Source organism: Artemia franciscana, chromosome 7 (genome assembly GCF_032884065.1).
Source record: "Artemia franciscana chromosome 7, ASM3288406v1, whole genome shotgun sequence".
In the NCBI taxonomy this organism is placed as follows: Eukaryota; Metazoa; Arthropoda; class Branchiopoda; order Anostraca; family Artemiidae; genus Artemia; species Artemia franciscana.
Window position 1 is genome coordinate 53,693,866 of NC_088869.1, and position 229,146 is coordinate 53,923,011.

Here is a 229,146-nt window from a genome sequence, read left to right on the forward strand (position 1 = left end):
ACAATGAACTAAAAGTTAGAAGAAACACATTCTAGACTTCATAAAAAATAAAACTAACTATGAAACTATATTGTACTACAAATAAAGCTGACATTCAATTCCAACTCAAAACGAACAGAAATTACAAGATGAACTGGGAACTTGTCCCCTTGTGCGCTGCTCTTGTTTGAGAAGGTTGATATTACACTAATCCATATTCGAACTGTAAATACACTGGAATAAGAAACTCTATTATGGTAATATTATAACGAACACTAAATATATAGAAATCCGTCCCAATGACAAGGAGAAAAGTTAAAAATTCAGGTAGTAATAATAATGAAAAAGCTTTAAGCTTGGCAGGAAAGAGGAGGGTTTGCACAGGAAGTATTTGAGTGACACATCAAATGAGAATAAGAGAAATGTAAGGAAAGTAGAGAAAGTATTTAAAAATAAGAATTAATAAAAGTGAGTATGTGGAAGATGCAATCACGCGCGATAATAGTAATATATTCTACCGGAAGTCAAACAATTGAAAGGGAGTAATCAGCAAGGGGAATAATAAGGAAAATGACAATTGTGAAAAGATTTCAGAAGAACAAATTGGAAAAAAGAGCTTTTTAATTAAAAATTCCGAGCAAATTGAGACCTATTTTGAATTAGAGACAAGAAATCAGTTGCAGCATTATATAACAAGAGGAGAGGGCACTGAATTTAGACTTAAAATCAGGGGGCATTGTTGTAAAAACGCAAAAAGGGCTTTGTACTCATTCTTCAATTTTTTAGAGAGTCCAGGATATCTGATATCTACTACTACTACTACTACTACTAATAACTCACTGCAGCACCAAGCCGCCTGAGGCCAACACAGCTACGCACGCTCCTCCTCCAACCTAATCTATTTAAAGCCTCCCTCTTTACACCCTCCCTGGAAGTTCCCATTTCCTTTAAATCTTTATTTATGACATCCTCCCAACCCAGACAAGGACGACCTGCTTTCCGTGTAGCCCCAGACGGTTGGCCAAAAAGGACAATCTTCGGTAATCTGTCATCCTTCATCCGTAGAACGTGGCCTAGCCATCTGAACCTTTATTTCATTATAGCCTCAGAAAGCAGGATTGAACCACACTTTTCGTACAACCTACTGTTTGAAATACGGTCAGTCAGCTGGGTACCCAGAACAATCCGTAGGCAATTTCTCTGGAAAACATCTAGTAAATTTTCATCTGCTTTTCGGAGTGCCCATGCCTCAGAGCCGTATTTGACCACTGTCATCACTGTAGCTTCCAATATTCTAATCTTGGTTTGTAGACTTATGTTTCTATTCTTCCAAACTTTTTTTAACTGTGAAAAAACACCCTGGGCCTTAGCGATTCTACTTTTAACATCTTCACTGCTCCCACCATCTTTACTAATAATACTACCAAGGTAACTGAAGCCCCCAACCTTATCAATCTTTTCGTTACCTAATGTCACCTGTTCATCTTCACTTATTCCTAGCCTTAGTGACTTAGTCTTCTTAACATTAATTTTCAAGCCTATTTTAGCACCCTGAACTCGTAAAACCTCTAAAAATTCATTCATTTTGCTCACACTTTCATCTAATATGCTTAAATCATCAGCATAATCTAAGTCCAGGAGCGTTCTTCCTCCCCATTTGATTCCATGGTCTCCAATTGCCTTTCCTGTGCTCCTTAAGACGAAGTCTATCAAAATGATCCATATAAAGGGGGATAGAACACAACCCTGCTTAACTCCTGATTTAATACAAAACCAGTTGCTAACCTCATTTCCTACCTTAACAGCAGCAGTATTATTCTCGTACATAGCGCAAATCACTTTAGTGTATTTTTCAGGTATACCATATAACGACAAGACCTTTGTTAACGCTGTTCTATCAACAGAATCGAAAGCTTGCTCATAATCGATAAAACTGAGGACCAAAGGTGTTTGACAACGAAGGGACTTCTAAATTATTAACCTAAGAGTGAAAACATGGTCGACACGTCCTCTACCTTTTCTAAAACCGCATTGTTCTTCCCTTAAAACTTTGTCTACAGCATGTCTCAGTCTAAAAAGTATCATATTACTCAGTAATTTGCTACCTACAGAGACCAGACCAATGCCTCGATAATTACGACACTCACTCTTGTCACCTTTCTTATACAGTGGCTTAATTAAGGTTTTCCTAAAATCATTGGGTACTTCCCCTTTTTCAAAATTAATGTTCATAATCTTCAGTAGCTTATTCCTAACCTCAGAGCCACCATATTTAAGAAACTCATTAATCATACAATCAGCACCTGGGGCCTTATTATTTTTTAATCGTTTTAGTACTGTCGCTAATTCTTCCTCACTAAACAAATCTTCCTTCACATCCAAGGTATCACAAACTTTTTCATTTTCATCTATATCTTTTCCTGCAACTGTATCTCGGTTTAGCACATTCTCAAAATGTTTCACCCATCTTTCTTTAACTTTTTCCTTATCACTAATTGTGGCCCCATTTCTATCTTTAACTGGGACTAGTCCGGATTGGCTACTCCCTTTCAATTTATTAACATGCCAGTATAATATTTTACTATTATGCCGTCTAGTCGCATCTTCCAGATCCTCAGCAATTTTATCCATCGCCTCCACTTCACATCTCCTTAGTTCATATTTTATGAACCTATCACTCAGATAATTCTTATACAAACCCCTTCTACTCTCTATTAAACCTAAAGCTTTTTCACTAATATTCCTAGTTGCAGTCTTAGCACTCTTCCCTAGGACACCATCAGCAACTTCACAAATTGTTTTTCTGAAATTATTCCATCCATCTTCCACATTGTCAAATTTTAAACTCTCAAGTTTAGTACTCAACTGTTCCTGGAATTTTTTTTCTCAAATTTTCATCTTGAAGTCTACCAACATCATAACTTTCCGGGAGGGAGCAAATCTTAAAACCAAAATAGACAATTTTCCAATTTTCCAAAATAGTACAATCTACATTCAAAGATGCTAAGCCTTACCGAGACTACTACTCAAGTAGTTTTTCGTTTTCCGTTTTTTCTGCAGTTACCTTATATTACATGTAAACATTCCACAAAATTAAAAGCAGTGTTATTTTATTCAGCATAAATTTTGTCGATGTCAAGCCTAAAGGGCGTGTCTAACAATTCTAAGCCTCCGAGATAACTGCCAAAATCTGTTTGCTGCTCTCAAAAAGAAGATCAACAAGGCATTATAGATCAGGAGAGTCAAAGTGTGATTTAAGAAATACTTCCCTGCTGATCCTCTTTTCTCGAGCAGCTTAGCGAATCGTTTTCAGCAATTATTTGAGAGCTAGACAAATATTAGATAAGACGGTACTTGTATGATATACCCCCTACCGCTCAAGAAGTGAAGTTAGGTTAATCCTAATGAAATATACCTAATTATGATGAAAATATAATATTTTAGAAAGTATATCATATATATCATACATCATACAAGTACCGTCTTATCTAAGGTATATCATACAAGTACCGTCTTATCTAATATTTGTCTAGCTCTCAAATAATTGCTGAAAACGATTCGCTAAGCTGCTCGAGAAAAGAGGATCAGCAGGGAAGTATTTCTTAAATCACACTTTGACTCTCCTGATCTATAATGCCTTGTTGATCTTCTTTTTGAGAGCAGCAAACAGATTTTGGCAGTTATCTCGGAGGCTTAGAATTGTTAGACACGCCCTTTAGGCTTGACATCGACAAAATTTATGCTGAATAAAATAACACTGCTTTTAATTTTGTTGAATGTTTATATGTAATATAAGGTAACTGCAGAAAAAACGGAAAACGAAAAACTAGTTGAGTAGTAGTCTCGGCAAGGCTTAGCATCTTTGAATGTAGATTGTACTATTTTGGAAAATTGGAAAATTGTCTATTTTGGTTTTAAGATTTGCTCCCTCCCGGAAAGTTATGATGTTGGTAGACTTCAGGATGATAATTTGAGAAAAAAATTCCAGGAACAGTTGAGCACTAAACTTGAGAGTTTAAAATTTGACAATGTGGAAGATGGATGGAATAATTTCAGAAAAACAATTTGTGAAGTTGCTGATGGTGTCCTAGGGAAGAGTGCTAAGACTGCAACTAGGAATATTAGTGAAAAAGCTTTAGGTTTAATAGAGAGTAGAAGGGGTTTGTATAAGAATTATCTGAGTGATAGGTTCATAAAACATGAACTAAGGAGATGTGAAGTGGAGGCGATGGATAAAATTGCTGAGGATCTGGAAGATGCGACTAGACGGCATAATAGTAAAATATTATACTGGCATGTTAATAAATTGAAAGGGAGTAGCCAATCCGGACTAGTCCCAGTTAAAGATAGAAATGGGGCCACAATTAGTGATAAGGAAAAAGTTAAAGAAAGATGGGTGAAACATTTTGAGAATGTGCTAAACCGAGATACAGTTGCAGGAAAAGATATAGATGAAAATGAAAAAGTTTGTGATACCTTGGATGTGAAGGAAGATTTGTTTAGTGAGGAAGAATTAGCGACAGTACTAAAACGATTAAAAAATAATAAGGCCCCAGGTGCTGATTGTATGATTAATGAGTTTCTTAAATATGGTGGCTCTGAGGTTAGGAATAAGCTACTGAAGATTATGAACATTAATTTTGAAAAAGGGGAAGTACCCAATGATTTTAGGAAAACCTTAATTAAGCCACTGTATAAGAAAGGTGACAAGAGTGAGTGTCGTAATTATCGAGGCATTGGTCTGGTCTCTGTAGGTAGCAAATTACTGAGTAATATGATACTTTTTAGACTGAGACATGCTGTAGACAAAGTTTTAAGGGAAGAACAATGCGGTTTTAGAAAAGGTAGAGGACGTGTCGACCATGTTTTCACTCTTAGGTTAATAATTTAGAAGTCCCTTCGTTGTCAAACACCTTTGGTCCTCAGTTTTATCGATTATGAGCAAGCTTTCGATTCTGTTGATAGAACAGCGTTAACAAAGGTCTTGTCGTTATATGGTATACCTGAAAAATACACTAAAGTGATTTGCGCTATATACGAGAATAATACTGCTGCTGTTAAGGTAGGAAATGAGGTTAGCAACTGGTTTTGTATTAAATCAGGAGTTAAGCAGGGTTGTGTTCTATCCCCCTTTATATGGATCATTTTGATAGACTTCGTCTTAAGGAGCACAGGAAAGGCAATTGGAGACCATGGAATCAAATGGGGAGGAAGAACGCTCCTGGACTTAGATTATGCTGATGATTTAAGCATATTAGATGAAAGTGTGAGCAAAATGAATGAATTTTTAGAGGTTTTACGAGTTCAGGGTGCTAAAATAGGCTTGAAAATTAATGTTAAGAAGACTAAGTCACTAAGGCTAGGAATAAGTGAAGATGAACAGGTGACATTAGGAGTAAGTGTGTTTTTTGGTTTTTGTAGAAAAAATAAATTTTGAACTACGGATTATTTGCTTAAAAAGCTTGTTATTCAATACAAAACAATGAGTGACCTTACAGATTAATACAAATGGAACCTATTGTGGATATTGAAGGGGGCTACCACCTTTCACGACCTGTTTCTTATACTTAGGTTATACTTTTGGCTTCTAGAAAGCAATTCTTAAAGTGGAGCAAATTTAGTTTGATGGAAATTGAAAGAGTTTTCTTTAATGATAGATTTTTAGAATATTTGAGGAAAACCATTGAACTGATTGTTTGGTGCAAGTGTTAAAAAACAGGTCATTCTATTCTTGGAATATTGCCTTTATTGCAATCAAAACTTCGGCTTTTTTTAGTTGCCGTTTCGATTGACAAGGGTCACTTTTTACTCTCGCTTTGTTACTACGAGCCGTTTGATCCTTACTGAAATGTGAAGGAGGCTGCTACTTCTTCTTCTAAATCTCGTTTTTTTTTACATTTATGTTTAATATTCGTATATCAGTACCTCTAGGATTACTATCATCCCTGAAAAAATTCATCCCTCCAAATATTTATTAGGAGGTGGGAATGGGCCTAAACTATTAAAGTTAACTAGAGGTCATCATTTACACAAATTTCAGGATAAGTTTTTCGAATATATCTTTTTTCAATAAGGATGTTTCCCATGGACCCCGGCAGGGGTATTGCTTCAGGAAAGAAGTAGACCTAAAAATGGACATAATTTAAAATGTTCCCTGCTAAATCTCAGTAAAAACAAATCACCTGGTAGCCTTTGTTTACCCCACCCCCAAGAAGATTCTTGGTAGCACTCTTGATACCCCCCTATCTTTCCACGTTTTTTGCTGGTACAGGATGTAAGAATGTTAACACAATTCTTTATGCTACATAGGAGGAACATTTTCTGAAATGACAGGAGCTCTATTCTCCCGCTGTATCAATATTACACGCTTAGCCCAAAAACGTAGTGTAAAAGGAAAAAACTTCGCCAATGGTCATAGTAACTTAAGTTGGAATCTTAGATCAGACAGATTATGATATCAGAGAAAGCTGATGAGTTTTTTCCCTGAAAAATCACCTGACGAGGATAGACACGGTATAAAAGGTTGAAGGTGCTCCAGTGCTGTGAAATGGATTGGGGTCTCTGCTCTGTCATAAGCTCCTTTCCCTGTCTCTATCCCTGACAGGTAAATCCGACTTTGCTGTCAAGGCAAACTTTTCACGAGCTGTCTTAACGAAAACCGTGACTGCTAACAGTATTGTAGTGTCACCTTGAGAAGGGGTGCCATTTGAAGAAATTAAATAAAAAAAATTAGTTTTTTTTTAACTAAAAGTAAGGAGCGACATTGAAACTTAAAACGAACAGAAATTACTCCGTATGTGAAATGAGTTGTCCCCTCCGTAATCCCTCGCTCTTTACGCTAAAGTTTGACTCTTTGCCATTGTTTTTAATTGTTTTAATTAGTAGAATTATGGCAAAGAGTCAAACTTTAGCGTAAAGAGTGAGGGATTGCGGAGGGGACCACTCATTTCATATACGGAGTAATTTCTGTTCGTTTTAAGTTTCAATATCGCTCCTTACTTTCAGTTAAAAAAAAACTATTTTCTTATTTAATTTCTGAATGTTTTTGAATTAATGCATGTTTGATTTTGGCTCTCCGCACATAAATTATTAAAATGAAACTTGTATATTAATTCATTTTTTTTTAGCTAAATGGCTTTCTCTTAGTTTTGATCAGGCGATTTTGAGAAATAAGAGGTGGGGAAGGAGGCCTAGCTGCCCTCCAATTTTTCGGTTACTTAAAAAGGCAACTAGAACTTTTAATTTTGAACGAACGTTTTTGTTAGTAAAAAATATACGTAACTTAAGAATTAACTTACGTAACAAACTTTTATATTCTTATATTTTTATTATGTATATTAGGGGGTTTGTCCCCTCGTCAATACCTCGCTCTTTACACTAGATCTTAAGTTTTGTCCCAACTCCTTAAGAATGACCCCTGAATCAGAAAGGCCATAGAATAAATAGTTGAAATTACTAAAAATACTTTAGCATAAAGAGCGAGGTATTTATCTCCTCCTAAATATCTCGCTCTTTATGCTGCATTTTTAGAACCCCTCATATGCGTAATAATCTCTGTTCGTTTAAAGTTTTAATGCTACTCCTTACTTTCAATTAAAAAAACTTTTTCATGTTTATTTTTTCATTGTTTTTTTTTTATAGTAATGCTAGAAAATCTTGCGTCCTTTTCAATGAATTTCTCTTCCCCCATGACATATTTCTCGAAGGAAAGATCTTCCCATATAGCCCCCTCCCCTCAACCCCGCTATCCAAACCAAATAAATCCCCCTGAAAACGTATGTACACTTCCCAATAACCATTACTGTATGTAAACAATGATCAAAGTTTGTAATTTGCAGCCCCTCCCCAAGGGACTGTGGGGGAGTAAGTCATCCCCAAAGACATAATTTTATGGTTTTCGACTATGTGGAACAAAATGGCTATCTAAAAATTTTGATCTGTTGACTTTGGGAAAAAATGAGCGTGGGAGGGGGCTTAGGTGCCCTTCAATTTTTTTGGTCACTAAGAAAGGGCACTAGAATTTTTCATTTCCGTTAGAATGAGCCCTCTTGCAACATTCTAGGACCACTTGGTCGATACGATGACCCCTGGGGAAAAGAAAAAAAAAGAAAAAAAAAACAAACAAATAAACACGCACCCGTGATCTGTCTTCTGGCAAAAAATACGAAATTCCACATTTTTGTAGATAGGAGCTTGAAATTTTTTTTAAAGGGTTCTCTGATACGCTGAATGCGATGGTGTGATTTTCGTTAAGATTCTATGACTTTTAGGGGGTGTTTCCCCCTATTTTCCAAAACAAGGCAAATTTTCTCAGGCTCGTAACTTTTGATGACAAAGACTAAATTTGATGAAACTTATATATTTAAAAAAAAAATAATCCGATTCTTTTGACGTATCTTTTAGCATCATAATTCCGTTTTTTAGTATTTCGTTTACTATTGAGCCGGGTCGCTCCTAACTACAGTTCCTTACCACGAACTGTTTGATTATTGCCTAGTAAACAACACAATGTTTACACTGTATTCTGATAAAAGATAATTCTTTTGGGTTCAGTCTGTTTTGATGAGCTTTTTTGGGAGGATATCAGTTATGGGTTGCCTCCTCGTAGTCACATAATATTTGTAGGCATGAATATACAAGGAATAACAGATAATAGGCTTGAGATTGACTGTGGAGGAATTTGACTCTTTTTGATAGAGCAGCATCACCAAGTGTTGAAAACCGTGTTGTGACCAAGACGGGCCCAGGATTGCATAAAAGCCTCCATTCATACTGTAGGTCCCAGGAACTTCTGTCTGTGGAGTTCTATGCCGTCTTAAGCGCTTCGAGTGGGCTTGAGGAGATGTGTTAGTCCCGCCCTACACTGATTTTATGAACATTGCTTTTCCCGAGGTCATAATGCTTTCAATGGTTTATACAAAGGGAAAATTTCAACTTGAAATGTTACAACTTTAAGAAACAGCTGTCGTATGGACATTTTGACTGACCAGCTACTTCGACCAGACATTTAACCAGTTTCCCACTTTGACCAGTCCACTTTCACCAGACGCTTTAAACTGGACTTATTAAACGTTTCAAAAACTCATGTACCAGGAATAGGAAACAAAAAATTGCATGATATAGAATTTATTTACTAAGGAAGGAAGAATAGGGTGCATAGGCAGGAAGTAGGGCTCATAATAAATAAGGAGATAATAAGTCTTGTTTAACTTGGGAACGTTTTAACAATAGAATGCTAGTTAAATATTACTGTTAAATATAAACAGTATTGGTTACAGAATGCTGCAATTTTGTAGGCATAACAATATATTTATCAAAAATACCGTATAAAATAGCCCATAAGTTAACATATTATTAGCCTTATTTATTATTTTGTTGTAAACGAAGACTGGCAGTATCGATAAAAGAAACTATGGTATGTGGGAGTGCTGCTACTGGTGTTAAAACTAAAGATCGTCATCATCTAGGGTTAATGTAAACTGAAATTTAGGACCTTTTCTGGAATCTATGACACTAGTAGACTCCAGGATGAGAATTTGAGAGAAACATTCCAGGAACTGTTGAATACTAAACTATAGAGTCTAAAATTTGACAATGTAGAAGATGGATGGAGTAATTTTAGGAAAATATTTTGTAAAGTTGCTGATTATGTCGTTGGGAAGAAATTAGAGACACAGCTAGGAATATTAGTCAAAATACTTGTTGTTTAGCAGAGAGAAAGAAAGGCTTGTACAAGAATTATTAGTGATAGACCATATAAAAATAAGAGGAATGTAAAGAACGTGGAGAAAGCATGAAAATATGAATGAAAGAAGTGTAAATTGAAAGTCATTAATAAAATTTCTGAAGACGTGGAAGATACAGCTTGACGGCATAGTAGTAAAATTTTGCAGTTGTTTGTTAATAAACTGAGAGGGAGTAGTCAATCTGAACTTGTCCCAGTTAAAGGCAGGAAAGAGACCACAACTAGTGATAAGGAAATATTTAGAAAAAGGTAGGCAAAATACTTTAAGAATATTAAACCATGATAGAATTACAGGAAAAGATACAGAAAAGAATGAAAAAGTTTGTGACACTTTGGCTGTGAAGGAAAATTTATGGTTTTATGAAGAATTAGTGAGGTCCCTGGTGCCTATAGTGTGACAAACAAGTTGTTTGTTTTTAATTATGTAGTTGTAAAGTTAGAGATAAAGCACTGAAGATTATGTATATGATTTTAAAAAAGGAGAAGTACATAGTGAGAGAGGGAACAGTGCTGTCTTTTGAAGGGAGAAAGATATTCTGAGATTAGCAATTGAGAAGTGTCGAAGTCATCAAACCCGTTTATTTTTCAGTTTTTGAGATTATGATCAAGCGTTTGACTCAGCTGATAGAAGAGCCTTAGTGAAAGTCCTACTCCTGTATGGTATTCCAAATAAATACATTACATCGACTAGTGCTATGTATGACCATAACAATGCCGCAAGCAAGGAAGGAAATCAGGCTATTAGTGGGTTTCGTATTGAATCAGGATTTAAGCAGGGTTGAGTCCTATCCCACATTCATATGAATCGTTTTGATGGACTTTGTCCTAAGGAGCACAGCAGAGGCAATGGGAGAACACGGAGTGAATTGGGGAAGTAAAACTCTTCTAGAATTAGATTATGCTATTGAATTAAGCTCTCTTGATGAAAATGTTTGTAACAATCGATTTTTTAGGTATTATGTGAGTTCTGGGTGGAAGAATAAGTTTGAAAATTAATGTTCTGATGACTAAATCGCTAAGACTAGGAATAAGTGAAGATAAAGAGGTGAAGTTGGGAAACGAGAAGATTGAACAAGTGGACAGCTTCATCTACCTTGGTAGTATTATTAGTAAAGACGGTTGATGCAGTAAAGATGTTAAAAGTGGAATAGTCAAGGCCAGGGGTGTTTTTTCACAGTTGAAAAAAGTTTGAAAGAATTGGAAGGTAAGTCTGTCAACCAAGATTAGAATATTGGAAGATGCAGTGAGGGCAGTTGTCAAATATGCTTCTGAAGCGTGGGTGTCCCAAAAGACGGATGAGGATTTTCTAGATATTATCCAGAGAAATTACCAGCGGAAAATTTGTGGCACACGAGCGAAGGTGACGAGGGGATGTTAGGAAACGAGAAAATCTATCAAGTTGACAGCTTCATCTACCTAGGTAGTATTAAAAGTAAAGACGGTGAGAGCAGTAAAGATGTTCAGATGTTAAAGATGCTAGTTCTAGGGCTACAGTGAGAGAAAGGTTGCGATGGCTAGGGAAAGTTCTGCGGATTAAGGTTGAGAGTTTACCAAAGATAGTCATAGTCTGCCAACTGTCTAAAGACAAAAGAAAAGCTGGTCGTTCCCGAAAGGGGTCGGAGGATGTCGTAACGAAAGATTGAACTGAAATGGAAACTTCTTGGGAGGGTGTAAAGAGGGATGATGTTATAAGATTGAGATGGAAGTGGGGCGTGCGTAGCTGTATTGGCCTCAGGTGGCTTTCAGTAACAGTGAGTTGTTAGTAGTAATAGTAGCAGCAATAGTAGTCGAGAATTAATTCTGGGTATTAAAGGGAGTCAGAGATTAATTGCCCTTACCAAATATCCTTCTAGATTTTTCTAAAGGCTCATGGGATGTAAGGATGTTTTGACATGAATTCACGCTTTTTGATGTTTCAAGCTCTCATCCCTCCAAACGAATTGAAGATGCACTGAACCTCATTGATGATGTTTTGCTAACCATTAAGCACCACCGTTTATTAAGCCTCAAACGAACAACTTGGTTAAATGAAGGTTAGTAATGAATGTCAAATTAACTGTTTGTCTTACATGGCCTTCATGACTCTTTAGAAGTGAATGCACCACCGCTTGGCAATAATGTCTCCGAAGCTGGAAATCTCATACATGGCTTTTTTCTAATTTGGTGGCACAACTTTTGGTAATTACTTTTGGTAATAACTTTAATTTGGTGAATTTTACATCTATGAAATAAATCAGTTCATGTTAAAGAACTAGTAGTGGGAGTGGCCCGTGTTAATAGTAACCTAAACAGTGAAAAAGAGTTTTGATGAAAATATATACACCGAAAGATTTTGCTTTTCTTATGGTAACTGCGAAGTGCGAATATACAAAATTTATCAAGTCTCAAGTCGAAGAAGTAGCCATCCTGAGAAGATTTTGGTGATTTACAAAAATAGAGAAAACACCCCCAAAAGGCCAAAAGTTTTTGACAAAAATTACACGCTCTCATTCGGTATATTAGTAGGCCTTTTTGTGGAGATTTTAAGTTCCTTTGTGACCAATTCTGGTTCAGCTCAATGCTGATACAAAGCTCAAGAATCGTTCAGTTGATAATCTTTGAGAAAATGCGGAAAATCTGAGAACATGAAAACTTGTAGATTTCTGAAATCACAGAAAACTACCTTATAGCTTTTAGTATTCAATAGCAAGTATCTGCTCAACAATTATGTAACCTAGAAGCAGCTGATACACCAAAAGAGTTCCATATCTACCAAGTTGAGAAAACCTCACACGTCCCATATACAGAAGACACTCAAAATTTTCTGACTTTGTTTTTACTTCTAATAAGGACCCAAAGGAAAGAGTACATACTTTTTAGTTGTTGTTTTTTTACTGAATTTTTAACTATGCCACTATCGTTATGGTTCGTAGAGTTGTTACATAAAAGATTTGTAGAGTTGTTAGATCTAAAAATGTAATAAAATTTATTCAAGAATTCGTTGAAAATTCAAAACAATATAAAAAAGATATATAGAAGAAATTATGACACTAAAAAGTATAACAGATAAAAACCATCAAAAATAAAACAATTTAATAAAAGTCTCCTAATTAAAAGTACAAAAACAAGTCGTGTGCATAGACCATTCTATAAGAAATTTGCGAGCTTCTTCATGCTTCTTACAAGCATGTTAACTATCTTCAGCTTTGTGTTTTGTATTTGATCTCCAATTACAACTGTGACAACAAAGCATTAACCGTTTATTCAGCATATCGATTAATTCTCATCAAATAAATAATAGATGGCTAATGAAAAGGGATAGAAAAATCATTAATGGACAATGGAGTCTAATAAAGAAAATTAAGTCAGTTTGAAGAACCTAAAAAAAAAATTCAATTGTTTATTCACTGATTTGGTAAAAGAAAATGGGAAACCAGAGAGAGTGAGAGAGAAGAGAGAGAAGAGAGAGAGAGAGAGAGAGAGAGAGAGAGAGAGAGAGAGAGAGAGAGAGGCATAGATAGCAAAAATTATTCCTATCGTTTTTCCTTTTCTTCCCCGGGGGCAATCTTGATGAGTCATAGATAACAAGATGTCAAAGACAATCATTTAACGAAAAGTCAGGCATATTGATGATGTAAATCATAGATAATCGGGTAGCGAGAGTTTATAGATAGTCATAAAAGGACCTATTTAAAAGGAAGGGTAGAAAAAAAAATACACAATCAATAATTGATTACTTAAGTCTTATTTGAGAGTACTTTTGGTAAACACCTTATTTTCGGATATAACCTATTATTACATAAGATCAAACTTATGGGATTTTCCTATGGACACTTATTGAAAATTCGTTCATAATCAGATTATTTTCGTTTGTTGGCTGATTGATAGTTTTGATATATGAGTGTCAATTCCCTTCCGACTTAGTGACTTATTAAGTACAAAGATTTTCATATAAAGACTTAATAACTTAAATATGATTCAGTTTTACTAGTATTTTTTTGTTGGCGAGATATTATCTGAGATAGCTATGTCGGAGAAATTAGTTTGGAATGCGATATTGAACTTTTTAAATCGTGCTGGAAAAGCTGGAAATAATAGTGATGAGATAAGTCGTAAAGCATGCAAGTTTTTTTTACGAAGGACGATGTAATTAAGGCTATGGAGATACTGTGGTCTTCTGTTCACTACACCACTAGAGTGTCAATTAGAAAAGTGCCGAAGACAATATAACGAAATGTTAAAGGTACTTGAACTTTGCGAGAAACTTAACGTTGAGCTGCCAGTCTTTGTGATAGTTGCACCTGACGAAGTCCCTATTAATATCCTGGTGAGATAGCTCAGTAATCGCCAGAAAAGTTACGGAGGTTTGTAATAAGTAATTATTAATAATTAATAAGTTTGTAGGTTTGTAATTTGCAATGTAATGTAAGTTAAGGAGGTCATGTTTAAGGACCCTCCCACCCCCTCGATTGTTCCTTTAGTTACTGAAACAAAGCCATCACATGCAGTGATACTCCAGAATTCGGCCTCTGACCTCATGAAGTTAGATTCGAGGAAAGTCTTTTTGCAAAAAAATTGTGTCAGAGAATTCTCTTAAAATTGTCGAAGTTCGGCCCAAAAAAGATAATTGGCGAGTTGATACAGCGAGCAAGGCTGATGCAGAAACTCTTGCCGGGATCTTTCAGAACGACGATAAATCTCTTTCTGTAACAATCAGGAGCCCCTCTCACTTCGGTATTGCTCGATTTGTCCCCAGAAATATAAATGACGATGAGCTTTGTGCAGTGATTCCGAAATGTGTCAGTTCAAAACAGATTGGCTATACCCGCTCGTTCCGATTGAACTTTGAAACCAAAGTTGACCCTATGAATGCCATAAAAATCCCCGAATCATAGACTATGAGAGGATCGAAGCAGCTGAGTATCTCACCCTCCCGGTGATGTTTCAAGTGTCAAGCTTACGGGCATGTATCCAGCAGCTGCAAAAATGAAGCTATTTGCGCTTCTACGGTGACTAGGGTCATTCAAGCTCAAAAACATCTCCGTGTTAAATTCTCAAGAAATGTGCATTGTGCAAGTCAAGGGGTCGTCCCTGTTACGGCGTAAGTGTTAAACAAAGGCCTAGTCCTCTCTGAACTTTTAAGTATAAATGAAATAATTTTTCTGCAAGAACATTTTTTATCTGATGAAAGGAAAAATCTACTCAGTATTTCACAGAATTCTTATCTCTTATTCCCCCCAGCGAAAATGAGCAAGTGCCTCGGCCGACCTTCAGGTGGATTATTTATCATTTTACAATTTCCCGTCAATCTCCTTGAGCCGAATGACCATTCCATTGCTGCTGAATTTTCGGACCTAATCTGTATAAACGTTTACCTGCCAACTAATTACTGCTCTTCGCAATCAAAGAACAAGATCAAAAATGCTTGCAAAAGGCTAGCGATTTTGTTAAGAGAGTTTCAAAGTGCCCAAATGCTCGAGTTTTGACCGCAGGAGACTTTAATTGTGACTTGACAGACTTTTCATCACCAAGAACCTAAGTCCTTCTGAATTCCCTCTACCTTTCCTATTCAGTTGGTTCCAAAACAGAAACTTTCACATTTATTGGTGTCCTGTCAGCGACTTCTAACCTTAATCATTTTATTGCATCTTTCCCCTGTGAAACTGTCGAGGTAATTAGTTATGGCTTTTATTCGGAACACCCTTCCAATAAAGTTGAAAATAAATGCTTTGTTTAATGCCTTTAAACAGCCAGATAAAAAGTGGTTTTACATAAAAGACTGGAAAATTGTTAACCGCGAGAGGTTTCACTTTGAATGCGACAGAATATTAAATAAAATAAGATGCCCTTTCATTTGTTGTGCACGTGCTCGGGCCTTGGTGAAAAGGAAATAGCCATTGGACTTACTACCTAGCTAGCATAAATTAGCCATGCATTAAAGTGTGGTGAAGCTTCAGCAGTCCCGTGCAAGCGTGTTAGGAAAGGCTCTAAAGGTGAGGGTTGGTCAAAAATCTTTTCCCTTCATGTCCGCGTGCGAGTCTTCTAAAATTTGGCTCAATATTTGGAAGGATTGTGGCAGGACAAAGTCTGGGACTGTTAATGGTTTGCGGCTATGTTCTAAGCGTTCCTTGCTAAAGTGTTAAGAAAAGATAAGGCTGATCTTATTGAGAAAAACAATCATGAAATTGCAGATAACCCTTTGAAGCTCTGGAAAAAATTTGAACGCCCTTGTGAACACATTTGTGTGAATAATATTCCTGAGTCTGAGTTGATAAACTATTATAAGCACGAGTTTTCTTCTCCCCATCCTGCTCTTGAATCAAAATTTGAAAAAGAATTAAGTGCTTGTCTGAAAAAACACGAACCTTCGACATCTGTAATTAAGCCAAGTGATGAATCATTTTATTGCAGAAAACTAATACAAAACTTGCAGAAAACCTGATGGAATTACTGTCAGACATTTTGATTATGCACGCGTTTTTATTTTTAATCATTTATCCCTACTTTTTCAAATGTCTGTTGAAAACGGAGTTGTTTCATATCAATTTACAGTTGGTCAAATAACCCCTATCCTGAAAAAAGACAAAAAGGATTTTACTGCGTGTAATTCGTTCCGACCTATAGCAGTTTCTTGTACTATTTTTAAATTATTTGAGTAAGTTACTTTGAATGAAATCGTTTCTAAATGTTATGTCCCAGCCCACCAATTTGGTTACCAAAAGGTATTAGCTGCGAGCATGTCCATTATGCTTTAATGAATGCTCTTGCTGATGCAGAAAGAAGTAGATCCCACATTATCCTTTGCGCTTTAGATGTTGCTCGTGCTTTCGACTCTTGCAATTTCCCCAAGTTTTACTAGAAGCGCATACAAAAGGGGTAAATTTTGCATAGTATAAATGCAAAATGCATAGTACAAATTGCATAGTACAAATGGTATATGTACCATTACCTTAGGCGAAGTTAAAAGGAAGGATCATCCTTCGTTGATATTTTGAAAGGTGTCCGTCAATGTGGCCTTACCTCACCGTCTTTATTTAATAACTTTGTTTTACATGCCCAAAGTTCTGTTAATTTTAGTTGTATTTACCGTGGATTTAATTTGTCATGAATGAATTTTGCAGATGACGTTTTGAGTTTAAGCCGTACTTTTAGAGGATGTAAAAACGCGTTTCATCAGTTTATAATGAATATAAAGGTATTGGCCTTTCTTTCAATATAGAATAAACTGCTGTCGCAGCTTTCAATTTTAAAGAGACAAATGGCCCTACTTTTTTATCTTTAATTAATGCTCAAATCCTCCTTTCTCAAAAATTATTTTACCTTGGAATGCCTATTAGAAAAAATATGAAAGAAACTGTGAAATTATACCTTGAAAATTTGAAGAAAGAACTGAGAATTGCTTATACTTCAATTGTATCTAATATTAAACAAATAGATAAATCAAGTCTTGGTAAAAATTTATAATACCCTAGTTTTACCTCATCTCCTTTCTCTTTTTCCAGTCCGACAGTTTTTTACTGAGCCTTAGAAGCTATCTGTTCATGGAGAATATTTTTGTTATGCTAAATTCCTTTTCAGTTACCCTCCATTGATTAAAAATAGTTACTTAATAAATAAATTCCGGCTAGTTTCTCCTATATGTGTTTCAAACAGTTCGTGGTAACGAACTGTAATAAGGAGCGATCCGGCTCAATAGAAACCAAAACTCTAAGAAATGGAATTTTGATACCAATAGCTACATCAAAAGAATCGCATTTTAATCGAAACTTAATCGGAACTCTAAAAATCGGAATTTTGATGCTAAAAGATACATCAAAAGAATCGCATCTTAATGCTGATCTTAAATAGATCTTAATGCTGAAAAAGTTTACTGAGAAAATTTACCTTATTTTGGAAAATAGGGGTACACCCCCTAAAAGTCATAGAATCTTAAAGAAAATCACACCATCTTATTCAGCGTATCAGAGAACCCTATAATAAAAATTTCAAGCTCCTATCTACAAAAATGTGGAATTTCGTATTTTTGCCAGAAGACAGATCACGGGTGCGTGTTTATTTATTTTTTTTTCTTTTTCCCAGGGGTCATCGCATCGACCAAGTGGTCCTAGAATGTCGCAAGAGGGCTCATTCTAATGGAAATGAAAAGTTCTAGTGCCCTTTTTAAGTGACCAAAAAAATTTGAGGGCACCTAGGCCCCTTCCCACGCTCATGTTTTCCCAAAGTCAACGGATCAAAATTTTGAGATAGCCATTTTGTTCCGCATAGTCGAAAACCATATTAACTATGTCTTTGGGAGTGACTTACTCCCCACAGTCCCTGGGCAAGGGGCTGCAAGTTACAAACTTTGACCAGCGTTTACATACAGTAATGGTTATTGGGAAGTGTACAGAAGTTTTCAGGGGGATTCTTTTGGTTTGGGAGGTTGGGTTGAGGGGAGGGGGCTATGTGGGGGATCTTTTCTTGGAGGATTATGTCATGGGGGAAGAGAAACTCAATGAAAAGAGCGCAGGATTTTCTAGCATTACTGTAAAAAAAAAACAAATGAAAAAATAAACATGAAAAAGTTTTTTTCAATTGAAAGTAAGGAGTAGCATTAAAACTTAAAACGAACAGAGATTATTAAGCATATGAGTGGTTATAAAAATACTTTAGCATAAAGAGCGAGGTATTTAGGAGGAGATAAATACATCACTCTTTATGCTAAAGTATTTTTAGTAATTTTAACTACTTATTATACGGCCTTTCTGTTTCAGGGGTCATTCTTAAAGAATTGGGACAAAACTCAAGATTTTGTATAAAGAGCGAGGTATTAACGAGGGGACAAACCCTCTCATATACATAATAAAAATATAAGATTACAAAATTTTGTTACTTAAGTTAATTCTTAAGTTACGTATATTTTTTACTAGTAAAAACGTTCGTTAAAAATTAAAAGTTGTAGTTGCCTTTTTAAGTAACCGAAAAATTGGGGGGGGGGCAACTACGCCTCCTTCCCCATCCCTTATTTCTCAAGATCATCTGATCAAAATTAAGAGAAAGCCATTTAGCCAAAAAAAGAATTAGTATGCAAATTTCATTTTAACAATTTATGTGCGGAGAGCCAAAATTAAACATGCATTAATTCAAAAACGTTCAAAAATTAAATAAAAAAAAACTATTTTTTATAACTGAAAGTAAGGAGCGACAAAAGTTAAATCGTAATTCTACTCTAAACAAAATATGTGTTTTCTCATCTATTCATGTTTCCTCATCTATTCATACCGTTTAATTTATTTATTTTTGTTTTTTAAAGTTTTTAACTAAAGTTTCCGTGATTACGCTTTTTTACTAAGAAACAAAAAATCAAAGCATTTTGTGCAACGGTTACAACAAAGAGAAACAAGGAGATTACTCACCTATATTTCTGTGTCAAATTTTGTGCTTTAATTCCACTAGTTTAAATTTCTATCAAATGTTTTTAAGCTGATATAGTTATTCCTTATTTCCTGACAGAAAAATAGCCCAATCTTTTAAAAAATGGATTAACTACTGCTCTGGGTTAGCTTATACTGAGAGTCAGATCTTGACAGACAAGGAAATGCAATTTTCAGACACAAGTCTATGAAAACCCATCTTCTTAAAACCCGATGGTTACGAACAGTTTGTGAACTACATTTTTTTTTTACAAGCAAACTCTGTACAATTATAGCTCCTTAGAAAAATATTTTCTAAAAGCTTCCACTGAAACAAAACTTCCTCTAAGAGAAGGAAATATCAAGTAGATAATAATCACGAACTAGAAGCTTCACTCAAATCCCTTGAATATCTGAGAGGTTTATTTACTTCACTGAAGTATTAGGATCCGGCACGTTCGTCAAAACTCTGTCTGCTGAGGGAATTCATATTCACATTTAACTAAAAAATATTACATAGAGGTAGAATAAGCTGGAGACATAATGTAGTCTCTTATAGCACAATTCTTGTCTGTAGCAGGGAACAAGAGGGAATTATTCATTTTCTTATTGCGCTTATAATATGCCTACAGCCAAAGAGGATAGAACACTTATAAGAATTGGCGATTAAACATAGGAAAACAGGGATTTAAAGCTACTAGTGTCTCTTAAAGTTTAGCGTCCGGTGACTTCACTAAAAAATAGAAAATTAGAGGTTTTATAGGGTTAATCTACGGTGCATTAGGATTGAAGAAAATTGTTTTCTGTGAGAAATAATTAATCAAATTAATTCATTTTTGATAATTACTTAAAAACAAATCCGATCCATGCAAAGTGGGCCTAGGCTAAATTTGTGAAAATCTTATTCAGCTTCAGTTTCAGTTCTTAAAGGGTTCCTTCAATCTTAGCCTAAAAAGCTCTTAATCCCGCATCGATAGTGCTAACATCATTCCTGTAATAACCAGGGTGAAAATAAAAAATAGATTAAAATCATCCGTAAACTTAAAATTTTCTGAGGGTGTTTTACTCAGTTTTCATAGTTTCCACAAATTAGTATGTTCACTAAAAATATAGTGATAGCTTCATTTGTCAGTCGTGTTCCTTGAATAGCTTTCCAAAAGGCAAAAACTATAGGACGATAATAAAAAAGAATCGTTCTTGAGCTTAGAGTTTACCAGTTTTCAAGAAGAAACTAAAAATTTATCGAAAACTAAAAATGTGTCAAAGACCCACTTGAGGTATTGCAGAACAAGTGTAATATCCTTAAGAAAAAAGCTAAAATTTACTTATGTGACAGAAATCAATTAATTTTTTGGGAAAAGAGTAAATTTACTTGCATCATTTATTTATTTTGCATATTTATTTTTGATGTGATTCTTTCATTTATCATTTTTTTTTATATTGATATGGTTAGAATTTCTTTGTTAGGCCTATTTATGAGAGAATTAAAACAATCAAAAATATAATATAAATACTATTAATACATCCAAGATATTCATGGAGTGTGCACCATATTTAGGGGGATTTGCTTGAGTTCTAGAGAGTTAATTAAGTCAAATTACGAACTCAGAGAACTATAGTAAATAACAACCTTTATTTACAAAACATAATATGGCATTCATTTATGTAATCAACACATGGGCACAAAGTGAACCATTGGCAAAAGCTATATGATTCTAGCTATTTCATTCATAATCAGTACTAACTACAAGGAGATTTCACAAAACTTAATAACCACGCTTCCAAATTCACAATTTGCACAAAGTAGAAAGCGTTAAATTAAATTTCAATGTCCATTTTTGAACAATAGGTAGTGATTGCTCTGAGAAAACAGCAAATTCTGACAAAACCTGCCAAACAAGGTCACTCCGGAATGTTTTCATTAGTTTGCACACCTTCACTGACTGACACTCTGGGCCGTAGCTTCGGGGGAAGTAATTTCAATTGAAGGTGTTTCTGGTTTAGTTGGTGAGAGGATGACAGAAAGATCGGTCCGAGACTCAATACGCCTAATTGTGAGAACTACTTGCTCATGCTCATCTAATAGACGAGCAAATTCATTTCGCCTGTTCTGAACATCTTCCTAGAAAAGACAAAAAAATTTAACTGAATGAACCGATACAATGCTCTTATCAATAAAAATATAGTACTAAAATAAAAGGCTAAACTGAGGTAGCTATATGTAAGCTTTTTCACATTCCACGTTACGGTTAGACCCAAAGCTAATCAGGGGGCAGGATTTGGGCTCCGTAAATTTTAAGATGTACATTTTTATCGAAAAACATAAAAGATAAAATAAATTCTCCTCTCAATGGATTTTGAAAAATCCCTTTTTTTGGTTCTTCATTAGAAAAATTCTAAAATCCTTGTCCCCTCCACTACATTACTTGAGCGTCGGAAAGTGCGAGGAAAGGCTAGTCAATTAACTAAGTTGAAACTTAAATCTTGGATTGGAAAAAATCGCATTATCTTGTATTGTACATGTTTGGATACTTTTTCCATCTTAAATATTTTTCTTAGCTGTTTCAAATCTCTAATTTTTTAAATCTATCAGTAAAAAATTTGGCTTACCTAATATGAATAAAATCTATATTAAGCAGATCTTATCCTACATTTACAAAAAAAAAATAATCGAACAAGTTTTTTCAAGTGAAATCAAAGAGTGATTCAAAACTCAACGACTCAAGCATTATAATTAAAGAAAACATCCAGCATGCAAGTGGGCGGTCCTCTTCTCAAGCCCCCATTGTTTACACAACAGTTTAATAATGTCTGATCATTCTGCCCTGCAAAATCTGGAGTGCAGAAAATGTAGCTAGTTGCTAATTGTGAGCGTTTTTATTTGTAATTGCCTTTCAAAGTAAAAATTAAACAGAAAGAAATAGTTTCTTTCCGACTGAAAGTGAAGAGTGGCACTGAAAATTAAAACAAAGAGAAAGCATGTTGGACGAGGGGAGGAAAAATGCTCCCCCTAAGCACCCCTGACCCATTATTTGTGGTGAACTTTGACGAGGGCTTTATGGTAGTATTTCACAGCATAAACATAGTCTGCTGGTAATTGCCTGACAATCATTTACTGACTGTCTTCAAACCATTTGAATGAAAAATTTACAAATTGAAAATAATAGGAAAAAAATAGATAGATAAACGCTTTCAACCCCAAGACATTACAATAAAAAATATATCTTATTTGTTCTTTGTTAGGGTCTTTGTTTTTGAAACATTGGGCTAAAAAAAGGAAAGAAAAGAAAGCCCAATTTAAAACCAAAGAGTAGAGCAATGAACGAGTGGGCAGCCATCCCCTTTAGATAACAAAAAGACCATTATCTAGAAATTTTCCCAGAGTTTCCTTTTTATGTTACATTACTTTCATCAATACACAAAGCTATTAAGCTGCTTAAATTTAAAGATGATCTTGCCCTCATCAAACCAGAGAAGTTCAAGTCTATTTCACAATGTTTTGACGTTTAAAAATTAGTGTTCACAGTTGAAAAGTACCGTTTCAAACAGTTCGAGGTAACGAACTGTAGTAAGGAGCGACCCGGCTCAATAGTAACCGAAACTAAAAAAACGGAATTTTTATAACAATAGTTACATCAAAAATATTGCATTTTCATGCTGATTTTAAATATATAAGTTTCATTAAGTTTATACTTACCCATCAAAAGTTACGAGCCTGAGGAATTGCCTTATTTTAAAAATAGGGGGGAAAACCCCTTAAAAGTCATAGAATCTTAACAAAAATCATACCATCAGATCCAGCGTATAAGAGAACCCTACAGTAAAAGTTTCAAGCTTCTATCTACAAAAATCTGGAATTCTACATTTTTTGCCACAAGACAGATCACGGATGCGTGTTTATTTGTTTGTTTTTTCCCCCAGGGGTGATCGTATTGACCCAGTGGTCCTAGAATTTCGTATGAGAGCTCATTCTAATGGAAATTAAAAGTTCTAGTGCCCTTTTTAAGTGACCTAAAAATTGGAGGGCACCTAGGCCCCCTCCTACGCTCATTTTTTCCCAAAGTCACTGGATCAAAATTCTGGGATAGCCATTTTATTCACCATAGTTGAAAAACCTAATAACTATGTCTTTGGAGACGGCTTACTCACCCACAGTCCCCGTGGGAGGGGCTGCAAGTTACAGACTTTGACCAGTGTTTACACATAGTAATGGTTATGGAAGTGTACAAACGCTTTCAGGGGGATTGTTTTTGGTTGAGGGGATGGTTTGAGGGGAGGGGGCTATACGGGGGGAACTTTCCATGGAGAATTCGTCATGGAGAAGAGAATTTCCATGAAGAAGGTGCAGGATTTTTTTTTAGCATTTTTTAAAAGAGCAATGAAAAAATAAATATGAAAAAGTTTCTTCAACTGAAAGTAAGGAGCAGCATTAAAATCTGAAACGAACAGAAATTATTACAGACATGATGGGGTTCACATCCTCCTAATACTTCACTCTTTACGCTAAAGTAATTTTATTGATTTCAACTATTTATTCTATGGCTTTTGTAAATCAGGGATCATTCTTAACGAACTGGGAAAAAATTTAAGCTTTAATGTAAAGAGCGAGGTACTAACGAGGGGGCGAACCCCCTCATATACGTAATAAAACATACGAATTTAGAAATTCGTTACGTAAGTTAATTCGTAAGTTACGTGTATTTTTACTAATAAAAACGTTTAAAATTAAAAGTCTAGTTGCATTTTTAAGTAACAAAAAAATTGGAGGGTAACTAGGCCTACTCCCCCGCTCCTTTTTTCTCAAATTCGTCCGATCAAAACTATGAGAAAGCCATTTAGCCAAAAAAATTCATTAATTCGTAAATTTCCTTTTAATTTTTCATGTACAGAGAGCCAAAGTCAAAACATGCATTAATTCAAAAACGTTCAGAAATTAAATAAAAAAAAACAAGTTTTTTTAACTGAAAGTAAGGAGCGACATTAAAACTTAAAACGAACAGAAATTACTCCGTATATGAAAGGGGCTGTTACCTCCTCAGCGCCCCGCTCTTTACGCTAAAGTTTTTTACTGTTTTAAAAAGTAGAGCTGAAAGAAAGAGTCGAACTTTAGCGTAAAGAACGAGACATTTAGGAGGTAACAGCCCCTTTCATATACGGAGTAATTTCTGTTCGTTTTAAGTTTTAATGTCGCTCCTCACTTTCAGTTAAAAAATCTTGCTTTTTTATTTAATCCATAATAATCAAGGAGCTTTATATCTTCAATATCCCCATCTTGACTGTATTCAGCCAAAAAGTGCTATCTTATGACACAAAATTGCATATAGTAGCTGTTTTTTTTTTACTTAGAAATAATGCACTAGGGCTTCAGGTATTTACTGGAAAGACCCCTCTGTCAATGATTTATAGCCACAGCTTCGATGCAACTAACCCAAGGGTAAATATAAAAAAAACAAACAAATAGACACAACCATGGTCATCCACATGGCCATACAGCTCGAAAAATATATAATTTAATATGTTTTGGATAACAGAAGTTTGAAATCCTTATTCTATTTTCTTGTGACATCTCTATTTTGTTGGTATAATCTTTGTCAAGAATTCATCGTAATCGTTCATGTATTTCCCTCTTCTTCAAAAATCACAGAAATTATCTAAAACTAACAACTCATGTTGAATAAACTTAAAATCAATGAATTTTACATAGTTTGTATCAAACACTCATTCAAACGAAAACTAAAGGTTCTAGTGACCTTTTAAGTAATAAAAAAATGGAGGTCCACTAGCCCCAAATAACACCTTTTGTTTCCCCCAAGTCATCTGATCAAAATTTTGTGATAGCCCTCTTGTTGAACACAGTTCAAAGATGCAATTTCTATGCCTCTGGTCATGAATTCCCAAAGACCCTGGGGAATGGGCTGTAAGTTGGGAAATTTCTCCATTGTAGACATACACCATTTGTTATTGGGATGCATACATTCATTTTTTGAGGGAAGGGGGGATTCCTGAGACAAAATTTTGCACCAGTAGAAATTTCTTTTGAGGGGGGGGGGTATGTTTTCACGGCTTAATTTCCCAGGAGAAATTTTAAACGGGGGAAATTCGCCAGAATTTCCCTTGTGTAAGATAATCGTCCGCGGAGATAATTCTCGTTGGAGAATTTTCCGCGGTAAAAACTTTTCTGGGTGGGGGGGGGATGGGCTCTAGGAAAGTTTTCCCATGGAGGATGGTATATCTAATTATAATGATACAAAATTTAATAAAGGATTAGTCTTTTTTCAAATGAAAATCGGCTAAGGATAACTTTCCAGGCTGAATTGTATAGAGCAAATTTTTCGGGTTGACTTTTCAGCGAGGATGGGATATTTCGGAGGGAAGTTTCCGCGAGAGGAACTTTCCATGGAGTATTTTTAGGGGGGAGTTCTCATAGAGGGCGGGTTTCCTGAATTGTTTGAATTACTATCAGAGATTTAAAAAAAAAAAAAGTTGTGACAAATATCACCTGTTAACGTCGATGGCAATATCCTAGCTATGTCTTGAGAATGAGGGATCTTAAAACTCCGGGAAGTAAATATTCCTGTGGCAATCCGTGGTATCAAGAAGGATGGTTCATCCCAAGAATACGCTACGCAGCACTTACAAGTCAGATCTCCGCTCTCTTATTATGATCCTGAAGCCTGACTGGGAAGATGTGCTGCGAGGATTAGGGACTTCTTGTCGATGTCATAGGGGCCTCTGGAGGCAAAAACGATCTAAAGTTGAAGTAAGGCCTTTTTTAAGTAATTATCTATTTTTATCTTTATTCCATTGCGTATATAAAATGTTACACGTTCTTTGACTGGGTAGCCTCTTTTTGTAATATCTGCATCAGACTGAGCTTGCTGCACTGCATTTTCTTTCTTTTCTCTTTATGAGGGCCTTCTCTAGCTATTTTTCACTATCTGTATCTCTTAAAATCATAACATTTTTTAAAAATAAACTGATTTTTATAAATGTATCGTTAAATTTGATTAATCCAAAAAATAACATTCAATTAATATCAGTGATATTGATACCGTGTTTTTGCTTTTAAATCACTTCGACGTGCTTGCATTTAATTAATCAGCCTGAGCTTCAAAATGAGCAAAATTTAATGGGTTGCAAACGAAACTTTTGAAAGAGCATTTAATTAATTGTTCAAATTGTTTTTAAGCATCAAGCAACCCTTGGAGGAAAATAATCCTGAGTTTAATTGTAATCAGTGGGTTCTATATAAGTGCTTTCATGGAGCTGTTACATTTTTCAGGCCTTGTGCCTGGACTCAATTTGAATATGAAGTACATAAACTTCATAATATATCATTCTTCAGTGTCCTTTATTTGTCTTTCGGTTTTTTTTTTGTGTAAACGAAACATTTATTTCATACTCCTATAAAACTAATATTTTAGGACAGCTTCCTTTATTACATGCAAAAATTTTTATGCGTCAATATCTTACCTTGATTTGTTGGATTTTAGCATCACATTCTTCTTTAGAAATCGATCCTCTCGGGCTTGTATATCGTGGAGAAGTCGTTTCAAAATTAGAAAATAGGTCAGTGCAATCAGGTTCATTTATTGGCGTTGTCATTATTGTTGGTGCCATGCTAGCCTGTGGCATTGACGAGGAGTCATCACAATCACAGTCATCTACCACAATACTAGAATAAGAAACAATTAGGATTATTTCCTGTATCTTTTGTCTTCTAGAATAGTTTCGCTAGGCTAACATGTTTTGTAACAAACGCTAATTCTGTTCCAAACTCTTTCTAGATGCTGCAATAAGGACAATAAGAATTTACACAATAGGAAACTTGCACATATGTAGATTTTGTCTTGTCTTAATCCATGCATTAGACCACTATAAAAGTTGCATCTTCTTCTTTATTACTCTCCTTATTAGTAGATATAGATCTTTGTTTCTACAGCCCTAAAAATTTGAATGGAGCAACATTTTTCGTAAAGATCAATGTTTCAGAGCCATATTTGACGACTGTGATTACCATAGGTTTCTGTATTCTATTCTTTGGTCTACGACATATTTTACTATTCTTCCAAACTTTAAAACTACCTAAATAGATACCCTGTGTCTTTAACACTCTACTTCTTACATCTTCATTGCATTCGGCAAGCTTGCCAATTAAGTTGTCTAGCTAAGTTATGCAATCAACTAGGCCAATTTTCTCATTATCTACTATCACCTCTTCGTCGTCTTATGGACGAAGTGTCTTTTTAAAATCACTGTCAAGACCTATTCTCGTCCCATAAATTCTAAAAATCTCTGTAAGTTCTTTCATTTCGCTCGTATTTTGACTTAGACACAACAACATGTTCTTCCATATACACTGCCTTGGTCCTTTTGATAAAGTCTATCACTTTATTTTGATTCTACTGATTTGTTTTATTCGTACTGATTTTAAATTTGCCATAAAAGGGTGGTATTACATGCGTTTACGGTTTTGTTATTTTAAATGTTCTCTCTCCTTTTCTCTATTTCTCTTTTTCTCTCTCTCTCTCTCTCTCTCCCTCCCTCACTTTCTCTATTTCTGTTTTTTTTTACGAGTAATGGTTTAATAGTTTACTGTTTAAAAAGTTTAATATTTTCGAGTTTGTTTCATGATTCTCTGTATTTTACTAGCCATGGAGGCCTTGTAGCGATTATTGATTAATTTATTGAATGATTTTGGTTTGCTATTTTGAATATATCTTATATTAATCTAAAATGATCAATATAAACGGTGATAAGACACAACAAAGCTGAACTCTTGATTAGGCCTTTACCGGACAATTAGCCTCACTTTCCACCTTAGCCACAATGTTTTTCGTATGAATAGTACTAATCACTTTAACATACTGATTTATTAAAATCGATCCATGCGAGGATGTGCATTATATCAAACTTTCCTTTGAGCTGAATCAAATTTTACAATATTGTCTCAATTATTAATCTAAGCGTAAACATTAGGTCAATATATTTTCTTTATAATCTCAAAAAAAGGAAAAATCTGCAAACTATTTTTTTTCCGTTTGCTCCATCAATAATAGTTTCAATTACGCATTGGTTTTGATAAGCCAACCCCTCCCCCATACCTTCATCATGATGAGTGATTGATAAATGTTTAGAATACAGTTTAATACTTAGCAGCAAATAATGAAAAAAATGTTCGTTTTCCATTGAAAAACAATACCTTTGAAAAATATTGACGTATATTTCTTGCTCATCTGAATAAATATTAAAAGTTACTTTACCTGGGATGAGGGATGCAAAAGGGGTATTAGTGCATGACAGTGCCGAACCTGAATATGATCAATTTCAGGATTTTACGCAGATGGCTAAACTATTTCGTTAAAATTGTAGAAATTATCTTTTCATTCTTCCTAGTAGCATTTATTATTTTTTTTTCAATAAGCAGGAAATATGAGCACACATTAATAATTTCTTAGACCACACTGCTTTTCCATTGACGAAAAATTAGGCAAAGAGAAAACGGGTTTTAATTTTGACAAAGCAGTGAACAAAGAATAAAATATAAAGACAAAACTACACTTTAATTAAAAAATTAAAATAATCCGAATATTTCAGCCCCACGTCCCGGAGCCTTTCTCAACGGAAAAAAAAAATTACAAACGACAAAAAAGAAAAAAAATGTTTTTTTAAAACACAACACACACAAAAAAAAACCACGACAACTAAAGACGCGAAAAAAACATAGTTAAATAAGAACAATTCACATTATAAGCATTATAAATAATTTCTTTTTCGTGCGTTTAGTTGTCGTGTTTTTTTTGTGCGTTATGTTTTAAAAAACATTTTTTTCTTCTCTTTTATCGTTTGTAATTTTTTTTTAATAAGCAGGAAATATAAGCATATATTCCTAAGTAGGTTTGATTTTATTAAGTTTATTGCAATGTTTCCACTAAGCAATTGACATTCTATAAGACTTACGTAGCATATAAGGAAAAGATCATACCTGATTGCCATTAATATATTTAAAACTACAAACAATATTTACTCAAAAGATGGCCCACACGACTGTTTACTGATTTATCACTGGCTGTGCTTATCCTTATAATTCATATTGACAATTTGAATTTGCGTCATTAAAAAACCAGCCATTTGAAAAAGCCTGATTAATTTGCACAACTAACAGGTAAACATCTCGTAAGCTGTTAAGTAAGATTTGGCATTAAAAGTTGAGAAAAAGAAATAACAACAAGTGATGTTACTATACAGGAGAAAATCAGGGTTTATAGGCTATCCTCCCGTAAATACAACGTTATCTTATTGAATACGGGTATACTTGAAGGAAATTTTAACTGGGGCAAAAATAGGAGTTTTGAAAACTTCGAGTCAGGGTGTAATACCGTTTCCTAACAAAGTACACATTTTATGCTCTACATCGCTTCGGACTAAGATTTGATTTATATTCATTTTTTTTTCTAGTAAACTAAATGGCGCTAATTTAGTAAGGAATGAGGTCACTCCCATGTATTCCAATTCCAGGGCTCATCATAAACATTTATCGAAAGTTGAATCAACTTTTTCATATACAATGCCCCATTCCAGTCCAAGTTAGAAGTACCATGAGCTCGGGCTTCGATCAGGCCCCGACAGTTGGTATGTGGCCGGCACGTATATATTTGATTCGCTAATTACGAAGAGCATAATTATTGCATTATTCTATAGTTTTAAGTCAGGAGGTGTGAAATCTGCAAATTTAATTAAATTAGGAAATTCTGGTGTGAATTCAATTCCTCCTTCCTATTAATACCTCAAAGAATCATCCGTTTCATATGATTTGATTTTTCCTGGGACTCTTTCTGATTTTCACTGTCATTTTTCTTGTAACCGTAAATTTCTTTGTCCGATTCGTTGTGATATTTGTCACATGTCTTCAAGCCACAGATCTCGTTGCGATTCATTTTTGTGTAACATTACTTCAGACATGTTTTACACCTTTTGTTATAGGTTTTTGGATCTATTCATAATCACGTGCAATTTCGCAGGACGCCAGAGATACCACAACCTCTACCAAAAACCTCTTTCCTAACTTTTCACCAACGTTATATTTTGCTTTAATTGCGTTTTTATATAGTTCAATAACAGCAGTCCCAACGGCTAAACCCTTTGAAATATTTAAATGACACATAGGCGGAATTGTCATTTTATCCTTTAATTTACAGTCACAGGGTGGCAAATCAGCAATTTCAGATGAAGTAGTAAATTCTGGCCCAAATTCAGTTCTTCCTCCCTGTTTGTCCTTTACAGAACTAACATTATTCCATCGTAATTTCTGAAGAAATTAAAAAAAACAAAATTCAGAATTATTTTTATCTTAATTTAAGTATATTTCTTTGATAATCGTTTTAATGTTTTTTTGTTGTTTTTTTTAGCACGGAAGACTTAACTGTCACTATCCCAAATACAGTCACTTGGACGGTAGGTCACGGCAAGTGCTGTTTTGTATAATGGTTTATTTCTGCTCATTTTAAATTTATCTTACTCTTCGTTATCATGAAGGAAACCTTATTTTAGTGTTTTTAATTATTTTATTTATCTTATGATGATATGTGTCATAACTGTTTCTCTTAGAGATCAAATAAAAAAAAACCAAGTTTTTTCGATTGAAAGTAAGGAGCGACTTTAAAACTTAAAACGAACAGAAATTACTCCTTATTTGAAAAGGGTTGTTCCTTCCTCAACGCCCCACTCTTTCCACTAAAGTTTAACTTTTTCTCAAAACTCTGCTTTTTAAAACAATAAGAAAAACTTTAGCGTAAAGAGCGGGGCGTTGAGGAAGGAACAATCCTTTTCATATACAGAGTAATTTCTGTTCGTTTTAAGTTTTAATGTCGCTTCTTACTTTCAGTCGAAAGAACTTGTATTTTTATTTAATTTCTGAACGTTTTTGAATTAATGCATGTTTTGATTTTGGCTTTCCGCAAATGAATAATTAAAATAAAATTTGTATATTAATTTTTTTGAAAAAAGAGTGGGAAAGGAAGCCTAGTTGTCTTCCAATTTTTTGGCTATTTAAAAAGGCAAATAGAACTTTTAGTTTTTTACGAAAAGTTTCATATGTAATATTTATTCGTAACTTACGAATTAACTTAAGCAGCAGATTTCTATATTTGTATATTTTTATTACGTATATGACGGTGTTCTCCCCCTCATAAATACCTCACTTTTTACATTAAAGCTTCAATTTTGTCCCAATACTCCCAATGCCTTAAAAATGACCAATGAATCACAAAGGCCATAGAATAAATAGTTGAAACTTCAAAAATACTTTAGCGTAAAGAGTGAGGTATTAGGAGGAGATAAACCCCTCAAATACGTAATAATTTCTATTCGTTTTAAGTTTTAATGCCGCTCCTTACTTTCAGTTAAAAAACTTCATATTTATTTTTCATTTTTTTAATAATGTTAGAAAATCCTGCGCCCCCTTCATGGAAATTCTCTTCCCCCCATAATAAATTCTCTATAGAAAGACCCTCCCGCATAACCTCTTCCCTTCGTCCCCCCCAAACCAAAAAATTACCCTAAAAACGTCTGAACGCTTCCCAATAGCCATTACTATATGTAAGCAATGGTCAAAGTTTGTAACTTGCAGTCCCTCCCCTGGGGACTGTGGGAGTAAGTCGTCCCCAAAGACATAGTTATTGGGTTTCTCGACTATGTTAAACAAAATGGCTATCTTAAAATTTTGATCCGGTGACTTTGAGGAAAAAATGAGTGTGGGAGCCTAAGTGCCATTCAATTTTTTGGTCATTTACAAAGTGCACTAGAAGTCTTAATTTCCGTTAGAATGAACCCTCTCATGACATTCTAAGTCCACTGGGTCGATACGATCGCCCCTGGAAAAAAAAAACAAACAAAGAAATAAACACGCACCCGTGATCAGTCTTCTGGCAAAAAATAAAAAATTCCACATTTTTGTAGATGGAAGCTTGAAACTTCTACAGTAGGACTGTCTGATACGCAGAATGCAATGGTGTGATTTTCGTAAAGATTCTATGACTTTTAGAGGGTGTTTCTCCCTATTTTCCAAAATGAGGCAAATTTTCTCAGGCTCGTAATTTTTGATAGGCTAGACTAAATTTGATGAATCTTCTATATTTCAAATCAGCATAAAAATCCCATTCTTTTGATGTATGTATTAGTATCAAAATTTCGTTTTTTAGAGTTTCGTTTCCTATTGAGCTGGGTCGCTCCTTACTGCAGTTCGTTACCACGAACTGTTTGAGAAAAATAAAAACTTTTCCAAGATATATGCTTCTAGCAGAAGAATCATATTTTAAAGCATAATTGATTACCTTATGCTTCAAGTGAAAAATTAGAGCTAATATGAGAGTGTTGCAACTTAATATGTCTGAAATTCTGGCAAAGTGTCAAGAGACCTTTGTTCAGTACTTGATTCAGCTACTTATTCTTTTACTCTTTGCAAGATAAAAGGAAATTTGAATATTAAGAATCTTATCCAATGTTTTAGCATGGACTAGGTACAAGTGATACATTTCTCCTATGTCATTTTCTCCCTCGAGGGTTATCATATAGAATGTCCCTCGAGGGTTATCATATAGAATGAGCTATCGAACAAATTTGAATAAAGGGTATATTCAAAAATCAAATTTTTAGTTCTAAAACCTTGTTTAATAGCTAAAATTGATCATAGGGCAATGAGTTCTCTCTGGTCTTGGCTTTTACTCCCCTATGCTTCTATTTAATATAGAGATAAACCAATTGGCTAAGCACACTCTCAGGTTGAAGAATCCTCCAGTTTTTAGTAATATATAAGTGACATTATAACTTCAAGTGAGAAACTAGAGTGACACTAGCCCTTTGGGTGGGTGAGTTGGAGGTGAGGGAGGTGGGAAAGCCGCACTTGTTTACAGCAATTATTGCCTGTTGTCCACAACTGATTTCTTAATTGTGGCTTCACCGTTCCATGTAATTTCTACTACGGTTATTTATTAATATAAAATATTTTATGAAATAAAATGATATAAACAAATTAATAAAACCCAATCAAACATTTAATTTTGAAATAAAATAAAAATAGGAAAATACTAAATATAAAGTGAGAAATTCGGATTAGGATCAATATATAGGGCAATTGCATGTCATGTTTGAGGAGCTAGGAACCAAGCATTTTCCGAAGAGATCATTGCTGAAAAAAAATCTAATTAGAATGGATGTATAACGAAAGATTGGACAAACTTCAATGAAGTTGTTTTATTAGTTGTAAGACCTTGGTTAGCTGCTAAAATTGATCAAAGGACAATCAGTATCCCCCAGCACCGGTTTTCGCTCCCATTTATACCGCAAGTACTAAGGCATGAGAACGAAATTTCATGGAAGCCATTTCACCCAAGACTATCAAAAGGTCCCACAAGGAGCCTCATTCAGGAGGAGTCATCATCCACGCAGCCTTAGGACACTGGTTGTAATATTTTTCAGCACGCACAATATAAAACTATCATAGGGATGCCGCGTATTTAAACGTGGTTTCATTCAACTTCAGATGTAACAATAAATAATTAATGTCATTCTTCTTAAATATCCCTCAAGATTCAAACTTTTCAAGAGAATTAGGGGAGATAGGAGATATTCCACAGGTGAAAATATTTACAATTGGATTACCTGCCGATGACCAAACTGGAGTACACAAATGGGGTCCACAAATGGGGCCAATCATGGCAACTGTCCAAAACTGAGCTAATGGCCATTTCTTAGCAAATGCATTTTCGAAAAAAAGATGGAAATGTTTCACAGTACAAAACTTACCTCTGGCAGAGAACTGAGAACTGAATCATTGATGACACTAATGAGCTCCAAGCCCACTTTAACTACACTATATTCCCACCTTCAGTGTTTTATCAGTAAAACTGGTAAAAACGTGAGTCCTAGCTGCGGAATTTTGGTGATGCAGCGCAAAATGAGCTAAGTCCAAGCCCAAGCTGTTCCCCTCCCACAATTTGAATCATAGTTGTTATACAAATCATAGTCTAATTACCCGACTGCAAATAAAACTAAAAATCCCCAAAGACAGCTCCACGGGTGGAGTCCAAAATCCGATTTTAAACCTTACAGCTTGATCGTCAGTAAGGAATTCAAAATTAAATTTGGTAACTTAATCGCTCATATAATTACTCTTTTTCTAGTAATCCAGTGGTTATTATCTTGCTCGGTAGCAATATTGTTTATTCAAGAATCTTAATTACAGTCTATTCATTGGATCAATACCGAAAATATTTCAATAAAATCATGATTGATAGAGAATGGGTGAAGATTTGCAACTGAATGCCTTTTTTTTACTGTTTTTATATATATATACAACTTTATTACTATATGACTATTAGATATCACTCTTCATAGTGTGAGCTGCGACCACAAGTATGCTAAGTTACGGTATTTTAAGCATAGCCTACCACACTTAAACAAGTCCTTTTAAAGTAGGCTAACGTAAAAATACATGAAATCTTTCCAATCATCGGCTAAATTTATCCTAGTCATCATTAAAAAAAAAACTATTTAAAGATTCAAAATGTGGAATACATAAGAAATAAAGCTTTAAAGGAAAAGTTTATTTAATTTTTTTTAAATCTATTAATTGTTCATCCTAAAATCCGATTTTGTTCCTGCTACATTGACTTTTCCATAAAATAATAGAACTGAATTCTATGGAGAGCTCCGGTCTAGTTGACACTGCCCAGGTTACGAAAAAATTTGTTCATAGAACGTTATGAAGTAACGCCAAGTCTGAAGGTATGCTAGGGTGAAATGTTCTACGGCTTCTTATGAAAGATCCATTAAGGGTAGCAAGGGTGGGAATTTCAATAGCCACGGAAGAAGCGGTTAGCTTCAGGGCCAGATTTAAAGTTTTGACGCTTCTAGGCAAAAGCGTTTTGCCCCTATGTTTTTGAGAGGTTTTTTGGGAAATCTCCAAAAATTCGGAATTGTGGAAGCACGGAACAGAACGCAACCAATGAGCCAAAAGTAACCAAAGAGAGATGTGACACCGCGCTTTCAGCTGCCATTCTTGGCATCAGTGGCCGATTCTTGGGAGACATCTGACACTTTATAAGTGGCAATGGAATTCCTATGTTGTTTTAAAATCACTATTCTATGAATAGGCAGCGCGGTGGCGGAGTGCCCCTGGTACTTTGACAATAAACCTCATCAGTTTACTTTTTATTAAGAAAAAATCACTAGTGATAATCTATTGCACTCCAAGACCTGGGCCTAATAGGCTAATTGGTAAATTTTTGCCAGGTTAATTTATTACTCTTATTGATCTATTGTTGAAAAACCAAGGGATTCAAGATCCTACTATGTTAATGAAATAGGGAATTTGCTGGTACAATCTGTCGTCAGAAAAGAAAGCTAAGGTTGCCAGAAACTCTAGCAAAAACAGCTTATTTGATTCTATTTTGTGATGAAATGTTATGATGTTTATGATTATTTTGTGATGCGAGTTAAGAGGACATTAAAGCCAACTTGGTATATTGTGGACTAAATTCTCGATTGTTGAGACCACGAGCTAAAAATTAAAATTTTTTGTCAATGTGAAAAAATGAATTTTGTAAATTTCTTGATCTTTGTACCCATATCTTTTTTTCTGTTATTAATTCTATTTATTACCGTTTATTCCATGATGCACCGGCCATTCCCACTTTCGACGACATATAAAAATTTAAAGTTTAATGTCAAATGAAATTCCACTTGTTAATTTGACTGTTTTGCGACTCGTTGGCCTCTTCTTTTTCTTTTTTGACAGTTTTTGAACATTCTCTCTTTTTGACGAGCTAACCTAGCGCAGATTAGTTTGACCTAATCAAAGATACACTATAGATTAGCATTGGATAGATACCACTTTCATGAGATTATTACGGATTATTACAAAGTAGATCTCGCAAAAAATTTAAATTCCTGACGTTTGTTCTATCTTTTTCCCTGCTATTCTTGGATAACCGATCTGCTTCGGCTATATACAAATTTCATATATACTGTCCAATGAATTCACTGCTGTCACTTACACTGAATTTCCCTGAAAATAGATCGGGTTTCCTGAAATCCCCCCAAAATTAATATTTTTAGAATAAATTACAGAGAAACCTCTTTTTGTTCGGGGAAATTTGCGGAAACCCTGAAAAAGGGTAGGGTAGTGAATGCACTAACTGAACTATCCTTCGGTTTATTACTCCATATGAATACAAAGCCATTAAAACCAACCCGGCCTATTTTTGACTTGTTTCTTATATTCTAATGCAATGAACCACGTAAAAAAAGGATCCTTATAATCTCGGTAATTTATTTTATCTATTTTGTGATTCATTGAAAATAGAAAAAAAAGATTTAATTACTGTCAAATGTGTATATATTTTTTAATAGACAAATTTTATCTTAAAAAAAAAAAAAAATCAGTGCCTTCTACCGTCTCATAGAAGAAGAGGCTTCTCTACCAAACTATAGTTCGAAGCTGGCGCGCCATATATGTGCGTAATTATTACTTATCAAGGGAGGAGGGTTGACTCAACAAAATGTGATATTTTCTGAATACGATCGAGAGATTTTTTGCTCTTTATTTATCAATCTCAGTTAGTTGTAACTCGCACATTAACAGTTAAAATTACACAGTTCATAGTAAAGAACTGTAAGTAAGGAGTCATTCAAGCTAATAGTAACCGAAATTCTAATTAAAAATGCAGGAGTTTCATAATAATTATAACATCAAAGAATTAGCTTTTCCTGTTAATTTAAGTTTGAAACTACAAGTTTGATCAAGATCAGTAACAATTTGCCTTATTTTCAAGAAAAGGGGGAAACATCTCAAAACAGGCGACTGATCTTGATAGAAATCATTCCATTAATTTAAAATATCAGAGAGGGGGCTCACATATCAGGGGGTAAAAGTTGAAAAACACGTTTTAAAAAACTGACCAATGAGAAACAACTACCGTCTGACACTGATTCAAGAGTGGTAATTATCATTTCGGTTAATCTTAAAAGTAAAAGTTAATTGCGAAGAAAACATTATGGCAATTTTGAAAAAGAGACTGAAAACCCTCGAAAATGTCATCGGATCAAAATAAAAAATACACAATTTGGAAACAGCATCGTCAAAAATCTTGTCAAATGTTATTACAGTCCCCCACGTTGAACAACATTGAAATCAATTTTTCGCATTGGTAACACTGATGTCTCCTTCTTTCTTTTTCTTTTTTATTTACCAGGGCTAGCGGGTTGCCAAAACATAATATAGAACCGAAACATACATTATGGCAATTTTGAAAAAGAGAGTGAAAACCCTCGAAAATGTCATCGGATCAAATGAAAATTACACAATTGGAAACAGCATCGCCAAAATTTTGTCAAACGTTATTACAGTCCCCCACGTTGAACAACATCGAAATAAGTTTTTATGGCACTTGGTATTAACCAAGTGACATATAGCAATTGCAAATTCTGTCTGTCTGTCTGTCGGTCTGTCTGTCTGTCTCTCGGTCCCGGTTTTGCTACTTTAGGCACTTCCAGGTAAGCTAGGACGATGAAATTTGGCAGGCGTATCAAGGACCTGACCAGATTAAATTAGACATAGTCGTTTTCCCGATTTTACCATGTGGGGAGGGGAGAAGGGGGCCGGTTAATTAAGAAAAAATAAAAAAATGAAGTATTTTTAACTTACAAACGGTTGATCAGATCTGAATTAAATTTGATTTTTGGAAGGATATTGTGTCTCAGAGCTCTTATTTTAAATCTCAGCCGGATCTGGTGACATTGGGGGGGAGGGGAGTTGGGAGGGGGAAACCTAAGATCTTGGAAAACACTTCGGGATCGGGGTGAAACTCGGTGGGAAAAATAAGCACGAGTCCTAGATACATAATTGACATAACCGGAACGGATCCACTCTCTTTGGGGTAGTTGGGGGGGGGGGTTAATTCTAAAAAAATTAGAAAAAATGAGGTATTTTTAACTTACGAACGGGTGATCGGATCTCAATGAAATTTGATATTTGGAAGGGTATCGTGTCTCAAAGCTCTTTTTTTAAATCTCGACTGGATCTGGTGACATTAGGGGGAGTTTGGGGGGGAACATAAAATCATGGAAGACGCTTAGAGTGGAGGGATCGGGATGAAACTTGGTGGAAAAATAAGCAGAAGTCTTAGATACGTGATTGACATAATTGGAACGGACGCGCTCTATGGGGGGGTTAATTCCGAAAAATTAGAAAAAATGAGGTATTTTTAACTTACGAAGGAGTTTTCGAATCTTCTAGAAACTCAGATCTCTTATTTTAAATCTCAACCGGATCCAGCGTCATTGGGGGGGGGGCAGTTGGGGGGGGACCGGAAATCTTAGAAAATACTTAAAGCGGAGAGATCAAATGAAATTTGATATTTAGAAGGATCTTGTGCTTTAAAGCTCTTATTTTAAATTTTGACCAGATCCTGTGACATTGGGGGGAGTTGTAGGGGTAAACCGGAATTCTTAGAAAACGTGAAAATTCGGGTATTTTTATCTTACGAATAGGTGATCGGATCTTAATGAAACTTGATATATAGAAGGATCTTATGTCTCAGATGCTCAATTTTTGACTCGAATTGGATCCGGGGACAATAAGGGGCTGGAGGAGGGAAACAGAAATCTTGAAAACGCTTAGAGTGGAGAGATCGGGATGAAACTTGATAGGAAGAATGAGCACACGTTCTATGTACGTGATTGACATAATTGGAACGGATCCGTTCTCTTTGGAGGAGCTGGGGGGTGTTCATTTGGAAAAAATTAGAAAAATTGAGATATTTTTAACTCAAGAATGGGTGACCGGATCTGAATGAAAATTGGTATTTAGAAAGAATTCATGTCTCAGAGCTCTTATTTCAAATCCCGACCAGATCTTTTGACATTGGGGGGAGTTGGAGGGGGAAATCAGAAATCTTGGAAAACGCTTAGAGTGGAGGAATCGGGATGAAGCTTGGTGGATAGAATAAGTAAATGTACTACATACGTGATTGACGTAACCGTACTGGATTCGCTCTCTTTGGGGGAGTTCGGGGGAGGGGTTCAGTGATTTGGCGAATTTGGTGCTTCTGGACGTGCTAGGACGATGAAAATTGGTAGGCGTGTCAGGGAGCTGCACAAATTGAATTGATACAGTCGTTTTCCGAGATTCGACCATCTGGGGGGCTAAAGGGAGTGGAAAAATTAGAAAAATGAGGTATTTATAACTTACGAGTGGGTGATCGGATCTTAATGAATCTTGATATTTAGAAGGACATCATGACTCAGAGCTCTTATTTTAAATCCCGACCGGCATTAAGCCTCTGATTTTCAGTTTAAATCAATCTATTGATCCTTAGAATTTTTTTAGAGCTCATATTAGCTCTGGCTCTAAGTACCTATCATGCTTATGGTATCTATGATACCATATGAGCTCTTGGCTCTGAGCCCTTCTTGCCTCGTCACAAGTGCCATATGAGCTTTGCTTTTTTTTTTTTTTTTTTTTAATTTTTTTTTTAATTTTTTTTTTTTTACCAGGGCTAGCGGGTTAACAGAACCTAATATAGAGATGTCTAATGATTCGTTCAAAGTGAAATTAAAATTACTAGTGCCCTTTTTAAGAGAACAAAAAGATTGGTGGGCAGTGAGACCCCCCCCCCAAGCCCCGTTCCCCTAAGGTCGTCCGATCAAAATTTTGAGATAGCTTTTTTTTTAGCATAGATGAAAAGTTCAATAGCTGTGCTTTTGGAGATGTCATGACCTTCCTTAGTCACTGGGAAAAGGGCTGTAAGTTATGTAATTACGGTCCTACAAAAGTCAATGGAGTAAATTTGATTACCAGAACTCGTAGTTCAGCCGGTAGAGTGATGGACTTTTTATCTGCATGTCAAGTATTCAATTTCTAATCAGGTGTATTTTTTCAATCATGGTTTTGTGCCTTCTATATCGTTATATGAGTAATCTGTATTTGTTAAGGCTGACTATGGTAATTCTTAACTAATACTGTTTTTCCTACTAAGCAAAAAAAAAGAAGAAAATACGAGTAAACACCAAAATTTGACCTATTTTAAGCTTGATTTTCCTTTTCTGATAATTTCTAAATAAAAAGAGATGGCTCCACTTCTGTTTTAAATTTTCTTTTAGTATTTCTAAAAAAAAAAAAAATTAATTTAAGGTATTCGAATTTGTCGATTCTCTGTTTCTTTTGGTTCCCATAGTCTCCAAAGAAAGGGTTGCAAGTTATTTAATTTGCCTATTGATCAAATATAGCCTAGTATTTGTTATTTGGAAATATTAAACATTTTTAGGGGGATTCTTGCAGGGGGGGAATTTTCTACAGGACAAGTTTTCGACGGGAAGGAATGTTGCTAGGGGAACTTTCCAGGAGAAATGTTACAAGGGGGAGGATTTTCTGGCGTTATTTGAAAACCATCACAGATTAAATGAAAAACTTCAACTGGAAGTAAGGAGTAGCGCTAAAACTTAAAACGAACAAACTTATTCTGTATATGAGGGGGAGACTGCCCCACATAGGACAAAAAATTGATCCTGCCTTTATATTGCTGCTACACAAAATTTAAATGAAAAATGGGCAAGGACAAATTGAAAAAAACTAAGTTTTTGTTAGAGAATAAAAGAGCAAAGTTGAAACATTAAACGAACAAGATTTATTGCTTCACTGTCTATCTATCATATTTCGATAAAACTGGTACATATAAACTAACGGTTAATATTCTCAAATGTTTGCCTATGTATATCCCTCTTACAAAAACAGTTCGTCTAAAAATAACTAAGTAGAAAGGAAGAGGAAATAAATACAAATTAAGTAAATTAGCAATTAAATTGAAACTTACCTCACAGAATTTTTTAGCTTGGGTCTTGTTTCTTCAGGGAGCATAGCTTTTTTTAACTGACCTGAAAAGAAATACCTGCATATACTGTCACACTTCATAAGAATAAGGTTCTTACTTCCGTCCTCTGGCAATTCACACTGCTAATCCTTGTGTGTCCGTAGGAGTAGGAGGCTCATTTTAAGTGGGGACTAACTTTTTTTTTTACGCTATATTAAGTTTCGTATGTATCGAAGTATTTTGCCTTGAATTTGACTTTTTTTCTACCAACTCATTGTTTTGTTTTCAAGACCAGTATTTTTTTTTGCTATTTTTTTGCAATTCTATAAAGTTACTTACTTAATAGCACTTACTTTTTTTTTACGACAAAGTTGGCCTCCACCAAAAGCTGAAAAGCGGAAAAACTGGAACAGTTTGCTCCATTTTTTAAAATAGGACAAAACATACCCAAAATAGTAAGTGATCTGGATGAAACATAGACCATGAATTCGGATTATCAGAGGAACATACGGCAGGATTTTAAAGTACTAGTCTACTTGAAATTCTGTTACTTTTTCCCCCAAGAAGATATACCACGAATGCCTGTTTGTTTTTTATTTGTCTTCTGTTGGTTGTTTTCCAGGGATAATCCAAACGAATGAATTTGCCTAAAAAAGCGAAAAAAGGTAGTTTGAACGGAATTTAAAAGTTCTAGCGCCCTTTTTAAGCAGCAAAAGAGATTGTGTAACACCAAATGTGGTGCATTCATCCCACAGCGAATTTCATGCAAAATAAACATTTCATGTTGACATTAATTTTAGAGCCTTATTTAACTAAGCTGATTTATTTGAGGCTTGGTAAAGTTATATACGGAGGTGTATAATTATTTTCCGCTTTTATAATGGACGACCGGTTTGTCTTTGTGTGGACAGGGGGGTTGTGCTTGAACCTGTAAAAACTGGCCTTGAAAATCACGGAAATGATGATCCTATGCTTGCCTTTCAATAATTTCAAACCTCCTTGAATTTCTAGTAAATATTTAGAGGTGAGGTACGTTTTTTCTTAGATAATTATCATTCTTTTAATATTTTTGTACGGATAATAAACTTCAATTAAAAAGGGGCTTGAAAGAGGGAGTAGTGGCCTCCTTCACGTTTAAAAGAGCCTTACATCAAACAGCTCATAGTAGCAAACTGTAAGTAAAGAAGGATCCTTGTCAATTGAAATATAAACTCCAAATCAAAATCTAGTTTGGATCACAATACATACAAAATAAAATATATTGTTCCAGCGGCATTTAAATGTAAATTAAATGGAAAAACAAGCTTTTCAACTAAAAGTAAAAAGTAACATCAAAACTGCATATGAACAGAAATCATTCCGTATATGAGGGGGATTGCCCCTTCATGAATCCTTACTCTCTACGTTAAACCTTCAAAAATACGGCTCATCCAAATTCAAAGGCCTTCGTGTTTGAGCAGTTTTTTTTAAAGAATTAATTAAACAAAATACTTTCAGAAAAAGAAATTTTCAAACGAAAATTAAAGGCCATATTAAACTTATGATCATAAGAAATAGAAACCTATAATAATTCAAACTAAAAAAAGACGAGAAATTACTATTAAAGAACAAATGAAACCCAAAACGAACAGTATAAATCTTTTAAAGATTTATCGCCCCCTCGTCAATACCTCGCTCTTTACACTAAAGCTTGAATTTTGTCCCGATTCTTTAAGAATGACCCCTGAATCACAAAGGCCGTTGAATAAATAGTTGAAATTGCTAAAAATACTTAAGTATAAAAAGCGAAGTATTGAGGAGGAGACGAACCCCTTGTATCCGTAATAATTTCTGTTCGTTTTAAGTTTTAATGCTGCTCCTTATTTCCAGTTGAAAAAACTTTTGTTTTATTTATTTTCTAACTGTTTTTTTAATAGTGCTAGAAAACACTGCCCCCCCTTCATGGAAATTTTCTTCCCTCATGATATAATCCTCCATGGCAAAATCCTAAGCCCCTCTTCTTGACCCCTACCCTCCAACGCGAAAAAGTCCCGTTGAAAACGTCAGTACACTTCCTAATAACCATATATGTAATATGTAAACAATTCTCGATATTTGCTAGCTTGTAGCTCCTCCCCCAGGGACAGTGGGGACTAAGTCGTTCCTAAAGACATAGCCATTAGGTTTTTCGACTATGTTGAACAAAATGGTAATTTCAAAATTTTTATCCGGTGACATTGGGAAAAAAATGAGCTTGGGAGAGGACCTAGGTGCCCTCCAATTTTTTGGTTACTTAAAAAGGGAACTAGAACTTCTAATTTCTGTTAGAATGAGCCCTCTCGCAACATTCTAGGACAACTGTCCTAGTTTCTGTTCGTTTTGGGTTTCATTTCTTTTTTAATAGTCATTTCTTGACTATTTGAGTTTGAGTTATTGTAGGTTTCTATTTCTTCTGATCTTTACTTTAATATGGCGTTTAATTTTCTTAAGAAAACTTTTTTTTGGAAAGTTTTTTTTTTCAAATTAATTTCTTTTCGCATTTGATTCCATGGGTTTCAAGTTTTTCAACTTTTCCTATTTCAGAATAATTTTTTATTCCAAAATAAATTCACAGTTTTGGCAAGTTCTAATAATATTAAACTGAATATTTGATATCTAATGACATTAATTGCCAAAAACTCACCAGCTCAAGATTTGGTTTCACCCAGCGCCGAATTTTAAGCTTTGACGCTTCTAGGGTCGAGCGTTTTTGACGCTCCGTTTTTGTGAGATTTTCGGGGAAGTCCTCGAAACTTTGGGAATAGTGAATGTCACAAGGCCCTAGGTTGGTGCAGGCCCTAGTGGGCTTGGTGTGGTTTCAACGCAATTATCATTTTGTTTTCAATGTTGTAATAAGTATAAAAGAGAATATTTGTAACACAATTCGTTTTAGTAAAGCGCCAAATACGCAGTAGGTCTTATGCTACCTTTACAGAAACGGGCAGTAGCCGTACTTTTGTTTTTAGCGAAGATGTTTTGATAAGAGCTAATAAAAGTAAACTGAATTCCCATGATTTTCGGAATAGAATATCGTTAATTTTTTTTTTGGATGGGGGGCATGGAGGGAGAGTAATGTGTTAGCTCCCATGGTTTTTGGAGTAGAATATCGTTAATAAGTTTTTTCGGGGGGAGGTCGGAATCGGGCCATGGAGGGAGGGCCAAGGGTTGGCCCTCCGACCCTTGGCCCTTGAGGGGTTAATTTGTTATTGACAATTTTTGGGAAGGGAGGGGTAATGGGCTTTGGAGGATCAGGGATCAGCTCCCGTAAGTCTTAGAAATAAAATATTACTAAAAACGTTTCTTTTTTTGGGGGGGGGCAGGTCCATGGAGGGCCTGCTCTACATGGTCTACCTTTATACTACCTTTGTTGTATTTTTTATTGGGGGGGGGGGTTGAGCTATGCAGAGGACGCCAGGGGTTAGCTCACTTAAGTTTTGGAATGGAATATCGTTTATAAGTTTTTTGAGTGGGGGTGGGAGTTTGGCTTATCTGATCTTTGAACTATTTTCAAAACCCTCGCATAAGAACCTTATATGCCCCCAGGCATAACATACAACACTTGCTCCAGGAATATGTGGATTTTTGTTGACCCTGGAGCTTTTATTAACCGATCTTTTGACTTATTTTCAAAAATGGCTATCTCACAAATTCGATTGGATGAATTTGAGTCAAAGAAGGTAGGAGGGCTAGTTGTCTTCTGTTCCCTTTTTATTTTTAAAAAGGGAACTAGAACTTTCAATTTTCAATAGAATGACACCCCGACAAAGTTATACGATCATTCATTCCATAAAAACCTTATATGCCCCCGGGTTTTGGGAGGCTTTGTGAACCCCAGAGTTTTTACTATATGATCTTTGGCCCATTTTGAAAAAAAAATGAAAACATCAAGATTTTAATCGAGCTCATTTGGGGAAAAGACGGATAATGGGAAGGGGGACTACTTGCCATCAGATTGCTTTTGACTCTCAAAAAAGAACTAAAACTTTAGATTTCTAGTCATTTGAGTCCCCTCCGAAGTTTACCTCTTCTATAAGAACTTTATATGCCTCCGGGAATAATTTAGAATCCTTCCTCCGGTCTCTAGGGGGGATCATGTTGACACAAAAGATTTTGTTATCTGATTGTTGGACTATTCAAAAAAAAGGCTATCTCAAAATTTTGATTGAATACGCTTGGGTAATAGAGGGTGTCTGTGAGGGAGAGAGTTAGATGCCATCCGTTCACTTCTGACCCTTAAAAAGGTAACTAGAACTTTCCATTTCCCCTCCCCTGAAACTGGACACATTTTGTTTGAGCTTTATCTTCTCCATAAAAATACGATTCTAATGACCAATTTTCCTAAAATGTTGAAGTGCAAGGAGCAAAATTAATGAAATTATAGTTTTTTGCGAGAAGTCTTAGAATTCTTTGTAGCGTACCGGTAGAAAAATTGCAGTAAAAACAGCACAAGCTGCTTTAAATTATATTAACTAAGCATATAAAATTCTTTTAGTGTCCTTTAAATTTATAAAATCTCTATGTATCTCGTGAAGAGAAATACTCCAGAAATAATTCCATTTTTATTCCTATTAATTCCTTTTTAATTATCATTTAATTCCTGTAATTCAAGTTGATTCTTCAAAAATACACCCCTTCGACTCTTTAGGTGACATTATTTTGTTGACAAGTTAAAGCCTATGTCTTCTTGTATTTCAAAGCTTGGAAAGCCAAATGAAACACTCATACACATAAGCAGATACAAATAAATAAAAATTCCTATTTTCGAACATTGAAACCTTTTAAAATAAAGTTGCCTATTGCCACAATATGTCAAGGAGACGTTAAATTTAGGATCCCCAGTATAAGCTTATCGTTTGCACCATTAAACGAACCTCCCCTTAGGTTTGCCAAATCATTGCACCTTCAAAGAATATGTTCAAACCCATCCCCAAAATATCACATACTGGGCTATATATTATCGTCTGAAAAAAAGTCACATTAATTTATTTAGTTTCTTCGCCTAAGTTAGAAAAATAACTGATTTTTTGTAAGGTTTAATGTACGTATTTCTAAACCTAAAATGAAAAATATTATTTTTTTAACGAAGTTTTTCTGATAGAAGTAAAGAAATAAGTTGGAAAATCAAAGGAGCAAAATTGTTGCCTTTCGTAGTTTATGCAACATATGTGTGCAAAACTGGCTTAACAAACTGAGTGGTGACATTTCCTTATTTTCAAGAATTCTGAAAAACTATCGCCCTGTTGGATACTGAGCTTGCCTAAGTTTTGTTGAGAATTAAAGTTGTATATTAACATTTATTGATTCATGGCTGGGAAAAGATATTGAGAGTGACAAAAATTGGTAATTTAATTTTTGCGGGCTTCTTTAGGACATTTCTTTTCTAAAATCATTTTGTTTCGTTGTGTTATATTTTAGTAAAGTGCTAGTTGTTCAGAGTTCTACAAACATAGGTAAATATCGTAAGTCTCTTTATTTTAGCCGGTTTTGCAAATACATATTGTATAAACTTCGAAGTAATAGATTTTGCTCATTTTAATTTTCAACTTCGCTCTTTACTATCATCAGAAAAACTTAATTTCATAATTAAACTGATATGCCCGAATTATGCTTAGAACATAGCCCGTTTCAACTCAAAAGAATTTTGATTTAATAAAATGCCTAACCCTAAAAAAAGTCAATCACTAGATGATATACGATGTAGCTGATTGACCTTGTTTTTACTCACAGTTTTCATTTTCATACCTATTTTCATTTCCATTCACATCCTCTTTTAGTGTCTTGTGCGTCATTAGATTCCAAACGGAAAGCATTTGCGTCAGAGGTACTTTTTGGATTTCGCCGCTCTCTCTCATTTTTGAATCATTTGGGATGTCTTCACAGAGCTGGTTCCCTTCCGCTTATTTGAATTCGACTATCGATTGGTAAATGTTCGTCGTAAAAAGGTGGATGTCTATCTGATAAGGCTGATAAATGAAGGTTTGGCTAACCGAAGTTTCATTGCACTTCTACTGCAGCAATTATTAGTGAAAGTTTTTCTTACAGTTTTTTTTTCTACTGCAGCAATTATTAGTGATATAAAATGCAGTGAAGTTTTTTCTTTTTACAGTGAAGTAGTTAATCTTCAGAATCCTTATCTTTTTTCTATAAAAGACACTTTCGCCTTCTCCATGGGTGTAGCCTCTATATCAAAATCCTAAGTCCAATAATAGTCTAGAAATATTTTCTTTATCTGCTGTTTTAAAAAATTCTATTGCACAAATCCTTGAAAGCGTGCGCACTTCTAGAGTTCTGTTGCAATATATTTACTTCATTGGGCTTCTTTTTCAGAGATTAAATTTTTAAAAGCCGAATTTTTCGACGAAAGTAGAGATTAAAGTTGATAGATAAAAAATTATCTTGAGCACGAGGAAGCCCTCAAACCCCATCAAGCCCCTGATCTGTTCGATAAAGTATGATTGGGATTCTAGTGAAAACAAAATGTCTACCTTTATGAAACTAATTCTAATTTTTTTTTTATATTCACGCGTCTGTCATGTAGTCAGAAGTACTAGAATTTGGAATGCTTTTAGTTCCAACATTTTAAATTTCATTCATAAGTCAGAAAGATATTTTAGGGATAAGAGGCAAAATAGTCCTTACTTTGTCCCATGTGTGGAAGTATGGATGAGAATGTGGGTTATTTGATGTATGAGGGTGTCGAATTGAGTGTGTTGAGGAATATGGAAAATGTGAGTTTGATGAGAGATGGCTGGCGAATGTAATGAGGAGGAGGATAATTATTATCCGGGAAGATGAGAGGGCAAGATGGTCCTTACTTTCGCCCGATATGTGGAAGTATGAATGAGAGTGCGGGTCATGTGATGTATGAGTGTCCAGAATTGAGTGAGTTGAAGAATAAAAGTGTATGGAAAGTGTGAGTTCGATGAGAGATGGCTGGTGGATGTAATGAGGGATGAATGTTTTGCAAGTATTATAAATTTAGGACGATTTCTCAGGTTGGCAATGGAGCAGAGAAGTAGATTCTTGTGATTTGTGTTTCGTTTTGTTTGTGTTTTGTTATGTTTATGATAATGGTATTTACTTAAAAGCGAATTTTTCTTTTTGTTTTGTATTACCATGGCTCTAGGGCTTTTAGCGGATTGAAACTCATTTACTTACTTACTTACTAAAACACATGCCATCACCAACCATATTCGTTGTCTGCATTCCAATAGTTTTTTTTTGTTCAGTGCAAATTGAACGTCTAGGTAAAGACCGAGGCTCGGGAAGGAGACTGAATCCCAGCTCACATTTAGGTATTACATCTATTTGTTTTAATTTCTGAAACTAATGTTTATTTTAATGTGATGAAAGTTATATTTTAATTTAAGTTTTGGCAATTTCCAGTTTATGCATGTGTAATTCTAGCTATATGTTGATTGTACCACTATAGACTAGAAAATGATTTACTCAACAACAAAAGACACAATAAGATGGGACTGGGCAATAACAAACTGGTATATTTTGAACATGTAGTTGCTTCTCACCAGCTTCAACTAAAGAGCCAACCCACGGTTTGTCCTATGATGCCAACTCATAATTTTGACCGATGGTTTACGGTGAAAATTATGAGGTACATCTGTCTTGCCACCTAAAAGAACCAGTAAAATTGAACTCAATGTCTATATGGCATGTCTGAAAATTGCTACCACCATTGCTTTAGTACGTATTAACTTATTAAATGTCTACTCCTAAGACCTCCGAATTAAGAGGGAGTGACTCTGAAATCGAGAAAAATAAATGTTTGCCTAACGGTATTCCAGTTTTCAGGAAATTTAGATTTTACTAATTATAAAAGGATTTATTGCCTTCATTGCCAGAAAGCATTTATTGCCTTCGTTGACTTCCGTGCTGCATTTGACTCAGTCGATCGAAAAGCTCTTTGGCGGATTCTAGAGTTGACTGGCCTACCCGAGAAATATTGCAGACTTCTCAAGGCGCTGCACCATGGGACGGAGAGCTGTGTACAAGTAAATGGTTGGTGCAGCCCGTTCTTTCAAATCACGACAGGGGTGCGCCAAGGATGTGCAGTGGCCCCAGAGCTCTTCAATGTCATCATAGATTACGTTATGACAAAAACCACTTCACGTCTCAGCTTTGGGCTCAAATTCGGAGATCATACCATCTCAGATGTCGATTTTGCCGATGACTTGGCCATTCTGGCGGACTCCATGGAGCAGCTGCTGGAAGCGCTCCGAATTCTGCGAGAAGAGGCTGCCAACGTAGGACTGCATATAAACTGGAACAAAACTAAAATTATTGCCATAGACCCGTCTTCTCCTGCTGCTAACTCTCCAGTTAGCCTGGATAGCACCACTAGCATCGAGGTTGTTGAAGACTTCACCTCTCCCTCGAGCTGTTCCCTCACTTCTCCTCGAGCTGTAGGCAGGATTATCTAAAGCGTCTTCTGTCATGGGTAGACTGAATCGTCACCTCTGGCGAAAACCAAATATCAGTCGCACAACGCTCTAGTCGGCTCTGTGATGCTTTACGGAGCTGAGACATGGCAAGCATCAGCTGCAACCCTCAAGAAAATAGACGTATTTCATGCAAAGAACCTGAGGAGGATTGAGGGCCTATGATGGTCCGACTTCGTCAGCAATGAAAAGCTTCTGCAGCTCACAAAGCAGTCTTGGTTTTCGACTCAAGCAGCCGAGCGAACCTTACGATGGTTCAGGCATCTGCTTCGAATGCCACCACATCTACCCGCAAAGATGATCTATGACTTCGATCCTATCAAAGTTGGTTGGAAGTGACCTCGCGGTCGACCGAAGAAACGTTGGTCCGACAGCCTGTCCGAGTTCTTGGCGATGGCAAACATCAGACAGGGCGAAGAGCAAATACTCGCAATGGACCGAAGTGGGTGGAGGAGGCAGAAGTCACTCTCTACGCCGAGCAGTGCCCGGCAGGAGACTTAAGTCAAGTAAGTCAAGTTGTCTCCAGCTGCTTCCTCTCTGAATTTGTCTATCTGAACGCATCCTTCCACTTTAAATGTATTGGAAGAGTCTCTTACTAAATTTTTATATATTTCAACTTAAGAATATTTTTAGAAGATGTAGAATCACCCCTTTCCCCCCCTTGCACCCCAAAAATAGTCGCTAACACTCCCCTTAAGCAATGAAGTATAATTATAAAATAATGTACCGGTACATGATTGAAATAAGTTACAGATAAATCAGCTTATTTAACTGAAGCCTTCAAATGACTCTATGTAGCAACCGTGGATTTTGTATGAATTACGCTTCAAAAAGTTCGTAGTAACAAACTGTAAGTACGGAACGACCCGGCTCAATAGGAACCAAAACTCTACAAAACAGAGCATTGATACGACTAGATACATCAAACGAATTGGATAGATAAGTTTTATCAAGTTTAGCCTTACCCATCAAAAGTTAAGAGCCTGAGAGTATTTGCCTTATTTTCAAAAAAATTGGGTAAACACCCCCTAAAAGTAATAAAATCTTAATGAAAATCACGCCATCAGATTCAGCATATCAGAGAACTCTACCGCAGAGGTTTCAAGCTCCTGTCTGCAAAAATCTTAGAATTTGTATTTTTTTTTACAGAAGAAAGATCACAGATGCGTGCTTATTTGTTTTTTTTTCTCGCCAGGGGTGATCGTATCAACCCAGTGGTCCTAGAATATCGCGAGGGAGCTCATTCTAAGGGAAATTAAGAGTTCTATTGCCCTTTTTTTTAGAGACGAAAAAATTGGAGAGCAACTAGGCCCCCTCCTGCGCTGATTTTTTCCAAAGTCACCAGATCAAAATTTTGAGATAGCCAGTTTGTTCAGCATAGCCGAAAATTCTAATAAAATGTCTTCGAGGATGACTTAGTCCCCCAAAGCCCACAGGGGAAGAGCTGCACGTTGTGAACTTCGCCCATCGTTTGTAAATAGTATTGGTTACTGTGTAGTAAACAGACGTTTTCAGGGGGTATTTTTTCTGAGGGGAAAGATTAAGGGGAGCAGGTTACGTTGGAGGCCTTTTCGAAGGAGGAATTTTTCATTGGAGAAGGGAGTTTTCCTTGAAGGGGTGTCGGATTTTTCAGCATTATTTAAAAAAGTATCAGAAATTAAATAAAAAGAGAAGTTTTTTCAACTGAAAGTAAGGAGCAACAATTAAAAATTAAAATGAATCAAAATTATTACGTATATGAGGGGGTTTGCTCCCTCGTCAATTCTTCGGTCTTTACGCTAAACGTTTTCTTTACGCTAAAGGTTTTTTAAAGTTTCAATATTGGTCCTTAATTTCAGTCGAAAAACTTGTTTTTTATTTAATAAGTTTAAAGAGGGAATACGCCGTCGTCTCACAGTATATCCCCAGATATTGAAGCGCTGAACTTTTTTAAAATTTATATGAATTGGACATCTCAGATTTTTGCTTTGATAGAATTTCACTCTGTTTAAGTTAAATCAGCTACTTCTTGGAGCAAGACGGCAAAAAATTGTATTTCGTCTTGGTATGATATCTTTTGTTAGCTTAGAAGAGCGCTAGAACTTGTAATCTTCGTTAAGATAAGTTCTATCTCAGTTTCTTTTGACCAGCAATTACCGTCGTCCCTGTAGAAAAATGAGCTAAAAAAGCAAAGAAAAGACGTATATGGACTGTATAGGACCAAAGCCTCTGTGCTCATGGGTTCTCAAACATGTTGAATTTTATAATTGGATTTTGAATAAAATATCACCCCGATAGTATTTCCTGGTTAACACCAATTGGGATTTTCGTTTTTATCTAGCTGGTAATTAATAGGAGTTTAGGTCGTTTGCATTGTCGTGACTAGAACGAAGATATAAATAGTATTATGTAGTCTCGGCACGCGATTCTAGTTAAGAATTACCTTATGTTATTGGCTGTTAAATATAACAATTTGATACAGAAAGATTATGGAGAAAAATTGCAAGGAAAACTGAAAGACAAAAACTATTAAGGATACCATAAAAAGATATTAGTTATCGAAGTTTATTTACGTTTAATGAACCCTAATTACTAAAAAATTCTTCTTAAAATTCTGTATTTAAGAGCAATTCACTTATTCAACAACAATAATACAAGAAAGAAAAAGTGTACTTTCTCAGAGGGGGAGATATCAAGGTATTCAATATATACCAGGATTCACCATAAGGGTTAGAAGCCTAAAATTTTAATGCTACTACTTCCGAGGGGGCTCCCATTTTCCGCCGGTATACATCTAAGAATATCACCGGTACTGCACATCTCCACCATCTTGTCAGAGTTTCCAACAAACTCGGCCCACTTTCGCCACGCTTGGAACACGTGATCTCCGAAAGCGGGCACCCCTTCGACTAATTTTAAAAAGAAGCTGCAGTACAAAACCATTTGAATTAAAGCGTCTTGGTTACGTTTACCACGGTAATCACCATTTTTCTATTGGTATAGGTGCGTAACAGATGTGTTTGAATTGCATTCCTCATAATTTTTAGTTTTACCTCTGAAGGGGAATAATTTTTCTATTTGTGCTGTTTCTTGCTTTTAACAGCCACGATCTTTTTTCTTAAAAAACCGAGAACAGTGAAGAGAGGAAAACTTTCCTCTCTGTGGAAAATTTACCCTGTGGAAAGTTCTCCCCCAACAAAAAAGATTCACAATAAAAGGAAAAGAAATAAATAAACATGGATCCGTGATCTTTCTTCTGGCAATAAAAAAAATACAATATTCCACATTTCTGTAGATAGGAGCTAAAAACGTCTAAAGTTGGGTTTTCTGATTTGCTGAGTCTGATTTCTTGGGGATGTTTCCCTCCTTTCTCGAAAATCAGGTAAAGTTTCTCAGATTCTTAGTTTTTGAAAGGTAATATTCTTTATACATTTTATATGTCTGGAATCAGCAAAAAAATCAATTATTTGATTTTTCCCTTTTCTAGAATTTTGATCACTGTCGAGATGAGTCGCTTCTTACTTAGAGTTCGTTACCACGAAAATTTTTGATATGGAAAAAAAAAGTAAATTGCAGTAGCAATCTAACCAATTCTCACATTTCGGGGGCGGTCTGCAGGTTCTCTTCCATTCATTCCTGGGTAAAGAATAAAGCGCAGAGCTCTTAGGTATAAATAATGGACAGAGTAAGAAAACCCTGTTTGAAATATAGTCAGTGCTATAAAATCAATATCTTACTTGAAAAAGTAAAATTTAGTTGCGCGTTTTGTTTCCAAATCCAAAGTAATATCGTTAGAAAAAACTAATGAACTGACGCCACGTATCTAAATGTGGAACTATTGATATTTTAGAACCTGGGAGAGATAAGAAACTACAAGTTGCAAAAAATTTCGTAATTAAAACTTTCCCAACTTTTTTGAATTTACAAAACAGGCATTTTGATATTTTGTTGATAAGTGATTTATTAATACAAAGGAATCAAGTACATGCATAAACTTGAAGTTTAAAAAAAGGCAAGCAAAGATTTTTGAATGCTTAATCATGATAATATGATCATTCAGGATTAATAGCTATTAAGTATTATTTATAAGAAGATTATTAATGATTATATTCAAGATATTGCTGTAAAACTAATATCACAGATAAGAAAGAACCTCTTAGGCATCGAAAAAAAAGCTTGTCAGCTGAGGGAAAGAAAAACAAACAAAAGAGAGGGCTTTGAGGTTTCTTTAGGTATCTGTGATGGGGATAGTAAGCATTTTCAACAGCGAAAATGAACGTACGGTAATTTACGTTATGTTGCAAGACGTAAAGATTATAGGAGAGCGTAAGAACGAAAATCACAGTTCTCATTTTTTTTTTTTACTGTACAATCAGTTGCTTCTACAGAGGTTTTCCCAAAACTCAAAGATAAGGAAAATATATTTATCAAAGGAAAATCTTCATTTTCTTTGTATTTTTCCAACTGAGAACATGGGGCATTGGGCATTTTGGAAAAATAAATCTTTGAACTATATTGAAATACAAATAAGATATGGGATAACACGTTAAACCATTCGAATGCTTTTAAAACTTAGCCTATTAATTTGCCTCTGCCAAAAAATAGCACATAACACCCTTTGAGAGTCAGGTGTATCACTCCCCTAGGTGGTTCCAAGCAGACTCCCTTCCCACAGGAAAATTCTCCCCATTTGCAAAATTGAGCTGCCAAGCAATTATTAATAAAAATAAAAAGAATGAAGAAAAGAACAGATTCTGGAATGTTCTAACTATATTCCAAACTCTATTTAGAATATATGGTGTAGAATTGAACAGTTGGTTGTAACGAACTCAAAGATAACGGAGCTTTGATAATATTTAATATATAAAAAGAATTGACATTTTATGCTGCGTCTAAATATTTAAAGTTTATTAAATTTAATGTTACACATCAAAGGTTATGAGGCTGAGGAAACAAGCCTGAGTTTCACAAAAGTAGAGGAAACAATCCAAAAAGGCAAGTGATCCTTATGACAATCTTACTGTTATATTCAGCATATTAAAGAATGTTACCGAGGAGATTTCAAGCTCCTATCTAATAAAAAATATGGAATAATGCTTTTTTTTCTTAAGAAAGATCATGAATGCTTGCTTATTTTATCCTCTTTTTTGCCAGGTCTGATTGTATCGAATTGATTGTCCATGAGGATCGGGAAAGGGCTAATTGCAACTGAAGTTAAAAGTTCTAGTGCTCTTTTATAGCTACCAAAAAGACTGTGCCACGGGAAAGGGGTCAAAAGAGGTATAGGATCAAATGCTACATAAATTTCCAAGATTTATTTATATTTATCCAGAATTTCAATTATAACCTAAAATTTTAAGTCTTAAGAAGAAAACTGAAAAAGATCGTCTTTACTGATCAACTTATAATCTCTGAAGCTTGTAATTTAACAGCAAGAAATGGTAGCCCACATCATATTTTGGTTGGGCTTGGGCATGATTTGAAAAACAGAAAGAAGTTGAATAAAAAAGATAATAACTTTTTCTCAGCTAAATTTACAAAGCAACATTGAAACTGAAGACGAGTAGTAAGGTGGGCTGCCCCCCCCCCTCATTCCCTCGCTTTTAATGCAAGAATTTGATTTTTTGTCCCAATTCTTTAACAACGACTGCTGAAACGCAAGGCTCGTTGAACTAGAATAACAAACTTTTTGAAAGCACTAAAAATTCTTAGCATGACCAATTAGGGGTTGAGGAGTGGACAGCCTTCATACACGGAAAAACTTATTTTCATCTTAATTTTTAATGTTGCCTAGCACTTTCAGTTGAATAAATTTTTATACCCTCTTAATCTTATTTTCTCGTTTTTCGGGGCTGGGGGTTAAGTTATTATAACAGGGTAACATTAAGGTTGAATAAATATTTTTTTGTTATTTGAAATAAGGAGTTCGGTTCATCTTAAATTTTCTTGGTATTGAAATGGAGTTAGAGTCCATGCTATTGAAATTGAATAAAAAAAAACTCCCTTGAGGGTTTTTCAGGTGGAAAAACCTTCTGATGTATATCTAGAGGACACGTTCTCGATCAGAAGGGGTGTACTGGTATCATATTAAATAATATGGTATAATCAATTCATAGTCGAAAAACCAAATAACTATGTTCTTGGGGACGACTTACTCCCCAACAGTCCTCAGGGGAGGGGCTGCAAATTACAAACTTTGACCAGTGTTAACATACAGTAATGGTTATTGGGAAGTGTACAGACGTTTTCAGTTTTTTTGGTTGGGGGGGGGAGGTTGAGGGGAGGGAGCTACGTGGTAGGAGCCCTCCCCGGGGGTGGGGCTGCAAGTTACAAACTTTGATCAGCGTTAACAAACAGTAATGGTTATTGGGAAGTGAACAGACGATGTTAGGGGGGATTTTTTTGGATTGGGGGAGGTTGAGGGGAGGGAGCTACATGGAATGATCTTTACTTGGAGTAATTTGTCATGGGGGAAGAGAAATTCCATGAAGGGGCGCGGGATTTTCTAGCATTATTTAGAAAAAAACGAATATGTAAAAATTTTTCAACTGAAAGTAAGGAGCAGCATTAAAACTTAAACGAACAGAAATTATTACGCATATGAGGGTTTCATATCCTCCTAAATACCTCACTATTTACACTAAAGTACTTTTAGTAGTTTCAACTATTTATTCTACGGTATTTGTGATTCTGGGGCCATTCTTAAAGATTTGGGACACAATTTAAGCTCTAGTGTAAAGAGCGAGGTATTAGTAAGGGGAAAAACCCCCCTAATATACATAATAAAAATATACGAATATAGAAGCTTGCTACATAAGTTAGTTCGTAAGTTAGGTATATTTTTTACTAATAAAAACGTTCGTAAAAAATTAAAAGTTGTAGTTGCCTATTTAAGTAACCAAAAAACTGTAGGGCAACTAGGCCTCCTCCCCCACCATTTTTTTCTCAAAACCGTCCGATCAAAACTAAGAGAAAACCATTTAGCCAAAAAAAAAAGATTAATATGCAAGTTTTGTTTTCAAACAGTTCGTAGTAACAAACTGTGGTTTTTATTGTTTTAAAAAGTAGAGTTGTGAGAAAGAGTCAAATTTTAGCGTAAAGAGTGGGACGTTGAGGAGGTGATAACCCCTTTCATATACGGAATAATTTCTGTTCGTTTTAATTTTTGATGTCGCTCCTTATTTGCAGTTAAAAAAAAAAACTTGTTTTCTTCTAAATTTAATATTGAATAAGGTATCTCGAGACACGGCTTGTAGACGTAGAACAGTGAAAAATAATTGCTTTAGTATCAGTACAAAAACATCACAGAGTTATTTGTAACAAGCAAATGTAAAAAGACTCGATGAAAGGGGTCATGGGAAGGGGAATTTTATCACTTTGTTTCAGGAGTCGTTCTTAAGGAATCGGGAAACTCAAACTTTGGAGTGAAGAACGAAGATTGAGGAATTGGCAGCCCCTCATCTCACATCATTTTATTTATCAGTTCTGTTTGAGCTTCGTTGAAGTAAGGATGCTAGGGCTGTTTTAAAAAGTTTTTTTTTTTAACATTTTTAGCTTTAAAGTTCGCATTTTAATATAAGTTTGTATATGTATGTATTTATATATTTTAGTGTTGTGCTGAAGACGGCCCTCGGATATAGGGCCAAAATATTCAATGAATGAATTCCACTGTCTTGAGAAAATGTCCCTGTTGTTTCTAAGCTCTGTTTGTTTTTAGTTTTAAATTCAAGTGTTGATTCCTACTTTCAGTTGAAAAGAACTTGTTTTTTTTTAAATTAAAATTTCTTACTGTTTTCATATCATATCAGGAAACCCTCCCCCCTTAAAACTTCCCCAGAAAAGTCCTCCCGGGAAATTCTCCGCTTGTAAAATCCCCCCGCCCCAAAAAACATCCTTTCAAAAAATTCTGCATATTTCTCATTTATGAATAATATACTTGAATAATATGCAAATTATGTAGCTTATAGCCCTTTCTGCTGGGACCATGAAGGGTATGTCATCCCCAAAGTCATATTATAAATTAGGAAAAATGCTTTCAACGACATAAGGATATTATAACAAAAGTGTTAAATTGTTATAGCGTTTCTAGTTCTTTTGATGCTGGTCTAAGCAGCCATATGTTCTAAAACTTGATCAGCGCAATGCCTTTAGAAAACATCGCAATCATTAGTAAGGATTTGTGTATTAAACAAGTTGTTTGGGGGGCAATATAAATAAATCTTAAGTCAAGTAGGCTAATAATCATTGTGCGAATAGTGTTTTAGGAGAACATTCACCCAACCAATTATACATAAATTTTATTAAAATGATTTAACATATTACATTGCAAAACCAATAGTTAAAATCAATGAACTAGTATAAAAAATACCTTGTAGGTTTGCTGTCAAAAAAGCAAGGATGGAATTAAAAATGTTCTCTTGATTTGTTTTCATCAGAATCAATTGCCTTGTTTCGTGTTTGTTTTTTACTCCTAGTTGAACTTCCTTGATGTGATGAAGCTAGGACTTTTAATTTTTTTTTTTAGTTTTAATAATCATTTATTTTATTTTAAGCCTTATTTTATATTAATATGTACTTTGCCGAAGAAGGTTCTTTGATATAGAGCCAAAACATCTATTCAGAAAAAAAATTCACTGTATTAAAATAAAATCTCTTTGTTTTACGTTTTGTTATCTGTATCAAGAAGCGTCATTAAAAAAAAATAATAATAATAACGTCTTAGTTAGTGCATTCATCTTCACCCCAAAGTCTGTTCCAAGCGAGCCCTTTTTAGTTTCCGTTAAACAACATGCAGTGTCATTTCTCTTTCTTTTTTTGAATTGTAAGACTGAAAAACTATCTGTATTTGACTCTAATTATCAAGTTTCGGATTCCCAGAATGCCATTTTCTGAGTCAGTGTTTAGAATTGTCATTCAAGTATTGCAATAGGCTGGATTCATTTCCGATGAGTGTTTTCTTCGCTAGATTGATAAAGAGTGTTAATAGCCTACTTAGTCTTTTGTAAGAGCTTATCTTTTCTAAGAGCTTTATTGAAGAGAAAAATCCAAACAAGAGAAAAATAATTGTTTGAGTAAAACTTCTCATTTTATTTAAAAGAAGAAGCTTAAAGTTCTATACCTTAAAAATAGAATCTAGAACCGTAAATAAACACTTCATTTCTGTTACCAATGGCGTCTTTGAACAATAAAAAAATAAATACCACAAAACCATACCAGCTTATGATAAAAAGAGGATTAAAACAGTAAGGGATTAAATCAATCGTTAAAAGCCATGAACTTTCTATGAAATTAATTTAGCAAAAACTGCGGAGAGGAAGGGGGTAGGCAGGAATTTACATTGTAATATTTTTAAACAGTGGAATTTCAAAAGTATCCTAAAGAAAAAAAAATTAAGTTACTCTTTGTTGTACCTAGCAAACTACTTAGTAAATACTACTTGCACAGACTACTAAAATACTACTACTTAAACAGACAATACTAACTGAGCTCACCTCCAAAAAACGTCTCTATCCTTGTATCAAATTGTAAAATTTCCTCTTTTCTTGATTCAATAGAAATTACAAAATAATTAACTGTATTAATAGATTGAGGAAACTGTAGATACTGGGAAGGTCCTAGCTCACCTACTATTTCTGGCTCTATCCAAATTATTAATTTTTCCTTTACATGAATTCAATATAAATTTTTAGTGGAATCGAGCTTATTTGTGGGGACCTTTAGACCACACCATCCAGACCTTGTTTTAGACTTATCCCAAATTTGGCTATAAGGAGAAGGCAAACTTGAGCAAAATTAAGGACACAGCTTTCCAAGCTAATGCTTATGCTGTTAGTAAAGCCTTTCTATTTGGAAGCCTTATTAAGAAGAAAAAATAATTAACTGTAAGGATTCTTTGCTCTAGAAAAAAAGTAATGAGCTAACGATAAAGCAGAATTATCCTCAGTTAGGGGCACCAATTGACGAAAGTGTAGACGGCCAAGGACATTTTCTGATGTATAGTTACGATGATATGAGAAAAAAGGTGTGTTTTATCATAATCTAGTTAGATTAGAGCCATTTTTTCAAGTTTTGTTAAAATATCTTAAAAGCGTTAATTTCAAAAATCTAGGGGCTATTCCTACTCCCCCCCGATTGTCTTAAAACCAGTATGCCAAATTTAGATCCAACAAATCCGTGATAACTAAGTCTATCCCCAGTTTGTTTTTGATTAGCCTAAAATGGTTGAGAAAGTATTGTTTCAACTGACTTTGTAAAATTGTGGGCCATATTTGTGTTACCTCTCAAGTTTATTGAAGTAGCACCAGTGCCTTATACAGGTCTGGACAAAGAAGAAACAATCCTGATCTGAAGGGAAACATTGTACTATCAAGATAAAGATACTAGTTATCACAAGTTTAGCATTAAAACTCTTTGAACATTTTAGCATTTTTGAAGTGGAACTTTTTACAGTCTTTATTGGGTCTAGGAATTTTCAAAGTGGGAATTTCATCTCAAAACTCTTTTGGTGCTCCTTTGGTTATAAATAGGGTTTGAAAGCAAATATTACTACCGCATTACACATAGGGGTGCCCATTTTATTCTATCTAGTTTACATGAGAGTATTTGGTTTATCACTTGTTTTTTGCACGACTGAAGTGTTCAGACGTAAGACCACAATTTTACAATTTTTCGATTGCTAAAATTGAACTTCATCCATCAACTGAATCGAATTTTCAAAATTTGTTTTAATTTTTTTTTCACGTTCAAATGGTTACGTAAACATGCAGAATAAAAAAAACTGTCCTGTTTCTTAAACAATCTTTAACCATATTATATATTTTTTCAACAAGTATTTTTCACACCAAAAGTAAACTGTATAAAACATTAACAATAATATTAAAACCCAATTAGAAATATATAAAATCTCAGTGAATCGTGCCATCCAGACTCGACGCGTCGGATTTTCTTAACAATGTCATCTCTTGAATAGAAAAGAAATTCTTCCGAGTTAAGCAGTTCATGGAAACGAACTGTAAGTAAGGAGCTACCTGGCTCAATAGTAGCCGATACACTAAAAACGGAATTTTTTACTAATAAATACATCATAAAAAATTGATTTTTATGTAGATTTCAAATATATAAGTTTTACCAATTTTAGTCTTACCCATCAAAAGTTATGAGCCTTAGAAAATTTGCCTGATTTTTGAATAAAGGGGCAAAACACTCCCTAAAAGTCATAGAATCTTACTTAAAACCACAGCATCAGATTCAGTGTATCAGAGAACTCTACTGTAGAGGTTTCAAGCTCCGATCGGCAAAAATGTGGAATTTTGTGTTTTTTCTCCAGAAGGAAGATCATGGCTGCGTGTTTATTTGTTTTTTTTTTCCGGGAGTGATTGTATCAGCCCAGTGGTCCTATCATATCGCCAGAGGGCTCATAAAAAAAGAATAAATGAAAAAACACAAAATTTTTAATAAAAAACAATTTTTTTAACTGAAAGTAGGGAGCAACATTAAAACTTAAAATGAACAGAAGATATTACGTGTATGAGGGGGTTTACCCCCTCGTAAATACCTCGCTCTTTACGGAAAAGTTTTTTTAGTACTATTTACTCTTATTAAACGGACTTTGTGATTCAACGATCATTCTTAAAGAATTTGAACAAAATTCAAACTTTAGCGGTTTTTATTACAAGATTAAATCCATTTATTTCTTGCTGTTCCTGGCACTATCTTTTGCTTGAATGTTTTAGGATTTATCCTGTAGAATAGGTAAATAGGGTTAACAAAGCACATTCAAGAATTTCACCATGTAAGGGAGTGGTTAATTATCTTTATCTATCAAGACTATATCTACCTCCAATTTGTATTCCAAATCAAGCCAAACTATTTTTGTTTTCGAGTTGAATTAAGCCGAACCATTTATTCTCTGGAGGTTTGAAATCTGAGCTAGGAAAGAGTTTACTGCCAAAAATTTAAGCAAACTTGGCCATAATATTCAGAGATTGAGTCGAAAACGCCTTTAACTCAGCAAGCCCGTTAAGATCAGAAGTAAAGTAAGACGTTAAACCTTGAGAGTAAAATGAGAGAAAGGATCATATGAGTCAAAAGAGCCAAGCTAATGAGTCTAAAGAGAAAAGTAAATGAGTCGAAGCGTCTCCTGCACTGTTGTATTAATTAGCTGGTAGAATAATAACAATTACTAAACTAATTAAAACAAAAGAATTATAATAAAGAAACATAAGAATTATTTGACAGTATTCAGTTATGTGACCTTTTTACTTCCATTCAGTTTTTTCTTACACGCTTAAAGATTCGAGAAGCAACTACGCTTCCAGAAATCCATCGTTCTTAGAATTTCAGCTCGATAGTATTTTCACCTTATGCGGTAAAAACTTAGTAAATTTTTAGGGGGTGTTCTCCCCTATTTTCTAAAATGAGGCAAATTTTCTCAGGCTCGTAAATTTTGATAGGTAAGACTAATCTTGATGAAAGTTATATATTTAAAATCAGCATTAAAATGCGATTATCAAAATTCCATTTTTTAGAGTTTCGGTTACTATTGAGCCGGGTTGCTCCTTACTACAGTTCGTTACCACGAACTGTTTGATAAAAAACCCATTGGTCCCCGCATGCTCCTCTTTTATCACAATTTATTCAAAGCTTTCCTCTTTAAACCCTCCCAGGAAGATCCAGTTCCCTTAAATCTTTCGTTAGGATATCCTTCTACCCTAACCGCGGAAGAACTGCTTTCTGTTTAGCCCTAGATGGTTGGCCGAAAAGAACAATCTTTTGCAATCTGTCATCATTCATCGACAGAACGCACCCTAGCCATTCAGACCTTTCTTGTAGCTTTCGTGTACCTAAATTGTATTTTTCAGCTCCACCTCCCTCTGAAAGAAACAATTATCATCCCCCAAAGCTTCTTTTTTTTAACAGGAAGCATCTAGCATTCTGAACAAACTGCTGGTAAGAAATAGATACAATAAAAATCGATAATATGAGATAACCGTTGCATATAGCCTAGGCTATATCCAGTCGTTAGTGAGAAAGGGGCCAGTGAGGTATTTTAAGTAAAATCAAGTGTGAAATGAAATAATAAACAATTTTGAATGTAATAAATTATGTACTTTTGTTATTATAGTTTTGGTTAAGAATAAGGGATATCGTACCAAAAAATGACTTGTCACTGAAATACCCGATTAACTATGGAAAATATAGTAGGTTAATCATAAACTAACAAGAAGTAAAAAATATTATATTTTTAGGTTGTACAGAATCTGTCTTAAATATTTTGCATAGAAACATCTTGCACTGACCCTCTTTGATGCTCAATTTTCGCTAAATCTAGTTATCAAAATGACCTTACCTTAAAGCTTGGAACTCTACTAAGAGCTGAAGGGTTTTTCTCAAAATAAAGTGTTCCAAAAATAGACAATAGGGCTATTGGAAATCCAAAGAGCAATATTCACTTTGATCCCAGGTTTCTAACTGACCAAACTCTGGTTTCCAGTAGAGAGATCTACCATGTTTGATGATGGAGAAGCGTTCCCAAATGACGTCAATAGAAATCGTTTTTCAGCATTTGGCCAAAATCGAAGTTTGAAGGATACATCTATACGCACTGAATGGTAAAAGGAAATGAAACCTGGGACTTTGCTAAGACTAATGTTTCTTTAAATTGAAGTCAAAGCAGTTTTTTCTGCTAACACCTACGTATGAGCAAAAATGCTCCCGTGGATCACTTGAGTACGTTTTCTGCCAAATAAATTATATTTCAAAAAAGAATAAAAAACGGAGAATTGTAGAAGAAGAGATAACTCAGTTTATTACTGTTTTAAAAAGTAGAGCTGGGAGAAAGAGTCAAACTTTAGTGTAAAGAGCAGGGTGTTGAGGAGGGAAGAGCCCCTTTCATATACGGAGTAATATCTGTTCGTTTTAAGTTTTAATATTGCTCCTTACTTTCAGGTAAAACTGTTTTTTATTTAATTACGTCATCATTGGTGGGCTGAATTAAATGGCTCGGGGCTCATGTCAAAGTGCATTGAAAAGTGAAATAGGGAAGGAGGGAACTCACACTCGTGTCGAGAAGAGAAATCCTCAAAGCCAGCTGGCATTTGCTTTCGGGTTGAGACTGGGAAACTCTACCACATATATCTTTTAAACTTAAATTTTTATTTCATTGATAGAAAACTTAGTTTTCCCTTTGCTCCTTTATAAGCAAGGAAAATATAAAGTTTCACAGTAAAAATTAAACTTTTTAACTAAGAGTGATATAGTTACCTTTTTTTAATGCTAATCAATACAACATGAAGAGCTGATGTAAGTAGATTACAACAAACTTTTTCTTTAAAAAAAAAATCTTTCATAAGGTTTATTATTTTGGGGACATGAAGGGGCATTTTATTTTGTTTTAGTACAAGCAAGGAGAGTTGGTTCCAGTGTGCCCTTGGGCCAATTTGTTCCCCCGGCCTTTCCCATCCTTTTTTTTCTATAAGGTAGGCAAGGTATATTTTGTTGGAAGTATATACAAGCATAGATTTTTAATGTATATATGTGTAGACAAATGTAGACAAAAAATCATACAAAGTCCCTTAACCTTCCGTCTCCAACATACTAGCTGAATGGCAGTCCATAGATTCCTACAACTCAGCTAGAGACGGGAATGTGAAATGGATATTGGATGAGCATTAGTCCACGTCAGCTTCCACAAACGTAACTTTGAGGGAAATGACAATCCATGGATTCCTGCCATTCAGTTAGAATGATGGAGAAGAGAAGAGAAAAATGAATAGTGAATGGTTCATGGGCCTGTCCTAGAGTTTAGGAGGTACATGTGGCAAAATTTCTCTGCCATATTTACGAAAAAAGGAAATAAAAAAAGAAAGTTAACTAAAATCAGACCACAAAATTGGCTTGTAAAATTGGATGGCAAAACCTTCGAACCTGTTGTAAAATGCTCTTTTCGGATCTCATTTTTGTGTGTATAATTATGTGAACATATTGTTGTGATAGACCAGAGAATTCTCATAAATTTTGAACTTTTTATTTTTTCTGGTCTTAAAATGTAATTATCTTCCTAAAGAAACCAGGTTAGTACCTCTATGATTACCACAGTCACTCTTATTACTTTTTTTTATAGATTGGGTTAGGAAACCTGTCCTAAAATTGCTAGGTATCCTTTTTCAAAAAACGCATTCAAAATCTTCCGAAAATTTATCTCTAATTTCAAAACCACAGTATTTAAAAACCACCATTTATTATACTACCATTACCTATGGTCTGATTATTTTTTAATCCTTTTAGTAGTGTATCTAATTCTTCCTATCAAAAATAAATATTCCTTTTCTTCCAAAGTGTACTATATCATTTCTTGCAACTTTATAATGGTCTAGAAAATTCTCAAGATGTTTTACCGATCTCTCTTGGCATTCTTTTTTTTCAATAAGTGCAACGCCATCCCTATATATAACTGGGAAAAGTCAAGATTGACTCTTCATTCTCAATTTTTTAGCATGCCAATACAATATTTTATTATTATGCCTTCTGATTACATCTTCCAGATCTTCAGCAATTTTATCCATGTCCTCCACTTCCCATCTCCTTAGTTCATATTTTAATGCTTTCTCCACTTCCCTTATTTTCCAATTATTTTCATATGATTTGTAAGTCAAACAGTTCTTGTATAAACCCCTCATCCTCTCTACTAAACTTAAAGTATTTCAACTAATATTTCTAGCTTTATTTCTAGCTTTCCTGCCTAAGACACCATCTGTGACTTAAAAAATTATTTTTCTAAAATTACTCCATCCATCTTCTATATTGTCATATTTTTGACTCTCCAGTTTAACTTTCGACTGTTCCTGGGAAACCAGATTTATTTGAGATTTTGAATTTTTTTTTTAAACGGCGGATCAACTGTCATGGATAGATGCCGGTATAACTTTATATAGGTATGGGGGAGGGAATCTTAAGGGACAAACGTATTTTTGTCCGGATTTAAGCTTTTAGAGCTTTAGATAAATATAGCTGATGTTTTATTTGTTGTTTTTTTGGCGGTGGAGGGGGCTTCGAAAATAAACATATATTCTCCCTTAATCCTTGGGAAAATCTCTGTATTAAGCGTACAATATGGGTACTACAAGGTTATAATTCCCATCTTTAATGAGGAAAATACTTTCTGTGTAGCAAAATAAATAAAATACTATATAATTAACGGTACAGTTAATGGAAAAGCAGGAAGGGGTACCTTAAATCGGAAATTATCAAGAAATAGAGCATGCACTACCCGGAGCTTTGCTTGTATCGAACATTAAATGGGAACATTTCTCATTTTACCAATTATGCAAATTTAAATGTCTTCTTTTCCCCCTCGAGAGTAGATCCTTTTGTCATCCTGTAAACAGCCATGGGAGACATTCCTATAAAAAAAAAAGTATTTTACAAACAATCACCTTAAAAACCAGGAAAATGTAACTTAGATAATCCATTCTTAATGCTTCAGACTTCCAACCCTTCCAAAGAAATAATTTAGAGTGTTGTACTTTTCCAAGGATTTTTTAAATTCTCAGGCACACGTAAATATGTCAAACATTATTACGGGTGCGGAGTCCGTTATTCTAGCTCTCATGGCGAGGTTGAAAATCTAGACCTAGTAAGAGGAGAAATGGTAAAGAGTATTCTTAATTATGAGCCGCCATTGTCGGTATCAACTCAATCAAAGGAAAAAATTAAAATCCTTCAAAATTGAAAAAAGAGATAAAAATACATTAAATGCAAGAGATGGCAAAGGAAACACAGTTATAATTATGGACTCTGCAGATTATCAAAATAAAATAAATACCTTTTTAATAGATACAAATAACTACAAAGAAATAAAAACTGATCCCACTGATAAATACACACAGCAGTTGAGAAAGGAGCTTGAAAATTTAAAAGACAATAGACTAATCACCCCTCAAATGTTCAGAAGACTTTGCCCCAAAGGTTGTTCAGCCCCAAAATTCAATGATTCACCTAATATTCATAAGAATGATACTCCGCTACGTCCTATCGTAGCGTGTAATAGTTCTCCAGCTACAGGTGTAGGAAAATTCTTAGCCACAATTTTCAAGCCTCTTTTAACCACATAGAAATTTTATAAGAAAAATCTTGTTAACAAGCTGAAAAATCAAAGTATAGCACAAAAAAATATTTTATCTAGTTTTGATGCAGTTTCCATGCACATTTCCTGCGATGTCCATAAATGTGGACAGGCCTTACAAAGAAAATTAGAGGAAAATTCTACTTGGTCGGATTATAAATCCTTGGAAATTTACACAATAATGACGCTTGTTCGTCTTTCTTTGTATTTTATATTCCGAGAAAAAATTTTCTTCAGATTAACGGCCTACCGATGGGCACTGTTTTGTCTCCTTACTTGGCAAATTTTTACATAGATTTCCTGGAACAATCTGCTTTGAATAGTTTCTCCTGAAAACACTCTCTCTGGTTTCGCTTCTTTGATGATATTCTTGCTGTTTGCAAACATGGTCAGGGCTCTCTAAAAGACTTTTTGGCATATTTGAACTGTTTTGAATCGAATTTTCAATTCACAAAAGAACTGGAAGATTCAGGAAAGCTCCCTTTCTTAGATGTTTTAATAATAAGAAAATACTCCTAGCCTTGAATTTTCTATATATAGTGAGTCAACCCATAATAATCGGTATCTACATTTCTCGTAAAATCACCCTCCTTCTGTGAAAAGAGGGGCAATAATTTCTTTAGTCAACAGAGTTCTAAAAATATGTTCACGATATAAAATCTGAATTAAATTATGTTAGAGAATTTCTCTTCTGCAATGGCTACCCAATCAACCTTATTGAAAATATCATAGATAGACGATTAAAAAAGGTAATACAGGAAAATAGGGAGCTCGTCCCCTTTAATTCAGTTACTGCGGAAACTGAGAACAAAACTTTCCCTATATTATCATACGTCTCGAAACTTAGTCTTGCTACTTGCTGACAAAATTCTCGTTTTCTCACCTACTTCATTTTATTTTTCATTTATTATTTCCTTTCCTTTCTTGGTTTGGTCGACTTCGTGCAACGGAGGAATGCAGAAAGCAGAAGCCTACTGTGATAACCCTCAAAAGGCTCCACAGAGCGATTTAAAAAAAAAATACTTGGCAGGGTGACAAAGGAAATTGTACTTCTTCACGACAATGAAGTTTGATTTTACACTGCTGGTCAGACCCGTAATTTGTTGAGGAGTTTTGGCTGGGAAGTTTTAGATCACCCCCAATATAGTCCTGATCTTGCGTCGATTAATTTACGTTTCTCCACCTAAAGCATCACCTCAGTGACAAACGTTACAATGATGATGACGACGTAGAAATGGAAGTGAATGTCTGGGTAGCGGAACAGGCGGCAAGTTTTTATACAGAGGTTACTTTAAAATTAGTCGAGAGGTATGATATCTGTTAAAACAAACTTGGCAAATATGCTGTTAAATAGGGTAAGGTATGTACTTTTTGAAAATAAATTCATTTTTTTTAAAATTTTCATCCGTTGTGTACTTATGATCGAAAAGACATTAATTAAAAAACAAAAATCGTATTTCATCTGTTTAGGTTATTTTCTATTACTGGTTAACTGTTGAATCTAGTTTTTTTTTTCTTTTTGACGGTTTCATATTCATAAAGGCTTCCAAATCTAAAGCCGAAATAATCGACCTTTTAATAGTATATGCAGACAATTTCTCCCCTTAACTTTCACCGTTTTAATTTAAATTTTAACCTATTATTGTGCTTTCGTTTAATTTTAATCATATCTGGAGAGGTGGTGAGGGATTATCAAATCCGCGAAAGGTAAGAGGAAGTTGCTCGATCTCTCAACTTACGTTCAGGCTTAACCATTTAGATTTATATTTTACCAAAGTTCAAATTCCTCAAATAACTCAGAGAAATGCAATTTTTGACCAACAAAAGTAACTAAAATACTTTAATTCAATCCCCTCCATTAAGATTTTAAAATTCTTCTTCAACTATGTCTGTTCATTGGATCAAATTCTCTGAAGACCAAATCTTCTGAAAATCATTGCTCAGCATAGTTCCTTAAATTGTTTAATAACTTCGCCTCTAGGGATGACAAAACCCCTTCCCCCATATCCCTCGGGACAAGGGCTATAATTTGTGCTATTCGCCCCACTGTTCACATATAGTTTTTGTTATTTGGAAAAGAGTATGTTTAGTTCCTTGGTGTCAAAGTTAAATTAAAAAACAAATGTCTTCAACTGAAAGTAAGGAGCAACATTAAAACTTAAAACGAACAGAAATTAATCCCTATATGAGGGGGTTCGCCTTCTAGTAAACACCTCGGTCTTTACGCTAAAGTTCAAATTTTGTTCCAATTCCTTAAGAATGACTTCTGAATCACAAAGACCACTTAATTAGAATTAACAGGTCTTTTGAAAGCTCTTAAAAAAAACTTAAGCGTAAAGAGCGAGGTACTGACTAGTGGCAACCCTCATATACGTGATAAATTCTGTTCTTTTTGAGTTTTAATGTTGCTCCTTACTTTAAGTTGAAAAAAAATAGTTTTGTTTATTTGATTTCTGATTGTTTTTCAAGTAATGCTGGGAAATCGTGTTCCCCTTCATAGAAAAGCCCCTTCCCCCATGAAAAATTCCTCGACGGAAAGATTCTTCCACGTAACCCCCTCCCCCTGACACCCCACTAGAAAAAAATTTCCCTGAAAAGGTCAATAAGCAATACAATATGTATACAATGGGCAAAGTTAAAAACTTTCCACCCTTCCCCGGGGGACTTTGGGGGATTAAGTCGTCCTCAAAGACATAATTAATAAATATTCGATTATACTGAACAAAATGGTTATCTCAAATTATGATCAGGTGACTATGCGAAAAAAATAAGTGTAGGAGGGGGCCTAGATGCCCTTCAATTTTTTTGGCAAGTTCAAAAAAAATATTAGAACTTTTAATTCCGTTTGAATGAGCCATCTCGTGATACTCTAGGTCCACTGGGTCAATGCGATCAACCCTAAAAAAAACCAAAAAAAAAACAGAAAAACAAATGAATAGGCATCCGTGATCTCTCTTCCGGCAAAAAATAAAAAATTCCACGTTTTCCCAGATAGGAGCTTGAAACATTTGCAGTAGGGTTCTCTGATACGCTGAGCCTGATAGTGTGATTTTCGTTAAGACTCTATGGCTTTTAAGGGGTGTTTCCTCCTTTTTTCGAAAATCATGCAAATTTGCTCAGGATCGTAACTTTTGACTGGTAAGACTAAACTTGATGAAACTTTGTATATTTGAAACCAGTATAAAAATTCGATTCTTTTGATGAAGCTATTGGTATTAAAATTCCGTTTTTTTTTGCAGTTTCGGTAACTATTGAGCCGGGTCGCTCCTTACTTACAGTTCCCTACCACGAACTGTTAGAAAAGACTAATGGTATTAAAGTGAACTTTTCAAGAGATTTTGAGGGGAGTAATGAACTAAATCAAAACACATTATGTGAAAACACGTTATCAAAAGGGCATGTCTCAGGAATGACTTAAGGTATTAAGTTGGAAGTTTCAGAGAATCAATTGACCAAAACGCAGTGTATGCACCCTGCTACTACTGCTACTACTACTACTGTTACTCTGACGGCTAATGCTTCTTCTAATACGACTGTTGCTAAGGTAAAGGATATTAAGATCAATATCTTAGGAATATTGTGGGGGAAGTTGAACTAAATCAAAACATATTTTGTGCATACACATCAAAACAGCGTATCAGCTATATTTTAGGAGCGGCTTATAGCATTAAGGTTAACATTTCAGGATATGACAAGATGTTCAAACAGGATATGACAAGATGTGGAAGATGTTCAACTGATTAAAAGGTATTATGTGCATATTACTACTGCTACTACTACTACCACTGCTATTGTTACTAACACTGCTACTTTGATTAATACTGCTAAGGTGAAAATATCTATGGTATTGGGTGAAAGGTGAAAATATTTAAGTGAAAAAACCAAGGAATATTGTGAAGGAAATTGAACAAACCAAACAACACTATGCGTATGTAAATTTTCAAAAGAACATATCGACAATGTCTTAGGAATTGCTTAGAGAAGAAGTTGGGACTCAAAGGGTTGCACCACCAATATCCCAGCAATACCTTATGGTATTTTTGTAAAACTTTTAAAGCTGCCAATACAGCAACCACTTTTGCTACTAATTCTACTACTGCTACTGTTACTCCTACTGGTACTATCAACTAAATTAAAACAACCTAAGTGCATCCTAGTTATCAAAAGGACATAGGCCGGATGCCTTAGGAATGAATTAAGGTTTAAAGTAGAAACTTTCAGGGAATCTTTGTTTTGCAATAAAATTCGATCAACAAGCACTATATGTATGCTGGTGATCAAAAGAACTTATTTGCAATATCTCAAGAATGGTGGAGGGTGTAAAGTTGAGACTATCAGGGCTACTACTATTGCTACTGTCACTGCCGCTACTGTTACTACAATTGAACAAAATATAAAGGGTTTATGTGCATCCTGATTGTCGAAATGTTTGAGGTTGTCGGGTTTTCAACAACTTAAGTCAAATGTTCACTTGATTTTCTGTTGTTGTTTTTTTCCAGGGGTGATCGCATTGACCCAGTGGACCTAGAGTATCACGAGATGGCTCATTCAAACAGAACTAAAAGTTCTAATATTTTTTTGAGATTCCCCAAAAAAATGAAGGGCAACTAGGCCCCCTCCTACGCTTATTTTTTTACATAGTCACCTGATCATAATTTTGAGATAACCAAGTTGTTCAGTATAGTCGAAAGATTTATTAATTACTTACCTACTTGCTTGTACTTGGGTCACGTTCAAGCCTTGTCCAGGCCTTCTGATGACATCATTAGAGACGCGTTCAGAGAGACACAGGCCAAGAATACAGCGCAGACACTTTTGGAGGAAGACGTTGAGGTCATTAGCTCTCCCAGCTCTGAGGGGCCACGTTTGGCAACCATAAAGAAAAGTACAGAGAGGACCAACGCGTTATACATCCGAAGCTTTGTTCAAAGGGTGATTTCATTTCGTTGCCAAAGACACTTCCAAAGCTGAATGAATGCTGCCCAGGCTGCGGAGATACGGCTTTGTATTTCGTTTAGAGCTTCGCCCTTGATTTTATTAGGGAACCTAGATATTTTAGATTCTGGACCTCCTCGATTGGGACGCCATTTAATGTGATCGGGGTTTCATCTAGCCCAGAGGTGTCCATTGATTTTGTTTTCGATTGGCTGATCCTTAGTCCGGTAGCAAGGGATTTAGCAGCAATTTCGTCCATCATGAGCTGTGCTTCTGTTACAGATTCAGCCAAGATATCTACATTATCGGCGTAATCAAGGTCTGTTATTGATAGTGTTGGTCTGATTGCCTTTACCTTTGTATTTGTCAAGGGTCTTCATGATCTGATCAATGACAAAGTTAAATAAAATGGGTGATAGGGCACAACCCTGTCGCACTCCTTCGTCAATTGATAGTCTGCTCTTACAAATGTCCTCGTCCCCTCGTAATAAGCCTTAGTTAAACGGACAATTTTTCCGGCACACCATCATCCCTCATTGCATCCCAGATAGCGTTTCTCTTCACCCAGTCAAATGCCGTTACGAAGTCGATAAAGACTTATACTGTTTCCTGCTGGTGTATAAGGCGGTGTTCCAGGATCTGTCTCAAGCTAAAAATGTGATCGCAGCATCCCCTACCAGGTCTGAACCCTGCTTGATTTGGCCTTGTCCGACCGCTCCTTATATTTCTGAACCTGTTTAATACTATTACAGTAAAAGCTTTTGCAGATATCGGTACCAAGGAAATTCCTCTATAATTTGTACAATCAGCTCGATCCCCTTTCTAAAATACAGGTATTATTACAGAGGTCCTCCACTCTTCAGGAATGTATTCATTGACCCAGACATTCGTAAGTAAGTTGTGGAGCTCATCGATAGCTGCTTCTGGAAGGGCCTGGAGAAGTTCAGTTGGTAATTCATCAATGCCAGGGCTTTTATTATTTTTCAATAGTTTTATGGCATGAATAGTTTCTTCTCTGCTTGGAGGGGTGATATTGCAATCTTCATACACGGATGGTGGCTCAGAACTGTTGTGAGACGGAATGGGCTGGCTATGGTCATTTTCTAGTGGGTGAAGGAGCTCCTGGAAGTGAGTACGCCAGCGTTCGATACGATCTTCTTTGCTCGTGAGGATCTTGTTGTCCTTACTAAGTAGCGCGGGGTAGATCTTCACTTCTTTTTACCGGTTGATTTGCCTAGGAGCTGGAAGAGTTTCTATGAATCATTGCGTGCAGCAGCTTTTCCATTTCACAGGCTACATTAGACCGATATGCCTGCTTATCTGCCTTAGCAGATTTGTGACAATCTTTGCAGAGTGCTTTAAAAGAAGCAGAGTGTCTATCGTTCATTTGTTTCTTCCTTAAAGAGAGTTCTATTGTCTTCTGTGAAATCCATCTTTTGGGTTTTTTGCCCCTTACTCCGAGAATTTCTGTAGAATTGCCTCTTTCACTTGATTTCGGAGCTTGCTCCAGCGCTTTTCTATATTTAGCGATGGGTTAAAATTTTCTTGCTCAGTCATGGCTCTTGTCTCTGTCTCAGAAATTTCTTGATTGGTCTTAAATTCTTGATCATTATCTTGCAACGCCGTAAAACGGTTTGTGAGTTCGAGCATAAAGGTCTCTTTAATTTCAGGGAGTTTGAGTTTCTCTATGTCTAGGATGCGTCTAGGTGCAGATATTTTTTTGGAACTAAGTCTGAATCTAACTTTTGATTTAGTAAAAAATGGTAGGATCCACTTTTTGATCCAGTGTCCGCCCCTCAGTATACTCTCGAGTCTTCGATCATTGGCTTCCAGTGACGAGAAACGAGTAAATAGTCAATTTGGGCACGGGTTTGACCATCTCGGGATCTGCAAGTGTAAGTGTGGCAGGTTTGTGTTTAAAACATGTATTAGCCACACTGAGACTATTCAGCATAGCAAATATGAGAAGTCTAACTCTGTTAATACATCGGTCACCAAAACTGGTTGTCAATGGCCCATTCAGAATTGTTTAGTCTCGTGCCAATCCTGGCATTGAAGTCACCACCGATTACGAGGATGTCCTTGCGAGGAACTTTGTTCAGAGTCAGTTGGAGATCGGCATAGAATTTGTCTTTCAAATAGTCAGGGGCGTCACAAATAGGGGCATATACAGATAGTATTGTCAGGTTATTACTCTGACCTTTTAAACGGGCCATCACAATTCTGTCAGACACTGCTTCATAGTCCATGAGTCCCGATGCGGTCTTGGGTGTTCATGATTATTCCCACTCCTGCGAGGTCGGATCCATCCATTGGGGCAGAATTGAAGAGCATGGCCTTTTTACCCGAAGGGGCTATTTGGTCAATTGTCATTCGGTTGTCTCTGAAACACAGAGTATCGCTAAGTTATATAGATAAAATTCTTCAGCTACGAAGGCTTGCGTTATTGAACATTTGATGGAACAGGGGCTCCAGCAGCAGATATTCAGGCCTTGTCTCTTTGATAAGATGGTAGCTAGATCACTTTTCGACGAGGTTGCCAGCCTCGACGCATCGCTTAACGCCGGGAATACCGTAGCCAAATTCGCTCTCATATTAGACATTTTCGACATAAATTCTGGATGTTTCTCGGTTATGATTAACCGCAGGGGCACTAGTCCTACGGATCAACCGGAGCGTGCTAGCCGTCACTTCACTTGGCGTGAAGCTAGGTGACGTTTACACCCTCTCGACGCTATGAAGTGTGCTTTGCAGGTTTGCTGTACTGCCTAGGGACTGAAGGGGGAGCATCCTTGGTTACACCACCACCACCGCTGTGGCAATTTACAAGCTTAGCTTCCACCTTTGCTCCCACCTAGAATCAGCAATCACCCACAGTCCCCCGGGGAAGGGTGGAAAGTTATGAAGTTTGCCCATTGTATACATAAAGTATTGGTTACTGACCTTTTCAGGGGATTTTTTTCCGATTGGGCGTCAGGGGGAGGGGGTTACGGGGAAGAGTCTTTCCATGGAGGAATTGTTCATTGGGGAAGGGACTTTTCTATGAAGAGGAACACGATTTCCCAGCATTACTTGAAAAACAATCAGAAATCCAATAAAAAAAACTAGTTTTTTCAACTTGAAGTAAGGAGCAACATTAAAACTTAAAAATAACAGAATCTATCAAGTAAATGAGGGGGTTTGCCCCCTAGTCAATACCTCACTCTTTACGCTAAACTTTTTTTTAAAGTGCTTTCAAAACACTTATTTATTCTAATTAAGCGGTGTTTGTGATTCAGAAGTCATTCTTAAGGAATTGGAACAAAATTTGAACTTTAGCGTAAAGACCAAGGTGTTTACTAGAAGGCGAACCCCTTCATATACGGAATAATTTCTGTTCGTTTTAAGTTTTAATGTTGCTCCTTACTTTCAGTTGAAGAAACTTGTTTTTTAATTTAATTTTGACACGAAGGAACAAAACATACTCTTTTCCAAAAAACAAATATTATATGTAAATAGTGGGGCGAATAGCAAAAATTATAGCCCTTGTCCCAAGGGATATGGGGGAAGGGGGTTTGTCATCCCTAGAGGCACAGTTATTAAACAATTCAAGGAACTATGCTGAACAAAACGGCTATGTCAATATTTTCATGTCGTTTCTTTGGGAGACTATAGAGCTTAGAGGGGCTGCGTGCTCTCTAATCACCGTTGATTCTTAAAAAAAGGTTCTAAAACCTTAATTTCTCGATCAAATGAGTCCCCTTCAAAGGCACAACGATCCCCCCTTCCATACAAAGTGCATTGGTGAAAACAAGAAATAAATATTACATAGAACCCATTCCGCTTTTTACTTAGGCAGCTTTACCACAACGCCTATGATCATTAACATATCTCAGGGTTATACGTTTTAGTGGATAGACTACCTTTCAACTTAAATTTTTTTACACTAAAAATAACTATGAAAAGCCGATTCCCTTGATGCATATATTGCTATCAAAACTCCTTTTTCAGAGGCATAAGTATGAGTCGGTCCTTACTTGCTGTAAGCTAACATGAATTATTTTATGAATATCATATTTGTAAACCTGAATGCATGCTTTTCAGAAGATTTGGTCTTCGGAAAATTTGATCCAATGAACAGACATAGTTGAAGAAGAATTTTAAAGATCATAATGGAGGGGGTTGAATTAAAGTATTTTAGTTACTTTTTGTTGGTCAAAAATTGTATTTCTCTGACTTATTTGAGGAATTTGAACTGTGGTAAAATATAAATCTAAATGGTTAAGCCTGAACGTAAGTTGAGAGCTCGAGCAGCTTCCTTTTACCTTTCGTGGATTTGATAATCCCTCACAACCTCTTCAAATATGAATAAAATTAAATGAAAGCACAATAATGGGTTAAAATTTAAATTAAAACGGTTGACGTTAAGAGGAGAAATTGTCTCATATATTAATAAAAGGTCGAATTTTGCGGCTTCAGATTTGGAAGCCTTTATGAATATCAAACAGTCAAAAAGAAAAAAACTAGATTCAACAGTTAAACCAGTAATAGAAAATAACCTAAACAGATGAAATACGAGATCTGTTTTTTAATTAATGTCCGTTCGATCATAAGTACACAACGAATAAATATTTAAAAAAATGAATTTATTTTCAAAAAGTACATGCCTTAATCTATTTAACAGCGTAGTTACCAAGTTTGTTGTAACAGTTATCATACCTCTAAACTAATTTTAAAGTAACCCCTTTACAAGAACTTGCCGCCTGTTTCTGCTACCCAGGCCTTCACTTCCGTTTCTACGTCGTCATCATCATTGCAACGTTTGTCACCGAAGTGATGCCTGAGGTGGAGAAACATAAATTAATCGACGCAAGATCAGGACTGTATTGTGGGTGATGTAAAACCTCCCAGCCAAAATTCTTCAGCGTGTAGTACTCATGCCTCGCGAGGTACATTAGTGCAACTCAGTTGGCAAACTAATAGGCTCGTCATGGTACCAAAACACTGGTATATCTCTTTCAATATTCTATAACTGCAACAATCGTTAAAACTACAAAAGGTTAAAGAAAACAAAAGGTTTATTATGTTACGGTTTAGCAAAATCAATATTCTCTTGAAACATAAGCACTATTATTTAAAATATTAGTATATATTCACTTTATTAGCAAAAATGAACACAGCAAAATAAAACCTGATTCGTTATTGCTGAGTAGAAAAATGCAATTTTTCAACTACAAAGAAACAAAAAAAGTTTATCAAGAAGAAAGCCATACATTCACATTTACCTACTAAACACACAAATGGAAAATGAGGGTGAAAACGATGCATTATAAGCGTTGTTCATGGTCGTTCATCAAGTGATTTTTTTTTAATGCTTTTGCTTGTTTATTGCTTAGAATGAAGGAAGTATTAATTAGGGGACACAGCCCGAAATATATGTTGAACTTGGACAATTACGATTGGCTGATTAACCATCCACTTAGACAAAAAAAAAGGAAAAACATAATAATACTTTAAATAAAAAACTCATTCATCTTCGTTTTCTATATTATTCTCCAAAATGTAGTTCGTATTTTCAGCGCCTTTGCTTGGCAAGCTTTCAGGTAATTTATCTTCAACTTCAGTGTGTATGTCTTCAGCCGCTTCTTTTTCATCTTCATTAATTATTATATCACTATTAATTTGTCCAGGCTCGTCTGTTAATTCAGTTAGAGTTTCTGAAGGTCTAACTTCCCCTTCTTCGATCTCTTCTACATGCTGCACCTCGGTTACTTCGATTTCCGCATTTGCTTCATCTGTTAAGGTGATAATTTCTTCTGCCAGTTCTACATCAGGACATGCCTCCTGTTCTTTTACTTCTTCATTATTTTCTGTTTCTTGACTTTGAGGATTTGCTGAACCCTGGACTTGATCTAAGTCCTCAGTCAAGTTTTCCTGCAATATGAAATCAAACAAATGAGCCAACAACTCATAAAGATAACGCGCATGGGAAAAGCTCGAATATTTTTGAGCAGCAGTGCATGATATTGACCCTGATAAACCCTCTAGAGCAAAGCAGTGAAATTTGACCAATAAAATTTTCATCGTAAAATAGAATAAGAATAGAATGACTGGTAAGAATAGACTGATAAGAATAAAATGAATAAAATATATAGGGCATATTAAAGAAGATGGAGATAATGAAGTGATATGTAACAAAATAACCTTTTTGGTCGGTATTATCATGGTTTTTCTACCTCAATTATTGGCCTTTTTAAAAAGTCGGAAAATCAATGGATTTTTGGAAAAATTAATTGGCCTAGAAAAATCTTTGTTGATGCGAAAATTGGTAATTTCTTTATAATTCAGCAAAAAAACAAAACAACTATGTTTAACAGTTATCGGCTTTAAAAAATCTGGCATTCGTCCCCCCTATAAAAAGCCCAAAAGTATTGCTATTGGGCATCTATCGAGACAAAAGCATGGAGAAAAATAAATTATTCTATTAAGAAAGATTCACCAGGCAAAAAATCCCTTTTGGGGAGATTTCTTGAAGCAATTGCTGACTTAGGGTGAAGCAGTGAAAGTTTTAAGCCGTAAACTAGTCCATATTTATATTCTGCAACATTCATGCAGTCTGAACCAGGTGGTGTTTGTCAAGCCAAACAATGAGGGTAGGTTCAGTACTGCTCTCTATTGGTGTTGAGGGATCGGCCTCTTTGTTGTGCTAGAAACAGACTGTTAGGTCTCAGCCAGAAGTTTTGTATTGCTTTTTTTTTACCTCACAGCTCCAAGCTTCTAGAATTGTACAAACGACGAGAAGAGGCTTGATGGGCTGTTGAATGTGTCAAAGACGTTCATACAATAGCATTTTAGACTGCAAATATATGTCCTAGTGCTGCATAAAATTATGGAACAGGCACACAGTCCACCTTTTTGTGCGTGACTCAAAATGATAACGGCTTATTATCTTGACCCCCAGGTAGACGCTATTCATGAAGAGTTTCAGCTTCAGGCTACTTATGGTTATTCTACCTACACGCTCAACCCTTGAAACTTTGAAATTCTGCTTGACCACCATCTAGTCTTCTGTGCCCTTACTGTTCAATGACAAGAGCATCACATTGTTATGATACCATTCGGTAACTCATAACCTTGTGCCTGAGTGCATTGACATCAAAGAAGTTACGCTACCTCTATATCTTTATTTCTTTTTTGGTGAAAAGTGTTGGGCTATTTCGGCCCAGTTAGATTCGTATTATTTATCTTTCATCCAGATTTCCTAAGAGTTCTATAGACACAAAAAAACCTGTTAAAATAGAAGCATGCACAATACGATGCCCACTGTCAAGCTATGTAGTCTCATATTGTTCTCCTAGAGTTGTGGCTGCCTGGTAGATTTGGAAGTCAAAAATGGGTGCCAAAATGCTGACAGGACGAAAATTCTTCGATCCAACAAGACTGGGCTTGTCAGAAACGTTTGCTTCAAAGTGAACATGCTTCAGAAAGGTCTTATTCGTTCATCGAAGAATGTCGATGAATGTTCATGGTATGTGGCATCAGGAGACATATATTTTGAAAGTTTTCAAGAATTAACTCTAACTAGTCTATATTTTGTTCTTCTTCATCCGTAATTTCGGAATCAACGATAAAACTACAAGTTCCAACACGTTTTGAAGAGTTTGTGTTGACTTGTAATAAAGCTTCCATCCCGAGCTTCCCTAACCAGTACATGTGCATGTAGGGAAAGTTGAAAATCCTGATTGGATGACAATGCCGACAAAATCTCTTTCAAATAATTAGACAGACAGAGAAACTTAGGCTCCGATAGAGCTACCCAATCAAAATAACAGCTGTTAAAAATATCTAGTAATCCTTCCGGATCGAAACGGTCAACTCCATTTTTCTCATAGCAAATTACCAATAGTTTCAGTTTTCCACCTTTTTTTTTTAATTTTTTTTTCCTATTTTCATTTCTTAATTTATGCTTCTCTAGGTTTCCGTAATAGGCACTAGATATCACAAAATCGTCTGAAAATTATCCCAAATGGCACATTAGGCCTTTAGAAAACGTTAAAAGACTCAAAACTTTGCTAAATGAAGCCTCTTTAGAATACGAAATACTTTAAAGTAGTGTCCATAGACAGGGATATCAAATTCAAAAAAGAATAGGATGATAACGAGAAAAATACCCCAGCACCTCTGATAGCATATAGTGCGTCGAATCGACATTTCAGCTGCTGGGTCTGTTTTACAGAGAGAGGTCGCGAGCCTGTTGCTCAGTCTCATAGCAGCTGGAATTGGGCCTAAGGTCTAGCATTGCTAAGCAGATTACTAGTCCATTACGCAACCACGAAAGTCCCAGGAGGCTATCCAAAATTGTCCTTTCTATAGCTTGAATCCTTATAGCAAGTGACCATTGACCCATATTAACAAGAAATATATAAAAACATGTGTAACTAGACCTACGTTTCCCGGGCAACGTGAAGTGTTGTAGCAACCTTTGTCCGGCTTCGTCGACTATAGTGTTGCGAGAGCAACACTTTGGTTTTGTTTCTTCGCTATCGATCAGTACTCACATGATCAAAGCCATTGATCTTTCCAGCCAGTTGATCTTTATCCTTTTCAATCGTACACATCGTGAGGCATGAAATTTCGAAACAATATCTTATATAATCTAGTTGGTATTATAAAGCTATCCCTAACTTTTCAGGATCAAAATACCATAGATGATATTCAATTAACTATTACGAAACTATTTCATTGTTTTACATTCTCGTTTGTACTTGTTTCTTTACTATCGGTTAAATGATGAAGTTGTCAGCCTATCGAAGTTTTTAAAACGGTATGTTCAAACAAGAGAGCAATCAGTTATCACATGACCAAAGGCTATTCCTAAGCGTTGAAAAAACAACAACTCCAAAATAATATCGAAAGAAGGGTCTAAATTGACATTACAGCCAGTTGAACTTTATCCTTTTCAATCGTACGTGACGGATGAAAACTTGGAACAATATCTTATATAGTCTAGTAGGTATTATAAAACTATCCGTAACTTTTCAGGATTAACATGCCACAGGTGACACTAATTATTACGAAACAATCTCATTGTTTTACGTTATCGTTTGTACCCGTTGCGTGTCAAATTTAAAGAGATCGAATACAATGTGCACCAATTTGCCTAAATTTCTAGCCCAAAGTGAACAGATTCTTACTTACAAGTCCCTCTCCCGTGATAGACATCAAGTTCACCGGAAAAAAATAAATGGGTACACCAACTAGCAAAAGTTGCAAACTCCTCATCGCTGAAGATGATTGTAGCCCAACAGCCAATTATTACTTAAAAGTCCCCTACATGTCTTACCACTGGAACCAAATTGGTTTAACCATCAAATACACCGGACAAAAAGAATAGGTACACCAACTAGCAAAAGTGTCAAACCCCTCATTGCCGAAGATGATTATGAGCTAACAGCCGTTTCTCGTCCAAAGTGAACCGATTCTTGCTAATAAGTCTTTCTCCCGTGATAGGCATCAAGTTCAACGGAAACAAATAAATGGGTACACCAACTAGCATAGTCGCAAAACCCTCATCGCTGAAGTTAACTGTAGCCTAAAAGCAGATTATTACTTACAAGTCCCCTACATGTCTTACCACTGGAACCAAATTGTTTTTACCATCAAATACACAGGCAACAAATAAAAGATACACCAACTAGCAAAAGTTACTAACCCCTCATTGCCGAAGGTGATTATTACCTAGCAGCCGACTGTTGCTTACAAGTCATCTATATGTCTCACAATTTGTACCGGCCTAGATTTCGTTTCAGTGTGTACCTTACTACTGAAGTTGTCAATCCCTTGAAACTTTCAAACTGGTATACCTCATGAAGAAATTTTTGTACAAAAAATGGATGTCATATACTTTGATCAGCTCATCAAGAGCTATCGCTTGCCGTCAAAAAAAAAATTATATCTGTCTTAGTTCAAAAGTTTTTGTTTTTTTTGCCGTAGGCCAACTTTCTAACGTCACCACTTAGAAAGGAGCAAAGGATAATTTCCAATTTCTTTAGCAATGAGAGACTTTTTAAAGTTTATTCGGCACATCTCATACCATTTCTTTACCGCCGAAAACTGAATGATAAACTCAGCTGAAATCACGAACAGAAATGGGTAGAAACAATAGATGGCAGCACTTTCGGACCCGTGGGAAAATGCACATTTTTGCTTCTGTAAATTTTTCTATTATCACTCAAAGAAGATATATTGGCTGTGGGGCCGGGTAACTGCCGCATATATTTAACACTTATAGATTTTAGTCCATATTCGACTTGAAAGTGGTGCCTGCCTGCTTGCCTGCTAGAACGGAGCTCTCCACTCGAAAGCAGAAACATGCTTTGATGAAACGAAAGCTTGGCTGCACAACTTCAGATACTTCTCTCTGACATACGCTATATAGCTCCACTTCACTTTGCACACCATAGGCTCTGGCTCGTGGACAAGAAAAACCCATCCTTTTTGGCCCCAGGCAAGAGTTCTGCGGAGCTTTCCAAAATGTAATGTCATATATATCAATCCGGCCTGAGCTCCACACTTTCCGTAAAAACCGCACATGTTAGACCCTTACCAGTTTCCAGGAATAAGCTGAGATCGGCGGCATAGGAACAAAACCAAAGTGTTGACTTGTCACAACTATGAAATAAAATAATGTTATTTTTTATTCCTGGAAGATCTCAACTTAATTGAAATCAAGACATTTAAAGAGAGTTTGTGTTTATATCAACTTGATGCAAATCTTCTATGTTTCTTTCTCATGCTCCTTAGTTTTATGCTACAAATTGTTTGAAAAGTGTTAAACCAGAATTTTGAAGAGCTGAATCGTTTCCTTGCGCAGATTAGCCAGAACCAAGTCCCCTCCATAATTGGTGCATCAAAGGTCTCAAGGATTCAACAAATTAACGAGAATACATATAGAATATGCGTAGCGAATTTCGTCTAAACTTGGTTTATGTACAAGAAATTAGAAAAGGCTACGCCTTTTCTTTAATTGCCTCCATATTACTGAATATCAGACAATTGGGAAGGCTCCAGCTTCATCTCTTTCAGAACCAATAGCCATTATGAACCTTTTACTGGGTATTGTTTCAAAACTAAGATGAATAAGGAAAATAGATCGGTTTTAGCGTTATTTATTCTTTACTAGGTTCCCCCCATGAGGGTAACCATGAAAACTATATGCCTTAAACAGTTCTTGGAAAGATCTAATAAAATTAAACTGAATAGTTGATATATTAGTTGCAGAAAGCTCAGCAATTTAAGATTTTGTAAAAGAAAATATTTGTAGTATAATTCGTTTTCAGTAAAGCTTTAGACTTTGAGAGTTAGGATATGCTTAAAGGGGCAGTATCAAACATTCCTCCCTTTTGCAACGATATATCCTGCATTTAAAATATGGGCACATTGAATAATTTACATTCCTTGTCCGGGGGGATAGTGGGGGTATGGCATCTTCAAAGGCATGGCTATTAGACATTGTGACTATTTTATATAAAATGGATTTTCAATATCTCTACCAGTAATAAGGGGAGTATTTAAAAGATTAAGAGAGGTGGAGTCACCATTCATTCCTTCTTCAATATAACTCTCATTATTTCTTTAAAGTTTTGACTCAATTCCCTTAGACGTTCTTTTTATACTGATGTTGTGTATCTTTAAAAACCTTACTGTATATGGTGTGCTTTGATTTTTTTTTTACATCCCCCTCCACATTTTCTAAAAGTTCTATCTTAATATTCTTTGTCTTTTTAGAGATTAGGGATCCAATATGCCCCCTTCCTCAATAACCAGCCTTGTAAATAAACGATGGGTAACTCAAATAACTTACAATACTTGTCCCAGGGGCTGTGGGGGTTAATTAATCCCCGGATGTATATTTGTTTAATCTTTCCACAATTTTGAGCCAGATTGCTATTCCAAAATTTTGATCAAACATCTATGTAAGGAGGGCTGTTAAAAAGGAAATGGTTAAAAAGTGGTTTGGGGGACTGGTTGCCCTCCAACCACTTTTAGAACTTTCTCAACATACCCTGAGAAGTAAATTTAGCAGCCTTAGCTCTTCTTCTTATGCTGCAGATATATCTTTTGAATAATCAGAATATTCATTATATTTTTGGTTTAGTTTAAAATCTCGATCAACATTCCCCAAAGTTTCACATTAACATCCTTAGCCTTTTCAACCACACCTAGAATCAAACATTCCCTCTCATTTACCTAATGATAAATCCCATATGTAAACAAGGGCAAATTAAATAATTTACTATTCTTACCCTTAGGGCTTTAGAGGGCATTTTATCCCAGCAGGCATACATTGACCGTTTTGAACAAAACCCTTTTTTCAACATTTTGTTAGATAAGAGAAGGAAGTGTCTAAAAGGGGTAATAGGATATCAGAGGACAACCAGCTATCGGAGGACTGGCTGCCTTCCAATTTTTCTTAAAAACTTACCTAAAAATCCCCTGAAATTTGTAACTTAACACCCTCAGGTCTTCCTTAGACATTGATGATACGTCCTTCTAGCAATGAGCCCGCACACAGTGTGTTCTATTGTGGTCTTCATCCCTCTCTACAGCTGTAGGGGGTTATGTCATTTCCATAGGCATAGTTATTTCAGCTTTTGACTATTTTGAACAAGATGTCTATTTCATAATTTTGATAGAATATTTTTTAGAGTGAGGGCATCCAGAAAGGGCATGGAAGGGAGCTGTTGGTCTTCCAACCGCATTTCAACATCCCCTCAACATGTCCTGAAAGTTTCAAATCGATATCCTTAACCGTTCTTAAAATATTATGGATGTTTCTTTTTGATAAACTGGATGACCATAGTTCCTTTTGATTTTGTGTGACACTCCACTCTGCATTCTCCAAAGTTTTACCTTGCTGATCTTAGCCTTTTCGTATAAACAGAGAATCAAATATTTCACCTTTTCCTAACCATCCCCTTTTAATCTCGCCTGCGTCTGCAGCCTACCCCAAGCCAGAATAAAGAGGGAGGGTTGGGCTGTGGGCTTGCGACCCACTCCTGCAAAAAACCTAAGCAACAGAAACATCTATTGAGCATAGCTTCAGATCTGATTGTATTCTGATGACAACCACAAGCCACTGGACACGATTTTGACGGTGAAAAATTACTACAATTTTGGATTCTGAAACGTTTGAACAATGTCCCAGTTGTCTAAGACAGAACAAGTTTTGAAAGAAATGAGCCGGTACGATCTTGACATCCTTGGCCTGCTTGAGGAATGGTGGCCTGGTTCAGGCCTTGAAAAGTTGCCAAGTGGACACAGAATCATATTCAGTGGAACAGAGTCGAAGAAAGAACACGAAGTTGCCCTTATGATGACGAGAAAAACCTGCCTATCCCTTTTAAAGTTGCAGTGAGTTGCATATGACATCTGAAAAAAAGAAGAAAATGAAAACTAAAAAAGAAGAAAAAGGTAATAAACTAAAAAAAAGAAAAAGAAAATAAAAAAGGTAAAAAAATAAAAATAAAAAAGCAAAAAGATCTATAAAACTAAAAAAAAGAAAAACTAAAAAGAAAAAAAGAAAAAAAAAAGAAAAAAAGAAAAAACAAAAAAAACAAAAAAAAAACCATTAAAAAGAAAAAAATAAAAAAAAAAAAACTAAAAAAGAAAAAACTAAAAAAAGAAAACAAATCAATAAAAAGAAGAAACTAAAAACAAGAAAAACTAAAAAAAAAAAACTAAGAAAAGAAAAAACTAAAAAAGAAAAAACAAAAAAAGAAACTATATATATATATATATATATATATATATATATATATATATATATATATATATATATATATATATATATATATATATATATATATATATATATATATAATAAGTTGTATATATGCATGTTTGTTGGTTTGTTGGTTTGCATATGACGTCATTATAAGTATATAAGGCTTTGTATATGACATCGTTATAAGATGACACTACAGACCGGGACACCTGGACACCAATGACGACCGGGACACAGGGAATATAAATGACAACCGGGACACTCAAAGAGAAATTACAGACCGGGACACCGGGACACAAATGACGACCGGGACACAGGGAATATAAATGACGACCAGGACACAGGGACGCAACTACAACGGGGACGTCGGGGGCACAGGGGGATATATAAATGACAACAGGGACACAGGGAATGTTCGATTAGCAATCACTATCAACAAAGCTCAAGGGTAACCGTTAGAAAAATGCTGTATAGATCTGAATACAGATTGTTTTCCCATGGACAATTATATGTTGCATGTTCAAGAGTCGGTAAACCTGACAATCTATTTATATGGACAGACAATGGGACAGCAAAGAATGTTATATATTCGTAAGTTTTACGTAGTTAAATATATATATATATATATATATATATATATATATATATATATATATATATATATATATATATATACAGCTGTGTATATATAAATATATATATATATATATATATATATATATATATAAATATATATATATATATATATATATATATATATATATATATATATATATATATATATATATATATATATATATATATATATATATATATATATATATATATATATATATATATATATATATATATATATATATATATATATATATATATATATATATATATATATATATATATATATATATATATATATATAAACAGGCTTCGATAAAAAGTAATAAGTCCTGCTAAAGGCAAGATATTGCAATCTATATACCTCTTTTATACCGAGTCTTTAAAACCAACATAATAATAAACCAACCGAATAATTTAAACTCACAACGGATAAGAATCAACAACCTGGACTATAGAATTTGACAAGGCCAAAAAATGAAAATTTACAAGTGATATAAACAATGATTAGTTGAAAGAAAAGGAAGTTTTTTGTCAGCGAAATAGGTAGAAAAAAAAATACCAGAAAAGATTCACGATGAATGAATTAAATAGAAATAAATAAAAATAATAAAATTACCTTTAATGGCTCTTCTTCCACTTGGTCTTCTGGGAGAGGAGATACAGGAAGAGGGCTACCTCCTTCATCACTAGAAAAAAACTTGTGATCTAGATGGAAAACTTGTTCATTTTCTGATCTTACATGTTCATCATACCCTTCAGGATTTTGGTGGTCAAATGCAATTTCTTCAAGATCTGACTCTACTGTCACGTGCGGAACCGGGATGTTTTCTTGGATGTTATCTTCTAAATCTTGAATTGATTCCCTGTCAATATTTCCATAATGCTCAGATTTAATTTCTTCTGTGACTGGTCTACCCTCAAATGATTCAACATCTTTTGTCCGGGAATTTGCAACTTCCTTGATATACCCATCTTTTGCTTCATTAACCGTTCCCATATCACCGTTTGTGCTGTCTATTGCACAAGTTTCTGGTTCTTCTGTTGCTTGAGGAGGATCTTCTACTTTCGAATGTTTTTTCTTTTTCTTCTCCTTTTGTGCAGGCTGTTCTTCTGGAGCTTCTTGTTCAGTTTCCACTTTAAATTCAGTGTTACAATCAGTTGGAAGCGGTTCAGTTTCAGTTGACAGAGGAGAATTTTCTATTTTAGAATGTCTTTTCTTTTTTTTGTCCTTCTTTGTCGGTATTTCTTCTTCAATATCACCATTCTGAAGAACTGGAGCATCAGTTTCAATCAAATTTTCAGTAAGAATTATATCTAAAATTTCTTTTGTATTCTCTTTGCTTTTTGTAATTATGATGTTCTCATCTGGAGCTTCAAAATTTCTGGTTGGATTGTGAGGCTCATGATCAGGTATTGGGTCTTTTTTCTCAAATACAGGAGGAACATAAATCAAATCATTTGCCAGGCGCTCACGCCACGGAACGTAGCCATCAGCTAGAAGATAATAGATTTTTACAGTCAGCTTAACCTCACTTGACCAATGCATGAGAGAAAGAAAAGACAGAGGTGGGGAGAGACAGAGAGAAACGGACACAAACAGAGGGGTAAATATTCAGACCGAGACAAAGAGGGGGGAGAGAAGAGAAAAACGGGATAGAGACAAGATGGCAAAGAGAGAGAGGGGAAAGCGGTAAGTTTCAGCTGGCTCTTTATAAATTTTAGTACAAGAATATTGTATTCACTTATTAGGTAATATATGGTTACAACCTACGATTATGGCGTCATCGTTCATCAAGCTAATACATAAGAATTTAGCTTTTTTTTAAATGATTCTATTTTAAAAACTTTTGTTTTTTAGTCCTGTTGTGGCGCAGTGGGTTTGACCTTAGCTTGGTAATACGGGACCCAGAGATCGAATCATGCTGCAGTAATGCACTGCAGGGCCGACGCAGGGACTTTAGTAGTCAAGAAGCGTCATTAATATGATACAGTACAATACAATTTTGTTATTTAATTACAAAAGGCACTAGATGTAGCAATGTCTTTTAAGGTGAGCCATTAAACAGCTCTCTATTATTTTCCAGTGTCCATCTACTGAGTGAAAAAAAAGGAGAAAAAGATGCCCTCAATGCAAAATATCGTAGTTCAAGGAACTTTTATTGTTTTTCAAGCAAATGGACTCCTTTTATTCAAGAAAAGGAACTGTAAGTTTCCTGCATAAGGATTTCGGACAAAAGGATTCTAATAGTATACTTTGTATTTCAATCAGACGCTATTTTATATGGGCTAATGTATTTCTTAGTATCGGACGTAATCGTCTCTTAAGAGGCTGTAAGCTACCGCTGCAACCTTGATCAAATATAACTGTAAAAGCTAATGCTATAGTTAACTTGCATATACAAGTTAGTATAGGTAAGAGTTGGTTTTTTATTATAATTGAATTTTCTGATATTAAGCACACGATCAATTACCTGTCAAGTTAATAGCCAGTAAATATTCCTTTGAATTTTATATGGGCTATTTTATTTTTTACTATGGGAAGTGATCGTCTCTTCCTTGGTTGCTAGCTACCGCTGCAACCCGGATTACTATATGCCACGGTTCGTTCTTTGCTAGGTTTCAGCTATTTCTACAACTATAAAATCAATGAAACTTATATTGTCCACATTTATAATGAAAGTTACCGATCCTTTATCTAACTTACATTAAGATTACATACATGAAAAAGCCTATGGCTCTTTCTTAGTTTGAATAGTAAGAGACGAATTTCCGAAAATCAAGCAACTAAGAAAGTCAAATATTGCACCATACCCTAGAAAAGTTTACCGATGATAAAACTGCCGTTAAAGCTAAGGTTACTGCTGTTAGTTAATATTTCAATTACTATGATCTAGAGTTCGTTCTTTTTTATTATACAAACCGGATTCAACTTTTACTAAGTTACAGCTACAGCTGCAACTATGATTTCATGATAGCTTAGAGTTCGTACATTACTATGATAATTAACTATATCGATCCTTTATATAATATGGCTTTTTTCACGCCAGTATCTATCCATTATTCTAGTGGCAACTTTTTCTTATAGTTGTTTCGGTAATCTTCATCATTATCATAGCGTTCCTTCTTCTTTGATTTGGCTCTCTGAATTTTTAACTTCTCGATAAGCCTGGTCTGTTGAATATTTTTCCGTTTCTCTTTTCAAGATGCTATCTCTGTTTTTTTTTTTTTTTTTTTTTTTTTTTGTTTAGTGCTACTTTTTTAACTTTTTAACGCGCCCCAGCAACATTTGGAATGTCAGCTAGTCCCCGCCCCCTTTTTTAATTGTTGATCGCTTAAACAAAAACCACAGTAGATTTTTTAGAGAACATAAGTAAAGAAGTACAGTAGATTAACATAAATAAGATTAATAGGTTTTCAACGTAATCTGTTATTTATCCAACGGAGTCTGTGGGAAGGTCCGAAAACCGAAAATTTACAGTTGGAGTTACTATAAATGATTATTCTTTGGAACCAACACCTGAACTCTCATTTTTTTATAGTTTTTCTGTTTTTTTTTGTTTTTTTAATTGTTAGTTTTTGTGTTTTTTTTAGTTTTTCTGGTGTTTTTTTTTGATCCGACCCTTATTAAAGAGCTATGGGTTATTTTATTTCTAAGTATTGGACGTCATCATCTCTTACTAGGTTGCTAGCTACCGCTGTAAACCAAATACCCCAAAGTTTGTTTATCATATCAACCTTAAATGGTGTAATGGTTGTACTCGGAACTTCAAATTCCGTGATTACGTTACAATCTTGGTGGAGCCTTTTTTATTACTTATCGCTAGCTTATCCAATCGTGTAGGTTTCTGCCGTAATTCCTTCTTTTCAAAATTGAACTAATTCGTTCCTTACCATAAGGATTTTAATATTTCAAATACTAGGGGCTAAAGTTATTGTAAAAATTCTTTATTGTAAACATGAATATACTATTTTTCGTGCAAAATTGATTCTGTTTTAAAAACTGTTTATTGATTAGTTACAAAACGCACTAGATATAGATATTTTCTTTACAATGAGCCATTAAACAGCTTTTTATAATTTCCCAGTGCCCAGCTAGCTCAAGAGAAAGAAAAACAGAAAAAAAGATGCCGTCGATGCAGAATATCGTAGTTCAGGCAAATTTTCTTGTTTTCTAAGTCAACATGTTTTCTTTGTTGTCCAAGCCAAGATACTGTAGGTTTCCTATATAGGTGTTTTGGACAGGGCAGTTATAACAGTATTATTTGTGTTTCTACCTGACTCTTTTTTTTAGGAGTTATAGGCTATTGTATTTCTTAGTATGGGACGTGATTGTCGCTTACTAGGTTGCTAGCTATCGCTGTAACCCGGACTACCGCTGTAATCCGGATATTTGCACATGCAACAGTAGTCTTAGTTATACATGATATTGTTCTGTAAAATGAGCCATTAAACAGCTCTCTTCGATATTCCAGTGCCAAGCTATCTGAAGAGAAAAAAGATGCTGTATATGCAGAATATCATGATTGCAACCACTTTTCTTGATTTTCAAGCCGATATATCTCCCTTGTTGATCAAGCCAAGGGACGGTAAGTTTCCTATATAGAGGTTTCGGATAGGGCAGTTCTAATAGTGTACTTCTTGTTTTGATCCGACACTATTTTTAGGATTTATGGGTTATTATATTCCTTAGAATTTGATGTGATCATCTCTTACTAGGCTGCTAGCTATCGCTGCAACCCGGATATTCATTCAAGTAAACAATAAACTTTTTTAAAATTGCGTCCTTAAAAGCCTGTGTGGTACAGTGGATAGCGTGTTTGAATTCTTATCCAAAGGTTCAATTCCTGCCGCAGGCAATTTTTATATACATATGAAGTTAAAGTCTAAACAAAACTTTTAATAACAATTACATTAGATTCTCTTGACTGACATCGATCCTTTATGTAATTAAATAAAAAAAACAAGTTTTTTAAATGACAGTAAGGAGCGACATTAAAACTTAAAACGAACAGAAATTACTCCGTATATGAAAGGGGCTTTTCCTCCTCAACGCCCCGCTCTTTACGCTAAAGTTTTTTACTGTTTTAAAAAGCAGAGTTAAGAGAAAGAGTCAAACTTTAGCGTAAAGAGCGAGACATTGAGGAGGAAAAGCCCCTTTCATATACGGAGTAATTTCTGTTCGTTTTAAGTTTTGATATCGCTCCTTACTGTCATTTAAAAAAACTTGTTTTTTTTATTTAATTTCTGAACGTTTTTTAATTAATGCATATTTTGATCTTGGAAATTTGCATTGAAAGTGAAACACGGCCAAAAGTTTTTGTTTTCAATTGACTTGAAACTTACAAGGTATGTAAACAGGGATAAGGAGACATCAAGGAAGATAAAAATTATAAAAAAAAAAATTTGGTTGTTGTGATTTGTGACACTTATGTAGGATTTTCTTTCTGGTTGATCTGTAAATTACTGCTCATGTAGACCGATCAAAACGGACCTAAGAGGAAAAAAATTAGTTGCAGCGATTTGTGAAACCCGAAAATACTTTAGCATAAAGAGTAAAGCATTTATCTCCTCCTAAATATCTCGTTCTTTAGAACCCCTCATATGCGTAATAATCTCTGTTCGTTTTAAGTTTTAATGTTCTCTTTACTTTCAATTGAAAAAAACTTTTTCATGTTTATATTTTCATATTTTTTTTAATGATAATGCTAGAAAATCCTGCGCCCTTTTCATTGAATTTTTCTTCGCGCATGAAATATTCCTCCAAGGAAAGACCCTTCCACATAGAATTTTTTTAGAATTTCGTTTACTATTGAGCCGGGTCGCTCCTTACTATAGTTCGTTGCTACGAACTGTTTGATTACTAGCTAATAGCTACTGCTGTAACCCGGATTTCTTTGAGACCTTATCATCAAGTAAAAATGTCAGCCTAGTTAATGGCAAAATTGAAAAATGTTCTATGCTTCCTGTTTCCCCATATTTGCTCAGGTCAATTTATTTTCCTGATATTTAAGGTGCTTTTACTTCCTAAAGTTTATCAGTTCAAGATTAGATTCTCTTGTTTTAAAACTTTCAAAAGTGGAATTGAGTATACCCTCTACATCTGCAAATAGGACAGAAATGGAATAATTGAAGAATAAGAAGGTATATAGACAGTGAATAAAATTTCTTGAATGAATACAAATCATTGAAAAAGTAAATTTGACTAAGTGCCTTTTATAATGATAAAATGAGCCATTAAATAGCTCTCTATGATTTTCCGGTCACCAGCTGGCTGATTAGAAAGATAAAACGAAAAAAAGCCGTCGATGCAGAATATCGTAGTTAAAGCAAGTTATTTGGTTTTCCATGCCAATATATTTTCTTTGTTGTATAAGCCAAGAGACTGTAAGTTTTCTTAATAATAGTTACGGACAAGGCAATTCTAATATTGTACTTTGTGTTTTGATCTGACACTATTTTTTAGGAATTATAGATTATTGTCTTTCTTAGTATGGGACGTGATCATCTCTTACAAGGTTGTTAAATGAACCATTAATCAGCTATGTATGATGTCCCAGTGGCCCGCTAGCTGTGGAGAAGAAAAAACGGAAAGAAAAAAAGATACCGTCGATGCAGAATATCAAACAGTTCGTGGTAACGAACTGTAGTAAGGAGCGACCCGGCTCAATAGTAATCGAAACTCTAAGAACTGAGATGCATCAAAAGAATTGAATTTTCATGCTGATTTTAAATATATAAATTTCATCAAATTAAGTCTTTGTCATCAAAAGTTACGGGCCAGAGAAAATTTGCCGTATTTTGGAAAATGGGGGGAAACACCCGATAAAAGTCATAGAATCTTAACGAAAATCACACCATCGCACTCAGCGTATCAGAGAACCCTATGGCAAAAGTTTCAAGCTTCTACCTACAAAAATGTGAAACTTCGTATTTTTTACCAGATCACGGGTGCGTGTTTATTTGTTTTTTTTTTTTCTTTTTTTTTCCAAGGGGTCATCGTTTCAACCAATTGGTCCTATATTGTCGCAAGAGGGTTCATTCTAACGGAAATGAAAAGTTCCAGTTCCCTTTTTAAGTAACCAAAAAATTGGAGGGCACCTAGTCCCCCTCCCACGCTAATTTTTTCCCAAAGTCAACGGATCAAAATTTTGAGATAGTCATTTTGTTCACCATAGTTGAAAACTATAATAACTATGTCTTTGGGGATGACTTACTCCCCCAGAGTCCCTAGGGGAGGGGTTGCAAGTTACAAATTTTGACCAGTGTTTACATACAGTAATGGTTATTGGGAAGTGTACAGACGTTTTCACTTTTTTTTTTTTGGTTTGGGGGAGTGTTGAGAAGACGGGGCTATGTGGGAGGATCTTTACTTGGAGGAATAGGCCATGAGGGAAGAAAAATTCAACGAAGGGGGCGCAGGATTTTCTAGCATTACTATTAAAAAACAATGAAAAAATAAACACGAAAAAGTTTTTTCAACTGAAAGTAAGGAGCAGCATTAAAACTTAAAACGAACAGAGACTATTACGCATATGAGTTGTTCTTCTCCTCCTAAATACCTCGCTCTTTATGCTAAAGTGTTTTTAGTAATTTAAACTATTTATTCTACGGCCTTTCTGGTTCAGGGGTCATTCTAAAAGAATTGGGACAAAACTTAAGCTTTAGTGTAAAGACCGACGTATTAATGAGGCGACAAAGAAGAGAAAGCGTTATAGCCACAACAGAATTAATATGCAAATTTCATTTTAATAATTTATTTGCGGAGAGCCAAAATCAAACATGCATTAATTCAAAAATGTTCAGAAATTAAATAAAAAAACTAGTTTTTTAACTGAAAGTAGGGAGCGACATTGAAACTTAAAACGAACAGAAATTACTCCGTGTATGAAAGGGCTTTTCCCTTTTCAACGCCCCGCTCTTTACGATAAATTTTTTTACTGTTTAATAAAGTAGAATTGAGAGAAAGAGTCAAAATTTAGCGTAAAGAGCGGGGCGTTGAGAAGGAAACAGTCCCTTTCATACACGGAGTAATTTCTGTTCGTTTTAAGTTTTAATGTCACTCATTACTTTCAGTTAAAAAAACTAGTTCTTTTTTATTTAATAATGGCTGAGGCCACATTTCTTGTTTTTCAAGCCAACAGATTTTCTTTGTTATTCAAACCAAGTGACGGTAAGTTTTCTATGTAAGTGTTTTGGGCAGGGCGGTTCTAACAGTGTACTTCTTATTTTGATCTGACACTTGTTTTTAGGAGTTACGGGGTATTGTAGTTTTTACTATGGGGCGTGATCGTTCCTTACTAGGTTTCTAGCTACCGCTGCAACCCGGATATCATAAGAATAGAAATAATAATTTCATTTAATTTCATTTAATAACATTTACTATAACATCCTCAATATTTTGCAGTTTACAAAGTTTTTACAGTTTTTTTTCATACCTTTTGCTTTATCATAATATAAATACTGTAATGACGCTTCACTATAATTCCTTCCTTACTAGGTTTCAGCTATATCCACTGAATCTTATCAAACAGTTCGTGGTAACGAACTGTAGTAAGGAGTGACCCGGCTCAATAGTAAACGAAACTCTAAAAAACGGAATTTCGATGCTAAAAGATTAAGCAAAAGAATCGTATTTTTATGCTGATTTTAAATATATAAGTTTCATCAAATTTAGTCATTGTCATCAAAAGTTACAAGCCTGAGACAATTTGCCTTATTTTGGAAAATAGGGGGAAACACCCCCTAAAGGTCATGGGATCGTTCTTAACGAAAATCACACCATCGCATTCAGCGTATCAGAGAACCCTATAGAAAAAATTTCAAGGTCCAATCTACAACAATGTGGGATTTCGTATTTTTTGCCAGAAGACAAATCACGGGTGCGTGTTTGTTTGTTTGTTTGTCTGTTTTTTTTTTGTTGTTTTTTTTTCCCAGGGGTCATCGTATCGACCAAGTCGTTCTAGAGTGTTGCAAGCGGGCTCATTCTAACGGAAATGAAAAGTTCTAGTGCCCTTTTTAAGTGACCAAAAAAATTGGAGGGCACCTCGGCCCCCTCCCACGCTCATTTTTTTCCCAAAGTCAACGAATCAAAATTTTGAGATAGCCTTTTTGTTTCGCATAGCCGGAAACCATAATAACTATGTCTTTGGGGATGACTTACCCCCCCAGTCCCTGGGGGAGGGGCTGTAAGTTACAAACTTTGACCTGTGTTTACATATAGTAATGGTTACTGGGAAGTGTAAGGACGTTTTCAGGGGGATTTTTTTGGTTTGGGAGGGGGAGTTGAGGTGGATGGGGGTTACGTGGGAGGATCTTTCCATGGAAAAACATCTCATGGGGGAAGAAACTTTCAATGAAGGGGGCGCATGATTTTGTAGCATTATTTAAAAAAACAATGAAAAAATAGATATGATAAGTTTTTTTCTACTTTCAATGACGGGGGCGCATGATTTTGTAGCATTATTTAAAAAACAATGAAAAAATAAATATGATAAGTTTTTTTCTACTGAAAGTTAGGAGCAGCATTAAAACGTAAAACGAGCAGAAATTATTGCGCATATGAGGGGTTTACCTCCTCGTAATACCTCGCTCTTTACGCTAAAGTATTTTTAGTAACTTCAACTATTTATTCTACGGCCTTTGTGATTCAAAGTTCATTCTTAAGGAATTGGGACAGAATTTAAGCTTTAGTGTAAAGAGCAAGGTATCGACGAGGGGTGAACTCCCTCATATACGCAATAAAAACATACGAATATAGAATTTCGTTACGTAAGTTAATTCGTAAATTACGTATATTTTTTTACTAATGAAAATGTTCGTAAAAAAATAAAAAGTTCTAATTGCCTTTTTAAGTAATCAAAAATTGGAGGGCGACTAGGCTTCCTCCCTCTCTCCTTTTTTCTCAAAATCTTCTGATTAAAACTATGAGAAAGCCATTTACCAAAAAAAAAAAATAAAAAAATGCAAATTTCATTTTAATTACTTACGTGCGGAGAGCCAAGATCAAAATATGCATTAATTAAAAAACGTTCAGAAATTAAATAAAAAAAACAAGTTTTTTTAAATGAAAGTAAGGAGCCACATTAAAACTTAAAACGAACAGAAATTACTTCGTATATGAAAGGGGCTGCTTCCTCCTCTTTGCCTCGCTCTTTACGCTAAAGTTTGACTCTTTCTCTTAACTCTGCTTTTTAAAACAGTAAAAAACTTTAGCGTAAAGAGCGGGGCATTGAGGAGGAAGCAGCCTCTTTCCTATACGAAGTAATTTCTGTTCGTTTTAGGTTTTAATGTCGCTCCTTACTTTCATTTAAAAAAAACTTGTTTTTTATTTAATATTACATAGAGTTGACAAATTCATGATATTATAATAACAAAAGCTACTACAGTACTATAGAAAAATACAGTTTTTTCGTAAGAAATTTGTTACATTTTACAATAATTTTTATAACTACAAAAGGAACAAAATGTTGGAATGTCCTTTAAAATGAGTCATTAAACAGCTCTCTAAGATGTTCCAGTCCCAAGCTGGCTGCGATGAAAAGAACAAGAAGAAAAAAAAAGATGCCGTTTATGCAGAATATCGTTGTTGGAGCCACTTTTCTTGATTTTCAAGCCAGTACATGTCCCTTGTTGTCCAATTCACTGGGGGGTTTTGGACAAGGCGTTTCTAATAGTGTACTTCGTTTTTTGATCTATTCTAGTTTTAGAAGTTATGGGCTATTTTATTTTTTACTAAGGGGCGTGATCGTCTCTTACTAGGTTGCCAGCTACCGCTGCAACCCGGATTTGCGTAAATAAATAACCTTCAGTAGTTCTTATTATTCGTGTTCTACTTCGGTAAATTATAGAAAAGGTAACTATTAAAAGAAAGAAAACATATTTTCTATAACGCCAGGAAACACGACTCGAAAACCTTTTATAAGAATTTGAACTTGGTTTTTGTCTGTTAGCTAGTAAAAGTCTGCTTCTCGAAGACATGTTTTTGCCTTTAGTAGTCTTCCTCAATAAAGAAAAAGTTTTTACATAAGATAGTAAAGAATAATATACCAATTTGAAGCTGAGGGAAACCACTGTAGCCTATACTTAGGGATGGCCACTATCTCCAACATCCCACCCCCATTTATGTCAGTAAGAGCTTGACTAGTGCTTTTTTGAAAGTAATTTACACAACAAGAAATATAGTCAGTTGATAATTGCAAGTGTTTTATTTACCATTTATCTTCCGAAATATTTGTGAAAATTCTGTGTCGGAAAAATATTTTCCGACTGATAATTTATGAGTTGGAAAAATATTTTTTTTAGCTTTTTAAGAGAAATAGCTTTGTTTAGTTGTATTTTTATAGAAATACTAACGAGAAGAGAAAATGCTTCAGGGGGGGGGGTAAAACTGGGTACTCTTTCGGCCTGGTTGCAACCCTGTACAGAACATATTATATATAAAACGTACCGTGTTACATATGTAGAAATATATTATACTAAAACCTAAAAGGAGCAGTTTCTTTTGATAAAATCAGAAAAAGAGTTTTGTCTGTAGCAATTTTTGTTTTGACGTTGTTCGTATTGACAATGTACCAGTTTTGGTTGGTGTTACTGTTTTTGTTATTGCATCTCGTTTTTCTGAATTCCCCCCCCCCTTTACGAAAAGTATCTCTAGAAAACCTTAACCCGGTAAAAATTTTCTCCCGGACAATTCCCCTTAACATGTTCACCTGTAAAATTATGTTGGCAAAAAAAGTTAAACAAGCATAAGTGTTTGGTACAGGAGTTCTAGTGAATTCCCCCAGTGTAAAATTTTCCCTGGAAAGTCACAACCCCCCGGAAATATCCCTCCCGAAGAAAAATTCTCCCAGTAGAAAATCCCTCAAGCAGAAAGTTCAACCCCTCCCCCAGAAATGTGTACTTCCCACTAACAAATACTATGCGTAAGCAATGGGCAAATTTCATGACCTACAGACCTTTCCCCAGGTGTTGTGGGGGTCATTTTATCCCCAAAGACATAGTTACTGGACCTTTTAACTATGTTGAACAGAATGGCTATCTCAAAATTATGATCAGACGACTTTGGAGAAAAGAGAAGGGGAAGAGGAGGCTTGCTGACCTCCAATCTTTTTGTTCACTTAAAAAAGCACTAGAACTTCTCATTTCGGTTCGAATGAGTCCTCTCCCGATACTCTAGGATTATTGGCTCGATGCGATCATCCCCGGATAAAGTAAATGAAAAAAAAACAGCAAACGAAAAGAAACGAAATAAAACCCGCATCCGTGATCTTTCTTCTAGCATAAAAAATAAGAAAATTCCACAGTTTTGCAGCATCTACAGTAGGAGCTTGAAACCTCTGCAGCAGGGTTCTCTAATACGGTGAATCTAACTGTGTGGTTTTCATTAAAACTTTGTGATTTCATAAAGACTTTGTGATTTCATTAAGGTTACTGTATTTTTCCCCCTTCTTCAAAAACCAGGCAAATTTTTTCAGGCTCGTAACTTTCGATGGTTAAGAGTATCTGTAAGCCGCGTCACTCCTTGCTTACAGTTCAGTACCACGAAGTGTTTGAAAATTTCTGAACAAAGGGCCCTTGAACATGTTGAATCCGAGTTTATTAATTATGCGATTGTTTTCATGCTAATAACTTTTGATGGAAAACTTCAAATTTATGATTCTTTTGACTTATCTAGTGTTATCACAATTTCTATTTTAAGTTTCAGCCTCTGTTACCACGATAGCTCTTTACTTTATGCTTTACTACTGGAAATTGTTGATTAAAAGAAGTTTCTATTTCATATACCTCCATTACAAGATAATTTTTCCATTCGTCTATGTTTTTTCTCTTCATTTTTTGACAAGAAAGGTATATTTTTGTAGGCTCTTTCCTCCTCTCTTTTTTTTATGTGAAAAACAATCGTAAGTGGCTATTACATACTGTTCCTGAGAAAATCTTTAAAATTTCCTAATATGTTGGTTTGTATCTTCAACAATTATTCAAACTTAAAGTTGTTGATAGGATTTATCACTTTTTCTAGGAAGTGGTACTTCAAAGATGGGGAAATGAAAACGATAAATTCAATCTCCTACCTAAAAGTTTTTTATTTATTTGATTAGCATGTGTTGGGATGAATTCATTGGAGACTTAAAATTAGATTTAATCAAAACGTTGCAAATGTCTTTAGAGGAACTAAATTCTGATTTATCTTGCATATTAAGATTCTAAAAAATCTTTTTTTTATTGAGTTTTGTTTATAGCCATTTAACAAAAAAAAAGAAATTATAATAAAAAATATTGCTATGGTTGTCTTAAAAGAATACACGTATTTTGCTTAAATCAAAGAAATAGGTTACTCGTGCACATCTGTAAAAATCCGGTAAGTCGGAAAAATCCGTAAGAAATGAAATTCTTTTTTTATCCACCTACAAATGCCATGTTTATGAGACACTTTCTCATTTTTGTCATTAATTTTTTATATCCATGACCAACTATTTGTTTCTACGATTCATTTTTTCCTCCTTCAGAAAAGGTAATATTTTTCTACCGACAAAGTTGAACGCGAAGACAGTGATTCCTTAGTGAAATGAATTGATTTTAGTTTACCATCATAAGTGGCAAAGCTATATTAAATGTTTAGCCCTATTCGATTCAAAGTTACTGTTCTGTAGGCAAAATGCTAGAATGTGGCAATTTAAATCCTGTATTGAGATCTCTTTTGGCAATTAAAAAGGACATTAGAGCTTTAAATGCTCCATCGAATGAACCCTCTTTCATGCTTATATAATATCATATTTTGTCAGTAATTAAATAAAAAAAACAAGTTTTTTGAAATGAAAGTAAGGAGCGACATTAAAACTTAAAACGAACAGAAATTACTCCTTATATGAAAGGGGTTTTTCCTCCTCGACGCCCCGCTCTTTACGCTAAAGTTTTTTATTGTTTTAAAAAGTAGAGTTGCGAGAAAGAATCAAACTTTAGCGCAAGGAGCGGGGCGTCGAGGAGGAAAAACCCCTTTCATATAAGGAGTAATTTCTGTTCGTTTTAAGTTTTAATGTCGCTCCTTACTTTCATTTCAAAAAACTTGTTTTTTTTATTTAATTTCTGAAAGTTTTTGAATTAATGCATGTCTGATTTTGGCTCTCCGTACATAAATTATTAAAATGAAATTTGCATATTAATTCTTTTTTTGGCTAAATGGCTTTCTCTTAGTTTTGATCAGACGATTTTGAGAAATAAGGGGTGGGGAAGGAGGCCTAGTTGTCTTCCAATTTTTCAGTTACTTAAAAAGGCAACTAGATCTTTTAATTTTTAACGAACGTTTTTATTAGTAAAAAAAATACGCAACTTAAGAATTAACTTACGTAACAAACTTTTATATTCTTATATTTTTGATTATATATATGAGGGGGTTGGTCCCCTCGTTAATACCTCGCTCTTCACACTAAATCTTGTTTTGTCCCAATTCTTTAAGAATGACCCCTGAATCAGAAAGGCTGTAGAATAAATAGTTGAAATTACTTAAAAAATTTTTAGCATAAAGAGTGAAGTATTTATCTCCTCCTAAATACCTCGCTCTTTATGCTAAAGTATTTTTAGAACCCTTCATATGCGTAATAATCTCTGTTCGTTTTAAGTTTTGATGCTTCTCGTTACTTTCAATTGAAAAAACTTTTTCATGTTTATATTTTCATTGTTCGTTTTTTTTATAGTAATGCTAGAAAGTCCTGCGCCCTTTTGATTGAATTTCTCTTCCCCCATGAAATATTCCTCCAAGAAAAGATCCTCCCATATAGCCCCCTCCCCTGAACCCCACACCCAAACCAAAAAAATCCCCCTGATAACGTCGGTACACTTCCCAGTAACCATTACTGTATGTAAACATTGGCCAAAGTTTGTAACTTGCAGCCCCTCTCCCAGGGACTGTGGGGGGTAAGTCATCCCCAAAGACATAGTTATTATGGTTTTAGACTATGCGGAACAAAATGGCTATCTCAAAATTTTGATCCGTTGACTTTCGTAAAAAAATGAGCGTGGGAGGGGGCCTAGGTGCCCTCCAATTTTTTTGGTCACTTAAAAAGGGCACTAGAACTTTTCATTTCCGTTAGAATGAGCCCTCTTGCGACATTCTAGGACCACTTGGTCGATACGATGACCCCTGGGAAAAAAAAAAAAACAAATAAACACGCACCCGTGATTTGTCTTCTGGCAAAAAATACGGACCTTGAAATTTTTTCTATAGGGTTCTCTGATACGCTGAATCCGATGGTGCGATTTTCGTTAAGATCCTAGGACTTTTAGGGGGTGTTACCCCCTATTTTCTAAAATAAGGCAAATTTTCTCAGGCTCGTAACTTCTGATGACAAAGACTAAATTTGATGAAACTTATATATTTAAAATCAGCATAAAAATCTGATTCTTTTGATATATCTTTTAGCATCGAACAGTTCGTTACCACGAACTGTTTGATAGCTTAAGGGCTTCCATGCATGTTGAATTTTACTTCATTTTTCCATATAGGCAGCACCGCTTTTTGGGTGAGTTCAACTCCTATTTCTATAAGTAGTTATTTTTTAATAAAATAATAACTGTTGATTAACAGCCTTAAAGTTAATTCAAATCACATATTTGAAATGATCGTAACCAATAATTTAGTTGCTGCATATATTATAACAAAACTTTCGCTTTGAAGAGTATTCGTCTCCATTGGCAAGGATGTTCTTCGATTACCGTTTGTTACTACGGAAAGTAATATACAAGGCTGAGTTAAGTCTTTGGGAAACTACTGCTCCCTCCTTCCACCCCCCTTTTTTACATTCCAAAATGATTTTCGTATCATAATTCTCGAGAAATATTTTTTATTCTCAAAAAAACAGTGCCCCTCCAAATAGTTTGTAGGAGGGAAGGAGTTTGGAATAGCACTATATATATATATATATATATATATATATATATATATATATATATATATATATATATATATATATATATATATATATATATATACTTCCTAATAACAACTTGTGAAAATTCGTAAATCGCATACCTTAGTGCTTTTTCCAGGGACAATGGGGGACCGTCTCATCCCTGAAGGCATAGTTATTGGACTTTTTAACTGTGCTGAATAAGATGGATGTATCAAAATTTTGATCAGACATTTTTGTAAAAAAAGGGGATTTTACAGTCCAGTGGGGTAACCGGTTTTTCCTACCACTTTAAAATTTAAAATATTCAACTCCGTTGCCACATCCGGTTAGGCTGACATTAAATGTATGATAACTCACTCTTTCTAAACGAAATTTCCTCTTGTTGTTACTCTTACTATTTTAATTCTATTAACATTATTATTGCTATTACTTTTTCATTTCATAAACGTTTTTCAAGTGTTTTACACTGCTACTACCAATGGCGTTAATTCATGATAATTTAGTCGAGGCAAAATTTATTTTTCAAAATCAGTGGGGGGGGGAAATTTGTCATTTTCATTTTTTTTCATGGAAAATATAAAAGTTAGTTCAATAAAAAATACACTTACAAATCCATTTCCCAAAGCCTTGAGGACACATACCCTCCCCTAAGTGAAGCGACTGACCGCTACCCTGTTTAGCAATCAACGAAAAGTTTGGTACTTACCTCTTAAGTGAGACTCAGGTTCAATAGGTTTTCTAGGCTCATGTCTAGGTTTGTTTCCGATATTGGCTAAGATTTTAATTTCCAATGGTATTTTTTCGTCGTCGTAAAATTTCTGTCTTCTTTTAAGTACTGGTCTTCCTCCAGCAAATTCCATGCATGCAAGATGGCTTTTTCCTAAAAGACGTGCATCTAGATAATTCTATTTATTCTAAAGAAAAAAAATCTGCTCAATTGCTGGTTAAATCACTTTAGAAGAAACCCTGGCACGCAATTACTTTACATGAGTGTATGCATTTAGGCACATCCCAAAAAAGAGAGGCCTTCACTCTACGAGTAAGTCCATGGTAAAAAGTACGCTTTAAATACGTTGGCTTTCATCTTTGGCTTATTTTGCTAGCCAATCGAATGGTACTTCTGAATATCTCCGAAATTTCAAAAGAATGCATAGCATCTTTAATGCTATGCATTAAACATGTTATCCTATTATTTGGATGCATAAAATAACAGTAGGAAAAATTCATTTTTCTTACTCTTGTTGGGTATCGATTCTGTCTTAAAATGGTAGTTCTACGATATGAATTATGAGAACAAAAGATTACATCTTTTCTTGGCGTTTAGTAGCTAAGAAAAGAAAATCAGCCAAACCTTATATAATCAATAAATCCAATTAACGATCACATTTCCAAGCCTTCTTTTATAATGTTGTTTCTGCTCAAAAACTAGATTAAACTCCAACTAGATTCAAAAGCCAATTCTTTTCCATCTCAACGAATGTAATTGGACAAACAAAGTTTCCTTTTTGTTCAAATCTAATAGGACTGACAAGGACATATTCCTGGAAACTACTTTCTTCTTAAAACAAAGGTTCTCCCCTTACCAAAGTTACCTATCCATTGGTTGCTTGCCTCCCATTTGGTTGTAATCTTTGACAAAGGTTTCTACAGACATGTTGAGTACACGTGTAGTAATGGGATCTCATATTATCTGCTCAATATTTTACACCAAGAAGAAATGAGGTGATATCACCACAACAAAGTGCTATTTACCACAATTTTAGCTATAAGGTGTTTGAATATTTAAAAACTGCAGCTTCTAATGAAAATTTCTCAAATTTCCAGAGAAATATTTTAGCTTAATCCCGATAATGGAGATATTGCCACCCCCCTCCCTAGCCTTTATACTCATAATGCCTTTATACTCTCAGTTGTTTGAATGAACTCAGAGTGATAAAACGTTTTTTGCGCCTAACTTATTTGATACCTGTTCAAGGGTGGATTCTGTGTTTTCGATGTGAATTTAGCTGGATAAAGATGAATAAAGTGGTGAATTTCAACTGTTTGTAGCTTTTTGCCTGTTGGTAGCTGTGCTCGAGATTCTGATGGAGATGTAGCTGTTAGCCGTGGCTTATTTAATGGCGTGGATTACAGCACGCTGCTTCGCGTGGGTAAATAAAGGAGCCAATTAAGGTAGGTGTATCTCTTATATTTACATTTATTGAATCTAAGATAGTCCGAAAAAAGCATTAGCACGATGAGCAGTTTTTGAGATCTTCTGGTGTGTCTTCGGATGGTATTACCTTAAAGTCTTTGGCGGATACCTTGTCGGAAGTCTTGGAAACAATTAAAGATAATGCTAAAACCCTTGCCGACCATGCTAGGATCATGGAGGGAATGGACGATCGGATAGGATTTAAAATCTTCAAATGAACGCTTTGAGTGACGAATGTGTTAATTTAAAGGCGCAATTGGGCACTATGAAGCAAGTGCTTATAAAAGTTGAATGTAAGGAGACCAATAAGAATATACTAATTTGGAATGTTTCGGCTAAGAATAGTAATGATGCCAAACCCTGTTTGAAGATGTCGTTTCACAAGGACTTGAAATGAGTGTGAATCCCGAATATTCAGTGATGGAAGTTAACTTCCATCCGTAAAAAATTGTTTTGAAAGTTGAGGTAAAACCTAAGGAACTTAAGCGAGAGATCTTAATGAATGCGTGAAAACTCAAAACATTGGCGAATCAGTCTAACATTTACCTAACTGATGATATTCCGCGTGAAACCCGTGCGTGAAACCCGTAAAAAGTGGTTTGCATTCAGAGATAAATTGCTTAAATGCAAAATACAAGGCCTCGAAGCATGGGTCAAGAAATCTGCACCGCCTTATTTATGTGTTGAAAGTAACCAACATGTAACGCCGGATAAATTCCCCCTTGATGAGATACCGAAGCAAACTGCGCTGCTGAGATTAGGAAGTAGCTACGGTGGAGCTGGGGGTGATATGGAAATTTGACAGTAAAAATTGATTTTTGGCGGAGCGAAATAAAGGTAAAAAGTTTATTTTTATTTTTGTAAAATTTAATTGTAATTGATTATTAATCTGATATAGGTCTGGTGCAACCACTCTGAATGGGTCGTGATCTAACAATGGTGTTATTCATGGTTCTTGGGAATATTTAATAGTTGTGTGATCATAAAAGGATTTTTTTTTTCGTTTTGGAGATTGTATTATTTAGGAATGCACTCGGGTTGCCCAGATGTTTGTGTGGGAAAAATGGTTATGAGTATTAGGGAAAAAATTAAACTACTTAAGAGAAACCCTGTTAATTCTTCTGCTAGGTTAGATGTTGTTTTGAGAGAAGGTTTTGATGGGGAGAGTAATATGGAGAACATTGAGTCATCGAAACATATGTTTGCTAGTGAGTTAATGTGTGGCCAAACTATTCAATGTAAGAGTTGATTATGTTTCATCTTAAATGTAGGGGGCTAAACAGCCTGCATTCATATTCATTTGAGTTAGTTCAAAACGGTAGAGATATTCAAACTTCAGGATTGACTGAGTTGTGGTTGAATTCTTCGAATGAAGCGCTGATTGATATTAATGGTTATAATTTTTTCAGGAGAAACAGACATTAGCGGTGGCATGGTGGATTATATACTTACGTGAGATCAGACCTAGATGTAAAGGTAAGGGAGGATTCGTCTGTGTATTGCGAAATGGTGTTTGAGAGCATGGTACTGGAACAAAAGCCAATGCGGTCTAGTATTTATTTAGTTATTTTATATAGGCCCCCATCTTCTAACCTTTTCCGTTTTTAGAATTGTTGGGAGAGCAATTGGAAAACTTGCCGGTTTCAATTAATCAATGTGTGATTATGGGGGATCTTAATGTTGATTTAAACATAGATGATGTAGATTCTCGTCTTTTTTGTGATAGTATGTTGGGTCATAGATTGTTCACATCTATCAATATTTGCACGAGGATATTTGTAACTAGTGCGACGCTTATTGATAATATTTTTGTGATGTTGAAGCAGAATTTTAAGATCCATACCCCACGTGCACTAGTAAATGATGTGTCCGATCACTGTGCTGTCATGGTTTCATGCCAGCTGCAGATAACTTCGACACAATCCCGTGGATCCAAAAATGCTAGAGCGTATTTTGACCAGAAGTCGTTGTCTAAATTCAAATCTGAATTAGAAAAAGCCGACTGGACCTCTCTAGATGGCCGTCATTCTTATGCCAAGTGGTATAGGAGAATGGTTTCGTTCTTGAAGAAACTTGTGTGAGGGTAGCTCATGCTAAAAAGAAGAAAGATATTCCAAAGGAAACAATGGATGATTAAAGGCGTTGTGAATTCTGTAAATAATAGACTTTATATGATAATAATCAACTTTATATGATAAATATTTTGAGTGATTGTGATATTGAGCATGAATTCTACAGGGAATATAATATTACTATATATTAGCTATAACTGAAAGCAAAACATGGATATTTTAAAAACAAATTTCAAGAAAACCATGGAAACCCATCAAAGACGTGGGAGAATAATAGATCAGCTATTGGTGAAAAGAAAACGGCATTGCCAGAAATGAGTGGAAATCGCGGTGCTAGTCAAATTGCCGATAAAATGGCCTAGCACTTTTCTCAAATTAGAAAAATTTTATTTGTAAGTTGTAAACTGGCCAGAAGATGTTTTTTTTGGGCAATACTTGCCTGACCCTAGTGGTACTAGTCTTTTTCTTCGAAAACCTAGTCATCAGGAGGTGACAGAAATTGTAAATGAAATGTGAAATAGAGTGGCCGGAGCAAATGTGTTGCCTCTGAAAGTAATGAAGTATGTTTTACCCGTGATATTGCTAAGTCACATTGACTTAATGATTGGTTGTCTTAAAGATCGTAAAATTCCTGATCAATTTAAACATGCCATGCTAGTGCTAGTGCTATTGCATAATTGCGGAGACCAAGAAGATTTCAGTAATTATAGACCTATTTCGCTACTCCCTATTGTATCAAATTAAAAAATATTGAATAAACGAATGGCTGAGTTTTTGGAGAGGAAAGATTTCGTTCATGCAAACCATTTTGGTTTCAGAAAAGAATACTCTACAGAGCACGCATTTGAAATATATATATGACTAATGGTGCTTTTGACGGGAAGTTGAAAGTGGCGACTGTATTCCTAGACATTGTGAAGGCGTTCAACACAGTGGACCATATGATTCTTCTAAAAAGTTGAACAACTGTGGTATTAGAGGAAATGCTCTTAATATTATTTCATCATATTCGAGTCACCAATCTATGTATGTGCAATTGAATGACATGAAATCAAGTGATTACTATGTTTGTTACAGTGTTCCCTAGGGGTCCCCTCTCATCCCTCTTTTCTTCTCAATATGATTATATTAATAATATCCATCAAGCAATCTGTAATTTGACAACGAATGTTGGATATGGAGACGAAACGAATAAGCCTAGGAAATCTCTTGTACTGTTTACTGATAATACGAATTTTTTCAGCTCCGGAGCGCACCGAAGCTCAGCTTTTAGGGACACTGAGTATTGATATGGAATAAGTGGAGAAATGGTTAAGGCTAAATAAGCTAAAATTATATCATAGCAAATCGGGTTTCGCTGTCTGGGGCAGATGACCTTCATATTACACCTAGTTGCAAGAGCTTACAGTAGGAGACTGGACAGTAAGACGTCAGAAGTCAGTCAAAAGTCACCTAGGTGTAATAATTGATGAAACATTGAATTTTTCAGAGCATGTACAGTTTATATCGTCGAAAATAGCAAGGAATATACGTATGATAGGGAAGCTACAGCATCAGTTTCCAGTCTTGTGTCTTTTTTATTTTTTATTAGTCCATTCTTATTTACTATACTGTTGCTCTCTTTGGTCATGAACATTTTATGTTAACCTAAACTCTTTCTGTGTTCTCCAGAATTCAGCTGTGCGTACTGCGTATGGAATTGACAGACCTGCCTCGGTTAGAAATAATTATCCACAAATTTATATTTTACCGTTTTCAGGGTTGTGCTTATTTTATAAGCTTCAACAAATGTATGATATTATTAAAAATATTGCTCCAATGTGTCTTTGTCATATGTTTGATACAGCTGCTGATGTCAATGGGTATATAACGAGAAAGGCTGGTATATATAGAAGTCCGAAAAGAATCTACTAACATAAAAGCTGCAATGAGAGAGCAAGACATGCTTTACAAGACAAAGCCCCACTGTGATGAATATAAACGGAAGAGAAATATAGTAGTGAGACTACTAAAGCAAGCTAGGCGTCTGTATGGACACCAAATATTCGCTAGGTTGTCAGCCAGTCATCCAAGGAAGTTCCACACGACTCTACGAAAGTTAATGGGACAGCAGAAGTCAAATCCATTCTGAGGGACGAGCACGGAAAGAATTTAGCCGCTGAAATAATTAATTCCCACTTCTCAAATATTTGCCACCAATACCCTACCCTCAATACTTTACCACAGAATGGTCCGATTGGAGCCATCCCTGTCATCACAGTTTCCCAGGTCCAAGAAAAACTCGAACACCTAGATATTAGGAAAGCCTCTTACCCCGGCGAAATTCCTATAAGGCTGATACACGCATGCTCCTCCTTCCTGGCCACGCCATTGGCTATGATGTATAACCAGTGTCTACTGGAAGGCTTTTTTCCAGATAAGTTTAAAAAGGCATTTATCACACCTATTCCGAAGAAAACATCACCGACCTCACCGTCAGACCTTAGGCCGATTTCGAAGACGCCCATCATCTCGAAAGTCTTTGAAGACTTTATTCTACAGTGGCTACTAGCAGAAGTAGAACATAAAATCGACCCTATGCAGTACAGTTTTCGTCGAGGGCACAGCACAACACATTATCTGGTCAGATTACTTCATGATCTACTAGAGCACCTAGAAATTTCGGAGGCGCTTGCTGATATAATAATTTCTGATTTCGTGAAAGCTTTCGATATCCTTGACCACGAGACTGTTATCAATGAAGCCCGTGCCCTAGAGGTATCGCAGTTTCTGCTGTGCATCATCGCAAGTTTCCTTTCTGGTCGTCAACAGTGCGTACCACTTGAAAAAGAGGAAGTATCTAACTTCCAAAACATCACATGTGGAGCAGCCCAAGAAAGCAAGCTAGGTCCCATCTTATTTGTCATTATAAACAACCGACTGATGAGACAACATAAACAAAGGTACAAGTTCGCAGATGACTGTTCAATAAGTCTACTACGATTCCTTTCAAAAACACAAGACCAACTCGAGCCCCTAGTTGCAGAGCTTTGGGATCAAGCTGATCAAATGAAGCTCCAGCTAAGTCTCGAGAAAAGCTGTGTGTTGCGTGTCAACTTCCTAAAGAAGAAGAGCATTGACGAACCTGTACCTCTCCAAACAAAGAAATCAGTCAAAATACTCGGCATCACATTAAGTGACGATCTAAGGTTCGAAGATCACATCAACCAGATCACAGCAAAAGCAGCTGGTCTTCTAAAATCCTTTACAAATCTCCAAAGGTTTGGAATGACAGAACAACTCCTTCTTTCGTGCTACAAAACTTATGTAATGCCCATAGTCATGTACGGCTGTCCTGTCTGGCACCCATCGCTCACAGAGAAAGACAGAAGTCAGGTTGAAACAATTCAGACAAGAGCCTGCAAAATAATTCTTGGATCAAATTACAAAAACTACGAAGAAAGCTTGAGCGAACTCAGGCTCCCAACCCTGGATGAAAGGAGGCACGAAACGCTGATGAAGTTTGGAGCTGACATCCCGAAGTCCCCAACGCACCGAGATATCCTGCCTCAGTTTACTTCAGTGACTCACGCACGCAGGACGAGGGTCGTAACTTTTAAAGAGGGAAAAGAACTGTTAGAATGCCCGCCTACACACTCAACGACAAGATTTTTAAACTCCTTCGTTCCATACTACGTGAAGCACTACAACGACAATATCCTGAAATCGAAGTGATAGCTCATCATGTGTGTTCTTTATGTTGCGTCTTTTTGCGTTTTACTATTTTTTTATTTTTTTTGGGGTTGACGATACCCATGTTATTGCATTGTGATAAAGAGAAAGAATAAAGATTATTATTATTATATGCATATCTGCAGACGAGGGACAAAAGGAAAATAAAACAGGAATACGTGTGGAGACAAAAATTCTAATTTAGTGGGTGTATGGAGATTAGTATTGCCTTTTCAAGCGCTTATCCCTCCTAATCAAATTACATAATTTCATCAAATATTTCAATCCTTAAAACTTTTATGGTGTGCTATTTCTTATTGTGTACCCTTCCCTATAAAAGAAAAAAAGAAAGAGAGCTCTGGCTCTAAATAGCAAATAAATTAATGAACAAGAACATGGCACTTCTGCATAGATATGCATTTTTAAACGGCTAACTCCAAACGACCCAACAGCTGAGGAGAACAGAAGATTTCTATTGTAGTTTACTATAGATCATGTTGGGAAGGGTACAAAGTTCTTATCAATAGTATGTATTTTGTCCTGTTTCGGGCCTTTTTATCAAGGAATACTTACTAATGACGAAGACTCGGAAGACTGAAAAATTATTATTATATTTTCTAAGCAATATGATTTAAGCTATTGAAGCTACAATCAGCTATTCATCATTTATTCTATCTAAGTTAATGTTTTTTTTTTTAACTATAAATACATAATTGTCCATGATGCAACATAGTTAAAAAAGCAAAGCTTTAGAAATGCGAATGTATTTTTAATAGTATCATAAAATGTTACACTCAAACTGGGGATCAGGTAAAAAGTGTTCAATCACTGAATTCCAACTATCTCTTCCTTAATTACTTAAGTCTCTTCCAGTTTTACGGATCGTAATGGGCCTCTCCATTAAATAAGGTGAGAACCAGGGTTTAATATTACGTTTTAATATTATAAAATAATATGCAGTTATTCCTTCAAAATTCCAAAGCCACGACACTCGATACAACGCAGAGTTATGTTGGCAGATTTCAACCAACTTCATATCTGGTCACCTAATTGGTTAAGCTACTTAAGTGGTTAATTGATTACTTAATTGGTGGTCACTTAAATGTCACTTGATTGGTTAAACCACTTTACTTCTCATCCTTAAGGTACGGCAAAAGAGGTGGCACCCATCTTCTGTCCTCAGGATCCAAGTGCGACATCCACAGAAAGTAATCGTCACAATTAGACTGTCAAAGGAATTACAATCTTATCTGGTTTGAGAGTATGTCAAACTTCTGGTGGCAAAATTCTTTTGCATACTTCTGATTCTATTTAGATTTTCTTAGCTAATTGTGAGAGATTTATCCCTGTTTACGGGGAAAACTTCCCTCAATATTTTAAGACGGAGCTACGATTTTCGATGGAGTTGCACAATTACAGCTGCCGTGAAACTTAGACCTTTGTATTTTCCGGAATAGGCAGGACTTTAGAAAAATGAAGTTTTGCCTTCTTTAAAAAGAATATTTTTTACACAGTTTAAGTATTTTAATGACATTATACAAATATTTGGCTACTCAAATGTCATGCAAAAATTTTTTGTGGCTTGCCAAACTCTGGTGTCGACATTATTCTGATGGTTTTTTTTATGTATTCAGTCACATGTAAGAACACAAAAACTCTTAATCTTAGAGTAACACATAATTTAGTATATGAATTCTGTTATAATGAGTTATAATATAAACATGAAACTTGGAGCTGCCTGATTAACCTGAAAAATTTCCAGAATCACTGAAATGAAAAATTATGTGCAATTTCTACTAGTTCTTCAGGATTAATCTTGAAATCGACAGAACGTAAGTCCAAACACCACCGATAGCTTTCAATTCACGCCTGTTTTAAGACAACGCTTTGAATATGTCTTGTCACCGGCCTTTTTCTGTTTCTCTTTATTTCCATCTTGGCATTCAAAACACGGCTAAGCTATACAGTCTAGAACACATCTTATTCCAGTCTCGGCTCAGGGTTAATTCCTCCTGCATGGTATACTTTGCCTAGGTGCTCAAAGCTAGATCCTAATCCAGACCTAATTCATTATTAAATAAATAAAAAACAAGTTTTTGACTTAAATTGAGGAGAAATACTAACACATAAAACAAACATAACAATTTAAGTGTATAAGAGGGCTTCCGGCCTCTTTAATACCTCGCTCTTTACGCTAAAGTTTGACTTTTTGTTCCAATTATTTAGGAATAACTCCTGAAACACAAAGACCATTTAATTAGAATAATAAACTTTTCTAAAAGTTTTAAAAAACTTTAGCATAAAGAGCAAAATATTGAGGAGGGGTAACCCCCCTCAAATACGTAAAAATTCCTGTTAGTTTTAAGTTTTAGTGTTGCTACTTACTTTCAGTCGAAATTTTTTTTATTTAATTTTGAACAAAATGTCTATCTCAATTTTTTTGAGTGACTAGGGGCATAGGAGGGGGGGCTAGCTACCCAGCAGTATTTTGGTATCTCAAAAAAGGTCACTAAAACTTCTGATTTTCGACCAAATGAGATCTTCAAGACTAAAGTGATGGCTGTCAATCATTCTGCTCCATATCGAGTCATCGTGAACAACAAACCAATTGAAAATGTCGAGGATTCAAGCGCCTTGGGTCCATTCTAACACAAGATGGTGGAGCTTGGGGCACGGGGAGTCTTTACTATTCCAAAAAAGGTGCTATTGGCCAGACCTGAGATCTCAACAAAAACCAAAGTCAGAGTCTTCATAGCAGCTGTGCAAACTGTGCTACTGTACGCCTATGAGACATGGTGACTAAAGCCTGTAGAAGCTTGAGCTCTAGACGCGTTCGATAGCCACTGCCTTCACTATATAGTCCGAATTAGTCGATGTCCTAGAATTTCTAATAGCAAATTAAGAAGCCGCTGTTGCCAGACTGAAGAGCTATCCACTACCATCAAAAGACATCGCCTCAAGCCTCTTGGCCAAACTTTTCCCCGACCCAAAGGCACGATACGTCGCGACGTCCTTATCGGTGAGTCATGACCCTCCTGGAGACGACATCGTGGAGGACAGATAAAAAATGCTTGGCAAAAATTCAAGGAGGACCTTTAGTCATTAGGAAGGGTCCGTAGGCATGGTAGGAGATGGGACAGGGACTGGATGAAGATCACTAGGGAAGCTGCAACCGGCAGATCGTCAGACATAATTCCAAAGTCTATTGGTACCAGGCAGGACAGTTCTTTGTCTGGTTCCCGCCAAAAGTAAGTAAGTAAGTCTCTCCATCTTCTAGCACCAATCGTTCGATGCGATTACCTCTGGTGAAAACAAACAAATAAACACGCATCCGTAATATTTTGTTCTGGCAAAAAGTGCAAAATTCCATATTTTTGTACATAGAAACTCGAAACCTCTAAAGTAGGGTTCTCTGATATGCTCAATCTGATGGTATGATTTTCATTAAGATCACTTAATATTTTGCAGGCGTTTCCCCCTTTACCAAAATTGGGGAGACTTATTTTTAAATAAGTTATTTTTAAATAATTACGCTCGTAATTTTTGATGAATAACATTAAACTTGATGAATTTTATGTAATTAGAATAAGCATCACAATCCGATTATTTTAATGTATCTATTGTTATCAAGACTGTTTCTAAGAGTTTCGGCTACTATTGAGCCGCATCGATCCTTACTTACTGTTTGTTACCACGAACTATTTGATCAAAACAGTTCGTGGGAACGAACTGTAAGTAAGCAGCGACTCGGATCAATAGTAACCGAAACTCTAAGAAACAGAACTTTGATATCAATAGATACATCAAGATAATCAGCTTATTATGCTGAATCCAAATATGTAAGATCCATCAAGTTTGTTGTTACCAATCAAAAGTTACGAGTCTGAGAAAAATTTGTCTGATTTCCCAAAATGGCTAAAATACCCCCTAAAAGTTAAGGAATCTTGATGAAAACCATATCATCAGATCCGTCGTATAAACAAACCCTACTGTAGCGTTTTTAGCTCCTATACATAAAAATGTGAGATCTTGCATCTTTGCCAGAAGAAAGATCACGGATATGTGTTTTTTTTTCCCAGGGGTGATTGTACCAAAATATTAGTCATAGATGATTGAAAGAGGGTGCATTCGAAAGGCCTATAAAAAGCTATGAAATTTGCCTATTGTTTGCGTATAGTATTTTTTTTATTGGGAAGTAAACAGACATTTTCTGGGGAGTGGGGCTTTTGTGCTTGGGCAACTTTCCATAGGGAGAATCCTGCATGGGAGGAAAATTTCCGAGGGGTGAGCTTTCCAGGATATATTTTAGACTTGGGGGATTTGACAGAATTCCTATACGATATTTGTTTTATTTGTCTTATTTTCTCTTTGACAGCTCAATTTTGACAGGTTAAAACCAAAATGTTTATGCTTTATTCAAGTTATTCAATTCATGGATTAAAGGTCTTGCAGGTTATTATTTATTTCCATACTTTCCATAAATTTTATTGAAACTCTTATTATTACTTTTTTAAATAACTAAGGAAGCAAGAAAAATCTTTTTTAGAGCTAGCAATTTTTATTGCAATTATCCACCCATCAAAAACAGATTTTATACACATTCCTCTCAAAGAGTCCCTGACATTCTTGGTACGCAACTGAGGACCCGTATTACTGTCATGTAAGGATATTATTGAATCAAAAGAAGAGGAAAAGATATTAAGAGCGGGCTTTTATATGAAAGGTCTATCCATAGAAGATACAGAATATGTTTGTTATTGCTAGTACAACTTGTATCCAAGGTAACAAATATACGTAGTATTAGCTATAATAAAAAAAATGTTTAAGTTATGCAATATTCGTGATCCGACATTCTTATAACTAATTTATATGAAAATCGGAGTAATAATTACCCCAAGAGTCTTACATATCACACAACATAAATACCAGACTGAAAAATAACTAATTGGTTTTATAGACATCTATTCTTCGATCAATTTTTTTTTGCTAATATTTAATGAGGGTTTAAATTTCCGACCTGTAGCTCAGTGATTAAGAGATGTTATTCATATTATAGCAAATTGAAAAGATACACCAAAATCGAGGATGGCCCTGGTTTTAATTCCTTTTATTACGTCTTCAAAAGTTTCTCTTACTTGTTTCTTAGGTTGGTTGCTTTTGTTTAGTAAAAAACAGTTTTTTGGGGTCAATGAATCGTTGTATGTCTCGCAGTGATATAATAAAATCAATGATTTAATTGAATCCCTACCAAAACCTTATGGATTTGACCAAAACACTGTAGGTCTTCAAAAGTTGTAATTTTGTCTTATGTTGATTGCATTTATTTAGGTCAAAACAGTTTTTTTGTGGGGGGGGGGGGTTATTGAATCGTTGCATGTCTCACATAATGAAATCGATTATTTATTGAATCCCTACCAAAACCTTAGGGATTTAACTCAAACAATGATTTTTCTACCTATTAATAAGTCTTCAAAAGCTGTATTTGTTTTATAGGTTGATTGCTTTTCTTAGTGCAAAACAGTCTTTGGGGGTCATTGAATAGTTGCATGTCTCGAAGTGATATAATAAAAGTCAATGATTTGATTGAATCCCTACCAAAACCTTACGGATTTGACCAAAACGATGATTATATGATTTAAATGCAAAATATCAGTCCCCTTTTTTCTAGTCGTACGATTAAAAAATTTAAATAGCTATACCATGTATTTAAGGCTTACAATAGCTGTCAATAGGAAAGGAATAAAAAAAAGTAATTCGAGCTCTTGAAATTTCGACCCCCCAAAAAACAGGATGATCTTCTAGGAGGACAAGATTCCACGATTAGCCTGTAGAAGATAATAGACTTGTTTATAAGTATTTTAATAGTTAATCACTGACCATGATATTGACAAATTTTTAATTGTGATCTTCTTAAAAAACTTAAACAGGCTCAAATTTTAGTAAAGCAGTGGTGAAATTTCTAAAGATATTGCATAATATAACAAGTTCTTTTTGGGCTATTTCTATAGTAATAATAATAATAATAATTTATTTATAACCCACAAAGTGCATTAAACTGTGGAGTAAACACACAAAAAAAGAAAAAACAAGGCAAGATAGTACATCTTGCGTACTCTGTGCCATAGTTTTATTTTTTAACTGTGTTCTTTACATCATTAGAAAAAACTTATTTTATTTATTCATTTTGGGTTTTTAATTTGTTTTATTATTTTTTAAACATACACAAAACCTCTTACAGAGAGATATTGTTTAATTTAAAAGATGAAGCCAAAAAGTCAATATAATTTTTTGTTTAAATGTGACATTAAATTTAGATTTTTCTTCCTATGTTACTTAAGTTTTTTCTCAAGATTTGTGCAACTTTGTCATCTAACTAAAATCTGAGGGGAATTTTGCCACTGGTATCTTTGAGAATTTGGACATGAAAATTTCCATTCTGACATTAGAACTTAAAACGAACAGAAATTACTCCGTATATGAAAGGGACTATCTCCTCCTCAATGCCTTGCTCTTTACGCTAAAGTTTTTTATTGTTTTATAAAATAGAGCTGTGAGAAAGGGTCAAACTTTAAGACAGTTATTAAATTTTTAACCATGTTGAACAAAATGGCTATCTCAAAATTTTGACTGGGTGACTTTGGGGAAAAATGAACGTGAGAGGGGGCCTAGTTGCCCTTCATTTTGTCGGTCACTTGAAAAGGGCACTAGAAATTTTAACTTCCGCTCGAATGAGCCCTCCCGCTATAATCTAGGACCACTATTCTATCGACCACTGGATCAATACGATCTCCTCGGAAAAAATAAAATAAACATGCATCCGTGATCTTTTTTCTGGCAAAAAATACAAAATTCCACATTTTTGCAGATAGGGGCTTGAAAAGTCTACAGTAGAGTTCTCTGATACGCTGAAAATGATAGTGTGATTTTCATTAGGGTTCTATGACTTTAGGGGATGTTACCTCCATTTTTAGAAAATAAGGCAATTTTTCTCAGGGACTTAACATTTGACTGGTAAGATTGAACTTGAGGAAACTTATATATTTTAAGTCAACATAAAAATCTGATTCTTTTGATGCATCTATTGGTATCAAAATTCCGTTTTCTAGAGTTTCGGTTACTATTGAACCGGGTCGCTCCTTACTTAAAGTTCGTTACCAAGAACTGTTTAAAAGAAAAACAAATAAGCAAACTTTTTTCATTCTGCATTTTTTCAAAGCATGTTTTTTTAGTTTTAGAACACTTGGGGGACTTATTGGGGGAATATGCAAGATGGGAATTGTAAACTTCCAGTTAAGGATTTTCGACTATAGAGATCATGATCTAAATGGAGATAAACCTAAAATTGGCACGTAGAGATAGGCAGTAGCTTTTAACTAAACCACTAAAAATCTGACAAAATATTGTAATTTAAAAATCTAAGTTCAAAACAGTTACTATCCTTGTTCATTAAGACAAGGGGTTCGTAACTTCCTGTTGTGGTTTTAGACCATGACAATCGATTGCCTATCTATATTGTTGAATTCCATGGGAACTCACCCCTTTTTGCGCAAAAATTGATGTTTATGGCAGGAAACGATGCTTTACAGAGACAATTTATTAGACAATCTCTTTAGTTACTGAAAAAGATTATTACCTGCCGACGATTTATCAAAAACCTTGGTAATCACTGCAGCAGCCATATAATTATCAGCTGAAGATTTAAGAATAAACAAGGAGCTCACTGCAGCATTTACGTCGTACTTTAGAATTGTTCAAAACATTCTGTTTTCGGTCTTAGAGCCCAAAAATATCGATTAACTTCCTTAGAATTTCCAATTGTGAAACTTTACTCCGGCAGACTTTCTTTTATCGCTTAAAAAGAGACACTAGATTTTGCTATTATCTTTCAAATTAGTCCCTCCCCCGACATTATACTATAACTTCTTGAAACTAGCCCTTTGGGTGCTAAAAAAAAAGAAAGAAAAAGACAAAAAAAGCCAAAAAATAACAAAAGGCTTCCCATACAAAAAAAAGAGTTTTCTTTGTTGTTCAAGGTGAGGAACTGTAACTGTCCTATATTGTGTTTTCAACTAGGGTGATTCCAACTGTGCACTTTTGATTCGGATTCGATACTGTTTTTGAGATCTCTCATGCTCTTTTATTAAATTGCTGTAAATTTGTTTCCGCACTAAACTTTTACTATTAAGATTAATAGAAATAATGTTTACTATTCCTGAACCAGCTTCTAATGGCAAATTTCTCTTCCATTAAAGCTTTTTTTTTTACCCGTCTCTAAACTTTCGGTTGCTATAGGCCGCAGTTCTCTCTTTACTAGGTTGTAGCTATCACTGCAACCATGATTTAACTATCTATCCCGATAAGAAACTGGTATTCCTGGGTGTTGCTCCAAATCCAATTATTCTCAAAAACCTTCTCATTTAAACTTTGAGACAACCATTTTACTCAGCATAGTTGAGTTATATAACTATCCCTGTGAGGATGATGTTGCCCCCCATCCCCCCCAGAGCCCTTGGGTAAAGGGCTGTAAGTTACAAAATTTACCCATTGTTTACGTATAATGTTTCTTAGTGAGGCTGGAACTATCCAGAGATATTTTTACGGGGGGGGGGCATTTTAGGTGGGAAGATCTTTTCATGGAGGATTTTCTCGTGAGGAAAGGAGTTTTTCATGAAGGGATGCCGGATTTACTGGTTTTATTTGAGAGGCCTTCAAATATTAAATTTAAAAAATCAGCTGAAAGGAATGATCAACATTAAAACTCAAAACGGACAGAAATTACTCCGTATATGAAGAGGTTGCTCCCCCTCACTACCTTGCTCTTTATGCTAAACTTTGAATGTTTATCCCAAATTTTTAAGAACGACTCCTGAAACACAAATGCCATTTAATTCGAATAAGAAGCTGTTTCAATAGTGCTCAAATACTTTAACGTGAAGAACAAGGTATTCAGGAAGGATGCAACCCTTTTATGTACGTAATAATTTATGTTCGTTTTGAGTTTTAGTATTACTCCTTACTTCAAGTTATTTTTTTTTATTTTATTTAGTCAGACAAAGGAAAGGTAAAAAACGTTTGGCTTCGACTGAACTGAACAGGCAGTTCAATATTTCATTATAAAGTTACTGACAACATAATGCTTATTTGGAATTATTATTACGTGCGTAATAAAAAGAAACAATTATTTTTTGAAAGTGAGGTTTATACCACATTCCCTAAACTGACGACGCCGAATTGATTGGTTTCATCGGTTTTCAAGTAAATGCAAACATCTTAAAAGATGTTTCGCTGTCCCAAAATCGACTCGTAAGACATCTCCAAACAATTACAAAATTTTGGCGTCAGTTGGATTTGCTTTTTCACTTTTTTGGTTTGCTGACTTAATGTTTGCATTTCCCCCATCCCTCACACGTTCTACCAGGCATGGATCCTTAGTGGGATTATAGAGTTCTTTTGTTTTGCCCTTGAAATAAATATTTATTTTGTTGTTTTTTTTTCTCTCTGAAATTTTTTCAGAAATAGCGTAAACACAAAATGGCTGTTAAAAGTTTGTTGAAAAGCGCCTTTGTAATGGAGAGAGATACTACCATATAACTTTTATTACGTACCACTTAAGTAATTATAATCATTTATTTACAATAGCTGCACAGCACTAACTGCACAAACTCAATTAATTTGTTGTATTATCGTATATCCTTATTCGTTTATCATAATTCAATATCATCATTCGTATATCAGTATATTATTATCATATATACCATTATTCGTACTTATTCTTATATCAACAAACTTTTCAATATTATCAAACAGTTCGTGGTAACGAACTGTTTAGTAAGGAGCGACCCGGCTCAATAGTAACCGAAACTCTAAAAAATGGATTTTGATACCAATAGTTACATCAAAAGAATCGCATTTTAATGCTGATTTTAAATATTTAAGTTTCATCAAGATTATTTATACCCATCAAAAGTTACGAGCCTGAGAAAATTTGCCTCATTTTAGAAGTTGTGGGGAGACACCCCCTAGACATCATACAATCTTAACGAAAATCAAACATCAAACTATCTACAAAAATGTGGAATTTTGCCTTTTTTGCTAGAAGCCTTTTTTGCTAGAAGACAGATCACGGATGCGTGTTTATTTGTTTTTTTGTTTGTTTGTTTGTTTTTTTTCCAGGGGTGATCGTATCGACTCAGTCGTCCTAGAATGTCGCGAGAGGGCTCATTCTAATGGAAATTAAAAGTTCTAGTGGCCTTTTTACGTGACCAAAAAATTGTAGGACCCCTAGGCCCCCTCCCACGCTCATTTTTCCCCAAAGTCACCGGATCCAAATTCTGAGATAACCATTTTATTCACCATAGTCGAAAAACCAAATAACTATGTCTTTCGGGATAACTTACTCCCCCGCAGTCCCCGTGGGAGGGGCTGTAAGTTACAAACTTTGACCTGTGTTTATATATAGTAATGGTTACTGGGAAGTGTAAAGACGTTTTCAGGGAGATTTTTTTGGTTTAGGGGGAGAGTTGAGGGGGGGTTTATGTGGGAGGATATTTCTATGCAGAAACCTCTCATGGGGAAGAGAATTTCAATGAAGGGGGTGCAGGATTTTCAAGCATTATTTGAAAAAAACAATGAAAAAATAAATATGAAAAGTTTTTCTACTGAAAGTAAGGAGCAGCATTAAAACTTAAAACGAACAAAAATTACTACGCATATGATGGGTTTACCTCCTCGTTATACCTCACTCTTTACGCTAAAGTTTTTTTAGTAATTTCAACTATTTATTCTACGGCCTTTGTGATTCAGAGGTCATTTTTAAGGAATTGGGACAAAATTTAAGCTTTAGTTTAAAGAGCAAGCTATTGACGAGGGTGAAACCCCCTCATATACGCAATAAAAACATACGAATATAGAAGTTCGTTACGTAAGTTAATTTGTAAGTTACGTACATTTTTTACCAATGAAAACGTTTGTAAAAAATTAAAAGTTCTAGTGCCCTTTTTAAGTGACCAAAAAAATTGGAGGGCCCCTAGGCCCCCTCCCATGCTCAATTTTCCCCAAGTCACCGGATCAAAATTCTGAGACAGCCACTTTATTCACCATAGTGGAAAAAACCTAATAGCTATGTCCTTAGGGACGAGTTACTCCCCCGCAATCCCCGTGGAAGGGGCTGCAAGTTACAAACTTTGACTTGTGTGCACATATAGTAATGGTTACTGGGAAGTGTACAGACGTTTTCAGGGTTTTTTTTTTTTGGTTTAGGAGGGAGAGTTGAGGGGGGGGTTACGTGGGAGGACATTTCCATAGAGAAACTTCTCATGGGGAAGAGAATTTCAATGAAGGGAGCGCAGGATTTTCTAGCATTATTTGAAAAACAATGAAAAAATAAATATGAAAAGTTTTTTCTACTGAATGTAAGAAGCAGCATTAAAACTTAAAACGAACCAAAAATATTACGCATATGAGGAGTTTACCTCCTCGTTATACCTCACTCTTTACGCTAAAGTATTTTTAGTAATTTCAACTATTTATTCTACGGCCTTTGTGATTCAGATGTCATTCTTAAGGAATTGGGACAAAATTTAAGATTTAATGTAAAGAGCGAAGTATTGACGAGGGTGGAACCCCTCATATACGCAAGAAAAACATACGAATATAGAAGTTCATTACGTAAGTTAATTCGTAAGTCATGTACATTTTTTACCAATGAAAACGTTTGTAAAAAATTAAAAGTTCTAGTTGCTTTTTTAAGTAATAAGAAAATTGGAGGGCAACTAGGCGTCCTCCCTCGCTCATTTTTCCCAAAAACTTCCGATTAATTGCAATTAATTAATATGCAAATTTTGTTTTAATTATTTATGTGCGGAGAGCCAAGATCAAAACATTCATTAATTCAAAAACGTCATGAAATTAAATAAAAAAACAAGTTTTTTTTAAATGAATGTAAGGAGCAACATTAAAACTTAAAACGAACAGAAATTACTTCGTATATGAAAGGGGCTTTTCCTCCTCAACGCCCCGCTCTTTACGCTAAAGTTTAACTCTTTTTCTTAACTCTATTTTTTAAAAAGTGAGAAACTTTAGCGTAAAGAGCGGGGCGTTGAGGAGGAAAATCCCCTTTCATATACGGAGTAATTTCTGTTCGTTTTAAGTTTTAATGTTGCTCCTTACTTTCATTTAAAAAAACTTGTTTTTTTATTCAATCTTTAAAAAAAACCGCTACTTATGGGTCTTCTGAATCCATCCTGCACATGAGTGATAACAAAATATCCTGGCCAACAGAGAGCTTCAGAGACGAAGAAAGCTAAAACTGTCCCCTCCTCACTCCTTTTTGAAAATCCAATCCTTAGATTTTTGAGAAAAATGTGGGGCTTATTATGGTAAATCATTAAGTTTTGAATGCTCTTTCTCTCTGCTTGTGAACAATCATTCCCGGCAAGAGAGATAGATAGATAGATAGATAGATAGATAGATAGATAGATAGATAGATAGATAGATAGATAGATAGATAGATAGATAGATAGATAGATAGATAGATAGATAGATAGATAGATAGATAGATAGATAGATAGATAGATAGATAGATAGAGAGAGGGAGAGAGAGAGAGAAAGAGAGAGAGAGAGAGAGTTGAAACTCGTATCCCTGATTCTGCTCCGAATGAAAAAAAAAAAGAAATACAAAATCTAGCGGTTTTGTAGATGAAGTTTGAAACCCCGTTTTTGAACTTCGCTGCCAAACAAGTTCCAAGCGTAAATTTTATTTAAAACTGTAGGCTTTTTTAGAAATGTTTCCCTCTTTGTCAGAAACTACGAACAATTCTTACACTCAACCAATGATACGTAATTGTTTGGAATTTACTGATTAAGTTTTTGCGCCTTTTTGCTATAAATGAGTCTGAATTTCTACTTATTATTCATTAAAATAAACGTTTTGATCAATATTTTTTGATCTAAAATTAGCTGCATATATTTAAGGTTACTCAGGAAACTTTTTGTTCTGAGTAAAATTTGATCACATGGTATTCGCAGCGTCTGCAGATAAAAAGGTTGCTTTTGACCGTGCTTTGAAGCTATTCTTAATGTTTTCGTAGCTGGAATTTTGTCCTTAATGTTCTTATATCAATTCGTATTTGGCCGTTTTGTTTGGTTAAACATTTCTTCCTTTCAAATTTTTCTTCCGTTAAATTTCCGCTCGAGCATAAATGTTCGAGCACACACAAAATAAAAACATAACCCTTAAAATCTCAACAATAGGATTTTATCCTTTTATTGATTATCCCCCCCCCTTTGAATAATAGACCCAAGTGAATTTCTTTCATTAACACCTGTTTACACCCCATACAAGCCATAAAGAATATGAAGTAAAACACTATTCTCTTCCAGAAAAAAAGTTGGATATATCAATCCCCATAGAACAGCCTTATGGAGGTAACCATGGTCCTCATTTATTCTAGTTCTTTTTATTATAGATTAGGCAATTCTCAGGGAATGAGGGATTACATTAAGCAATCTAAGATTAAGCAATACCTTACTAATGACCTTGGAAAATTGATTTATTTATGTTTGATAATTTCTACATGAAAATATGAGAGGTTTGATCCCTTCATAGCAGAAGATAGGATTAAGTATACCTCTCAATTGACGAAAAGCACGTTTTACCGGGTTAAGCACTAAAAGAAACATGAACTCAGTTTTGTGTGTCTTTCAATGAAGCCGTAAATATACTATATCTAGTCGGGATATGCCTTATTTTATTTTGGGTATAGTTGAATTAGTTAGCTTGGTCTAATAAACATTCATATAATTTTTTTTTGTCATTGTGATCATTACAGCTTTACATCATTCCTAAGTGAGCTTCTAAGTAAAAAAAAAAATCAGCTGAAAGTAAAGTAAGACGTCAGGTTATTAAAACAAACCAAAATTATGCTTTACATGACACCCCTTAAAGCACTCTTTTAGTTGGGTAAGTTCAGGTAACTTATTACCTGTGTGTTGAATATTTTTAATATTTAAAATCCAGTGTAAATAACGGGCTACTTAGAGGATGAAGGTCCCCTTCCTATACAGAATAGCTTCTATTCTTTTTAAGTTTACCTTTAGCCATTAATCTGACCTGAAAAGCTTACTTTTCTCTTACACTCCTCTTCTTTACACTATATTTTTACTGGAACTCTGACCTAAGGCTCTGTACGATGATTTCTACATTCTTTATTTACGTTTTATGACAGTTCTTTGATAAAGATACCTGCCCCCATTGACCGAAGTGCACTTCTCCAAAAATATTATGGAAGAGCAGAGGTATTAAAGGGCCGAATAAAAAATTGCGTTATTATTTTCAAGGTATCAAGGTTGAGTTCTCTGGAAAAATTTTACTCTTAACAGATGCCTCCAACCTCTAGACTGCTATCATCAGCATAAATGCATCTATTGGTTCTGTCAGAATTTCTACTCTCTGATATTTCAACCCTCACGGCCAAAAGCATGAAGTTTCTTGGCACAAAAGGGCAGAAATCGCCATTTTGCTATGATTCGTCAAGATGGGGCTATCAAAACCATTTGATTAGTGTTTAAGATCAAGGCAAATCGGTTGGATATCTTAGAATTGCCATACTCTGGCATTTTGACCTTCTTTGGGCAAAAATTTGATGTTTTTTGGCACAAAAAGGCAGAAGCAACCGCTTTACTGTGGACGGATCTCTTTTTTGCATAAAGATGCCACCATCTACTAATGAGCGACCAAGAACTTCGGTAATCACTGCAGCTTTCTTGTAATTATCAATTGACGATACTTGTATAGATTTTTTGAATGTGACAAATCGATTGGTTATCCTAGTAATTCCACTTTTCGGCTTATAGCCCTATCCGAGCAAAAATTGATACTCAGTGGCAAAAAATGGCAGAAAGCGGCACTTTGCCATGACACAATCTTATTTATTATAAAGAAAAGTTGTCAACTGCTTACTGTTTATGAAAAAATCGGTAATTACTACAGAACTCATGTCATGTGCTGAAGATTTATGAATAGACACAAAGTTACTGCAGTATTCACGTCAAATATTAGAGTGGTTTTGCAAGATGTGGTGGGGACTAAAAATATTCTTTTTAGGGCTGATAACCCTGCAAATTCAATTGGCTCTGTTTGAGTTTGCACCCCCTGGCATTTCTACCACCTTTGTGCAAAAATTGATGTTCTGTGGCACAAAGCGGTAGAAACGCCCATCTTTTGTGGTTTGTCAAGATGAGACACTCAAAACCTTCAGTTCAGGGATCAAAACCGTGATTGGTTCTCTTAGAATATCTATTCCCTGGAATTTTAACTCTTTTGGGCAAAATTTGATGTTTGGTGAAATGAAATGACACAAAACGGCACTTTGCTTGGCAAGATCTATTTTGTTTGTTAAGAAGGGCACTAAATATAGAAACATATTTTCAAACGAGCCCTCTCCCGATAAGCAGTGACAACTGATTCGAAATAATCATGGGATAAGAAATAGAAGATAAAAAAAATATCACTGACATATCAGTGCTTCCCACACAAAAAACGATTTTTCTTTTTTTTTCATGTTCGGGGTACTGTAATTCTCCTTTGCATGGTTTTTGACCATGGCGAATCTAATGGGTACTTTTCATTTCAATCTAACGCCATTTTCGAGGGTTTCCAAGCTCTTTATCGAAATCCCTATTGTTTTGTTTTCGCAGTAAAGTTTTAGTTTATTAAGATCGATCGAAATACCTGTTACCATTCCCGCATCAGCTTCAAATGGCAATTTTTTGCCACTAGATAATTTTTTTCGAAAAGTACTTTTTAAGTTTTGCCTAAGAATTATAATCTGGATCTACCATATTTCTGGATGATTGAAATTTTTGGCCTGGTAAACAGTGGTGGAAGTAGAGATAACTCGTCGCAGGGAGGGTAGTGGATGTATTTGTAAAAACAGTCATTGACACAACATCTAATCTATCTATCTGAGAGGTTGGAAAATTACCTGATTGGTGCTGTGAATCGCCCTTGATGCACTATTTTGGGTTTTCTGGAGTGGTGCCAGAAGGGTTTTAGGAACCTCTCCAAAAAGTAGGCATCTGTGCTCGGCAATAGGCCAAATGCATAACTTATACAAAAGGTTGATTGAACTGGATGGTAACAGTTTATTTGAATGAAGAATCACTTCTTGTATTCTCGAACATCGAACCAGATCAAGATCGGACTCAAAACTCGGGATCAAAACCGATCAAGATTGTACAGCTTTGTTAGAATATTTGAGCAGTTTAGAACTTTTACAAAACAATGAATATAGTTTTCAGATAATATCAAATAAATGGAAAGACATAGATAATTTTCTTCCATCTTGACAATCATGTTCTCAGTCAAATCACTTAAATATCTATAAACGGTTATTTAGGTAGTCGTACAAACCTATTCCGATCCTTTTGCCTGGTTCTTCATAGTGAGAGATATTATGAACGTTATGATGAACGTCCCTCATTGGTCCAAGAATGTTACTGTCAGCAAAACCTCCTGTCCTTCCTGGCCTTTCAGTGCCAATTCTTTCTCCCCTAGAATAATAGTCTTTCTTTATTATTTTTTAACTTATATAATTTGTGGTTATTATAAAGTAAAAAAGAAAAAAGAAAAATAAATAGATAGTAGCTTTGGAATTCGACAATGACGTTTAACCAGTGAAAATACTAAAAAAACGAAAAAAAATTGTTCAAATGGAAGTAAAGAATTATAACAAACTTAAATATTGACATCAATTCTCCCATTTATGGGGCAAGTGTTCCTCCATCACACACATTCTTTAAGCAAAAGTTGTACTAGTACTTTACTGAACTTTTTTTATTAGTTTAATGAATATAGCCGTTTGGTTATTTCAAACAATAAGCCCTTGCATTTTTGGGGCGTTATGAGCAAACAAAATTATATTACCTTCCCGATGCCCTTCCGTTAAAGGTTTTGTTCTTAAGGTATTGGATGAAAAACTCTGAATTTAGTGTAAACAATAAACTGTTGAGGGGGAGCCGAATTTTAGCTCCTATTATTACAGTTTATGTTTGTTTTGAGTTTTAATGTCAATCTTGTACTTTATTTTAAAAGAAATCAATTTCTTCTTCATATTGCGCTTTTATAATTAAACATTTACCATCTTCCCTAAAATGCAATGTTTCTACAATAAGAGGAGATTTCTAAACCCCCTCCCCAGCATCCATGCTGCAGAATTCTCCCTATATTCTTTAACACATAATCTTCCAAATAAAGACCCGGCGGAGATGGGATCTGTGTCCATCTGACTTGTCCCACATATTAATCTGAAGCACTTTTCATGGAGAATCTGAAAATTTAAACCTAAAAATGTTTCTTAAGGTACCACCTTTCCCCCAAAAAAATAAGCCCCTTGTGTGAATAATTGTTTCTTACTGTATAACCCTTAATTTTCTTGGATAAATGGTCTGTAATAACGATTAAATCTTTATAAACTACATGTATGCTTAAGAACAAATATTACCCCATACACGCCAGCAAGGCCTCAGACGCCGTAAGGCTATATTAGTATGATATAACAGCTCTTAGAATTTTCAGTCAATGGCATTTTGGCCCTTATGATGGCGAGGTCGTTGTCTTGCAGGACTAAGTACCAGAAACTGGGACTTCGCAGAGTTGTGGATTTTTATTACTTAAAAATGGTCCAAGATTTTGAAATTCCCGTCCAAATCAATCCTATTTTTAAAATCTATTATTACTGGCTCGATACAAACCCTCCTATGGGAGAACATGTAAACTACACTAAATACGAGAATTTGAAATCACCATGGAAAGCAGGTTTTTTTTTATGTATATATTGCTATCTAAATTCCTTCTTTTTAACGGATTGTTTTTTTTTGTGTGCGGGTTAATCTGTACTTACAGTTTCCAATGACGTGCAATAGGAAATATACCTATATATATAAAAATAAGTTGTTTGTCTGTGTGTCTGTCGAGTGACGTCACTGTCCGCATATGACGTCTGAATTATTTCATCACATACCAATTCAAAAACGAATGTATTCAAGCCGAAGTAGCTCAGTTATATAACTACCTGAGTTGGCGCAGTGGGTTTGACCTTAGCGTGGTAATACGGGACCCAGAGATCGAACCATGCTGCCGGAATGCACTACAGGGCCGACGCAGGGACCTTAGTTGTCAAGAAGCGTCGTTAATCCGATACAAATACAAATACAGTAGCTCAGTTGGTAAAGCGTTATGTTCCAGGTTCTAGGTCCGAGAGGTTCCAGGTTCGAACCTTGGCTTTAGCATTAATACAAAAGAAGAAAAAAAACTAAAAAAGAAAAAAAAACTAAAAAAAAACACAAATGACGACCGGGACACAGGGAATATAAATGACGACCAGGGCACTCAAAGAGAAAATACAGACCGGGACACCGGAACACACATGACGACCGGGACACAGGGAATATAAATGACGACCGCGACACTCAAGGAGAAATTACAGACTGGGACACCGGGACACAAATGACGACCGGGACACAGGGAAACAACAATAACGGGACGCCGGGGCTCACAGGGGGATATATAAATGACGACGGGGACGCAGGGAATGTCCGATTAGCAATCACCATCAACAAAGCTCAAGGGCAATCATTAGAATAATGAGGTATAGATCTGAATACAGATTGTTTTTCCCATGGACAATTATATGTTGCATGTTCAAGAGTCGGTAAACCTGACAATCTATTTATGTGCACAGACAATGGGACAGCCAAGAATGTTGTATATTTGCAAGTTTTACGTAGTTAAAAACATTTATATATATATATATATATATATATATATCTATCTATATTCACAGGTGGGACACAACTACAATGGTGCGTAACTAATATGGCGCGTAACGACTTATGCGCGCGGGGGGGCTTGGGGGGGGGTAACATGATGCACCCCCACCAACTCGATGTTGGGGTGGCACGAAGCGCCACCCCAACAGCTAGTAGGAAATAAAAGTATTTTCAAAAACTTCTGTACATAGTAATTTTTTCTATTATATTATAAATCTTGTAGTCAATTTTCACCTTTCATACTTCATACTAAGAAATTATACTTTATATTAAATAATTTGGTTTGTGGCATGTTCATGTCAAGAACACTCCTACCTCACCTTTAAACATTCATTACCCGTAGCTTTACCTAAGACTCTCTGCTTTGAACATTTGAAAACAACCAAAAACCAGAGCGATACCTATTAACTGGTATTTAATCCTCTTTACTGTGTAATTTAACCAGATCGTGTTAATAAAAAACGTTTTAAAAAATACAAGTACAAGAATAAACCAATTATCTTGATAAATGTACATGTGTATATGTAAAATATTTGGCTTGATGTTCACAAAAAAAAACAGGAGATGACAAATAAAATAAAAGCAGGAAATGAACAAGAAACAAATAAAACAAGATTTTTTTTTAAAGTTCCCCATTATTAATTGTTTGAAAATAACTTCTTGGATTGTCAAGTCAGAAGAAATCGAACGTAAAATGCCAAACACAATTGATCAATTTGCTTTACTGCCATCTATAATTACTATTTATGTCTTTAAAAAGGTCTTTCCATCATTATACGTCTTTCTCCTGTTCTCTTAGATGAATGTCCCTTGTCGATTTTCGAAAATTTCCTAAGTTAACTCAAGTTACAGTAACTACTTCCAGGAAAGAATGTAGCAAGAAGCCTTTCCCTGTCTTCATTTTATCATAAACCTTTGAATCCTGTACATCAAAATTTCATATATATCAATATTTCCAACTTCTTTCAGGACGGATAGATCAAAGTAACAAAGACCCAAGAGATCTTACTCTTTTCCCAAAGAAAAGTAAAAAATGTCACTGCTGCTTTCTAATTTGATAAACTGCCCTAAAGCTTATCCTTTTCGAATTCCTACAGAAGGGAAATCGCTTGAGCTATTGAAGCTGATAGGGTGAGAACCAGCGCTTGAGGTTTCATATATATTAATATTCCAACTTCTTTAAGAACTGATCAATCAAAATAACGAAGACCCCAGAGACCTGTTTGGCCAACAAATATATTGCTCCTTTTTCACACTTGATAAATTGTCCCAAAGATTGCCCTTCTCCAAGTCTTATAGAATGCAAATCACTTAAGCAGATAAAGAGAGGGCCTGCATTAGAACGATACGAATTTTACTTTCTTAAAGGCAATTTACATTGAAGTTTCTTTTGGTACTTTAAGCAAAATGTCAACATATTTATTTAATAAAGGAAAGAAGATAAGTTAAGGAGCTTGTGTTTCTATGCAAAACATGAAAAGAGAAGAAAAGACGGAATGTTGTCGCACCCTTAAAGATTGTGTTAAAAATTATGCTTTAATAGGCGTAGCTAGGGTTTTCAGCAGACAGGGGCAAATTCATTTTTTATCCCCCTCCCCACCCAGATCACAGGACTGACATAAAATAAGGTTTTCATCCCCTCAGAGGCTACTCCCGGGGATAACCGTCCCTCCAAGACCCCTTAGGTGCACCAATCTAGGGAAAAGGTTTTCAGACAGACCTTAGAGGATTGAAATGTTTCCCTTTTTTGCCACTCTTTCGGTGAATGTGTAATTCAGCCCCGTTAAACTCAGCCCTATTCCACTTACCATGTTTACCTCAAACCCGTCAAACTCACCACCCATGCAATTTAACCCCATGCAATACAACTCCCATCTAGTTCCACCTCCATTCAACTCAATTCCAGTCATCTCAACAACATGCGAGTCAAACCCGTTCAACTCAGTCCTGTTCATATCAACCCTCATAAAGTCGACACCTATTCAGCTTAATCCTCATTCAACTTCACCCCAATTCCATCAGCCCCATGCGACTAAACCCCCTTTTAGCTCAATTTATTGCAGCTCAATCCTACTCAACTTAATATATTTTAAGTCAACCTTATTCGACTCGATCACATTCAACTCAGTCCCGTGCAGCTGAACACCATTCTAGTTAAACCTCAAGAAAACATCCTCCTTCGACTGACAGTAATATTCCATTCAATTTAATTGTTTAATTAAATTTTAAAAAAATGATTTTTTTAGTTTAAAGTAAGGAGCAACGTATATACTTAAAACGAAAAGAAATTAATCTATATATTAGGGGGTTTGCCCCCTCCTCAACACCTTGATCTTTGCGCTAAAGTTCTTTAGTACTTTAAAGAAAATGCTTCTTATTCTAATTTAATGGCCCTTGTGTTTCAGGAGTTCTGTTCTGTTCTTTTTCAGTTTTAATGCTGCTCCGTACTTTCAGGTGAACTTTTTTTTTACATTCAATATCTGATCGCTCTTCAAATGATGTCAGGAAATCAAGTTTCCCTCCAGGAAAAATTTCTTCCCCCAATAGGAAATTCCTCAGAATAAAGTTCCTCCCGCGTAAAATATCCCTCACCTGGGAAATATTCCTCAGGCAATTCTATCCTCACCGAAAATCTTCCAGGAAAATTTTTTGCGGATGATTCCGCCTGAAAAATTCTTCTTAGCATACTTTCATTTGAAAACATTCTAAGTCTTGATCGTTCCTCAAATCATGCTGGAAATCTCCTTCCGTCGAAATTTTCCCGAAAGTTCCCCTAACCCCAGTGGAAAGTTACTCCTGCGGAAAATTAACCCCAGGAGAATTTCTCCTATGGACAATATCCCCTCTCCCTAAAAAAATCTTGGCGAAATGATATTTCCCCGGAACAACTCCACAAGTTAAATTTAGTCGGTAAAGACAAACCAAGAAAAATTGAAATCATTTCACGTAAGAATTCTGGTGAATATCCCCAGTCTCAAATCATCCCTGGAAAGCTAACCCCCGGACACTTCCTTTCCCATGAAAATTTCTCACAATGGAACCTCCCCCAAGTAGAAAATCTTCCCACACACAAAAATATCTGTATGATTCCCAATAACGAATGCTATATGTATTTAATGGGTAAATTTCGTAATTTAAAGTACTTTCCCCCAGGGCACGTGGGGGTCATCTGATCCCCAAAGACATAGTTATTGGACCTTTTAACAATGTTGAACAAATTGCATATCTCAAAAATTTTACCCGACCACTTTGGAAAAAAAACAATAGGCCTCCAATCTTTTTAGTTACTTAAAATAGGTTCTAGAACTTCTGACCTCCGAACAAATAATCTCTTTCCCGATCTTCTAGGATCACTGGTTCGATACAATCGCACCCAGGAAAAAGCAAAAATACACATCCGTAATCTTACTTCTGGCAAAAAAATGCAAAATTCTACATTTTTTATATAGGAGATTGAAGCCTCAACACTAGGGTTCTCCAATCTGCTGAATCTGGTGGTATGTTTCTATTAAGATTGATTGACGTTTTAGAGGTGTTTTACCCCCTTTTTTAAATTTGGCAAATTTTCTCAGGTTTGTAACTTCTGATGGGTATTATTAAACAAAATGAAACTTCACATATTTCTAATCAACATAAAAATTTGATTGTCTGCGTCTGTTGATATCAAAACTCTCTTTTTATACAGTTTCGGTTACTATTTAGCCGAGTTAGTTGATTACCACAAACTGTTTGATAAACTTGAATTTGCTCTGAAACTGATTTGTCAATGGAAACTTGCTTTTGGGGTGCAGAAACATGCCGAAAATTTTTTGTGTCCGATCGGCTTATAACCTGTTGACCCAAGGCACTTAACTTATTATAAATTCAGAGACACTTACTTTATGTTGTTAACCTACATTGTTGTGTTAATTCAGGTTGAGAACAATTGTAGTTGAATTGCATCAGGAAGGGTTGAGTTAAATGGTGGGGGTTGAGTTCTGGGGTTGAATTGAATGAGTTTGAAGTAAAATTAATTTAAATCGCGATTGAATTGCAAGGCGTTTCAGTTAAATGGGGTTTTGTTGCACAAAAACGGGTTAAGTTGACTAAGTGTTGAGCTAAATTTGGTTTTAGTTGAAGAAGGTTCGGAAGCCTCAGAGTTGGAACAGATTTTGCTGAGCCAAAAGGGGTTGAATTAAAAAGGGTTGAAAAAAGAGGACTGAGTTAAATGTAAGATAAATTAAAGAGAAGTTTGGATACACCAGGGTTGAGTTGAATTGGCTAATCTAAACCGTTTTGAGTCAAATGAAGTATAGTTGAATGGGGTTGAGTTACAATATTCCCATTCTTTTCCAGCTATGAATTTGCAAAATCAAGCAAGTAAACCTTCTTCAGTGTCACAAAAATGGTCGTATTGATGAGTAGTATGTGGTTTTAAGGTTTTTCTTACACTTGTTATGATTAAACTTCTATCTTGATCATTGCTATCATCATCTATGCCAATGTGTTTTACCGTTTCAAAATTCGTTAGGTAGAAATCATTTGTTTTTCTGATTGATTCTTTTTTAATGCAATTTTTTATCCTGTCAAAGAAAGTAACCTTTAGAGCCAACAAAAACACCCTATCTTGATTTCAGAAGAAATAACCTTCTGAAAGCTATGTAACTATCAAATGTCTTATAAACTTTCAGATTTTTAAATCCATAAGATTTATGCAATGTATTTCATTTTGATACTTAACAACAGTTTCAAAGCAACGATATTCTTGGCAACACTTGTTTGTTTATTTGAGGAAATTATGAGGAAAATTTGTTTATTTTTATTATGTATATGAGGGGGTTTGTACCCTCGTTAATACCTCGCTCTTTACACGAAATCGTAAGTTTTGTACCAATTCTTTAAGAATGACCCCTGAATCAGAAAGACCGTAGAATAAATAGTTGAAATTACTAAAAATACTTTAGCATAAAGAGCAAGGTATTTATCTCCTCCTAAATACCTCGCTCTTTATGCTAAAGTATTTTTAGAACCCCTCATATGCGTAATAATCTCTTTTCGTTTTAAGTTTCAATGCTACTTCTTCCTTTCATTTGAAAAAAAGTTTTCATGTTTATTTTTCATTGTTTTCTTATAGTAATGCTAGAAAATCCTGTGCCCTTGTCATTGAATTTTTCTTCCCCCATGACAGATTCCTCCAAGGAAAGATCCTCCAACATAGCCCCCTCTCCTCAGCCCCACCCCCAAACAAAATAAAATCCCCCTGAAAACGTATGTACGTCTGTCCCAATAACCATTACTATATGTAAACACTGGTCAAACGTCTGTCCCAATAACCATTACTATATGTAAACACTGGTCAAAGTTTGTAACTTGCAGCCCCTCCCCCAGGGATTGTTGGGGAGTAAGTCATCCCCAAAGACATAGTTATTATGGTTTTCGACTATGCTGAACAAATGGCTATCTCAAAATTTTGATCTGTTGACTTTGGGAAAAAATGAGCGTGGGAGGGGGCCTAGATGCCCTCCAATATTTTTGGTCACTTAAAAAGGGCACTAGAACTTTTCATTTCTGTTAGAATGAGCCCTCTTGTGACATTCTAGGACCACTTGGTCGATACGATGACCCCTGGGAAAAAGAAAAAAAAAACAAAAAAAAAACAAATAAACACGCACCCGTGATTTGTCTTCTGGCAAAAAATACAAAATTCCACATTTTTGTAGATTGGAGCTTGAAACTTCTACAGTAGAGTTCTCTGATACGCTGAATCTGATGGTGTCATTTTCGTTAAGATCCTACGACTTTTAGGGGGTGTTTCTCCCTATTTTCCTAAATAAGGCAAATTTTCTCAGGCTCGTAACTTTTGATGGGTAAAACTAAACTTGATGAAACTTATATATATTTAAAACCAGCATTAAAATGCAATTCTTTTGATGTAGCTATTGATATCAAAATTCAATTTTTTAGAGTTTTGGTTACTATTGAGCCGGGTCGCTCCTTACTACAGTTCGTTACCACGAACTGTTTGATCCGAGCCACAGCTGGGAGATTAGAGCATAACCAGTCTCCGTTCAAACAGCACCATTGTATCGTGGTATATCTCTAACTAAGCAGTACTAATGATAATTGATGATAATACTAGTTAAAAGAGTTAAGATCGCGGAAAAATAGTTGATTTCCATCGGTGTCAAGTGAATTGACACCGATGGAATATCAGTGAGTCACTTAAACCCTGACTGCCCCCCTTTAATATCGCATTTACAACTACTTTTTCAGATATGTTTGTGTTGTTCTGTCGTGTCGGACAGTTTCTTGTGTGGCACAGTTACTTCTATTTTAAAAAGGGGGAAAGATCCATTTTAATGTTCATCTTATTGTCCTATCTCTGTTTCTTGTACCTTAAGCAAAGTCCTTGAGTATTTACTTCTCCCTTCTATAACAGATAATATAAATTTTGGAGTTAACCAGTTTGGTTTTCAGCGTGGTCTGGGATGTCAGCATGCCCATAAAGTTCTTTCTACTCTGCTTTCTGATGCTTCCGGGAAGGGCTATGATCTTTATTTTTGTTCTTTAGATCTATCTAAGGCTTTTGATTCTGTAGTTCACTCCCAAGCCCTGTTTTCTTTGCTTAAATGTGGAGTGAATGTTTCTATTGTTTCTTTATTAAAATTTTGGTATGGTCATTCTTTCCTTCATATTAAATCTTCTCCTTCTGATCCTTCTATGTTAAAGACCTCCGTAAGACAAGGTGTGAGACAAGGTGGAGTTTTATCTCCATCAATTTTCAAAATTTTTATTGCTGATATTTTAAATAGTCTTCCAACAACTTACCTTTTAGGTAGCTCAAATGTCTCATATCTTGGTTATGCAGACGATATTCTTCTCATTAGTAGAACCAAATCTGGGCTTTCGGCTTCTGTTCGTTCTATCTCTACTGCTTTCTCGAATGTAGGTCTAACCCTTAACCCTGATAAATGTGAATTCCTTCATTTTGGTCCTTCTCCAAACCAATCTTCTAGACTTTTTCTGAATTCTGTTCTGAATTTTCTGTTCTGAATTTAGCATTCCGTGCGTGACTTCTTTAAGGTGGTCGGGCATTACCCTTACTAACAATTTAGTCTCTTTTCGTAATAAAATTGTTTCTGATGCTAAGGTTAAACTTCAAGTGGGCTATTCTAAAATTGTTGCGAAAAGGGGGAAATACAACCGCAAAGCCCTTTCACAAATTTATTCTTGCTTTTGTGATCACTCGGTTTTATATCTTTCTGGATTGTATCCTGTTTTAAAAAGAAAAGATTTACAGGTTCTCAAGTCATCTTATTTTCGTTTCATCCGATTTTTGTTGTATCTTCCTCCCTGGTACAAGAACAGTGATATGGTAACAAATTTCGGGGCTCCAGATTTATTAAATAAACTTAAAGTGCTATACCAGAAACTATCCGACTCGATACATTTTACTATTAACCCTTTTCATGGTCTTCTAAAAAATTTTCTACAGTAATTTAATGTGTTATCAGAAGTTGTTTTTTTTTTCTGTGCGTTTGTTTTATACTCCGCTGTTTCAAGTGGGTCACAAATAAATTATTATTATTGTTATTTTGATTACAGAAAGAGTTGTTACAGATTTCTTAATTAAAGAAAAGCGTGCACCCGGAAGTACTTTTCTCTTCTCGATTCTCAGTTTAGCCTTAGAAATGCAGCGAACACATGGCTATTTCCAAAAAAGTTCCTTGCATAAATTGGAATACCAGGTGACTACAAATAGGATTAAGTAATTTCGTTTCCCAGTAGAATAGACAGCTTAAATGAATCCCAATAAATGCTAAAACTTAACTTTGGAAACGACAAAACAAAGAAAAAGCTAAAAGCTCTCTTTTTAGAAACGTTTATTTTTAAGCTTTTCCATTATCAATTTTTCAAAATGAAGAGGAAAAAGACTGGAAAGGTTTCATATGAAGTGGACGAAATTTAGTGAATTTGATGTAAATAACCAAACAAAAAATATATAATATTCCCCACCTGTTTTTTGGTAAATAAATTTCAGTTTGAAGGTATTCGTTTCAAACTAGTAAGTAAAGAGCAACCCTTGTCAATAGTAAGCACAACTCTAACAAATCCAAAGGAAAAATTACATACAATAAACCTACTTTTTATGCTGGTTCCTAATATAGAGAATTCAGTAAGATTAAAGAATGTTATTATGTATAAGATTAAAAATTTGTTATTGACACAATGAATTTATGCGTAAATCTAAAAAAAGAACGAGAAACCTCCCAAAAGGGTCGCAATGTTTATGAAAACTACGCCAGAAAGATCTATTTGTTCAAGAGGCCCGGAGCTGAGGTTCTGGGAGAGGTCTCCAAGCGAAAATAAATTGAATAGCCGACACTGATGGCACAAACATACATACTTTGACCCCCCCGCATTCCAGAGGAAAATCTGGAGCTTTTTCACGGATTTTGATGATAATTTTAATTTTTAATTTTGAAGATGATAAGACAATCATCTGACCAATACTTGTCCTATAGTTTTTCTGAAAAAAGCGAATATTTAAAATCATAACGAACTCTTTTTTTACACCCAATCTCTCAAACTTTCACAAGAGGTCTTCAAATCAGCTTTGGCAGGGATTACCTAATCTCCTCAATCGAAGAAAGCATTGATCAAATTGCTAACAGTGGAACAGGGGGGGGGGTTGGGTACCTTAGCTCAGGGCAGATAAGGCTGATGCTAACTGAACTATAAAGGATGGGTACTTGTTTTCTTAATTTTATTTATTAAATGTGTATATTAAAATTCGTTGTCACCATTAGTATCAATTTCTATTAATCCTTGTTTTCCTCACATTGTGATAGGTTTTAACAATTCTTACATCATTATACGCGACCAAAGACAAAATTCATCATTGAAACCATGGTTGGAACTCTGCATTTATGTTTACAAAAATACATATGTTTGGCTGATTATTTGCCGCAAAATTAGAATTTGCATTCTGAATATTTTGTAACTGCTATAGATGGTGATTAGAATGCAGTGACTAATTCGAAGTATTCACTAATTGCATCGACCTTGTCTAATGTCAATAGCATTTCTGCAAGTTCTCATTTTCGCTTGATCTCTTTTTTAAGATTTGGAAGAATGACAGCTCCGAGAAAGATAAAAAGATCGCAAAACAGAGATAGCAGAAAAAGGCAACACATGTTACAATGAAAGTAAAAAAAAGAAACAATAGTTATTAAATGGTTTAGAGTAATGGTTCCCAACTGATTTTGGGACATGCCCCACCTAGGCGTTTTTCAAATCGTGATGCCCCATCGTGGTATTTAAATTTTGTTATCTAAAACTTATCGTGTATTCATCTGAAGAAGGCTTAAAAGGCTATTAACTTAACATCTTTTTTGCGGTCGTCCTATAGGTATATTTTATATGAGTGAAATATTTTGTCTGGATACAGCACCTTTTTATGTAACGTCATTGCAATGCTATCATATATCTGTCGGCTCTTTTAATTCATCTGAATATGGCGTCAATCACGTGATTTTTTTTCGAAATTATGGCTCTAAAATAGAGTCAGCCGAAGGGTGAACGTCCTACCCATGACCCACCGAAGTATTGCTATGTCCCACTGGTCAAACCATTGCCCCACTTTGGGAATCCCGGGTTTAGAGCAAAGAGCGTTAAATAAAGACTGACCATTATGAATAGAAGCAGAAGCTAAAAAAAAACTTAGAATTTTGATAAAAATACAGAAATAAAAAAAATCTAAATACCACAACTAGGAATGCTTCAAGTTGCCCATTGACAGTTATGGGATTAGCGTACAATTAGGCCTACTCAAAAGGAAACTATAAAATTCTAAAAACGTCTTTGAAAATCCTATATTACTGACTCATATTATTCCCAAAAGTGCATCACTTTACTTTACTCCCACCTCCTCCTAACATGCAAATATATAGCGCAAATCATTTATTTTCCATACATTTTTTTTTGTTTCTTAATTTCGTCTACGTTGTTACATTCCCGCTAAATGTATTTGAAGAAAAGAATTACTTAAGGCAAAATGTACGGAACATAAATAATTTAAGCTATATATTTCTGCAATAGGGGGAAGGGGTAAATTAAAGTTAAGCGCCTATTGTAATGATATAAGTAAGTATTCAGTATTTCAAAAGTTGTTTTCAAAATTTGATAGTGTTTCCTTTTGAGTACGCCTCACTACACACTACTACCACAGTTATTAGCATAATACATTAAAATACCTACAGAAAGTTCAGCTAAAGTTATAGTTGTTCTAAGAAAAATAATATGTCTGTGCCAGAATAGACAACCATAAATTTATCATACCAATAAAGCATTCTAGAGATTCCCTAATATAATGCCGATGGAAAAGCTACTTTTTGTGGAGTGATTGAGCTCTCATTCACGCTAAGACCATTTTTCCCGACAACTGCCACATTCCATCTCTTACACCTACATACGTAAGTAAACAAGCGACTCACCTTCCAGAAAACCCTGGGACTGTGTATATGTTGTTCATTCCTTTGAGATGCGATTTATCGTTTATTTTTGCCAGCACCGAATTCATCTGTGCTCGTAAATCACTTGTTTGGTCTGTTAATTGCTGAAAGAAAATAAATTTAGCATTTCTTGGTTATGTCGTATGCTAAAAGTATAACTCAATTTAAGTTTCTAAAGAAAAACATCAGTTCAATGCATAATAAATATGGATGTTATATATATATATATATATATATATATATATATATATATATATATATATATATATATATATATATATATATATATATATATATATATACATATATATATATATATATATATATATATATATATATATATATATATATATATGTTAATATATATATATATATATATATATATATATATATATATATATATATATATATATATATATATATATATATATATATATATATATATACCCATTTTTATTTGTTTACCTCCGTTTTTCCTAGTTTAATAATAATAATAATATTTTAGACGAAAATTGCAGAGTTCTTACCAAAAAAAAAAAAAAAAAAAAATCACCTAGATTTCCAATTTCAATAGGAATGATTTTAGTAGAAACTGAACTATGATTGTAAAATGGGTTGAAGGTTGAAAATAGAAAGAACAAGAAATAATATATCGGGGAAGGGCTAGGGCTATTTCAAGGCACATTATAGGGCCCTATTAAATAGTAAAAGGGTTTGCCTCACAAAAAAGGTGTTTTCCGCCATTTTTGTGCCGCAAAAAAACAGTACTGGCCCTCTTGGACCAAAATGCAATGAGCGAAAATTATAAGATTGTCAATCAGTCTGCAAATAACTGGAAAGCCATAGATCCAGTATCTAGGTTTCAGAAGCCATAATGTCGCGGGGTAAGGCGTTAATTCCTGCGGATATAATAATAACAATAATAATGTATTTACAACCCACTGCACAAAACCATGTGAGGATAGTGGAGTAAAAAGAGAGAAAACAGAAATAAACATCAGAAAAGAAAACAACACAAGAAAAGAAAACACGTAAGTACAACAAAATCAACAGAACAAACGGATGAGGACAAAGGTACAAAGTTACGACACAATAAGTACAACAAAATCAACAAAGGAAAAAAGTCAACAGAACAAACGGATGAGCCCGTGGTATGGGTAAGCCGTCGATATGCTTGTACCGATAACTTATCATTAAGCTCCTGTAGTTTTGCAGTTATATTGGAAGCTTTATATGTTCAGATTACTTTTTGATTTCGATACGATAGAAGTAGATAAAGCAGGTATTTACAGTTTTCGTAGTAACATCTACGTAGTTTACATAAGTCACTCTTTTTTCAGTAGAAATAGAAACCAGAGCCTTTCGATTATACTCAAACAGGTTTGACCCAACCAAAGAGTATCCAAATCTGACTTTTTTTTACAAGCTTCAGATATTGCATACTGGTGGAAGGACAAAATATTTTTACAAATTGTTAAACTAAGCCACCGAAAATTTTTAACTGAGGAAATGGATGCATTTTAATTTTTAGAGTAGTATTTGGCAAGGTACCGTAAAAACAAATATACTCGCATTTTTCAAGATTCAAATTTAGTCCAATATCAAGGAAACCTTTTTTAACCCTTTGAACTGTGCTGGACAGGGATGATTTGCATCTAATGATAAGGAGAATATCATCTGCTTAAACAATATTTGACACGTCAGTAAACTCCATAAAATATGTCCGAGAGATCTTGGCAATTATCCCAGCAGTACACATCTTGAAGATATAAGGTGACAATACTCCGCCTTGACGTACACCACAATGGACTGCAATATTTTCTTGCGTGAGAGTCCCATTTAGTTTTAAACACAAGTGTGCATGACTGTACCAATATCTCGGAACAAAGATAATAGAAATATTTGCAACATTTACAGAAAGAGAATACCAAGCTTGACTATGAACAATTATATCGAACGCCTTTAAAATATCTAACGAACAAAAATTAACTTGGTCATTTTGTTGAGAGGCTTGACGTAGAACATCCGCGAGTGCCCTGTGGGCATGTGCACAACTTATTCCTTACTTGACCCAAGCAATGCAAAATAAGCAGTTACATAGGTATTTTTTAAGCTTCATTTAACTGAATTCATTCCTTTTTGACTTCATTTGAATTTAGCTCCAGTAGTTACGTGTTGGTTACGGTATTGGGGAAAAGGTTCAGTAGATCCTTTTGTGAGTGGAGGATGTCTATAGCCTCGAACACTAAATTCTTAAGACCAAATCGTCCCAGTTTTATTGAGTAGCTAAGTAAACATGGAGAGAAAAATGGATGTTATGGTTTATCTCGTAATCTCCATTCATCCGAAAAAATATCAACCCCTCATATTCGCTAGCGCCATGAGCAATTAAAGGACCTGTTAGTTACCTGCTATTAACAGAATCTTATATTTATGCTTATAAAATATGTAAAAAAACCCTTTGATTTTACATTTGCACATTAAAAATTGGTAGCCCCAAAAAATTCATATAATTTTAGAAAAGGGGACTAAAAAACCTCTAAAAACTGCGCAATCTTGATGTGCTCTATTATGATGCACATAACAGCAATTTTTTTAGCCAAAATTTTGAAAACATTTGAATGAGTTGAATCTGAAGGGGCCGTATCTTTTTATCAGCCTCCCCCTCCTTACGCTAAGTTTGGTTTTCCAAATACTTAAAGAGAAATGCTGTAACACAAGGGTAGTTGGGATTCGGATAAAATGTATTTTGTAAAAGATTGGAAAGTAAAAAGCTTAAAATTACCAAAAGAATGTATTTCAACAATCTGAAATGTAATCAGCAAACCAGTAGTAAAATTTTAGTGTACAGAGAGGGGTTGGATGAGGAGAGCAGTCTCCTCAAAAACGAAATAATTTCAGCTTGTTTCAAATTCCAATTTCACTTTTCACTTTCATGCAAAATAGTATATATATTTTTTTTCAGTAGAATAGATCTCTTAAACCAACAATAGAAATGCTTTTTCATAGATCCATTATCCTTAAGACTATACAAGAAACCTCATCCAATATATCTAAAGTAGCCAACGCTATTAAGACACCTTCCACGTAAGAAAATATCAGCACATTAGGTGCACAAGCTAGATTGAGGAAAAAAGATCATAATCTGAGACTTTTTTAATGTTAATATTATGGTTCATCACAAGAAGGTTGTAAGTAGCTTGCAGCTGAATAAGATAGAAACTTGTTGCAGCCGGCACTGTTCAGTCATTACCAAATAAAAATTTATGAAGAACATTTTCCGGACAAATGACCTTACCAATGAGCTGCCCAGTTTAGCAGAGAGGCTGTCAGTATGCACTGAGTGAAAAAAGAGGACAGCTCCATCAAACCGTGTTTGTCCACCAAACACGGGAGCCCCACCAAACCTAGAACTTCGGATTGTAAACCAATATTCCTACAAGCTTAAGATATTATAGTGGAGCTCCACTATTGTGAAAGACACTCAAAATTTATAAGTGGTTAAATTAGTCAATTATATTGCTTAAATTGATGAAACAATAAAAGAGATGTGTCGAATGTATTCAGAAGTATTCAACTACGAAATGCAACAAATATATCAGGAATTCACTGCTACAAGCCTTCTTAAAGCCAAAGTAATGTAATGAAGACAAAAGATGATTTATCAACACATCAGTCAAAATATTTTCAAAAATCTTTAAAATTATTGTAGCTAATACAATTAAACGATATTAATTTAAACTGTTCAGTAGCCCTGCTCTGCTTTAGGCATCGTCAGTTTTCCCGTAAACAAGTCAGTTTCAATAGTATTCTTCTCTAGAGCTAAGACCTGCTTTATTCGATCAGTTGAAGGGTTCGTTTAAAATTCATCAGAATGGCTATTAACCTTCCGCTTTAGTTGAAAGTCGGGAGTAAGCCAAAGTCTCAGGTGGCAGAATCTCTCAAACTTCCTGGAAGAATTAAGTCTAGTCTTAGGCGGATGACTCAAATAGGCTAACCTACTCCAGGTGTCCGGATGATACCAATAAGAAAAAATCCCTAAACGACCCCAATAAAGGGTTTTCAATATAGTAATCCACCCACAGAAAACTGATCTTTTCTACTGCGATACACGTTGTCCAGTAGGAATGAACCGTGAAGCAGAAGATAATAAAGTAGTAAGTAGAAGATGATCAACTGCAGAAATAGTGGACTTCTGCTCATGATTCTCATTATTTCTCATGCATGTTAATACAGTAGAATTAAAATAGACTCAATCAAAAAGACACTGAATTTCAATCATATGATTTATAGAAAATATATTAGAAAACATCCTTGAAAAAGTACATAACCAAACAAAATGTATCTTGTGTAAATTTCTCTGAGTTGTAAGGCTAAATTTAACCCTTAACTTATAACTCTTTAATTAACTGATTAAACCTTTTCTTGACTTTTTGTTGTGTTGACAAGTACTCCTTTGCTTACGCCTGCACTATCAAGCATTGCAAAGAAGATTGCGAGTGACCAGCGCTGACAGCGACAGCTGGTAGTGTAGTTTTCGATCTAAACTGTCAACGCCAGATTTGTTCGCATTGTAAAACTCGACTATCTCCGGTTTGCGTGAGTTTTCATCTATCGTATTTGTGCTGTGAACTCAAGAGCTACTGCTTTGCTCTTCTTAGGCACATACGATACAATAGTCTTCTTCTGAGCAAAGCCGAATATTGAGGAACCAGGCTCAAGATCCTTGTGTGCAAAAGACGCCGCTGGGAGCTCGCGCTTGTTCTTCCTGACAGTTCCAACGTATGTATTACTCTGTCTTTTCAGCTCGTTAATCAACTCAATCGAAAAGTACCAGTTGTCTTCGGTTATGCTTTGGTTTGTGTTCAAGACGGCCAGATTCAAAGCGGTGCGGTTAGGAATGGACTTCTACTGCGGGTCTACCATCTCGGGGATTTTGCCACAATATATGAAAGCATTGGATACGTAGTTGGTGTGGGCATCAGCCAGATACTGTATTGTCAGTCCGAACTTGGCTGATTTTAAACGGATGTACATTATAAAAACAAATCGACCCCTGAAGGGAACGAGCATGAGATCGACTGTCAAACGCTCAGACGGGGAAAAGTTCTTGCTGCTGTATATAATCAAAGCGCTTCTTAGAAAAGTAAGACTTCCTTCGTATGAAACCAAGAAAAGAAAGGATATAATAAATAAAATGGAAAATCACATAGGTGAGAAAACCAGGATTTTGTCAGCCAGTGGCAAAAAATATTCTGAATACATATTTTCTCTTGGTTTCATACGTCCTGTATAGCCGATATGGTCTTAGAATGTATTTAAGACTTCCTAGAAAAGGAAGGAGTAAAAGGGATGGCAAAGGAGGGTAAAGATATTCAACTTCTTGGCAAGAAATACTTTTGTAACAGCAGTAACGCTAAATTTACAACTAAAATGGTTGCAAGACCTTAAGTATTGGTATAGAAAAATTATGGAAGTAATGCAACTATAGTCTCCCTATCGAATGTTAGCCATTCAGACTCTCTAACAACCGTTTTTCAAAATATTTGACCCCAACAGTTTTCAGGTTTTTTTTACGTAAGTGGCCGGGTGGGGTAAAAAAAATACCCCAGACACCCTAATCTTCTTTCTGGATGGACGCAGCAGGTCGAGACTCACCAAAGATTCTCCATGGGTTGTTTGAAGATTACACGGAACCACGAAGGCTTAGCCCCAGGGGCAAGCACGTAAGGAGGGGGGAATATTTAATGTCCCTATGATTTCTTGGGATTTCTGGCAAAAGTAGGACATTTATTAAGAATCTAGATACATGTGTGAAGCCTTTTTTTATTAGCAATTATCCATTCAATTATCCAGTCAAGTCACTGCCCAATTATTAACCCATTTTCTGTCTAAGTTTCTACCCTCTTTGAAGTAATTAGCGATTGTACTGTTATTTTTTTGTAAAGAGAGTTTACTTTCCACAGCAAAATAGAATTATCATTGATATTAGGTTTTTTATCCCCCCCCCCTTTTCAGGATGAAGTACAGCTTTAATGGATCAATTTTGGAAACTATCATTTTTCATTAAAATCACCGCTTTTTAAATAGAAAAACTACCCCCTACAGCACCCATATTGCACTGTTTACCCTAAAATATCCCTTTCAGTGGAATATAATTGATTAATCACTGGTTCTAAATCGCTATGAACATAACCTGAGCCTAAAACGTACTTTTGAGGCTTCAGTCTTCTTCCCCTCATCCGCGAAAAGAAACACCGAACTCTTTTTCTAGTTCCTTTTTCTGGCTGAAAGCGACTGGAGAACAGATTGACCGACAACAAATGTGCCTTAAGGGCCCTTTTATACCCAATATCCACTGAACCAGTGTTTTAAAATCGCTATTTTGTTTAAAATACTCGAAAGATCGAATACAATTGTCTATGTGGCTAACATGACACCCATAGTCCCGGGAGCAACAGCCCTAAATTATGCCTTAATACTCTAAAAGAGCTCACAACACATGTTGAAATGATATTTCTCCGGAAATTTCTACGATTGCTTGTTTGATACACTAACAAAAAAAATAATAATAATAAAAAGCCATGTAACATCAGAAATTTGGCATTTCTTAGTTAGGGAATTGGAAATTCTGTTTAAAGAACTTTAAGAGTCCAGAATTAGACAGTGCAGTTTCCACTAAGATAAGATCGATTTTGGTTGGACAGGGGGCTTTTTTTTTATAAAATATTAAAAGTTTCCACATTCTACCAACTTTCAGCGGGTACCATTAAGCTTAATAAATTTGACAGTGTTAGAATCACCGTAAAGTGAATATTTTAGGGTCTATATGTTGCCACCAAACATGCTTAATTTTTGTTTCTTTATGTTTTCCATTACTATTGCCACCGATGGTTCCTTATTACAGGACGTTACCAAATGTGAAAATGCCGGAAAAACAGCAAAGTGCCCTCGAACTTTGGAGCAAAAAAAAAAAGACGAATTAGCGATGTTGAATCAGAAAGAGATGGCAATAGCGGAGTGAATACTGCCGTCGGTAATGAACCTTCGTCTCCACCTCACGAAAACGTAGCCTTTGGAACCGAGCCTAGGACTTCAGCTCAGGAAATATCAGCAAATACTGAAGTGATGAAAGCTGAAATAAATATTGACTTTGAGCTTGACATAGGAAGTTTTTTTTACAAAAGAGGCTTGCTTTCCGATGAAACAAGGTACAATTTACTCAAAAAGCCTTTTAAACCCAATATGGTACTGTGTTTGCTTCTGACCAAGCCGGACTAGGTTTCTATCAAAATTAGGTCAGCTTGTTTTAGAGCCATATGTTAGCTGGAAAAATGCACTGGAAGACTTTTCCAAACAGTCTAACTCTTACTATAGAGAAGCTGTTATTGAGGGAGAATATTTTTTGGCGACACTGAGCAGGCAGAAAACCTCTATTGTAGAAGTTCTGAATACACAGAAAAGAGAAGAAATAGAGACAGACAGAGAACGGCTCCGTCTTATGGCTGAAACAATATTGATGTGTGGAAGACAGGGTATTGCTCTTCGTGATGATGAAGACTCTGGGAAATTCACCTTTGTTGAACCTGTAAAAAAGCGATGGAAATTTCAGGACCTTACTACGCTATCGGATGAAGGACTATCCAATGATGAAATATATCTTTGAGAGGAGTGACGGCAATGCCCAGTATTTCAGCCCAAGAATTCAGAATGAATTAATTGATATTTGTGGGCAGCTAATAACCGAAAAGACAGTTGACCAAGTTAAATCTGCCAATTGTTTTATCATTCTTGCAGAAAAGACTACAGATATATCAAGGCAGGAACAAAAGGCTCTAGGGCTTTGATTTGTGGACAGTGAAACGCTGTAGATTAGGGAAGAGTTTATCGATTCCGCCGTTGTTGAGAACTTGCGTCGTGAAAGCCTTGGTCAGTTTATTCTAAGTCGAATTGAGAAACTTAGTCTCGACTTGAAACTCTGCAGGGGACAAGGTTATGATGGAGCTCCAAACATGAGTGGACATTTGTCAGGGTCCCAGGCTTTTATTTCGAACAAATATCCACTCGCCAAGTATGTTCACTGTATCGCTTACTCCCTAAACTTGGTGCTGACGGACTCGAGAAAAATAGCTGAGATCAAGCACTGTATGATGGTAATTCGTAAAACAGTTAATTTCTTTCACTTTAGTGCGAAGCGAAGCGCTATCCTAAAAACTTACACTGCACTTAATCTTAAAGGCTTGTGCCAAACTAGGTGGGTCAAAAGACATGATGCTATTCAGATCTCAAAACAGTTGATTGTGCCTATCTTTAACGCCCTAGAGGAGATAGAGACGGACAGGGACTCGGTAACGTCGTCGAAATCAAGAAGTCTACTCAACAACATCCTGAGCTTGGACTACATAGTGACCCTCATTATGATGGATTTTTTTCTTGGGTATACATTGAATCTATCTAAGCTGCTGCAGTCTGAAAACACAGATATGGTTATGTGCATTCAGTGAGTCAAAAGTGTAAGAGAAATGTTCAAAGAAATCTGAAATAGTGCCAAGGGAAGGTTCCATGAGCTATTTCTGGAAGCATCTAGGCTATGCAGAGAACTAGAAATTACTCTTGTCGTGCCACGAAAGAGTAACCTTGCCAAAATCCCAAGTGATATCCCGGAAGAAAAACACATAGAATTTTACTATCACGTCTCAAATTTCCTCCTACGTGTAGATCAGCCAATACAAGCACTTGAATCTCGATTCACAAAGCACAAGGTCACGCTGAATAGCCTCAGTGGAATGCTTCCATCTTTTGTTGTGAAACAGCCTAGCAGCGATCTTAAAGAACTGATCAAATTATATGCCTCTGATCTAACGAGTCCAGACTCTGATGTGATGGCTGAGCTTGAACTGTGGTGAGCTAAGGGGCTGAAAGTAGTACCCAGTCTTTTCCCGAAGACAGCAGTGCAGAGCTTGGCTGAGTACGAACGTGGAATATTTCCAAATGTTCACAAGTTACTGAGCATCTTTTGTGCCATTTCCACGTCTACAGCATCTGTTGAGACGTCATTTTCTTCAATGAAAAGGATTAAAACGTGTCTTTGCAGTCGGATGAGTAAAGACCGACTGAATGGCTTGGCACTCTTGAATATCCACAGAGATGTTCTCGTATCAGTCGATGAAAATTTGGAAAAATTTGCTATTAGCTCTGCTTGAAGGTTACGATTTAAAGTATAAATGAAGGTAATCTGTATTTTCCGATATACGTGCTTTTTGCATTTATCTAGTTACTAAATAAAAAAGTGCTACTTTATATCTGCTGTTTCGAAGATTTTGCCCCCCACAAAAAAAATCCTGCGTACGTGCCTGCCCAGGGGCTATTGAGAAATCTAAAAAACAGAAGTGCGTGGGGTAGTTTCTTACCCCATCCGACCAGTTAAGGGTTAATAAAGCGCCAAAAGTGGAGGGAGGAGAATTCTAGCAACTCATAAAATTCAAAGTCAAAATCGTCCACAGTTAATTTTTTTAACTCAGTTTCTGTAAGCAGTCCCTCCCTTGAATCTCAAGCGTTCAAACTTCAATTTTTGTTTCAGACGAAGGGCAAAAGAAGATTTTTAAGGAGCACAGCTTTAAAAAAATATAATATCCCCATACTCTCCAGTCAGCAGGCTTTTTCTATCAGTCGCTTAGTGAAGTCACAAATAAAGTTCATAACTACGATATATTTGTTTTGTATGATGATTTTAACGTAAAAGTGGGCTGAAACCAGGACTATGCACCAACGGTGGTCGGTTCACATGCACTTTGTGAAATCAGTGAAACTATCGTGTGACTGATAGATTTTTGTGACACTAATAACATGATTGTGGGAGGTAAATGATATCCCATAAGACTATCCAAAAATACACCTGGAATCCACTCGATGATACCACTCGAAACCAGATCGACCATTTGTTCGTCAGAAAGTATAAAAGAAGGTCCATTGAAGATACCAGGGCATACCTCAGAGTCGATTAATTCTCTGACCATCAACTAGTTATAGCCAAGTGCCAGTTTTGTTAAAAGAACAGCATATATGTGTACACAAGCGAGTGAAAATCTCTGCCAGGAATGACAAGAGAACATATGCTGAGAATTTGACAGCCGAGGCAGAAAGAGCAGACGGCGGGCAAACAAATACTTGCCCTTTCATAGAGGATAAAAGTGAGCAGCTGCCTACCAATCAGGTAGATGTCCAGAACCATTGGAATGGATTTCTCGGGTGTTCTGAACCAGCCAATACCCCATGAGCCACTGTTTGTCCCTGGTGTACCCCTGTTTACCTTGGAAATCTGTTTGATCTCCATCTTCTTTCAGAAAGTTGTAACATCCCAGAATTCGTTCAAAAATGGGAGAGCAGCTGGATGTAATGGAATCTCTTCACAGCTTTTGAAATATGAGAGAAAAGCTCTCGCTGTCCCACTATTTAAGATACTTGGTAAAGCGAGGGACTACGAAACTATGTCTCCGGACTGGAATAAAAATATTATCATGAAACTCTTACAGAAATGTCGAAAGACATCATGTGATAACTGGAGAGTAATCACACTCCAGACAGTCGGAAGTCGAATTCTATGTCAGGTTATGCTTAGTGGAATTGAGGTTCAAGTGGACTTGATTCTTATGGTTGAGCAACATGGTTTCCGTCCAATTCGTTCTTGCTGCGATCTGATATTTAGCTTGCGTGTTCTACTGGTGGAATTAAATGAGTGGCAAGGGAAGATTATTTTAATGTTTAAAGACTCTTTGAAAGTATGTAACTCTGAGCACCGAGTGGCAATGTTAAAAATTATCCTAGCGTATGGAATACCACCAAAAATTGTGAATATGATCAAAGTATGCTGTACAGGTTTTTGCAGTCCAGACATGGAATGGGCTGTCTGATTGGTTCCCTGTCGACTCCGGTTACGTCAATGATGTTTGCTATCTCCAATATTATTCACAATGCTTAAAGACTTTATGCTTCGAGCTTGCCACTTTAGAGACGGCATACAACTAAGCCTCGAGCGTCAAATACACGACTTCCATTTCACTGACAATATCGCTCTCGCGGCTCACTGCAAAGAGGACATTCAACGGATTCTGATTGAACTAACTGTGAAAGCTGGCACTATTGGCCTGAAGATTAATGTTGATAAATTGAATAGTGTTGTGAAGACCTTTGCAGCTAACATTTTATACGAAGGCACTGATATTGAAGAGGTTAGAGAATTTAAGTACCTCGGTAGTACAGTGACCCACAATGAGAATTGTGATAGACAAGTAATGCATCACGGTAGCATTTCCTCAGCTGAATAACATTTGGAGATGTAGAAAACACTCCCAGAAGTTGAAATTGTGACTGTTCCGGTGTAATGTACTCTCTGTACAAAGAATGCTGAGAAAAGAATACTCGGATTCCAGAACAATTGCCAACGTAAAATCATTGTGGTACATTGGATCGACTGAGTAATGAAAGCCCAGATAAGGGCAGATACCTAACAACCACTGGTGACCGACGAGACAAGAATGAGAAAATGGAAGTACTGGGGACACATTACCCGCATGCGTAAAGGGCGTCTCTCACACAATGTATGGTGTTGGACACCACCCGGTATTCGAAGGAGTGGAGAACAACGCAGCACTCTTGTTAATTCGCTTGAGAATGAGGCAACGAGTCTCCGAACCAAGCTGAATGAATTTTGGTCTTTGACACAAAATGGGCCAAATCGAAAGTCAACCCCCTGGCGTAGAAGGATCTAAGTCTAAATAAGTAAGTAATTCAGCATATTTGAACTATTCCATTGTAGTAAATGATCCCTTGCGAAACTGTTATGGTTATTATGTTTACAATATAATCTTTATAAGTGACAATATAAATATTACTACTGTCACTTGCAGAGCTCGATATAAAACTGGCATTGCAAATGTAATTCAGATAGAATTGTGCTAGCACATTAAGGTTTTATGGAATTCACCCAACTATACAGATAATATAAAAGAATATTTCCAGGCGGAAATAAAAGACGAGACAACTTTTCCAACAAAAAGAAAACCTGTCGATGAGTCATGAATAGACAACAAATGGAAAACAACCACAGCTGTATAAACACATAGGGGAAAATGATGAAAGAATCTGGAATAGTTGATTTACGCTGAAAACTGGCACATAAATGTGCTGATCTAAAAGAAGAAAAAGAAAACAAAAGATAATATATTCTTTAGTGAATGATACTAAAAAGGAGATAAAACTTAATTAGAGACAGGGGAATTTGTACTGGCAGAGGATCTACGGTTTGAAGGAAGATAAGATCTATTCAAATGGCCTAAAAATTAGCCCTACCTCAGAAAGATGCTTAGATAATAAAGCTTTGGGGAGTTTTAAGACAAGCCCTAAAGCCTCCCTCCTGTATAGCCATAAGTACCTGAATCTGGCTGATTATACCCTTCGCCAATAGCTCATCGAGTCCATTAATATGCTAATCTTTCTTTTATTTTATTTAAACAAAGTAGGCTCTTTGCTAAACCTGATTCTAATATATAACGAAGAGATATTACATTGTAATATTCGATCTATATTGGAATTGAATAGTTGAGTAGAAATAAATCTCCCTACATAAGTAAGGAAGTTAAAATATTTATAGCAAATTTCATTAAAGGAATTGATCATTTCAGTAAAATAGATGAAATTTGGTATAGAGTCTGAAACTGTGCTGAATATACTGGGCATAATTTTGATTTGACGAACAAGTGTAATGTCGCCAGGGTTGGTACCCGGTGAGAAAAACAAATCATTAGATTTTAGTGGTTTTTGGTTGATTTAATGATTTTCTTCAATAATCTAATGATTTATGTGCTGATCTAGTGTTTTTTTTTGGTTCAGGCAATATAAAAAATCAGTAATCATAAGTCACCATCGGGCTTTCAAACAAATGTCTTATATTTCCTTGTCAGTCTTATCCTTAATGGTCAAACAAAAAATTCGTTTACCTGAAGTAAAGGGGCTGACAAATCGTCATCGTAGTTGCTAACAGTAGTTTTATATTTTCCTCCCGGTCCTATCAGCTCAAGGTCATCTAAATATGTATTTGCAGTACGGAGAGGTGCTGCAGAAGGTGTAAGTCGCTGATGAGCTACATGAGGAATTCCAGGGCTCGCCGTTCGTCGCTGTAAATAAAAAGGCTAAGATTTTAGGGTTTAATTCCAACTAAGCATTGCAACACTGAGTAGTAACTTCTTATCAATCATTTCTACCCTTTTACTGTACCCTGTACACTCAACGATCTCTTCATTCAAAGTTAGCCAACAAACAAATGATGTGGTAAAATAGAATTACATTCCAAAATCAAATGCATACAATGTACACCATCTAGCGTCAATTTCTGGTACAATTTTCAATATTACTAAATAAGGTTGGTTAGGAAAGAAAAATGACAGAAGTAAATTGAATTAAAAAAGGTTGGTAAATAACCACATTTTGTCAGCCATTACTTCCTATTTAATGTGATTAAACTCTGCATTCCAGTTATTTTTTGCCAGTGTTGTCATATACAGGCTCCTTAGACTGGAATTCTACTTTGGATTAAGTTCAAACAAATTAAATCAAGCCATCAAGCAAAGTAAAATCACTTTCAGGATCCTCAAATTTTCAACAACACTTCTTGTCTTGACTTTGAAACATGGTATTTGCCCATCTTTAAAGTTATGTCGTTGCAAGTTTCTTTATAGCATTCTGTGCAAAAAAGATTAAATCTGGAATAAATTCAACACGCATGATTTTGCACCAAATGTTTGCAAAATTAGAAAAATAGCATACTAAAACTCCACAAAAATCTGCAACCAGTAATGCCTCAAAATCATACTTAGAAGACCAAATTTTAGCCCAAAAATAACAACAAATACTTTGGCGTTTGAAAGTTTTCTCTAGTTTATATTCAAAACACTACAGAGAAACACTTAAAATATCCCCGAAAAATACCCTTAAGATTTACTTTTCTCAAAAGATATTTCTTAAAGATTTACTTTTCTCAGAAGATATTTCTTAACATCATTTTATACCTTGTCTTACCTACTCAATTAATAGAATTTAGGCACCTCGAAGTCACATAGTCAAAAGTTCTTAAAAAAACTACTTTTCAAATGCTGACCAATGGTCTGTGTTGCGCAGATACCGATCTCCTGATTCAATGTTTTTCCCCGGGAGTGCAAGGAGTGGCTGAAGTCAAATCATTCGACGCTCCCCGTGCTTTTCCCCCGGATTCCTTCAAGTACCCATTTAGAGCTGGGTCGACTCTGGCTGAGCTTACACCCCCGTTTAAAACCAAGTAACCAAAAACTTCTTAGGCAGCCCAACTTCAACTCTACGAGCATATTTTTCTTCACCGTTGAACGTGTGCTAAGAAAAATAAATGGTACGCATTACGTTTATGCCTTAGAAAACATTACTTATTAAAAAAAATTCAACTAGTGTTACCAGTTACAAGAAATCCTGACATGGTATCTTGCAAACGCTATCTATAAAGAATACTCTAATTTCAATCCAGTATCCCTTAACTCTTCTCGACACTGCATTTCTGATCGAGGGTGGCTGCTGGAGAGGGTACCAAGGAAAATAGAGCTCTATTATAGGTTCATCTGTGACAACTATGTGGCTTACATAAGGCAGTTTTCACAAATGCAGATATTGTCTTTAGTGGATATAGCTGGGGACCTTCGGTCAAAGACTACACTCGCTGATAACAAAGAGCAAATGGATCTCTGACCGTGAGGTTTACCTCTCTTCCACTTTCAGTCAAGAAGGAAGAATTTCTTACCAGCAAAGCGGACACGCAGAGCTTGTTAACATCTTGCCAATCGAACTGCGGCTTGAAGAGAAGGAAATTAAAGTTCATTATGCTACCGGTGAAACCAACTTTGATATTATTAAGACAGCTACTCTTATTGTAATTACCGCAGATTTTTCAGTTATTGGTCGTGATACAGAGTTGTTGTATGTATCAGTAAATGGCTCAATAGAAAATATGAGCCTCCTTTCCTGCTCTCAAAATGATTTGATGGTATAGAATGGCCTTAAGGTTGATTGCTCCTTAATTTTACAGCTGTGGGAGTTCTCTGGAGTGGGTGGAAAATTTTCTAACGTGCCCCTTGTCTTTGAGACAGTCAGCTGACGGTCAGGATCGCAAAACGATTATTAGAGTATCAAATGACCTAAAGGTGGATGCAATATTATACCTTATGGCCAGCATTTAAAACCCAGCAGACCACTCACAGAAAATAAATATCGGCAAAAGCTGTTAAAAAAAAGTGTAATAAGTTGTTTGTATTGTCAGATGTCCATAAACAGGAAGACCCTTGTCCATCCCTGCCATCAAATTCTCAGGAAATAGAAAAATGGAAATGAATAAATCAAACAGTTCATTGTAAGGAGCGACGCGGCTCAATAGTAACCAAACCTTAAAAAAGAGAACTTTGATATCAATAAATAAATCCGAAGAAATTGGTTTACCAAAAATGAACTAAGATAAGCAGAAATATCTCCTACCCCTTATACAAATATTCCTGACTCAGTCATAGAAAATTGGGGAAATGCTCATTCTATGGCATCAATAAAATGCCATATGGCACCAAAAAATTATAGTTTGACCTGTTTTTCCGGTTGCTTCATACAACTACCATAAACAGGCCTTTTCCAAACCTCCCTTTCCGCTGCTGATATTCCTCTATCTAAGTGGTATTCTTTATGTGAGGTCAAAGTCTCTCCATCAGAAGTGGTTCAGCAAGGCTCTCCACCAGAACTTAACACAAATATTCTGAAGAGCTTGACTAATTTTTGTATACATTCTCTGACTCTGATTTTAAAGTGTCTGCAACATCTGTGGCTGATGCTATTGTGCGCCTTAAGCAAAAGATGTCACGAGGCAGATATGGAATTCACGCTCTGCATATTAAAACTTGTGGTCCTTCTCTTTTAGAACATATCAGGTTAAAATGATCATATTTCTAGAAGTCAATTACAATGCATATACTCCTAAGGAGCTAAACCTCTCCCCATCAAAAGTCTCGCGTCGATGTCCCAGCTTTAACTTCAAGGATTAAGCTATCAAGAGATTTGGGAATATTTGACTCTTCAGAATTCATTTCTACCCGATCTCTCTCGGGGCGCACAATTCGAAAAGGTTTAACCCTCTTGTGCGATGAAGCTGGGTGTGAGTCTTCATTTTGTGAAGCTGTTACAATCTAGCTCGATGATCTCTCTGTATAAGTCATGGATCAGATTAATTGCGGATTATGGATGCCATTTTTTGCAGGGGCTCATAGAATACTGATGGCACAATTTCAAAGAATCCAAAATAGGTCTTCGGTGAGAGGTTTAATTTTAAATATACGCAGTTTTTTGCATTTGTAATTCTATGAGTTTATTCTGTCTGTTGCAAATGACGCTGAAGATACCACACTGACAATCAATACGAAGGACCAAAACTCCCTACAGAGTGTTAAAAAACCCGCAATGTATTAAGTTTAGATGTTAAGTGGATATATTTCAATGATCTTCTTACGCCAAAGTTATTTAGTGTAATTTTTCTAAAATATCCTTGATTTTTTTTGTATCAGAGGCAACACTATAGCGTTGCCTACAGTAAAGGCCATACGGCTGCAATGTTATTTATTATTTATATTTTTCCCAGAGGCACTTCACATGAAAGGGGTCGTCATATAAACTTCGGAGGGGCTCATTCGATTGAAAATTGGAAGTTCTAGTGTGTTTTTTAAGAATGAAAAGATCGGAGGTCAACTAGCCCCCATCCCCCACACCCTTTTTTCTCCAAATGCATATAATAAAAAACTTGAGATAACCATTTTATTAAAAAATAGTTCAAAGAGCATAGAACCACAACTTTGGTGTCAACAATACACCCTAGGGTCCGGAAGCAAGCGTTGTAAGTTATGCCCTGCGGGCATATACGGTTCTTTTGGAAGGGACGCTCGTATAAAATTCAGAGAGGGCTAATTTGATTGGGGGTTTAAATTTCTAGTTTACTTTTTAAGAGTCAAAAGAGACCAGAGGGCAACTAACCCCTCCTACCAAGCCCTGTTTTTCCCAAAACCATCCGATAAGAACTTTTAGATTAGCATTTTTTTTAATTTTTCATAGATTATACAACGAAAACTCCATGGTCAATAAAACTCCCCAGGGCCTTGGGGCAGGCGTTGTAAGTTATGCCTTGGGGACATATATGGCTCTTATGGAAGGGATGCTCATATAAACTACAGAGAGGGCTCATTTGATTGGAAATTGAAAGTTCTAGTTCACTTTTTAAGAGTCAAAAGAGATCAGAGGGCAACTAGCCCCCCAAGCCCTTTTTACCCCAAATGTATTCAATAAAATTTTGAGATATTAATTTTGTTAAAGATAGTTCAAAGGTCAGATAACCAAAACTCCGTGGTCAACACAACCCCCAGGACCCGGGGGCAAGCGTTATAAGTTATACCCTGACGGCATATGTGGTTCTTATTGAAGAGATGCACGTATAAATTTCAGAGGGCTCATTTAATTGGAAATTTAGATTTCTAGTAAACTTTTTAAGAGTCAAAAGAAATCAGAAGGCAACTAGCCCCCCCCCCCCAACACCCTTATTTCCCTAAATGCATCCGATTAAAATTTTAAGATGGCTATTTTATTAAAAGTAGTTCAAGGATCAGATAACCAAAATTACGGTGTCGACACCATTCCCAGGACCATGGGACGTGCGTTGTAAGTTAAACCCTGGGAGTATATATTGTTCTAATGGAATGGATAGTCGTATAAACTTCAGAGAGAGCTCTTTGATTGGAAATTGAAAGTTCCAGTTTACTTTTTAAGAGTCAAAAGGGATCCGAGGGTAACTAGCCCCCCCACACCCTTTTTCCCCAAACCCATCCTATAAAAGTTTTGAGATAGTAAATTTGTTAAAATAATTCAAGGTCAGATAAGAGAAACTCCAGTGTCGACACCCCCCCCCAGTTCCCGAGAGCAGGTGTTGTAAGTTATGCCATGGAAGGGATGCTCGTATGAACTTCAGAGAGAGCTCATTTGATTAGAAACTGAAAGTTCTATTTCATTTTTTACAGTCAAAAGGGATCTGATGGCAACTAGCCCCCCAACAACCTGTTTTCCCAAATCGATCCTATCAAAATTTTGAGATAGCCAATTTGTTAAAAAATAGTCCAAGGGTCAGATAGGAAAAATTCTGGCTCAATTATGACCCGAAGACATATGAGGTTTAATGTAAGGAGTGGTCGTATAAACTTTAGAGATGGCTCATTTGATTAAGAATTGAAAGTTCTGGTTACCTTTTCAATAGTCATCAAAGTGATTGGAGGGTATCTACAGTCCCCTTCCCAACCCCCCTTTACACAAGTGTATCCGTTAAAATTTTGAAATAGCCATTTGGTTCAAAATAGTCCAAAATTCAACTTGCTATAACTTATTGGTTGAGAAATCCTCTCTAACCGCCGGAGCAAGGATTGTTATTTATGTAAGTTACCCATTATTAGAATATAAGGTTTTTGTGGAAGGGGTGGTAGTCTGAAACTTTTTGCAAGCAAAACACAAACAAAAATTAATTAAAAGAAAAATTTTCCAAAAGTCCCCCAATTCTTTCCGAAAAAATTGGAGTTATTTACTTTTGATGAATGGTGTCTTCACTACAAACAAGAGTGTAGCTACTGTCAGTTTCCCTAACGGTAAAAGTATCATTCCCTTACTTGAATAACTAATTCTCTTACTTTGAATTATCATTCTCTTACTTAAGTGGCTTAAGCAGACAAAGTTCTGTAAAATTAGTATACATTTTTTAATCTAATAATTGCGGAAACGCAGACCACAGGCTTGTGTGCGCCGATCTCCGGCTTTGCCTCCATGCACAACGATCGGAAAGAAAACCCGTCACTGCAAATATTAAGCAACTGAAGGAGCCAGATACTCGCCAGAGGTACAGTATTGAGATATCGAATCGCTTCGACCCCCTTGGCTCATTTAATAGCAGCGAAGATCTCTGGAAGCATTTTAAATCGCAGACAAGCGAAGGAGCACAAATTGTGCTTGGCAAGAGGAGTTACCCAAAGAAATCGTGGCTAACTAATGAAACACTACAAGTCATAGAGCCAAGACGGAAGGCAAGACTTCCGTCTATTCCAATCACTGGAATAAAACCCTGTTTGTTGCAAGCAAAGCCGATGAAATTAAACTAGCTGCAAAAAAAGAAAGACATGGCCAGCCTTTTCAAGCATCTCTTAGACCTCACGGAAAATAAAATCCCACACTGGGTCCCGCCTTGTTCAGGGATGGGCCACTTCTGTTCGCTCCTCAACAATTCTAGCCCGTCTCTGCCTCCTCATGATAGTCCCAGCCAACCTTGCTGTCAAAGACCTAAAACAGATGCTCCACCAGACAAGCCTTTCAGCCCCTCAGAAATCAGATACGCAGTAAAAAAGGCCAAGAATAAAAAAAAGCTGCTCCTGTTTCTCCACACCCTGTTTTCTACAATCTGGTAAACAGAGATAATTCCCGAGGATTGGAGGGAGGGTGTCATCATATCTTACGGAAGAGGAAAGGCTCAAGAAGCGACTGCTCCAACTACCAGGGAATAACCCTACTCTTAGTCCCTGGCAAACTGATTTCAATGGTCCTGCTGGATCGATGTAAAAATATCATTAGAAAAATCTGGCAACCGGAGCAGTCCGGCCGTTCAACCACCGAGCAGATTTTCACGATTCGACAAATAGTAGAGAAGACCACAGAGTTCTGACAGAAAGCATTTATTGTCTTTGTCGACTTCCGTGCTGAATTTGACTCAGTTGATCGAGAAGCTCTTTGAGGGATTCTAGAGTTGACTGGCCTACCCAACAAATATTGCTGACTTCTCAAGGCGCTGCACTATGGGAAGGAGAGCTGTGTACTAGTATATGGTCGGTGCAGCCCGTTCTTTCAAATCACGACAGGGGTGCGCCAAGGATGTGCAGTGGTCCCAGAGCTCTTCAATGTCATCGTAAATTACATTATGACAAAAACCACTTCACGTCACAGCTTTGGGCTAAAATTCGGAGATCGTGCCATCACAGATGTTGATTTTACTGATGACTTGGCCATTCTGGCGGACTTCTTGGAGCAGCTGCTGGAAGCACTCCGAATTCTAAGAGAAGAGACTGCCAAGTAGGACTGCATATAAACTGGAACAAAACCAAAATTATGGCCATAGACCCGTCTTCTCCTACTGTCAACTCTCCAGTTAGCCTGGACAGCACCACTGGCATCGAGGTTGTTCAAGACTTCACCTACCTGGGCTCCGTAATTTCTTCAAATGGCCCGCTTCTCCTCAAGCTGCAAGCAAGATTATCCAAAGCGTCTTCTGTCATGGGCAGACTGAATTTTCACCTCTGGCGTAAACCGAACATCAGTCGTACAACGAAACTGCGGAGCTTCAATGCTCTAGTCGGCTCTGTGATGCTTTACGGAGCTGAGACATGGCAATCATCAGCTGCAACTCTCAAGAAATCCGACGTATTTCATTCGAAGAGCCTGAAGAGGATCGAGGGCCTACTATGGTCCAATTTCGTCAGGAATCAGAAGCTTCTGCAGCTCACAAAGCTGTCTCGGTTTTCGACTCAAGCAGCCGAGCGAACCTTACGATGGTTTGGACACCTGCTTCGAATGCCACCACATCTACCCGCAAAAACGATCTACGACTTCGACCCTATCAAAGCCGGTTGGAAGCGACCTCACGGCCGACCGAAGAAACGTTTGTCCGACAGCCTGTCCGAGTTTTTGACGGTGGCAAACATCAGACAGGGCGAAGAGCAAGTGCTCCCCATAGACCGAAGCGGATGGAGGAGGCAGACGTCACTCTCTACGCCGAGCAGCGCCCGGCAGGAGACTTAAGTCAAGTAAGTAACTAGGTCAATCTAATAATTGGGAGAACAGAATTCAAAGACAAGTGAGAATAGGATTAAGGATTGGTTGTTAAATCGTGGTCGTTTTCAGGAATTAGGAGTTATATACTTCTACTCAATGGTGTCTTCACTACAAATAAGAGTATGGTTACTGCCTGTTTCTCTAACGGTAAAAGTACAAAGCCTACTGCGTATTACCAATAGTCCAGGATTTAGCAATATGCCCACTAGGCCCTGTGGCTTTCACTATTCCCAATGTTTTGGGTAGTTCCCCAAAAATCTTGCAAAAACGGAGTGGCAAAAACGCTTGGGTCTAGAAGAGTCTAACCTTTAAATCCGGCCCAGGGTGAAAAACTATCTTGAGATAGTGAGCTTTCAGCAATTAATATTCCTATATATCAAATATTCAGTTTAATTTATTAGTTCCTTCTAAAACTGTTAATAAATTTCGGAATAAAAATAAATTTGAAATAGGGAATTTTGTAAAACATGAAACTTTGGCAATCAAAAACGAACAGAAATCAATTAAAAAAAACTTTCTGAAAAAAGTTCAAAAATCTTTCAAACAGATCGTAGTAGCAAACTGTTGATCCGGCTCAATAGTAACTGAAACTCTAAAAAACGGAATTTTGAAAAAACGGGATTCTTGTCCATCAAAAGTTACGAGCCTGAGAAAATTTGCCTTATTTTAGAAAATAGGGAAAACACCCCCTACAATCTTAACGAAAATCACACCATCAGATTCAGCGTATCACAAAACCCTACTGTAGAAGTTTCAAGCTCTTATCTACAAAAATGTTGAATTTTGTATTGTTTGCCAGAAGACAGATCACGGATGCGTGTTTATTTGTTTGTTTTTTTTTTTTTCCCAGGGTGATCGTATCGACCCAGTGGTCCTGGAATGTCACGAGAGGGCTCATTCTAACGGAAACTAAAGTTCTAGTGTCCCTTTTAAGCGACCAAAAAAATTGGAGGGCATCTAGGCCCCCTCCCACGCACATTTTTTTCCAAAGTCACCGGATCAAAATTTTGAGATTGCAATTCTGTTCATCGTAGTCGAAAACCCTAATAACTATGTCTTTGGGGACGACTTTGTCCCCCACAGTCCCCGGGGGAGGGGCTGCAAGCTATAAACTTTGACTGTTGTTTATATATAGTAATGGTTATTAAGAAGTGTACAGACGTTTTCGAGGGGATTTTTTGCGTTGGGGTGGGGGTGCTTCGGGGGAGGGGGTTAATTGGGAGGATCTTTCCATGGAGGAAATTTATCATGAGGGAAGGGGATTTCCATGAAGGGGGTGCAGGATTTTCTAGCATTATTTAAAAAAACAACAATAAGAACATAAATATTTTTTTCCAACTAGAAGTAATGAGCACTATTAAAACTTTAAACGAACATAAAATATTACGTATATACGAAGGTTTGTCTCCTCCAAAATACCTTGCTCTTTACGCTAAAGCATTTTTAGTAATTTCAACTATTTATTCTACGGCCTTTGTGATTCAGGTTTCATTCTTAAGAATTTGGGGCAAAATTCAAGCTTTAGTGAAGAGAGTGAGGTATTGACGAAGGGGCGAAACCCCTCATATACGTAATAAAAATACGCACATATAGAAATTCGCTATGTAAGTTAATTCGTAAGGTACGTATGTTTATTACTAACAAAAACGTTCGTAAAAAAAATCTAGCTGCATTTTTAAGTAACAAAAATTGGAGGGCAACTAGGCATCGTCCCCCACCCCTTTTTTGTATCGAAATCGTCCGATCAAAGCTACGAGAAGGCCATTTAGCAAAAAAATATTAATATGCAAATTTCGCTTTAATTATTCATGTGCGGTGAGCCAAAATCAAAACATGTATTAATTTAAAAACGTTCAGAAATTAATTGTTTTATTGTTTTGAAAAGTAGAGTTGTGAAAAAGAGTCAAACTTTAGCGTGAAGAGTCAGGCTTTGAGGAGGGGACAACCTCTTTCATACGCGGAATAATTTCTGTTCGTTTTAAGTTTTAATGTCGCTCCTTACTTGCAGTTAAGAAAAACTTGTTTATTTAATTCCGAAAAAGATCAGAAGAAATAGCATAGTCTTTCCATGATGCACAAGTAACAGTTTATCTACTGAAGACGGCAAATGTATATGTGACCGAGATATCCAGAGATTTTTGTTGTTTCACTGTCACATAAAAGGGTTTGTCCCTATTGAACTGTCAATTTCATATCATTTGAGCAATTTGACAGCTTTAGTAATTCTCTGTGATGATACCTAATTGGATTAAAACCCTTGCTGACACAAGGGACGTATTATTTATAATGTAGTGCTTAACATCTGATGTGTACTTAACAATTAATAAACGATTTATGTTCTCTTTATTTAGTTTTTCGAACCGTTGACACATTTAAGATTACCAATAAATTTTTACCACGATTAAAAGAAAGTTCATTTGAAGGATTTGAAAGCTTGGGAGTTTCCTGTGGTTTTGAGAAAATTTACTAATTGACTCTTTGTCTTTGAGACAGCCAGCTGAGGCTGAGGCTCGCCAAATAATTTTTAAGGTATTGAATGGGCTTAAGTAGATGCAACGTAATGCATTAAAATTAACATTTGAAATCCAGCGGACCCCTCACGCAAAATAAATATAGACATACACTTGGAAGAGTCCAGGCCCAGGTCCTCAAGAGCTGTAAAAATCAAAATTTATAGGGTGTATAATATAAAAATTTGTTGCATAAGAATTTGTATTATCACTGTCTGTTTTTTTACGGATGTGCATTACTGTACACGAGCTTGCATGAATTGTCACACTTATTAATAGAAGAAAAATGCTAGAAAAAACTGCTCTTGGTTGGAGTCAAATGAAGTTTTTTTTTTTTTTTGGGGGGGGGGGTATTAGCAGAGACCTGACCTAGATGGATATTAGGAAGTTTTTTCAAAATTCAATAGGGGCAATGGTCTGGAAAGGACGATAACCTTGTGTTCACTGTTTTTTCGTCTAGTAAATAAGTTCTTCAAAGCCAAATAAGAAAAAAAATCCTTAACTTTGACCTAAGGTGCACACAAAGCTGAATCTACCACAGCGCCTGAATTAAGTTCAAATTTCACGGCATGGTGTCTTTTTGAGCTGAGGTCATAATTTGTAAGACCAAGCAAGTGTAATGTATCTATTGGGTTCTTAACTACTTTTTTCTAAATATTTTGATGTTCAAATTCAAGTACTATATTGTCTGCTTCAAAAACAGAGTATGTTAGTCGACAATAATACGTTGTGCTTTCAGTGTCTTGGCATATCTCTGTTTTGCTAGCGATAACAGAGTAGCCCAAATTTCACCGTTTACCTTTGGGATAACAAGGATATTGGCATTGACAGGCCTAGAATGGTGTTCTAACAATTGTTTAAGCTTGGTTAATTCAAATGGTTCAGAGAAGGAACATTTCGCAACCTTGACACGTTTTTTTTGTGTATTTTTGTACCTTCATTATTACCCAACCGATCTTTTGACATTTTTTTGAAGAAGTGCAACATATAATTGTTAGGGCACATTAAGCAGATGAAGGATGGCAGATTGCCAAAGATTGTCCTTCTCGGCCAACCGTCTAGGGCTAAACAGAAAGCAGGTTGTCAGCGGTTGCAGTGGGAGGATGTTATAAAGAAGGATTTAAAGGAAATAAAAACTTCCTGGGAGGGTGTAAAGAGGGAGGCTTTCAATAGATTTAAGGGATTGGGAGCGTGTGTAGCTGTGTTGGCCTCTGGTGGCTTGGTACTGCGGTGAGTATTTAGTAGTAGCAGAAGCCTTCTACTGTTTATTATTCTTCTAAATCGGTGTTGATGACCGGCCCTGAGAGCTAAATCTTACACTCCTTGCATTAAAACCGAGGGTATTAGATGCATAGCTTTGATTGTTTGATGGAGCCTTAGGGTTCTGAAAAGCATAACGATTAGGAGTCAGAAACTCCTCTGGGCTTTCATTACTTTCAGTTTCACTGTCCGTGCTAAGGGCCCACAACACGTTATTACCACAATAAGGTTAAGTAATATCTTAAAATTTCTTAGGAGGGACTATGCTAAATGGACTTGCAATCGAAAAATTCACAGAGATATTTCTTGTAATTAATTAAAAAAAAACTTTCTGAAAAAGAAGTTTTTTGAGGAAATATAAAGGTCATATTAAACTTAAGATCAGAAGAAATAGAAACCTACAATAACTAAAACTCAAAATGACAGAAATTACTATTAATGAAACCCAAAACGAACAGACATTAAATAAAAAATCATAGCAAAAAAACATACAACAGGTACTAATATAAATGAATAAATAAATCTTAAAACGAGTGAAATTTAAACTGAATATGCAAATCAAGCTTAAAAAAAACAAAAATATTTTGCTATTGAATCATAAATGAAACCCAAACGAAAAGAAATCAAATAAACAATCATAGCAAACATACTACAGGTACTAATATTAATGAGTAAATAAATTTCAAAACGATTGAAGCTTAAATTTAATATGCAAATCAGGCTTGAAACGAACAAAAACCTCTACAAAGAAGAGTTTAGGTTTTACCTCCTTCTCTCACTGTAAAAGTCTAAAACCTACTGCGTCATTGGCGCTTTACTGCAAACGAATTATACTTAAAATATTTTCTTTGTACTCATTGCAACATTGAAAATAAACATACAAAATACAGTAAAATTAAATTTTAAACTCATGATCTTTCATTAGTTGATATCATTATGTATCAAATATTCATTTTAATTTTAATAGTTCTTTCCAAGACTATTCAAGACAAGTATAACTTCATACTGCCCCCATCTTAACTGTAAAAGTCTAAAGCCTACTACATCATTGGTGCTTCACTGAAAACGAATTATATTAAAAATATTTACTTTTCCAGTTATTGCAGCTTTTAAAATGAAAAAAATTACAGTGAAATAAAATTTTGAACAGATGATCTTCCAACAATTAATAGCATTAAATATCAAACATCCAATTTGATTTTATTTGTACCTTTCAAGAATGTTCAAGAAACATATAGTTTAAGTAAAGCACCCATGACGCAGTGAGCCTTAGACTTATACAGTGAGAGAAGGAGGCTAAAGGTAGTCTTTGAAACTGCTCAAAAGGCTTTCCAGGAGTTCTCTCCAAGACTATTCAAGACAAGTATAACTTCATACTGCCCCCATCCTAACTCTAAAAGTCTAAAGCCTACTACGTCATTGGTGCTTCACTGAAAACGAATTATATTAAAAATATTTACTTTTCCAGTTATTGCAGCGTTGGAAATGAAAATAAAATTACAGTGAAATAAAATCTTGAATGAACAGATGATCTTCCAACAATTAATAGCATTATATATCAAACATCCAATTTGATTTTATTTGTACCTTTCAAGAATGTTCAAGAAACATATAGTTTAAATAAAGTGCCCATGACGCAGTAATTTTATACTTTTACAGTGAGAGAAAGAGGCAAAAGGTGGTCTTTGAAACTGCTCAAAAGGCATTTCCTTTGGGCTAATTTTTAACGCTTACATAGCAGGTTTACTGGATGATTTTTAGGAACTGCCATTTCCTGAATTTTAAAAAGAATATTCTACTCCATTTGTTCAAAAAAAGAAGAAAAATTCACGCTTTCGAATGATGCAAGTTTCATTAAATCTGAACATATCTATCTCCGGCACAAAACAGAAGAAGTCAAATTTTTTTCTAAAATTTTCATGAAAGTCGGTGTAGGCTTTTAGTTTCCTGTTGTTTATTCATATCTTTTATCCAAGCTCCACATGCTATGGAAAGACCACCCAATGAATTCTAAATAGTTTGGCCACACAAACTAAAACATTTTATAATGGACGACATTGTGCAATTCTGTAATATACTATATCGCCTTAAAGCAGTTGTCCACACAGAGCATTTTTATAAATGACAAACGTTATACAAGTTATATAATGTGTCTAAAGCATTTTGAATGAGCAAAAGACGTATATATTTAATAGAACAAAAACAGTATGACTTAAAGTCAATAGCCTTTGATTTTGGGAAATTTTATTATTTTTTTGCTACGGTGTAAAATTCAGAGATATGTTTTAAGGGAAAGGACAATAGATTTCTAGGAAAGATTTTGACACTCTGTTCAGCCTACAACGAAGTCAAAATTCTTAATAGTATACGTAGATTAAAAAAGAAATCTTGAGTTTGTGGGTTTCCCAGGTAGAGGGGCTTGTTGATTTTGTAGAAACTGTTCAGGAAAAAAGCCGTAAAGTCGAATTAGTTACTTAAATAAGTAATTTGAAGCAGTAAACTGGTGAATTTTTCAACATTCATCTTGGAAAAAAATTTGAAATAGACAACTAGATATGTCAAAATACTAGTTTTTCTGAAACTTTTACGAAACAATTTTTTCAAAATGAGACCCTTAGGGGGGGGGGAGGCTTCCAATAGTATTGAAGCAGTAGTCCAATATACAGGGTTTTAAAACTGACAGTGAATCAGAAAACATGCATAATTTGGATAATAAAAGCTGGAGGAACAAAAGATTTTTTGTAAAAAAAAGAAAATAAAATAAAAAATATGGCTGAAGATCAATCGGTTTTGAAAGTGGAAATCTTAAATGAATTATAAAGGAATTTACTAACTGTCTCTTGAGTAGATCGGTTCACTCCTTTTACGTGAAACTGCCAAGCGAATAAAAAATTCAAATAATGAATTTTTTAGTTTCCAATGGAAATTCGTTAGATCATAAATTCAAAGAGGATTTACGGACATACTCGTAAATTCACATTTTGTCTCCAAAAGACGTCAGAATGCTCCAGCTAATCTTGACAAACATGTAAATGTTTTTCTTTTGTTCGACAGACTAGTTTTTAAGGGGAAAGAGCTTCTTAAAAAATTTTGACATCCACATGTATCCGGAGGAGACACACTGTTTTTCTGATAATTTTGCCGACCTAGGCAACATCACTTTTTACATCACTTAACTTTTTATACAAATCAGGAAGAGTAGAGACGCGTCCTGTACCCTCATCGTCCTTTGTTGAGATTCTGTGCTCTCCGAAACTCGAAAGTGTCTTGAAAATAAATTTCTTTTCCGAAGACAGTCTCTGCAAAATCGGTTCATCTTCTCAACGGAAGCTTATTTTTGCCTCTTTTACAATGAATTACTTCAAGACTTGTTGGTCTTAAAAATCACGATCAGTTTCCATCTTCGTAATAGCAAAACACGTTTAAAAAAGCATAGCTCCAGTCAAGACGACGTGGTAAAAAGTGCTGAAAATAATTGTCTTACCAATGTCTTACCGGACGATAATTGTCCGGTAAGACAATAATTGTCTTACCGGAAATGTAAACAAACATTGCACAATGATTATCACATCCAGAATGTTGCAATCACCTCTTGCAAGAAAAAAAAGTCTACGAATTATGTTGCCGACCTGCTTGTTCTTGATGTTGATTCACGGGGTTCAGAGAGGACAGAATCTCAATAAAGGACAATGAGCGTTTGGAAGGCCCATCTACTCTTTGTAATGACTTGTTTGTGCAAGAACTTGAATAAGAATCCATCGACTCTCACCATCATCTCACAGAAACGGACGTTGCTGAAGCCACCGTAATCAACTGAGAGGTAATGTGTCGTGTCCTGACATAAGAGTTAGGAATATCAAAGCTTTATGCGAAGCTCCCTTCCAAAAAACTTGTCCTTTAAACAAGAAAATACTTGTGTAATTCTCAAGATTAGTTGGAGATATCAGACATCTTTCATTATGTGAATACGGAAGACAAAGATTGAGTTTATGAATACGATCCTAAGACTAAAATGCACAACATAGAATGCAAAATATACAAGACGACGGACAAAAAAAAGACAAGATATAAAAATGAAGATATAGGCGTTGCTGATGGACTTTTTTCGACTCTTCTGAAAATGAACTTCAAGAATGGGCTCTCTAAGGTTAGATAGCTAATTCTGCTTCCTACTTCGAAGCAATAAAACATTGCGTGAAAGAATTCGTAGAAAGAGACCCGGTTACCATTTGCAACAAGAAACTTGTACAACGTTGCTATTGAATCCACCATTTTGTACGCAATAATCTGTAAAGGTTTTTGGGATATATAAAAACAATGCTGTAAAAGCTTGTTTCTGTCCAACCAATCTCTTTTGCTTAACTACCAAACCCTTTCGATCTGCTTTCAATCTACCTGATATCTAACGACAAGAAGGCATAATTACTGGCTGTCCTTCAAAGTTTAGCCGTAAAGCAGCCGTGAATTAAGTGAACATGCATATTAAACCAATTCTGAACTAAATAATATGTTTGGTAGTTCCTTTGTTTATTGTAAATAATGCAAAAAAAAAAGGTGAAACTTTACGTAAAAATCTATGCATAAAGTGGTAGAAACAAGCTGTTTTTACCCTTCTTATTTTAAATGATTCTTAAAATTATAAAAATGTCTCCTAATTACTAACTAACACAAATTGTCACTGGTTATTGTAAATGGAATTTGTTTTTTAATTGGGAAATTAATAAAAGCAATTGTTAGCCTTCCAAAAGCAACTTGCAAACAAGCAATAAACAACAAGCACAAAAAGCAACAAGTAAAAGCAACTTGTGATTGTGGCGACGAAGAGACTTCCTTTCATTATTTTTTTTTTTTAGTGTAAACCTAATGAAAATGAAAAAATTGAAATGCAAATCAAATTATAAGAGTTTTCAAATTATGATATTGTAACTATATACGTTATCTGGTATATAGATCACTCTTAACATATTCGTATGAAACACAAAGACTAGATAAAAAGTTCTTAATGTTAAGTTCTATAAGCTCTTTTTCTCTTTCCTTCTCTTTGAGTTTTTTCTTCTGTATCTTCTTTTAATACATTTTTCTTGTTTCTTGTTTTTTCTATTCCCTAGTTTTAATTTTTTTTTTATAAGATTTCTGATATGTTTTGTGTTCTATTTTGTATATTGGATAATGAAATATTTTGTACTAGTTTATTTACTGAATAAAATCATTTATTCATCCACTGAAGAGTCCCAATTTGCGGTACAATCTACTGTGATTTCTTCACCATGACAATATTACCTATCGTACAGCCATCATCGTCAAGCAGTTTCAATTGAAAATGCTGCAATGATCCTTCAGTTCTATTCCCCCTACTATGTGGATTTACCCCTAAATTAAAACTACAAAGTAATCCCAAAACTGCAAAAGCAGCAATTTCAAACTTGGGAGAACGTAAAGAATCAATGCCTAAGACATCGTCACAGGTAACAGACAAGCAGGTTTACAAAAGCTTCAAAAGCCAGAATTACCGCATGAAAAATTTATTACAGTTCAGGGTGATATTGTTAGCCTGAAGCCTCACAAATTTTTGGAAATTGATCTTTAATCTCCCTTCGTTCCTAATAACATACTTGGAATAACCCCGTAATATGAGAGGTGCGTGGTGACATCTCTGTAGCAAGGAAATTTGCCCAAGCACACATCTTGAAAACCATGAAAGCTATGACAGCATACTTTTTCAAATTCCTGACCCTTGTCAAAGGGGTTTGGCGCACAGAAATTTGCACATTTTATAAACAGGAATTTAACTCCCCCACAAAAGGTTATGGCCTTGGTAGAAAAAATGTGAAATTAATTTTCTAGAGGAAGATGACTCCGTATGTGAGCATCCCTAGTCCGTAATATTAGACTATTAAAAGAGGGTTTGCTCGAGTGAGCATTTGAAAATCGAGTGCCCTTTTTAAGTAAGGAGAGAGATTTTACCTGAGGATATTGCCATATTATAACATTTTGTCCTATGAAGTAGTACCTTGGGTCAAACACGGCTGAAGTTCTATCAAGCCAATATTCTGAGTGCTATTGAAAAGATAGTCACATTGCCCCCCAGTCTGAGATACTATATTGACGTGCAGTTTACCATTCGTCCCTAAACGCAAATGCAGTCCAGAAAAAGGAACCGTAACTATAGAAAATTTTCCGGATAAAACTAACGGAGTAAAGCGTAGTTGCACCTTGTCTGTTAGGGTGTTGACGAATATATTATACCGTGGGGAGAGTATAGCTAAGTTTCAACAAAGGGCTTTTTGCTCATGTTGTCAAAATTTCACGACTAAAAGATGAATCAGGGCATTACGAGTGTTGAGAGGACAAGAGCTCCCTTCTTATTGTCAAGACGAAAGTTCATTTTGGTCAGTTAATAGTCTATTTCGAAAAGCATATACATAAAATGTGCTCTTTTTCTCTAAGCAATGTTTTGAAAAAGTTATATTTTTACTTAAAGATTTGTATTTGATCGGGCGGTAGCTTTGCTTGCATAAAGGGTACTCCAGGGTATACCATTAAATGCAAACAAGTAAATTAAATTTAAAAAAATAACTTATTTAAATGAAAATAAAGAGAAACAATAAAAGCTTAGACACTTGTTTATTATAGTGACCACACTTTGTTCTTGGTCTGTAATAAAACCAGTTGTCTGTTTGCACTCAGAGATAATCGGCCTACCTTGAGTGAGATAAACACTATGCAAATACTTTTTAATTAAATATTTAATATATAGTTGGTTAGGATAGGCTAGGTGTTTAATATAGTGCGTTCTGGGCGGCATGCATTCTGGGTGGCCTGCTTTCCATAATTCTTTGATGTAGTTTCCGTAATTTTGTTACTAAAGTTTTATATTTTAATTATATTTTTTGTATATTTTATTAGGAATAGCCTAACTTGGCTTCTTGAGCGTGGTCACTATAAAAACAAGTACCAAAAATTAAAACAAACAAAATTATTCAGTATTTAGAGGTGCTCTTATTCAGCGTAAGGAGCAAGGCTCTTTTACACACTTGCTCCTTACGCTGAAGTTTAAATTTTGTCCCAAATTCTCTAATAGCGACTATCGAAAGGCAATTGGAATGAAACAAACCGTACTTTCGTAACTATCACGAGAATGGAACAGCTTATTAATGTACATTTGTTTTATGCTTAATGCTCCCTGTGCAAGTTTTGTTGTCTTGTTTTTTCACTCAGCTATAGTTTTAACATTTCAATGAAAGATGACAATTTTGCTCTCCTCCATAGCTGAGATTAAGCCCTACATTTCAAAAAAATTCAAATTCAGAAAGTTAGCGTAAAGAATTTCTCAGATTAAAGAAAATTGGTTGATGACAACTGAATAAGAACAATTTTCCGACTCTTGAACATGTTTTAGGTCCTTATCATAGAAATAGTCTAAGTAAAATTCTGAATCGGTGAATGCATAGATCTGAAATTAATGGAAACCCAGGGATACAAGTACATTGTCCTTTGGTGCAAGTTGCAGCTGCAGGTTTGTCGCAAAATATCTTGTCTCGGGGAGGGGGGGAATATACCTTAAACGATGCAAATTTCAGTTTGAATATTTTAAAAGCAATCGGTTTCAAAAGTTATGTACTCATAAATGCCTTTAGCAGAACAAGATAAAAATTTAGCGTAAAAATCAGAGTGAGGAGGGGGAAGACCCCCTCATATGCGGAATACTTCTGTTTGCTTTAAGTTTTGGAATTGTTCTTTGATTCATTTGACAAAAACTTTTTTTTATTTGATTAGGGAATTATTCGTTTTTTAGACATAAAATGAATACACAAACAGTTTTAGTGTCATATGAGATAAAGGAAATATTTCTTATCCATTTAGAAGTACTAACATAGAAAAGAAGGTTCTTACACTCAAGAGGCAGGAAAAATAGACAGAAGAACTGAAATTACTAGCCCACTTTAAGAGAAACTAGGGCAGGGCATTATTATTTCTAACAAGGAAAATAGCAAAAGCACTGGAATTTACCTTTAAATAGTCCGTTGCCAAGATTCCCAGGTTTCCTCAAAAACAATAAGATTAAAAAGCTAACTTGCAAAACAGGAAGGAATAACAATCATGCTACTTTAGATTTACTGGGATCGGTCATGCAAGAAGCTTACGCTATCTATTAAAAATGAAAAAGCTATTATTCTTAACTTTATATGTTTGTTATTTGAAAATGTCGGAAAGCTCTACTATTTATTTTACTTAGTAAGAAAGAAGAGCTGAGCTATTAAAAATAGAACACTATTATCTTACACAGAGACACAAGAAGGATATTAGGTTTATTTTCGCTCAACTATTATCTCTTAAATTCTTTGGAAGTTCATAATTCCCTCTGTTTCTCTCTCTCTTTCTATCTCTCACTCCCTTTCTATCTCTCTCTCTCTCCCTCTCTTTCTCTCTGTCTCTTCTCTCTTCTTCTTCTCGCTCTCTCTATCTCTCTCTTTCTTTCTCTATTTGGAATAATGTAACAAGAAAATATTCGTATTTCACATTTAGTATTCTGAGAAATTATAGCAATATTTCTTGAACTCTGTAATTTTTTCCCTACTCTTTTGCCTTTTATTGCATGTCCTTCTTCTCCGTCACTCTCAACGTTCCTTCCTTTCTTTTACTTTCCAATCACTTTTCACAAAGTTCCTATAACTATCTTTATATGTTTAGATTTTAAAAAACTCTTTCAGTATATCTCAAGATTCGTGTTAAATTTGCCTACTTGAAATTAAAAAGCTTATTCTAAATTTTAATAGGTATCTTCGTAATTCGTTAACATCTCTTAGAAAAGCGTTTTATAAGTAATAGAATGCTGCCATAATTCCAGGGAACATAGCAGTGTATAACCCTGATCAACAACAAGACAAAGGTCCGAATTCATGTGCTTCAAAAAGTGATTCAAAAGCAAGAACAAATGGACAGTGTACAATAACTAGCACACACTTTTGAAATTAGAGGATTTTGATTAATTCACAAGAATTTACTATCTGTCTTATAAAAAAGAACAAATAATATCTGGAGTCATTCCAAAGATTGAGCCATTTTTACCTCTTGGCGAAAGCTGAAGGAGAGAGACGGCACGCAGCCATCTCTGGTGCCTAGTGTGACGGGTCATAATTTTGATAGACGGTACAAAAAAGTGTGACTAAGTTTTTTTTTTTTGGGGGGGGGGTTAACAATATATTTAATTCAGTAGCATCCTAGGTTACGTTAGGCGGATTTAGAGAAGTTTTAGTTTCTTTTGACTTGACTGCCGATCGACCTTTTCGAGATTGCAATTAATTATGATTTTTTTCTTTTTTTTCCATCTCCACTCTACGACGCTTTGTATATTTCAATGACCTAAAAATGTTTCTTAGGGTAAACTTAAGTTTTTACAAAACACTTTGGCAAAATGATTTGAGACGATCAGTTCCTTTTTAGCATAAGCACATCAAAAATTAAAAAAAAAAAATAAAACAAGAAAGGCTTGCCTGTTCTGAGGCAAGGGTGATGGGCTACAGAGTAAGAATCACAAAGTTTCCTTACTCCGTAAGAAAATGTCTTCCGGGAACAAGAACTACCACCCTGGTTTTCTCACGGAAGAAAAGTTGAAAATTTTCTTCTCTAGAACGGATGTTCAAAGATATATTTGAATATTCTAGTGGACTTTCTGAAAGCCATGGAACTGCAGAAGATCATCAAAGAACGATTAATAAAAATACACAAGTTCAAATAAAAAATTACTCAAAGAACTTACACTTCTAAATTCCTCCATTTTAAGCCCGAGATCTAAAAGTTTCCTTGTTAAAGCTAAACAGCAATAAAAACAAAAGTATATAAATCCCAGTTTTCTGGAAGCAGATATATAAAGAAAGCGGTAGACATGCATATAGACGAAGCGAACATGGCAATAAGTCAAACTAAAAGAGGGGAAACCCCGGGTCTCCGTCCTGTCTCCACCTACGCTGAGGACGCTCAACGCAAACGTAGTGTCGGACCTATTAAAACACAATCGTAAAAGTCTGAAATACATCAAGCACCAGTAGGGGGATTAGAGACACAGGGGGATTAGTGGCGTTACAAAACTTTTGGGTGGAATTGTGATTTTTAGATATATTTATATTGTCTTAAACTTTCAAGAAATTTAGTAATTTAGTGATTTACAATTAGGCCTTGCATTATCTTTTTCTTTATGAAAGATACAAACAAGTAAGTGTTAACGGAAAATATAAAGAAAAATATTCTCAACGGAAAATATAAAGAAAAATATTCTCCTTTTTCTTTTTTGTGTTGACAGACAAGAAAATCATATCAAGGATATTTACGGATCCCAATGAGGATCGCCACCATACTGATTTTTACGATCCTTTGGCAAAACCAAATTTTGGCCAAGTTCGCGATAAAGATCAGAAGAGTTTTCCAGGACGATGGCAGATATTTTTGTAAAGGAGAACAGAGGGAACTCATGTGAGACTATCACAAGATTAAATTAGAAAAAGATAGTTCAAAACTTGAAGACAGTTCAGTCATTAAAAATCAAAAGGGATTTTCTACAATAAAAAAGTTTTTAATTAAGTAAACGAAGTATTGCTATCCACCTTGTTGTATCAGTCAGCCCTGCAGACAACAAAACACACTGCTATCCGATTAAAACGTTCATATTTTTCCAACCGTTGCTGTTTCAAAAAACTGGATTAGTTCCTTTGTGTTAATTTGCAAGCCAATAAAAAGAACAAAAAGTGTTTTAATCACAATATTTATGCAATCAAGCTCTCCGTTTCTATGTGATTCCACATTTTCTGTTAGCTCTTTTTCTTTATTATTCTGTTTTGCTTAAAAAAAAACAGTTTCTAAGAAAAATAAAACCGTTATTTTAAGTTGTTTCAATGCCTTCTATATGTATTGGGACTTCCGTGAATTAATTACATCAGAGCAAAGACGCTCTTAAAATGACTTGATTGAAGGCTAAAAAACTAATCAGGGGATGAGGGATAGTAACTTTTGGAAGGCCAGTTATATTTAGCGCGACACAAGATTTTTAGTTAATATGTGCTTACGGTACTCTCAAGAGGTTGAATTATTTCGGGAATATTTTCAGAAATGGAGGAGGAATCAGTTATTCTTATGTATTTTCGTAGCATGAAGAGATATTTTGGACTGGTGGTACTGGAATTTGACTACCCAGGTTTGAAGTATCATTATTTTCGGTACTAAGTCAGGTCTTGCATCCTTACGCGATTTAAATTAAAAACATAATAAATTAAATAAATTGAAATTAGTAAACTATTAGTACGAGTCGCTCCTTACTTATAGTTCGTTGCTAAGAAAGTATTTTTAAACTAAATAAAATATAAAACCTTGTACAATGACAGCGTCTAACATTAGCCCATTACATCAATCAAAGTTCATATAACATTGATTTTTGAATAGAAGTCATTTTTGGATTGTGATGAAAAAGCTGATAACCTTGGCTAATTGGAAAAAAAAAGACAGGTAGTCTGAGTAAGAATCAAAGCTGGTATAGGTCTTTTTCAAAATTGTATAACAATGATGCCATTTAACTTAAATATCTACCTAAAATATCACTCATTTCAAAATATCAACGAAATATCATTTCACAAAAATATCAAACAGTTCGTGGTAACGAACTGTAGTAAGGAGCGACCCGGCTCAATAGTAACCAAAACTCTAAAAAATGGAATTTTGATACCAATAGCTACATCAAAAGAATTGCATTTAATGCTGGTTTTAAATATATAAGTTTCATCAAGTTTAGTCTTACCCATCAAAAGTTACGAGCCTGAGAAAATTTGCGTTATTTTAGAAAATAGGGGGAAACGCCCCCTAAAAGTCATAGAATCTTAACGAAAATCACACCATCAGATTCAGCGTATCAGAGAACCCTACTGTAGAAGTTTCGAGCTCTTATCTACAAAAATATGGAATTTTGCATTTTTTGCCAGAAGGCAGATCACGGATGCGTGTTTATTTGTTTTTTTGTTGTTTTTTTTTTCTTTTTCCCAGGGGTGATCGTATCGACCCAGTTGTCCTAGAATGTTGCAAGAGGGCTCATTCTAACAGAAATGAAAAGTTCTAGTGCCCTTTTTAAGAAACCAAAAAAATTGGAGGGCACCTAGGCCCCCTCCCACGCTAATTATTTTCCCAAAGTCAACGGATCAAAATTCTGAGATAGCCATTTTATTCAGCGCAGTCGAAAAACCTTATAACTATGTCTTTGGGGACGACTTACTCCCCCACAGTCCCCTTGGGAGGGGCAACAAGTTACAAACTTTGACCTGTGCTTACACATAGTAATGGTTATTGGGAAGTATACAGGCGTTTTCAGGAGGATTTTCTTGGTTTGGGGGAGGGGTTGAGAAGAGGGGGATATGCTGAGGGAACTTTCCTTCCAGAATTTGTAATGGGAGAAGAAAATTTCCATGAAGGGAGAGCAGGATTTACTGGCATTATTTAAAAAAAAACAATTAAAAAATAAAAGGGAAAAAGCTTTTTCAGCTGGAAGTAAGGAACAGCAATAAAACTTAAAACAAACAGAAATTATTACCCATATGGGGGGCTCACCTCCTTCTAATACCTCGCTCTTTACGCTAAAGTATTTTCAGTAATTTCAACTTCTTATTCTACGGCTTTTGTGATTCAGGGGGTCATTCTTAATGAATTGGGATAAAATTTAAGCTTTAGTGTAAAGAACGAGGTACTGACGATGGGGTGAATCCCCTCATATATGTAACAAAAACATGAGAATACAAAAGTTCTTTACGTAAGCTAATTTACAAGTTACGTAAATCTTTTACCAATAAAAAGATTCGTAAAAAATTAAAAGTTCTAGTTGCCTTTTTAATTAACCAAAAAATCGGGGGGCAACTAGGCTTCGTCCCCCGCTCTTTTTTTTTTTTCAAAATCATTCGATCAAAATTATGAGAAAGCCATTGAGCCAAAAAAAAAAAAATATGCAAATTTCGTTTTGATTATTCCTCTGCGGAGAGCCAAAATCAAAACATGCATTGATTCAAAAACGTTCAGAAATTAAATAAAAAAACAAGTTTTTTTAACTGAAAGTAAGGAGCGACAGTAAAACTTAAAACGAACAGAAATTACTTCGTATATAAAAAGAGGCTGCTTCCTCATCAACGCCTCGCTCTTTACGCTAAAGTTTGACTCTTTCTCTCAATTCTTCTTTTTAAAACAGTAAAAAACTTTAGCGTAAAGAGCGGGGTGTTGATGAGGAAGCAGCCTCTTTTTATATACGAAGTAATTTCTGTTCGTTTTAAGTTTTACTGTCGCTCCTTACTTTCAGTTAAAAAAACTTGCTTTTTTATTTAATCTTTCAAAAAGGCAAACATTAGTTCTCTCTACATTAGTTCTCTCTTAAGAAACACGTTTGCAATTAGTCGCTTTTGAACAGCCAAGCAGAATGACTGGAGAGTTAAGTAGTTCTCAACTTAAGGTCTGAAAGAAGACTGGAGAGTTCCTTTCTTAATTGGAAGTTTTATTACTACCAGAAGCTTCCACGACATCAACATTATTCAGAACTAGAAAATATTTCCTATTTGTTACCGTAGCTAGTCAAATAGTGTTATTTAGTGATGCGGAATGAACACTCTGAAACAATAAATCCATTACCATCAAGAAAGGAGTGTAGGAAAAAGCTAACGCTAAAGTTTTCATCTTTCACTACTTAGTCCGAAAAAAAAAATCAGATTTTTTTTTAGAGGAAGTGAGCTCATTAACATTTCCCCTTGACCATTTAGTAAGATTATCTCCAACGTGCACCCCACTGTGATGATCAGTTCAAGGCTAAAATTTATCAGTATCCCAGTATTTGTAGACCCTAGCAACACCTGAAGCGAAGAAAGAACTGATCCAAACGTGAGAAAAGGCTATCATACCTTTTTTAAGACATGGTTTTACTGATGAACATCATTATCAATGCTTATTTTTTACATATTCTGTTTAGAGAATTAAACATTCAAAGATCATATCTTGAAAAAAAAAAAAAATTCCCATTTACAGGTAGGTATATTCAGTCAGTTATTTAAAGGAGAAGTATGTGCGTCTTAGAATAAAGTTATAAGTGCAAGATCCGTTGGCATAAAACTCGGATCATTATAGTGAAATATGTAAATATTTACTTATTATAATAAAAGAATCTCTATTAGTTAAAAAAAAGTTTTTCCGAAAAAAGTAATAGATATATATATATATATATATGTATATATATATATATATATATATATATATATATATATATATATATATATATATATATATATATATATATATATATATATATATATATATATATATATATATATGTATATATATATATATATATATATATATATATATGTATATATATATATATATATATATATATATATATATATATATATATATATATATATATATATATATATATATATATATATATATATATATATATATAAATAAGTTGTATGTGTGTGTGTGTGTGTGTGTCGACTGACGTCAAGTTTGTTGATTGACGAAATTAAACACCGGGACATCGGGACACAAATGACGAGCGGGACACCGAGACATCTATATCTATCTATATATATAAAAATAAGTTGTCTGTGTGTGGATCTGTGGATCAGGTGACGTCATGTTTGTTCGCATATGACGTCTGAATTATTTCACACTAATACAAAAGAAGAAAAAAACTAAAAAAGGTAAAAACTACAAAAAAACTAAAAAGAAAAAAAAACTAAAAAAGCTAAAAAACTAAAAAAAAACTAAAAAAAGGTAAAAATCTAATAACTAAAAAAAAACTGAAAAAAATAAAAAAAGGCAAAAACTAAAAAAAAAATAAAAACTAATAAAAAAACTAAAAAAGCTAAAAAACTAAAAAAAACTAAAAAAAACTAAAAAAAGGTAAAAAACTGAAATAAACTAAAAACTAAAAAAGAAAAAAACTAAAAAAAAGGAAAAAACTGAAAAATAAAAGAGAAAAAGAAAACTAAAAAAATATGAATAAATATATATAAAAATAAGTTGTTTGTGGGTTATGTCTGTCTGTCTGTCTGTCGAGTGACGTCGTGTTTGTCCGCATATGACGTCTGAATTATTTCACACTAATACAAAAGAAGAAAAAAAACTAAAAAAGGTAAAAACTACAAAAAAAACTAAAAAGAAAAAAAACTAAAAAAGCTAAAAAACTAAAAAAAACTAAAAAAAGGTAAAAAACTAAAAACTAAAAAAACTGAAAAAACTAAAAAAAGGCAAAAACTAAAAAAAAACTAAAAACTAATAAAAAAAATAAAAACGCTAAAAAACTAAAAAAACTAAAAAAACTAAAAAAAGGTAAAAAACAAAAAAAAACTAAAAACTAAAAAGAAAAAACTAAAAAAAAGGAAAAAACTGAAAAATAAGAGAAAAAGAAAACTAAAAAAATATTAATAAATATAAAAAATATAAATATAAATATAATATAAATTAGCAATCAACAAAGCACCGAGACACAAATGACGACCGGGACACAGGGAGTATAAATGACGACCAGGACATAAGTAAAAAAAAAAACTAAAAAAACTAAAAAAATGGTAAAAACTACAAAAAAACTAAAAACTAATAAAAAAACTAAAAAATCTAAAAATCTAAATAAACTAAAAAAGAAAAAAAAGAAAAAAGGAAAAAAATAAAGGAGAAAAACAAAACTAAAAAACGAATGTATATACAGACCGGGACACCGGGATACAAATGACGACCGGGACACAGGGAATATAAATGACGACCGGGACACAGGGACATAACTACAAAGGGGACGCCGGGGTGCACAGGGGGATATATAAATGACGATGGCGACTCAGGGAATGGTCGATTAGCAATCACCATCAACAAAGCTCAAGGGCAATCATTAGAATCATGAGGTATAGATCTGAATACGGATTGTTTTCCCATGGACCATTATATGTTGCATGTTCAAGAGTCGGTAAACCTGACAATCTATTTATATGCACAGACAATGGGACAGCAAAGAATGTTGTATATTCGCAAGTTTTACGTAGTTAAAAACATATATATATATATATATATATATATATATATATATATATATATATATATATATATATATATATATATATATATATATATATATATATATATATATATATATATATATATATATATATATATATATATATATATATATATATATATATATATATATATATATATATATATATATATATATGGGGTGGCGCGAAGCGCCACCCCAACAGCTAGTATATATATAAAAATAAGTTCTCTGTGTGTCTGTGTGTCGAGTGACGTCATGTTTGTGTGTCGACTGACGTCATGTTTGTTGATTGACGAAATTACACACCGGGACATCGGGACACAAATGACGACCGGGACACCGGGACATAGAGAATATAAATGACGACCGGGACACAAGGAATGTTCGATTAGCAATCACCATCAACAAAGCACCGGGACACAAATGACGACCGGGACACAGGGAATATAAATGACGATTCGCGACACTCAAAGAGAAATTACAGACTGGGACACCGGGACACAAATGACGACCGGGACACAGGGAAACAACAACAACGGGGACTCCGGGGGGCACAGGGGGATATATAAATGACGACAGGGACACAGGGAATGTTCGATTAGCAATCACCATCAACAAAGCTTAAGGGCAATCATTAGAATAATGAGGTATAGATCTGAATACAGATTGTTTTTCCCATGGACAATTATATGTTGTATGTTCAAGAGTCGGTAAACCTGACAATCTATTTATATGCACAGACAATGGGACAGACAAGAATGTTGTACATTCGCAAGTTTTACGTAGTTAAATATATATATATATATATATATATATATATATATATATATATATATATATATATATATATATATATATATATATATATTCACAGGTGGGACACAACTACAATGGCGCGTAACTAATATGGCGCGTAACGACTTGCTCGCGCGGGGGGGCTTGGGGGGCGTGAAGCGCCACCCCAACAGCTAGTATATATATATAAATAAGTTGTTTGTTTGTGTGTCTGTCGACTGACGTTATGTTTGTGCGTCGACTGACGTCATTATAAGGATTGAGCTGTATGTTGTCATGAAGTTATTTGTCGACTGACGTCATGTTTGTCGACTGACGTAATTGCAGACCGGGATACCAGGACACAAATGACGACCGGGACACCGGGACACAGGGAATACAAATGACGAACGGGATACTCAAAGAGAAATTACAGACTGGGACACCGGGACACAAATAACGACCGGAACACAGGGAATATAAATGACGATCGGGACACAGGGACACAACTAAAACGGAGACGCCGGGGGGCACAGGGGAGATATTTAAATGACGACCGGGACACAGGGAATGTTCGAAGAGAAATTACAGACCGGGACACCAGGACACAAATGACGACCGGGACACCGGGACACAGGGAATATAAATTACGACCGGGACACTCAAAGAGAAATTACAGACTGGGACACCGGGACACAAATAACGACCGGGACACAGGGAATATAAATGACGACTGGGACAAAACTACAACGGGGACGCCGGGGGCACAGGGGGATATATAAATGACGACGCGGATACAGGGAATGTTCGATTAGAAATCACCATCAAAAAAAGCCCAAGGGCAATTATTAGAATAACGAAGTATAGATCTGAATACGGATTGTTTTTCGCATGGACAATTATATGTTGCATGTTCAAGAGTCGGTAAACCTGACAATCTAGTTATATGCACAGACAATGGGACAGCGAAGAATGTTGTATATTCGCAAGAAAACATATATATATTTATCTATCCTTATTCACAGGTGGGACACAGGGACACAACTACAATGGCAGGTACTAATATGGCGCGTAACGACTTACGCGCGCGGGGGGGTTTGGGGGGTGCGAAGCACCCCCACCAACTAGGTGTTGGGGTGGCGCGAAGCGCTACCCTAACAGCTAATATATATATATATATATATATATATATATAAATATATATATATATATATATATATATATATATATATATATATATATATATATATATATATATATATATATATCATGAAAAGAGAAATCACCAATGCAACAGCACAAGCACAAAAAAAAACAAAAAGAGAGACAGAAGGAGAAAAGGAAGACTGTTTTCCTAAATTAGTGATTAATATAGACCAGCACTTGAATGAGGCCTTAACCCTACTCATCCATACAATCACATAGGTCAAACAGCATAGCCACACACAATCAACCATAAAGAATAATCCATGGACAGGCAGTCATGTCGTCAATAAGTATAAGTCGTCATTTACCAAACAATAGAAAAAATAATATAGACAAATAATTCAGAGGCAACACCCAACATAAGGGCTCATCAGGAGAATACACTGGCCTATATAGGGTTTCGCCACTCTAAATTCTCTACCCAGCACAGTGTTGTAGCTACCACAGAATATCCGTGGCATCCCCGCGTCAGGTATCACCCCCAAAATATATACCTATGAAAGAAAAAAAAAACCCAGCAAATGTAAAACAACCAAGTAAAACCAAAACAAGCTTATCCTGTTAATATATCCCTCCCTTTAGCAACAATAGGTAAACTAAATATTATAAATTTTACCAAATCACAAATATTAACACATTGCAAAAAACCTGAATGAACTAAACAATTATAGAATTCATCTTTACCATGTGGCTAATTTTTAAGAAAATCCGCTCAATTAGAAACAATTCAAAATAAATGGCGCTGCGACAACATTTCTCGAACCTCCGAAATTAGTTGAAAATTTCTTTAAGTATTTCTAGATAATTCTTTTGATATTTATTTAAAAGTTCGTTATAATGAAAACTAAATTTTTTAAATTGCCAAGTTAATTTATTTGCAGAAAAACCTCTTGATATCAATTTTTGGCTCAAGATTTTACATCTATTTTTAAAATCAATATAATTACTACAAATCCTTGCATAACGAATTAACTGTGAGAAAACACTGAATATGTGATATTTGAGTGTATATACTTTCAAGGAATGGGAAACTAATCACTTCAAAATCAAAATCATCCGTTTTATTATACATTTTAAAACTTAATTTATTATTATCACAAATATTAATATTTAAATCTAAGAAATTATCTTCATGACCAACGCCATGACTAGGCTCAAGAATAAGCTCTGATGGATATATATTTTTAGAAATATCAATGAAATCCTTACAATTTAAGACCAAAATATCATCTAAATATCTTTTATTATTTGACAAAGCATGTTTTAAATTAATTGGATTATTCTTATCCATCATATATTTATATTCTAGTTGACTTAAAAGCAAATCAGCTATAAATGGGCTGGCATTCCCCCCCCATGGGAATTCCCACAATTTGCTTGTACAAATCACCCCCAAATCTTATATAAGTATTGTATAAAACGATCTATTTATATGCACAGACAATGGGACAGCAAAGAATGTTGTATATTCGCAAGTTTTACGTAGTTAAAAACATATATATATATATATATATATATATATATATTATATATATATATATATATATATATATATATATATTATATATATATATATACATATATATATATATATATATATATATATATATATATATATATATATATAATAAATATATATATATATAATATATAATATATATATATATATACATATAATATATATATATAATATATATATATAATATATATATATATATATATATATATATATATATATATATATATATATATATATATATATATATATATATATATATATATATATATATATATATATATATATATATATATATATATATATATATATATATATATATATATATATATATATATATATTCGCAGGTGGGACATAGGGACACAACTACAATGGCACGTAACTCATATGGCGCGTAACGACTTACGCGCGCGGGGGCTTGGGGGGCGCGAAGCGCCCCCACCAACTAGGTGTTGGGGTGGCGCGAAGCGCCACCCCAACAGCTAGTAGGGAATATAAATATATAATATATATTTTAATGTCGTTTTAAGTTTTAATGTCGCTCCTTACTTTCAGTTAAAAAAAACTAGTTTTTATTTATTTAATTTCTAAACTTTTTTGAACTAATGCATGTTTGATTTTGGCTCTCCCTATATAAATTATTAAAATGAAATTTTCATTTTAATTCTTTTTTTAGCTAAATGGCTTTCTCTTAGTTTTGATCAGACGATTTTGAGAAATAAGGGATGGGGAAGAAGGCCTAGCTACCCTCCAATGTTTCGGTTACTTAAAAAGGCAACTAGAACTTATAATCTTTAACGAACGTTTTTATTAGTAAAAAATATACGTAAATTAAGAATTAACTTAAAAAACTTTTCTATTCTTATATTTTTATGATGTATATGAGGGGGTTTGTTCCCTCGATAACACCTCGCTCTTTACACTATATCTTAAGTTTTATCCCAATTCTTTAAGAATGATCCCTGAATCAGAAAGGCCGTAGAATAAATAGTTGAAATTACTAAAAATATTTTAGCATAAAGAGCGAGGTATTTATCTCCTCCTAAATACCTCACTCTTTATGCTAAAGTATTTTTAGAGCCCCTCATATGCGTAATAATCTCTGTTCGTTTTAAGTTTTAATGTTACTGCTTACTTTCAATTGAAAAAATTTTTCATGTTTATTTTTTTAATTGTTTTTTTTTTTATAGTAATGCTAGAAAATCCCGCGCCCTTTTCATTGAATTTCTCATTCCCCATGACATATTCCTCCAAAGATAGATCCTCCCACACATTCCCCACCCCTCAACCCCACCCAAAAACCAAAAAAAATCCCCCCGATAACATCTGTACACTTCCAAATAACTCCCAATAAACTTCCCAATACTGTATGTAAACACTGATCAAAGTTTGTAACTTTCAGCCCCTCCCCCAGGGACTCTGGGGGAGTATTTCATCCCCAAAGACATAGCTATTATGGTTTTCAATTATGCGGAACAAAATGACTATCTCAAAATTTTGATCTGTTGACTTTGGGAAAAAATGAGCGTGGGAGGGGGCCAAGGTGCCCTCCAATTGTTTTGGTAACTTAAAAAGGGCACTAGAACTTTTCAATTCTGTTAGAATAAGCCCTCTTGCGACATTCTAGGACCTCTTGGTCGATACGATGTCCCCTGGAAAAAAAACAACAAATAAACACGCACCCGTGATCTGTCTTCTGGCAAAAAATATGAAATTCCACATTTTTATAGATAGGAGCTTGAAATTTTTGCTATAGGGTTCTCTGATCCGCTGAATGCGATGGTGTGATTTTCTAGAATCGTTAAGATTCTATGACTTTCAGGGGGTGCTTCCCCCTATTTTCCAAAATAAGGCAAATTTTCTCAGGCTCGTAAATTTTGATGACAACGACTAAATTGATGAAACTTATATTTTTAAAATCAGCATGAAAATTTGATTCTTTTGATGTATCCTTTAGCATCAAAATTCCGGTTTTTAGAGTTTCGTTTACTATTGAGCCGGATCGCTCCTTACAGTTCGTTACCAGGAACTGTTTGAATGTTGATCATTCAAGCTTAATTTTTGGTAGATTTTCAGTTGAAAAGTTTTTAGTTTTAGAGTATTGGTTTTTGCAATAATATTTTACTTTTAAAATGAGTAGACGATTTATGACACTTACTAAGAGTGTTTTGAGTGGGATTATGCGTGAGGGGTTCTTGCAAACCTCTATTTAAGGGCTCTAGACTATAATTATTATAATGGTACTGTTTTATGCTTTCAAACGTTTCCACTTCCAGGGTCATTTTTAGTACTAGAAAAAATGAATATTTTTGCAAGTAAAATTACCCCTCACCGATCTCTGAAGTTAGGTTGAGAATAATGAAGAGGCCCAATACTAGTTCATATTTGAGTTTACAGGAGAAACAACGCAACCAGTGCTCCATAAGAGCACTTATGGATGGTAGAAATGAAAAAAAGAACGTATATATTAGTAATAGCTCTAAAATGAGCTCTCCCGGGATATGCTTTACAAATGGATTGCATCATATTTACAAAAATAGTGGATTATCTGTAAAATAATGATAAGAAGGGACAAAACCATGATTGAAAAAACCGAAGCAGAAATCGAACGCAAGATAATATTACTAGAAGTCCAGCACTCTACTAACAGAACCTCTCCTCCTATAATCTAATTTAATATATTGGTGTTTAAAGACCTTTTATTGTTGAACTTATTAGGGGGGTCTTGAGGAGGAACATGCGGGATGTGTTATTGCAATCCCCCAGTTAAGGGCTTTGGACCATAATTATTACATTTATACTTCCAAGATTTTCCACCTAAAAAGTGGCATCAAAAGTGTTGTTTTCAGTGCTATATCTCACTTACAGATGGTAGAATTGACAAAAAGCACGTAGATATGAGCAGTAGCTTTTTAAGAGTCATTAAAACATCACTCTTAAAAGTTGCAGTAGCCCACTAGCCCCAGCTTTTTTACCTGACACAAGGCACCACAAGTGCCGTTTTTAGTGCCAAACTTGCAGACTGTGGAATTTATTAGCAGAACGTAGATATGAGTAATATCTTTCATATAAGCTATTAGAAATCGGCCTAAGATACCTCCGATACCAGTACTTCCAATAACAATCCGCCCATACTGGTAAGCGCGATATCGATACATCCTATACCAATACGTAGAGTCTTTCCCCAGGGACTATGGAGGGTCATATTATCACCGAAACCACAGATATTGGATGTTTAACCATTTTAAACAAAATGGCTATCTCAAAGTTTATATTGGATGACGTTTGGGGAAGGGAACCCTTAGGGAGGGGGGCTAGAATCCCTTCAATATTTTTGATCACTTAAAAATGGCACTAGCAAATTTAATATCCGTTCAAATGAGCTATTATACATTTCTTTATGATGTTCTGGTCACCCCCTGGCCCTGCTAGAAAAAAGGAATAAAAAACGGGAGACAGATCAGTGCTACACATGTAAAAAAGTGATTTTTCTTATTGTTCAAGGTCGGGACTGCAATTTCTCTATCTAAGGTTCTCAACTATTTTGATTCCAATGGTGCGCTTTTAATTTTTATCTGATGCCATTTTTGAGGGATTTCATACTTTTTTTTCGAAATTACTATAAATTCATTTTCGCAATAAAATTTTACTTTTAAGACGAACCAAAATAAAAGTTACCGTCCCAGAATCAGTGTTAGATGGCAATTTTTTTTTTTCACTTCACTTTTTTTTCAAAGCGCAAATTTAACTTTTAGTTACTATGAGCTGGAGTTCGCTCTTTACTTGATTGCAGCTACTGATGCAACCTTGAGTTGATTCTCACTAAAATCAGGCTTACGGGCATCGGCGTAGGTGTTCCTTCGGATCTAAACTCAGTAAAGTATCTTGCTGAGCTGGGACCCAGAGGCATCTAAAATTAGGGAAGCATCATTTCTTGGTAGTTCCAATTCCATATGGAAACCAATATACAAATAATTGGTACTGTATTAACCCTTGTAAATATGGTAGGGCAGCCATATATGATTTCTAGCACAAATCATTACTTTAACTGTCATGGCTTTATTGTTTTGACTCTTGGTGCACAAGGGCGAGGAGGGTTTAGAGATAGATGAACTGGAGAAAATTACATGGGATAGTGTTCTGGAAAAAGAAGATTTGAACGAAGGTTTCGAAGTATTCCATAATACGTTTACAACTTTATACAAAGCACATTGTTTTAAAGAAAAAAACAGCTAAACATGGGAGAAAAAATACACCAATTTTTCCATGGGTTACTGAGAGTTTACTCATATTTATTAATAAGAAGAACAAGCTTTGGGCTGATTACCTTAACCGACAAGTATAGCTTGCCTAAAAATCTATGAATCTTATAAGAAATGCCTCCAATCAATTCTCAGAAAGGCCAAAAGAGAATTTTTTAATACAAAACTAGCTGAAAGTGGTAAGGATGGAAGGAAAGTTTGGAAGACAATTAATTTACTGTTACGACTTTTACTGAGCAAACCGAAGTTGCGAAACCACTTCACAATTTCTTCACCAGCATTGGAGAGAAAACAGCAAACACAGTAACACCCCAAACGAAATCCTACAAGGATTTTCTAGGTCCAGCGTGTGTTAAGTCAATGGCAGTCATTCCCATAACTTCCCTCGACGTCTCAAGGATTGTCAAAAACTTGATAGGTACATCTGCGTCCGGATTCGACCGCGTTCACACGAAAGTGTTGAAAGCAGTGTTGTCGTCTATATTACAACCGTTAACACATTTGATAAGCCTCTAATTGCGGAAGGGGATATTTCCATCACTCCTCAAGAAAGCACGAATAGTACCTCTCCATAAAGGTGGCCCTCAAGATGACCCATCTAACTTTCGACCCATCTCAATTCTCTCGGTATTTTTCAAAGTCTTCGAAAAACCTATGAAGAATCAACATTTACTCTTTTCTCGAAGCGAAGGGATTCCTCAACTAACGACAATTTGGATTCAGACCAGGACATTCAACTAAAGATGCGCTGACGTCACTGAGCTTATCTATCAACAAAGCTCTTTACCTGGGACTTTTGCCGGCTGCTATTTTACTTAAATGCAGACTGTTGAATGCAAAAAAACATTCAACAGTATGGATCATGGAATTCTACTAAGTAAACTAGAACAAATCGGCGTTAGAGGAGAGGCACTGAAATTGTTCCAGTCCTACCTTAGCAATCGGCGTATGTATATAGGAGAAGATTCGTTGAGCGATATAGTGGTAAATTTCGGTGTGCCACAGGGATCGATCCTAGGTCCACTGTTATTTCTGATTCATGTGAATGACCTAAGTCGCGTTCTGAACCCAAACTTCAGGTCCTCATGGTGCTGCAAACTCTACTGCGGTGAAGACACTTCAAATAATGACACCGACTGTAGGGAGCTGCTGGCATTCACCGACGATACTACAACGGCCTCCTGTGGCTCTGGCATGACGTCACTCTAGAGAAAACTAGAGATTGTCTTAGATGAAACTTACGTCTGGATGGATGCAAATCGATTTGTAATAAATTTCGACAAATCATGTGTGCTATTCTTTTCAAGGATTGGAACTATACACCCAGAAATAACTGGAATTACGACTTCTAGAGAAACGATCAGGTGGCCTGAAACGGGTTTTGCGAGGTATCTAGGTGTACTCCTGGACGAAAACCTCGCCTTTCTAGACCACATCCAGGCTGTTGAACTGAAACTCTCTCGCAATCTTGACATCATCAGGAAACTGAAGCACGTATTTCCTCAAAAAACCCTTCGTCTACTTTACAACGGACTTCTGAAATCTCACCTGCAGTATTGTGCCATAATTTGGCAGTCAACCTTCAAATCACACCTGAAGAGACTTGACTCAATCCACAAGCGTGCATTGAAAATTATTGGAAATGTAGACGACTATCTGTCCCTTGTTTCCCTTTACCGTCTGTCGTGCTCAGTTTTTGTTTTTAAATTTTTATCCGGTTTACTTCCATCTCCCTTCCACAATCTGTTTCGGTTGATATCTGAACAACATAATCGAAACACGTGCTCTACCTCTGACCTTCAAGTGAGATGAACTCCAACTGTACGTTCAGATTTTTCCCCCGGATGTAGCATGTGCAAAAGCGTGGAACCTGTTTCCAAATGAGCTGAGATGTAGGAGCTCCCTCGGGTCTTTCAAAAATAATTTAAATAAATATTAGCTAAAGGTTAATAAGTGAAATATAAAAAAAGAAAGATAAATTAAATTAGATGAAGTATAGATTTTTCAGTTTATCTAGGTGAGGTGGTTGTACGTCCGGGGAGGGAGAGAGGAACCCTATGGTTAAGATTTAAAAAAATTATATAATAAGGAGGCGTGTGGTTGTCTCGAAGAGTGAAGTGGGAGCCGTACTGCGTGTTAGTGAAAAATATTTTATGTTTATGGGTCTCAACGTGAGTTTTGTCACAGAGCAGCGTATTTTAAGTTTAGTTATTTCCTTTTTTAATTAAACCCGGTTGAACCTTGAACCTTGATCAGATCAAAGGAAAAATATCTCCTGTTTTTGTCACATAGTGTATCCGATTTACTTTTTTTTTTCTAACGTAGCGTTTTTGCAAGTAATGACCCCACTGGTACCCTGTACGCTTAAAGTCAGTATCATCCCATTTACGTTACTCAACTAGTTTCTTGAGTAGTGAAATCGTCAATCAGAATTCCTATATTCAGATACTTTTTATTTTCTTGGGTACCATACCCAGCAAACTGATGCCCCACCAAAGGTAACTGAGGCACTACCTAGATACCCAAGGTCCGTCCATGCGTCATTCCTAAAGCAGAATTAAGGCAGATAGTCATAGAACCTATAGCTTTTCAAGTGTTTGGTTAAATGGCACGGTTAAACGGCCGGAGTATGACTCTCTTATTGACCAATACTTGCTGGTTAGCTTTTAGAAAGCCACGCCCGCCTAGAGTCCATAATCCTTATAGATTTAGCTAAAAAAAAATGGTGATTTAATTAGTTAAAACTAAAAACTTTTGAATTTAATTTAGATATAAGTATTGAAGTTTACTTACCCGAACAGTTGGTGGAGCAACAGATGTAGAACGACTCACTTGACTTGAATATTGGTAGTTCGGAGTATAATAGCTCTGTAAATATAAAAAATATGAAAACTGATAAAACATGATCTCTATTGATAGAAATAGAAAGCATTGTTGAATTTGAAAGCATTGAAGCATCGTAAAGAATTGTTGTGAAACTGTTTTCAGTATAACTATTAACCCGAAAAACCTTGCTCTTACTGGGAGGTCTTCCACTCTCACTACACATTACAAGTGTACATATTTAGTACATTGTTTTTCATAGTATTGGTATTGAAATCATGTCCAATAATGTGTATCTTTTTCTAGTAAGGCACGAGCTAAATATTTACCTAAAAAGCAGGAGTGCGAGGGATGGCTTCCTTCTGCCCAGAAATAGGTCTTTCTAAGTTGGGTAAAATTTTAAACTTGCTCTTTACTTCCAAGTGAAAATTTACTGATACAAATGAAAATGGGTATTCACAGCATGATTTGCTTTTCCTTTGTACTTTCATCTTGACTCTTCTCTTCTTTATCATCTTTTTGTGGTTTTGAAAATTATGAACATTATTCCTTTTTACCATTCTTTACTATTAAACTGTCATGAAATGCGATTATGCAAAAGGTTATACAAATCTCAGTCTATAAAAATTAAAGAAAATCAACGATCCTATGATATCTCAGTTTTTCACCATTCTTATATCATCTTTACTTTTCCTTTATTTAATTTTTTTGTGGTCTTGAAAATTATCAACATTATTTCTATTTACCATGCCGCTAATCCCTTTCCTACAGAATTTTCAAAATCTCAATCTATTATTAGCAATAGATATTGATATTCGTAGCACCTGGCTGAAGTTTTATAGATCAACCGTGTTTTAAGTGTTTATTTAATTTCGTTTGGACCTCTGGAATCATGCCTACACAAACACATTCAAAATATTGTGTTTTGCTTAAGCATTAAAAGAAATGGAACATCTTATTGCTTCGAATTTGAATTCGCAAACAGCTATTTACTTATAGACAACTATATAATAACATAATAGAGAGTAACAGAAACAAAAGAGGTAAACTTAAAAAACAAAACTGTTTTACAAAGTGAAATAAAAACTATTCTTTTGCAATTTTTAGACCGAATTTTGACGATATAGGACATCAGAACGTTAACATAAGATTTATTCATAATGAATTAAACATGCAACACGGTACTAATTAGTATGCATTACGCATAACGTATAGTATTATTGATACGCTAGCAATAATCGAACTGTAGAAATAAACTAAGTAGTCTAGTTAAAGGCTTATGAGAATATTCACCTTGGTTTAGGATAATTCTACTTCACTAAGTTACCGTTTAATGTCTTAACTTGAAAGGATGTAAGCAAACTTGGATAATATTACCACCAGAGAAGTGTCCAAAATTGCTTCGTTTCTTCTTAGACAGGAAGTCTGAGCACAGATGCGGGAGTTCAAGAGGTACTATGTTATACACGATAACTTCAGAGGAGTATACAAAAACTGAAAAATTATTTTTTGGCTCTTCCATTGTTATGGACGAACATGTAACTTGAAAGGATTGTAACACGTAACAACTATGACCAAATGACAATATGACCACAATTGTCACATGTAACATGTAACAATTCTACATAGATTTTAAGTCGCGAGGTAGCCCTGTTGTGAAAAATAGGTACCAGGATTTTGCAGGGCTCCTAAAACCCTGCCATAAACTAGGTGTGGTCATATAGGAAGTATCTCAGAGAAGATATCATAAAGGAGATATACAAGAGGAGATATCCCGCATCGAATGCTTGGAGAATGACTTTATGAGACGCAGCCCTTCCGTTTGAAATGGCCTCCAAAGGGATGTTATTCCTGAAAACCCGTCTACTGACTTCTATGACAGGAAATCCAACAGCCAGAACTTTTTCATGTTTAATAGTGGCATATAAGGCCCTAGATTTTCAGCTGCCTGGTGCCATGAATCATGTCACGCACACAAAAAAAAATTGTGTTTGGTGTTCAAGATTCCAGCTGTTCCTACTTTTTGGAAAATGAAATATAACGCGCCTTGAGGCAGACAGAAACTCAAAATTATTTTGCAGCACAAACAAGATATGGGAGTACAGATTAAATCAATTGATCGAGCGTGTTTTGTTGAAAAGGAATGGGGATTTTATGCTTTTGTAATGCGCCTTCAGCCAGCGCACACGGAACATTGTTTGAGTTGTCAGAAACAAAGAATGAAATTGATTTTAAGTTTATTTTTTACTAGGTTGAGGCGGATGCCACAACCATGAAACCATGTAGTTTGAAATCTTTTTTAAAGAGCTTAACATCATTGTTCAGACGAAAAAAGTTATTTTGGGATGCACCACTCGACAATTTTCGAAGGTTTGATAGCTATAACACTCAGGTGACGGTAAAAAAAAACCAACAAAACAGTCGTGGTAGAAAAACTTCGGTTGCCAGAGCTAAATCACGATTGATATAACGTTCAAAATTCCACAGTCAATGCAAACCAAATTTCTGTTCATTTGCTTGTTCGTCTTCATTAATTCATGTAATCCATACATATTTCTGTTTAATTTTTCAAATAATAGTAATTCGTTCTATTTGTAGGAATGCCAACTTATATTAGCTAGCCTCTGTTGTCTTCAAACATTAGAATCCTTCCTTACTGATCATACAAAATCTTTCTTAAATCAATGCTAGCTAGTAGGAAGTAAACTGGAACTGCAATTCCTTTAAGCTAGTCTTGCACGTAAAATTTTCTGATTTTAGAAGGTCAATTTGCATAGCAACTTTGAACATCGAGTGGCAAAAAGCTATACAGGCAATTAGGAGGTTCCAACAAACTCGATCTAGTCACCGTTTTGGAGAGGAACAGACGGACATCCGCTTTTAAAGGCAAGTATCCAATATCCCGATTGTTTACAGCAATGACGTAAGCAATCTCCAAGATCCTATCTTTATTGGATTTCGATTGATTGAGTGAAACTTTTCTATGCGGAAAATAAGTTCAAAAGATTTCGTTCTAAGCCAAATTGGCTCGTGTAGAGTATTAGAAACGTAACAAAGCAACTCTTCAATGCTTCTAGATCAAAGGCTATCTTAAATATGGAAATGAATTTGGGCCGTTCTGAGTCTAAATTGACGGTAAAAGTAAAAAAAAGTAAAAAAAAACATATAATGTTGTTTTTTGTTCAAAATTCTTCCAGTTAAGAGTAACAATTTATTCGTTGAAAAATTTTTAATTGAATACAATACTGGCTATTTTCTTGAGAAATTGGTTTTCTCTCTTATATCAAGCAGGTCACAAATAACTGAATACCTAAATCATTATTCAAGTTCCCTTCCTGTATAATCTGAATTGCCCAAACGTACTCTCCCAAGTCTCCTCTCTGTTTTACTTATAATTAACAGACGTACTAAGGAATTTATCAACATATGAAAATTTGTCGATGACCTAACGGTCGTTGAAATCTGTAATTAGAACTTGCTATAAGCAACCCTCTGAGTATCAACATTTCATGCAATGTCTTAGACTTAGACATGAGACTTGACTCTTCTGAATCCACAATAGAGCCAATAAATTGCCTTGAATATTCACCCTGTTTCTTAAGCATATTTCATCTGAAACATCTGCTTCCTCCTTGAAGTTACTTGTTGCCACGATTTATTCTAATTCAAAGTAGGGCACCCATGTTAAAGACGTTATTCACAAAGCTAGTACTTCTATTTCCCTCCTTGGTCTCTTTAAAAGTTTTGCGTCCCCTCTTCTCAATCTTTTAGGATTTATGCCTCCTTTGTTTTCCCTCCTTTTTTTGAATTTGCTTGTCCAGTTCAGCACACTGACATTGAAAGAGAACAATTGAATAAATCAAATCCATCCAAAAAAGAACCCAGCAACAATTTTTAAACAGTTTCTGCTTTAAAAATCAAGCTGGGTTAGAAACTCTCGAGTGGAGGGGAATTACGTTGTTCCTCTACTCTAAAAAATAAATGTAGTACTAAATGCTTGTACAGAAAAAAATTTCCCCAGAAGACATCTCCTATACAAGTTTTGTCCATCTCATGCCTTTTATTAGCCTGTGTCTATCTTGTACCCCACTTGCTTCTTTACTTCAAGGTAGGAAAATCTTGGCTCTTAAATTACTGATTACAATTGATAAAATTATCTCTATTGTTTCCCTCTTCCTTATAACCTCCACCAATTCCCATGTTCGCTCCCTCTTTGCAAACTGTTAACGTTTTAATTTTCTTATAAACTTTACTAGTTTTGTTTATTTGAATCTTTTTGACGTATTGCGATTTTTAACATTTTTTTCCTGGTCTTATAACTAACGGTTTACCTAGTATTTAATAAATGACCATTTATTTTGTGCTGCTGTATATTAATGTATTTTCAAGTCAATTTTATTATTTTTATATCATATTGTTTTCCCCATTATTTAAAATTTATTGCCCAGCTATTTTGTTCTTGTTTCTTTTTTTATACATATTTAGTCCATATGGACTTGTGATAGACAATTGTTTAAACAAATTTCTTATATACACCTCTTTTGTCCTTTGGGGTATTGATCTTCACTTTGATTAAAACTTTAAAAAAAGTGACAATGGACCACCCTGATAATTCTTGAAAAAATTATGCATCTCTTAGCCGGGCATAGGTGATTTTACTGCAACAAAAAGTGCAAGTACAAAACAAAAAAGTATTTGCTGTCCATTCACATTATCTTTCCAAATACGACCATGTTACCATGAGCGCAAGCAGCATAATTAGAACGGAGCAGGTGGAAGAGGATGAGCATAATAATTCGTGAATAAAAATAGTGACTGAATGAGGATCTTGAAAAGAAAATAGCAAAGAGAGAAAAAATTAGAGATGGTACTTAAACGTATAGGAATTCGGTTTTGAGTTATTAGTGATATATTCAACGAGACAAGTCGGGTCGTGCTAGATCTTATTTGGGTGCATTTTTGCATTAAAAAGGTGGGGAAAAACCCCTAGAAAATTTATCATATCGTGATGTTATGAGTCTTAATTTAAGATTGGCAGAACTTGGTAATTAGATAAGTCTAAGCGTAAAACACTTACGACTCAATAAAAAGAAATCAGTGTGACTCATTTTGTTCCATAAATTTCAATAAAAGAAGGGAAATCCTTCTGGCCTCCCCTATGTACTGTCATGGATGATAGTTCAGCTATGGAGTTTGATATTGGTCATCATTGGCACTGTTTCACCTGTCTTAACATCATATTGCCAGGATTACTGCTATTAAATAGATTCAACTAGGTTTAATATACTAAACTGTAATCTAGACTAGAATTAACTTAGGATGTGTCCTCACTGCGAATGATATGAAAACTTCATCAAACGCGACAAGAAGCTTTTATGAGTCATTGTTGTCAAAACTGATTGCAATACCATTGTTGTCAAATCTAAAGGCCGTGTCAGACGTTTTCACACTTATAAAATAATTATCAAAATTGTTTACTGACCAGCTCTCAAAGAGAAGATCAGCAACTTTCATCATTTTGATCTAAGCAGTGTTTCTTATAGCAGTGTTTAAAGCAGCTTAGAAAACAGTTTTTGGTAATTATCTCAGAAGTCTGAAATATCCGATACATCTTTTTGGCTTAAAAATGATGTCACAGACCCTAAATTAGATGAAATGAAAAGTGCGCTAATCCCAATATTAGAAAAACAAGTGAGCTATAGAGAGACACCAACAACAATGATCCTTCGATGACATTCAACCGCAAGTTTCTAAATCCGCCAGAAAGTTTCATAAATGAAGATGGAGATTGTAGAAAATAATGGTAATGTAAGTTCTACTTTCTGTCAAACTAAAAAATTCTAGCAAATAAGATATAGTCTCATAGCAAAGCAACTTGATTGTTATGGTCTTAAAGAAGTTCCCGTATACCCTTTAAATCCCAACGCAACAAACTGTTTCATATTCGTATAATCTTTGCTGTTGATTTCATAAGAACTGCCAAAATGAATGCAATTTTTCTCAAAGACTAGGGAAATTTTGAAGCAGTAAATATTAACCAACAAATACTATTTTCAAATTTCACCTAAACGGTTGTTTAGCTTCTCTCAAGGCGAAGGCTCAAATAGAAGGCCTCGGGCTAGTTATTAACTCTTTATCAATTTTTATTAATTTAGTTTGGTGTTAGCTCAGCATGTGTTGGGTATTATGAATTAGTTAGGAATTTTAATTAGATACTCATTAATATATTTTGGTATTAATTTTTCTCTTCGCCAAACTGATGTTGAAATTTTCACACACTTCGTGGTAACGAACTGTGTGTAAGAAGCGACCCGGCTCAATAGTACAGGAAACTCTAACAACGGAGTTTTGACACCAATAAATATATTAAATGAAGTGGATCTTTATGGTGAATTCAAATATACAAATTTTATTAAGTTTAGTTTTACCCATCAATAGTTACGTGCAAAGAAAAATTCCCATATTTCTGAAAAAAAGAGGTAAATAACCCCTAAAAGCCATAGAATCTTAATGAAAATCACACCGTCGAATTCAGCATATTAAAAAACCTTACTGTAGACGTTTCAAACTCCTATTTGCAAAAATGTGGAAATTTGCATTTTTGCCAGAAGAAAGATCACGGATGCGTCTTTATTTATTGTTTTATTTTCCAGGGGTGATCGTATCGACCCAATGATCCTAGAATATTGTGAGAGTGCTCATTCGGACGGAAATTGAAAGTTGTATTAGCCTTTTTAAGCGACCAAAAAATCGGAGGGTAGCTAGGCCCCCTCCCACACTCATTTTCCCCCAAAGTCACCCGACCAAAATTTTCAGGTAGCCATTTTGTCCAGCATAGTCGAAAAATCTATTAACTATGTCTCTCAGGATGACTCAATCCACCAGAGTGCTCGGGAAGGGCTGCAAGCTATGAATTTCGCCCATTGTTTAAATATAGTATTGGTTATTGAGATGTATACAGACGTTTTCAGGGGCGATTTTCTTCAGGAGGGGGGAGGGGATTATAACGGAGCACTTTTCCATAGAGGAATTTTTCATGGGAAAAAGAAATTTTCCATGAAAGGGGCGCTGGATTTCCCAGCCTTTTTTTTAAACCTATCAGAAATTAAACAAAAAAAAAAAGTTTTTGCAACTGAAAGTAAGGACCAACATTAAAACTCAAAACTAACAGAAATTATTACGTATATGCAGAGGCGCCATTTGGAGCAAATCTTGGGGTGGGCAAGAACTCCATCTTGGCCCCCCCCCGACTCACTTCGTGTCGCGTAATCATCTACGAAATGGGCAATTTGACAGAACTCGAGAATTTTATTATGTATCTTACCTACTTTCAAAGTTTACAATGATTAATAGCAAATAGCGTAATTACACCAAGGGTCGTCAAGTAATTACGCTCTTTGGTTAATAGGCGTGCAGTAATTTCAAATCAATTGGACAGAATGGATTATGTTGGACATAATGGATTATTATGGCCGGCAAAGGGCCCTTTGTGGTGGAAGCTTGGGCCCCCTGGTAAATCTGGGGTGGGCATTTACCCACCCCTGACCCCCCAAAATGGCACCTCTGCGTATATGAAGGGTTTCGCCCCCTCGTCAAGTCTCGCTCTTTGCACTAAAGTTTTAGTATTTTCAAAAGAGCTATTTATTCTACTTAAACGGCCTTTGTGATTAGCGGTGATTCTTAAAGAATTCAAGAAAAATTCAAACTTTAGCGCAAAGAGCGAGGTATTAACGAGGGGACGAACCCTTCATATACCTAATAATTTCTGTTCGTTCTAAATTTTGATGTTGCTCCTTACTTTCAGTTGAAAAAACTTTTTTTTAAATTTAGATTTCTATTGGAAATTATTATGTTCTTAATTAGCAAAGCCTATAAATGTATGAATAAAGATTACATATTTTTTATTATAATTTTCACAAATTGTGATATATGTCTTTCGTAAAAAAGAAGCATTGTATTGATGGTATTATAATTATAAAATTGAATAGCCTTACCATAAGGATATTTGAACTGTTGATGGAAGTCAAGCTACATTGATTGTCAGAAATTGAACTGCATAGTTGTTATACAAACTATTTACTAGACCATATCAATAGGATTGTAACGGTTAGAAGTAATAGATTACCTTTACCTGTTATGAGTTTCCAATGACAGTGGAGTAAATTTTCCCTCATTACTAAAGTTTTTCATTGAAAAGCTTAAATAAATAATGTTTTTTAAGCTACAAGGTTTTTAATTGCCGCAATGAGGGATTCCTAGAAGGTCAAGTATTTTTAACTTTCCCCTGTTGGTGATTTCAGTAACTTTGTATGTTATGCCGTAGGGAATTGTTTAGAAGTTGGTTTTATTCCATTTAACCTGGCTTGGAGCTCAATCATACCTTAAACTGGAAAATTATGTTTTTAAAAGGAAACTTAGTTTTACTTGAGACTGAAATGGTAGCTGTATGCATCAAAGGTCAAAATTGCTTAGTAACGGTAGAGACAAGAGACACAACATCTTGCCTGTGAAACAATTTCTCTCTCGAGAGAGACATAATATTATCCACCTCCAATTAAAGTTGAACCATTTCAATAAGAGCACCAAGCAACAAAGAGGAAATTTTTTGTTGCATTTAATTACAATTGAAAAGTTGATAAATGTTACCTCACTCACCTGTGTTGTACTATTAATAAGCATTGTGAATACAGTGAGGATGCAGAAACTATATATATATATATATATATATATATATATATATATATATATATATATATATATATATATATATATATATATATATATATATATATATATATATACATATATATATATATATATATATATATATATATATATATATATATATATATATATATATATATATATATATACTATATATATATATATATATACTATATATACATATATATATATATATATATATATATATATATATATATATATATATATATACATATATATATATATGTATATATATATATATATATATATATATATATACTATATATATATATATATATATATATATATATATATATATATATACTATATATATACTATATATATATATATATATATATATATATATATATATATATATATATATATATATATATATATATATATATATATGTATATATATATATACATATATATATATATATATATATATATATATATATATATATATATATATATATATATATATATATATATATAAATATATATATATATATATATATATATATATGTATATATATATCTATATATATAAAAATAAGTTGTCTGTCTGTGGATGGATGGATGGATGTGTCAGGTGACGTCACCTGAAAAAACTGGATTAGGTGACAAAACTCAAAACTGAAAAAACTAAAAAAAGGCAAAAACTACAAAAAAAACTAAAAACTAATAAAAAAAATAAAAAAGCTAAAAAACTAAAAAAACTAAAAAAAGGCAAAAACTACAAAAAAAACTAAAAACTAATAAAAAAGCTAAAAAACTAAAAAAACTAAAAAAAGGCAAAAACTACAAAAAAACTAAAAACTAATAAAAAAAATAAAAAAGCTAAAAAACTAAAAAAACTAAAAAAACTAAAAAAGGTAAAAAACTAAAAAAACTAAAAACTAAAAAAAACTAAAAAAAAGGAAAAAACTGAAAAATAAGCTAAAATAAAGGTAAAAACCAATAAAAAACTAAAAAAAAAAAAACTGAAAAAACTAAAAAAAGGCAAAAACTACAAAAAAACTAAAAACTAATAAAAAAAGTAAAAAAGCTAAAAAACTAAAAAAACTAAAAAAACTAAAAAAAGGTAAAAAACTAAAAAAAATAAAAAATAAAAAAAACTAAAAAAAAGGAAAAAAACTGAAAAATAAGCTAAAATAAAGGTAAAAACCAATAAAAAACTAAAAAGAAAAAAAGGAAAAAACTAAAAAAAAATTTCATCTAAAAAACTAAAAAAAACTAAAAAAGGTAAAAACTAAAAGAACTAAAAAAGAAAAAAATAAATGACGACAGTCAAAGAGAAAGCGACCAGGACAAAAGGAATGTTCGATTAGCAATCAACAAAGCACCGGGACACAGGGAGTATAAATGACGACTAGGACATAAGTAAAAAAAAAACTAACAAAACTAAAAAGAAGGTAAAAACTACAAAAAAACTAAAAAGAAAAAAACTAAAAAAAGGCAAAAACTACAAAAAAAACTAAAAACTAATAAAAAACTAAAAAAACTAAAAAAAGGCAAAAACTACAAAAAAAAACTAAAAACTAATAAAAAAAATAAAAAAGCTAAAAAACTAAAAAAACTAAAAAACTAAAAAAAGGTAAAAAACTAAAAAAACTAAAAACTAAAAAAAACTAAAAAAAAGGAAAAAAACTGAAAAATAAGCTAAAATAAAGGTAAAAACCAATAAAAAACTAAAAAAAAACTGAAAAAACTAAAAAAAGGCAAAAACTACAAAAAAAAAACTAAAAACTAATAAAAAAAGTAAAAAAGCTAAAAAACTAAAAAAACTAAAAAAACTAAAAAAAGGTAAAAAACTAAAAAAAATAAAAAATAAAAAAAAAATAAAAAAAAGGAAAAAACTGAAAAATAAGCTAAAATAAAGGTAAAAACCAATAGAAAACTAAAATGAAAAAAAGGAAAAAACTAAAAAAAATTTTCATCTAAAAAACTAAAAAAAACTAAAAAAGGTAAAAACTAAAAGAACTAAAAAAGAAAAAAATAAATGACGACACTCAAAGAGAAAGCGACCAGGACAAAAGGAATGTTCAATTAGCAATCAACAAAGCACCGGGACACAGGGAGTATAAATGACGACCAGGACATAAGTAAAAAAAAAAACTAACAAAACTAAAAAGAAGGTAAAAACTACAAAAAAACTAAAAAGAAAAAAAAACTAAAAACTAATAAAAAAACTAAAAAATCTAAAAATCTAAATAAACTAAAAAAGAAAAAAAAAAGGAAAAAAATAAAGGAGAAAAACAAAACTAAAAAACGAATGTATATACAGACCGGGACACCGGGATACAAATGACGACCGGGACACAGGGAATATAAATGACGACCGGGACACAGGGACACAACTACAACGGGGACACCGGGGGAATATAGGGACACAACTACAATGGCGCGTAACTATTATGGCGCGTAACGACTTACGCGCGCGGGGGGGCTTGGGGGGGCGCGAAGCGCCCCCACCAACTAGGTGTTGGGGTGGCGCGAAGCGCCACCCCAACAGCTAGTAAGGAATATAAATGAATCAGAAAATACAACTCATGTTTCCAAATGACGTCGTTTGGAGCCCAAATTGAAAATCCAGATCAATTTATGTCTACTTTCAAAGTAAAAGGGCAAATTTATCATAGAGCAGGGTCTCTTCTACCATTCTCAGGCGAGAATCATAAATTTTTACAATTGTACTTCATCAGTGATAGAAATTCTGAATTGAATGCACGTTGCGAAATTTCTCCCAACATTGAAAGGACAATCGTTTCCCAATTACAACATCTTTTCCACGAAAATAATAATTTAGTGCGTCTGTTCAAAACAGCCATCGATTTGATGCCTACTTATACGTATAAAATTGTTATTTCCGCTGACAAAACGCCTCCTGGCCAACATGTGCGTAGATACAATGCTCCAACTATCGACGAAGTGGCCATCGTTATTGTCGGTGATCAGTTTTTACCTCGAGATATTATTCTCAGGGTTTCCACCACACGTGCTACAACTAAAAATAGGCCTACCAATAATACTTTTAAGAAATATAAACCCACCAAAGCTTTGCTATGGCACTCGACCTGCCGTAAAAAAAACAATGGAAAACCTAATAGAGGCCACAATCTTGACAGGGCCTTTTGAGGGTGAGGCTGTTCTTATTCCTCGCATTCCCAAGATTCCAACGGATCTGCCTTTTCAATTTAAAAGATTGCAATTCCCAATTCGATTAGCATTTGCAATCACCATTAACAAAGCTCAAGGTCAATCATTAGAAAAATGTGGTATAGATCTTAATACTGATTGTTTTTCCCATTGACAATTGTACGTTGCATGTTCGAGGGTCGGTAAACCTGACAATGTATTTATATGCAGCGACAATTGGACAGCGAAGAATGTTGTTTATTCGCAAGTTTTACGCAGTTAATTTGTATTGTATCTATCTATATAAAAACGAGTTATGTGGATGCATGTTTGTTTGTTTGTAAAAAGAGCGTTTGTATATGACGTCATTATTAGTACATACGGCTTTGCATATGCACAGACAATGGGAAAGCCAAGTATGTTGTTTATTCGCAATTTTTGCGTAGTTTGAAACACATATATAAATCTATCTATATTCACAGGTGGGACACAGGGACACAACTACAATGGCGCATAACTAATATGGCGCGTAACGACTTACGCGCGCGGGGGGGCTTGGGGGGGCTTATATATATAATATATATATATATATATATATATATATATATATATATATATATATATATATATATCTTCTATCTATCTATATAAAAATAAGTTGTCTGTCTGTCTGTGGATCAGGTGACGTCATGTTTCTGTGTCGGCTGACGTCATGAAATTAGTTGTCGTCATTTTTGCTTTGACGGTGACGTCATTAATGGTATTTAAGACATGCGTTCACGGAAAAATGTTTAATTGTAAAATGACTGAAGAACCTACAATGGCAACAGCCGAGGAAGCTTCTCAAAGAGTCTATGCCAAAACACTTGCTGCTGTTAGAGAAAGTAAGAAAAGAAAGCGTGCCGAGGAATCACAAGAACAGAAAGAAAACAGGCTTGCAGCTGATAGAGAAAGTAAGAAAAGAAAGCGTGCCGAGGAATCACAAGAACAGCAAGAAAACAGGCTTGCGGCTAAAGAACGCAAAACAACGCAGTTAGATGAAAATCCACCTGGAAAGCGAGAGTCAAAACATGTCAAAACTGAAAATGATAGCGATGATGATTGGGTTTGGGATTTTGACTTGGATAAGGTCATCAATGCCTACCAGATTTAAGTTAAAAAACAAAGGTTCGGCGATATGTACTTCATAGTGACGCTGAAAAATAAAGAAGAAAAAAAAACTGAAAAAATGTGAAAAACTAAAAAAAAACTAAAAAGAAAAAAACACTCAAAGATAAATTACAGACCGGGACACAAATGACGACCGACACAGAGGGAATATAAATGACGACCAGGAACCTCAAAGAAAAATTACAGACTGGGACACCCGGACACAAATCCCGACCGGGAATATAAATGACGACCGGGACGCAGGGACACAACTACAACGGGGACGCCGGGGGCACAGGCGGGATATGTAATTGACGACTGAGACACAGGGATTGTTTGAATAGAAATTACAGACGGGGATACCGGGACACAAATGACGACCGGAACACTGGGACACAGGGAATATAAATGAAGACCGGGACACTCAAAGAGAAAATACAAACTGGGACACCAGGACACAAATGACGACCGGGACACAGGGAATATAAATGCTATTTATATGCACAGACAATGGGACAGCGAAGAATGTTGTATATTCGCATGTTTTACGTAGTTAAAAATATATATTTATATCTATCTCTATTCACAGGTGGGACACAGGGACACAGCTACAATGGCGCGTAACTAATATGGCGCGTAACGACTTACGCGCGCGGGGGGGCTTGGGGGGGCGCGAAGCGCCCCACCAACTAGGTGTTGGGGTGGCGCGAAGCGCCACCCCAACAGCTAGTATATATATATATATATATATATATATAGTACCTGGAGCACTCTCTCACGGTCGCTTATTTTCTTAACACAGATATTTGGCACCTTTTCTTGATGTCATGACATCCAAATGACCGTTAAAATAGATCCTTAGTAAACTTAAAGTTTTATTGGACTTTTGAATTTTGCCTGGGCTTGCCTTTTGTCATTATGAGAGACATATCGCTGAACCTTTGTTTCTTTTAGTTTGTTCAGTTGTTGGGACAAGAACTTCTTCTTGTGCCTCAGCTTGTCTTTTATTATTATGAAAGACAAACGCCGAAACTTGTTTATTTTAATGGTTCAAGTGGTGGGACAAAAACTGCTTCTTTTGCCTTGGCTGGAATTTTGTCATTATGAAAGACAGATGGCCGAACCTTCGTTTCTTTTAATTATTCATGTGGTGGGACAAAAACTTCTTTGTCTTCCAACGATATATCTAGTCCAGGTTTTTGATTTTCAAAAATAAGATAAACATTGATGACCTTATCTATGTCAAAATTCAAAACCAATCATCATCACTATCATTTTCAATTTGTTTGGTTCGTTTTACCCCGGCTTTTCTTTCGTCATTATGAAACACATGTCGCCGAATCTTTGTTTTTTTTAACAAAGGTATGGTAGGCATTGAGGACCTTATACATGTCAAAGTCCCAAACCCAATCTTCATCGCTATAATTTTCAATTTTTACATGTTTTGATTCTATCTGTCCAGGTTAATTTTCATTGACTCGCACAAAAGATCCGTGTCACATATCTTCTAACCGCACTTGTCTTTGCTCTTTATTTTCAGTTTTGACACTCCACCGCTGTTCTTCTAACCGCATGTGTCTTTGCTCATCATTTCCATTTTTGTCACCCCACAACTTTTCTTCTGACCGCGCGTGTCTTTGCTCTTCATTTTAATTTTTAACTCGCTCAGCTGCTCTGTGTCGCATGTCTTCTTACTACCTGTGTCTTTGCTTTTCATTTTCATTTTTGACACGCTCTAACTGACGTTTTCGCATATCTTCTAACCGCCCGTGTCTTGGCCCTTCATTTTCATTTATGACACGTTTTTTTTTATTTTGATTACTTCAGGCAATATAGCAATGGCCTTTGCTTTAGCAGCCCATATTGGTGTTATCGCAATTGATGGTCCAGGTTGTCGATTTTCATATCTTATCACGTTTGAAATTTCAGGTGTTGGCTCCAAATAATATATAATTTATAGTAACTGCAGCTACAAATAATCGTTTTTTGAGCCTTTCAATAGACATTATATTATATAAATAACTGATGCGTTTCATGCTATATATTATGAAAATGAAAAGCAAAGACACAGGCAGTAAGAAGACATGCGACACAGAGCAGATGAGCGAGTTAAAAATTAAAATGAAGAGCAAAGACGAGCCTGAGAATATTTGCCTCATTTTAGAAAACAGGGGGAAACACCCCTAAAAGTCGCGCAGTCTTAACGAAAATCACACCATCAGATTCAGCGTATCAGAGAACCTTACTGTAGAAGTTCCAAGCTCCTATCTACGAAAATGTGGAATTTCGCAATTTTTGCCAGAAGACAGATCACGGATCCGTGTTTATTTGTTTGTTTTTTTTTCCCAGAGCTAATCGTATCGACTGAGTGGTCCTAGAATTTCGCGAGAGGGCTCATTCTAACGGAAATTAAAAGTTCTAGTGCCCTTTTTAAGTGATCAAAAAAATTGGAGGACACCTAGGCCCCCTCCCACCCTCATTTTTTCTCAAAAGTCACCGGATCAAAATTCTGAGATAGCCATTTTATTCACCATAGCCGAAAAACCTAATAACTATGTCTTTAGGGACGACTTACTCCCCCGCAGTCCCCGTGGGAGGGGCTGCAAGTTACAAACTTTCACCTGTGTTTACATATAGTAATGGTTACTGGGAAGTGTACAGACGTTTTCAGGGGGATTTTTTTTGTTTAGGGGGGAGATTTGAGGGGGGGGGGGTACGTGGGAGGACATTTCCATGGAGAAACTTGTCATGGGGGAGGAGAATTTTAATGAAGGGGGCGCAGGATTTTCTAGCATTATTTGAAAAAACAGTGAAAAATATATATGAAAAGTTTCTTCTACTGAAAGTAAGGAGCAGCATTAAAACTTAAAACGAACGAAAATTATTACGCATATGAAGGGCTTACCTTCTCGTTATAACTCACTCTTTACGCTAAAGTATTATTAGTAATTTAAACTATTTATTCTACGGCCTTTGTGATTCAGAGCTCATTCTTAAGGAATTGGGACAAAATTTAAGCTTTAGGGTAAAGAGCGAGGTATCGACGAGGGTTGAACCCCCTCATACACGCAATAAAAACATACGAATATAGAAGTTCGGTACGTAAATTAATTCGTAAGTTACATATATTTTTTGCCAATGAAAACGTCTGTAAAGATTAAAAGTTCTAGTTGCTTTTTTAAGTAATCAAAAAATTGGAGGGCATATAGGCCTCCTCCCTCGCTCCTTTTTTCTCAAAATCTTCCGATTAATTGCAATTAATTAATATGCAAATTTCGTTTTAATTATTTATGTGCGGAGAGCCAAGATAAAAACATGCATTAATTCAAAAACGTCCAGAAATTAAATAAAAAACACAAGTTTTTTTAAATGAAAGTAAGGAGCAGCACTACAACTTAAAACGAACAGAAATTACTCCGTATATGAAAGGGCCTTTTCCTCCTCGACGCCCCGCTCTTTGCGCTAAAGTTTCTTACTGTTCTAAAAATAGAGTTAAGAGCAAGGGTCAAACTTTAGCGTAAAGAGCGAGGCGTTGAGGAGGAAAAGCCCCTTTCATATATGGAGTAATTTCTGTTCGTTTTAAGTTTTAATGTTGCTCCTTACTTTCATTGAAAATTTTTTTTTTTTTTATTTAATTGACAAAAAAAGCCATAGGCTACTGCTTAAAATACATACTGTTTTCATTAAAACGCGAATCGCTCTCCAATAGTTTAGAGGAATTTAGGGAGGAGAGGTTTAGCAACACTTATAAGTAAACATTAATTATCATAGTGATATTACTTCTGTGTTTTCTGTGGTTGATACTATAGAAAATAAACAAACAATTCGAAGTACATCTTTGCATTTTTCACTTCGTATTGACAAGAATGACTACAGTTTGGCTCGAGAGAAGTTCAAGTGACTTACCGTGACTGTTGTCGTTGATCGCGGTGTTTCGTATGTGCGGGTATAAGGTAGAGGAGAATTGCTCCTGGCATAATAGGTTGGCACGTTCAGAGCCTGTATGTATGGATTTTTTGGACTGTAGGAAGTCGCCATTCTGAAAAGAAAAGAAGAAATCTACACATGCTTGTGGATTATGATATACAGCTAGAAATACACGTCACCTCAACAGGCTTTTTATAAGACGGATGACTGCCCCCCCCCTCATTTTTTCAATCTTAAAACTAAATTTTCAACAATATTTCAAGAATAATTGCTCTAACACAAGGGCAATGGGAATGGGATAAGAAGTATTCTTCAAAATGCCACAAAAAATGAAAGAACTTATTGATATATATTTGCTTTTAACGACTAGAATCTTCCGTTAAGATATTTTGGAAGACAATTGCTATTTAAAACGATTGCAACTACCAACTGAATGCTTTCAATAGCATAAAAAAGTGGGTGATTGAGATGGGGTGTAGCCTACCCCAAATATACACAACAATTTCTGTTCGCTTTAAGTTTAGATTTCACTTTTTAATTTGTTCAAAAAAACCTTTTTTTAAAATTGTTTTTCAAGGATAACTTCCTATGTCATTACCATCCATGTTTTCATGTTTAGACTTCAGAAATTTAGATTTTTGGGGGCAGGAGTCAATAATTCTTTTAAAGCTTTTTAGAGTAATTAGAGGTAAATACTTTTTTTTACTATTAAATAATAATTACAGGGAGAAAGGTCTGGAGCTTTTGTAAGTGCATCTCAATTGAATTGAATCCCATTTCTGATTTACTTTTACAAGTGTCAGAAGTCTCTTTGTAAGTAATGGCTGATAGAGCTCATAGACTATTTGAATTACCCTTATTGCATGCCTATCTACCATAGTCCTGCCCTAGGATGGATTGATGATAGACTATCTATCAAAAAGTGAAATCACATCATTTTTATACAATTCTGAAAAAGGCTTATGCCAGCTTTGCCTCTCACTCAGACTATCTATCTTAGCTTTTTCTCCAATTAGCCATGGCTCTCAATTTTTTTCATCACAATCCACCAAGTTGACTTTAATTCAAAGTAAATGTGAGTGCCAAAGAGATTCTTGCGTCATTTCCATAATGAACTGGACTAATAATAACTCTTGTTCTGTTCATAATAAGACTCAATCTACATCTTAGCAGCCCAGTTCTCGTGGATGTAATAGCGTTTTTCTACTCTTTTTAATAAAGGAGGTCCCTGGAAATAATTAACCTTGGAATCTTATTAAGAATTCCTTAAGGTTGTATCTCCCATTCCTTTTGTTAACTCAGAGATCCTAAGGACGAGAAAAATAAACAAATTTGATGTTCGTTAGATTGGAAACCCACAGAAGCTAAGAGAATAACAAAATATCAGCCTATTATGTTACAAAAGGAAATCGTAAGACACAATCTTCAAAATTAATCAGAAGTTCTAGATTAATATTTCTATTAGGAATTTTTATAATTTTGTACGAAGCAGCACATTTTAGATTTGCTGGAACCTGTAAAAAATCTACCTTAGATAGCCAAATTTTTTTTTTTTTTAGTTTTGTTTAAATTACATCCGGTTCAAACATCAGCCAAATCAAAATTCACCCCGGAAACTTCTTCATATGGAGGTCGGAAATGTATATTTGCTTCCTCCGGAAAGCAAAGACAAAAAAAAAATACAAAGTAATTTGAAAATGAGAATCATTCCTATATGAATCTTGGTAAAGAGAAAACTCCAGGGAGCAATTGCCCCCACAGAAAGAATACTGGTGGTGCTCATACTCATAAGGGGGTGGGGGTGCCTTTACTGGGGAGGTGGCACGAACTTAAGAAAAATATAAATTATGTAGAAATGAGAAAGTACACGACAAATAGCAAAAATGTCGATATCTTGAGCAGTGTATTTTTTGCCATGATCCGATGGCAACTAGCCCGCCCCCCAGCCCTCCTTTTCCCCAAATGTATCCGCCCAAATTTTTTATCTAGCCATTTTTTTCAAAACAGAAGAAAGATCATATATCAAAAACTCCAGGGACAACGCGGCACCCAAGAACATGTTGGCAAGTGTTGTAAATTATCCCCCGGGGGCATACAAGGTTCTTATGGAAGAAATGGTCGTACAATTTTCGAAGGAGGCTCATTTGATTGTCAATTGGAATTTATAGATCCCTTTTTACGATGAAAGAGTGATCGGAGGGCAACAAGTCCCCCCAGCTCATTTTTCCAAATGCATCCAATCAAAATTTTGAGACAGCCATTTTATTCAAAATTTTATATATATAGATAGTTTAAACATAAAATGACAAAAACTCAGGCGTCAACACAACCCTCCAGAGCCTGGTAGAAGAGTTGTAAGTTATGCTCCGGGGGCAGATAAGGTTTTATACAAGGGGTGGTCGTACAAAGATCAGAGGCAGCTCATCTGATTGGAAATTCGTTCTAGTTACCTTTTTAAGAGTCATCAAAAACGATCGGTGGGTATATACCCCCTTCCCACACCCTCTTTTCCCCAAATGCATCCGACTGAAATTTGAGATAGCCATTTTGTTTGAAACACTCCAACGATCAGATAAAAAATAACTTCGGGGTCAATATACCCCCCCCTCTCTCCACCACGAAACCCGGAGGATGTGTTGTAATTTATATCAAGTGGATATATAAAGTTTTTATGGAAGAGGGGGTCGTTTAAATTTCGAAGTGGGCTCAAATGGTTAAAAACTGAAAGTTCTAGTTTCCTTTTTAAGCGTCAAAAGTAATCCAATGGTAACTAGCCCCCCCCCCAATATCCCTAAAACATAAGACTCCAATATTTATTTTTCGCACAGAGAGACTCCGTAAGAAAACGATGGTCGTATAAACTTTGGAGGGGGTTAGTTCGATCGGAAATCAGAAATCATAGTGACCTTTTAAAGAGTCAAAAGTGGTCGAAGGGAAAAATAACCCCCACGCCCTTTTTTCCCAAATGAATCCGAAACTTTTTTTAAAAAATAGTTCAAAAATATGATAACAAAAACTCCGGGGTCGATACAAACCCCCAGGACCCAGAGGCAGGCGTTGTAAGTTACACCGTGAGGGCAGGACATATATGATTCTAATGGTAGGGCCGCTTGTATAAACTTAAGAATGGATTCATTTGGTTGGAAGTTGAAAGTTCTAATTTACTTTTTAAGAGTAAAAAAAGATCGAAGGTCAACTAGCCCCCCACCCCGCACGCCTTTTTCTCCAAACCCATCCAATAAAAAAAAATTATAGCCAATTTATTGAAAATACTTCAATCATCAGGTATTAAAAACTTCGGGGTCGACACAACCTCCAGAGCCCAGTGGCAATTGTTTTAGTTATGCCCCTAGGGCATATAAGTTTTTTATGTAAAGGGTGGTACATAAACTTCAGAGGTAGCTCATTCGATTGGAAATTCGATTTTTTTGGGGGGGGTTTCGGGCCATGAAGGGAGAGCCAAGGGCCAGATCTCCTAATTTATCAAACATTAATAATTTTTTTTCTGGGGAGGGAAGGGCATCAGGAAATGTAGAGCCAGGATTCAGCCCCGATAATTTTTGGAATAAAGTATCGTTAAAAATTTTTTTTGTGGGGGGATTCGGGCCACGCAGAAAAGGCCAGGGGTCAGGTCCCTTAAGTTATGGTATAAAATATCGTTCATGGGAGGGGTGAACTTATCTGATCTTTGAACTATTTTCAAAACTCTCGCATAAGAACCTTATATGCCCCCAAGGACATAATATACTACGCATGTCCCCCAGCTCTGGGGGGCTGTGTTGACCATGGAGTTATTGTTATCTGATCCTTTTAATTATTTTAACAAAATGTTTATCTAAAAATTTCTGTCGGATGGATTTGGGGTAAAAAAGGCGAAAGGGTTATTTGCCCTCCGGCCACTTTCAACTCTTAAAAAGGGATCTATAAATTCCAATTTTCAATAGAATAAGCCCCCAATAAAGTTTATACGATCATTCCTTCCACAAAAAATCTTATATGCCCCGGGTCGTAATTTGCAACACTTCCTAGTTGATCGAAGGTCAACTAGCCCCTCACCCCACACCTTTTTCTGCAAATTCACCCGATAAAAAATTTGTTATAGCCATTTGATTGAAAATACTTCCATCATCAGGTAACAAAAACTCCGGGGTCGACACCAGAGCCCAGTAGCAAGTGTTTTAGTTATGCCCCTGGGGCATATAGGGTTTTTATGTAAGGAGTGGTCACATAAACTTCGGAGGTAGGTAGGTAGAGAGGTAATTTTATTAAAAAAAAAACAATACAATAAACTTTCATTCATCAGCTAAAATAAAATAGGCCGCAATGGCCTGTAAGCATAGCTGACATCAAATACGATCCATTTCTTTAAAATATTTCACTTACATCAAAAAGAAAAATAAATAAGATAAATAAACTACAAAAAAACACAAAAAAAGAAAACAAAACAAAAACTAATGATCAATTTAACAAAATGGGGGAGATACCCTTCTCTCAATCTAAAATTCTCAACATTACTAATTGTTCAGAAGATGGGCCTTGAGGCGACGCTTCAGCTGAGGCAGACTGTCTGATTCCTTAACTTGCTGTGGGAATGGATTCCAGACGGACGGTCCCATGTATCTGATGACATGAGCCGACCGGGAAGTATTCCGACACTCATGAACAATATTATTTGAATTTCGCGTGTCATAATCATGATAAGAAGAACCCAAGCTAAAAAAATCATTAAAAATATCAGGCCCTAAAATTATGTAGACACTGATAGACTAAAATAACAATCTGCATGTCTCTGATTTTTCCAACATCCAAAATATCAAACTTCTTACAAATAGACACAGTGCTAGCGCTTCAACGATCATAATTTCCTAGAATTCTAATTGCCTTATTATGTTGCACTTGAACTCTCGTATAATTAGACTGAAAGTTATTAGCCCAGATTAAACAACCATAATTTATATACGACGCTATTAAAGTATGGTACAGTGACATTAAAACTTTCAAAGGAAGCACATTTTTTAGACGCCGCACCATTACAACTCCCCTTGACACTTTGCAGGAAACTAGGTCACTGTGCGCCTTCCAACTCAGTTTGAAGTCAAGAAGAAACCCGAGGTAACGCGTTTCTCGGACTTTTTTCAAAGAAACACCATTGTACTTAATATCTGAAGGTAAATCTTGGGGCTCACCAGTCCTTCTAAAAACCATGTAATTTGTTTTTGAAGCATTAACAGCAAGTTTACTGAGTGTAACAAACGTATGAAATCCCATTAAAGCACTATTTGCTCGGTCTATCAAGTCGGGCAACGATTTGGCAAAAACAGTTATAGCAGTGTAATCGGTAAAAGACGTTAAGTAACCTGGGACAAAAAATCTCATACTATCTACATAAATTAAAAATAAAAGAGGACCTAGGACAGAACCTTGTGGCACTCCGCAATTCAATGGGTAAGCCTGTGAAACTTCATTATTTATTGCAACTTTTACACTTCTACGTCACAAATACGACTACAACCAACTCAAACACTTATTCCTAATACCTAACTTCTACAATCTATCCAACAAAATTCCAAAACCAACAGTATCAAAAGCTTTCTTAAAATAAATAAAAATTGTCATGCAAAAATATTTTTTTTCCAGTGCACCGTTTACCTTATCAATTAAATTTAAAGCGACATGCACAGTTGAATGTTTTTTTTTTAATCCAAATTGAGTTTCAGACAGAAATCCGCAATTTAATGCTCATATAGTCTTTTGTGTACTATTTTTCCATATAGCTTTGAAATGATGGGTAGTATTGATATAGGTCTCCAATTTGAAAGGTCACTTAGAGTCCCAGACTTTGGAAGCGGGATGACTTTGGCCATTTTCAGCGAACGGGGAAATTGACCCTCTGCCATTGACAGATTTATTAAAAATTGTACTGGAAGAATATTCAGAAGCACTGAGTTCGTAAGTTGAGGCCATCGGTCCCAGCACTGTTTAATTTTATTGAAGAAACACTCTTCTCTATTTCTACAGAATCGCAGGGTTCTAATTTCAAAATCATGACCTCTTAGGTCTTCAAAAATTGATTCTTCTATCAGCAACTCGTTGTTCACTGCTGCTTCACTCTGAACAGTTTCACCAATCTTCGAGAAATGATAAGCAAACAAATCACATACTTTGTCAAGATCTCGAACTATTTCGCCACCAACATTTAGGCTATACTGTTGTGGATCAGGACTACCTCTGATCACTCCATTAATAATTTTCCAAGTGGCTTTAATGTTTGATGCATTTTTCTTAAATTCTTCGCCATAAAAGTGTCTCATTTTCTTTCGTCTAGTAGAGTTAACTAGATTACGTTGATCCTTAAACTGTGCAGAACTAAACTCATTTGGTTCATTGATGTGTGTTCTATTGAAAGCATTTCTTATATCAATCATTCGCAAAAGCTCATCATCAACCCAAGGTTTTCTCGCTGCTTTTTTTCTTATTTTCATGCTTTTCAGTGGGCATGTCAAGTCATAAATACCTAGCAGCGTGTTGTTGAACATTTCAAAAGCCTCCCTAAATATACTCTCCCAATTTACAGCACCTAGCTCTTCTGAAAACATTTTAACGTTAGCTGGCTTCAGATCTCGGATCTGTATATTACGCTTCAGTACTTGTTTTTTTTTTTATGTGAAGTTCTAATCTAGCTAGGACTGGCAGGTGATCAGAGATTGGCGAAATCATAACGTCTGCGCATGTAGTTGCTACTTGACGTGACGAAACAAATATGTTGTCAATCAAGGTTGCATAATGCTCGGTGATCCTTGTCGGAACTGTGACCACAGGGTATAGATCGTGAGATGACATGAAATTTAAAAAATCAAGATTCATACCAGCTAGTATTTTCAAATCATAATTAAAATCAACCATTATCATAAATTCCAAACCTGAATTTCTTACATTCAGCAATAAATCATCAAAACGGATATAAAATGATCAAACATAGTACTTGGTGGTCTATAAATAATACAAAATAAAAATTCTTTTCTTCAAATCTAACTTCAACAGAAAAACTTTCAAACTCACCCTCTAGCCAAACCTCAAGATCATCACGCACCTTATACTGTAGAGAGTCCCTTACTAGAAACGCCAGGCCTCCTTTGCCCATTTTTGAACGGTTTTTCAATTCTAAGCAATACCCTGGAAAACTGTGGAGCGAAAGAAGACTATCCCCACCCAAATACGTTCACATAAAGCAAGCAACTGAATAGAATTATTTTCATACATAAACTGAACAATATCATGATAAGATGACGTGATGTGGCAGTTCCACGCGCACACAAGGCACTCATTTGTTATTTTATTATTGTCTACAGGTCCATTAATATACGTGCTAAAACGACCCGGCCGAAAACTTAAAGTAGACTGCTCTGCCACAAGCTTAGATAATAAATATTTGTCAATATCAAATGGGTCTTGTTCATATCGTTTAAGCCGCAAACTTAGTAGATCAGTACCCATTAAGACGAAAAATAGTAAATATTGGTGTTACTATCGAACAATAAAAATCAATATAAAAAAATATCTGAAAAAAAAATTAATCAACAAAATCAAATGCAATCAACAAGTGACCTTATTCTGCGAACGGAAGGGTCGCTAGGCCTTTTCACTGGGACATTACAATTGAATGAGGTAGCTCATTCAATTTGAAATTTGATTTTATTTTGGAGGGGTATCGGGCCATGTAGGGAGAGCCAGGGGCCAGATCCCTTAATTTATCAAACATTAATAACTTTCTTCTGGGGAGGGCGGGGTATCAGGAAATGTAATACCAGGATTCAGCTCCCATAATTTTTGAATAAAATATTTGTTAACAATTTTTTGGGGGGTGGGGGGGGGGGGGTGTGATTCAGGCCCTGCAGGAAAGGTCAGGGGCCAGGTCGCTTAAGTTTTGGTATAAAATAGCGTTCATGGGGGGAGGGGTGGAATTATCTGATCTTTGAACTATTTTCAAAACTCTCGCATAAGAACCTTATATGCCCCTAGGTCATAATATACTACACTTGCCCCCCGGCTCCGGGGGGCTGTGTTGACCCTGGAATTATTGTTATCGGATCATTTTACTTATTTTAACAAAATATTTATCTCAATAATTCCGTCGGACGGATTTGGTTAAAAAGGGCAGAAAGGCTAGTTGCCCTCCGGCCACTTTTGACTCTTAAGAAGGGAATTATAACTTTCAATTTCCGGCAGGATAAGACCCCAATGAAGTTTATACGAGTATCCTTTCCAAAAAAAAAAACTTATATGCCTCAAGTCGCAATTTACAACACTTCTCCCGGGTTTTGGGGGGTTGTGTGAATCTCCCGGTTTTGCTATATGATATGTGGTCTATTTTGGACAAAGTGAAAATCACAAAAATTCGATCGGATTTATTTGGGGAAAAGCCAGTTGGTGGGGGGGGGGTCTACTTGCCATCAGATTACTTTTGACTCTCAAAAAAAGAAATGGAACTTTTGATTTCTAGTCATTTTAGTCGCTTCAAAGGTTTAACTTTTCCATAAAACCTTATATGCCCCAAGACATAAGTTAATTCCTTCCTACTGTGCTCTGGGAGGGGGGTAGGTTAACCTGAAGGTTTTTTTTTATCTGATCGTTGTACTATTTCAAAGGAAATGGTCATCTCAAAGTTTTGATTTAATGCGTTTAGGGAAAAGAGAGTGTTTGTGAAGAGGGGAGGGGGTAGATACCCTCCATCCACATTTGACTCTCAAAACGGTACCTATAAATGCATATATGAAATTTAAAGGATACATCTATGGAAAAGAGGGTATGGTGTGTGTGGGGGGGGTAGATGCCCTCCGATCATTTTGACTCATAAAAATGTACCTGAAACTTTCAATTTCCAATCAAATGAGCTACCACTGAAGTTCACATGACCAACCCCTACATAAAACCCTATATACACCAGGGGTATAATTTAAAACACTTGCAACTGTGCTCTGGAGGTTGTGTTGAACCAGGGTTTTTATTAGCTGATGATTGAACTATTTTCAATAAAATTGCAATCACCCCCCCCCCCGTCAGATCTGGGGGAGGGTTGTGCCTTATGCTCTGTGGGCCTGGAAAAGGTTCTTATAGAAGATTTGGTCACATAAACTTCGGAGGGGACTCAAATGGTTAGAAATTGAAAGTTATTATTCCCTTTTTAAGAGTCAAAAGTGATCCGTTGGCAACTAACCCCCTCAACCCCCTTTTCCTAAAATATTTTTATAAAAATTTTTTGTTCAAAATAGACCAAAAATCATATAACAAAACCTCCAGGGATAACGCATCCCTTCAATACCCTTGGGCAAGTGTTGTAAAATTATGCCCCAGGGGCATATAACGGTTTTATGGAAGGGATGAACGTATAAACTTCAAAGGGGCTCATTTTATGGTGAATTGGAATTTCCAGTGCCCTTATTAGTCAAGAGTGATAGGAGGGCAACTAGCCCCCGTCCCCCAAGCCTTTTCCCCCAAATCCATCCGATCAAAATTTTGATATAGCCATTTGGTTCAAAATAGTTTAAAGATCAAATAACAAAAACTCCGGGGTTGACACAAACCCCCGGAGTCCAGGGATAATTGTTGCAAGTTATGCCACGGGGGTATGTAAGGTTTAATGTAAGGGGTGGTCGTAAAACCTCCAGAGATGGCTCATCTGATCGGAAATTGAAATTTCTAGTCGCCTTTTAAGAGTCATCAAAAGTAACCAAAGGACATCTTCCCCCCTCCCCCACCCTTTTTTCCCAAAATGTATCCTATCAAAATTTTAGGATGAGCATACGGCTTCAGTGTTTTATTATTATTATTTAAATATTTTTTGTTCCAGAGGCACTTCATTTGGACGAGATGGTCGTATCGAGGAGGAAGCAGCTAGCCCCAATCCCCACTCACACCCTATTCCCCCAAATCCATCTGATAAAAATTTTGAGATAGTCATTCTGTTCAAAATAGACCAAAGATCATATACCAAAACTTTGAGGTTTTGCTCGTTTCAAGCCTGATTTGCATATCCAATTTAAGTTTCACTCGTTTTTAAGGTTCACTCGACACCTTCGAACAGGAATTAAAAGTCCCAGTAGTTCCTTTAAGTGATCAAAAAGATTTCAGGACAACTAGCCCCCCTCCCATGCCACTGTTTCCCCCAAAATCCTCCGATCAAAACTTTGAGATAGCCATTATGTTCAGTATATTTGAAAAATCCGATATTTATACCTTTGGGGGTAACATAAACCGCCCATGTCCCCTGGGGAAAGGTCTGTAAGTTGTGAAATTTGCCTATTGTTTACGTACTGTATTTGCTAGTGGGAAGTATACAGACATTTTTAAGATGGGGGATTTTCAGCTGGGGGTGGGTATTCATAGGGATAATTTTCTGTGGGGAGGGAAGTTTCCGGGGGTGAACTTTTCAGGAGATATTTTACCCAGGGGAGATTTGACAGAATTTCTATACGAAATTCTTTTATTCGTCTTACTTTCTTTTGGCCGACTCAATTTTGCATGTGGAGATGTTCTGGGAGACTTCTCCATGGAACTTTCCGCGAAAGCAGCTTCCAACTAGGGTGGGGGGATTTGAAAGAAAAATATTTCAAAAGGGTGGAGGGATGTTCAGAAGTACTTGGAAAATGATTAGAAAAATTAGTCTTTTTCCAACGAAAGCGTATTATGGATAAATTTTCAGGCGGTATTGTCCGCAAGAAATTTTACGGGGAGGGGGTGAATTATTTAGTGCGGAAGAAATTCTCCAGAGGGAATTTTACTGGGGGTGGGGGCTATTTTACATGGGAAGAACTTTCTACGGATGAGTTTCTCACGTGGGGAATGAAATGTTCATGGATAGAGTCAAATTTACTGGGAATATTTGAAAAGCAATCAGAAATTAAATAAAAATTATGTTTTTTAAACCGAAAGTAAGGAGGAGCATCAAAACGAACAGAAATACTTCCGGACATGACAGGGTCAACACCCTCCTCGATGCCTTGCTTTTTACGCTAAGGTTTGACTGTTTGTTCCATTTTTTAAGATCGACTCATAAGGATCGTTTTATTAGAATAAGCAGCTTTTTAAAAGTGTTAAGAAACTTTAGCGTGAATAGCAAGGTATCAAGGAGGGGGCACCCCCTCTCATATACAGACTAATTTCTGTTCGTTTTGAGCTTTAATGGTGCTCCTTACTTTCAGTTGATCTTACAGTCGAATGCCAGAGCCGGGGCTCAAAATGTAGATCTGGGCAGAAAAGGGAGTGAGCGGAGAAAAGCAGTCTTTTCGGCAAACCTGTCTGTATGGCTGGTATAGATCCAAATTTAGAAATGTATAGATATAATAGGTATTTTGTTTATCATAAAAAAAAAGAAAAATAGGGGGTAGGGTAGTTTTCTCTACTTCCCTTCCTATTTTCCAGGTGAGTTTGGCCAAGAATAGATTTTACTTGGAAAGGTATGGATTTATGGAGGACTGTGACAGTGGAATTCTCTAACATGGTCTATACCTCTGTGGAGATTGAAAACTTGTGCAGGATCTAGCAAGGGAAGGGGATCATTGAGATCGTAAAATAATTCAGGAATAAAGAATAGAGGATAAGGATGAAGATAAAGAGGTACAGATAGACATTAATTTAAAAAGGTAAAAAAGATTACTGAAAACATATTTAAAAAACATCGTTACAAAACAAGCACCCATTATTTTTTATTAGCATCGTAGATTATTGCAATAGAGGGCAGTGGATGAGAAGTGAGGGTTGGTATCAAATATTTTTGTGTAGTGAGTAAAATAGTAAAAATAATGGGACATAAGAAAAAAAATATAGACACAGTTAACTTAACACACGAAACGTTAGGTACGGAGAAATAATATAAATTCAGATAAACAGTAAGTTCAAATTGTTGGGCAAATATTAGTTTTGAAATAAACCTCTTCAATGGCGAGTCATGCTTTAATTTACGAGGAAAAACTTAGAGGCTTCACTTTATTGGCATGATATAGAATCAGGTACCGTAATAAAAATTGAATTATTTACATTGAAAAACAAATAGAAGCTTTTGTTTCATCGTTTAATAAAAGTTTGTTTTCCGGGAAACATTTCATTACTCCATTTACCTTTAGCCTTTAATTTCTTTCAAGCTGTTTCAAATAAATTTTAGTTCTAAGAATAATCTATATTGAAATATTCCAAAGTTCAATCACGTGTAATTTGCTGAACTTCCTCGACATTTGTACTGTTTGTCAAATTTGGCATCAAAAGTCAGGATGTAAAGGTTAAGTATTGAAGGCAATTTAGAATTCTTCAGTGTGCTTCAGCTTTCATTGCAACACTGCATGGACACCTGTGCCATGATTTGTCAGAAAAACCACGTCTGACAGAGTAGCTTAAAATACAATCTTAAGATTACTTTAAAAAAAAGAAAATATTTAGACGTAAAGTATTAAAAATATAGAAGTTATAAGGATTTCTAAATGTGTTCATACCTAAAACCCCCAATTTTCTGGGATTGTTTTAAGAGAGATTCAAAATCATGAAGTCTTTAGAGCAGTAAAACATTCTACCCAGTGTTGCCACATGAAAATGTATAAGCAACAATAATTAGTTAAATCTCACAGCGATTTTAGTCTTTAAAATTTAAACCTTAGCAGACTTTTGATTATCATGGAAAACAAAACCTTCAAAGGAAACCTAAACCTTTTAAAGCTTTTTTGTGCCACCTAGTTTTAGCTCATCTTTAGCTGATTTTTGAGCCGCGTTTTTTTTTTTAGTTTGAATCTGGTTCCCTCTACTATTGAAAGTAAAATAACTGCATATGGAGGATAGTCCAGACATCTGCCAGATAGTCCTATATATAGAGTTAGGTGCCCTCCAATTTTTTTGGTCACTTAAAAAGGGCACTAGCACTTTTCATTTCCGTTATAATGAGCCCTCTTGCAACACTCTAGGACCACTTGGTCAATACGATGACCCCTGGGGAAAAAAAAACAGACAAACAAACAAATAAACACGCACCCGTGATTTATCTTCTGGCAAAAAATACGAAATTCCACATTTTTGTAGATTGGACCTTGAATTTTTTCTATAGGGTTCTCTGATACGCTGAATGCGATGGTGTTATTTTCGTTAAGATCCCATGACTTTTAGGGTGTGTTTCCCCCTATTTTCCAAAATAAGGCAAATTTTCTCAGGCTCGTAACTTTTGATGGCAAAGACTAAATTTGATGAAACTTATATCTTTAAAATCAGCATAAAAATACGATTCTTTTGATATATCTTTTAGCACCGAAATTCCGTTTTTTAGAGTTTCGTTTACTATTGAGCCGGGTCGCTCCTTATTACAGTTCGTTACCACGAACTGTTTGACTAGATGAACCTAGGTAAGGTATTTCTTTTTGCTTTATTCTTACTATAAACAATTACGTAATAATTTTAATAAGGAGCAAATCATTCTAGTAGTAACCGGAACTCTAAAAATAGGAACCTAGGTAACAATATATGCAGCAAAAGATTTTGCTCTTTATGGTGTTTCCAAAAAACCAAAATACAGTGAATTCAAAATCACATATCAATAATTTAGAAGACAGAGAATATTTTCTAAATTTTAGAAAAATGAGAAATAATCCCCACAAAGAATTTGATCTCGGTGAAAATTATGCCATCACATTGATCGTGTGAAAAAAAAAAAAAAAGAAAAGAAAATATGTATAGTGGTTTGAAGCCCTTATCTATTAAATGTGAAATGTTTCATTTTTCCGAAAAGAAATGCCCAAGTGCAAGTTTATTTGTATTTTTCCTTTCTTTTCAAGTGGTACTACAACACTACGATTAGACTCATTGAAAAGAGATTAAAAGTTCTAGTGTCCTGTAAAAATAGCAAAAGAGGCAATGCCTCTGTAAAGTGGTTTTTTTGCTACTTAGTAGGTAAAAACAATAATTATGGCCCGTAGTGTGTCAAACTACAATCAATCGAAATTTATAAGATAGTAAGTAAACTTAAAAATATTTAAAGCTATGCATTCAGCTTCCCAATCTCTAAGATCATTATGTCAAGTTGTGGTACATCAAACAGTTCGTGGTAACGAACTGTAAGTAAGTAACAACCCGGCTCAATAGTAACTGAAAGTTACTTTTAAGTTACCAAAAAGATAGGGGACAACTAGGCCCCCTCACACACCCGTTTTTCACAAGATTGTCTCATCAAAATTCTGAGATAGCTTATTGTTATCATATTGAAAGGCCAAATAACAATGCCTTTGGAGATACCGTGACCCCCCGACAGCCCCTGGGGAAAGGTCTTTAAGTTATCAAATTTGCCAATAGTTTATGCACAGAATTTGTTATTGGGAAGTATGCATACATGTTTCGAGGGGAGGGGTCAATTTTCTGCTGGGGGTGTTTTCCAAGGGGAGAATCTTCATCGGGAGAGAAGTTTCCAAGGGGTAAATGTTTCAGGGGAAATTTTACACTTGGGGAATTATGCCAGAATTCCTATACGAAATTCTTCTTAAATCCTGCTCTCTCTTGACCGACTCAACTTAACGGTTGGAGATGTTAAGGGTAGTTGTCCGGATAATTTTTCACCGGGATTGAATTGCCTAGAGAATATAGCCATGGGGAGGAAGGATATATCCGTCAGAGGGAGAAATACTTCCGTGGAGGTGGAGGCAGAATTTCTGGCATTACTTAAAAAATGATCAGAAATTAAATAAAAAAACAAGTTTTTACTGAAAGTAAGGAACAATGTTAAAACTTAAAACAAACAGATATTATTACGTAAATGAGGGGAGTTGCTCCTCTTCAATACCTCCCTCTTTGCGCTACAGTTTGAATATTGTCCCAATTCTTTAAGAACGACTGCTGAAACACAAGGCTCGTTAAATTAGAATAACAAGAAGCTGTTTTTTTAAGTACTAAAAAACTTTACCAGAAAGAGTGCAGTGTTGAGGAGGTGCAGCCCCCCTCATATACTTAGTAATTTCTGGTAGTTTTAAATTTTAACGTTGCTCCTGACTTTCAGTTGAAAAAAACTAGTTTTTATTATTTAATTTGTTCCTAGAGCTACATGCAGCCTATACAATAAGCGGTTAATAAAGACAATAACTTTTAAGTTCCTTAAACTGAGCTTATTAATTTCAGGCTCCATAGAATGTAACTACAGTAGCTACAACTCAAACCACCGACCTCAATCTTTGTTTAATTCAACCCTTATTCAGCTCAATCCCCGTCTAATGTAACCCTCGTTTAACTAAACCCGTGTTTACCTCACCCCAATACAGCTCAACCTCTGTGAAACACAACCCTCATCAGACTCAACCCCTATGCAATTAAGTTCTCATTAAATCTGAAACCACTTGACTCACTCCCAAAGAACGTAGCCCCATGCAAATCAACCTCGATTGAATTCAACCCCTGTAACAGGCTACGTTAGGTTGAAAAGGAGGTAGTTTTGCTATGGTTGGTCGCATGATCAAATCCAAAGGAAACATGCTAATAAAAGTAGTACTTAACTAAGTATTCAGACAAATACTGTAAATACAGAGGGGAGGGGATTATAATTTCCCTCTAGTCTTCCTTAATTCTAAAGAATATTTCTCGTCTCAGTCTGTAATATGGGTGATGTGATGTGACAGTTCTCCTCTTATTGCGATTAAAAAAAAAAAAAAAAAAAAAAAAAAAAAACAAGTTTTTTTTTTAACTGAAAGTAAGGAGCGACATTAAAACTTAAAACAAACAGAAATTAATCCGTATATGAAAGGGGCTGTTCCTTCCTCAACGCCCCGCTATTTACGGTAAAGTTTGACTCTTTCTCTAACTTTTTAAAAAAGAAAAAATAACTTTAGCGTAAAGAGCGGAGCGTTGAGGAGGGAACAGCCCCTTTTATATACGGATCAATTTCTGTTCGTTTCAAGTTTTAATGTCGCTCTTTACTTTCGATTAAAAAAAACTTGTTTTTTTATTTAGTTTCTGAACGTTTTTGAATTAACACTTGTTTTGATTTTGGCTCTCCACACATGAATAATTAAAACGAAATTTGCATATTAATTTTTTTTGGCTAAATGGCTTTCTAATAGTTATATTCTAGTAGTTGTCCTCCAATTTTTTGGTTACTTAAAAAGGCAACTAGAGCTATTAATTTTTACGAACGTTTTTATTAGAGAAAAATATACGTAACTAATGAATTGACTTACGTAACAAAATTCTATATTCGTATGTTTTTATTACGTATATGAGGGAGCTCTCCCCCTCGTCGGTACCTTGCTCTTTACACTAAAGCTTAAATAGATTCCCAATTCCTTAAGAATGACCCATGAATCACAAAGCCCGTAGAATAACAGTTAAAATTATCAAAAATGCTTTATCGTAAAGAGCGAGGTATTAGGAGGAGGTGAGGTCTATATGCGTAATAATTTCTCTTCGTATTAAGTTTTAATGCTGCTCCCTAGTTTCAGCTTAAAAAACTTTTACATACTTATTTTTTGCATTTTTTTTAAATAATGCTAGAAAATCCAGCGCTTCCTTCATAGAAATTCTCTCCCCTCATGGCAAATTCCTCCATGGAAAGATTACCCCACGTAAACCCCTTTCCTCAACCCCTCCTCACCGAAACAAAAAAAAAATCCCCCTGAAAACGTCTGTACATTTCCCAGTAACCATTACTATATGTAAACACTGATCAAAGTTTGTAACTGTCCCCCGGGGACTGTGGGGGAGTAAGCCGTTCCCAAAGACATAAATATTTGGTTCTTCGACTATGGTGAACAAAATGGCTATATCAAAATTTTGATCCATTGACTTTTGGAAAAAATGAGCGTGGGAGAGGTCTAGGTACACTCCAATTTTTTGGTCACTTAAAAAGGGCACTAGAACTTTGAATTCCCGTTAGAATGAGCCCTCTCGCAACATTTTAGGACCACTGGGTCGTTACAATCACCCCTGGGGAAAAAAAAAAATAAACACGCACTCGTGATCAGTCTTCAGGCAAAAAATACGAAATTCTACATTTTCAAACAGTTCGTGGTAACGAACCGTAGTAAGGAGCGACCCGGCTCAATAGCAACCGAAACTCTAAAAAATGGAATTTTGATACCAATAGTTACATCAAAAGAATCATATTTTAATGCTGATTTTAAATATATAAGTTTCGTCAAGATCAGTTATAACCATCAAAAGTTACGAGCCTGGGAAAATTTGCCTCATTTTAGGAAATAGGGGGAAACCCCCCTAAAAATCATACAATCTTAACCAAAATCACGCCATCAGATTCAGCGTATCAGAAAACCTTATTGTAGAAGTTTCAAGCTCCTATTTACAAAAACGTGGAATTCCGCATTTTTTGCCAGAAGACAAATCACGGATGCGTGTTTATTTGTTTTTTTGTTTGTTTTTTTTTTTGCAGGGATGATCGTATCGACTCGGTGGTCCTAGAATGTCTCGATAGGGCTCATTCTAACGTAAATTAAAAGTTCTAGTGCCCTTTTTAAGTGACCAAAAAAATTGGAGGGCCCCTAGGCCCCCTCTCACGCTCATTTTTTCCCCAAGGTCACCGGATCAAAATTCTGAGATAGCCATTTCATTCAACAAAGTCGAAAAACCTAATAGCTATGTTTGTAGGGACGACTTACTCCCCCGCAGTCCCCGTGGGAGGGGCTGCAAATTACAAACTTTGACCTGTGTTTACATATAGTAATGGTTACTGGGAAGTGTACAGACGTTTTCAGGGGGATTATTTTGGTTAGGGGGAGAGCTGAGGAAGGGGGGGGGGGGTTACGTGGGAAGATATTTCCATGGAGAAACTTCTCATGGGGGAAGAGTATTTCAATGAAGGGGGCGCAGGAATTTCTAGCATTATTTGAAAAAACAATGAAAAAATAAATATGACAAGTTTTTTCTACTGAAAGTAAGGAGCAGCATTAAAACTTAAAACGAACAAAAATTATTGCGCATATGAGGGGTTTACTTCCTCGTTATACCTCACTCTTTACGCTAAAGTATATTTAGTAATTTCAACAATTTATTCTACGGCCTTTGTGATTCAGAGGTCATTCTTAAGGAACTGGAACAAAATTTAAGCTTTAGTGTAAAAGAGCGAGGTATCGACGAGGGTTGAACCCCCTCATATACGCAGTAAAAATATACGAATATAGAAGTTCGTTACATAAGTTAATTCGTAAGTTACGTATATTTTCACCAATGAAAACGTTTGTAAAAATTAAAAATTCTAGTTGCTTTTTTAAGTAATCAAAAAATTGGAGAGTAACTAGGCCTCCTCCCTCGCTCATTTTTTCTCAAAATCTTCCGATTAATTGCAATTAATTAATATGCAAATTTTGTTTTGATTATTTATGTGGGGAGAGCCAAGATCTAAACATGCATTAATTCAAAAACGTCCAGAAATTAAATAAAAAAAAACAAGTTTTTTTTAAATGAAAGTAAGGAGCAACATTAAAACTTAAAACGAACAGAAATTAGTCCGTATATAAAAGGGGCTTTTCCTCCTCAACGCCCCGCTCTTTACGCTAAAGTTTCTTACTGCTTTAAAAATAGAGTTAACAGAAAGAGTCAAACCGTATATAAAAGGGGCTTTTCCTCCTCAACGCCCCGCTCTTTACGCTAAAGTTTCTTACTGCTTTAAAAATAGAGTTAACAGAAAGGGTCAAACTTTAGCGTAAAGAGCGGGGCGTTGAGGAGGAAAAGCCCCTTTTATATACGGAGTAATTTCTGTTCGTTTTAAGTTTTAATGTAGCTCCTTACTTTCATTTAAAAAAAACTTGTTTTTTTATTTTATTGTAGATAGGAGCTTAAAAAGTCTTCAGTAGGGTTCTCAGATACGCTGAATCTGATGGTATGATTTTCGTTAAGATTAAATGACTTTTAAGTGCTGTTTTCCCCTATTTTCCAAAGTAATACCCATATTCTCAGGCTCGTAACTTTTGATAAGTAAGACTAAATTTGATGAATTTTATATATTTAAAAACAGCACCAAAATCCGATTCTTTTAATGTATCTATTAGTGTCAAAATTCCATTTTTTAGATTTTCGTTTACTATTAAGCCGGGTCGCTCCTTACTACAGTTCGTTACCACGAACTGTTTGAATCTATTTAAGGAAAAACTACATTCACATGATTATCTGCACGGGTTTGGAGCGTATCTTGCATAAATAATTGTTAAAAAAAAGGACTCCTTTAAAACTGTAACAATTTGTACCCAAAAACCTGTTTTGACATTATCGACCCCATGCCAACTTAGAAATATTTCATAAGGTGCGCTTGTGAGGGTGTGCTTGTCATTCAGGGATGGTCGAAACACTGCTGCACGAATAGTAAATTTACAAAAACAGAGGTTGGAAACTTACATCTTCCCTCACGTTTAAGGGAAGAATAGATAAGACTACTCGCAGTGCCAGATTGTAATTCAAAAGATGCCCTCATCATTGGAAATTTAAATTCTAAAAACGAAAACTGAATTTGGCTTGCGGTTTTTATATTATTAGAATCCCATATTGCTTGTTTCAAATATACAAAATTCAAAATTAAATGTGAATTGAGGGGTGGGATCTAATCGGCAGTGGATCTGATCAAGTGTAATTCAAGATACGATATTAAAAAGGAGAGAAAAAAGTTTGAATTTTTCATTTTAACTCTTCAAGAATTAACCTTTGACGCTAAGAACTATGTGATAAAGAGTCATAAAATATAAAGAATTAAAGCGTTCGTTTAGTTGTATTTGCTTTAAACAATAATATTTTCGTTTTAAACGTTTTGAAGGAAAAATTAGTAAATTGAGCAAATATAGTTACGAAAAGACTAGGTTTGTTGCATTCCAAAATATTTTCACAAAAGTGTGAGCACTTTTTTATTTAGAAAAGGGTATTTTGAGACAGAAGATGGAGGCCATAGCCCCACCCCGTTTATGCAATAATTTATGTCTGATTATAGTTTTGAGGTTGGCTAGTATGTAAATGTAAAAAGAACTTTTTTACCTAACATAAGCAAGAATATTCCAGGAATAATTACTTTATTAAACTACAAATTTAAAAGAAAACATGTGGCAGATATTTTTTGGGAAGGGGGGAAAACGCCGGTTCCTATAAAACTGATCGTAACGTAATTTCTTAAGTGAGAACGTAAAGTAACATTAACATTAAAATAACATCAAATAATAGCAACCATGAAGGCTACAAAGGGGGAGGGGACAAACTTAGCGCTTTTTTCCATTTCTCGCTTGAAAGAAAATAGGGAGAAGGTACACAATTTATTTTCATTAAAAAAAAAATGATAATTGTTAGAGCCCTCTTCTGACTTTATCCCCACCCCCGAGATTTCTTATAGGTCTGCTTGATACTGGAAAAAATTGTGCGAGTATCCACAAAGAAAAGCAGAACTTTTACCTTTAAAAATGAAACAACTGCAAGATCCTTCGCCTGTGCTTTCACTTTGAGCAAATAGGAGACAGAGTTGTATACCTTTCTATTCTTACTTTCAAAAGTGTTGGCACGTATGTTCTGTTCCAGTAAGACGCGGGATCGTTTCCAGATTCAATATGTAAAATATCCGGTATTTATAAACAAGGACACGCTACAATGATACATGATCTGCAACATATTGAATACCCAAGTTCTGCCCGTAAATTTTAGTTAGTTAGTAGCAGGGAGTACTTAAGAGGGGTCTTCAAAATATGTTGGAAAAAATTTTGGTATTCCCGTACAATCCAGAACACACTCGAGAAGTTTGCTGAAAGTAACATCAAAGAAAACCGGTTTCATCGCTACAAAGATCAATGACGCATAACAGATTGCATTGGACTTGTATAATTTGGGCTCTATCTTTGCACATTAGGGGGAGGGGGTAAGATTGGGTTACTTTACTCCCCCTACTAATGTGCAAATATATATCCCATATTATACTATTGTATTAACTAAAGTATTGTATAAACTGAAATATTTCATTATGATTAATCTACCTTCACTTCTCGAGTGTGTTCTGGATTGCACGGGAGTACCCAAAAGCTTTTTTTCTAATAAAGTGTTTCCGCAAATAATTTTAGGTTGCATGAGGAGCGTAGCGCAAACCAAAACTTATCAATTAGTTTTCTTCTTAAAACGTTTTTAGCATTCTTTTTCTTCTCAAACTAAGTGGCAAATTTTAAACATCCCGAAATTTTTCTTTTTTTCCCTCTAAGCTCTCGTCATACATTTTTAAAAAGTATGTATGGAGTTAAACACCTGCTTGAGGCAGTAAAGAATAAGTGTGATGTCGTGGTCAAATAGTGTGATACCGTTGTAAAAATTTAGGGGCGTCATGGGGGGCGAGGGTGGGGCAACTGTCCCCAATAATGTGGAGAAAAAAATACTATATATCCCATAACCCTCGATTATCCGGAAATGGATCCCTCTTGCCTCCCTCCCCCCAATAAAATTGCCGGAGATTCGCCCCTGTTGAAAATATTCAACAGGAAATTATGTTACATGAAATTACACATGAAATTATGTGACAGAAATCTACCTTCCCTTTTTGAAAAACTTAGAATTTATACATATCATTTTATTTATTTGTTATTGACTTGATTTCGTCGCACTTTTATTTTCGATTTCATTATTTTATGTTGATGTGATTTGATTTTTTTTTTCTTTTCTATGTATTACTCTTCAATTTTGTGTTTATTAGGGAAATGGAAGTATAATAACAATAATAACATTTAGCTGTCAACCGAATTAAAATTTGTAAATTAATGCTATCTTAGACCAATTAAGTTTACCTATATTATTTTCCCTAATATCG

At 35.2% G+C, this 229,146-nt stretch overlaps 2 protein-coding genes across 5 annotated transcripts; both read right to left on the reverse strand.

Moving 5' to 3' along the window:
• Positions 1-20,709: 20,709 nt before the first annotated feature.
• On the reverse strand, positions 20,710-59,085 carry LOC136029462 (uncharacterized). Its single transcript, XM_065707878.1, has 4 exons — positions 58,906-59,085; positions 40,965-41,025; positions 26,569-26,770; positions 20,710-21,217 (listed from the first exon to the last, which is right to left on the reverse strand). The coding sequence occupies exons 2-4, from the start codon at positions 41,006-41,008 to the stop codon at positions 21,032-21,034; spliced, it is 432 nt and encodes a 143-aa protein (XP_065563950.1). The 5' UTR covers positions 41,009-41,025; positions 58,906-59,085; the 3' UTR covers positions 20,710-21,031.
• A 17,425-nt stretch (positions 59,086-76,510) lies between these two features.
• LOC136029463 (glutamic acid-rich protein-like) lies at positions 76,511-227,905 on the reverse strand. 4 transcript variants are annotated; one of them, XM_065707882.1, is made up of 10 exons: positions 207,348-207,387; positions 190,398-190,472; positions 173,543-173,783; positions 171,793-171,827; positions 152,053-152,229; positions 139,040-139,161; positions 126,148-126,287; positions 102,466-102,639; positions 86,471-87,348; positions 76,511-77,384 (listed from the first exon to the last, which is right to left on the reverse strand). In XM_065707882.1, the coding sequence occupies exons 6-10, from the start codon at positions 139,123-139,125 to the stop codon at positions 76,977-76,979; spliced, it is 1,686 nt and encodes a 561-aa protein (XP_065563954.1). In that variant the 5' UTR covers positions 139,126-139,161; positions 152,053-152,229; positions 171,793-171,827; positions 173,543-173,783; positions 190,398-190,472; positions 207,348-207,387; the 3' UTR covers positions 76,511-76,976. The 4 variants fall into 4 exon arrangements, with proteins under 4 accessions (XP_065563954.1, XP_065563951.1, XP_065563952.1 ...); XM_065707879.1 differs by lacking the exons at positions 171,793-171,827; positions 173,543-173,783 and adding an exon at positions 227,757-227,905 and having other exon boundaries at positions 207,348-207,480; XM_065707880.1 differs by lacking the exon at positions 171,793-171,827 and having other exon boundaries at positions 207,348-207,389.
• Between the last annotated feature and the right edge of the window lie 1,241 nt (positions 227,906-229,146).

Bases quoted from the DNA above. Each gene is read 5' to 3' on its own strand.
- LOC136029463 (XM_065707879.1), bottom strand. From the start codon at position 207,479: ATGGCGACTTCCTACAGTCCAAAAAATCCATACATACAGGCTCTGAAC. The intron at 190,473-207,347 runs GTAAGTCACTTG...TTATATTTACAG, and splicing joins GATCAACGACAACAGTCACG to AGCTATTATACTCCGAACTA. The intron at 102,640-126,147 runs GTTTGTACGACT...CACGTCTTTTAG, and splicing joins AGGCAAAAGGATCGGAATAG to GAAAAAGCCATCTTGCATGC.
- LOC136029462 (XM_065707878.1), bottom strand. From the start codon at position 41,008: ATGCTCCCTGAAGAAACAAGACCCAAGCTAAAAAATTCTGTGAG. The intron at 26,771-40,964 runs GTAAGTTTCAAT...TTCTTATTCTAG, and splicing joins AAGCTAAAAAATTCTGTGAG to TATTGTGGTAGATGACTGTG. The intron at 21,218-26,568 runs GTAAGATATTGA...TGTCTTTTCTAG, and splicing joins CTAAAATCCAACAAATCAAG to GAAGATGTTCAGAACAGGCG.